Genomic DNA, 216784 nt, shown 5'->3' on the forward strand with positions numbered 1-216784 from the left:
TGGATTTTGGATGTTAAAGGGTAACATTCAGCCACAATCATATTTTTCTCTCACGCACTCCATTGTTGGTTAGCCATTAGCGGTTTCAATTGATGTGTATTAGACTATTAGTTACCCATCAATCCATAGATTAACACCTTATCTTGTTGCATCACAGTAGTGATCATAAAACTATTGATACGGGAAGGCATCATATTATAGTTTGTTCTGGCCCATCAATTCAGTATTTCTTATGATTAGAAAACTACAAATACTTAGTGAGAAGTTCGTGTTGCGGGTTGGGATGGGAGTGACGGAGCGCAAGAGCAGCAATCTTATATAAGTACTAGTGTAATTCTGCGTGCTTCGCACACTGTTGTGTGCTCATTGGTGTAACTATTAACTGTTCATGTATGTAAGATAGTTTAGATTAGGATATTGTTATGGAAATAAAGAAGTCGTAAGAGTAAGTAATTGAATGAAATGTCATTTTAAAAAAGAAAAAAGAAGAAGATAGTATTTTTAAGCAATACAAAAGGAGTTCTTGTACGGAAAAAATAACATATAGAACACTATTTTGGAGTACCAAAATATTTTTAATTTTGTAGACTTAAATAATTAATTAAGACTATTGTAATTTCATAGATCATGCAAGTAATTTAATCCAACATATGCACTAAAACTGAAGAGAGTCACAAATAGTTCAACCTTGTTAAAAAAATGGATTATAAGGAACGGTATTTCTGATTCCATCAGGACAAATTAAACATTGCATAAACATAGATCAAAGAAATAGGTCTTTGGATTAAAATATAAATTCATTCTCAAACAATAGCAACAATAATCAAGATAATGTCATGGATTAGATTATAAAATTGTGCAAATAATGAGGCTTTTTCGTCATTGTGTTTTGGAAAATAACTATAAAACCTTACCGCAAGAGAGCCTTTCTCCAAAAATATCGAACAATATTAGAGCTCGGTTTGCTAAGCGCACACAACAAACTATCAAGCATTGATGTTGAAAAAAAATAGAACCATAAAAGTAAAACAATTAGAAAACCTCAGAAAGAAGAGACCACTCAAAATACTTATGATTTGAAGTTCTAACAAAATCATAGTCTAGGGTTATGAAATCTAAGAGAATCTGACCACATAGTTGCTTCTTTCTTTGTGCGTAAGAATCTACGATTGAGAAATTGATGCGTCTATCTTCATTTGAATTACAGAGGGATTGATGAGAGACAGATCGAGGGAGATCTAGGAGGAAGGAGAAAAAGAGAGAGAGATTTCTTTCTAATGGTTAGATTGAGAAGATGTATAAAGCTTTTTCTTCTTAACAAAGCAAAGAGGGACCTAAATACCTAAAATACCTATGAAATGCCTTTTTTTCTTGACTAAGCAAAAGGGGACCTATAATACCTCCGAAAAGCATTTTCTTCTTAACTAAGTAAAAGAGGACCTTAAAAACCTAAAATACTCTCGAAAAAGCATTTTCTTCTTGACTGAGCAAAGTAGGACCTAAAATATCCCAAAAAAGTCTTTTCTTTTTGACTAAGCAAAGGAGGACCCAAAATATCTAAAATACCCTCGAAAAGCCTTTTCTTCTTCACTAAGCAAAGTAGGACCTAAAATAAACTCAACTCAATACGTCCAAAAAATATTTGAAAGATGAAATCTACAAGGGTAATTTTGTCTTTTAACTTGGTAGCTTGGCTTGCCTTAAATTAGGGAAAAGAAAGTTTTTTTTTTTTGTACTTTTAAAAAACAATATCCCTTAAATTAGGGAAAAGAAAGATTTTTAGATTTTTTTTTTGTACCTATAAAAAACAATATCCCTTAAATTAGGGAAAAGAAAGATTTTTTTTGTACCTCATTTTCTTCTTGACTAAGCAAAAGACCTAACACTGAAATGCCTAAAATACCCTCATATCTTAACTCCACCATTGACAAACTATAAGGACAAATTGGTAATTTCACATTGTGGCTTGGCTAGCCATCCTACATTCTTTTAGATCTTTCAAACAAGACGAAATGACGACAATATCCTTCAACTCAAATTACAAGGGTAATCCTACGAGGGGTAATTTCGTATTTTCACGGCGTGCCTTGGCTTGCCATCCTATCTTCTTTTATTACAAGTGTATTGATTTTGGATTGAGAGCACTTTGAAAGCGTCAATATGTAATATTTGATAATATAACTTATTTTAATACTCCAGTGTCACTACTATATGAGCATTTTATCAGTTTTCACTGTGGGTTCACTCTGTACATATATTATTTGCTTCATAAAATGACACTAGCAAAGCTAGCTTAACGAGTTGCGTTAGATGAGTGGAAGGGGGACAATTTAGTTTAAAGATTTGCAGGTTCAACTTTTTTGTTTGGTACATCATATATGAAGTACAAAGTACAAACTCGGGACAGTATATTAATTGTGAGAGTCCATTAGACAACCAAGCCCAACAATTCAACCGATACAAGAAATAAGCCCATTATAGAGTAAAAACAAATAAGCCTGTTTTTTTAGAGTTGAGTTTTGTTCACCCTCCATTTAAGAGGGTGAACATTACCCTCCTTCTTATTGGTTGAAATGATGTAGATTTCACTACAAAGTGATGTCATGTTTACCAAAAAGTGTATTGCATGGTAAGCTAAACATGACATCACTTTGTGGTGGGGTCCACACCATTTCAACCAATAAGAGGGAGGGTAATGTTCACCCTCTTTTAAGGAAGGTGAACAAAATTGCACTCGTTTTTTTTGTTAGATGGGAGGCTCAATTATGGAAGATGATCGAAATCTGCAGGTTAAAAGAGAAATTCACACATTGGTAAAAATGAGTTCGCAAATTTTGTGCAGATTTCTTAAAAATTTGGTCAATTCTCAGTTTGAGTGTGGGCATGCTACCCTATTTAGCCGCAAATTATGTTTAAGTTCTGGATGATACTTGTACCACCGTTTATCTTTTCCTTTTCCTTTTGTCACGTGATACTTGGTAAATGTACTTGAACTAAAATGAGCTTAACACTTACCAGATTATTTTATGACTTATATTCTTGTTAAAGAGTTCCAAATCTGATAATGGCAACTTAGAATTTGATTTCCCTTCATTGATTGTTGATATGCAGGCAACTTAGACTTTTGTTCTTTGAATTTGTAAGTTTAGTTTTTGTGTGGATCAAATGCGTTCCGTGCAACTTGAAATGGGGTTATTGATACGTAACTGGTTAGGCAACTGACCTTTGTTTCTTCTATTGCAATTTTAAGTTTTGTGTGGATCAAATGTGTTTAGAAATAAAGTTGGTTTGGATGTTTATAGTTGTACCATACTTCCCATGTTATGATCTTAATTAGAACTAGTCTGCCATATAGGTTTTTTTCAGGTGACTTTTTAGTTCACTTCTTTCTTTCTTTTCCGACAAAAGTTCACTTCTTGAATGGATATGCTTTTCTCGCAGTCGTCAAGCGCTTGGGCTTCCATTGGAAGAGCCTGGGAGGTTTGTGGATCCCAGTTTTTTTGGGAGTTTTGGGAGAGACGAATATGATCCGTCAAACCCTGTATATCGGTACGACTACTGGGGTGAACCCAAGAACACAGAAAAGAGCCGGCAAAAGCGGTTGGCGGATGCCTACACCAAGTCCGTCGTGGGGAAGGGCAAGGTTTGGTATCGAATGTCTGTTGAAGATTTCGCCAAGCAACAAAGGCTGTGGGAAGCCCAATCAAAAGGAAAAGTGACGCAGGAAGAGGATGATGGTGAAGAGAGTGATCAGGATGACGAGGATGAGTATGAGGATGATGACTATCTTTATAGCATTTTATCTGACCCAAAAACGAGCATTCCAGATCAGCCTATTGTCGTTAATGGGACTGAATCTACAATATTCATTGACAATAGAATGTATGACAATTAGTTGTGTAGTGCTGTTATTGTTGTTGTTTGTACAGTACCCCTTCGCGAGGGAAACAACATGGGACAAATACGGCGGAAATCACCCATTTTTGTTGAGGTCCATGTGTGACGTGTCCTAATGTATTAGTGCAGCATAAAACAAGTAATAGGATGACTTGTATTTCCGAATTTCTGGTTGATCTTATATTTGCTCGCGTTACAAATTATATATGGTTACATGAACAAGTTGGAAACACCATTCATCGGATTCTGATCATGAAATCCACTCGGTTAAAAATCTTTTGGAGGCAGCGGAAAGAAGTACATGAAAAGGAAACAATTCCCACGTTCAAAACCTATAACATGGCTGTCTCGAGAAACTTCGCGTCAAAAACTACCTGTATCTCGAACTTCCTAGCAAGCTACTTCTCTCTACACTCTCTGCAATCTCAAAGGGAACTTCTGCACGAACGTTCCTGAATCCCCGGACGTCATTAATCGGACTTTATTTGATTGCAAGAATCCGCCTACATCACCATCCCGCCATCGATGGTGAAAACCTGCAGTGACGGAACAAATGTCTCCGATAACCGCATTGACTAATGAGTACAGAAAGAACTAAAACTATGGTCGCTCAGAATGAGGATACACAAATTAGTTGGCAGTACCTGTCCGGTAATGTAAGCAGCAGCAGGATTAAGAGCCAAGAATTCCACTAACCCAGCTACTTCTTCCGGTTGACCATATCGTCCTGTTATCAGCAATTACATAAAAGATTCCGTCGTCAGAAACGTTGCATTACAAGTTCTCAGGGTTACAGCTAAGCAAAACCCCTTCTACCAAGATAGCTAGCTAGCATGCATATGATGGAGTAGTTTTGAGTTCTTTTGATAACATTTCTCTATTCATGAGTGAAATCCCACACCAAAGTGCCAACTAATAACAGATCCAAATCCGTGAGGTAAAACAAACACATGCATCATGAGGGTATGCTCCAAGCCTTCAAGGAGGATAATCTTCGTCAAACAAGTTCCATTATCTACATTGAGAACTAAGACCCTGTTTTTTGTACAGATTAAAGCATCAGATTGGAGCATAAATCCAAGGGGACCAAACATATCCCATGTTTGGTTGGAACTTTTTGCAGCTAGGCCCAGGATTAAATACCCTATCCCGCAAACCATAGCACATTCAATACCTTATGGATGATATGTCATATGTCCTTCACACTACTCCAGTCAAACAACAGAGCCTAAATACGTTAAACACATCCAACATCAAGGGCAAGGGTATGGGCACAAAAATGCATGTCCGACTAAAGCCACAAAAACTATTTTGTAACATATGCAAAGTATGATTCTCACTCAAGGGGATGGTCTCCAAAATTTTCTTTTCGATGTCCTCTCCAAGCTTTGTAGTCATATCAGATGCAATAAACCCTGGAGCCACGGCATTAACCTGTGGAGAAATAAAGATTCAGTTTTACGGTATTGCATCTAACGCTGGCCTAGATAATTACCTTGTTGAGACATTTCTCAATTGAAATTCACTTCATTCCTATAAGTATTATGACTATATATGAAATCACCTTGCCGACATTTGTCGGGGGCTCTTACATTTAAATTCCTGCTTGCATATTCCTTTGCAACACTCTTGGTAAATCCAATCACTCCTGCTTTTGCAGCACTATAATTGGCTTGCCCAGCATTTCCAACCAAACCAACAACAGATGCGATATTGATTATTCTTCCCTGTAAAATAGATGTCGGATTTGAGACACCAAAAAAAGCAAGAAACATGTACCAAATATTGAGATGAGAAAGTATCACTTTGAAGTACTTAACTACATGGAGAAACACTTCTTTCATTCAATCACAGCCAACTTCCACATCAAGCTAAAGTGAATATGAAAAGAATGCGTGCTATGTGTATGTGTAGTGTGTACATATAAAACTGGCTAGAACAAGAACAGGAGCCCTAGAAAATATGGTGAACCCTCAATTACTCTAAAGCTGAGATGATTAATTTTCTAAAGCGCTTCACTCTATAATAACAGGGTTGATTTCAGCACATACACTAGGTTGCCAGCCGGGAATGACTTTGCAGTGTACCTATTAGACGTCTTAGGCAGTCATTCTTTTGAAATGGCTAAAAAGGAGTAAAGTGGGACAGTAATCATTCATGAGAAGCAATACAAAGTAGCAGAACTGGAAAAATATGAGAGGTTGGTCATGTGCAGCTAAAACCAATTAATGCACCACAAGGATCCTGTTGATTCAAAAAGCTCTACAAAGACAACTAAAGGCTAGGAAAAAATGGCTTCTTATAATGGCACCTATAGCCAAGTTAGAACCAACTTGTCCTAATGAACTTATGTAACTATAATACTATATAACTTACACATAGCCAGGGACCCAGGAAGAGGTCTGCTTTGAGTTGAGTCGAATTAATTTATTTTGTGATGAAATCCCAGCATTCATGTATGTCATAAATGAAACGGGGAAAATATCTGGTAAATGAACTTGAGTTACCAAATATCAAACACTAACATGGAGCAGTTTCACGAAGACTGAACCAAGTACAAGCATGCCCTTTTACTACACAATGGACCACAAAGGATGGGGATTAAGACTTAACCTTTTTCTTTTTCATCATTATCTTTGCTGCCGCCTGCAATCAGAAAATAAACCTAGTTACACTATGAAGGACTCAGGTTTTGTTATGTATTACAAGTAATCACAAAAATGATAGCACATGCCTGTGTGCAAAGAAATACTCCTGTAAGATTCAAATCAATAACCTCCTGCCACTGGGATTTTTTCATCCTCATCAATAGCCCATCCCTCGTTATGCCTAAAACCAAATGGAAGCAGTCCGTGATGAGGAGCACAAAATAGTCCCGTGAAAAATCACATGTTAACTGTTGCTAACCTGCATTGTTTATCAATACGTCAATTGTTCCCCATTGATCAACTGCCTGCATGCATAGGAATCACATGAACCCTTGTTTCAAGCAAAATTTGTAGAAACTCAACAATGCATAGTTGTAGCACCCCTAGATGAGAGAACTGAGTTTGCTCACTGTTTTAACCATTGATTCCACATCTGCTTCTTTTGAAACATCACCTCCAAAGGTTAGCGCTTGGCCACCACATTCCTCAATCTACAAATGAACTGTAATTGCTCACAATCTGTTGAATTCAATATAAGATTACTCTCTATCGCATAAAGAATACGATACATCAGATGATCATAGATCAGGGATTCTTTTTCCAAAATTGCAAGAGATAAAGGGATGTGGCAGGTTTCAAAATTGTAGTTTTATTAAATGGAGTTTGCTTAGACACCTAAAAACTTCGCCGAAGTAGAATTACAGACTTTGCTAAAAGATGGAATAGATGAGAATGCAGAGTTTTGTTTCGTTCCGAACTTCCGACAACATCCTGCCAACTAATGACTTCAAACTACAGATGCCTTCTTTCTACTGTTCATTGTCTGTAAACTCAGACCTAGGCATCACACGATTGGCATACATTGCAAAAGCAAAATACCATTTCTTAAGACTTGAAGAATATTTGGTTGTAAGCAAGCAGTTGGGTTTTGTATTTAAAACAGCATTTTCCACAATGTCCAACAGAAGTTGCAAAAGCCATCACTAAAAGTCCTAATGGCGCAAATAGAAGATAATACCTACACCAATGACCAGATTAACCGTCAACATTAGGAAAGAACCTGCCAGCAGAATTTTGTGAAGCATAAAATCCTATCCAATGCTTCCTACAACTATTCAAAAGAATAAAGCAAACCTCCTTTGAAACCGCTTCAGCCTCTTTTGACGACCTTGCATAGTTCACCAGCACCTGTAGAAGCGCATCGAAAATTTAAATTTTCCGTTTCGTAAATAATGCAACCAGAGCATGCTTGAACTATTAGAGTTCTAATGAGAGTGTGAGACTGGTTGTATCCAGATATAATAAGCAACAATCGAACCAGCAATAATTATTTCATTACAAATCCATATGTTCACCCGGCAGTCCAAATGAAAGTGTGAGCCGCCCCAGCACCAAAACTGATACGAACAGTCTGGAACTGGCTGATTACTTGTACAACAATAACGGAACCCATCTAGTACTCAATCGTTGGGGGTATGGGCGGGGGAGGATTGGAGACAAACCTAACCTTTGAGAATATATGCACAAAGTAACTGCTCTTAGAATACCATTGAAATAGTGGCCCCCCTATATCTCCAAGAATAAAGGAGCTAAAGGGACGTTTTGTTGCAAAACCATACCCCCAAATCAAAGCCGAAAGGCATCAGAGAGGCAGGCCTAGAAACCCAAACAATTTCTGTGCACATTACCATGCTTCCTTCATTTATAGTCTAGAGCATCGGAAAGCACACAAAGTTATGTATGCGCACATTACCATACTTATCCAAGTTATTTATTTTGTTCTTTTAAAGATTTAACCTTTTTAGTCTCGATTGCGTTTCCCCAAGTTATAATTACCAAAAGTTGGCGCTGAATTATGTTTACGCGCCCACAAACCAAAAGTAATCCCAAAATGGCAGATAAGCTAAAAATTAGGTATCCATCTTTTTTATTGCATTGATTAAAATAGCAAATGAACAAGTTCAACATTTATCTTAAGGCACCATTTGGAAGCACTAGCAAGCCACAGAGGCCATATAGCACTCACTGATAAAAGAAATACTAACAAAAGCACAAACGACACTGACCTTACAACCAGCTTTCCCCAGAGTTAAAGCAATAGCCTTGCCAATACCTCTAGAAGCTCCAGTGACAACAACAACAGGAGCTTCAACATTCTGTCCAATGCCTACACCTGCTTCTTCAACTGCCGAGATCTGAGCTCTGATACCTATACACGTTATTTTCTCTCAATCAAACACTCCACCACAAGCAGAATTGCACACCCTCCACATTTCTTAAGAATCGACATTTCTTTTTTTCAGTACTTGAGAAACAAAAATTCTAAACTTTCGTATACATTGTTAATCTTGTTCAGCAAATTAATGGTCATCATGGATTTATCATAAACCAAGAAATACATATTAGGTGTATTCCTTCCAATAGGGCCATTGTACAAAGTATATAGCATGGATTTAGAGATCGTCGCTAAGTAGCGTATCGGCCGCTACTTAGCAGTTTTCCTGCCTTCAGATACTTTTACTACCCAATAAACCCGTGCTACCAAAACTCACACTCGCAAGTCATATTGGCCAATACATAGCGCGTCACATTAGATTTTTTACCCACTTCACAGCAGATACTAGACCGCTACGGTCACTACAAGTGCTCTGGTGCAAAAATTGATTCAAAAAAATTCAGAGCCACTACACCTGAGTCCCGCTACGTTATATCATTCAATACTCCCGCTACCATTACCAATATGCAGTCCACTCCCACACTGTCCTACATACCGGGAACTATTAGTTCTTTTTTGAGTTTGTTACTTTCAACGTTATGCATTTACTTTATCTTATGATCAGGCTTCGTGCACGTCAAATACTTCATTCATCCTTTACATTCATGATGCACAACAAAATGTTAGATACATATCAAAAATCACGTTTTCAGTATCTGTAATATTTCCTCTTTATTCAGTTTTCCGTGCATAGCATGGATTTAGGCCAGTATAGATCATCAAACAAAGAACAATCCCCCAAACTGCATAGCTGTACAGCTCGTTAAACCCTGACAAGTACCATACAATTCCTAGGTAGCGAAAACGTGAGCAAATTGACACCTAACCTGAAGAAGAGGACCAGCGACATTGCAAGGCGGGGCTAGGTCGGAACGGAGAGCGTAAATGAGTGATTTGGCGAGCGATTGGGAGACAGGAAGTGGCGAGTTTCTCGGGAATTTTGACGGAGCTGAAGGCTATGGTGGCAGCTGATGAAGCCATTGAAGATGCTGCTGCGGAGAAGCTCCGAATAGGTAGTGCAGAAGAAGACGATGAGAGAAAAAAGGTCGCCAGATGAAAATTGATCAGTGGGAACGTACGCGTGTATGATGTATGTCAGTGTCGATCGAGAGAGAGAGAGAGAGAGAGAGAGAGAGAGATGAATATTGGTGACGAAACCTAGACGACAGTATGTTGAGCGGTCAATGTTGAGTAGAAGACGTAGCATGTTTTTTTTTTTTTTTTTAAGAAAGTCTACGCGCACTGTTCAAAATTTATTGCTCTCTCCATCGCTTTCAATCTTACTATCAAAAGACGGTTTAGATTTTAAAAAATTATTGATGTCCAAGTTGAAAGGTGAAATGTTTAGCTGCGAAATAGAGCGGTGGCACGTGATACCATTGTTTTTCCTTCAGAAAGTCTACGCCCATCGCCCACGGCTCAAAATTCACCTCTCCCCAACCGCTTTCAATTTCACAGTCTAAAAAGTGTTTTGCAAGATTCATATTTAAAAAAATTCAAACCATTGATTGTCTGAGACGAACAATGCGAAACAATTGGATTTGGAAAATTGCACTCGTAACTTGCGAAACATTTGCAAGTCAAGGGAAATAACTTGAGAATATTATTTTCAACACTAGAATAGTGTTGAAAATTGAACAACAAAACTCTTTAAATTTTGCATATTGTTGCTTGGGCCGTTTCGGCAATTAACAATATTATGTAGCTGGGCTGGGCTTCTGATGCTTAATTGGGAACAGAAATAATTGGACTTGAATTATAGTAGCAAACATGATTTCCAAATATAATAAATCACCAAAGTATTAGAATTGCAAAGAGAAGAATTTTTGTTTAAAAAAAGAGAAGTAAAAATGCTATGAGCACTACAACAATCCAAACACAATACCAAAAACCTCTCACAAATACGGGCAGAGGTACTAAGGGACAAGTGGGGTCCAATGACTCCACCCATTTTGATTTTTCATCGGAACATTTGATAGTTTGCAAATCAAATTTTGCTATTTTGACCCCCACCAAAATATGTAGAGTTCACACGCATTAGTATGTGTGGATCTCATATGTATATGAGAGGTGTTATTTGGTATTGTGTTTGAATTATTGTGTACATATCCCTTTTGAAAAAGAGAAAAAATTAACGTGTAAGAAGAATGCCCCACGTCTCCCACGTGACAAACTCAGTGAGACACGCATAGCTTCAAAGAATTTCACGTGATAAACTCGGCATGGCACCTGCTTTGATCAGCTGCCAGCAGATGAGAGATGAGTCATGAGAGAGAGAGAGAACCGATACTGGAATTCAAAGTTTACGGTGCGCGTATAGGTGCCATGCATGGTAGGTACGTGCAATAAAGAATAGTATTAATTAAAATGGACGGATAGAAAAGGAACCACAGTATTCACCCAATCAAAAGAAAGGGGTCCTGGAAGTCATAATAATACAACAGTTTTTAATAAATTCACGTGCATGGTTTTTAATAAATTTTTTTATTTATTATTTTTAAAAACTTTCATCCAAACCGAAACCGAACAGGTAAAGCCATTTTCACTTATGTCTACTCCACTTATGTCCTTTATTATCGATTTACGTTTCTGCTCTCGGTCTTCGTTCTCACAAATGGTGAAGCCATTTTCAAAAAACCGCTTCCATGCTACCATCCATTAATTCCGCATTAGATAGCATATAAGACTTTTCTATCCAGTGGCGAAGCCAGTAAGTTAGCTCGATGGGGCATCATAATTAATATAGTCTTAGAATTTTCTCTTTCATATATAGTAAACCACCGTAATATACAAGAAATGAAATTAGAACGTAAAATTTGCGGCAATGTATAGATAGATAACGAGTTTTTATGAAAAACAAGTGCGTAAAAGAAAACATTTTTGAAAACTTGACAAAGATACTAAGTGATGCAAGTGTTATAAGACGGAAATTGTGTAAACTTTCTCGATATAAATTGTCATTGCCTCTCTATAATTTAGAAGTAAAATTGATATTATTGAAAATTGCAGTAGGGACCCGTATCCCCCACTGTTTCTATCTCAAGTTTTTGCTCACGCTCACGCATTATGCGACGGAGGTATAAAGATTAGATGCCTCCGAAAACAAAACAAAATAAAAGGAAAGCCTGCAATAGATTCACCCACACTCGTCCACCTGTCCCAAAACGCAAATCACATGCTATACCAGCTTCCTACTATCAAATCCTTAAATAATATCATTAGATTCATTACCAGCTTTTCTGGCCAACATATTGCACCCACCCACCCACCCACGTACTACCTCTCGTCTCTCCCGGCCATTCGACATACTTTTTCACCATGTCCAGAATATCAACTCTCTCTCTCTCTCTCTCTAGAAAGGACCGAAAGAGAAATTAATCACTCATTTTGCCAAAGAGAATACTCATTTTAGACTAGCTAGGTAGTCCACTACGGAAAAGAATATGTATGTATTCTTTAAATTATCACATCCGTATATATTTTCTAAAAAAAAAAAGCTAATTAAAATATGCAATTAGAACAACAAATTACGCTCAAAATTAAATAATGTACTTTTCTAATTAGGATAGGAATTACATGTACTTTGTAATAGAGTAAATTTGCAAGACGAAAAGATTGATTACAAAATATCAAGAGATTTATAACCCTGGAACGAATATTAATGTAGGGGCCATATTATAAACGTTTCATTTAATCTTGTTATGTGATTATGAGAAATAAGACTTTGAGATTTCAAAACGTTTTTTTTTTTTAATCTGAGAGAATAATTAACGTAAACAATATATCATACATTGAATATTGATCATTACTTTACGGAAATTTATATACGTATCCCAAGAGGTAAATCATATTTGTTCCATTTGAGGCTCAAATAGAACCCTCGCGAATGATTATTTTTATGATTCAAGATGTTCATTTCGTATCTTATGCTGGATTGCTCTATTATTAAGAAGCATTTGCCCGAATCACACTTGTCAAAAGAGAAATGAACGATTAAATATCTTAAATAAAAAAGGTGTGATCTCGATCAATGCCGACTCTTTTAAAATGAACGATTCTCTTTCGCAGTGCTTAGCACTTGAGAAGATCTATGTACAATTGTACACGATCAGTCAAATGAGAAGCTCCACTCAAAGATTAACGAATCCACATTATACTCTAGATAGATTTTTAAAAATGCTCTTTGGTGATGTAAAATAGTAACTCCAAAATTTGTGGAAAAGAGTATAGTAGGATGCTTTTTATTTTAAATTTTTATCTTGAGTGGGGGATACTAACGTCCATGAAAATTCAGAAAAGGGATCTCATAATTCAACCTAATCTTTTTAGGTAAGGAATAATCAATCTTGACTTAGTCAAAAGAATATGAAAAGTAATTTCATAAAAGTTTGTGATGGATGAAAATAGCCAATATGCATAGAACGGCGGGTCATTATACAGTGTACTTGAGACAGTCATGTAAATTTTGTTCGGTTCAGATTTTGGGGAAATTTTTTAAACAGAAAGTCTACAGTTACCGATCGGAAAATCCCGATCGGAATCCCGACGTCCCGCCGGGCACTCTCCGGCCACCGGATGGCCGATCCGATCCGTCCAATAATTCTAAAAAAAAAAATCGAGTAGGTCTACGCGAGAATAAATGACATCCGACGTGTGTAAGTAGCCGATCCAAGCACTCCTTTTTTGGCCGATCCAAACACTCCGTTTTTGGCCGATCCAAACACAAAAATGGAGTGCTTGAATCGGCCACTTACACACGACGGATGCCATTTATTCTCGCTGAGGCCCACTCGGTTTTTTTTTTTAGAATTATTGGACGGATCGGATCGGCCGTCCGGTGGCCGGAGCATGCCCGGCGGGGCGTCGGGATTCCGATTGAAATTTTCCGATCGGTAACTGTAGACTTACTCTTTTTTAAAATAATGAATAAAGAGAAAAATAGTAAAAACTTATTAAGAACCGTATGCAAATATTTTGTGCTTCGAACCCTTTTCTCTGTTGACCGTGCGCAAAAATTTTGGAATCCAAAATGAATAGTGCCTCGACACTTTTCTCTGCAACATTTTTTCGTAACCAATGACCATCTACTTTGTATTGGGATCCCAAAGAAATACGGTCACTAAAGCATTAGCGTAATTTTCCTGTATATATTCGAACTCTCATTCTCATCGCACGAAAACTTTCGATATATATTTCCAAAGAAATACGTACAGCAGCAAGATTAAGCTGATAAAGATCACAATACAACAGGATTTAACCGTGACAAATACAATAATCGAAACACGATCTCTGTTACGAAAACCCTTGTACATTTGTGCCGATGAGTTTTTCGGCTGGTGAGTTGTGTAATTTTTTTATATGTTTTAAATCTAACGGCGGAGGCACAGAAACACATATTTTCGGCACAGAAAATTTTGCTCGGTAACGAGAGAGAGGATGAAACAAAACAGTTAAACAATTGCAACACGGGAGACACCTAGAGAACTCAACCATCCTACACAATATGCACATTTCTAAGCTGGTTAATTTCCACTCTTTTTTTTGGTCATAAAAAAGACAGAAAAACCAACGCTCTATTAGGAGGTTTCAGTATTCAGCTTTTACCGACTAAAGACTCTTCTTTCCCGATAACTTAAATTCAGGTGTTCCAACCAGCTTACCGACCAAGACTCAAAGCGGCCTTCACATCCAATCTCCATGCAAACCCGCCGCCGTCCATCTTCCACGCATCGCACGGCACCACCACAGAACACCTCTCCTTCCCGCACGTGTACTGCACCTTCACCTTACACGTGAACGCCGGGTACGTTATCGGCACCCTCTCCTTCATGACCAGCCACACCACCACCTCTCCTCCCACCATCTCCCTGTACGCCTCGTTGGTCCACCCGACCCGGTTGTAGCCGTCCGACACAAAACCCGGACACGTGTCCTCCTCCAGACTCCTCATCCTCTCCTCGTCCTTCCACCCCAGCCCGTACGCGTCCACCCACGTGTCCGCCACGCTTTCCACCGTCACGATCGACCCCACCAGCCTCGTCGGCTGCGGCGTCGTCACCACCGTCCGATCTAACCAGCTCGACACGCGTCCAACATCAAACGCCTCGCGATTATCGTTCATCTTTCTGTTACTATTATCGTTGTTGCTGAAGTTCAACCATATGGTGTGCCTCTCGCTAGGAGACCCCCTCGCCGGAGAATCCCTCCGATCGGGAGTTTCCGGCAACAACGGCAGGGTCACCGCCGGATCTCCGCCGGAGACCGACCCGCCAGTACTGCTCGAGTTCTGACCGGTTTCAGTTTTGTCCGAAGAAGACTTCCTTCTCTTGTTACTATATTTACGACACCCTTTATTGCTACTTTTTTTGCCACGTTGTTTTACGTACTTCCTCTTGCCCCGACCGGAGCTCGCGTTTGCCTCGCTGTTCTCCGGCGAAGACCCGCCGCTTACCGACCCTCCGGCCGCCGGCTTCGGCGCGATCGGCCGGTATCTCAGCATTATCCTGTCCACCTTCGACATATCGTACACCCCGGCGGCATACGGCGCGATACAGCACCCTCCCCTCCCATCCATCATCAAAAACTCTCTCTCTCTCTTGTGTAAAACTCTCTCCCTCTAGACGTGTGTGCATTTCAAAAGGGAGGCGACGTGGGCGATGAATTTATAAGCGCGGTGCATGGGGAACGGACACGTGTGCTGAGGGGTAGGAACAGCGGTTGGACGTGATTGGTCGGAACGGAAACGTGGCGGGAGGGGAGGGGTCCCACGGGGGGAGAGTTTTTCAATTGGGCCCCATGGGGTGGCCAATGAGGGTGGCGGGAGTGTAAAACGTTACTGGGGAGGGGGGCACGTAGGCCTGTGGCCTCTAACGTCGTGTTCCGTTTTTGAGTGAGTGGGGTCCGGCGGGGAGGAGTGGTGGTGAGACCAGGGGAGGGCACGTGGACCAATTGGCGGTGGGATGGCAACCGGACTCTAACGTTGTTCTAAAGGAGTCATTATTAGTTGGTACTTTTCGGAACCGTCACGTAATTTTTCAAAATTATTATCTATTACGCATTTTGTGAAATTCATATACTGAGTATTAGACTCTACAGAAATCTGTCATGGATAACGTGTTCGGGATCTCTTGCGGTCTTTCTTGACGACGCACTTGAATTATCCTATCGAAATTCAAAATGAAGTAGAGCTCATCTGGTTACATTAATTTCTTTGACTTTTATCGAAGGAGTTTGTGGTTTGGGTTATTGGAGTTATGGAGACATATCATTGGTGGTCCTTGCCATTTATTTGAATTGAACAAGAGCTCAAATTTGAATGGGATTGATCAGGACGGCCTTGGTGATGGTTTTATTGACGCTTTATTATAACTAAGATCTGCATCATCGGATTAGGATCGTGACAATGTTTTTTTGTCAACTTTATCCATAACATCTTCATGTTGGTAACAATATTGGCAATGTCCTATTGAAATTATTCATCTTTTATTTATTTCATGTTGGTAACGTTAATCATATTAAACTCGAAATTATTCATCTTTTATAGTTAACTAGGAAGTTAAATGACTCTGATTTTGAGAAAAGAGACGCACAAAAATCAAATAACACAATCAAGAACATTTCTTAGAGACCTATGAGCCAGTGATTATTCCATACTCCAAAAAACTTCTTCACGGTAATTTGCACCACATATTTTGTAGGCTCCATATGCTTTGATGCTGATACCGTACCGCATCAATGCGTGATTCAGAGGCCTTGTGAAACAATGCTCCATGGGTATAGAAAAAATCTCCTTTCCTGATTGGAAGCCGCATTCGTTGGGTATATTAGGTAATCCGGGTGTATTGGCTCCTGATTGGACAGGTTAGCACCATTTGGGATCACTGTTTCCTCCTGTATTTCTTTATACCCTTCTTCGTTAACATAGTGGGAGGGGTACTAATTTATTGCCACCTCCAGAGGTAGCATTGCCTGAATCAGTAGTCTCAAAGAACAAAGAGACTTCCAGATGTTGTCGGGACCGGCTTATGTGCCGTTCTCGTACTTCCAAGACCCGCTGAAGTGAAACTCGGTAAGGTGCTTTCTCACCTGGTGGGTATTGCTTTTGATTAATAGTCGATAGGAGGTTCTGAGAAGAAGGATGAAAGAAAGATGCCCCTACTACTGCTGTGCAGCCTTTCCTCGGGTTCGTAGAGTCGGGTTTTCCGTTTACCCACAACGGAGGAGCCGCCCCCACCAGGCGGGCGGCCACGGGTCATAACGCACTCTTCGCACAACAAATCCACTTTGAAGTTGACTTATTCGCTCGGCCAATCGTCGGAATGTGTACGAGATACCATAACTGATTGGACAGGTTAGCACCGTTTGGGATCACTGTTTCCTCCTGTATTTCTTTATACCCTTCTTCGTTAACATAGTGGGAGGGTACTAATTTATTGCCACCTCCAGAGGTAGCAATAACTAATCCGGCCTTATACACCTATTTTTTGACCTTTCTACCCTCCCTAATACAGTCACACACACCCACCCACACACACAAGTTGTTCGCCTGGCCAAAGGGAGAGAGGGATGAACAGTGACAGCAATCAAGAGGAAGAACAACAACAATAGATCGAAGGGGGGGAGGGATCGAACCTTGGCCATGACGTTCACCAGGATCGGAGAGAAGGGATCGAACCAGCCCGTAGCTCTTCTTCTTCTTCTGTCAGTGCTTTTGCCGTTCTCTCTCTCTCTCTCAAAAGGGCGACACGAACAAGGAGGGGAAGAAAAATAATTATGTGCATGTGTGACAAGTTCCACAGTTAAAAACAATGAAATTAATTAAAAAAACACTTAAAAAAACAAATTTAAAATTTTTATACGTATTGAATTAATTAATTTATTAGTAAATTAAATTATTATTTCTTAATTTTGAAAAATAATTAATTTTATTAAAATTTGCAATTTTATATTTAATTTAATGAATAAATTAATTTAATAATGCACAAGGACAAAAAAGTCATTTGACAGCTTTTTACATTATACACCTTTCCTTATCCTCCAAATTTATTCTCCATCCAAACCAAGTATTATTTTATTCCCATCCATAAACATCACATCATCAATGTGGGCTCTCCCTTCTTAACTAATACTCCTTCCTATTTTATCACCCCTTTTTAAATAATACATCCAAAACTCATACGGCATCCAATCGGGCCCTGAGAGGGTTGGGAAGGTTAAACCCGGCCCTTTTCATCGTAATCTATTTGTGTCTGTATTTTTGTACAATTCCAGTAATAGTAGGATTCAGCGTCTGAAATTGCACAGAAAGATGGCAAGATATTCTTTTGCGATGCAACTTAAATTCAGAGATTTTTACTCCAATTTGGTAAATCAAGATCTTCTCGTTGTTCCTATGCAATAAATAGCATGGGAGGATTGTGGCACGTGTACGGTCCGATGGCGACAAGCTAGGTATTCAATGGGGTTAGGGTTGGCGACGGTAGGGGGGGACTCGAAGTTTTGAACGATAAAATCGGCTGATTCAGGTCTGTTGTCTCCGTGATAGGGGGAGAACAAAGGAAGATGGGACCAAGCTGATAAAAAAGAGAAGAGGAGGCCACGAACAGGCATAGCAACTATCCTCTGGGCGTGTGACCATAGAGACTTCAGACTCGCAGTGAATTTCAGGAGGAACAAAGAGTCATAGCAACTACTGTCCAGTGGCAGCTCCAGAATTTCTCGGGAGGGTGTTTAAAAAAAAACTTACAACATATACTACCCAGTATTTTTAATGGCGCTCGCCGCTAGTCGGACGGCGACCCACCAAACCCACATAGGCGCCGCCGAGCAATTCGACATGTTTTTTACAAAATTCAAGAGATTATTTTTAATACAATATGGACTGAAATAAACAAAATAAAAGAGACTAACATTGTTTATATACTATTAAAAACTATGGTTAAAAAATAAAGTGATCCAATTTTCAAATTGTTTCAACCTGGCGAAGATCTTATTTTTATGATCATTTTATACTAAAGGATCTCATAGCTAATATTTGTCTCTAAGACTCTCATAATTAAGTATCCGCTCTTCATTTGGTTCTACGGCTCTCTTAGGGCTCTCATATGACAGCCCTAGAGTCAAAAATTTATTATGACCCTTTAGGAAAAAATAATTAGAAGAATAATATTTGCGAACTGGTCCAAATAGATTAAAAATTGAAGAACTTAATTTTTTAGACCATCTATATATTAAGAAATATGATGGAAAAATATATAAACATTCTCAAATAATAAGAATAAAGAGCCGTAATTTTACCACCGATCAGTGGTCATTAGTGTATGGACTAGGTGTTCATAATTTTGTGAATCAGGTGTTCATAGATACTATATGAACTAGGTGTTCAAACAACTTCAAAACATGTACTATCCTAAAATTTCTTCAAGACTGGATAGGGTTGCCAAATCTTCTATTATTTGCCCGGACCATACACGGAACTATAATTGATGTAGAAGAGAGAGACAGAGAGAGAGAGAGGAACTCAAGATTATTAGATCATTAAATCCCTTGTGGGATAATCCAATATACTCCCTTCGTCCCTTTTTTATAATTCAGATTTTGCCAGTCCTTTTTTGTTAACGTCATTCCCCTCCAAATGTATTTTTTGTGCAAAAATACACTTGCAAGAGAGTGATGTTAACAAAAAAGGAAGTGACAAAATCATTTCCCTAATTCTATTTTGAAAAGTTAGTGAGTAAAAGTGTAATGATGATTTCTCCATAAAAGATAAGTAAGAAAAGTGAAAGTAAAAATTGACGTGAAAGATGTAATAATAATATCTATTTAATAAGTTGGAGTAAATAAGTTGTAATAATGATGTCTATTTAATAAATTGAAATTTGGTCACCTCGATGTATCATTTGTCGAGTTTTAAGTAAAATTTCGTTGCTTATCAAAAAAAAATATTGAAATTACGAAACTGAACATTTAAAAAAAGACGGAGGGAATATATAATACTGCAACTGGACAAAAACTCTTTCATTAAAATTTATAAAAACTTCCAACGGTTCAACCCAAAGCTGATATTTTTTGTTGAAATTTTGCGTGTAAAAGTTGTGAATCCCTTTTTGGTGAGCGAATTATCTTTGAGAAATGTGAACTTTATTAGTAGACCATATGATCACAGGGACAGCTCACCCCAAATCTTTACATAGATATCCACTTAAAGTAACTTTAGGTCCGTTCCGGAAACGAAAATAAGTATTTATTTTTTAAAAAGGCAATTTTAAGCTCAAAAATTATATATTTACGTAAATAATTTTCCTATCAATATGGATCTTGTTTGATAGATCTTATTGAGATCTTTTATACGGTGAAAAAAATTGAAAAATAATTTTTCATTTGCATTATTTTTGAGTTTGAAAATGTGAAGTAAGTACTTATTTTTTAAGAAAATGTTCTGAAACGGAGCCTTAGTAGTTTGTGAATCTAACCAAACCTATCATCTTTATTTCCTCATTTGTTGTTCAAGAATCTAAGTACCGACAAAGCTATCATAGAATCCAAGGAAGAAAAGGGAAAAGAAGTCCGCAATCTCCAAACACCAATGAATAAGATTTGATCCGAGACTTTCAGTGCCGGGATGAAATTTAGACTATTGGACTGTTGAACAGACAGCTTGAATAGTACACAACACAGTATTGTATACCACTCACATAGCATCAGCCCTCATTCCGTAAGATTTGGGTACTTTTTCTTTTTTCGGTACTTAAAATGAAAGTGCATGTATGATAATATCGCTCTACGTAAGAAAGTATTGCTCCTGTTCTTCTTTCACACCTCTACAATAAGATATGGCTTCTTCTTGGTTGATTAGTTGCATTTTAAAGAACAGCCAATGGCATTTAAACAGGTCACGGTAATCATTCCCATTGTTTAAGAAAGCAGAGGATTTCAGCCTTTTGTTACGGGACAAGTGTCCTTAATAAGGGTAGTGAAACAGTTGATGTCAACTCCTTTCTTTGAAAAGAACTTTAAAACTATATTGGCCTCTGATATTTGTGGAGAATCTTAGCCGTTTGATTACTATCGATGAACAACCTTAGCCGTTTGGTTAGTAGTATCAAATTTTAGCAAATTGGATTAGTTAGGTATAATTTTTTTTTTATAACTCAAGGGTTTAGGCCAACTTACATGCACCTCGACTAATTCTGAGATTCAATCTCACCGCAAATTTGAGGGGAGAGAGAGAGAGAGAGAGAGAGAGAGAGAGAGAGTTGGAGATAGAAGAGTAGATCGTGGGGGTTAACGTGGTGAGCTGTTTGTGTTGTCAATTTACGATATTGCCCAAATGATTAAGTATCAATGAAAGATAATTATACTAGACATTAGTGAATTAATTGAGGGTAATATTGGGTCAAAGGAAAGTCCATACAGCTTCAAGTTTGGGGTGAGTCCAAGTTGTGCTCTTCTCCCTCTATATATTTTAATATTAAAAATAGAAGCTTGAGTAAAGAATAATTAAGGTAGGTATAATTCAAAATGTGCCAACCACTTCTTCAGTGAGATTATTGCTCTCAAGACCCATCCAATTTATGCCGTCGAGAGCTACATATATTCGCATTATCGCATAATAATACTATGAAAATGATCCCAATAAAAAAAATACTGTGCAATGAACGAAGCTACTTGAGTTTAACTTTTGTTTGTTTCCTCAAGATTTTCTTGAGATATCTTCTTGTTCCAGAAACATTTGAAAATGAACCTAATTTTTAATAGTTGTAGAGCTTTCAAACTTACAGTTGCATAATTCATTGCACGGTCCAGCGAGCACATAAGGATGTTCCAAAGATATAAACTCTTCAAGTTGATCGACTTTTAAATTTTAACAACTCGCAATTCAGTCTCATTTACAAATCTATCAGGAACTAATTGATCGGGACGCGGTTCTGGACACCCTCTCATCACTGGCAGGTATCGAGTAGGACTAAGGGTCACGTGCCCCATGGGTTTTCAATAATTTGGATGGTACCCATGCATATGAAAGAAAGACCTCTCATACTGCCCCTAAAAAATTTATATTTAATTTGTGCCCACGCTTAAATGAATTGTTGTACTATTATTCTTAATTATTGGGTGCTAGTATATATTTATATGATTACTGTCAAATTAATGGTTTTAATTGAGATTTTGTTAGTATATTAGATTAACGTGTTCCAAAAATCCTATATCAGTTACAGCCTGTATTTTTTAAAGGGGAAAAGAAGAGAGAGGATAAGTCTGCCTTTCTCTATCAGCGCCTCTATAGTCAGCAATTTGGAAGGCAAGAATAACTGAACTACAGCTGTTTGGCAAGATTTGGGTGATTGGGCACGACAAAACATGTATTTGACCTCAATGAGGTCGCGTATTCTGATTTTATGGAGCCAAACATTTTAAACTTTGGATCCGCTACTTTTTAATTTCAAGATTCTGAAATTAGTTGATATACGCGCAAATTGGATCGGATATCCGATTAGGAAAGAAGAAACCAGGGTGGTTGGCAAAGTGAGGGATATGATTCAATTGATCATTTAGTCAACGACCAGGGGGGATGAGGTGTACCAATAACGTAATCAGTCTTCACAAATTGTAGATATATGTCTATCTCTCTCTCTCACTCTCTCTCTCTCTCTCTTAATCACAATCAAAAGTTGATTGTTGTGTTTGGGAGGATCCAATGATAGATACATTCAGGCTTGCAATGTTAATTCGTTTAGAGCAAGGGTACGCACACACTTTTAAAACTATAACTCCGGATGCAACCGTATTCGAAACCGTTTGATGCATATGGTTCACATACATAATACATTGAAAGGTTGCAGACATATAGATTCTATTCAGTTTGAGTTTTAAGGGAAGTTTTTAAGAATAATGGGTGGAGAGAAAAAGAGATAGAAAATTTATTACAGACCGCGTACACCCATACGAACAAGCCCATATAGTTGCGTTCAAGGTTGGGTTTGGTGTTTTTTTTAATTTGCTAATTCAAAATTTTCCATTTTTGATTCCTCTAATTGAGACGAATCGATAGCCTATAAAAGTTTGGCACAAAACTAACAAATGCGAAAAAAAATTGAATAAAGACAAAACTATCAAATTTAAGTTAAGTTCAAAAGAGCAAGGCTGCGTTCTCTTGGACTTAACTTAAATCTGAAAATTGTCCTTATTTGAATTTTTTTTCCGCATTTATTAGTTTTGCGCCAAATTTTTTGTAGGTTATTGATTCGTCTCAACGAGAGGAATCGAAAAAAATAAAATTTTGGCACTTTTACCAAAGTATTTTGAAAAATAACTATTTTTTAGCGCAAATTTCTCAAAATACTTGGGTAAAAGTGCCAAAATTTTACTTTTCTGATTCCTCTCGTTGAGAAGAATCAATAACCGATAAAAGTTTGGCGCAAAATTAACAAATGCGAAAAAAATTCAAATAAAAACAAAATTTTCAGATTTAAGTTAAGTCCAAGAGAACAAAGTACTATTAAAGTAGAATGGGTAATTACATAAATCACTTTTGTTGCGGGTTTAAAAAATTGGTCACACCAAAATCAGTATATTAAAACATTGTCTAAACGTTCGCGATCGGTTCCGAGTCTCTTTTAACATCCTTGACAACAAAAAATCTACGACTAGATTTGCAGTACACGTTTTTTGTCTTTGATTTTTAACCGTCCAAATGGCTTTATTAATCGCCAAGTGTATCACATTTTAAAACAGAAAGTCTACACACACAGCAATCTGTGCACAGATTGTGCACAGATCTTGTTGTGGGGCCCACCACAGGTCCCACACAAATCATCCGAGCCGTTCATTAAATGTAAAACATTTTTTCAAAGGTCTCCGTAAAAAATAAGCTCAATTCGATACCTATAAGTGCTCGATTCAATCATATAACTTTTCATTATCTGAAAATCTAAATGAAAAGTTAGATAGTTGGATGAAGCACCTATAGGTATCGGATTGAGCTTATTTTTTACGGAGACCCTTGAAAAAATATTTTACATTTAATGAACGGCTCGGATGATTTGTGTGGAACTCGTGGTGGGCTCTATAATAAAATCTGTTCACAATCTGTGCACAGAGCTGTTGTGTGTAGCAGCTCTCCTAAAAAAATTGCATGCCTTAAAAGATGTTTTCGAGGTGATCATAATTATGAGCCCTAATGGATAAGGATGAGTGTCATGATGAGTAATTAGGTACAAGGATAGAGTTAAACGTAGCTAACTACAAGAAAATGGGGTCCGATTTCCTTTGTTTTCAAAATTTCTGTGTCGAAGTGTCTTTCGGCCGTTGGATTGTGTGACTCTATTTTTTTTTATGTTTTAAATCTAACGGTCAAAAAACCTATTGGCACAAAGGCACAATGGTTTTTTTCGGTACAGAAGATCCTGCCTCAAAAAAATGCACTATTAACATAAGACTATTTTTTTTTTTTTGATAAGCAACACAATTTTATTAAAAACTCGATAATGGGTACATCGAGGAGAGACCAACTATTAGCCACTGAGGATGAGGCATAGTAGAAGCCTACGAAAAACAAAACATACGACTAAAATTGCCAACGTAAACAATTTGTTGTCGCTAAATGTGCAAGTCAACATACGAAGTTACGTACTGAGCTTTGAGAGCTTGCACATTGCTGCAATCTGAAACCCTAATTATGCCTAAAAAGGCTAAAATACTACGATATCCAAAATTTATTTAATGAGGCTAATAGAAATTTAGGATATTTTAACCCTAGATGTTAGGATTTATAAAGCAAGCCCTAAATTGGTTTCCTTGAAAAGCAGTAATTTCGCACTAATCGTGCTTACTATTTAGATTTCTTGTGTTGAAATTGGATTCTAGTGTTGGTGGCCCTATACTAGTAAAGTAAACGAGTTTTTTCAAAATTATCGGGTGACGGCTGCCACCACTTACCCCACCTTGACTCCATCGTTGGTTAGACTATCGATAATGTCGATCATTCATGTTTGGTTTAATTAGTCACTAATTATTGTTCTTTGATTTCATATTTCAAAAACTCACTTGGACCAAACATGCTATATGTGGAACTACGGTGATGAACTACAATTTGTTTATTCTGCTTGAAATATTCTTAGTATATCTTAATTGAGATCGGCAAATCCATGAATTTTCATAGTTTTCGACAAAAAATATGCATTTATATTTTATACATGTATATATGACAGTCATTTATCATAGTATATATTAAAAAATTGTACGTACCTATGCATACGTGTATATATATAATTAATACTGTAACTAGGAATTTATATGGCCAATTGATAATCATGGGAATTTTTTTTTTTTTAGTAACAGGATGTCCGGACCACTTTACGCGCACTTCGACTAATTTTAGGACCGTGAAATTAGCGACCCGCAAAACTCTAGGTCCCCCTAAGGTTTGGAATATTCGGACTTTGTTAGGTTCGAACTTTAAACTCTTAGGGAACAAGCTCGATCTTTAATTATTTTCTCGTATCCATTCGGCGAAACCCATTGGGGTTTGATATTATAATCATTGGAATGTTAACAACTGTTGGATGCTAGTGATCGATCAAATAATTGAGATCTATGGGCAAAGTCACATTTAAGTACTATTGCTGATGTGATGAAAAGTCACGTCTCAGTCTTCTTATCTTAATTAGGTGGCAAGTAATGGTTGAGCTGCAAAGCATGTAAAAGACTGCGTGCCAACAATGTTATAAGTTGGCAAAACGTTAATTTAATTAAAAATTCCTCTCTCCAAACAGAAGAAACATCTTGATTGTGTCACCCAAACAATATATTAACGACCTAATGCATGTTTACATAATTTGATGCTAAACCTAATGGTTTCATTACACTCTGATATATATTGGTGAGATACTGGGTATCGATCTTTTTCTCTGTTGTTTAATTAACTCGAGGAATGTGAACTTGATCGAATTGAAGATTATAAAAAAGCTAAACTAAACATGGTTGCAACTTATATTAAGTCTTTTAAGCAAATAATAATAATAAAAAAATAAAAAAAACTTATAAGTAATACCAAACGGGGCCGAAATATGCGTGGTTGAAGTTGAGAACCTAAATCTAGCCGAAAGTATGGAACCATATCTGCATGACAAAGACATAGATTGTCTCACTAATTAATTATCCCCCATTTGAATAATAATGGAATAAAGCACACATTATAGCTTGCTTGTGAAATACTTTAAAGGGCAGATCATGGGATTAATTATGGCTTCTAAAAAATTGGAGTGGAATATTTGCTACAGATTCTTGAAGCAGTTTCTAAAAATCACAGCTTTTTAACATTTCGTTAATTTAAGGCCCAGAAGATGATTTCTTAGAATTTACGATTTTAATACTTTAACAGTGCTCAAAGAAGCTGTGATTTGTGCAAAGACAGAAATATTCCTTGCCTATCTAATAATTCTCGATCTCTTGGTCAAGGACAAAAGAGACTAATTCACAGAAAAAATTATTTCGTACTGTGGCATTTACATCAAACACGACTACTCTTGAGCTTCTGTACATAACATATATGTCATAATCCAGAGCGGCAGCAAATTACATTCTTCATAGCTTCTCTAGAATCTAAAAAATCTAAAATTTGAAGCAGAATCAATGATTCAAAATTTAAAAAAAGAAAGAAAAGAGAGCTATCACAAACACGCTCTCATTTGCTCTTTGATTATTGAAACGTACTAGCTTTTGCTTGCTTTTTCTTGAAGAAAAAAAATACCCATAAGGCTGACTAGCCTTTCTTTAATTTGATAATCAAGAACCACTAAGATCTCAACACATCAAAATATTTTTAAGAACAATCCATACCAATTTTGAATAGGAAAAGGGGTGTTCAAAAATCAAGATCCTCCTCTCAATGCTTCTTTGAGCATAATTTGATCTTAGCTTAAGTTGGAAACAAGTGATGGTTTTTCTCCACGTGTTGATGTGGCCGGTACCAACCGCAAAAAATGGGAGGCATCTCGGGCTAAGTGTTATGTCATCTTTAGGTTAGATTCTCTCTTTGCAAGAAACAACTAGAAAGGTATCTATGTTTCTTCTTTTAGGGCAACAAAAGTGAGGTGTAACTACCCATGTGGAATATCTTCTCCCTCTCTCACTAGTGTATATTTAAAGAAAGGAAAATGTTAATCTCTGCGCTCAAGATAAAGGATAATAGGTAAAAAAAAAAAATGCATTGATATCTGCAAAAAATGTATTAATTAATATGTGTGAAAGTATATTAATATTTGTGAGATATACATTGATATCTAAACTTATTTAGAATTATTTGTGTATCATCCTCCATCTAATGGGCGGACCGTTAAAGAAAACGAGTATAGACAGGGAGAATCTATGATTTTACTGTTTGTTCCAAAAAAAAATCTATGGCTTTATCTAACTGGAGTGAAATCTTACCTGAAACTTATTTGAGTGTAGGCAGAATTTGTCGACAATGCATGGCGCAAATACCTAGAGCCACACGTACAACACGATAGATAGGGAACATGGACTTGCTTAGATTGTTCCTCTTTTTTTTGAATAGCAAAAAAAAATAATATTAATATTCTTTGAAAACGAATTACAAAGATTAAACGGACCCCAAGCACGATGCATCAAAATAGAGCAAAGAGCATACCCTCAAAGAAAGTACCCTCTCACTCCAAAAATCAAATGCCGCTAGGTGTGTAGATTGTTCTTGACCAAGAGGAACAGAGGAACAGAGAGAAACATGATTAAGTGGAATTTGTTTTCGAGTTCCCGTTCACCATGCACGTTGATCTATTAGGTATAGATCGTGTTTGGCAATGATAAACGACAAATCTCGTACTCCTTCCGTCTCTAAATGTTTGACACTTTTAGGAGTTCTAACTTTTAAAGAAGAAATATTATTGTATTGTGAAAAAACCAAGTGTCACCCTTCTAGTGTATTTTGAATAGTACTTGAAATTTTGAATTTGAAATTTTGCGCTCAAAAGACATGGGTAACATGAGAAGTTTACCATATTTTGCTTTTAACTTTTCAAAATAAACAAATATATGGGACAACAAAAAACATGAAAGTGTCAAACATTTAGGGACGAAGGGAGTACTATTTAGTATGAGACCAGAGAATAACATTTTAGCAAATTTGGGTGAAACTTGTAAATCACCAATAATAAAGGATTTGTATATGGTCAATATCTCATGGAGGAACCCCCCAAAAAGGTTGTTATTTAAGTACCATGGAGGTGTTTGAAATATATATCCCTAATTTGCATGCCCAAGAACTCGTAAATCAGAATCATATCTCTTGGGCATGGGTGAGCTACGCCAACCGGTAGTAATGGTTTCGGCGGATGAGTATTCACCTTGAGGAAACAAGAGTAAAAAAATTTGATTCCTTAATTAAACCGAAATTGTAGATAGAATAATCATGGGTCGTAATGCAATTGGTGAATGCAACTTTAAGTCAGCTTGGAATGCGCTATGAGAAGCAAGCGAGCGAGCTATGAGAAGCAAGCGAGCGAGCAAACGAAAATTCAAAAAAAGACGAACAAAAATACAGTTATATATGAAAATTTAGGAGAACCATGCCCCGAATGATATCCTTTCCTGGGGTTTCACCATGTAAAGGAAAATCTGCTAGTAATGTTGCTGTGGTTAAATTGATCTTCTTTGATAGTAGTACTATATACTACACATGTATCATTTTTCCCTATTGGGGGTGATATTCTTGGAGGTTTCTGGTGTTGTTGGAATGGTGGAAGGTGATAATCTTTACGGGAGGTGGGGGAGGTTTGATTAGAGACAGCAATGGCCTTTGGATCGTATGGGTTTCGCTAGCAACATCGATCGGGAAAGTTTCTATCATTACAGCGGGAGCTTTGGGCCGTAAGCAATGGCTTAAGATTAGCATGGGAACAGGGGAGTAACAAATCTTGACGTCGAAATTGATGCATTGCTTGCTCTCCAGATAGTTCGATCAGGAGCAAGAAAACAACCATCACCCGCGCGTTATTTCAACTGATTTTCGATCGCAGGCTGCTATCGGACAAGTTCCGGTCCAAGTCCATCGGCCATGTGTTTCGGGAGGCTAATAGATGCGCGGATGTCCTTCACAAATTCGTCTCTCTGTCTTTTTCTAGAATTTCAGTTCGAGTTAAAATACCCATGACTGTTTATTTCTTAGTTTACGCAATCTATTTCCACCAACAGAAAGTAATTGTAGTAGACAACAATAGATCTGGAGTTGAAATTGGTGAGCTTATTTATTACTACTAGGTGGTTCCCTAGCAGTTACGGAGTAGTATTTGGCTGAAAAGATAAATTGAAAATAGAGGCATTCAAGCCCAGAACATGATGGGTAATAAGGTCTCCCAACAAAAGTTTCAGCTTTGTGTTTTTTCTGAAAAGAGAAAAAAATTACTCCTACAAAAAAGAGCCATGCCAACTGCCAAGGCTTTAAACGAGCTTTATCGAGCTCGAGCTTTGATTGTTTACTAAATAAATCAAAAATTTGAGTTCAAGCCTTAGATAAATTGAGCTTAATCATTTACTGAACGAGCTTCTTTAATAGAGCCGAGCCTCCCCTAACGTACCGAACTTTTGTTGATTCATTTACTAAATGAACCGAAAACTTAAGCTTTGAGCTGAGCGTTAACGAGCCGAACTCTCGAGCTGTTCGGTTCGTTTACAACCCTTGTACAAAGTCCACAACAACAGGTATACTTTTGGCAGCCTAAACCTTGAAAAGTCATGATAAATCCAACGGTTCTAATTGGCTAGATCATGTACTCCATATACATCTATAAATTATTCCAACATTCGCCCAGATGATGTAGGATAATAGGTAAAAAAAAATGCATTGATATCTGAAAAAAATGTATTGATATTTGTGAAAGTAAATTAATATTCGTGAAATATGCATTGATATCTGAATTTATTTAGAATTATGTTCGTATTATCCTCCGCCTAGTGGGCGAATATTAGCAAAACCATTTTTGGATTTACCCATCATATCTCTGTCTAAAGTTTCTTAAACCCTCCGGAAATAAGTTCCAGATATAGGGCAGAATAGGCCTGTTGTCTGTCTTTTGATGTGACGAAACTGTAACTTTGGTTTGGTTTGGTTTCGTCCCACATCGACTAGTTGTCAGAAACTAACGCCGTTTAAGTAACGAAGCGATGGAAAGAAAGTTTGTCCCTTCGGGGACATCCGATAAAATTGGAACGATACAGAGAAGATTAGCATGGCCCCTGCGCAAGGATGACACGCACAAATCGAGAAATGGTCCAAATTTTTTTGACCGTTTTACCCACGGTTCTGGGCAGTTGAATTACCGGGATACCCTTGAATTCCTCTCCTTTCCCGCAAATAGCCCTTTTGGCGTGTGCATCGGTTCCTCTTCTCTTCTCTCAGCTCGAATCGAAATCTACGGTTTCAGAAAGGTGGTTCTCTGTGGTATGAATTAACGCAGGTACATTACTTGCTTGTACTCTCGCCAGTGATTGCAAATTAGTCGAAGCCATTTGAATTTTAAGTTCAGATTAATCTTCAATATTCAGCTATCTACGTACAAAATTGTAGTCAGCTCAGAATAAGCTATGAGAATCAAGCGAGCGAGCAAACGAAAATTCAAAACAAGACGAACAAAAATACAATTATGAAAATTTAGAAGAAACATTGAGCCCCTGAATGATATCATTCCCTGGGGTTTCATCATGTAAAAGGAAAATCTGCCAGTAATGTTGTGGTTAAATTGATCTTCTTTGATACTACGACGTCTCATGTTTTGGTAATATTCTCAACAAAAGATGAAATTTTATTAAAAATGCAAAAAGGGGAAGGAGATTTAACATAAAGTTGAATGATACATCTCGAGAGCAAAGCCCAAGCCACCCAAAGGTCCACAAGGGTCCAAAATAATAAAATACTAAAGCTCAATCCAACACCCAAATAAAACAGATAAAAGCCCAAACACTTTAACCCGGTCCACTTAAACCCTAACCACTTCAATCTCCACGGCCGCAAAAACCACCGAAAAACAAGCCTCGCCGTTAAGCTAAGTCGGCCTCTTCTAGATGTAGAGACCGGCGGCGAAAACCGGCCTACGACAATGAAAATCAAAGCAACGGTTGAGCTTTAGAGAGCTCGCGAGCTGCTTGGTTCGTTTACAACCCTAATACATAGTCCACAACAACAGGTATACTTTTGGCAGCCTAAAACCTTGAGACCCCGTTCGTTTTGAGATTTTGGATTTAGATTTATAAATAGTGAGTGTAAAGAGAAATAGAGTAATCTCTATTATAAAACAGAAGGGTGAGGGGACAAGTTGTTGGAACGGTTTAGATTCATTTGATCCAAAGGCTGTAGTGCATTCTCCCACTTTTCAGTTAAGTGCCTATGGTTTTCACTTAAATCACACAACTGCCATTCCCTTCCAATCGGAATGCGTAGTGCCGTAAGCACGGGCTAACACTAGTAATTGAAAATATGGGTAATGATTGGAGAGAGATAGAGAGAAAAATGAGAGTAATAATTAGAGAAAAATAAAAAAATAATTAGAATCTAAAATCCAAAACTCTTAAACGAATGGATTCTGAAAATTCAAGGTAAATCCAACGGTTCTAATTGGATAGATCAAGTACTCCATATACCTACATGTACTATTTTTTGTATGGTTTATTCTAACATTTGTCCAAGTGGTATAGAATAATAGATAAAAAAAATACATTGATATTCGAAAAAATGTATTAATAATTGTGAAAATATATTAATATTCGTAAAATATACATTGATATTCGAACTTATTTGAAATTATATGCGTATTATCTTCTACCATGGAGACGGAGATTAGCATCTCTCTGTCTAAAGTTTCTAAACCCTCCAGAAATAGGTCCCAGTCCCAGATATAGGGCAGAATAGGCCTGTCTGTCTGTCTCTCGGACTCTCTGTGTGACGCAACTGTAACTTTGTTTCCTTGGTTTGGTTTGTTTTCGTCCCACATCGACTAGTTGTCAGAAACTAACACCGTTTAAGTAACGAAGCGATGGAGGGGAAGTTCGTCCCTTCGGGGACATCCGATAAAATTGGAACGATACAGAGAAGATTAGCATGGCCCCTGCGCAAGGATGACACGCACAAATCGGGAAATGGTCCAAATTTTTTTGACCATTTTGCCCACGGTTCTGGGCAGTTGAATTACCGGGATACCCTCGAATTCCTCTCCGTTCCCGCAAATATCCCTCGCTGCGGATGCACCTGTTCCTCTCCTCTTCTCTCAGCTCGAATATCGAAATCTAGGGTTTCAGAAAGGTGGTTCTCTGTGCTCTGAATTAACGCAGGTACATTACTTGCTTTTACTCTCGCCAGTGATTGCAAATTAGTCGAAGCCATTTGAATTTTACGTTCAGATCAATCTTCACGATTCTGCTATATACGCACAGAATTGTAGTTTGAAGAGCTTTCACTTCGTTGTTGTTGTTGTTGTTGTTGTTTTAAGACTCTTTGAAATCAATTTCTTAGGGTTACGATGTCCGATTGTACAATACTCCTGATCGGGAAATACTCGAATGTCGGAGATTTGTTTGTGGGATTAGTGATGGAAATTTGATGGTTAACTAAGAAAAAGCATGTTAATCAGAAGAAATTTCACGTTTTGGTATCTGGTACCCCAATTCCATGCTATTGGTTTCTTCCTGCACCTATACGGTAAGAATGTGAAATGTTTTGTTAGCCTGAACAATTCGGAAGATAGCTTAGACCCATTCACTTTCGCCTCATAGTTCACTGTTAACACTGCCTGAGGTTTTGGTAATACTACCGAAGGTCCGAAACCAACATGTCTTACCATTCACCTGCTGAACATTGTTTGAAACTAGAACCCCAAATTCCATCTGATACATAGCCAAGTTGGAACATTACCCGAAACGGCTCCAAAATGACCCAGTATTATTACATTATTTAGCAACAGCAGTTGGCAGGACTCACAAAGCAGACACAAAATCACACCCACTACAGATAACGCTAGCGAAAGCAGTCGAAAACGGATGATCGTAGCAATTTGTTTAGAGCCTGGATGATCCCCTGGGACGGTGAATGACGATATGGTTGTAGGCATCTAGGGTCAGAAAATCATCCAGCGTCGGTGTTGTGCATTGCCGAGTGAAGATCTTACTAGCCTCCTTGTACATACCTTTCTTGAACTTCTCTTTCCCGACTTCCTTTTCAATCCTAGCCATCTCTTCTTCAACAACTCTCCCAAATAGATCCAAGTTCACCTTCACTCCAAACCCGTCTCCATCTAGCTCAACTCCGTATTTCAACCACTGCCAGTTCTGAACTCTGCTAATCTCAGCAGTAGCTGCGTCCTCCATGAGGTTGTAAAGTGGGACCGACCCGGTACCGGTGAGCCACGCTGCCAAGTACTGGATCCCAACTCGGGTGTTGAGCCGGAGTCCTTCCATGGTTCGGACCCCCCTAGGTATCTGTAAGAGGTCTTCTTCAGTTATGGTTGATGCATCTTCTCGTTTCATTGTGTGGATTTGGTGGGCAGAGTTGCCCATGTTGTTGTTGAAGACTTCCATGATGGGTGGAATTAGCCCGGGGTGGGCTGACCAAGTTCCGTCGTGCCCTGCCCTTACCTCTCTCAGCTTATCCTTTTTCACCAGTTCCATTGCCGCCTCGTTTGCTCCTGGATCATCTCTAATTGGGATTTGAGCTGCCTGTTAAAGGGGCAAGTATTTGATTCTGCTCATGCAGTAGTAGCATTTCTAAGTATACAAACTTTGTATTTCATCTTTTATAAACCAAAAGATTGACTCTATACAAACTACGGAATTTTTCTTGCTAAAATGAGTTGGCTATATGATTACATTCATGCAGAACCCGTTTCTAAGTGTCATTACTGCATCTGCATGATGCTTAGTGACTAGTGAGTAAAAGGAGTGACAAAGCTGTTAGCTTGTTTACCGTTTTTCCTAAAGTGGGCCAATTCAAACCAAATGTTTAGTGAGTAAAAGGAATCCTGCTATATTTTTACGATGTCTCCACACAAGCTAATTGTCTGCAAAAACCGAAAAGGGTTCTCTATACATACTTCATCGTTTAAGAACATCATTCATTATTCCCAACTCCTATACTTATCAAAATTATACCAACTCCTATGCTCTTATAATCACAAATTTACTCCAATGATGCAAATCAAGTGACCTATCTAGCTATAGCTTGTGGGCATTCAAGCTAGCTAGGTAATCTAATTCAAAATTTTCATAGATCCATTACATTCATGTGCATTTGTACTCTAATTTTCATATACTTATTGTTTTGGTAAGTATCATATGCATATTGTTAGCCTGTTAGGTAAGCATATATACATTTGCAAGAATGTACTATAAATTAATAAGGAAAACATACCATGCCTCCCATGGCGTGAACACCACGCCTGTGGCAAGTCCTGATGAGGAGATCAGAGTACCTCCTCATGAAGTGTTGAGACATGCCAACTTGAACTCTGTCCGGTAGAAGGCGGTCAGGGTGAGCCTGGAAAGTCTTGACGTAGCTGAATATGTAGTCCCATCTACCACAGTTCAAACCAACAGAGTGATCCCTTAGCTCATATAGGATTTCATCCATCTGGAAGACGGCTGGAAGTGTTTCGATCAGAACAGTGGCTCTGATGCTCCCCCTCTCTATTCCAGCCATTCTCTCTGCCTTCTCAAAGACATTGTTCCATATTCTTGCTTCCCTGCCAAAACTCAGTGCTTATAATAAAACTCCGTTGTAGCAACACACAGACACAGGTACCAACAGTGGTTCTGAAGAACTATTGTAGGTTGTGTTTTGATCTTGTATTTCCATCAGGATTTGTATAGAGAAAGGAAAAGAGAGGGAAACAATGTCTACAGGCCTAATCAATATTTCCCCTCATTCCCCTTCTCTTATTTTAGTTCCACAGATATCCACAATTCAATGTGCTCCTTAACCTACCAAGAACACTTGACCGCATTCGGGTAGATGTAGATTTCAAATGTATTGTGGTTAAGGAGAATTCCTCAAATTTAGGTTTTAAGACTTACACTTGGATTTTGACGTTGAGTTTGAAACTTCATAATCATGGATTTGAAATCACTACATAATGGAAGCGATTTTGGAAAGGGTTATAGTTATACACCCAATCCATCTTGTACACAATAGTAAATTAGGTTATTCTTACCTTGAGTGTTCCATCTTAGGGAGATAGAAGAAAGGTCCGAAACCTCCACCCTGAGTCCGTCTGAAAGCTGCATAGTTGTGGTAGAAATAGAGGCCAAAGTCCACAAGACAACCAGTTGCCGGCTCACCGTCGATGAATATATGAGCCTCAGGCAAATGCCAACCCCTCGGGCGGACAAAAAGCTTTGCAGTCTGATCATTGAGCTTGTAGACCCTGTTTCTGGCCTGGTCATGGAAGCTTATGGTCCCATCTACAGCATCCTTTAGGTTTACTTGACCTCTCATAAGGTTCTCCCAACTTGGTGAAAGTGCATCTTCAAAGTCAGCCTACGTTTAAACAAACACCATTAGAGCCATTATTTTGTGTGTTTTTGTCTCAATGGATTCATTTACCTAGGTAAGAAAAACCATGATTTCACTGTTCTTTCGTTGGATAAAGCAACAAGATTTTGAAGAGGGATGCGCTCATTTGTATAGTTCGGAGCATCAATGCAACATGCTCCGGTAGTGTTTGGTAACGATGTTCAAGTTTGATTTGGTTATGTTATAAATTGATCTTGACTTAGTTTTTATCGAGCCACAAGCTCAAACTCGAATGGCTTGATCCGTTTGCCAGTCCTACCTCAGGATCAACAAGATCATGGTCACGTATAAGCAGAACTAATTTGCCTCCACCTGGTTTCATGGGGTAAGAAAGACGATCATTACAATTTACATGTATAATTAGAAGAGATTAAATTCTTTTCACTGGCGGTGGAAACGGTGGGTTTTCACTGCACTGTTTCCACCGCAGCGTATCGTAGACTCCACCATGCGTTTGTTGTTATAATCTGAACCATTCATCTCATAGGGCCCATAGTGTAGTATATAAGGAACCAAATAATCTTTTTTCTATGGCCTACTCAATAAATACAATATGTGCATGAGGCTCATGCAGTGTCCAAATAAATCTTCGGACACAAAATATTCATAAACACTAATTAAAAAACTAACCATGAAAACTTTAGCTCCAGAGTTCAACGCATTGATGATCATCTTCCGTTCCACCGGGCCTGTAATCTCCACCCTCCGGTCAGCCACCGCTGGTGGGACCGCCGCGCAAGTCCACTCCCCCTCCCTCACGTACCTCGTTGCGGGATCAAACCCCGGCAAGCCCCCTCTGTTATACCTCATCTTAGCCTCTTTCCTGCACTCCATTGCATACTTGATATGGTTCCTGAACTCCCTCTGTAATTCAGCAACAAACAGCAAAGCATCCTTGGTTAGAATCTTGGCGAATTCTTCGTCGTTTCGGCCCCGAATGTCAACCCCCTCAGGAAGGTCATAGCCTCCGGCGATCTTCCTCGCCGCCGGTGAAGTGTAGCCGTTGATGCCAAGACCCATGATGTTTTTTTTTGGTTCTTTGGATTTGGATGATAGATTACAAAGTAGGTTGATGTGTTTTGAATGGTCTTTCTGGGGAGCATGAGGGTGGTGAAACATATATAGAAAGGACCAAGGTTGGAGCCTAAGGGAAAATGATTCCATGGTGCATGTCTCACACATATCTCATTTTGAGCATGTGTGTTTTCTCACATGTGGGTGTTTGGATGTCCTTGTAAATCTAAAACGGGGAGGCTAGTGGCCCGCAATAATAGAAAAAAGTTAACAGTCCTCATCCATGGTGCATTACCCATCAGTGACACAGAGATGATTGATACGACAAAATGTGATTCAATTCAATATTTATCGATATCAAATCAACGTAATATTATACATGCATGATCTAGTTAACGGGTCATACGATACAAACGGGTAGAGTTGGGTTCACTTAATCCTCGCAGCAGCCGCCTTGGGCACTACAAACGCCTAGTTTTTTCTCTAAAGCAGTAGAATTTAGTGAATGCAGAGGACTCTCTACTGAGAACAAAAGAACTTTATCTAATCTGCGGTTAAAGTTCAACCACCTTTAAAACTGATGAACAAAATTGCAGGCAAGGCCCAGTAACTAGTGTGAGCATTATACACCAGTTATGTTCTCCAAAATGTGATCTTGGTGCACTGGGTGACATGGTATGGCAGCAACACTGAATACTTTTGCCAAGGGGGGATTGGATAGGAATTGGTTGTGTTTATCTAATATGGGCTGCATGCATTGAGAGAGGGGTGGCAGTGGATTTATGTGCGTCAGATGATAATATTAATGTTTGACGGTGTGGGTGTCTGTTTTTTTCTTGATGAGTGGGAGAGAGGATTGAATTTTGATTTTCAATTTGTTGTGTTTCCTTTGGTTTTTGGGCCAGCTGCCTTGGGAAGTGTGTTGGATTTCTGTTACAGATAATGGCAACCAAGTTGGGCCACTCTCGGAGGGCTGCAAATGAGTCGAGTCAAGCAAAGTTTTGTCGAGTTCGAGCTTGGTTCGTTTAGTTGGTCCACTCTTGGAGGGCTGCAAATGAACCGAGCCAAGCCGAGCTTTGTCGAGCTCGAGCTTGGTTTGTTTACTAAATGGACCAAAAACTTGAGCTTGAGTTCAACTTGAGCCTTAACGAGCCGAACCTTTAATGAGCCGAGCTTAGTTATTTACTAAACGAGCCTCTTTAATCGAGCCAAGCCTCTCTTAATAAGTTGAACTTTTGTCGAATGAGTCGATCCGAGCTCATGAACTGCTCGATTCATTTACAACTCTACTCTTGGCCTTGTGCTGGATTTTTTTGACATGGAAGAAATGTTACTAGCTGTTAGTGGTATTTGACCATTGGTCTTGTGCATGAGATATATGGTGCCTTCCAACTTGGCCACCCCAGTTGCCCTTGTGCTGGACTTGTTTATGGCATTCCTCCACAGCTTCCACTTCCATTACAGCATACATTAATGGGCCGTTTGTCAACCGGATTAATTTTGAGTGGATATATGAGTGAAAATAGGATTAAAAAGGAGGATACGTATAAGGAAAATATGTTGTAGATTGTTTGTTTGAGTAATTTGTACTACAAAATTGGATATGAATATTCTTGTTTGCTTTGGGTATGATATGAGTAGGTGGATATAGAACTAAAAGGAATGTGAAACTTTTGTAATCACAAAGCCGTATACACTAATAAAGATAGGCGGGGAGCTGGTGTTATTATATGCAGAGACATATTTACAATCCGGAAATATTATATCTCCTTGTACATTTGATCCGGATGACAAACATCGGATGTAAGTAGTTCGCATATATACTCTCACAAAAATTTCATGAAACGGTCGTTGTAAACTTGTAATAACAAAAGATTGAGACCTGATTTGGTTTAAAACAAAAGAACCGCAGAAAACCAATTTAAAGAGATCATTTCATTAATCTATTACTTAGTAGGTATTTGATTGAAATAATACTTGTCTTGCTTTAGAATTTCTGGCATAGAAATTTTGGATTAAAAAAATTTAACAGTTCTATCAAGTGTTAATATCTATTCAATTGAGATGGTTTTTCCAGGAATGATTATAAGATTCAAGTCTTAGAAAACGAAGGACTCTAATAATTAAAGTATTGTTCACCCTATTTTTTGAATGAGTGAACAAAATATCTTTAGGTTTGTCTGTGACTCTGTGGTTGTGCGTACATAAGCATGCGAAAGCGTCTTCTGAACAATTGATATTCGCGAGAGCAAGCATTGAAACTGAAAGCAGAGAATCCTACCGAAAGAATTATGTGACTAAACTGACCAACAATTCGTCATGCTTCTCGCGGACTTCATTGGCGTGTGGTGCCATGATGTGCTTCGTTGTGAAAAAAACAGGTGAAAATTGGAAGGGGTACCACAGAATAGGCTCGACTTGAGAAGATGCCTTGTGTGAACACCAAAAAATCTCTTAAAATATAACTCCGGCCATAATTGCATTTGAAAACATTCGATGCACATTAGTCTGCATGTATCGAACGGCTCCGAACGCAGTTGTGTCTGTAGTTTGTTTTAAAGTTTTGTTGGTTGAAGTTTTAAAGTTTTGTTGGTTGCATTACTCATTCAAACACACAAAGTGCTCATAGATGTGAAAACAAACACCAAGTACCACCACAAAACGAATCGAAACCTTTGGAGTACATGCACAAGACCTAGACGGAGCTAGTTTTTTGGTTTCATCCAACATGCCTTGAACTCCGTCTCGGTCTCATTTTCTCCAGTAAACACGACGGCTTGGAACGTCTAAGAGGGTCGGTCTCCTCCTTGCCTGGCCTCAAAGGTAGTATACAGCAGCGTGCAACAAGTCTCGTAGGCTGCCTTGACGACCTTCACAAACTCGAATTCGTCATTCTCATTTCCCATTGTCCTCGTTGTAACGGTTAATTGCAAACTTTGAACAGCGTTCGACAATCTCCATAGCCTCGGTGCTCTCCTTTAACTACGAGTCCGGGAGTCGCTGGAATATGCCATGCCCATATAGGTGTGGGGGAACACCAACGTCGAACCCCCCGGTCTTCTCTTTCTCCTTTTCGAACCCCCCGGCCTTCTCTTGCTCCTTCTCATATCTCAGACGCTCTTCTTTGGTCATTTCGTCTTCCCAATGATCAAATCCGCGAAAGCTATCAGCAATAATAGTATCGTCATCTTCGTTTAGAGAATCCGAATCAGACGTGGATCCTCTGTCCTAGTCCCCCTGTCCTACTTTCCTGTCCTAGTGCTAGAAAGATGACACCTGTCCACAACACTAAAAACTCAAAGACTAAGCTACACCGAATCCCCCCTTCTCATCCCCTAACTTCGACCAATTGGTTCACAGGTCTGAAAAGCTTAACGGAGCGACCACCACTCAGATTCACTAATGTCGACCCACATTTCACCTACCATCAACGTCCACCATTAACGTTCACCTGCTACCATCAACGCCGACCATCGCCAAATTTGATATCAAAATGGGTGAAATCTGCTACAAAATTTGGTATTGGGTGAAATCGACGTTGGAAATATAGCTGCCAACGACCACCAAAAGAAAATTTGTTTGTAACTATGTTCTTCGTATTCACTTGTTTTATAGCTTAGATTGTTCTATTAAATTTCTGCCTTAGATACTCAATTGACAGTTCGTTCTCTATTTCTGGAGAGTTTGGCTATTAGGATTATGTTTCAATTTCTTGATAAGGGTTCTTTTCTCCAACTGTGGTCTGGGTTGATAAGAGAAAGGACGTGGTGGTGGTGGTAGAGGAACAGAGGAAAGGAAGGAGATGGGGAATTAAGCAGGGAGGTGGAGAATTTGGGGGGAGAAAAACAGGAATTCATTCGGCAGAGAGAGAGAGAGAGGAGAGATTCGGTGTAGCTTAGTCTATGCATTTTTGGTGTTGTGGACAGGTGTCATCTTTCTAACACTAGGACAGGGGGACGTAGGATAGAGGATCCGCGTCCGTCACAACCATATCTGTCTCCTTATTGCCTCCTTTTGGTATTCTGGTTTGATCCAACACGACTTGAACTCCGTCTCGGTCTCGTTTACTCCGTGTTTACTCCGTCAAACACGACAGCTTGGAACGTCTCAGGGGGTTTGGTCTCCTCCTTGCTTGGCCTCAAATGTAACATACAGCAGCGTGCAACAAGTCTCGTAGGCTGCCTTGACGACCTTCACAAACTCGAAGCCATTTCCATTGTCCTCGTTGTAACAGTTAATCGCAAACTTTGAACAACGTTCGACAATCTCCAGAGCCTCAATGCCCTCCTTTAACTTCGAGTCCAAGAGTGGCTGGATTATGCCATGCCCATATAGGTTGGGGGGAACGTTGACGTCGAACCCCCCGGTCATCTCTTTCTCCTTTTCGTATTCCAGACGCTCTTCGGTCATTTCGTGATCATTGCCAATGACCGCAAGCATATCAGTATCCTTGAACTCGAGTTCGTATTCGTCTTCCCGAAAATCGAATGCGCGAATGCCATCAGCAATGTCATCTTCGTGAAGTGAACATAAATCAGCCACAGCCATATATCTATCTCCTTAATTGCCTCCTTTTGTTTTTTTTGTTGGAGAGATAGAAGTTATAGCTAGGCAGTGCCGGCACCAAGGTACAAGGGTTTTTCATTTTTGAAGCTCTCAATTTCTAGGGTTTTTTCTGTTCGTGGCCAATCTTATGGAGTATATTATTATTGACTTATCCCATTTTCTAAAATGTTTGAAAGAATTCTTTAAATTAAGAAATCCATGATTTGTGGGATAATTTTTTTTCAAACATGGAAAGCACTTCAATGAATTGCGGGAAATGTAATTCGATATTTGGTATGAGTATATCCGGTCTAAAAAAATTGTGTTCAATTTATAAATTTAGTAGTGTGGTATCACAAGAAGGAAAAAAATTGCTAATAAAAGTTCTTGATCGATATTCAGCGTCCAAAAATTGGGTTTCCCCAGTAAGATGAGATAAATTGCTCTGTTGGTTTGTTCAAATTATAAATTCGATGTAATCTACATATGTAAAGCAAGAAGAGTAAACCACTAGATCAACCGTGAAATGGAAAAAAGCGAAACAATGTACTAGTATTATTATTATTATTATTATTATTATTATTTTTTAATTTTTTGAAAATAGGTAATTCATTCATTCATATCCGAAGGTAAATATTACATCGCAATATACAGGAATGTACCAAATTACCTAAACCCGAAACACTAGTTACTGCACAAAGCACACCAAGCTAGCTACAGACTCAAGGATACCAAACGGAATCCCAGATGTACTAATATTATTGATTGTGTGTAAAACTACTATACTTGGAAAAACAACTAATGCTCCTAAATGCATATGTAATTTGTTGCTAAAAATACAATAAATTTTTCAAATTTGCGCGGGATCCTTGCTACGTATTATGGGTTATTTGAGACAAGACTTTAAGACCAATGTGTTGTTTGATCATTTTTATTTTTTTTGCACACACGGTAAATTTGAGGAATCAAATAAAATGATCGTTTTAAATCACGAAATTTACACTATACAACACACCCCTAGGATAGAGTATATTAACGAATGGCAAAAAAAAAAAACTGACTTGCCCAAAAAAATACTCACCAACTGCGCCCCTTTTCCCTGATCATAAAATCGACGCAAGGCCCAAAAGGAAAGGCTGGGCAGATTGAATTGGGCTTGTAAGTATTGGGCCTAAGCTTTCACTATTGGGCTTGTACGAGTTGGGCTTCATGCCCACGAGACTATCAAGTTCAACCCGTTCCTTTCCATGTTTCAATGAAGCCCCCTTTTCCTCCAAAGCTACTTCTCTCTCTCTCTCTCTCTCTCTCTCTCTCTCTCTCTCCCCAACCGTTCGTCGAGCATAAATGCATAATACGACAGCTAAGCTGAATCAAGAGCACGTTGATTTGGGGAGTTTGTATCAGTTTTTAAGTTTTTGTCGATCAAAGAGAGTGAATTAGGGTTTAGGGTTTAAAGTCAGCAGCTGTTGCAGGGTCTTGATTTCTTTTATTTCAGGTATAATTTCTCAGCAGCTGTTGCAGGGTCTTGATTTCTTTTATTTCAGGTATAATTTCTCAATCTTACTATTTACAACTTACGCGTACGTTTGCCCAATTTATATAGCTCGCTATCTGTCGTTTATTCCTTGTTAGGGTTGGACTCTTCTAATTCTCATGTCAATAAGATATTTGGGAAAAGAGAATTCGTTTATTTTCTTAGATAAAATTGTATTCATACTGAACCTTAGATGATTCCGGGCAGAATATGGAATCTTATATCTGTATAGTGACTGCATTAAACTTGTCGAATCCCCCAATCGATTAAAGTCGGCTACGTGAATCTGTTCTCTCCATCGAGCTTTGTCGAGGGCATTGTGTTCTGTGATGTCCGACAAACCTTACTCAAGTTCAACCGTCCGCCTCAGGGACTTCAAACCTTTGGGAGTGTCCGTGTTATGTAGTTGCAATGTCTGAATATGCTAAGCTTGAAAAAATGGGGCACTCAACGAAAATCTTGGTTCGTCTCCTCATCTTGACAAATTGGGGTAATCTTTGAGCTCGAACAAAACATAGAAGCAATTAGTAAAATATTGGTTTCCATGCTTCTTTTCTTTTCAATTTCCGTCGACCAAATATTGTAGTTCTACTTTGTAGGTTGAAATAATGGTACGTACTGCGCAATTCTAGGACAAGGGGGCAACAGAGCTTTGATAATGTGATTCAGCGGAGCACTATATATGATACTCTAGCCACAGTGATTTACACAAATTTCCATGTTTCCCCAACACAGCAGCTTTATGTGGCTTTCAGTTTTTGTTTTCATTTCCTTCATTTCTCAGCACTAAACCACCTTTGCACCCCACCCAAGTTTGGATGTACTAAACTTTGCGAAACTGACTTATAGACTAACTGATTTACAGAATTTCCATGTTTCCCCACCACAGCAGCATTATATGGGTTTAGTTTTCATCTTCATGTCTCAACACTAAAACACTTCTGCTCCCAAATTATATTTCTCACTGAGAGCTCATAATTTAATTTCCAATGATAATGTTCACAGGATATAGTGGCAAAGCAGAATTATGAACATGCGAATTTTGCAGCGTGTTATATCTCAAATTTCTGCTGCTCCAAGCACCAACACATTGAGAAATGAAACCAAGTCCTTGAATCCAAAGTTTTCTCTTAGTTCTCGAATTTTTTCGACCAAGTCTGATGGTGGTGGAGACAAAGAGGGTGGTGAGTCGGGGAAGCAAACTGGTGGAACTAAACCTTCTGCTGATGAGTTGGGTTGGGATGTTTCCTCTTCATGGTCAACGGGATTGACCAGGGAGCATTTTGATGGAGAGGTGGTTGGTCATCAGATTACCTCTCCCTCTCCTGGTGCTAAAGATAATATTCCCCCTCAGTTTCCATCCACAACTTCTCAAGAGATAGACCATTTAAAATTAATGGAAGCAGAGAACCGCAAGGCCAAAGCATTTGTCGATGGATGGGGCGAGAGGATGCGTGAAATGAGTGTATTGATGAAGCAGGTTAGAGAGCCTGGGGCAAGAGGCTCATATCTTAAGGATTCTGAGAAAGCAGAAATGTATCGGCTTCACAAGGAGAACCCAGAAATGTATACGGTTGAAAAGTTGGCTAAAGATTATAGGATTATGAGGCAGAGGGTGCATGCGATTTTGTGGCTCAAAGAGCTTGAAGAGGAAGAAGAGAAAAAGCTTGGGCATCCTCTGGATGACTCTGTCGAGCTCTTGCTCGACACTTGCCCTGAGTAAGCTATCAAACCAGTCATTTGTTTTGCATAAATTCTACTAGAGTTGGTTGCTATTTCACTTGGAAGCTTGCAACTGTATTCTTAGTAGTTACTTTAACGTGTTTGAAAAAGAGGACCAGAAGCATCTTAGAATTTGTGGAATTGCTGAACTTGAGGTTTAGGGACAGTTACGACGCTAATCGGCTATGTGAAGCCTAAACGTTTTACCATGGCTGCTGAATTGTCGCTTGCTCAATCAATTACTTGGTTGTCTTTTGTTAGTAAGTTTAAAGAAACTGTGTGCTTTGCTATTTGCGTTCTATTCTTGCTTTGTTGCTTGCTTTGTATTTTTTGCTTTGCCACTTGCTTTGTAGTGTTAGTTCTTGTTTAACTATGTGGTTGCTTTGTATTGTTGTTTGACGAAATTATGTGGCCACGTGCTTTGCTGCTTGCTTCATATTCTTGTAGATCTATGCATTTTCTAATAACTACATCATATTTGCGCTTGTCCATTCAAATACTGAAGTTTGTGGTATACAGATTATTGCCTTTTCTCCATTCCCCAAAGCTGATTGATTTGTGCAGTTTTATTGTTAATGCTCTGGACTATCCAGTTTGATTTTACTCTTGCAAAGTTTTATGGTGCTTTTATACCAGAGCTGGGCTTTCACATGTTATCATTTCTGTTCTATTGTCCATGATGTATGTTAGAATTTAGAATCTTGAACGGAGCCACTACTGCAAATGATTGGCAGCCTTTTGAACTGAGAACTACAGTACTACATAAAATATTACCATCTATCATCAAAGTGTTACTGTTTGCATACTTTTTGTTCAAAAACTTTTTTTAGGATGCTAACTAGGGCTTTCCTTGTTTTGCTGCTTTTGCATGTCATGCTAGCAACACTTATCATGGGAATGCAATTGCAGATTGTCATTCTTGCTATTGATGTGTGTACGCGAGTAATTAGTAAAGGGTAGAAATTGTGCATGCTTCATACAGGCAAATTATGTGTACCCGTACTTTCACAGCTATTGTGTGTGTGCACATGGATGTGTGTGCATGTGTGCGATGTGTGTGTTGTCCGTTCCCCTAGGTCCTAATATAATTTAATGTATGACCTTTTTTATCTATGCTGCATAAGGTGCTTGTATGCCATTCATTCTGTCCGCAATATCTGCTGAATGCAAAATTATAAGGGACTATTTTAGTTCCTTTTCTATGTTCTGAAATGAGATGGTTCTTCCTTTCGAAGAATAAACGGCTCTCTTAGCATTCTCTGGTCAGAATTGAAGAATTTAAAGTGTGATACAGCCTTTTTTGGTGTTTGACTTGTTTCTTTGTGCAGATTCTTCAATTCTCATGACAGAGAATTCCATGTCGCGTCTCTTCCCTACAAACCAAATTTTAAGGTAATGCCTGAGGGGTGGGATGGCACCACAAAGGACCCAGATGAAGTCCATTATGATATATCCATGAAGGAAGATGAAATGTTATATCAGGAGTTTGTGCAGAGGATGAATTTCAACAAGATGAAGGTAAGTCATTTAATTTCATCCGCCGCTAAATTATACTCCTCGAAAACCCTAGTGAGATCTCTTTTATTTTGCATGTGCAGATGGCAGGGATGGTGAAACACCACAAGCATAGCCGGAAGCGTCCCGATGAGGGCTGGAATATCACAGTGGAGAAACTGGGCCCGCGGGATAAGCGTGGAAATGGTGGTGGGTGGAGGTTCATTAGCGAGCCAGATGGTTCTAGCAGACCTCTGAATGAAACAGAGAAAATGTATGTGAAGCGAGAAACTCCACGCAGGCGACGCAAGATACTCCCATGATGTCATGAGATAGATTTCATAAACAGTACCTGGCGCTCTCAGGTCTTTTTTGATGTATTCTCTTGGTTCTTAAATGTTCACTCTGACAGATTTGAACTTTTGACCAACAAATGTATTCGCAAGATGAAATGCCGAAACGCAGAACTTAATTTTATCTGTTCCTGTCTTACTCGATACTGTTGCAGCGCCTACAGATGGTTTGAGTTAATTAGTTTGATTTGGATCGAAGCTCTCCTAAGCTGCAACAATGGCTGTTATTTTTCTTTAAATTTGTTTTCCCGCTGATCATTATAAATATGTTGATTCCATCTTTCTTCTATACACTCTTTGAATTGGCGTTATTAGCGAATAAATTTACTGAAAGAGTACAGTAGGTAGCATTTGACAGTACCATTGCATTATTAACAACAATATGGCAGCACTCATGGCTTACACACAGTGATTTGCTTGGTATCGTAACCTCGCAAAAAACCTTAAATGTCACATTAGATAAGTTGTTTCTGCAGGAACCCCCGTAAGAGTTGCCAAGCCCGATTATGGAAAAGAAGAGCAGCACCGAGTTGCCAAGCCCGATTATGGAAAAGAAGAGCAGCACCGAGTTATTGAGGTACCGGTTCTTCGTTCTTTTGCCCCAAGTACCTGTTCGTTATAAAGGCAAAGCCGCAAAGGTGTTAGAATCAATTAATGTGTTGTAGGCATAAGAGAATATGGAGTTGAAGAAGGACATGATTGTTCCAAATGAGAATCTAATTGCTGAAGCCAGGATGAACATAAGGAACAACAATTAGAAGAAATTCGGGGCAACTCAATACGAATACATAGGCTTCTTTTTAAGAAAGTGAAAGAACTGCTACAAGAACACAAAAACACGATAGAATTACTCTTATTGCTTTCGTCTATAGTAATATCAGAGCTTTCTCGCAAATCCATTGTCTATTTCTCTGGTTGATCATGATACGTTCAGGAGGGGAAAAAAAGTTGGGTTGTTATACTGTTGAATAACAAGCCGTCTCCACGCCATTTTTTGCCTTTTCCCTACCGAACATTGCACTTTCAAACCTATGACCAATCAGTAACAGCCGCCGCTCCAACACTGAGCTACGGAGTAACACAGCAGATAGATCTCATAGGGTTCAATTCCAGTTCGATTTCTTTATCTCTTAGTTTACAAATAAAGGATTTATCTGAACTGATACAAGATGTAATAGTTGCCCCCATGTTAGCAATCAACCTACTTGCCAAAACTTACCAATCAACTGGCGCAGTTTTTCGGATAAAAAAAAAAAAAAACTGGCGCAGTTTTTAACTACTACCACTGTCAAAAAAGTTTGGCATATAAGCGAGGTCTAGTTTGGTACATCGCCCTGGTGGTGCTACTCCCAGGCAGTGGAGGTTGAGCCCAGGTGGAATAAGGCTCGACTCCAATCCATATTACCACTCCTAAACCAAGAAAAAGGCGAAGATAAATAACTCACCCATTACCCTTAGCCCACCGAGAGAGTTGATAGAGCTGCACCGTCTCGTTGGAGCATGGCATGTTAGAAGCAGATAGTTGCGTGGTTGTACCATGATAATGCAAACCTCATGAACAGAGCAGAGAATACGCACATTTCTGCGACACACCGTAAACGTATAACCAGAATTGCGAAGAGGCAAAGATATTGCAACAAGGTCTGTAACTGTTAGTATGTTTTTTCATTGAAAAAAATTTGAGTAATCATTTCTAAAAGCATTACTGTTTTTTTTTTTATCTGCTTAAAGCATTACTGTTTTTTTCTAAAAGCATTATTATTGATCAAGACAGTCGAGGGAAAAGCAAAGGAATGACTGAAAAAATCAAACTTTGAGTTGTAGAGCATCTCCAATGGGAGATATCAATTCCTATATGGATATGTTAACGGTAACAATTGACACCAAAATTCAATCCAACCTAACAGCTTTTTTTGATGCCAAAATCTACGTGGCTTTGAAGGGAATGACAAAGTTGACAACCACCCTCCTCCATGCCAAATTTCAAAAAATGACCGTTTGGATTGATATAAGAATTGACATTAAGGGTTGGAGAGGGATAACTTGTTATCAAATAAAAAGAATTTGGCATAAGGGTTGGAAAGGAAGGCTTTAATGTCAAATTGGAGATGCCAAAATGTCACGTAAGCCTTCAAAAAACGTTTGACATCTCCAATATGAAGTCATGGGTTGGAGATGCTTTTAGAGAGATTTGTGCTAATGGAAAATTTTAGGCAATTGAAGGATGAAATCAGACCAACATCTCCAACCAAAGATGTCAAATCTGACATGGCATGCCAAATGGAAGCAATTCCAACCAAAATGTCAAATGCATGCGTGTCATTTGACATCCCCTCTCTCATGCCAAATTTGACATGTGATGTCGAAAAATTTCTTTCATTACTTTTCTCCGAAACCTTCTAAAATAAAAAATTTGGCATCCTCAAATTTGAAGCCAAGGTTGGACTTGGCATGCCATATCATATTTGATATTCAAACCCATCACGCTTCTATCCCTCTCTTCCCTGCCCCTTTCACAGATTACGCGGACCTTCTACAAACCACCATCCAAGGTACTGATATATATATATATATATATATCTCCCTCCTTTGTTCCTTTCTTGTTCCTTTTTGTTCTTAACTCGATAATTAGAGCAAGTAAGCCAAAGTCCACTGAATTGTATAAAACATATTTAAATATCCTTACCAAAGAAAACCAAAATGGTGCTGAAATCATTAAATAAAATAAACGGAGTCTACCTTTTGTTGATTCAGTCCTTGAACCCTTGGAACTCTATAAATTTAATGTATATCTGCTTTCTCCATTGCAAAAACGGATAAGAAAATGAAATTATTATTATTTTTTTGAATCATAACAACCTGAGTTAGAAAGTAGACTCAACAAACTTTTCAACGGTTCTAACCACGTTCAAATCGGAGTTCGGAAGTTTTTGTGGCAAGCCGCAAAGTTTAGCCTACTTTGCTAGTATTTGAAAGCTGCGCCTGGGGCGCGACACAATGCGCCTGAGCTGCACACAACAATGTCTAGCGCCCGAGGCGCTGTTTCTTCCGAAAAAGTAAAAATTGGCCTAGGAACAGCGAGTAGTGCAGAAGCTGCGCCTGGGGCGCGACACAATGCGCCTGAGCTGCACACAACAATGTCTAGCGCCCGAGGCGCTGTTTCTTCCGAAAAAGTAAAAATTGGCCTAGGAACAGCGAGTAGTGCAGTTCTAGGCCTAATGCGGGCGTGCCAGGACTGGATTGCAGTCCAAATTCGTATCAAGGCCTGGATGCCTCGTGCCAGGACTGGATTGCAATCCAAATTCGTGCTAAGGCCTGAATGCCTCAGATCTGACTTCGTATTGAGCGATTGCGTACGACCTAAGGGGTGAGACCGTATGTGGTTCGTGGTTTGCCTTGTCGGGATAAGGACTTAGTATTTCCTAATCGGTGTAAAAAATGGAAAGAAAAAGAAAACAGGACTGAACGATAAGGTAATTGAACTTCATTAACGGTTAACGAAGTTTAGGTACAATGAAATGAAAGGAAATAAAATCTAGGCTGGGCTAGATTGGGCTGAAAGATAAAATGCTTTGTGGGAAAGTAAAGATAATTGAAATGCAATTTAGATAAGCCGTGGGCTTGATGGTCGGGGACCGAAAGATAGAAGAAAACTAAAACATAAATTTGCATAAGCTGAGGGCTTGATGGTCGGGGACCTAAAGATAAAAGATAAAGGAAAAATAAATATGCATAAGCCGTGGGCTTGATGGTCGGGGACCTTTGCCAAGGCCTTCAACTCTGGTATTTATAGGCAGATGTTCCAGGCCTTGAGCTGCTTCCATAGGCCTTCATGCCTGGCTGCCAAGTGTCCTCCTTGTAAAGGCTTAGGCTTGAGCAGCTTCAAAATGCTCCAATGAGGGGTTGCTCCCTGAACAAAACGTGCCTTTTACTCCAAGAAAAGGGCAAAGGCCTAAAAAATCCTTCTTCTTTGTATAAAACTTTGAAAAATGGCAAAGAAAATTTCAGTTCCTGCAGTATCCAGGCCATTCCGGACCCCCCACAGCTGCAGACCAATACTTCACCAGGCCTTTCTTATCATTTTATTGGACCTTGCATAATTTGTGGGCCCTCTAAATCCTCTGAGGTTGATCTCTCACGGAAGAAGGATCCAGAAACTAAGGATCAACCAGACCTGGATGAGCTGCTTGTGAGCAGCTTGCTTAGGTCTGCATGAATCATTCACCAGCAGCTCCAAGGGCTGCATGTGCGCCACCTGTCTTTGGCCTTGCTTTATGCTAAAGGATGGGGTCCACTCAGACCTTGAGCTGCTTGTAAGTAGCTTACCCAGGTCTGCCCAGCAAGAACATTCTAGGCCTTTGAGCTGCTTGGGATGTCTCCATGCATGGCTGCCACGTGTCCTTGGTCTGGTTGAGCTGCTTGCGTGCATGGATGCTTGTAAAAAATGGATATTTGGGCCCACCAAGGCCAAAAAACGCAGGCCTGGTTGAGCTGCTTGTGAGCAGCTTGCTTCCCAAGCATGACTAGGCAGCTTATATGGCCTTTTTGACTTGGTCAGTTTTAGGCCTAAATAAACCTAAAAAACTGGGCCCAGACCTGAAAAATGAATCTTGGCCATATTGGGCTAGATAGGCCTGAAAAACTAGTCCGGGCTTTGATTAGTTGGGCGAAGGCCTGAAAATGGGCCTAGATTTGATAATCAATTTGGGCCTTGACTAATTAGGCCATGCCCCAAACATTAATGTGGCCTAATCAATTTTCAAACTCTTTCCTGCCTTTCCAAACTCAATTTGGCCTAGTTATGGCCACTTTAAATTCTTCCAAAGGCCCATTTCTGCAGGTGACTGATTCATAAGACTTCTCAAGGCCTGAAACTACTTCCAAGGCCATTCTTTTATTCTCTTTCTCATTTTGGTCAAAAATGGGTGTAAACAGGCGCATAAGAGAATACTTAGGTGCACATTACGCTTAAATTGACCTCACTTGCTCAACATTTGATTCACAGGCAGGGCTCCAAAAACAAAATAACTTGCCCCACACTTTGATTGATGATATTATATTAGTCACTGATTTGGTGGTAGGCGAGTTGACAAAGCAACTAAACCAAAATGCCTAGTTTTTCTCATGCAGTGATTGAGAGAGGTTATGTCCTTGGACAGAACCTCTACTCGTGCAGGATTTGTCCTAGGACAGAACCACTACTCGTGCCTGAGTGGGGCGGTATAAATTAGCAACACAATCTACTCAAATCCATCTCATCAAAGCCTTGTCTGCTCCATGCATATAGGGAACTAAGACAACCAATTGACTATCGTATCTATTCTGTCAATTAAGGTGCAATATTTACTAATGCCAATTATGAGCTAACAAATTTATGTATACATTATCCGAAGGAATATCATGCTCTCTGATGCTCTTGCCAGTACTCTCACGGCCTCCCTCCCCTCCTGCCACCTCCTCCTCCGGCCACCACCGACCACCACCACTCTTTCCCGCCTTCAAAATTAGCCTTCCTCATCGACTCCTCCAAATCCACGCCTCCCTCCTCCGCCACAACCTCCTTGAAAAGATGAGTAAAGCAAACCAAACTGAACAACCAAACTGAATCACACTAGGCCTTGTATTCCAGTCTGCTGCAGGAATCATTTTTTTCGTTCTTCTCTGAATCACACTACGACTTCTTATTCTTATTTTTATTCAATCTTCTTTGAATTCGTCATTCTTCTTATTTTGTTCAATCTGACTTTCCAAAGTCTTATGTTCTATCTCTTTACTAGAAAAATTAAATTTTCGAAGTATCAAGTGCTACCAGCCCTTTCTGAAAGCATTCATAGCTAATAGAAGTACAACGTACCCTTCACTTTCTTGTAAATTGACCTCACTACCATTACGCGTAAAAGAGAGATACTTCTCTCTTTTGTTCCTTTCTTGTCTTCTTTCTTTGTTTTTGTCCTTCTATGAATGTAATTTTCAAAAATGATTTTTTCCCGACTCCTTAAAGGTAAAATCATTGTTTGCTTTAAGGTGTAAATAAAATTGAATCAAAATTACTCGAGTTAGAAAGTAGATTCAATGAGCTTTTTAAAGGTTCTATCAACGTGCAAATTAGAGTTTGAAAGTGTCTGTGGCAAGCCGAGAAGTTTGGCCAACTTAATTTGCAGTTTGGATGATGCGCCCGGGGCGCGACTCAATGCGCCTGAGCCATATAACCCAACAATTTCTGGCACCAGAGGAGCATTGAACAACGCCTGAGGTGCATAAGAGAATTCTTAGAAGCACATTACACGTAAATTGCCCTCATCTTTCTACTCTTTACCACCATCATCATACCTACACTGCCAGTCTGCCACCATAACATAAATTAGTTGGTTTGGAGTCTCATCTTTCTCTTCGCTTGTTAGCATATTTGGTGCAACCGGAATAGCAATCTCTTCGAAATACAACCCAACTCAAGTTCAAACCTGCTAGCTCAAGTTGTGAAAACCATTTTAGCCAAATCCGAGGAATGGTATTTCAATGGTTTTCGGGACTGGGGGGGGGGGGGGGGGGGGGACGGCCGGGTGTATTTCATGATTTGGGCCTAAGCCGGGGGAATTACTTTTGGATTTTCTGTAGCAACACATAATTTTCCCATAATGTGTAACATTTTTAAAATCCAAACTTCTTAAGTTCAAAATTAGACTCAACAATATTTTCAATGGTTCTTACGATGAACAAATCGAACTTCAGGAGTGTTCGTGGCAAGCTTGCAAAGTTTGGCTTACTTTGCAGTTTTTTGGAAGATGCGCCCGGGACGCATACGCATGCGCCTGAGACGCATATGGAAACTATTTCTCGCGCCCGGGGAGCAATAAACTGCGCCTGAGACGCATCAGTGACCACTTGCATGTGTAAGAATCGCCCTTATTGTTATAGTACCTAAAATCCTAAGATCATTTTCAGCTCTCCACCATTTATCTAAATTTCTCGTGTTATGCAAGGAAAATATACGAAAAATCTCGAGACATTGCCATCTCTTCCTCCCTCTGCCCCAACCATGCCTCCTCTCATATTTCCCTCTCCTCCTCCTTCTTCACCACCACCACCACCACTAACACTACCTCACCACAGGGAATAATATTCAATCTCGCTATTTTATTTTATTTTGGTTGACAACTGCTATCACTACATAACTACCACCATCACTTCACCACTACTCAGGGCCGGCCCAAGGTATTTGGGTGCCCAAGGCCTATTCTAAGAATGGTGTCTTAAACGCTTGACAATTTTTACGGAAAAAAAAACAGTCAGAGAAAGCCAAAACTATAGTATTAAATTCACTTTGCCAATTGAGCATTTCCTCTGTCGATGTGGGACAAACAAGTTGCAAAACAAAGCCTATAATCCCACATTGCTAGTTAAAGGAAACAACGGAGACAAAGAATCTTTTATAAGTGTAAAGTCCTACTGCCTCAGTATCAATGCTCAAGAGACTGGGCCTTGCTTTTAAAACTTGGACTGAGCATTTTCTAAAAAGAGTCTTACCCAACCCAAATACTAAAAAAAATTGGGGTGCCCCAAAAATTGGGGATGCCCAAGGGGCCTTGTGAGCCTTGTGCCTGGGCCGGCTGTGCCGCTACTACCACCGCATTGCAAGATGAAGAGATTCCAGGAGTTCCATCCATGAAGATTCATTGAAAACTTTGGATGTCTCTCAAGCATGAGCGGCTAATCTTCCTCCTCAAGCTTTAGACAAAATCCTTGCAACTTACTTTGGCTTTCGTATTTTGTATAAGAAGTATTGAATGATTGGACTATTTTTGGATGTTTGACGCTATTGATATTCATCAAATGCATGGTTAATTTTTCTTATCTAGCATATGTGATTGATTTCAGTGATATCAAAATCATAGTTGTATAATAACTTTATTTGTGATTGCAATCGATCTAATATGGCAATTTAAGATGGGCTATGTCAATTTTTGAAGGAAATTAATTTTGGGCACTCCACTTTTGTAAGTAGGCACTGCCCTTTGTACATGAAGTTACTAGTAAGTTGCGGATCAAAAAAAAAAAGTTACTAGTAAGTTCACGTTAAAAGGAGAGTGTCTTCGTACAAAAATAGAGCACCAAAATCAAGACCCATTTTTCAGTTCCATCAAATTATTTGGCACATTGCTAAGGCTTGTGGCCATGGTGCGTCATTGTTGAGTCGAATCATCAAATGGCAAGACTTGTGCAATACCATAGTTGATTCACCCTGATAGGAGCCTCATTGATAGAGAGTTGTTTGAGCAATAAATAGTGCAACTAACCACATTTGGTACTCAAAACCATGTAATATGTCCTTGGTGCATTGGTGGAATATATGAGAAGTGCGGTTGTTCTTAATAAGAGCGACAATGTACACGTGTAGTCAATCCAAATGTACAGAGCGAAAACGTACACATTTAGGCAGTCCAACATACATTTGTTGTTTGTTCCAATGTTTCAATGTCTACTGCTACTTGTAATATATCAAGTGGTTCTCGTGATTGCAAGTCGCCAAGTTGATTACACAAATTTTGACATTATTTTGGAGCCTTAGAAGTTTCAAAAAATTATAAATGCACACGAAAAATGATCTAATTAGCGATCCAAATAAGCGCGCATGGAGCGTGGCCTATTCACGCCTAGACCCATTAAAACAGTTAAATACACTGATGCGCCCGGGGCGCACCATGGTCGCGCCTGACGCAAAAATAAGTACTCCTGCAACAACATCCGCGACCACAATTTTAACCCGTTTACCACCACCCTCTTTTCATTTCCACCACCAATAATCACTACTCTACCACCACCACACCTCCATCGTTGTCATCTCGCCACCAAGTTGGACATGATTCAGATTGAGCTTCATAGCCTTCGGGCCTTTGGGAATCCTTTGAAATCAGTGCTTCTGTCATACTCTCTGACGTTTCTCCAAGACTTATGGGGTCATTTCCGTTGATCGTTCCATTGCTCTGTTTCTGTTAGTGATCATCACCAATCTTGCCATCAACAACATTAGCGTTGAGATGGAAAGTGTGAGTAAATGGTGATCGATGGTGGTCTGTAGAAGGTCCGTGTAATCTATGAAAGGGGCAGGGAAGAGAGGGATGGAAGCGTGATGGGTTTGAAGTTACATCAGGTTGATATTTGCTGGAAGTTTTGCATGACATGGTAAGTGGGCAGTTTTGGTCTTAGAAGGAAAAGACGCATTGCAAGGAAAGAGGAAATTAAGCACAGAATTTAATAATTTAATGGGTGGGAAAATTTAGACACACACAAACAAACATGACTATTAAAATATCTCTATCGCAATTTCAACCCTTAGAAAAAAGAAGTAACTAATCTTAACCGTTAATTAATTTAGCACGCAAAAAAGAACGGTCCTTGGACTAGTGTACATTTTCAAAACACTACATCCTTATTGTATAGACTAACATGTGCGGCTGGCTCGAAGAAATTGCTTTCAAAGTGTCCTTAGCGAGGTAAGAGGATATTGCCTGACACAACCATATAATTATATCGCAATGAGCTTTTCAAGGGTTCGAGAGTGTCTGTGGTAAGCCGTAATTTTTGCCTAGTTTGTGTTGGAACATTTCCAAAATATTTAATGAATATTAAATATAAATATTGGTGAACGGTTTTAATCCAAGAGGCGTGACTATTCAGGTTAAATGAATAGACATGAATATTGGATTTGAGCACAAAAGGTGTGTCTATTTAGGTTAAATGAATAGACATTACCGACCAAAAGGTGTGACCATTGGGGTGGAATAAATAGACATGACTATTATAAATAGACATGACTATTGCATTTAATAAAAGAGGTGTAATCTTTGGCCAACGGTTGCAATATCGTCTTAAGATTGTTGTATTCAAAATTCGTCGTAGCCAATGAAAGTGGATAAACAGAGATGCTTCAAGTCACGTTACTATGTCGCTGTCCTTAAGATGATATTCGCCCCCACCAATTCGAGAGAATTAGGTGTGCACCGGGTTACAGCGAAGCCGCCTCCAAGATAAAATGAAGCCCAGTCTTCAACTGTTGTCTAACTGCGTTATGCACAAACGAAGAGAGACCCGAATACCATTGGATTTTGCGAGCCTCTTAAGTATAATCGTAGGAGATAATTCTAGAGAGAAAGAACAATCAGAATTGTTCTGATTCTCTTCATCTTTTCAATTGGTAGAACCATCTTTCGGACCGTTATTGGCTTTAACTGCCTTGGTGTCTTTTGGAAGCAGACACTTACTTTCTTAACTGACGTTGTGTCTCTACGGAAGAGTTGTCTAGGAATAACTATTTTTTGCCTATTTAAGGAGTCAAATTCCGTGGGTCCAGAGTTACGCAATATTGGTTTGGTATTTTGTTTCGCTAAGGAAGAAAGCATACAGACCATTTTGTTATCCGGTTTCTTTGGTTTCTCGGTTGTGTTACAATTTTGAGGCGCATTCTTTTTGTCAAGATGCCTTCTGAAATCCCTTTGAACATCATACGTCTTTCGGCTCCTTTTCTTCCACCGTTTAACATTGTTTTGGGAGATTCATCACATCCAAGTCCCGATGATATTCTTTGGTTTAAAGAATGGAAAGAGGTCTTTGCAAGGCGAGGCCTCTTGCATGAGAGTCAACCGGTGATGATTGATATCTCTTCTGATGAAGAGGACTCTTTTGTGGTAGAACGTTTAGTCCAAAACGTTGTGGCCATTCCGGTTAAGGAAATATCGGAACATGGATCTTAGGAAATTGAAAAGGATTCATCCATGTATGATGATTTTCATAGTCCAAAGGAGATGGTTCCATTGGAAAATATGGAGGATTCTGATGAGTCTACTGCAGCAATGGGAGGTTCGCCTAACGGTATCAACCATGAATTGTCCCCTCCGCCGGCATTTGAAGGAGTGAGCGAGAGTGTTTATACTTCGACTCCTTTACGTTAATTGCGGACGATGGAAATGGCACGAAAGAAACGTCATGATGTTTTTGGTCACAAAGGGCCAAAAATTATTCGCACAGCGCGCAAGAGCGTTCCTTGTCCTGGATCTTTAAAGAAGGTCAAATTTTCGGTTGATTAGGGTGTTGTAATGTGTGTTATCATATAGATTATGATTTATGTATCCACATGCTAAGTAGATTTTATCTACAATTCTTTTAATTTTGGAGATGTTTGCTGTGTACTCTTGTGCTTTAATAAAGGATGTTAACCTGTCATGTAAAATGTGAAAATAGATTACCTTGTTCATTTTTCATTCCCCTCGTGTAATGCCTTCTTGCATTGATATGTATGTTACTTAATAAAAGGGATTTGTTCCGGAAATGTTCTTTTTAAATCTTTTAAAAGCAAGCCTATGGGGTAGTAAAGAACATGTTCTCTATTGATTATACCCAGAATTTTTTTTTAAGTTTGGTTGGTTGCATGTGCACATGGATGGATTAGCGTGAAGATGGTAAATTTCACTTCTCTAGTTCGTTTTAATCTGTTATATTCACCGGTTCACATGAGCACAAAGTGTGTTTCTATGGCTTTTACATGTTTCTTTGTAGTGCTTAAATCAGTACATGATCAACCGGTTCATGTGAAACGGTGGCTTCGATTCATTATTTAACTAATTTTTTAAATTGTTGCACCGTTTGAATGGTTTCGGTTTTGGACCATTGGAGGAGTTGACTGCTAAGGTGACCGTTACATTTGGTTTGTGTCTTTTTGGAAAGGAGTCTTTTTGGAAAGGACACTTAATTGCCTATATATAAATGCAGTTGTTGGAAAATGTTGCAATAGAAAGAGTGTTGAATTTTTTCTGGTTTCACTCCTACACTTTTATAATCTTTATATCAAGTGGGATTCTTGACACGCACCGAATATAGTTATTGCATAAGAAGCAATTATATTTTATAGGCATTTATGTTACATATTCTCCTGTGCATATTGGAGATTAAATAAAGATATGGAGTGAAATGACAAATTCCTATTATCTTTGTTGCATAGTTGTTCCAAACAATTATGGCCCACGGTCAATTAAATCCAAATTAGTTTATTTGGTGGAGTTGGTTTATATGCTAGTAATTGGTATTCGTCAGTTATGATGGATACAAAGGCGCCTGATATAATTTAAGCATGGAAACCATGGATAAATAGTAAGTCTATTTTGTGGGGTTTTCTCTCTTGAATAAAGTAAGGATTTTACGATGAGATGGGGTGACATGGTATTTTGTCATTGATATATTTCTCATTAAATCACTTAAGAGATGATTTATAGTTATGATTGTGATGGTAGTCCAGACAAGTGAATCACATCATAAACTATGGTGATATAGCTATGGTAAATATTGCTTTCAAGGCAATAGTTTTATTTACTCTTGCAAGGGGGTTGATGTGGCAAACATCAAAAGGGATGGGATTTTAGCCCAATTAGTTTAATCACTCCTGGTGGAAACTCGACTCAACGCTTGAGTCATACCTCAAGTCTTGAGTTCAATGAGCAAAGTACACCATATGTCGTGATTGTGAGCACTTAATTTTTAAATTGATCCATCACAAGGTAAAGTGCTTGGTACCTGTAATGTTGAAAAACAAGAGGGTGAACTACTTAGTTCTTAATAGGATTTTTGTGTTATAATTACAGGAACACTGACAAAATCTTACCTATATGAGTGTGGAGGTGGTGCCGCTTCCTATAGGTCTCGGGGGCTTTTGACTTTAGAGCACTTATGAAACCAAGATATAGACCCAAGGCCAATACATGGGTCGACTTTTATGAATTACCTAAGGTGAAGAAAATTTGTGTGTGAGACGTATCCGGTTAGTCAACAAGGATTGCTAGTTCAAAGACAAGTCTACTATGCTCTTCCGACTAACTTTGATGTGTCTTCACTAAGTGAATGGCTCAAATCGTAAGACACCTTCATTTATGCACAAATTTTCCGAGCTTAAACAAGTTTTATTTTCAATATTTTGAAAATGGTGGGGGATTGTTGGAACATTTCCAAAATATTTAATGAATATTAAATATAAATATTGGTGAACGGTTTTAATCCAAGAGGCGTGACTATTCAGGTTAAATGAATAGACATGAATATTGGATTTGAGCACAAAAGGTGTGTCTATTCAGGTTAAATGAATAGACTTACCAGAGCAAAAGGTGTGACCATTGGGGTGGAATAAATAGACATGACTATTATAAATAGACATGACTATTGCATTTAATAAAAGAGGTGTAATCATTGGCCAACGGTCACGATCTATGCCTATAAAAGGCAAATGGTTCTACCAATTGAAAAGATGAAGAGAATCAGAACAATTCTGATTGTTCTTTCTCTCTAGAATTATCTCCTACGATTATACTTAAGAGGCTCGCAAAATCCAATGGTATTCGGGTCTCTCTTCGTTTGTGCATAACGCAGTTAGACAACAGTTGGAGACTGGGCTTCATTTTATCTTGAAGGCGGCTTCGCTGTAACCCGGTGCACACCTAATTCTCTCGAATTGGTGGGGGCAAATATCGTCTTAAGGACAGCGACATAGTAACGTGACTTGAAGCATCTCTGTTTATCCACTTTCATCGGCTACGACGAATTTTGAATACAACAGTTTGCAGATTGAAAGCTATGCCCAGGGCGCGACGTAATGCGCCTGAGCCGCATAAGAGAGATTTAGAGCAGTGCACAAAAAGTGAATGTAAAGAATCACATATTTGAAACTAAACTAAATAAGCGTTCACACGGCGGAAAACGAAAAGAAAAGGGATGAGATCAAACAATTAAAAGGTACGTACTGAGATATTTTCCCTTTTGTTCCTTTCTTATTTTCTTTTTGTATCTCTTTGTCCTTCGATGATCAGAATTTCAAAAAAATTTATATTTTTTTTACTTCGGAGGTAAGATCATTAATTGTATGTTTTAATGTGTAAATAATTCTGAATCATATTAACTTGAGTGAAAAAGTAGACTCTAACCACGTTGAAATCGGATCAGTTCGGCTGTGTCAATGGCAAGCCGCGAAACTGCAATCGGCCTACTTCACTATTTGAAAGCTGCACCTGGGCCACAACACAATGCACCTAAGCCACATAACTAAACAATTTCTGGTGCCCAGGGCGCATTGTCTTGTGCCTGAGGTGCAGAAGAGAATAATTAGATGCACATTATGCGTAATTTGCCCTCGCTTTCTTCCGCTACCACCACTGCACCACCTCCACCACCGTCACCAACACCGTCACCAATAGACATTACGTGTGTAACTCTACCCCTCTCCAAAGACCTATTAATTTACTCCTTCCATCCCAATTTGTTTGTCCCAAATTGACTGTCTAATTTCAAAATCAATAGATCAGATTTTTTTTTTTGTCAAAACAATAACAGGTGATATCATTACTTCAAAACTAATACATCAAGAGGAAACTTCATCCCTAGACAAGGGATCAAGAAGCCAAATGGGAGGGGACTCTGTCCAACTACTATACCCTAACTAAACCCTTACTAGCCAACAAATGCGCCTCGAATTGCACCTGGCAGCGTCGAATTACTCTTGGCCGCTTCGAATTGCACTTGGCCTCATGTAATTGCAATTGGCCGCGTCTAATTGCACTTGGCCACGTCTAATTGCATGGCCAAGTGCAATTTGAGGCGGCCAAGTGTAATTCAAAGCGGCGTCTAATTGCACTTGGCCACGTCTAATTGCATGGCCAAGTGCAATTAGAGGCGGCCAAGTGTAATTCAAAGCGGCTAAGAGTAAGTCGACGCGGCCAGTTGCAATTCGACGCAGCCAAGTGCATTTCGATGTGGTCAAGAGTAATTCGTAGTAGTCAAGTGCAATTCAATGCGGCCAAGTGCAATTCAATGCCGCCAAAAGAGTAATTCGATACGGCCAAGAGCAATTCGACGAGGCCAAGAATAATTCGTAGCGGCCAAGTATAATTCAATGCGGCCAAAACTAATTTATCTATAGCTTATCTCACTTGTTGTAATGACTTGGATGCCCTCAACCTTAAATCTCCCTCTAATTTAGAGTTTGGATTATGTTATTTTAGTTGTTTGTTGGCAGAAGAATGGAGCCCATACCTATATCGAAGTGCAATTCGATGCGGCCAAGTGCAATTCAATGCGGCCAAGAGTAATTCGTAGCGGGGAAGTGCAATTTGATGTGGCCAAGAGCAATTTGAAGCGGCCAAGTACAATTTGATGTGGCCAAGAATTATTCTTTGCGGCCAAAAGTAATACTTCGTGGCCAAGACGCTTGTAAAACACAAGAGCATTGGGCATAGTAATCACACTTTCAAAACTTTGCAGAGAAGACTTACTGGAACGGGACCTAAAAAAAAGGATAAAAGTGATAACCATGTTCCTCAAACTTGGATTGTGCAATTGACTTGTCAAAAGTTGAAGTAAGGTGTGTAAGCTGGCTCCCCGTAAGTTGGTGGTGAGATTGGGCCCTCTGTCAAATCCATTTATCTATCTCTATTTACATACTGCAGTAAAAAAAATCCGATGTTGAGATATCTTTCATTTCATTTTTTTTCCTTTCAATTCCCATGGATATATAGCACGCGTTCATGCTAGTTTAGTCTTTAGAAATCATTCTTCTCTAGCAATTGTTTTCTTTGGTAATATCTGCTTCAATGACCGAAGCTGGGACCATATGTAGTTGCAGAACCACTACAGGATTACTGGACAGTAACCAATGCATGTGGTGGTTGGTCGACCAATTGAAGTTACGAAAAATCCACAACCCACCATGGAAGAGGTATTCAAGCTAATTACACCCTCCTATATGTATGTATTGCATTACGTAATGATTATCTGTCCGAGTTGACGCCTTCAAATCAACGCATTTCTATGGGCGATTCCAATGTGGGAGAGGTGTTTAGCTCCATGTTTGAAGGGAAATGTCAAAACTGAACACCCCCTCCTCTCCAAGTAGGAATGTCAACGTGATGTGTGCCTTACTTTGCCTAAAGAAATATATATAGCAAATCGTCCACCAAAATGTTACTTTGACAGCTAAAACCAATTCTCTTTACTCAAAGTTCTATATTTGCCTCTGTTTTTTTTATTATTCAATATGGGACTAATGGTGGTGAAGGGATATATTATATGGGTTGTTTATTTGCCTCCTGATCTTCTTTGGAAGGTGAATGAAGTGCACAGCCAGTTTGTCGAAGCGTTTCAAGACCTTTTTGAGAGGCACAAAGCAAGGGTGGGCAATGCTGATCTTAATTTGAGAGTTCTTTGATCAGTGCTTTGATTTCGCCTCCTCCACCCTCTTCCCCATATCTTCTTTGTTGTCAATGCCATCTGTTGTATCTTCTTTGTTGTCCATTTGTTGTATCATCGACACAGTCCCCAGATTTATGTGCTTCATCGTCCCCAAATTTATGTGCTTCATCGTTTAGCTAGCTTGTTTCTTTCCTTCCTATTTCATTAGGGGAATAAAGTTAGGGGAATAAAATTATTAGGAGAGTTTTACTTCGGGGGAGGATGATCTTTCAAAGGGGTCCGATCGATGAACTACTTACCTTGTGATTGATCTTTTTGTCAACCGACATGTAGGCATAACATATAATGTGTAAAATTTGCAGCCTAGCATTTGGCATCCAGATGTAACAAGTGAACCTAATCGCAATCAACTAATCAAATCAAACATCATATATACCTTCGCTGGCATAGTTGTAACAATTTGGCACTGACATCCACTCTCTCGTGTTCAAAGTTTTTGTTTCGGACCAATTAAAATATGGAATTTTATCAAACTTTCATTGAGTGTCATGCAGTGACAGAGCCAAGATCTCCATTCAGGAGGGGCTGAACTAAGATGAATTTTTTCTTTTGACAAAAATGAAATTCAGATTGATTAAGTTTATTAAAATAGAGTTTAAAATTAAATTAAGTATGCTTAAAAAGTCTTTAACCATCAAAATGATAAGATGTGTTTTGAATTTCTTTTTCTTTTTTTTTTTCCAAAATGAAAATTTTGAAATGACCTATGAGAGTGTTATTCTATTTTACATGTGGCAAATTGAGTGACAGATAAATGATGAACACATTATGATGCTCCTTACATTTTTCCAAAATGAAAATTTTGAAATGACCTATGAGAGTGTTATTCCATTTCACATGTGGCAAATTAAGTGACAGCCAAATGATTAACACATTACGCTCGTTACACTAGGTGAGGGTTCAAATCCCACCAACTTCATCCCTTTTCTCCTAAATTAGTACTGATTTAATTTGTTTAAAAAAAAAAACTTCACATGCAAAACTCAAAAAAAAAAAAAAAAACACTTGAGGTGCCTTGGCCACCCTAGCCCCTTAATGGCTCTGCCATTGGTGTCTTCGTAGTGGACGACGAGATAGATCTCTCCAATTCTCTCATTGGACTGAATATTGGGTTATAAACCAAATGACATTGACACCCAAATGCGAGGTTAAGCTGAGGAAAGTTTTTTGACACTCAAAAAATAAACCAAAATTACTAATAGCACTGAGTGTTAGAAAATTTGAACCCCTACTTCCATTGATCTCTTATACCCTGGCTGGCCATCTATGGAAGCTGGGGTTCAAATTTTCAATTCATCTATTTCTATTCTGAGGGTGCCACTTAGGGCTTCACTAGCGTGCCACCTCACCTTGCGATTCAGAGTAGGAAGGAAATCTAGATGGAGAAATCACAATCTTCCAACAATAAATCCCCAAAATAAAACCAAAAACCTTTGGTCAGGTGGCATAATCAGAAAGCAACTAAAGGGCTTTCATCTAAGAAGTCGAAATTTTGGATATCATGAACGCCAGACATTTCAAACCTTGGGTTACTAGAGTTTTGTCCGACCGTTAAACTTTAGAGCTCCAAAATTAGTTGGGGTGCGCGCAAGTTGTCATGAACATCCGGTTTTTAAGAAAACGATGAATCTCTACAAGAGAAGAAATAGGTGGTCTTGATAAGAATTAAATACAAGAAGCAAAACATCAACTCAAAACCTTGATATCGTCAATAATAATCTTCACTTCTTGGTTCACCACTGCCAAACCGTTAATCATATTGATAACCGCTTGTGAGTCACCTTCTATAAGCACATTCCTCAATCCTAGATTTTGGCCCAGTTGGACCCCATTCGAACAGCTAATGCCTCTGCAACCATGGGGCATGAACATCAATCTAGTCTTCCATTGGTAGCAGCTCTAAAAACACCCACATTCCTTATTATTACCCCAAAAGCACCCAGCCTAGAACCCTTTTTCCATGCTCCATCCACATTAATTTTGAGAAATCGTCCACACGGCTTCTGCCATCTCGCCCTAGCTTCTCCAACCATGGATCAGATTTGATTTCCTTAATAAGTTGAAAATCCGAGATTGGACAAATAAATTGGGATGGAAGGAGTACAAAATATTCCAAAGGCACAAACGTTCAAGTGGAAGTAGTCATATGAATACCTTACATTAGAAATTTTAAATGGATATCATTCTTATATCTATTTATATGCTATAGTTATATGCATTTTCACATCAAAAAATAGAAAGTCACGTGCAGCTAATGGAGCTTAGAATGTGTACAGAGCGTGCAAACGTGTTTAGCTTTAGTGGTCTGATGATCTTTGAATCGGTCTTCTCTTTAACCAACTTTTCATAAATTGTACTTCTTAATTTAATTCTATTTTTCCTTTTCATCCTATTTTATTAGTTTGGAAACCCTATCTATAGATTCATAATTGGTCTTGGTCCGATTCAAAATGACGGTGATACGAGCTTTTTACCAAAATAATTTATTTTTAGACCCATTAAGGGTAAAATGGTAATTAATTTGATGTACAAATGATGGATCAAAATAACTTCGGTGAAATATTATATTTAAAAAACTTTTCAACGGTTCAAACCACGTTCATGTGTGTCAGTGTCGAGCCTGCAAAGTTTAGCATGTTTTTAAGTGTTAAGGATGTGCCCGGGGCGCAATGGAATGCGCCTAAGGCGCATAACGATGAGCCTTGGGCACAGTAAAGCTTGCTAACAAACCAAACTTTGCGGGCTTGTCCCAAACACTCCGAAATTCAGATTTGTGTGTGGTTTGAACCGTTAGAAAGTTTGTTCAATCTAATTTCTATCCCAAGTAGTTTGGATCCAAAATCATTTGAACACAAGAATATGTGACCATTTTACCCTCAGTGAGCCAAAGGACAATCATTTTGATAAAACGCTCGCAACTTTCTCATTTTAAATTGGACCAAGACCATCTATATATCGATAAATAGGGTTTTTAAAGTTATAAAAGATGGTGGGATGAAACCATCAAAATATTTAGATCTAGTTCATGAAAAGTGAGTAAAAATATTTGAAGCCTTTAAGGCTAAAACACGTTTTGTCCTTCATTCGGTGCTCAAATTCCTAGTTCTTAGATAATTATTCGTCGTTTATAGGTAATTATTCGTCGTTTAAGTGGTTCTATGAAAAATTTCAATAGTAACTTGTGATCTAAAAACAGAGCTTTTCTTTGAGTGTGTTATAGCTATTAAGTTACGAAATGTTTCAAAGGCGCAAACGTTCAAGTGAGGGTAGTCAAATGGCAGCAGTGGTAGTGGTAGTCATAGTGGTCGGTTAATTGTGCTGGTGGTGTAGACAATCGAATTTTGCTTCGTAAACGTACAAGAGAAAACAATGCTTCCGCCGCACTCCATTCCTTTGCACTCGACTTGCTAATGCAAGAGGTCGTCAAAGATATGCATCATAAAGCTCCCAACAGTAAATGCGTCATAAAGCGCCCAACAGAAAATGGAGGTTGTCAAAGATATGGTCGTCAAACAACGCTTCTCTTCTTTTCCGATATCTCCAAAAGATGTCACAGGAAAGAGAGCTGCTTTGTACTCAAAGCAGATGGAAAATGGGTGAACTTCAAAGGTGAAATAGAAAAAGTCTGAATTCAGGCACGGTCCGCCCGTCTGCTGCAAGGTCCGGGAATGGTGCCAGGCGAGCACTACTACAATAGTAGATATGCGTCACGCTAAGTAAATTCACAAAGATCACGGTTTTCAGTAAAAGCGTGATAAAAAGTGGTACTTAAAATTTTTTATCTCAGTTTAAGTCCAAAGCTAAGATAAAAAGTAAGTTTTAACACGAAATAAAAGATCTCGCTCTTGCGGTGAGATAAAAGAAAAACAACCTCACCCTTGCAACGTGATAAAAGATTTTAGGGCAAAAAAAAAATGAGATAAAAGATCTCGCTCTTGTGGCGAGATAAAAGAGAAAAGACCACACCCTTGTGGCGTGATAAAGGGAAAAGATTTCACCCTTGTGGCGTGATAAAAGATTTTAGGGCGAAAAAGAATGAGATAAAAGATCTCGCTCTTGCGGCGAGATAAAAGAGAAATGACCTCACCCTTGTAGCATGATAAAAAACTTTGGCGCGAAAAAAAGTGAGATAAATAATCTCACTCTTGCAGTGAGATAAAAAGCCTACCTATTTAGGCGCGCAGTCTGAATTTTCACGTGTGCAGACTAGTACTTATTTAGGCAAACTTTGAAAAGTTATGTGAGAAAACGATGTCGTTTGAGAACTTCAAAAAGTTTTTTTTTTATACAAAATGTAAGAAGATAAGCCCTAATTACACTCATCCCAAAAAATCTTTACGTTTCATCCATCTTCACGCCCAAAGAGAGATAGAGAGAGAGTGAGAGAGAAGACAAATCCCACAACTAGGTTCCACCAGTGCCTAGTTGTTTCTTCGACGATGGACAGACTATTCCACTAGTGCCCGATTTTTACTTGGGCGAGCCGTGATCTTTATGGTTTATTGTAGTAGTGAAATTTAGTTATTTTGGATGTCTTCCTAGTATACGTTTGACACATTAGGTAAACTTTTTTTTTTGCCCCAGAAAATTTTTTTGCTGACAAACAACTAATTTTGATCGGCAAAAGATCTGTTGTCGTATTTTTAAAATTTTTTAAACAATGTTTATATATGTATTTTTATATGTTTATATATGTATTTTTATATATTTTAATATCATGTTAATTGCATTTCAAAAAATTCAGCAAATTTTAAGGGGAAACAAAAAGTTTTCACACTTTAAGAAGTAAGTATAAATATTTTTATTTTCCTAATGTAACAGAAGTTCTTGGCTAGCTTAGTGGTAAGGGTTTGGAAAATCAACTAAAGGTGCGTGGGTTCGAAACTTGGCAATGACAAGAAAAGATGGTTTAGCAGATACAAAGAAAAGATCACGCGCAATGATTTTTCATCTCAGTTTATGGTGGTGTGATCATTTTGAACTTTCAATCACGGTTATAAACCGTGATCTAAAGTGACATACAATCACACCCAGAAAAGAGAAATGATCACACCCAAGAGAAACAATCACGGTTTATAACCGTGATAAAATAGAAACGATCACGCCTTTTGGCCTTGATTGTTTCTCTCTTTTCAATCACGGTTTATAACCAAGATAAAAGAGAGTGACTTACAATCACACTTAGATCCATCACGGTAGCAGGAGTGTGATGGAAAACTTATAATTACGGCCAATTGCTGTGATCTTTATGGTTTATTGTAGTAGTGGAGGTTCAAAGGAATATCCTGGAATTAGGAGTGTTTGTTCGGAATGGAAGTTAGAATGTGTGGATGCCCAAACGTGTTTAGCTTTAGTGGTCCGATCGGTCTTCTTTTAACCAATTTTCCAAAAAATTATACTTCTTTAATTCAGTTTTTCCTTTTCATCATATTTTAGAAGTTTGGAAACCCTATCTATCCATTCATAATTTGTCTTGATCCGATTTAAAATGACTGTGATTCGAGCTTTTTACCGAAATAATTTGTTTTTCGACCTACTAAGGGTAAAATAGTAATTTTGAGGGCTTGTCTCGGATACTCCGAAATTCAGATTTGCATGTGGTTTGAACCGTTACAAAGCTTGTTCAATTACTTTCTATCCCAAGTAGTTTGGATCTTAAATAATTTACACATAAGAATATGTGACCATTTTACCCTCAGTGGGTCAAAAGACAATTCTTTTCGGTAAAACAATCGCAACTTTCTCATTTTAAATTGGATCAAGACCAACTATATATCGATAAATAGGGTTTTCAAAGTTCTAAAAGATGGTGGAATGCAACCATCAAAACAATTAGACGTATTTCATGAAATGTGCGTAAAAAGAGACTATTAGAAAAAATCATCGGAGCCTCTAAGGCTAAAAACATTGTTTCCTTCATTCGGTGCTCAAATCCCTAGTTCTTAGGTAATTATTCACGGTTTGTGTGGTTCTCCAAAATATTCCGCAAGTAACTTATGATCTCTAAACAGAGTTTCTCTCTGTGTTTGTTAGAGCTAATAAGTTATGCAATGTTCCTAAGGCGTAAACCCGCGCAAACCCAGCAATTTCTGCCCCTGAGGGGCATTGTCCTGCGCCTGAAAAGAATACTTTCTACCGCTAAATTTTTTGCTTCAGTTTCTACCGCTACAACCACTACACCACCTCCACCCCCGTCACCTAACATACACTACCAGTTCACACAATCGAAAAGAGAAAAAGGATGATGTCAAACTATTAAAAGGTACTGAGATAACTCTCTCAAAAATGATTTTTTCCCGACTCCTTAAAGGTAAAATCATTGTTTGCTTTAACGTAGAAATAAATATTACTCGAGTTAGAAAGTAAATTCAATGAGCTTTTTAAAGGTTCTATCAACGTGCAAATCAGAGTTCGAAAGTGTTTGTGGCAAGCTGAGAACTTTGGCCGGCCGACTTTGCAGTTTGGAAATTGCGCCCGGGGCGCGACTCAATGCGCCTAAACCTTATAACCCAACAGTTTCTATCTTTTGTTCCTTTCTTGTCTTCTTTCTATCTTTTGGTCCTTCGGTGATTAGAAATTCCAAAGATGATTTTTTTTTACTCCTCTGTGGGCACGCGCCCCGAAAAATCCTCGGTTTTTGTTTTAAAATCGGGTGCGGCCCTCTTTGGAAAAGCGCGACGAAACGCTTCGATTCAGAGTCGCCACTCGGGTTTTAGCGGTGAAAACACCCAAGGAACCGAACTCGAAAACGTTTGCCACGTTTGTTTGATTTTGAAAAAGGCTTGTAGACTGGTCCGTCGTCACCTTCGATATCTGAGGTTCGGGAGCCAGGTTACGAGAGGGGAAGGGTTTTATGGCACCCCTCTCGCCCAATCCGAAGATTAGTCTCTACTCGGGCATTTTATAAAACGTTTGCACTTTTCTCTCATTAATCATTTTTTAGCCAATTAGGGCGGGGGAACAGATAAAGAGGGATTAAAACTGTAACAAGTTGCATTTTATGTTACAAAATGATATGGATGCTTATTGAAATAGTATAGATTGAAAACAGACTTCTGTGAGCGTTTTAAATAGACTGGATAACACTGATCCGGAATGACATGCGCAAGAAGAAGTCTGCGTGCACTGGCCCAAACCACTGCATGCAGGCTTCACCTGCGCACGCCACGCATAGACTGGCGTACTCCAGTAAGCCTAAACCCACAGCTCTTACTTTCGACCCTCTGGGCTCTAGAAAGGACCAGTGCATACCCAGGACAAACCACGCAGTTTATAGAGCAAATATTAAGCAGTTACAAACAACAGAAATGGACTTTAAAGCAATAAAATGAACAGAACGCCCCATAAACAGTGTGGGAAAATAGACATGGACCAAGACTAAGCTACCATGCAAGGGCCAGCCACTGGGCCTTGACATAACTGTTGTACGCCAGTCATGTGAGACCGTACGCCAGCCATATCTCTTGTCCAGTGCTTGGCTTTGCATCATCTAGGCTCTGGAACATGACTAGAAAGATCCCAGAGGCCTTCTAAAGCAGATATGAATAAATATTGAATGCTATAACTAAACAGTTCTAAAATACAGAAAGCAGTAAGCTAGCTTTTAGCATGCAATAAGGTGATGAATAGACAGGAAATAAAGCATAAAACCAAGATCTGGACCCCATTTCACAACTGGAGTACGCCAGTTTCGGAGGGTTATTAATTGGAGTACGCCAGTTATTAACTGGAGTACACCAGTTCCAGACAGATTCCAGGCAGATCAAATTTAAAATTGTACGTACTGCCACGGACCGGCATACGCGGGCTTATGACCGGCGCACGCCGATTCTAGTCAGAAACGATTTTTTTTTGTTTTTGAAACCTTGACAGCTTTAGGGCCAGGACTGGTATTGATTACCAGCCTTGACCCTGTCAGCTCCCCTCAGGGATCAGGACAGAGAAATGTACCCAGGTGGTATACCTTTTGTTTTTGAGCTTGAAAGAGTGCTTGAGCTTGAACTTGAAGATTGGATGATGAATGGTGAGTGTGGGTGGATGTATGTTGTAGTGTATGGGAGAGTTTCTTGTTGTTTCTTCCTCAATGAGAAGAAAGAAAGAACAAAGAACTAATGGAGAGAGAGAGAGAGAGAGAGAGAGAGAGAGAGAGAGAGAGAGAGAGAGAGAGAGAGAGAGAGAGATGACTTGAATGCTTCAAGTTTTGGTAACCCTTTCAAATGGAAGTATATGGGGTTATATATAGGGGAAGAGGGAGAGAGAGGGGTTAAGGCCAGTCAAAGTGACTGAAGCCTTAGCCCTTAAGCCTTCCTTCTCATTGGATGAGAGGAGAAAGGTGATGGGATGGGTGTAAGAAAATGTCCCCCGGCGGAGAATGCTTTTTCACTGGATTGGAAGGTTCCCAAGTGCTGTAGACCCCTACCCATGGCTTCTGCATGCTTAAAAACACAAGTTTGACCAGAAGTTTGACGGGGGTACTCCAGTTAATAACTGGCGTACTCCAGTTCGGGCTTGGTCAACGGTCAAAGTTGACCGATGACTGACACGTGGCAGAGGACCGGCGCACGCCAGTTGATTACCGGCGTATGCAAGCTGGGTTTTGCTAAGGCTTTTTGGTTCTTGCTTGAAGGGTTTGAAATGGAGTTTGAAAGGGTTTGAATGAGGTTTGGGATGTTCAAAGCTCAAACACATCAATAATTTTGGGATGTTCTTGACCGTATTCATCATTGGGGCAACAAAAGACCGTAAATAAACTAATTTGAAAAATCCAAAATAGGGTGTCTACATCCTCGAAGGTAAAATCATTGTATGCTTTAATGTGTAAATAATTATGAATCATAATAACTAGAGTGAGAAAGTAGACTCAATAAACTTTTCAACGGTTCTAACCACGTTGAAATCTGAGTTCGACAGTTTTTGTGGCAAGTTGCGAAGTTGCAATTGGCCCACTTCGCTATTTGAAAGCTGCGCCCGGGGCGCAACATAATGCGCCTGAGCCGCATAACTGAACAATTTCTGGCGCCAGGGTGCATCGTCCTGCGCCTGAGGCGCGGCGCATGAGAGAATACTGAACAGAGACGAACGCTCTGCTCATCCACTTGGCGTGGTGTTAAGAAGGGCATACAACCTATTGATGCAAGGATCCAAAATACTTGTAGGAAATGGATGACCAATTGGGTATGGGAGGGACCTCTCTTTCATCTCAAAACTCTGTGTCTCTCAATTGGAATCAGCGCCATTGGAATTGTTTTTGCATTTTTTTCAATCTCCCTCCATCTATTGCTGAAAGCATTTCACAAGACTTAACGTCCAATGGTTTTCTCCCACACCTGACCACCTAATTTATAACCATTCCAGCAATGGTGATCGAGTTCACTATTAGTTCTGCCTACAACATTCTCAGATGCATGCGCCACTCACACCGAACCCTATCCAAATTGGACATGGGTCTGGAAACTTCCATGTAACCCTCCAACATTACCTCTGGTTTTTGGCAAAACAACGCCTCCCCACGCGTGATAATCTATTTCCTAGGCATGTTAATTACTCCTTCCGACTACTGCGTTTGGTGTGCTCCTACTAAGGAAGACACCTACCATGTTCTGTTGCCCACGAGCTGTAGCCATTTTGACTACCCTTGGGTTTGCCTCTACACACTTCAATGATTCTTTTCATGATTGGGTTAAAAAAACCTTCACATTTCCGGTTACCCTCATTCTGCAGTCCGATGGAGTCTCATCTTTCTCTTCACTTGTTAGCACACTTGGTGCAACTGGAATAGCAATCGCTTCGAAACACATTAACCCAACTCGAGTTCAAAGTAGCCAACTCATGTCGCGAAAACCATTTTAGCCAAATCTGTGGAATGGTATTTCAACGATTTTTGCAACTTCAAGGGTGTATTTCATGATTTGGGCCTGAGCAGGGGGAATTACGTACTTCGGATTTTCTAAACCTACATGTAAATTTCCCATAACGTGTAAAATTTTTAAAATCCAAACTTCTTGAGTTCAAAATTAGACTGAACAATATTTTCAATTGTTCTTACGATGCACAAGTCGAACTTCGGGAGTGTCCATGGCAAGGTCACAAAGTTTGGCTTACTTTGCAGTTTTTTGGAAGATGCGCCCGGGACGCAAAAGCATGCGCCTTAGCCGCATACGAAAACTATTTCTCACGCCCTGGGAGCAATAAACTGCGCTTGTGACGCATCAGTGACCACTTGTATGCGTAAGAATTGCCCTTATTGTTATACCTAAATTAATACACCTGAGATCATTTACAGCCCTCCACCATTTATCTAAATTTCTAGTGTTATGCAACGAAAATATACGAAAAATCTCGAGACATTGCCATCTCTTCCATCCTCCGCCCCAACCATGCCTCCTCTCATATTCCCCTCCCCTCCTCCTTCACCACCACCACTAACACTAACACTACCTCACCACAGGGACTAATATTCAATCTCGCGATTTTATTTTATTTTATTTTGGTTCACAACTGCTATCACTACATAACTACCACCATCACTTCACCACTACTACCTCCGCATTGCAAGATGAAGAGATTCCAAGAGTTCCATCCATGAAGATTCATTGAAAACTTTGGATGTCTCTCAAGCAAGAGCGGCTAATCTTCCCCCTCAAGCTTTAGACAAAATCCTTGCAACTTACTTTGGCTTTCGTATTTTGTATAAGAATTATTGAATGATTGAACTATTTTTTGATGTTTGACGCTATTGATATTCATCAAATGCATGGTTAATTTTTCTTATCTAGCATATGTGATTGGTTTCAGTGATATCAAAATCATAGTTGTATAATAACTTTATTTGTGATTGCAATCGATCTAATATGGCAATTTAAGATGAGCTATGTCAATTTTTCAAGGAAATTGATTTTGGCACTCCACTTTTGTAAGTAGGCACTGCACTTTGTACATGAAGTTACTAGTAAGTTGCGGATAAAAAAAAAGAGTTACTAGTAAGTTCACGTTAAAAGGAGAGCTTCTGAGTACAAAAATAGAGTACTAAAATCAAAACCCATTTTTCAATTCCATCAAATTATTTGGCACACTACTAAGGCTTGTGGCCATGGTGCGTCATTGTTGAGACGAATCATCAAATGGCAAAACTTGTGCAATACCATAGTTGATTCACCCTGATAGGAGCCTCAATGATAGAGAATTGTTCGAGCAATTAATAGAGCAACTAACCACATTCAGTACTCAAAACCATGTAATATGTCCTTGGTGCATTGGTGAAATATATGAGAAGTGCGGTTGTTCTTAATAAGAGCGACAATGTACACGTGTAGTCAATCCAAATGTATGGAGCGAAAACGTACATAGTTAGGCAGTCCAACATACATTTGTTGTTGTGTTCCAATGTTTCGATGTCTATTGCTACCTGTAATATCTCAAGTGGTTCTCGTGATTGCAGGTTGCCAAGTCGATTGCACAAATTTTGACGTTATTTTCGAGCCTTTGGAGTTTAAGAAATGATAAATGCACACTAAAAATGATCTAATTAGCGATCCAAATAAGCGTGCCCGGAGCATGGCCTATTCGCGCCTAGGCGCATTAAAACAGTTAAATACACTGATGTGCCCGGGGCGCACCATGGTCGCGCCTGACGCCAAAATAAGTACTCCTACAACAACATCCGCGACCACAATTTTAACCCGTCTACCACCACCCTCTTATCACTTCCACCACCAATAATCACTACTCTACCACCACCACACCTCCATCGTTGTCATCTCGCCACCAAGTTGAACATGATTCAGCTTGAGCTTCATAGCCTTCGGGCCTTGGGAATCCTTTGAAATCAGTGCTTCCGTCATACTCTCTGACGTTTCTCCAGGACTTATGGGGTCATTTTCCGTTGATCGCTCCATTGCTCTGTTTCTGTTAGTGATCATCACCAATCTTGCCATCAACAACATCAGCGTTGAGATGGAAAGTGTGAGTAAATGGTGATCGATGGTGGTCTGTAGAAGGTCCGTGTAATCTATGAAAGGGGCAGGGAAGAGAGGGATAGAAGCGTGATGGGTTTGAAGTTACATCAGGCTGATATTTGCTGGAAGTTTTGCATGACATGGTAAGTGGGCAGTTTTGGTCTTAGAAGGAAAAGACGCATTGCAAGGAAAGAGGAAATTTAGCACAGAATTTAATAATTTAATGAGTCGAAAAATTTAGACACACACAAACAAACGTGACCATTGATCTAGCTGTATCGCAATTTGAACCCTCAGAAAGAAGAAGTAACCAATCTTAACCGTTAATTAATTTAGCACGCCAAAAAGATCGGTTCTTGGACTAGTGTACATTTTCAAAACACTACATCCTTATTATATAGACTAATGCATGCAGCTCGAAGAAATTGGCTTTCAATAAAGTGTCCTTAGCGAGATTCGAGAGTGCCTGTGGCAAGTTGGAAGTTTGGCCTAGTTTACAAATTGGAAGCTACGCCTAGGGCGCGACGTAATGCGCCGGCGCGTTAGAGAGATTTAGAGCAGTGCACAAAAAGTGAATGTAAAGAATCACAAACTAAATAAGCGTTCACACAATGGAAAACGAAAAGATAAAGGATGAGATCAAACAATTAAAAGGTACGTACTGAGATATTTCCCCCTTTTTGTTCCTTTCTTATCTTCTTTTTTTATCTCTTTGTCCTTCGATGATTAGAATTTCAAAAAAAAATTTTTTTTTTTTACTTCGAAGGTAAGATCATTAATTGTATGCTTTAATGTGTAAATAATTCTGAATCATAATAACTTGAGTGAAAAAGTAGACTCTAACCACGTTGAAATCGGATCAGTTCGGCAGTTTCAATGGCAAGCCACGAAACTGCAATTAGCCTACTTCACTGTTTGAAAGCTGCACCTGGGCCACGACACAATGTGCCTGAGCCGCATAACTAAACAATTTATGGCACCCGGGGCGCATTGTCTTGTGGCTGAGGTGCAAAAGTGAATAATTAGATGCACATTATGCGTAATTTGCCCTCACTTTCTTCCGCTACCGCCACTACACCACCTCCACCACCGTCACCAACAGACATTACGAGTGTAACCCTACCCCTCTCCAAAGATCTATTAAGTTACTCCCTTCGTCCTGATTTGTTTGTCCCAAATTGACTGCCCAATTCCAAAATCAATGGATCAGATTATGTAAATTTTCAAATCAATAGATCAGATTTTTTTTTTTTTGTCAAAACGATAACAGGTGATATTATTACTTCAAAACCAATACATCAAGAGGAAACTTCATCCCTAGACAAGGGATCAAGAAGCCAAACGGGAGGGGACTCAGTTAAACCCTTACTAGCCAACAAATGCAACACTGAATTAGAAGATTGCACTTGGCCGCGTCGAATTGCACTTGGCCGCGTCGAATTGCACTTGGCGGCTTCGAATTGCACTTGGCCGCATCGAATTGCACTTGGCCGCGTATAATTGCACTTGGCCGAGTCGAATTGCATGGCCAAGTGCAATTCGACGCGGCCAGGTGCAATTCGATGCGGCCAAGAGTAATTCGTAGCAGTCAAATGCAATTCGATGCGGCCAAGTGCAATTCGATGCCGCCAAGAGAGTAATTCGATATGGCCAAGTGCAATTCAATGCGGCCAAGAGTAATTCGTAGCGGCCAAAACTAATTTATCTATAGCTTATCTCACTTGTTGTAATGACTTGAATGCCCTCAACCTTAAATCTCCCTCTAATTTAGAGTTTGGATTAGGTTATTTTAGTTGTTTGTTGACAGTTTTGTTCTTAGGAGGAGAAGATGCATTCCAAGGAAAGAGGAAAGCACAGAATTTACTAATGTAATGGCTGGGAAAATTTAGACACAAGCAAACAAGCGTGACTAATGATCTAGCTGTATCTCAATCTGAACCCTCGAAAAAGAAGTAACCAATCTTAAACTCTAATTTAGCGAACCACAAAGCTCGGTCCTTTGACTGGTGTACATTTTCAAAAACACTACTTCCTTATTATATAGACTAGTGCTGATGCTCGTACCTAAAGCCATGGCTCGAAGAAATTGGCATTCAATAAAGTGTCCTTAGAAAGAAATACCAAATATGACTGGCTTGTTGCAAAATTTTTTTTTTTTGATCATTTGTAGTGGGATCACACCCTCATAATTACATCGCAATGAACACCAATCACATGTTCTACATGCTATAAGGGTTGTCCATGGTCCGGATTGGATCGGATTTCTATGAATCCAATCCTAATCCTCGAGTCACGATTTTTAGAAAATGCAATTCGTGTCCGGACCAAAAATCCTACGGTTCGGTTCCAATCCAATCCACGAGTCACGGTTCGGTTCCGGTTTTATCCACGGATTGCATTCCAAAAGAATAAAATGATGCAACAGATGCAACTGTCATGCCATTACATATCATATTCAAACTAAAAATGCAAACACTAAATTTCATAACATTACAGCAAGTCATCAGCAATGTATTACATAATCATATTCCAGATTTCTAGTCCAGATACCAGCAAGTAGGGGTGTCAAATGGGCGGGTTTGAGCCAAAATGGGTAAGTTGTTAGTGGGTTGGGTCTTTAATGGGTTATTGACCATTAATTATGAGTCTAATTACCCATACCCAATCCAACCCATTTATTTAAAAGCACACCCGACCCGCCCATTAACCCAATTATATACGATATACTAAAATGACTAAAATACATATGTATACTAAAATGACCATATTACCCCTATAAATTTAAAGAACTAAAATACCATGAACACTAAAATTACCATACTATCCCTCTACTACAAAAATGACCAAATTACCCCTGTACACTTAATTACCATATTGGTCGCTCTTAATTACCGAATCGCAGCGTATCCAAGTGGTTTATTTTTTGTCTTTATTCAAATATTTTTCGCATTTGTTAGTTTTTTGTTAAATTTTTGAGGATTATTGCTTTGTCATAACGAGAAGAATCTAAAAAGTAAAAAAATACGATCAAAATTAATATTTTTTTGAATAAAGACAAAAAAATTGGCTTATTATTGTCTTCATTCAAAAAATTTAGATTTCGCTCATAATTTTTTACTTTTTAGATTCCTCCTGTCATCTCGAAGCAATAATCCACAAAAAATTAATGAAAAACAAAAAAATACGAAAAAAATTAAATAAGAACAAAAAAAATAAGCCACGAATAAGCCAACTTTCCATTCATAAGTTGAATTTTCTATTCGATCAGAATCAAAACTAGCCCATTGCGAAATGTATATATCTTTTTTTTTTTATTCAATTTTTTTTCGTATAACCGCGGTGGACGTCTCACAATTTTGAAAAAAGAAACCAGAGACAGATGACGATCATATCTGACCATTGTTAGAGAGAGAGAGAGAGAGAGAGTTGTTTGAGGCAAATTCAATCACATTTGTATCTAGAGAGAGAAAGATAGTCTGGTTCAGCTGTTCAATTTTTCTTTTGATTTTCCGGTGTGACCTAAGAATTTTGTGCCGCAGAGTTCGGTAGAGAGGTGAGAATTTTTGGTGGGTTACTTTCATGACCCATTGGGTCATTTAAGTTGACCCAATTGATGCCCAATTAAGACCCAACTAACAATGGGTTAGTTGGGTTTGGACCCATTCTTACCCAACTAATAAATGGGTTGGGTTGGGTCTATTTTTTAGTTGATGGGTCTAGGTTCAAATTGCCACCCCTACCAGCAAGGCAGCAACATTAATGTGAAATTGTACATTGTCAGTCCAGATTTCCAGTCCAAAGTTACAATTAAGTGTTATATATTGTCACATTAATATAAAATTGTTTAAAAAAATTCATAACAATAAATAAAATTATAATTACTATTTATAAATATTACACACATATATTTTTATTTTTTAAATATCTCACGGTCCGGTTCGGTTAATCCACGGTTTTAAAATGAAAATCCAATCCTAATCCATATCTCATGGTTTTTTAATTTTTGAATCCGTGTTCAGACCATTAATCCACGGACAAAATCCAAAATGCACGGATCAATTTGGTCCGGACCGGTTTCACGATTTTTCTTGGACAGCCCTACCTATAACCACCTTGATTGATTTTGGATCCAAGCGCACCATCCACAGTCGGTCACAGTTGAAGAAAACACAATCATCTTTGTATGACCAGAAAAGCTACGTGCACAACAGCTGTGCACAGAGCCGTCTTTCTCCAGCCTCGGGTCGCACAAAGATGATCGGAGCCGCTCATTTTGTTCAAAATATGTCGTTTAAGGTCTCTATAAAAAATGAGCTTCGTTCGATATCGTAAGAGGTGTTGACAAAACACCCAAAATCACTTCAGAATTTAGGCCATTTTTTACAGAGACCTTAAACGACATATTTTGAACAAAATGAGCGACTCCGATCATCTTTGTGTGACCTGAGGCGGGAGAAAGAGGGCTCTGTGCACAGCTGCTGTGCACGTAGCACAGCTCTTGTATGACAAACATAAAATTAACACTCTAGAACGATCACTTCACTATCTGTAAGATTTAAAGCAGTGCAAAAAAGGTGAACATAAAGAATCACACATTTGCAACTAAACAAAGAATAACCGTTAACACAATTGAAAAAGAAAAAAGAAAAGATGAGATCAAACCATTAAAAGGTAGTTATATATTTCTCTCTTTTGTACCTTTTTTCTCTTCTTCCCATGTTTTTGTCCTTCGATGATTAGAATTTCATAAAATGATTTTTTTCAACTCCTTGAAGGTAAAATCATTGTATGCTTTAATGTGTAAATAATTTGAATCATAATTACTTGAGTTAGAGAGTAGACTCAAAGATCTTTTAAACGGTTAACCACATACAAATAGGAGTTCGAGAGTTTCTGTGGCAAGCCGAAAGTTTGGCCTTGTTTGCAATTTGAAAGCTACGCCAGGGGCGCGACCTAATGCGCCTGAGGCGCATAAGAGAATAATTAGATGGACATTACGCATAAATTGGCTTCATCTTTCTACCGCTACCACCACCACCACCACGCAACCACCACCACCGTCTACTACAGTAACACCCCTCTGCAATGACTTCACATATTTGCAACTAAACTATAATCGAAAGCGAAAAGAAAAGAAAAAAGGATGGGATCAAACCATTAATACCTTTTCATGGTTTGGTCCCAATATATATATATATATATTTCCCTCTTTTGTTCCGTTCTCGTCTTTTTTCTACGGTATCTTTTTGTCCTTCGATGATTAGAAGTGCGTTTGTTCTTAATAAGAGCGAATATGTACATGCGTAGTCAATTCAAATGTACAGAGCGAAAACATACACATTTAGGCAGTCCAACATACATTTGTTGTTGTGTTCCAATGTTTCGATGTCTATTGCTACCTATAATATCTCAAGTGGTTCTTGTGATCGCAGGTCGCCAAGTCGATTGCACAAATTTTGACATTATTTTGGAGCCTTAGAAGTTTCAAGAAATGATAAATGCACACGAAAAATGACCTAATTAGTGATCCAAATAAGCGCGCCCGGAGCGTGGCCTATTTGCGCCTAGGCGCATTAAAACAGTTAAATACACTGATGCGCCCGGGGCGCACCATGATCGCGCCTGACGAAAAAATAAGTACTCTTGCAACAACATCCGCGACCACAATTTTAACACGTCTACCACCACCCTCTTATCACTTCCACCACCAACAATCACTACTCTACCACCACCACACCCCAACCACACCTCCATCGTTGTCATCTCGCCACCAAGTTGGATGTGATTCAGCTTGAGCTTCATAGCCTTCGGGCCTTTGGGAATCCTTTGAAATCAGTGCTTCCGTCATACTCTCTGATGTTTCTCCAGGACTTATGGGGTCATTTCCGTTGATCGCTCCATTGCTCTGTTTCCGTTTCTCCAGGACTTATGGGGTCATTTCCGTTGATCGCTCCATTCCTCTGTTTCTGTTTGTGATCATTACCAATCTTGCCATCAACAACATTAGCGTTGAGATGGAAAGTGTGAGTAAATGGTGATCGATGGTGGTCTGTAGAAGGTCCGTGTAATCTATGAAGGGGGCAGGGAAGAGAGGGATAGAAGGAAAAGACGCATTGCAAGGAAAGAGGAAATTAAGCACAGAACTTAATAATTTAATCGGTGGGAAAATTTAGACACACACAAACAAACGTGACCATTGATCGAGTTGTATCGCAATTTGAACCCTCAGGAAGAAGAAGTAACTAATCTTAACCGTTAATTAATTTAGCATGCCAAAAAGATCGGTCCTTGGACTAGTGTACATTTTCAAAACACTACATTCTTATTGTATAGACTAACGCGTACAGCTCAAAGAAATTGGCTTTCAATAAAGTGTCCTTAGCGAGGTATGAGGATATTGCCTAACACAACCATATAATTATATCGCAATGAGCTTGTCAATGGTTCGAGAGTGTCTGTGGCAAATTGGAAGTTTGGCCAAGTTTGCATATTGGAAGCCATGCCCAGGGCGCGATGTAATGCGCCTGAGGCGCATAAGAGAGATTTAGAGCAGTGCACAAAAAGTGAATGTAAAGAATCACATATTTGCAACTAAACTAAATAAGCGTTCACACAATGGAAAACGAAAAGAAAAAGGATGAGATCAAACAATTAAAAGGTACGTACTGAGATATTTCCCCCTTTTGTTCCTTTCTTATCTTCTTTTTTTATCACTTTGTCCTTCGATGATTAGAATTTCAAAAAAAAATTTTTTTTTTTTTACTTCGAAGGTAAGATCATTAATTGTATGCTTCAATGTGTAAATAATTTTAAATCATAATAACTTGAGTGAAAAAGTAGACTCTAACCACGTTGAAATCGGATCAGTTCAGCAGTTTCAATGGCAAGCATCGAAACTGCAATTGGCCTACTTCACTATTTAAAACCTACACCTGGGCATGACAATGAGCCTGAGCCGCATAACTAAACAATTTCTGGCGCCCGGGGCACATTGTCTTGTGCCTGAGGTGCAAAAGAGAATAATTAGATGCACATTATGCGTAATTTGCCCTCGCTTTCTTTTGCTACCGCCACTGCACCACCTCCACCACCGTCACCAACAGACATTACGAGTGTAACCCTATCCCTCTCCAAAGATCTATTAAGTTACTCCCTCCGTCTCGATTTGTTTGCCTCAAATTGACTGTCCAATTTCAAAATCAATGGATCAGATTATGTAAATTTCCAAAATCAATGGATCAGGTTTTTTTTTTTTTGTCAAAACGATAACCGGTGATATTATTTCTTCAAAACCAATACATCAAGAGGAAACTTCATCCCTAGACAAGGGATCAAGAAGCTAAACGGGAGGGGACTCAGTCCAACAACTATACCCCAACCTAATTAAACCCTTACTAGCCAACAAATGCGCTACTAAATTAGAGGAATGGGCTACTGAATTAGAGGATTGCACTTGGCTGCGTCGAATTGCACTTGGCCGCATGGAATTGCACTTGGCCGCGTCGAATTGCATGGCCAAGTGCAATTCGAGGCAGCCAAGTGCAGTTAAAAGCGGCCAAGAGTAATTTGACGCGGCCAGATGCAATTCGATGCGGCCAAGTACAATTCGACGCAGTCAAGTGCAATTCGATGCCGCCAAGAGAGTAATTCGATACGGCCAAGTGCAATTCGATGCAACCAAGAGTAATTCGTAGCGGCCAAGTGTAATTCAATGCGACCAAAACTAATTTATCTATAGCTTATCTCACTTGTTGTAATAACTTGGATGCCCTCAATCTTAAATCTCCCTCTAATTTAGAGTTTGGATAATGTTATTTTAGTTGTTTGTTGGCAGAAGATCAAGTAGTGGTGCCCATACCTATATAGAAGTGCAATTCGATGTGGCCAAAAGCAATTCGATGCGGGCCAAGTGCAATTCGATGCAGCCAAGAGTAATTTGTAGCGGGGAAGTACAATTCATTGTGGCTAAGAGCAATTCGAAGCAGCCAAATACATTCGATGCAACCAAGAATTATTCTTCGCGGCCAATAATTACTTTGAAGCCAAGAGAAATTCTTTGTGGCCAAAAGTAATTCTTCGTGGCCAAGAGGCATGTAAAACACGAGCATTGTGCATAGTAATCACACTTTCAAAACTTTACGGAGAAGGCTTACTGGAACAGGACCTAAAAAAAAAGGATAAAAGTGATAACCATGTTCCTCAAACTTGGATTGTGCGATTGACTTGTCAAAAGTTGAAGCAAGGTGTGTAAGCTGGCTCCCAGTAAGTTGGTGGTGAGATTGGGCCCTCTGTCAAATCCATTTATCTATCTCTATTTACATATTGCAGTAAGAAAATACGTTGTTGAGATATCTTCCATTTCATTTTTTTTTCTTTCAATTCTCATGCATATATAGCATGCGTTCATGCTAGTTTAGTGTTTTTAGAAATCATTCTTCTCTAGCAATTGTTTTCTTTGGTAATATCTGCTTCAATGACCGAAGCAGAGACCATATGTAGTTGCAGAACTACTATAGGATTACTGGACAACAACCAATGCATGTGGTAGTTGGTCGACCAATTGAAGTTAAGAAAAATCCACAAACCCACCATGGAAGAGGTATTCAAGCTAATTACACCTTCCTATATGTATGTATTGCATTACGTAGTGATTATTTGTCCGAGTTGACGCCTTCAGATCGACGCATTTCTATGGGCGATTCCAATGTGGGAGAGGTGTTTAGCTCCCTGTTTGAAGGGAAATGTCAAAACTAAACACCCCCTCCTCTCCAAGTAGGAATGTCTACGTGATGTGTGCCTTACTCTGTCTATAGAAATATATATAGCAAATCGTCCACCAAAATGTTACTTTGACAGCTAAAACCAATTCTCTTTACTCGAAGTTCTGTATTTGCCTTTGTTTTTTTTTTTTTTTTTGTTAATTGGTTTTTGTTTTGTTTTTTTTTATTCAATATGGGACTAATGGTGGTGAAGGGGTATATTATATGGGTTGTTTATTTGCCTCCTGATCTTCTTTGGAAGGTGAATGAAGTGTACAGCCAGTTTGTCGAACCGCTTGAAGACCTTTTGAGAGGCACAAAGCAAGGGTGGGCTATGCTGATCTTAATTTGAGAGTTCTTTGATCAGTGCTTTGATTTTGCCGCCTCCTCCCTCTTCCCTTATCTTCTTTGTTGTCCATGCCATCTGTTGTATCTTCTTTATTGTCCATCTGTTGTATCATCGACACATTCCCCCGATTTATTTGCTTCATCGTTTAGCTAGCTTGTTTCTTTTCCTTCCTATTTCATTAGGGGAATAAAGTTAGGGGAATAAAATTATTAGGAGAGTTTTACTTCAGGGGAGGATGATCTTTCAAAGGGGTCCGATTGATGAACTACTTACCTTGTGATTGATCTCTTGGTCAACCGACATGTACGCATAACATAGAATGTGTAAAATTTGCAGCGTCCATTTGGCATCCAGACGTAACAAGTGAACCTAATCGCAATCAGTACTACATAACAACCACCATCACTTCACCGCTACTACCGCATTGCAAGATGAAGAGATACCAGGAGTTCCATCCACGAAGATTTCATTGAAAACTTTGGATGTCTACAAGCATGAGCGGGTAATCTTCCTCAAGCTTTAGATGAAATCCTTGCAACTTACTTTGGCTTTCGTATTTTGTATAAGAACTATTGAATGATTTAACTATTTTTTGATGTTTTGGGCTTTTGATATTCATCAAATACATGGTAAATTTTTCTTATCTAGCATATGTGATTGGTTTTTAGTGATATCTAAAACATAGTTGTACAATAATTTTATTTGTGATTGCAATGGAAAAGTAAAATAGACTATGCTTAGAAAAGAGTTATTGTGCTTTGATTACATCCAAAACGATCCAATATGGTAATTTAAGATGGGCTATGTCAATTTTTCAAGGAAATTGATTTTGATACTCGACTTTTGTATGCAGGTACTTCACTTTGTAGATGAAATTACTAGTAAGTTCAGATTAAAAGGGAAGCGTCTGTATACAAAAGTGAAGCGCCAAAATTAAAATCCATTTTTCAATTCCATCAAATTATTTGGCACACTGCTAAGGCTTGTGTCCATGGTGCGTCATTGTTGAGTTGAATCATCAAATCGCAAGACTTGTGCAGTACCATAGTTGACTCACCCTGATAAGAGCCTCATGGATAGAGAATTGTTTGAGCAATTAATAGTGCAACTGACCATATTCGGTACTCAAAACCATGTAATATGCCCTTGGTGCATTGGTGGAATATATGAGAAGTGTTGTTCTTAATAAGAGCGAAAATGTACACTTGTAGTCAATCCAAATGTGAAGGGCGAAAATGTACACATTTAGGCAATACAACATACATTTGTTGTTGCGTCTCTTTCCAATGTTTCGATGACTATTGCTACAAGTAATATCTCAAGTGGTTCTCATGTTCGCAAGTTGCCAGGTTGATTGCACAAATTTAACGTTATTTTGGAGCCTTAGAAGTCTCAAGAAATGATAAATGCACACGAAAAATGATCTAATTAGCAATCAAACTAAGCATGCCCGGAGTACAAATTTAACGTTAAAAACACACTGATGCGCCCGGGGCGCACCATGATTGCCAGATCCGAGTGGGGCGCAAAAAAATGGCGCCTCAGGCGCATGTGACGCAAAAAGTACTCCTTCAACAAGACCCACGACCACAATTTTAACCTGTCTACCACCACCACACGCCTACCACCTCCGTCGTCGTCAACGGTTCTAACCCCCGACCACCCCTGCCACCACAATTTTAGAATTTCTAAAAAGTATTTAATTTTTTAAGCTCCTTGAAGGTAAAATCATTGTATACTTAAATGTGTAAATAATTTTGAATCATAACTACTTGAGTTAGAAAGTAGACTTAACAAACTTTTCAACAGTTCTACCCACGTTCAAATCGGAGTTCGGGAGTTACTGTGGCAAATCGCGGAGTTCGGGAATGCAGGAGTTACTTCGCTATTTGAAAGTTGCGCCTGGGGCGCGACACAATGCGCCTTAGCCGCTTAACTGAAAAATTACTGGCGCCTAAGGCGCATAAGAGAATAATTAGATGCACATTACGTGTAAATTGCCCTCACTTCCTACCGCTACCGCCACTGCACCACCTCCACCACTGTCACCTAACATACACTACCAGTGTAACCTTGCCCCTCTCCAATTATCAATAATCACACATTTTGCAACTAAACTATAAATAACAGTTCACACAATCAAAAAAGAAAAAAAGGATGATATCAAACCATTAAAAGGTACTGAGATACAGTAATTCTCTATTTTGTTCCTTTCTTGTCTTCTTTCTATCTTTTTGACCTTCTATGATTTGAATTTTCAAAAATGATTTTTTCCAGACTCCTTGAAGGTAAAATCATTGTTTGTCTTAATATGTAAATAAAATCGAATCAAAATTTTTTGAGTTAGAAAGTAGATTCAATGAGCTTTTTAATGGTTCTATCAACGTGCAAATCAAAGTTTGAAAATGTTTGTGGCAAGCCGAGAAGTTTTGCCAACTTTAAGTTTGGATACTGCGCCTGGGGCGCGACTGAATGCACCTGAGCCATATAACCAAACAATTTTTGGCACCCGAGGCGCATAAGAGAATACTTAGGTGGACATTACACGTAAATTGCCCTCATCTTTCTACGGTGACTACCACCACTGCTACGTACCACAACCACACAACCTCCACCACCATCACCGCACATACACTACCACCGTAAAACTACCACTCTACAACCAACACTTCACTACCTGTACCACATCCTCATCACATAAACCACCATCACTTCTCTACCACGACTACCGCCCACCCCCCAATCATCACCAATCCTGCCATCAATAACATTAGCATTGAGATGGAAAGGGTGAGTAAAATGTGATGGAAGCGTGATGGGTTTATTACATCAGGTTGAGATTTACTGGATATTAGAAGCGAAAGACGCATTGCAAGAAAAGAGGAAAGCACAGAATTTACTAATTTAATGGGTAGGAAAATTTAGACACTTACAAACAAACGTGACCATTGATCTAGCTGTATCGCAATTTGAGTCCTCGAAAAAGAAGAAGTAACCAATCTTAACCATTAATTTAGCACGCCACAAAACTCGGTCCTTGGACTAGTGTACATTTTCAAAAACACTACATCTTTATTGTATAGACTAACGCATGCTCGTGCCTAATTAAGCACGGCTCGAAGAAATGGGCTTACAATAAAGTGTGATTGGATAATTGGTTCATACGGATCCTTCTTGGTTGAGACCACATGTAAAAATAACATTGCCCGAAATTGACAAGGTAATATTTCCATTTATTCATCAAAAGAGACGTCCCTTTTGAAGCCAAAATGGCTTTTCCTCGATACCTAACATAATGCAGGAAAGTCGTTAGCGAGGTTTGAGGATATTGCCCGACACACCCACATAATGATATCGCAATGAGCTTTTCAACGGTTCTAACCACGTACAAAACGGAGTTCAAGAGTGTCTGTGGCCAACCGAAAGTTTGGCCTAGTTTGTAGATTAGAAGCTACGCCCAGGGCGCGACATAATGCGCCTGAGGCGCATAAGAGAATAATTGTCCTCAACTTTCTACAGCTGCCACCACCGTCACCTCACATGCACTACTACGAGATTTAGAGCAGTGCACAAAAAGTGGATGTAAAGAATCACATATTTGCAACTACACTAAATAATCGTTCACACAATCGAAGGCGAAAAGAAAAAAGAATATCCGTAGTAGTTTCACTACCTTAACCCGATAGGCAAAAAAGTTGTTAGTAGGTAACCATACAAAAAAGGTTTAAACACTGGCAAATCATATTTTGCCAGGATATTGGCAACTTACAAGTTTGGAATCGCCCAATTTGCAGCGCCCAAAAGTTACTTGGATATTTCCCTCTTTTGTTCCTTTCTTCTCTTCCTTTTTTATCTCTTTGTCCTTCGATGATTAGAATTTCAAAAAATGATTTTTTTTTTTTGACTCCTCGAATGTAAGATCATTGTATGCTTTAATGTGTAAATAATTATGAATCGTAATAACTTGAGTGAGAAAGTAGACTCAACATTTCTTTTCAACGGTTCTAACCACGTTGAAATCGAAGTTCGGCAGTTTCAATGGCAAGCCGCAAAGTTGCAATTGGCCTACTTCGCTATTTGAAAGCTGCACCCGGGCCGCGACACAATGCGCCTGAGCTGCATAACTAAACAATTTTTGGCGCCCGGGGCGCATTGACTTGTGCCTGAGGCGCAAAAGAGAAATGTAAATTGCCCTCGCTTTCTACCGCTACCACCACTGCACCACCTCCACCACTGTCACCTAACAGACATTACGAGTGTAACCCTGCCCCTCTCCAATGATCTATTAAGTTACGAAATATTCGAAAGGCACAAACATTCAAGTAAGGGTAGTCAAATGGCGGCGGTGGTAGTGGTAGCGGTGTGGTAGTCGTAGTGGTCGATTAATTGTGTTGGTGGTGTAGACAATTGAATTTTGCTTCGTAAACATACAAGCGTTGCTTTTGTCGAATTTTGATGTTGAAACGATTTTTGATGATTCGAGGAAGTGTGGAAAGCCCTATAAGATTTTTTTAACTCTTACAGAATGAAGGAATATTACCCTAGAATTAGGAATGTGTGTTCGTAATGGAACTTAGAATGTGTAGAGAGCGCCCAAATGTGTTTAGCTTTAGTGGTCCGATAATCTTTGAACTAATTTGTTTTTCGACCCACTAAGGATAAAATAGTAATTTCCTTCGATGTACTAATGATTTTCGATCAAAACAACTATGGCAAAAAAGAAGATTTAACAAGCTTCCCAATGGTTCAAACCACGCTCGAATCGGATTTCGGACACACCAAAGTTTAGCATGTTTATAAGTGTTAGGGATAGGCGCAAGCGCCTGGGGCGCAAGGGAATGCGCCTAAAGCGCATCAAAATTCGCCTGGGACGGACTAAAATTGGTTAACAAACCAAACTTACGCAATGTTCCTATGGCCCAAACCCAACAATGTCTGTCGCCTGAGGGGCATAAGAGAATACTTTAAATTGCCCTCAATTTCTATGAAATTTAAAGTAGTGCACAAAAAAAATAATTCACACAATTGAAAAGAGAAAAAGGATGATGTCAAACCATTAAAAGGGCATATCAAAAAAAAAAATAACCATTCAAAGGTACTGAGATAATTCTTTGTTCCTTTTTTGTCTTCTTCTATCTTTTTGTCCTATGATTGTAATTTTCAAAATGATTTTTTCCCAACTCCTTAAAGGTAAAATCATTGTTTGCTTTAAGGTGTAAATAAATTTGAATCAAAATTACTCAAGTTAGAAAGTAGACTCAACGAGCCTTTTAAAGGTCCTATCAACGCGCAAATTTCAGAGTTCGAAAGTGTCGGTGGCAAGCCGAGAAATTTGGCCAACTTTGCAGTTTGGAAACTGCTCCCGGAGAGCCACTCAATGCGCCTAAGCAATATAACCCAACAACTTATGGCGCCCGAAGCGCATTGAACTGCGCCTGAGGTGCAAAGCCCAATAATTTTTGGCACCCGAGGCCCATTGAACTGCGCCTGAGCCGCATAAACCAACAATTCTGGTGCCTGAGATGCATAAGAGAATACTTAGGAGCACATTACACGTAAATTGCCGTCATCTTTCTACCCTACCACCACTTCTACGTACCACAACCGCACAACCTCCACCACTATCACCGCACATAGACTACCACTGTAACACTACTTATGTAACGGGCGGGAAAATTTAGGCACACACAAACAAGCGTGACCATTGATCTTGTTGTATCGCACTCTGAACCCTCGAAAAAGAAGGAGTAACCAATTTTAACTGTTAATTTAGCATGCCACAAAGCTCGGTCCTTGAACTTGTGTACATTTTCAATCGCACTACTTCCTTATTATATAGAAACACATGCTTGTGCCTAAAGGCATGACACGAAGAATTTGACATTCAATAAAGTTTCCTTAGTCAGGTGTGAGGATATTGCCTGACACACACCCACATAATTATTATATCGCAATGAATACCAATCACCCGTTCTACTCGCTCACAACTCTGACCGATTTGTGATCCAACCATACCATTCACAGTGAGTCACACTTGAAGAAAACACAATCATCTTGTTCAAAATAATGTGATTGTATGACCAACATATCATAGACCATTACCATTACAAAACCAAACTCAGTATTAGTGAAGCTCAACCTATCTAGTCCTCTTGTTATGAACCATTCCAGACTACCAAAGTTCCTTAAACTTTTTGACAAATTAAAAAGAATTGCAGAGGGTGATCCGGATTCAATTGGGTTGACCCTTGGGCGACTCTCTCTCTCTCTCTCTGAGTTTCGACACTTAGGGTTTTTCTGGGGGAGGGGCAGCGCCTCCCCCCTTCCTCTCCTTCTCTCTCTCTGTGGTTGCTCAGAAAAGAGGTATTGTGCTTTGATTATATCCAAGATGATCCAATATGGTAATTTAAGATGGGCTATGTCGATTTTTCAACTCCATCAAATTATTTGGCACACTGCTATAAGGCTTGTAGCCATAGTGCGTCATTGTTGAGTTAAATCATCAAATCGCAAGATTTGTGCAATACAATAGTTGACTCATCCTGATAGGAGCCTCATACATAGAAAGAGAATTGTTTGAGCAATTACTAGTGCAACTGACCACATTCGGTACTCAAATTTTTTGAGTATCATGTGATATGTTAGCATTGGTGGAATATATGAGAAGCAAGGTGCACGTAGTAATTAAGAGCGAAAATGTATACATGTAGTCAATCCAAATGTATAGAGCAAAAACGTACACATTTAGGCAATCCAACATACATTTGTTGTTGTGTCTCTTTTTCCAACGTTTCGATGTCTATTGCTACCTATAATATCTCAAGTGGTTCTCTTGATTGCAGGTTGCCAAGTCAATTGCACAAATTTTAACGCTATTTTGGAGCCTTAGAAGTCTCATTAAAATGATAAATGCACACGAAAAATGATATGATTAGCAATCCCACTAAGCGCGCCCAGAGTGCAGCCTATTTGCCTAGGCGCATCAAGACAGTTAAAAACACACTATGCGCCCGGGACGCACCGTGATCGCGCCTGACGCGCATTTGATGAGTGATTCCCAGATTCGAGCGGGGCGCAAACACAAGGCGCCTGTGATGCAAAAAACACTCCTGCAACGACACCCACGACCACACCTTTAACTCGTCTACCACCACCCTCTTATCACTACTCTACCACCACCACGCCCCTTCCGCCACCTCCATCGTCGTCATCTCACCACCAAGTTGGAGGTAATTCAGCTTGAGCTTCGAGTCTTCGGGCCTTTGGGAATCCTTTGAAACCAGTGCTTCTGTCTAGCTCTCTGACGTTACGCCCGGACTTATGGTGTCATTTCCATTGATCACTCCATTGATTTTGCTTCCACATACCTGTATGGTGTCATTTCCAGGTTGGATTTCTCTGATTCAACTAGTGGAGTAAATTATTTTTTTGGTTTTAGGCCGCAAAAGGCAGTCCATTATTCTGGCCACATGGGGGCGTAATGGACAAGTATTTCACAGGGGCTACACAAACGGCATCAAGGATAGAAGATGAAGATGAAATTTTTTTCCTTTTTGTCCTTCAATGAGTACAATTTTCAAAATTGATTTTTTTCGACTCGTTGAAGGTAAAATTATTGTATGCTTTAATGTGTAAATAATTTGGGATCCAAATTACTTGCGTTAAAAATTAGATCAAGAAGCTTTTCAACGATTCTAACCACGTACAAATCGCAGTTTGGGAGTATCTGGGACAAGCCGCGAAGTTTGGCCTAATTAGCAGTATGGAAGCTGCGCTCAGGGCACGACACAATGCGCCTGAGAATCTCAGGCTGAGACGAATAACTTCAAAATATTTGGCGCCTTGGGCGCATTGAACTGAGCTTGAAACGCGTAAGAGAATACTTAGATGCGCTTGAAACGTGTAAGAGAATACTTAGATGCGCATTTCGCATAAATTGCCCTCATCTTTTTACCGCTGCCAGAACCACGCCACCTCCTCCACCATCCCCGCAAATACATTACCCTTCTACAACCATCACTTCACTCTCTACATCACCTCCTCATCACATACACCACCATCACTTCACCACCACGACTACCACCCCTCTTCCGCCTCCAACTCCCAACCACCAACTTACTAGCTACTTCCGCACCACCTCCACGAGTATTACTTCACCAGTACTATGAAAACGCAACTCTACCACGCTGACCACCCACACACCAACACTTGAACACTAAACTCGCCCTAATTTCACCCCACCACATACACATCGTCACTTAACCACCAGACTACAAGACCTCACCCTATTAACATGCCCTTGTTTCAGCACCAATACCATCCCTTATCCACCAACCCTGTCCCTTCCCCACTATGACTACCAAACCTCCACCACCATTGCCACCTTGCAAAACCGCTTTCTAACTACCGTTAGACCAAGATACCGGCCCCACCACCTTGCAAAACCGCTTTCTTGGGATCGGCCGTCCGATGTAAATAAATTTTCCTAAACCCCCCTGGTTATCTAACACTAAGAAAACTGGAATTGTACGCATTGAGAGTGAAGATTACATATCACGCTGTGCCGCACAGGGATACATCGGATGCCACGTAGCGATATATCGGCAAGATTGGGATTCTCTTTCCTTTGATATAGCTTCTATCCCAGTCAGTTTTTTCCCTGTTATCAAGATGTTTGTTGATTGGTTTGAAGTATTCTGTTCACAGCTTTTGCAGCATATATGCCCTACTTACACTAACGTACCTGAGTTCCAAAAAGTATATTCGCATTGTCTGCTTCTTGATGGCTGATGCATTATCTCTATAGCTATATATGATGGGGAGTTCTGTTTCCTTTGATATTGCTACAATCTTGGCCTGTTCATTATTAGGCACGAGCATCAGCGTAATTCTTGTGTGTCATACAGTTTTTAGTTCAATGTTCCCCGCCTGTTTTGGGGTGTTGATAGGTATGTTTGGTCTTTTCTGGTCTATGTTGGTTTTTGGTTGGTGTCTCGCCAACTTTTTCCTCCTTTGGTAGCGGATGGGAGATGATTGTCCTTGATCCAGGTGTCAACATAGTTGGAATGTAGGTCGTTGGTTGTGATGCCTTGTTTCACAGTTTCCTTTTAATCTTTGTAACTTCGGTTTGTTGATTAACAAAATTTTCTTTGCCGATCAAATAAATAAATAAATTCGGTGCTGCCGATATCCATCCGTATTCCTAATAAAATAGAAAAACAAAGGAAGGGAGCCATGGTAAAGAAATTACCAAGCACGGAGCTGCAAACTGGTATTCATTTCTTAGAACCATTTTCGCCCGCTTCCGCTTCACAACCAATACTTGACTGCTACGACCGTAACGTACACATTCTTTTGAAACCACTACTTTCTAACCTCCAGTCATGTTGCCAGAGATCATATCAGGGGGTTTCTTCATGTCCACCCGTCCCTGCCAAACCCACCAATTACAATTCTTCTAGAGCAAACCGAGCCGTACAAAGCCATCCAAATAGGAAAAAAATGTCAAGTGACAAGTGACCGTACAGCAATTATGAATCCAAAGTTAGCGACGGGGCCCCAAAAAATGAGTCGTTCTAGGGCCGACCGGACTGTTCAAGAACGATCGGAAGGAAGCCATAGGGACAGCTGCTACTCAATACCTCTGCAATGGTCATAATTGCCGAGTCAGGTACTAATGTCATGTTTATACAGCAAAAACCTTGTAATAAACAAATTTATGAATGCAAAACCCTGTAAGAAAAACACTTAAGAATGAACAGGTAAAGTAAAAGTTGTTCTATCTTGTGACAGAAAAAAATAGAAAATGATTTGTTGAGATTACAAAAATATGATATAGGCTCGAGATGCTCTCTCAACACATTGATCTTACGGCCCATTTGGTGGTGGAGAATGAAGGGGATAAAGGTCTTGGGGTTAAACTAATGCGAGTCTATTATTATCTGGTGTTTGATTCTTCTTTTCGCACTCGAAATTGCTTATTCAGCGGTCAGAAGTTTTAACTTAATCCATCCTCACCCCAAAGAGATTATCCAATGGGGGTAATTACCAGCGTTCCCCGCAAACATGCTCTATGTATTCTCTAGAATCTAAAAAATCTGCAATTTGAAGCAGAATTAATAACAAACTCAAAATCTAAAATCTTAGAAAAAGCTATCGCAAACACGCCCATGCATTCTCATCATAAAGTCAACTAAGTAAATTCTCACATTATTTCTTTCTCCACCGACTCTTATCAATCCATTTCAACGATGAATGAAACCCTTCTTAGTTAATCTCTCATTCTCAACTAATTTTCCACAGGCAACAATGTATCCAACATCTTTTTCTTTATTCCAAAACTTTATTCGCCCGACAAACGAGCCGGTTCGTTTATGGTGGAATTTAATCCATCAGATACACGTACAGTTATGTGGAGCAGAATTTAACATCAAACTTTGCTTTAACTGGCCCTTTTGCAGAGCCAAAGCAATGGTTTAAGGCTTGTTGCAATTTGGATCAAATCCGTATCCGTAATCGACATCAATGGAAGATTGGGAAGGAGAGAGGAAGTGTGAATGATTTGAAAGAAAACTCTGAGGCGAGATGGGAAGAAGAAGAGAGGTTCGTCGTTTAGAGAGAGAAACAGTTTGTTATTAGTCCCACATCGACCAGAGGCAGACGTGAGGAGAGGGAGAGAGGCGTATATAATGGGACTTCCACCGCCGCCATCAAATCACGCAGCCGCGCGGTGAGCACAAAGCGAACTATTCTTTCGCCTTTTACTAAAGAATACCGTGTGCTCGCCGCAAACAGCGGCATACGCCATTTTTTGGAGGGTTTCTCCGTTCAGGAGGCCCTAACAAATTTCGAGTTCAATTCTAATTCGCACAAGCTTCTCAGCCATTTGTTCATTGTCAAAATGAAAGGAATTTCAATTTCTTATGATTGCTCTGGAAATAGGGCTGCAAAATGCACTTAAACAAACTAGCTCCAATCCAAACTCACTGCTGAAATACTAATGCATATATAATCAAGTAGTAGTAAAAGAGGCGTTCAGTGTAAGGTGAGATGGGAAGAAAAACTGAAAAAGAATGTTTGGAACTTTGGAGAGAGAAACAGCTTGTTTGTCCCACATTGGCTAAACGTAGAGATGGGGAGAGAGAAAGAGCTGTATATAAGGAGTTGCCCATCACGGTGGTAAAATCACGCAGCCGTGCGGTGAGCACAAAGCGAACTATTCTTTCGCCTTTTACTAAAGAATACCGTGTGCTTGCCGCCAACATCGGCATACGCCATTTTTTGGAGGGTTTCTCCGTTCAGGGGGACCCCAACCAATACTCAGTTCCAATTTTTGATCCTCTGATTATACAGTTTAGAATAGCAATATCTGGGTTTTTTGAGTTTGACACACTGCATACAGCTTGGGAAATTCTTTAGCTCAAAACTGAAAATTTTAGATCCTCTGATTGTACAGTTTAGAAAAGCAATATCTGGGTTTTTTGAGTTTGACACGCTGCATACAGCTTGGGAAAATCTTTAGCTCAAAACTGTAACACGAACTGAAACAAACACCGTTGCTTATCCAAATGAATACACAATTACTAGTATACCTGAAGAGAGGGAGGGAGAGAGAAAGCGAGGGAGGATTTAACGACCTCTCTTCCCGACGATTTTGCAGCGGTTTGATTGGAAAACAGCGGAACGGTGGTGGTGTTTCTCGGTGGAAGAGCTTGGGGGCGAAGCGATTCCAGGTGGGGGTGGTGATGTAAGTAGGTGGCTGTTGGCGGCGGCGGCGTGAAAATGAAGAAGATGAAGATGATGCTCTTGGTAAAATTAGTGTAAAGATTCAGTGTGGGGGGCTTTAAGGTGAGATGGGAAAGAAGGGGTTTGGGAAAGATAGCAAGACTTTGCTTGTCCCACATTGACTGGGTATACATGAGGAGAGAGAAAGAGGCTTATAAATTGAGTTGTTCATAGCCTTGGTAAATTCACGCAGCCGCGCGGTGAGCACAAAGCGAACTATTCTTTCGCCTTTTACTAAAGAATACCGTGTGCTCGCCGCAATTAGCGGCATACGCCATTTTTTGGAGGGCTTCTCCGTTCAGGGGAACCCCAACCAATTCTAAGTTCAAATTTTTGCTCAACAAATTTCCACGGCTCAAAATGTGTGATTCTTGCTTATTTAACAGCTTTGAAACCTGCTGTTTAAGTGGAAGATATTTCCTTGGTTCTGAGATGTCTTGTGATGTTCTTCTAATAAATAATGAAATTTGTTGAGTGTTTTTTTTTGGAAAATGATATTGGCAATTTAAAATTTGATAAAGGCATCCTCAAAAACAAAGAAAATTGACTTTGGAATTACTGATTTTGAAATAACCGTATTAATTTTTGAAGTGTCAATATTATTTTTCTCTTTTTTTTAGAATTATGAAAATTTCTCTCAGCTCGATCATAGAATAAGTACCTCAAACGGGGTTTGTGAGATTAATGTGGGCTCGTGGATTCATAACTGTGCCAGTAAAAGCCCTATAAGAATGAGCTGTTTAACATTAGGCTACCACCCCGGTTGTGGTTGAGTGAGATTTTGCTCAGTAAGAAAGAAGCCTATGAAAGAAAACAGTCTAGAATTCTTTTGGGCAGGCAAACTGAATCCCATTTTCCGGTTTCCATCAAAACAAATATTAAAGGAGGTTGAGGGATCAATCTTTGTCAATGACAAAAAATGACTACTTCCTTACCGTGTGGGGGCTCTTTTTTGCAGTAATTCTCATGACACTGAAATTGTTCTTAGCTTAATTTAAGAATATTATGCCGTCAAATTCTTGTTCTCTTTAATCTTTGTTACAATTTCAAAGATTCAAAGATTAATAAAAAAATTTCTGTTCAAAAAAAATAAATCTCATGACAGAAAGTAACATGGAAAAAGAGGCAAAATCTCAATCCATTTGACCTGAAAACTGAAGAACTTAACCCTTGGGTGTAGCAACTTGAATTACGGCTGTAAAACAAACCGAAACAAACTTGGGTTTGATTATCCAAATAAAAACATACAGTTACCAAGGGGGGAGAGAGAGAGAGAGAGAGAGAGAACATGACAGCCATGGATTTGGAGGAACGTTAATTTACACAGAACCAATTTGGTTTCATAACCCAGATAAACTCAGAGCAGAAGGGCAAAAAATAGGCCGGTGGGTCAGTGATTGAACAACATATGAAATACAAATAAGCAAAATCCTTTCAAGTACCTAAGCAACAAAAAACCTTATTTCTTCACGAGGAGAGCGCCTTCTGAACCTCGGTGGTGACATCCTGTGGTGGTTTCTCCGCATGAAGGTGTGCAACACTACTCTGCTTGGTATAGTAATCAATTACCTGCATTGAAAATTAGGGAAGCTATGAGGAGGTGTGCAAATTCAGAGACAGGCTCCGTTAAACTGTAAAATGAGGACATAAGCTGATCTGCTAGCATATAAACAGTAAAACATCTCTCGACTTTTTGCTTGGATCGTGTGAAAATTTGTTCAGTCCTGCAAAGATCAGCTAAGTTTTTAGGATGAAGAGCCATGCCATGGTGGTTGGGATAAGTACGGAATGATGAGTAATCTGCCTGCTCCACCTAATTAAGATGGTATGGAACAACCTTTAGCCGGGATAGGTACAAACTATTAAGTCCACTACAAGTGTGTGGGAGTAGCGGTATGATTTCGTCCCACCCAACATGATGAGGCACAAATATATTCTAACTCCCTCTGTCCCAAAATGTTTGTCCGGTCTACAAAACGGAGTGTTAAAAATAACACAATTTTTGCAAGAAAAAATCAAAAGCTTTTTAACAACTTACTGAATATCAATGAGTATTTTTAATTTGTGAAAAAAGTTTAACTTTTTTCTTGAAAAAATTGCATTATTTTTAACACTCCATTTTGCAGACCAGACAAGCATTTTGGGAGGGAGGGAGTATTTTTTTTTTTTTATCCTAGTTACATACTCTGTTAATCTAGGTGACAAGCAACTAAGAAGCTTTCTAATCCTCTGTGGTTTTCGACATAAGCATCGAATATAAAGGTCTCTCAGGTTTGACTTTTCGTTTTTCTCAGTATGCAGTGAAGTCTCTCCGCATTTGTACTGTAGTGTTTTCAACCCTTGCTACAAACACCAATGCACTGGACAATCTAATCATCTAACTGCAACTTAACGCCACCAACACAATTTAAGCAACTGGTACTTAATGTCATGTTATATTCGAATGAGATACCTTACCACCCATAGACCATGTGATTTTTCAAATTTTATGATTAACATAGAACAAACCTTTGAAATCCCTATAAACAGTAATAACTAATAAGGTATACGATTAGATATGTGGACTTTGAAAATGGTGCCCAGGTCGAAAATTTCAATGCCTAACCAATAGAAATTATTTCCAATGATAAACTATACAGCTCTCGAGATCCCTCGCAGAAAAGGAAAAAACATAACCACACTATCACAATTTACAGAGGCCATAGCATTAGGAACCCCAAAAATATCAATCCTGCGCTCCCAATTCATAAGCTTTGGAATCCCGGATAGACAAGTAGAACAACTTCCGTGGAACTTCCACATCTAGTACTTGTGAGGAAGAAACTATTTGGGGATAATTATGCATACTGTATATGTCTATAGCAACTTTAGACGCATACTTCAAAAATTCTCTTCCATTCTTTTATCTGTCTGAAAGAAAGAAGCAATTACAAAACGCTCAAAGCAAACGAAAACAATGGATCAACAGAAAAATACCGGTTCAGTTTGTCTATGAAATGCCTCCAGCCTTGACTTGAGAACAGCTGCAGTGTCATCTTTGCGTTGAATCAATGGTTCTGCCGTGACCTATAATGGTAAATTTAAGCACAAGGCATGTTCATTACAATAATTCATAGGCACTTTGATAGAGCATGAAACAGAAGGTGAAGCTCAGAAAGAGCTGTGGATTACATTAACCAAGCAGTAAAACAGTGACCAAACTCTAAGCCCCTAACTAAAACAACTAAACATTATCATGACGAAAGGAAATGCTGAACATTCAGCTCCTTACATCATCTACACCAGGAACTTTAGGAGGTGCAAATTTTGTGTGGTAGGTCCATCAGGGTGGATCCAGCGACCAGTAATCCTCTCCTCCAATATCGCATCATCAATTGCAAAGTTGAGGACCTTGTCTACCTTTACCCCACGCTTTTCAAGCATCTCATCGAGCTGCATATTACAAGAAGGCAGGATTTGGGACAAACAAAAAAAAGGATGAGCAAAAGTTAATTTGGCACACAAAGACTTGACCATATCATATCTCCAACTAAGACAATACCTTTTGTGCTTGGACCACAGTCCTAGGAAATCCATCAAGGATGAAACCTTTTTGACATGAAGGCTTTTTCAAAGCTTCATCAATTATCCCAACAACCAAGTCATCGGAAACAAGTTCTCCCTGGATAATGGTAAGAAAAATTAGGAAAAGATGGGGGACGGGGGACGGGGGGGTGGGGTGGGGGCGTAGGGGAAGAAGAAAAAACTGAGTAGCTGATGAGCAGTGTTACAAAAAATTTAAAATTTACCTTCACCGCTGAACATTAAACTTACCTTGTCCATAGCCTCTTTGGCCTTAGTTCCAAGAGGGTTTTGGCAGCAACAGCAGCCCTTAGCATATCACCAGTAGCCAAGTGGCATAAGCAGTACTCATCCTTAATAATTGGAGATTGGGTACCTTTACCAGATCCAGGTGGGCCTGTCAAATTAGAAGTTCAACAAAATCAAACACTGGAGTAGCAGGCAAAACAAAGTTCCTGCAACCAGGGATTCCCAGGCAGCTCAATTTGACTTGGAAATCGAATACAACATAAAAAAAAAGTCTGCTACTACTTAGTTTGAGTCCACCCAAAGCAAGGATAGTAAAGACCAAATGACTACCAAGAAGCTCAAGCTTCATTAACCTTCAACAAACAACCGGTGTAAAACTTTGCAGAATACTTTGATCCAAAACTACCGTTCTAAACAAATAAAGCACAATCAATGGTTGTCAAGATAGTATCAGGAAACATAACTTAACCAGAAGATACTTGTTTCCTTTTCTTGCGCTCCTAATGTTGAAGTACTACTGTACTAGTAATAACCTACCAAATCATAATCAAAACACCCCACCCCTTGTTGTGCATCCAATGTACACACACAACACCCACAGCCAAACTAATAAAATAATGTCTCACTGTATCAAGATAAGATTTCTCTCAATTTCCTTCTATTTCATAACATTGGAAGACCCTCAATTTAAGACATTATAAGTTGAGTCCTACATTTACTTGAATGACTCATCAGTTTACATGCTAAGCTATACAATAGCAAAGTGGGCTACGTAAAAGAGATCAGATTCTTCTACATGTTTTGCAATTATTAGCTACTTCAATGTTAATAGAAAGAGGCACCACCAATTTTAGTGTATGTTGAACAGTAAAGCTGGGAAAAACATTGTTCATTCCAAAGTTATCAGAGCAAATGACACCATGATTAACTCGCCGCCCATAATATAACAACAAGACAGCAAGGACAATTGTTGCAGGCAAGAACTTACATGTATTTCCCACACTCAAAAATTTAAAAGAAAACAAGGATAGAGGAGAAGACTTCGAATAAATTTATTTCACTCCTACTTCAAAAGACTAGATTACATGCATTTTTTTTTTTTAATAATAACGAAATGTAACTCATCACCCCTAATTAACATGCACTATACCCATGATCACGGGCGGCCCCAGCACGTCTCCCAGCTATCCCATCAATTCTACTACTCCTATATCTTAGTTTTTGTTTGTAAAAGTTATGAAGAAAGGTCCCCTCAAAATTCTGTTGTTAGATTTTCTTGTTAATTTATGAATAGATGTGATTTGGTCCCCGCATTATGATTCCTGAGTCCACCACTGCCCATGATCTCCACTTCATTAAAACTAGAAAGTTTCCAACTTTTCACTAACTTAACTCCTACTTTCAAAATAAACTCACTACATCAAATTCAACTACCACTAGCAAACATGCCAAAACATAAATAAAATGTAATTCCAAGACACTAAATAAATAGATAAAGTTCATTTTTTTCCCTACCGTAACAGTTATTCCCAAAAAAACACACAAGTTTTGCTGGTCCAATAGTCTGATGCAATTTCACAACAAAATCAAATTTATGAGGTTTTAGATATCCACGTGCTCGTGTATATCTAATACATCCGCATATGATTTTGACAAGATAAACGAAGTGGATTACCGATGAGAAATGAGGCGTTTGTCTGGTTTGGTCGAACACTTCATGCGGCGCATGAGCTCGGTCATGAGATCTAGCGAAGGAATATCCTCCAGAGCCTCCAGAGCCACTGATAGAGCCGCAGGACCCGCCATTTTCGACCTTCCGAGGTTTTCTCTCCCTCTAAAAGTTCACGATTCTGAGGCTGTATTGAGAGAGAGAGAGAGAGAGAGAGAGAGTGTGTGTGTTACTGGTTCGTTCGGACCTCCCAACGCAACGCAAGGCTCGAGCGGCGGTCGGCGTGGCCAAGTGAGTTCACCCGTTACTTCGAATGACAATTGTACCCCTGTTCATTTTTCTCGAGCACAGCAATATATTTATGGAATTGCTTCTAATTTGGACAAAATAAGGCCGAATTATTGAACTTTTCATTTGGCTATTTAATAGTAATTACTTTAGCCTAAGCAATCTATGCATTGTAAAAATTTAGATGCTGGATCAAGACCTTGGAAATCCACATGAGAGCAATATAAATTTGAGTTATTGAAGTTTTAGCAAGCAATTAAATTTGCTTTTACAATTATAGGCGACGAATGATATTTGAAATAAAAAAGGAGAGACAAAAAAAAAGCTAATTCTTGATTTTCACTTATGAATTTTATCAAGCAAGGCTTTATGTGTTATTTTAGTTTTGAATTTGATTTTTCAGAACTTCTAAAGTCAACTTTGAGCTAAAGCTCGTAAAGTCATCTCTTTAGGCTCCCTTTTTTTTTTTTTTTTTTATCAATGTTGAGGGCCCCCAATTTTATAGGCCCATATAGTTTTGAGTGTTGCTAGCCGTACCGACCAAAACCCACCGAAAATCGTACCGACGGCCACCGCCGGGCCATCTCCGGCCACCAGACGGCCGATCTGAGCCGTCCAAAAATTCTAAAAAAAAAATCCGAGGGGGTCTTCGCGGGAATCAATGGCATCCGATGTGTGTATGGTGGTTGGATCAAGCACCCAACTTTTTTCGTGTATTCGTGTATATACATATATACACGAAAAAATGGGTGCTTGATTCAACCATCATACACACATCGGATGCCGTTGATTCCCGCGTAAATCCCCTTCGGGTTTTTTTTTTTAGAATTTTTGGACGGCTCGGATCAGCCGTCCGGTGGCCGGAGACGGCCCGGCGGTGGCCATCGATACGTTTTCAGTGGGTTTTGGTCGGTCCTCATAGGATTTCTGTATAGTTTTTAGGCCTACATAAAAATTTAAAATGATCAAAAAAAAATTAAATGGTTGTAATGTTATCGATTTGTGGAACTTATGCTCTCAAATGATTGTATTGAATTCCATATGGAGTTTTTTCCCTGAATATTTTTAACTATGCAAAATAAATTGAGGGCCCGTTTGAAAAGGTTGGCTTTAACTCTCACAAATGTCAGAGTTGGCTCTGAAAACTGTAATTGATTATTGGGGAAAAAAAAAGGCCAACAACATACTTGCAATTCTGTTCATTTCTGTAATCTCCAATGTACACCTTAAATTGATCATATAGGGAAGGAAAAATAAAAAGTTCAACAAACTTGCTTCCAATCGTGTTCGACTGTCCGTTTGTCTAAACTCCAACATGCAAAACTTCAAAAGGAAGAAAAAGAGAAACAAAATACCTTCCTTTTGAAATTGTAACCCTTTGTGGTAGATCTCGAGGCCGAGCTGGCCGTCCACTCAGCACTAGCACTAGCATTGCTAGCTCAACCTCGAGACTTATTTACAATTATTCTATAACCACAAACACTTACAAACACATCCACATATTTTGGTAAAACCTATGTACACTGATTGTATCTCGAGTATATACGACTGGACATGAATGGATCGATGATATTACATCAACGCGGTAATCAACGTGATGGTAAATCTTTACTCTAAGCTCGCATGGTAAATTTTGTAGGTGGGATGGGTTAAAAAGACACTATCATACTCGCGTAGGTGCATTATGTTACTTAAGTTTGGTTTTAGACTTTAAGAGTGGTACTAAAATCACAAACATTTGCGCACACGAGTGCAAAAACAGACTGAGGTGAGTACATGCTATATTTTTGGTATTTTTGTTCATTTTATTTTTAAAAAAAATTTATATATCATTTTTTGAATTAATCATCTATCTCGACGAGATGAATCTAAGAAGATATACATATTATGATCATAACCAAAAAAAAAATTTCACCTAAGACGTAACAAACAAAACAACTTATACAAACGTTTTTCAACTTTGGTCCACATTTTCATAACTTTCCTGATTTTTCTCATTGAAAGGAACAATTAATTAAAAAAATCACAACAAAAAACTAAACAAAAATTACGAAAGTAAATTATAGTAAAGATTATTGGAGACCAAAAATACACCGCAAACTCACAATAGGGGTGTGCGGTAGACGAATGGTTGAGATACAAGGCACCTGCTTTGCTAGGGTTTATCTGGTTTCACAAATGCAGAGAGATACCATCTATCTAGACAGCAAGGTAATCTCTTGAAGCTGGTAAGTGTATTTCCATGCATATAGGTACATTCTGTATTTGTTCAATGGCCCGTTTCATTTGCAAAGGGCTACTGCCCACAAGGCCTGTAGCTTCTACTAGGGCTTATGGCCTTTCTTTCTCAACTTCATCTCTCAAACCCACCTTAGATTGCTCAATTTCAACTTGCCCACAATCTCCCACAGTCTCTTACCTCGTAAACTCATGTGGGTTGTCCTTAGAATCTGCTATTTCAGCTTCTAAGAATCTTCAGTTTGTAACCACAGACCAACCAAACTCAGTCTTGACCGTTTTGGAGTCCATCGGGCTTGGCAAATCCCACATCAGAAATTTGATAATCAAGCGTCCGCTGATACTCCTGGCCGATGCAAACAAAACCCTAAAACCCAATGTGGAAGTGTTCGGTTCTCTGGGAATTTCTGGCACTGACCTCCGGAAATTACTCATCAAAGACCCACGTTTTTTTGAAGTGGACGCGCATTCGACTGTTGAGTTCTTTAGCGCTTATGGATTTACTAAAGAACAGATTTGTATGTTAACCATGAAACACCCGCAGTTGTACTGGTACAATGCACCCAGAAATTTTAAGCCCAAAATGGAGTACTTTAAATCTTTGGGGTTTTCGGATGCAGAAATTGTCCAGAGTTTGTTGTATGTACCTTATGTTTTGGGTAGGAGCCTTGAAAACACGATTATCCCTTCTGTTCAATTTATTAAACGTATTGTAGGCACGGATGAAAATGTCTTAAAAGCAATAAAGGCGAGTTATCGGCTATTTGATTTGGGGAAGGTACGAGAGCCAAACATTGCAATCTTGATAAACCATGGAGTGCCTAAGCCGTTAGTCTTGAAATTTATCACGTCGCGATCGAGGTCTCTGGTTTTAAATACTCATCAATTTACTAAAGTTGTAGAGGAAGCTGACAAGCTCGGTTTTGATCCTACAAGTATGCTGTATCTCTTAGCTGTCAATTCACTGGCGACGATAAACAAATCACTATGGGAACGAAAATCAGGAGTTTATTGCAGTTTTGGGATGTCAGAGGATCAGATTCTTTCAGCTTTCATAAGGCAACCCATGTTTATGTTGACATCAGAGAAGAAGATTAGGAAACTGATGGGGTTCTTTGTGAATGAGTTGAAGATAATTCCTTCGGTGATTTCCAAGAGCCCAAAACTTATGCTGCTAAGCTTGGAGAAGAGGCTTGTTCCAAGGTGTTCAGTCCTACAACTACTGATGTCAAAAGGTGCAATTATTAAGGGGGATTTTAGCCTAGTCCATGCACTCGAAATGACTCATAAGAAGTTTGAGGAGAGGTACGTGAGCGAGTATCAGAATGTGATTCCTGAAGTTGTTGAGGCTCGTCAGGGCAAGATTCCGTTTCAAGGTTTTCCCATTTGAGCTTAAAGCTTGAGTGGCTTAAATGTTGTAAGAAGTCCGCTTGGTGATTTCATGCCTGAGTTTGGCCTGGGTTCTTTATAATGGTCGAATACTGCTAGGATATACTGTTCGACAGAATAGCAGAAGCTTTGCCATATTTTTACCTTTTCTGCATAATTCACCATTTTGTTGCGTCCAAAAGCAACAATGGTTTACAAGAAGTTTGAGAGGAAGTATGAGAATGTGATTCCCGAAGTTGTTGAGGCGCATCCAGGCAAGATTTAATTTCAAGGGTTTTCGATTGAGCTGAAAGCTTAATTCACTTTAATGATGTAGGATGTACAGCTTGGTGCTCTTTCATATCCTGAATTTGGCTTTGGTTGTTTATATATGATGCTCCTATACGGCTCAGATACATTTTTTGATGGAATAGCAGAAGCGTTTTCATATTTAACCGTTTCGGCATAATTCCACATTTTGTTTATCGTAATATTATGAATTAAGCTTTCCTCTTTAACAAGAAATATAGTGGGCTCATAGGTAGTGAGTTTTTTAGGAGAAAATAACCGTCCCGGGCATCTAATTATAGCAGAAGACAAATGTTCCTAACTGTCTGAGCACGAAGTGGAAGTAGTTTTTGCAAACCATTTTTACGTTTAGTTGAAGGTTAGTATTATCAGGCCGGAACACTGTATTTTGACTTGAAGTTCATGAAACATAAGCAGTTTACATTGTTCTATTGAGTTGGTTTCTGGAGCATTCAATCTAGTCCTTTCTATGCTTATTGAATTGTCAAAAGAAGCTTATGTTAGGTTTGGTGAATGAATATGACAGCTGGGATTACTAATAAAAATTGCTTTGCTTTATGCCTAATACTAGTTTGAGTTCTTCTTTCTGGTAAGAACCCAGTGAGGGGCTTTGAATACCAATCGTATCGTGTACCATTACAAGCAATGGAAAAAACAGAAAACATCTGCAGAAGTGTCATTTTCCCCTTACTGCAACAAGGCATTTAAATGGGCATTCTCATTGGTCAGTCTCAGATGCATAAAGAATTTATCCCATCCACTGATACGTCGCTGAATCGGCATGAAAAGAGCAGGGCATTTTTCACTTCTGGACTCCAAATATGCCAAAACACGGATCAAAATTAAATCAACTGATGTTTTATTATGTTTTTTAGTGCTTTGTTCTCTGCAGAAAGTTCTAAAATCCGAGACAATTGTGGCCGATTCTAGTGTTAGATCCACGAAATTCTCTTCATAGATGCAGTTAAAATTTCAAACCTTACAGACAATCAGCTCAGATCAGGTCAATCAACTGCACAGAGACCCATTTTCATGACTTCTGAATTGCCAAAGCTATATTACAAAGGCTTAAAGTGTATGCTTGGAACTCTCCCTCTAACTCAACTATTTGCAAAATCGATATTTACAGCAATGCTGCCGCCATTAGATCACACTCCAGTGGATCCCGAGGTCAATCTACAATGGGCAGCATTAATATGCTGGAGATGTAATGCAGCCAAAAGTCCCCTCCAGGTCTCTCCTGGTGCACTGCCTACTTGAAAATTGATGAGTTTATTCTGTTTCTTGTAGTAATCTTCCACGGGCTTCATCTGGAAGGAAAATGATTAGCCAACAGAGACAATTAAATATATTTTGAGTTGAATAGAAACAACAAGAAATGATACGATATAAACCCAGAGTCCTGGTAAATTTTTCTGGGTAACTGTTTTATCAGCAAATCAAGCACTAGTAGTTAAAAGCTGTTCTCAAGGGATTGAGCAAGTATCCTTTGAAAGGAGTGATTGTAGACAAAACTGACGGAAGTTGGAAGAAAAAAAATCAGAGTCGGGATTAGAGGGTGGTGATGAGAATAGTACTACACCAAATTAAATACCATCAATTCGAGATTGGACGTGGTTTCAATTCATGTCAAGTGCAAATAAGCAAGATTGATGACATTAAGAATGCATATTTTAGAGGGCAACTTACCTAGTGACGAGGCGATGTTTTTTTTATGTTTCAGAATTAGTGGAAACTTGAGAAAACACAACTGAAAGCTCAATTGTCATCATGATCGTATAACAAAAGATGCTATAAGAGATATTAACAATCAGCCTATTTCCTAGAAAATGCCTTCATGCAATGAACAAACATTTTATTAGTCCCACAAGAGAACTGCAGAGTTGGTCATCGACAAAGCATCTAGTGTCTATGGTTCAATTTCCCTTCTATCAGTTTGAACCTCAGCAGCCATCTATCAGCAATCTCACAAAAGATCCAATCTCATATAATAAGAGCATAGACTTAATATTATTGACCACGTGCAGATTATCACACAGCTAAGCGTTGACATAAAAAAGTTAAAATCTTTTGCATGAAAGGTAAGGATATGTGAGAATTTTGAAATACCTGCTTGTGGTGGATATGGGCTTTTCCATTACAGAAGGAATACTTTGTTTGTGTCCTTGGGGAGTCCACATTAAGACTTCCACAACCGGATCCACTGAAACGATCAGATTGATGAGAGTGAGAAAAGACGTTATCACCATGGTGTTCCAACAAGCAATCCTCCGCACATTTGAAATTCACAACCAGCTCAATATCAAGAAGTTTGTCAAGGATCTCCTGCAATACATCGAGAAGACGAAAACTAAGTAGATCCATAACAGCATGCTCAAGATCATCAACCCTGAAATCTCGTTTAAGATCACATTTGTTTTGTGATTTTCATCCCTGTTGGCAGACAGCTTTGTCAACAGTACACTTCAACAAGCTGCAATACCCGAGATCCCACCTCTCGAAGTTAGAAGTTCTTGAGTTATACACGTCAGCTTACATCCATTTCCAGTGATGACACATCATAAAGCAAACCTAGCCCAAAGTTGACGACATTACTACTATTTTGGGAAGGCATGCTATTGAAACTGGGAACTGCCTTAAGTCGATAAATTAGCTCTCTTTGATGTTGAAACGAAATGAAACAAGAGCACATTTAGCATTTGCAGTGAACAAATTCTCGTTTGTACTAACCTTATGGCAGTTCAAAGAAAAAAAAACTAACTTTCCTTGCTCCCAGTCTTACTTCTTATGGTCCCACCAATTTTCCCCCTTACTTTCCCTAGATTATCACAAGTTCATAACAGAATCCCTGTAATTTCCACCACATTCTTTGAAAAAATTAGACACGAGAATGCAAATAGAGTTTTCCTATCTTTCTCTTCTTTAGGTCTTCCTTTTATTTTCTTTCCTTTCTCTTCTCTTACCCAGAACCGCCATGACAGATATTTTCTACTCATTTGATGATATTATTTGGTTGCTCAAGGGAAAAGGATAAAGAAGATGTCAAGCATCACATGGTTTTAGGTTCGAATGAGTTTAATAACCACCAACTAAATCTGAAAGCTTGAAAATGCCTTGGGAGGACAAATTACCATTCTGTCTGGTGAAGAACTCCTTTCCCAAAACCGGCCACAATTGAGGTTTCTTTCTTCACATGATGTTTTTATTTGGTTGCTCAAGGGAAAACGATAAGTAAGATGTCCAGTATCACATTGTTTTGGTTATAATACATTAAATAACCATCAAATAGATCTGAAACCTTGGACATGCCTTAAGATGATAACCTATAATTGGGTGTCATATGGCCAATATTTGGGGTTTCTTAATCTTAACTTGTTTTCTTGCAAATACCAACTAATAAAGTCCGGGTATAGTAAACAGGACAAATCATATGGTGAAGGACTTCTGACTTAACTGCTTGTATTTGTGTTCGAGGAATCCCATCAAGAATAAATCCAGTTTCTCCTTTGCAATACCCATCTTTCAGCCTCTTTGACAATAGCCCAAACATTATGTCTTCGGGAACAAGCTTTCCCTGGTTCACTGCATTTGCAATCTGCACCCCCAGTGAAGGAGCAACAAGAAATAATCGAGCATGAGATTGCGAGGACAATGCATATTAAATATGGCTCTGACGCGAACTGGAATCAAACTCATGCACAATGGAGGCAGCCTAGAAACAAAGCATTTCATACATAAAACCAATGGTCCAATACCAATAAGGCACACCCGCATGAAGGAAGACTTGATGCATGTAGACATCAAAAAGACAAATGACCATCACCAACCTCCCACATTATCAAACCGAGTTTGAAGAAAAATTCGTTCATCCTATACAGTATACACATGATACCGTAGAAACTAAAGTAAATTGCAACGACCAACAGGCAACAGCAGACTAGATAATTCTATCCAAGACATGGTAATTCAATAAAACAGGTGTGGACGGATAAAGGATAATTGCCCCTACAATTTGGCACAAACATTTAAAGCATACGTCGCTAATTTAGAACCTTGGCGGAGTAAGAAACCGTATAAACAGACATTATGAACTGACATAATTGCGGTAGGGCTGCAAACGAGCCGAGCCGAGCTTTGAAGTGTTCGAGCTCAATGTGTTCAAAATTGGTCTTGCTCGAGCTCAAGTCAATCCCAAATAATGAGTTCGAGCTCGGTTTGTTTAGCATCAAGGTGTTCGAGCTCGATCATTTATTAACTGATATATTCACAACAGGGCTGCAAAAGAGCCGAGCCGAGCTTTGAAGTGTTCGAGTTCGAACTGTTCAAAATTGGTCTAAGCTCGAGCTCGAGTCAATCCCAAATAACTGAGTTCGAGCTCGACTCGCTCAGTATCAAGGTGTTCGAGCTCGGTACGTTTACTTAACCAGCCAAGTTGTAACTATCAGCGAGCTCGACTGTTATGATTTCAGGGCTAAATTGTAAACAATTCTGGTAATTGGGAGCTTAGTGCAATTAGCTAATATTCTGTTTTGTTGTTAGGAGCGAGAAAGTTGTGAGGCGGTTAGCGAGGGTACCGAGTTGTGCTATATACGGCTGAGGCCCAATGTATTTTGTGTGGATTCTTTGTATTGTTTCTCTACTCTACTTTTGGGAAATAAGATTCAGTAGTCTCTCCTCTCTGTTTCTAATTTCTTCGGTGTAATCTCTCTTTCGTAGTCATAACATTGGTATCAGAGCAGGCCTTTCTCGGCTTGTGAGGTTATCCATCAATGGCAGACGGAACTAGATTGCAAGAAATCAAGAAGACTGAAGAAGCAGTTCGCTTCTTGAAGGAAAACTCTGATAAACAAGCTGTTGAAATCCAAGAAATCAAGACTTCTTTGCGTGACTTGGTCGAGATTAAGGAGTTAATCACCGGAATGAGCCTGAAATATGATCAGATTTCACAGAAGGTGTTACGTTCTCCTCCGGAAATGGAAGTAATTTCTCAGGTACGAAACCCCAATCACGATGTTCTTCCGCAATTCAATACCAGATTCGCTCGAATTGATTTTCCTAAGTTTAATGGTGAAGATCCATCTGGTTGGGTGTATAAATGTGAACGATTCTTTGATTACAATATGATAGAGAACCACAATAAGGTGAAATTGGCTACCCTACATTTGGAGGGCAAAGCCCTAAATTGGTACCAGTGGTTTGAAAAATGCCATGGCCAAATGACCTGGGTTTTGTTTAAAGACGGAGTAGTGTCAAGATTTGGGCCAAACACATACGAAGATGCTATGGGTGACCTTACTAAGTTGAGGCATACCACCACAGTTCGGGTTTATCAAGAACAGTTCGAAGAATTGGCCAATCGTACTACCAATTTGCCTGAATCCTTCTTCATTAGCTGTTTCATTAGTGGACTTAAAGAGGAGGTTAAGGCTGGGGTACAAATGTTCAAGCCTACTACTATCACTCAAGCCATTGGGTTGGCTAAGTTGCAGGAAAATAGTATTGAGGCTATTACTAAAAAGACCAGATCTGCTCCTACAAAACCTGATTATGCTGTTACGCAATCAACGGTTGGTAGTCATTGGGGTACTACTTACAATGGTTCCCACAGAAGAGAAAATAAGACTTTTGATGAAAAAAGGGCTAAAGGTTTGTGTTTCAAGTGTAATGAAAAATGGTCGAAGGGACATGAATGTAAGAAAAAGCAATTATTTGCCTTGGAAGGGGATGGGGATGATCTAAAGTCAGACCAGGAAGGAGAAGAAGAGAGTGATGGGGAACATGAAAAAGAAGAAGAAGAACTTCAAATTTCTTTGAATGCCATTACTGGATCTGTATCTTTCAGGACCATGAGAGTTAGAGGTAATGTGAAGAAACGATTAATGATGATTCTCATAGATTCAGGAAGTACACAACTTTCTTAGCCCTGAAATAGTTAAGAGAACAGGCTGTTTGGTAGATGAGACTGAAGCCCTACCAGTTATGGTAGCTGATGGTACAAGGATGCACAGCAAGGCTGTGTGTAAGAACTTTGAATGGCAGATGCAAGGGACTGATTTCAAGGCAGACATGAGGTTGTTACCACTGCAGGGATGTGACATGGTGCTTGGTATACAATGGCTATCTACTTTAGGACCTATTACATGGGATTTTCAGAATCTTTGCATGGAATTTCATCTCAATGGGAAAAAACACGTGCTCAGAGGAGGCAAGAAGGAGGAAAATTTTTTGGTTGGTAGTAGGAAGATGAACAAAATTCTTAAGAAAAGTGTTTCAGGAGTGCTTGCAGCTCAAATTTTTTCCTTGCATGTTGGAGATACCGATGTGCAACAACAGGATCTTGCAATGAAGAAGATGCTCAACAGCTATGAGGACATCTTTCAGGAACCAACTGGATTACCTCCCATGAGACCTCATGATCATCATATTCCACTCAAACCAGATGTTGAGCCAACTAGCACCAGGCCCTATAGGTATCCTTATTTTCAGAAAAATGAAATTGAGAAGATTGTGGCTGAATTACTGAAATCTGGTGTGATTAGAAATAGTGTTAGTCCATTTTCTTCTCCAGTGCTGTTAGTAAGAAAGAAAGATACTGGTTGGAGGATGTGTGTGGATTATCGAGCTCTAAATAAGGTCACAATTAAGGATAAATTTCCTATTCCTGTTATAGATGAGCTATTAGATGAACTCAATGGGGCCACATTCTTTTCTAAACTGGACCTTAGATCCGGCTATCACCAAATAAGAGTTCATTCCCCTGATATTCCCAAGACTGCTTTTCGAACACATGCAGGGCATTATGAATTCTTAGTAATGCCCTTTGGTTTAACTAATGCACCATCAACTTTTCAGAGTCTTATGAATGAGATATACAGGGATCATTTGAGAAAGTTTATTCTGGTATTCTTTGATGATATATTGGTGTATAGCAAGACCTGGCTTGAGCATCTACAACATTTGAACACCACTTTGCAGATTTTGAAGGCTAACCAGTTGTATGCTAAAATGACTAAGTGTGTTTTTGGCAAACAAAGGGTGGAATATCTGGGACATATGATTTCTAATGAAGGGATTTCAGCTGAGTCAACCAAGATTGAAGCCATGACTCATTGGCCAGTTCCTACTGATTTGAAACAGCTTAGGGGATTCTTGGGTTTAACTGGGTATTATAGAAGATTTGTCAGGAATTATGGCAAGATCAGTGAGCCGCTTACCCAACTACTGAGGAAGGATTCTTTCCATTGGACTGAGGCTACTACTCAAGCCTTTGAACAACTGAAAACTGCTATGGTTACTACTCCAGTTTTAGCACTACCAGATTATACTAAGGAATTTGTCATTGAATCTGATGCTTCAGGTAAGGGGTTGGGGGCAGTATTGATGCAAGAAGGCCATCCCATTGCATTTTGGAGTAAAGTTCTTTCCTTGAGGGATCAGGTATTGTCTACTTATGAAAAAGAATTGATGGCAGTAGTGTTGGCTGTTCTTAAGTGGAGGCATTACTTATTGGGGAGGCATTTTATTATCAGAACTGATCAACAAAGCCTGAAACACTTATTGGAACAAAGGGTTGCTACCCCTTTTCAACAGAAATGGATCACCAAGCTACTAGGGTTTGATTATGAGATTGTCTACAAGGTGGGAAAGGAAAATCTGGCAGCTGATGCTTTATCCAGAAAAGGCAAGGATAACAATGGTAATGCTACCTTAGAAGCACTTTCAGTACTCAATTATAATTGGTTGGCAGAAGTTAAGTTGGGTTGGCTTAATGATCCAGCTATTCAAGCACTTATCCAAGACCTCATCAGTGACCCTGCCTCTCACAAGCATTATGTGTGGCACGATCAATTGTTGACATACAAAGGTAAAGTGGTAGTGGGTGATTGCTCAGTTCTCAAGCAGAAAATCGTTACTGCCTATCATAATTCTTCAGTTGGGGGTCATTCTGGTATTGATAAAACCACTAGAAGGATTAAGAGGACTTTGTATTGGAAAAATCTTTAAAATGATGTACAACAATTCATTGGCCAATGTGATATTTGTCAAAGATTCAAGAGTGAAGCTGTTAAGTATCCAGGTTTGCTGCAACCTCTCCAAATTCCTGAGAAGATATGGTCTGATATATCAATGGATTTTATAGAAGGGCTTCCTGCATCCCATGGTAAGTCTGTTATTTTGGTGGTAGTGGATAGGTTAAGCAAATATGGGCATTTCATGGCCTTATCTCATCCTTATACAGCTAAGGATGTTGCTCAACAATTCTTGGATCATGTTTACAAGCTCCATGGAATGCCAAATTCTATTGTGTCTGACAGAGATGCTGTGTTCACTAGTAGATTCTGGCAGGAATTTTTCAAGCTTCAAGGCTGTCAACTGAATTTGAGCACATCCTACCATCCACAATCTGATGGCCAAACTGAAATCTTGAACAAGTGTTTGGAAAATTATCTAAGGTGTATGTCAGGGGATTGTCCTAAGAACTGGTCAAAGTGGTTACCACTAGCTGAATGGTGGTACAATACCACATACCATTCAGCCATTAAAACCACCCCATATTATGCTGTTTATGGGCAATCACCACCAGATCAGGCCTTATATATACCAGGTTCTTCTCCTGTGGCTGAAGTGGACAATTGGGCAAGGGAAAGAGGTGCCATTTCTAGAATGCTTAAGGAGAATTTGCAGATAGCTCAGGGGAGAATGAAGTTCTATGCTGATAAAAATAGATCAGAAAGGGAGTTTGCATTGCATGATTGGGTTTATTTGAGACTGCAACCTTATAGGCAGACTACTTTAGCCTTACACAGAAATATGAAGTTGGCTCCTAAGTTCTATGGGCCTTTTCAAATCATTCAAAAGATTGGGACTGTGGCTTACAAGTTACAACTTCCTGATGATGCCAAAATCCATCCAGTGTTCCATGTTTCTTTACTCAAAAGGAAGTTAGGCCAAAATGTGACTGCACAATACACTCTTCCTCCAGTCTCACTTGATGGCAACTTACAAATGGAACCCGTAGCTCTACTTAATAGAAGAATGATCAAGAGGCAGAACAAGGCTGTCATTCAATGGCTAATTCAGTGGTCTAGATCTTTTCCAGAGGATGCTACTTGGGAAGATTATGATACCATTACCAAGAAGTTTCCAAACTTCCAGCCTTGAGGTCAAGGCTGATTCTAAGGAGAAGGAAATGTTATGATTTCAGGGCTAAATTGTAAATAATTCTGGTAATTGGGAGCTTAGTGCAATTAGCTAATATTCTGTTTTGTTGTTAGGAGCGAGAAAGTTGTGAGGCGGTTAGCGAGGGTACCGAGTTGTGCTATATACGGCTGAGGCCCAATGTATTTTGTGTGGATTCTTTGTATTGTTTCTCTACTCTACTTTTGGGAAATAAGATTCAGTAGTCTCTCCTCTCTGTTTCTAATTTCTTCGGTGTAATCTCTCTTTCGTAGTCATAACATCGACTCGTTTATTAACCTAGCGGTCATAGCAATAAAATTCATCAACATCACTCGTGGACTTCAGTAAGGAGGGAATTCTGAACCAAGACAAGGAAAGAAAAGATTAGGGCACCGACTTGTTTGTAGAGAGAGGAACTAGGGCTGAGGTCTTGACGAACGAGGCTACCAATGGAGATATGAGGAACTTCTAGAAGCTTTGAGATCTTCTCGGCGTACACGTGCTTCTTTGCGCCGGGGTAGCCAATGAACACCCATTGCACGCCTTTCGTCGGAACGAATCCCTCCGAGTCCACCATCGGAACTGCCTCCGATTCCTTTTGCTGGTTTTCGCTGTTGTTGTAGCGGTGGTGGTAGTAGTAATCGTTGTCGAGCTGCGGCTGAGCGGTCGCGAAGGCGGAGGTTGCGTAGGGTTGGGTGTTGACGAGGTGGAGAAGCCGTGTGAGGGGAGGGGCAGCTACGATTAGGCGACGGATGGCGGCAGCGGTGGCGGCGGAGGTTTTCAGGCCGATAGTTCCGGCCATGACGCGGAGAGTAACCAGTCCAGGGGATTTGGAAAGTGACCCGAATTGGCCTTGCTAATCTCCTCCCATTAGATAGGGAGGATAAGTGGTAATCGCTCTGGACTACGCTGTGTCGCTGTGGGTCGAGCCCATCGGATTAAGTTTAATCTCCGTCCATTAGACTGGAAGATAATATCAAGTCTAGTCTAGCTAATAAATCACAAGAGTACGAAAATGTATTACAAAAAATGTCATCGGTTCTTTTTACCCATCATTCGACTTCTGGCGTTAGCATAAAAAATATATATATTACAAAAATGTATGTGCCTACATCAATGTCAGAGTGCGTAGTTCCGTAGGCACAGACAAGCACTAGTATGCCAATAATTTTAAACAAGTTTGGATATATACGCATACTCACGGATATAAATACACTCCGACAAATATTAATACATCTTTCTCGAATATTAATGCACTTTATACTTATTATCTTACGCTCTTTAAACGGAGGTTAGAATAATCTTTAAGTCTAATAATAGAAAATTAGATGTCAGTCATAGTTTTTAGTTTCGGTTTAATTCCCTAAGTTTAATTAATAACATAACAAATATTCTCTTCTTCTTTTTTTGAACAGACATAACAAATATTCTTAAAACCTATCTATTTTTTTTCATTTCTTTTGTTTTTCTTATTATTGTGAATTTTTTTAATTATTTTGCAAGAAAAATAAATAAATTCTAAGAGCCATGCGTGGAGCTCCAATGATGCACATGACAACATAAAAAATGTTATCACTTATTTTTTTTCTACTCTTGTGCGTTAAACGGGCAAGACGATAATAGTATCTTCTTTCTTACTTAAAAGCAGTTAACAAAAGACAGTAGCAATAGTACACATAGTTTTGAACTCGCACAAAAAAATAATATAATACTCTCGAAAAATTTATTACTTGATCATAGTCTCACGGCGCACCGACACGTGGTGCTTCAAAGACCTTCTCCGCTAGTGAGTGATATATAGAAATTCTGAACTACAACGTGATGGTGTTCCATGAGCGTTGGATAATCACTTGTTTTGACATCCTGCTGTCACGTGAAGGAGAGGGTGTGCGAATGCGCGCCTCAACCTCGAGCAAATAATCTAATAAAAGAAAGATAATTGTGCTCCGGTCTCTCTCTCTCTCTCTCTCCCTCCCTCTCTCTCCATTTCCCGCTTCACGAAGCCCACAGGCCACTACCATTCCGATTTTGGATTTTTTAATCCACCGCAACAAACCTCTGCAACTCATCAACTCGCACGGAATTCATGATTTTCTTCGCTGTTTTGCTCCGCTCCTTCTGAAAACCAACAAAGTAACGGCACAATGGCAGCTTTCAGTGCTCTGTCTATCTGTCCGTACAGATTCTCCTTTCCGCCAAGCCCTAACAACAGTCGCATTTTGTGCTCTGTCGCCTCTCCTTCTTCAATGGGTACGAAGACGTCGAACTTATCTACAATTACCTGTGGAGTGTTTTGGTCTCATGGAAATACTACTATATTTTTATAACTCAGCTGTCCGGCCAGCTTACGCTTGCCTCGGTTAATCACTGAGAGACCAATTCTCAGCTGTTTGAGAGACAAATTCTAATGTTCGTGGCTCCATTTAAATCCCCGTCCACTAATGAGTCCGTTGAAATACCGATGGGCTTCAAACTTACCGAGTTGAGCTGCTCGCGAGCAGCTCGTGGCTTGGCTCGACTCATTTAGTACACGAGCCAAGCTCGCTCGAGCTCGAGTTTTAGGCTCATTTACTAAACAAGCCGAGCTTGACACTCAAAAGCTTGGCTTGTTTGCACAGGATTGGCTCGTTTAAAGAGGCTAGAGGCTTGTTAAGTAAATTAGTTAGGTTGAGCTCGTTAAGGGTTCGGCACAGATCGTTTTTAGCCCTACGAACGAAGTCCATGCGACTAACTTAAGTTAGTTAATAGTAGATAGGACCTAGAAAGTTTCGAACTTGAGACCTAAACAGGAGCAAACCTCTTAAGATGAGTTTCCCATAAAAGCCCGTCTATAGCTTATGGTTTTTAGACAAATTGTTTCCGCTATTTGGTTTTTTAGTTGATGCATGCGAGGAGAATAACCTGTCTCGAAATCCGTATTTTTTTTGTGAGCTTTAGACCGTCTAGACCGTCTATTCTGTTTAGACAATCAGGGAAACTTGGCCTAAGTCTAGGGCTTTGACCACCAAGCCAACGGGTTGGTCACATGGAGAATTTGACGCTCTATTTGGATATTGAGTAAGTTAGAATGGGAAAAGAAGAAAGGAATTGATTTTTGACTATTAAGCGTCATGCTGTTTGTCAAATTATGCCTGTCTGGTTTCCAATATAATGTAAAATCAGCTGGGGTTAATGTCATACATTCACTTGACTGGAGGTTGTATCTCTATATGTTACAAGTAATAGGATAACACTCCTAATTTTAATGGTTTTTCCTCTTCCCCTAATTGGCATATTGAAGCTACATTTCAATTTTATTTTTAGGCCTTGTTTTCTGTTATGTAATCGCAATTTTTAGCAAGGGTGATTGTGCCATATGTTGCAGTTGTCGACCATTTTTCCCCCTTAATATCATTTTCGTTTAAAGCACATTGATTGCAAAGCATCTACTTTGTTTGTTAAAACTCACCTTCCAATGTGTTTCCAAGTTTGTTTTGTCTCCTTGTTGCATAGATATACAATAGGCTTGTGGGTCTCATGCACTGATTTTAGGTACGCATGATCGTAATGTACGTCTTGAAAGATCAAGAAGATTGGAAGGGCGTGGGAAAAGCATGGAAGACTCCGTTCAGCGCAAGATGGACCAGTTTTATGAAGGCTCTGATGGCCCACCTCTCCGTATCCTTCCAATTGGTGGCCTGGGTGAAATTGGGATGAATTGCATGCTTGTTGGGAATTATGATCGTTATATTCTGATTGATGCTGGTATCATGTTTCCAGAGTATGTATCAAACTAGTCTGGTTTGCACATGTCTCGCTAGTTGTAGCTCAGCGATCATTTTGCTACATTTCTGGCTTGTAAACAATCCATTAAGTGTGGATTGCCTGCCTCTTTTATGATGTTTTTGCAGTATATATATTTTTGTCTTGTTTTTAGTGGCGCTATGAAGGACTCGATGCATTATTTTATCTACGCTGTGTCAATTTTTACTTTGCCTTCTTTCTCTGGGTCTCCTGTACAAATTCAGGATCCAATACTTCGTTTTGCAGTCAAGTTTCCTTCATACACTTTATTTTCCAGCTTTGGATTGTTTTGGTATGCATTAAGTTTTTGTATGAAACTATGTCTAACCCTGAGGTGTTGTATAATTAAAAATTGCCCAAAATGTTATGGCAAACTTAGCTTCTTCCCACTTCTTTCGTGTACATTGACTGACCTTGGATCATGTGTTGCCTTACATTCAGCTCCGATGAGCTTGGTGTCCAGAAAATTATACCTGATACTACCTTTATCAAAAAATGGAGTCACAAAATTGAAGCAGTCATCATTACACATGGCCACGAAGATCACATTGGTGCCTTGCCCTGGGTAAAGTTTCTCTTCAGTCCCTTTTTGGATAGCAATGAAACATATATTTTGTGTTTCCTATATGAGATACTAAAGACTGGTACTTCACTTGTGTTTTGAATTAAGACATTGACAATACACCAGTAAGAGATTCACATCTCGATACACTTATGATCCGTTCGGTTACAAATGTTGTTGTGGTTGTTTTTAGTTCTATTTTAGCGTGATCAAGCTTTTGCACTTAATCTTCACATGTTCTATTTGTTGGAATCTCTTCTAGTCACTTTATCCAATTTGATTTGTTTTTTTGTAACTCAAAAAAATAAAATGTCATCGTTGCTTTTTGGATATCTTTTTTTGTGGCTTATATTGTGGTCCTCTTTGGGCGAAGGAGAAAACAATAAAAACATGCATCTTAAGGTCTCCAGGCTATCTCTGGTTCTTAGATTGGCCAGAATATAAATTTTCAAGCTATAAGTGGGTGCCTTTAACCTCCCTTTGAATTCCGGGTATGACACTGTCCAACATTTTTCTTGCTTCAACGATGAAATGGTCTTTCTGCTAGAGTAGTTATCCCCTTTGTTTACTGCCTTTTTCCTTTTAATGATCTTAGATTTTATTTTGTTTCTCATAGTTTCTGCTTAAATTAAGTGCTCTGAGCAGGAGTTCTATTCTTGGTTTATTGCCCTTTCCCTCTTAGTGATCTTATATAAACATATTTTTTGTTTCTCACCATTTCTGCTTAACGGATGTTCTCTGAGCAGGTTATTCCAGCATTGGATTCCCATACACCAATATTTGCCTCATCCTTCACAATGGAGGTATGCTCCAAAAGGTTTCAACAAATTATTACATCATTGTTTTTCTAGAAAGCAGGGAATGTTAGTAGACAGTAGTAACATTAGATTGTAAATAAACCAACATATATTCATATGCATGTGTGTGTATTTGTACACCTTTAATCTTGTCGGTTACAATGTGCATCTTATGCAGAAATGTTTGTAAGCATGAGATTCATTTTTGTTCCTTCTTAGTGAACATGAGGACATGACTACATATTCATATTCAGCTAATGTATTCTTTTTATTTCTAGGATAAGGTAGGTTTTTGTGCAGTGCAGCGGTGTAGATATTACAGCCATTGGCATGCCCCTTCAACCATTTTGAACTATTTCAAAGAGTAACTAAGGAGGGAGATTGGTACATTTATAGTTAAAGTGGATTTTATATGCGGTTATTGGTGAACTAAAAATAAGAAGACATCCTTACCGCATGCATGTTGAACTAGACACTGATAGGTTGGGGCCGTTGGGCGCATATGCAATACCCATACGCTGAGTGTCACCTTTTCTTGTGACCTTTTATGCTATGACTATATTAGTACGGCCTGTATTCTTCAGCTGTTGAATTGTGTCTAGTTCTTATACATTTGTCCATCCATATGAAATGCTAACATTCTTGTTTGTGAACAGCTCATCAAGAAGCGTTTGAGGGAGTTTGGGATGTTTGTTCCAAATAGGCTTAAGATACTTAGAACAAGGAGGAGATTCTGTGCCGGACCATTCGAAATCGAGCCTATCAGGGTCACCCATTCTATTCCTGATTGTTGTGGATTGGTTCTCCGATGTGCTGATGGGACTATACTTCATACTGGGGACTGGAAGGTATTCTATTATTTAGGTTCCAAACATTGTCTCAACTGCCTTACATTCACTTTTTTTGGGATACATCTGCAATCCATATTCAACAGATTGACGAGTCACCATTGGATGGGAACGTTTTTGATCGTGAAGCACTTGAGGAACTCTCAAAAGAGGGTGTGACATTGGTAAGTCTGCTGATATCTGTACCTGATACTTATTATTTAGACTAAATTTGGTAAAATCCAACGATACTTGGCTTTTAATTTGAGGAATATAGTTGGTAAGTGGGTTTTCTGGATACCGTGTCAACGTACATTTGCAGTAAAGAATTTATCATTTTGTTTCATTGGTGTAGTAACTTTGTGGAAAAGGTCCTTCCTTGTTTTCTAGGGCGGATGTCTCCAAATTAAATTGTGAGCTCCGTGTACTAAAAGAACACCAGTTTCATTTCCTTCATAGCTTGACTTCATGATTGCATTGAGTTGAAGAATGTATCATTTTTGTTTGATTGGCGGAAAAATTATACTTCCTCTGTTTGTCCACTTTGAGACTTTTAAATGAATCAAGTTCCCATAACTTTTTAAGAAAAAATGAAGGGTGAATGTTGGAAAGTCAAAATTTTCTAGGTGTAATCATTGTGTTCCCTAAGAAAGTTGGATTTCCAAAATTAGACAAACAAATTGGGGCAGAGGAAGTAAGAGAACATTCCGTTACTGCATTAGAGGCAGGGAAATCCTCCTTCCCTTATGTTGCAAAAGCTCCTTCCTCATCTATAGTGGATGTCTCCAAATGGCACTGTGAAGAATGTATCAGTTTTGTCATCGTGAACTAACAAAACAACACCTAGACTCATTCCTATTATTGTCCATCGAGGGACACCAGCTTTTGTCGTTATGCGTGGGTCCCGAGGAATTACTGTTTTATCTTGGTTCAGATGGTTTTCAACATTGATTTAGGATTTTCCTCATACTTCTTAGTCTACAATGTTGCTGTGATTAGTCGTCGTCTGTTTTTTCCATTTTCCAATATATTGGTGATCCTGAAGATTTTGGTTTTCCAGTGGGAAAGGATCTTGTTCTCAACTCCTTGGAGTTATTTCGAGTTTTGGAGAAAGCTGCTGCTATCTTTTTTCTACATCTACCAATAGATGGCCTGCAACATGTTTGAAGGAGAAGCTTCTGGAGAGAGATGGGTTCTTTGGCATGTAGCCACATTACTGTGCATCTCCATTCTTCTTTTTTGGCTGACAAAAAGAAAATTTTCCCATAAAACTATATGATATGATTTCTCGCTTGCTCAGGTGTCTTGCACTTCTGCTGTTTTGGATAAGCTACCAGTTGGAGTAGTCCCTCTGTTTGCATGCACTCGCTTATGTCTCAACTCCTATCAACAAATTAAAATTCTCAGCCAATTGTTTTGAGAATAATTGAACGAAACCTTATTTCATCACTGAATTTTCACATCTGTCACAGATGATGAGTGACTCCACCAATGTGCTCTCACCTGGAAGGACAATCAGTGAAGCTGTTGTAGCTGATGCACTGTTGAGGCACATTTCAGCTGCTAAAGGAAGGGTAATTACTACACAGTTTGCATCAAATATTCATCGACTTGGAAGCATGAAAGCTGCGGCTGATTTAACTGGCAGAAAGTTGGTGTGTTTACTCTTGTTTCTCTGACCTTATACAACCTTTTCTTGCTTTTGTTGTTTAGATCTTTGCATCTAAGTAATTTGGAGACAGTTGATGTTGTCGACATTGGTAGGTATTTGTTGGCATGTCCTTAAGGTCATACCTTGATGCTGCATGGAAAGATGGAAAGGCACCGATTGATCCATCAACTCTGGTAATGACCTTACCCGTTTTTTCTTCACATACCAATTTCCCTTTGCGTGGTGGTTTGCTTTACATTTTCCTTTCATGTATTTTCTTGACGTGATGAAACTGTAGAAGGAAAAAAGTTCCTTGAAGATTCAGATTTGAAACTGGGATATTGCTGACAGACATGTAGGCCTATTTGCGTCAACATAACAGTTCTTATTAACATAGTAAATAGCCCAAAGGCTTTCTGTTTTACCAAGGTGATTTCAATGCCCATTTAGCCCTAATGATCTCGAAATGATAACACAGCTTGAGACCCAACCTGGAATTGTATGTTTTTCTTGTTCAAATCTTTGAACAGATCTGTACTGTTGTTGCTTGAGCATCAGGATCACGAATAAGCTAACCCATTCCCATGAGTTTGGTTAGAATTGCAACCCTCCTTCCTTTATTTGAAGGAACCACAGGTTCAGTTGTAGGTATCTACAGAGCTGCGGATGCTGCCGAGGCTTGACCTACTGTAAATGTGTAATTTTTGTACATGTGACCCTTTAAGGAGGGATAGAGAAAATGCCTCGCTTCCGTAAAATATGATATCAGTGAATTTTATTGAACTTGATTTTGTGTTTCGTCTCCTGAATCAGCTTGTTGTGGGACTCATGATGCAACTTCGTTCCATTGTCTGTTTAACATGGCTGCACGCAGTTTAAATGTCCTTATCTGGCATGTACAATTCCTATGAGACAAATTTACATTTCAATAAAACAAAATTTATGTGAAGTTGGCAGCTGCAAAATCATAGTGCAAGTGTGTAACACTAAATGTTTCTCACTCCACCCGTTATGCATAAATTTTGTTGTAATTTCATGATGGTTTCCTTTTTCGTCCACTGTTACAAGTCTGTCTATGCTGATTATATAGGTACAAGCTGAAGACATTGATGCTTATGCTCCAAAGGATTTGCTAATTGTCACTACTGGATCTCAAGTACGTCTATTTGAAGGATTTGCAATGTTGACCTCAGTTGCATTATTGGACTGTTGTGGCTTGACTTCATTTCCGTTGTGTCAGGCAGAACCTCGTGCTGCACTGAATCTTGCATCATATGGAAGTAGTCATTCACTCAAATTGAGCAAAGAAGACATAGTTCTGTACTCTGCGAAGGTAAAGAAAATCCAAGTGCTGCATGCAATGGATCTCTCTCTTTCTAACCCACCTCTTTTCTTTGTGGGCAGACTTGTGCTAAATTAGTTGTTATATTGGAATGATTCTTATTCTGGATTGTACTCCACTTCTCATAAGGTGTTATTCTGAATTTATTTTCTGATTCTTGTGCAAACGTCATTTCCCCCCTTCTATGTTCCATTGTTCATGCAAAGATGGACAATTTGAGAGATGAAGTTGATTTGTGTGGTCTACTTGCTCTGTGTGTGTGTTTAGTTTGAAGACTATTGAGTTGCTTGAGTGCAAACTGGATGTCGTTACTTGTTACTTTCTAGGTTAGTCTTATTTTATTTTGGATTGCCCTAGTAAAGACGAATAAAGGATTCAGATTTAGCTTCTAGTTTAATTGTGGTTTACTACGGGCTTTACTATGTGGGTTTATTGAAATTGTTTTGGACATACTATTGGCTTTGTTCAACTTGTTCTTCTTCACCTTTTAAATCTACAAGAGTAACTGAGATTCACTCATTTTTCTTTTGCTTCACACTCAGAATGTTAAATTATTAATAATATATCAAAGAAGTATTTTCACTATAGTTGATTGTCCACATCTGTGGGCAATCACTGATATGTCTCTGTATGTTAAGATTGTTTACTTGTTTCAATATGTTTAGATTGCTTACTTGTTATATCTTTCAGGTGATCCCTGGTAATGGCACCCGCGTAATGAAAATGCTTAACCGTATAACGGAGATTGGATCAACTGTGGTAATGGGAAAGAATGAGCTGCTGCACTCATCTGGTCATGGGCATCGTGAGGAATTGGTAGGTCTTTTTATTATTCAGGTTCCTCTTCTTTCTTTCTGCACTTAAAGTTCTCTGTTTGTAAATTTTTTTTCATCTGTTGTTCCCTTGACACTTTAGAGCTCATGAGATTAAGAAACAAAATGAAACGCTGACACTGTATGATCATCACCTCATCCTTCTGATTTGAACAGTAATCATATGAACACTGAAATATTTCTGTGGATGTAGTATTTTGTTTTGTCATCATTTGTCTTTGATGTTAGCTGTCTTTAATGTTATCGGTAGTCTAGTGACTCTAATCTTTTGGCCTTTTAGGGTTTGTTTTTGGTTGTTAGAGTTGGCATATCTTTATCCTTTTCTCTTTTAACACTATCTTTTGCAATACAACCAGTCTTAGATTTTTCTCTTTATCGCCAACTAATTTGAACACAAGGAATTGGTTCCTGGTGAAAACAACTAATCAGTTGATTATTGTACTTGTCGATGGTTGTGAAATCTATAGGCTCTTGTTGCATATTATTGGTTTTGATTTCTATATTAATGAGATGCCCTATAACCTGATGTACCCCATGCATCTTTCCTTTGAGTTTGTTGTTGTCAAACCTCGTAACTTGTTTTTGAAGAACAAGTTTATTTTTGAAGGAGGAAGTACTGAAGATTGTGAAGCCACAACATTTTCTACCGATCCATGGAGAACTCTTATTCCTGAAAGAGCATGAATTACTAGGAAAATCAACAGGGATTCGTCACAGTACTGTAAGTTATTACTACTTTCTTGGCATGATTTGCTCATTACTTTTTGAGAATCATTCTCAGTAGCAATTGATGAGCCTGTATTTTCTGGTTCTTCCGAATGAATCATTACTTGATCCTCTTTAAAATGCATTTTTGCCTTTTCGAACCAGCTTAAGGTAATATGATGGGCGTTTTTAAATGCCACAAAACTGAAATTGCTAGGCTAGAGTGTAATGCTTCTCTCTTTCTCCCCTTTGATTGGTGGCCTTACTATTTACTATGGCTGAATGAGTTAGATTCCACTTATAGAATCTGAAACCTACTAAAGAGTGGAGAAGCTCAAAGAGATATTCAATCAGGACTGTTCAAGTATAATCTAACATTCTGACTTCTAAGCTTCCACTGATGCATGATTTGTGCGGTATTATGCGGCCAGACAATTAAATGCAACGGAAAGAATGAAGGTGTGGATAGAGTCAAATTGAATATACTCATTCAGTTGAAATTCTTTGCTTTGCCTAACAAAAGGAATGTTTCTTGTGGAGCTTAGGGTTGGAGTAACCCGATTTTACCGGTATATTGAACACGGTGTTGATCAAGGTTCAGATTTCAGAAACTTTTGATCATACAACAAACATAATAACTTTCTTAAATGTCGATATCTTCTCACATTTTACAAGACCGAGCACTTGTATTATAGCCAGGATTGAGTTAAGAAATTGTCTCTGCCGGGCTTCAGCTTGGAATCACGTCTTGAAGTACACATTTTTCCTGGAATGGAAAAGGGCACGGGGCCTGGTGCTGTTCCTGCAGTTTGAGGTGCAGTAGGTTTACTGGGGTAAACACGTTACCTTTGGTTTCATTTATATAAAGGGTCTGCACCCGTGACTTGTTTATAGCCTTTAGGTCTTTGAGTCAGACTTGCTGGGACTGAAGTCCCATTTCTGAAACATTTCCTCTTCCCAGAGGTGGGGAACTATTTATTGGACCCTTTTTCTGCTGCTGAGGTGCATCATGTCTACTTCTGACACGGGTTTTTCCCACTTTGAGTATCACAATAACATGTCACTGTTGGAAAAGCAGTGTTGTATGATTGATTGCATGTGTATTACATGCAAAATTATGTGTATAAGGGTGTAAGGAACTTTCTTGGGTCCTAAGTTTTGGCAACGTGCCTAATATACCATGTGATGATATGCTGGGTGCATAACTTCTCAGGTTATAAAGAATGGAGAAATGCTTGGGGTTTCACATTTGAGGAACAGAAGAGTGCTGTCTAATGGGTTTTTATCACTAGGGAAGGAGAATTTACAGGTTTTTATCCCTTTCTCTTCCCCTTTTTCTTCGCTTATTTCCCACTATGATACATCTTCCTCTTCCAAGTTTAACTCCGAGAGAGATGATTCTATTTCTTTGCTTTTTTCTTTTTTTTTGGCTTTATTTTAGGGCAAAGTCTTACATAGATTTGCATGCACTTCTCCATGAGTTTTACATCTGACATTACCTATTATGGACAATTTCACACCAATGAATTTTGTTTAAGCTACTTGCTTTATACTTTTGAAGCTAAATAAGAAAAAGGAAGAAAATATCAAGTTTTTTACTTGTATAAAACAGCTAGACTTCCATATAATGCGTATCAGAGCCGTACATCGACTAAGAGATTTTTATACATAATGCATAACAAAATATAATGCTAATATAATCCTTTACTTATCAAAAAAGAAAAGAAAAGAAAAAAGTGCAACAAAATATATGTTAAATGTTACTTTTTAGTTATTTTTATCTTATTGGTTTTATTAGAAATGAAACGGTTCGTGAGATGGTAGGTGTAGCACCTATAGAGGAGAAGTTGAGGGAAAATAGGCTAAGGTGGTTTGGGCATGTCTACCGTAGACCAGGAGATGCAGTAGTTAATAGAGCGGATATGATAGTTTTGGGTAGCAGGGGTAGACCTAAATTGACATTAGATGCCGCTGTGCGCAAAGATATGAGTATAATGGGTTTGTGTGAACAAGTGGCCCTTGACAGAGCTCAATGGAGGAAAAGGATTCATGTAGCCGACCCCAAGTGATTGGGACATAAGGCTCGGTTTGGTTTATAAAACAGCTAGACTTCCATGTCAACAGCTAGACTTCCATATCATTCTTTGGGAAGAGTAAATATAGACTTTGACAACAGAAAACAGAAAGTCAAGTAAAAAAGACATATAGGAATTGGCCAAATGAAACAATAGAGTACTGTCTCCCACTTCGGTAGCTGTACCGGGCTGAGTGGAAGCCGGAGGGCTTATAGATGAAATCATATTTCAACTAATCGCTTTAAATCGAACGTTTGAAATGGCTAATAGGTGATTAGCTATCAAATAAATAAATAATAGATTATTGAATAATACCCATACAAAGAGTTTCGCTCATAGAAGAGATGAATGCCAGTATTGTAGTAGTTGATTCTCTCTATTACTGTCCTATCGTCCTGAAGCAACCAACTAATCGAGTTTTGAACTGCAGTTGATGTATAGCGATGGTAATAAAGCTTTTGGTACATCCACCGACCTTTGCCTTGACGAGAGACTAAGAATTGCACTGGACGGTATTATAGTGGTCAGGTAAATGTTTTGGATTATTTGCAGTCAAACAACTTCTCATACTTCCACATATAACGGCAACCTTTAACTCTTTCTGTTGCAGCATGGAAATTTCACGACCTCAAGATGCTGATGGCTTGGACGAGAAATTAAAAGGGAAAATAAAAATCACAACACGTTGCTTGTGGCTTGACAAAGGAAAGCTTTTGGATGCCCTCCACAAGGCTGCCGATGCTTCACTCTCTGGTTGTCCTGTAAATTGTCCTCTAGCCCACGTGGAAAGAACTGTGTCCGAGGTTTTGAGAAAAATGGTACGAAAGTACAGTAGTAAAAGGCCAGATGTCATTGTAATTGCTTCAGAAAATCCCGAAGCAGTTCTCCTTCATGATCTGGACGCAAGGCTATCTGGTGAATTGCGTGTTGGTATTGAGATGTCAGATGGTCATCCGAAAAGGAGACGACCAACTGAGATACAAGAGGAAGATGGCAGCAGCAGGATCCATCCATTAAACAACACACAACAAGAATTATGTATGTTATACCCCATCCGTTTCCCTTTTGTTCATATTCTCATGTATACATGCATAAACACATGGTCACATACCAATAGTAAGCACAGAAATCACTTGCCAGTGAACAAAGATGATAGTTGACTTCTTGACTGTTTTTTATTGAACTACTAAGCCTTGTCAATAGGGTCCAGTCTGGTTCAGATCCGATGGTTCTTGACTTCTTTCATAGTAGTGATCCCACCAATCAATTTTCCAGTCTTTCCAACTCCAAGGACTATTTGTTTGCCTTCTCTTTTAGCTGTGATTTCAAAGAACTTTTCTATTTCATATGCCTCCTGTGTGTTCATTCCACCGGGTGGATTTTGTGTAGACCAATATAATGTTATTCACTTAAGCTGGCTATATTATTCTCGAGTGTTGCTATATGTACCGACCACGGGGAGGGAAAACGTACCGACGGCCGCCGGCGGGCCGTCTCCGGCCACCGGACGGTCGATCCGAGCCGTTCAAAAATTCTAAAAAATAAAACCGAGGGGGTCAACGCGGGAATCAAGGGCATCCGAGGTGTTTAGGGTGCTTGATCAAAGCACCCTTTTTTCGTGTATATATGTATGTGTACATATATACACGAAAAAAGGGTGCTTTGATCAAGCACCCTAAACACCTCGGATGCCCTTGATTCCCGCGTTGACCCCCTCGGTTTTATTTTTTAGAATTTTTGAACGGCTCGGATCGACCGTCCGGTGGCCGGAGACGGCCCGCCGGCGGCCGTCGGTACGTTTTCTCTCCCCCAATGGTCGGTACTCATAGATTTTTCGATTATTCTCTCTGTAAGAAGGCTTCTGTAAGCATTATATCAACATATGCTTTACCTGTGACCACATATGTTCACATTTGGTTGAATGGATATGTAAATTAATTTCAGCTATATATTGACATTGTTCCTCAATTTTTCTGTCTACAGGTGAACGTATTCAAGATGAAAGACTGCTATTTGAGGAAGCCACGACTTCAGGTTCTGAGTCGCAAGAGAAGCCTTCTGTCAATTCCGAGTTAGATGATTTCCGGAAGTCATCCATACTATCATCACCGACTGGTCTGGTAGTAGAAGATAGCAATGGTTCTATTCCACAGGAGGAACATAGGGAGAAGAATGCGAAAGAGAGTGAGGTTCATGACTGCGTTGAAATTCCGACATCAGGATTAAAATCTTCTGAGCCTGCAAAACAGAACAAGTGGACACCTGATGAGGTTATGAAGCTAATTGATATGCGTGGGCAACTCCATAGCAGATTCCAAGTTGTGAAGCGGCGAATGTCTCTTTGGGAAGAGATATCTTCGAATCTGCTGGCTGATGGGATTAATCGAACTCCTGGGCAGTGCAGATCTCAGTGGACATCTCTGGTTAAGAAATACAAGGTTTGTTTTCAGATCTCAACTTATTAATACTGGGGGGTTGATTGTGTTATGGGCTGTACAAGAAATATCTTTCTTCTCCATGCACATATGTGGTTAGAAGGTTTTGCATCTTAATTGAAATTATGAAGTACTTAAGTTTCACTTTCGTGTTGATCCAAATGACCCATTTTCTGCAATTCAAAATCTCAACTCTCCTAAGTCAAGTAATAAGTGGAGAGAAAACTTATTGGAAACCGTGCTGAGAGAGAAGGGATGGCTCTGGGAAGTTGACAAAACCGTAATCTCTATCGGACATTAACCCTGAAAGAAATGGTATTTGAGCCCTTAAATGTTCAACATCCGTGTAAGAGATATAGTATAGATGTTGTTGTGTACATTTATTTTAGATCAGAGGCCAGTTGTTTTTGAAATTGATAGGGACTGCGAGCAACACTGCGTACAGGATTGTATATCCCTACTTATATTCACATGTACACACGGATGTGTTATGTAATGTATCTGCATGAAAAGTATGGGCTGCCTAATTTGGTGCCTTGACTGCATTACTCTGTTGTTTTCTTAATTTACTGATGGTGACAATGTTATTTATCTGACTGCAATGTTTTTTTCGAAACAGGAAAGCAAGAGTGACGAGCAAAGTAAGAAAAGCTGGCCTTACTTTGAGGACATGAACAAGATTTTATCTGATTTGGAGGCACCAGCAACATGATGATCGGTAAACTGGCAGAATCGGTCGCTTGCCTAATTCTTTTTTGAAGAACTTTCGTCGACCAGAGGAGCAGCTTGAATGGTAATGGCTAACATTGATGGTGATTTTGATTCCATGACCAACACACCATACGTATCCAGGAGGAGAATTTTGTATCGCAAAGAATGGACGGCACACAACAAGTTGATGCATTTGTAGCCTTTCGGTCCTTTCAGTATGCCATTCCGTGATTGAAGTGTATGCGGTAGTTACGCAGAATGCTGTTGACAGTGATTTCATTAGCGACATGATTTGTGACCAAATGGGGAAATTTTGCATTGCCAAAAATGTATGATACACAGGAAATTGAGCCTTCAGGCCCTGTAATCATAGAGTATGAAATGCATATTTCCCCCTTTAAGTTGTGAGATAAGCTGCCAAATGCATGTCCATTGTCGGCGTTGTAGTACAATATGGATTTGGTTTTAAAAGTCAAATAGTAACTTCTTCTTTTTTGTCTTTATTTAAAAAGATTTTGCATTTGTTAGTTTTACGTCAAACTTTTGTGACTTATTGATTCGTCTCGGCAGAAGGAATCGGAAAAGTATAAAATTTTGATCTCGACTCATAATTTTTTTAAAACTGACGAAAAAAGTTGTCTTTTTTGACTTATTTTTGTTTCTATTCAAAAAATTATAAGTTTCGATCATATTTTTTTACTTTTCTGATTTCTTTCGATGAGATGAATCAATAAGTCACAAAAGTTTAACGCAAAACAAACAAATGTCAAAAAAAAATTTGAATAGAGACAAAAACATAAGTCACCGGACTTTTTAATCCAAACCTTCATTACTAGTTCAATTAACATCCACCTTAATTTTAAAAAAATTATTAAGATATTCACCGTTTATAAAATTTTCAATCTCAACTCCCCTCTCGTTCCTCCACATTGTTTTCCTCAGTAGATATATCCCTTCTTCCCCTCATTTTCCTTCTTATCCAGATAGACATCCAAATTAATTGAATTTATAATCTAAGTTCAAAATAATATTGATAAAAAAAAAATAGGACATTGATTTCTACACTCTCCTAATTGATACAAACACTATTTTTTTCGTCTTTTAGCAGATGAATTTACGAAACAATTCCTACATGCGTACACTTTTTACAAATTTCAGAGACTGTTCCATAAATTCAATCGCTAAAAGACAAAAAAAAGATGAGTGTTTGCATCAAATGAGGAGTGTATAAATCAATTTTCAAAAAATATTCATCACCCAACATGACGGAAGAAAAACAAAAAAAGAAAAGGGGTTTTCTAGAATACAATTATGTCATAATTTGTTACAAAAATTGTTTAAAGGATTAAAAGTTACAAATTAGGAATTAAAAAATTAGTTGTTACCCAAAAAGGCAACCAAGAGGGGGGAAAATAGGGTTGCTAAAGCCAATAAAGATTATCTCTAACAATCTTTTAATCAAAATAATATGAGTAAGTAAAAGAGAGAGAGTTAGAGAGATAGAACCCGATTATAGTGGTCCAGCCCGGATTTGTCCACGGTTCGGTCTAGTCCACTTCTCCTCAAACAACTACTTTAAGGTTTCTTTAATCTTCAAAAAGATTACAGTAAGTCTTGCGGGGGCTTACAACTAGGGCTGTAAACGAGCCGAGCAGAACCGAGTTTTACGATATTCAAACTTGTTTATTAAGTTTTTAACGAACATGAGCTCGAGCTCAGTGAAAACTTAACGAGTCGAGCTCGAGCCCAGCTGGCCTTGGCTTGACTCGAGCTCGAGCTTGTTCACGAGCCTTAACGAACCAACGAAAAATGTATATATATCCTCGCATAGGTCTAATAAAATCAAAAATATTTTGATTGTGAAGGTATATATCTTTCATTTTCCTATGGAGCGGGGGGTGTACTGATGTGCGTGGGCTCTCACTTCTCTTCGTTGACTAGAAAGTGGAAACAGAAAGAACAAATTATGAAATAACAATAAAAATTCCAAACTTAAGTATATATACCCCGGCTCGCGAGCCGACTTGAACCAAGCTTATCCTAGCTCGAGCTCAGCTCGTTTACAAAACGAGCTGAAAAAATCGGCTCGAACTCGTTCGTTTCACTTCCGAGCCGAGCTACTAACGAGCCCAGCTACGAGCAGTTTGCGAGCTACTCGGTTCGTTTGCAGCCCTACCCACAACAACATTATCCCCTATGTTTCTCGAGGAGCTAGTACAACCGCAAGAGTTTTCTCTGAAAACCTCTCAAAAACAATAACACCCAAATTCAAACCTGAATTTGGTTTTCTAAGCTTTCAAGTGTTTGACTCAAACACTCGCTTAGGAATTACAAGTATGTGGAGAAATTTGAAGCTTTCAAATAACAATAATCTCACAAGGTATATATGAAAGTGGAAACTCTTGACTTATACAAAATCTCTCCCTAGATAAATATGAAAGTGTTAGCTTATCTCTCCCTAGATAGATATGAAAGTGTTGACTTGATCTTTGGAGAATTTGCTCTTGCTTGTAGAGTGATATGTAACGCTGTAGCTTCAAATTCCCACTCATCAAATGAGTTTTTGAACCCTTATATAGCCATCCAATCTCCTACTAGCCGTTTAAAAAGTGATGGAACGGTTGGAAAGTTAAGTGGAGGAACTAGCTGTTGGAATTTTACTGATCAGCAGAAATTACTCTGACCGGTCGTCCGGGTGGTCGACCATCCGGTGGGTCATCCGGTCTGTCATCCGATGGTCTCCGAGTGTCACAGCTCTCTGTTCAGACAGCCGGTCTGTCAACCGGTTCGTCAACCTGTGGCTCAAAATTTCATCTAAATAAATCCATTAAAGTATGTATTAAGCTCATTAAATCTTTGTAAGATTTGAACTTTGAATCCAAGAGACTTTATGCGATGTTTTAGTTCCGAAATATCTTTGCGATAAATAATTTGAATTATGCCAAGGAATAAAAAAACACATCATCAAAATGGTTTATAGTGAATCTATCACTAAATCTCCCTCAATTTTAGGATATAGGAGAATTTTTCCCAAAAATGTCCTTTAAATGAATGCTCCAAATTCATTAGATGTTTGGGTCATATACATCCAAATAAATCTGAATCATTCATTTTACTTTCCTGAATATATATTTTCGGAGAAACTTCTCCAGAATCCAATCATTTATGAAGTGAATTTGAATCATTCATTTCACTTTTCTGAATATTTTCGAGAAACTTCCCCTGAATCCAATCATTTATGAATTACGAGGGCCCACACGAAGTTGACTATGCAGCGTTGATAAATTGAATCAAGCAGAACACCATTAGCTGGTATGCACGCGCACATCGGATCATCCTTCCGATGCATATAAATAGATCTTCTTTTGCAACCTTACGTCTCTCTTGCACTCTCGGCCTCCACTGGTAGCAGAAACCCTAGAGACAAAAATACAGAGCTCTTTAGCCGGTAATTTTCTCTCGTGCTCCCAATTCAGTAATTTCCAAAACAAATTAGACACCTTTTGCTCTATAGCTTTAGCTAGAAGGATTAAATCATTGTAGCTGTCTTTTTTACCGTATAAAGCTGCAATTTTTGGCCGATCGACGGGACGTGTGTTTACCTAATTCATGTTTGATATATCATGTGATATAATGATCAATACAATTTCAGTATCACACTGTTAGGCTGTGTTTGGTTCTTGTATTTGTGGAAGATGTTTGTTTCCATGACAAATCCCTATTAATGTCTCGATGCAGGGACGGAGTTAGATTTTTTTGTTTTGGGATGTGCCAAGAAAAGGAACTAGCTTTGGGTGCCTTTCACTAGTTTATCTGCTATATATAAGATCTATATAATCTTTGTGCGTGATTGACTAGACTGCAATGAGATAAAAGGAATAGAACTGGTCGTATCATGTCATGTGGGTATCAGTTGGATTTCTCTTATGCAATTTTGTGGATATACTTTATAGAGTGCTGAATTAATGGGTCTTTACTAGAGAAATTTTGAAAAAACTGAATTAATGGGCCCCTTATGTGGGTGCGTCCCTTGATGAGGACACGAAGCGATTGTAAAGCTTGGGATTCTAAGTTTTGCATAATAAGGTATGGAAAAAATGTTTAGGAGCAGCATTTGTTGTCTTTGATTTTGTAACAGTTTTTGTTATTTTATTTCTTTTTGTCTGTCGGAAATTGTCGGAATTTAAGAACTTAAGACCTTGCTATGTGTCTGTCTTTTTTTTCTTTTTTCTTTTTGGGTGGGGAGGGTACAGAAATACTATCGAGTCTATCTCAGTGTCACTGGGTAAAAACTGGAGTTGATCTCTGTTGGCTTGCAGGGTTAGCAATGGCAGTCACATTCTTCAATGTCAACTCGCAATCTGGCCTTAAGAAGCTCGATGACTACCTTCTAACACGCAGTTACATCACAGGGTAAGTTCCACTCTTTTGTTGCAGTGGCTACTTGCTGTTACAAAAAAATTGATAGTAACTCATTTATAGATAGATTATACACTTAGTTTGTTGTTTTCCCAAATGACAAAGATTTTTGCTGAGTCTTTATTGTTTTATTCTTTTATTGTTCACCCTCAGGTACCAAGCCTCAAAGGATGATATCACTGTGCAGGCAGCTATTTCAAAACCTCCATCATCTGAATATGTGAATGTGTCACGGTGGTACAACCACATTGAAGCACTTCTGAGGATTTCGTAAGTTTTTAATAATTTTGTACTATTGTTGTTTGAGTTGTCCGAAGGTTCTTGTAGTTCTTGATACTTGGAGGTGCAATTGTTGGAATGAACAATTAAGGTTTCCATGACCATTCACTTTTCTTTTTAATCGCATTGAGTCATTTATATGGTCTGTTTATTGGTGTATGGATTTTATGTTCTTCAGTGGTGTTTCTGGGGAAGGTTGTGGTGTCACCATAGAGGGATCTGCACCAGTTATTGACGAGGCTGTTGCAACTCCTCCTGCTGCTGACACGAAGGCAAGTTCTACATCCTTGCCTGTTGCAAATCTGTGTCTAGCTCTATTGTTTTTCTTGTAGTATTAGGTGGCACAACTTTGTCAATATATTGTATGTGAACGCTTCCTTTTGCCTAATTTTGACCACTAGGGTGCATTCAGAATATTGAATTCCAGGACTTCAGAACTTCTAAATAGCTAGTTTTTATTTTTTGGTAGTTCGATCTCCTCATCATGTTCCTCAGTTCCTGTATTGGCTTGTAATTTTCATATAAGTTGCCTATCGTATTCATGTGTACGAAACCCTTCGTTCAGGCTTCAGCTGCTGAGGATGACGATGATGATGATGATGTTGATCTTTTTGGTGAAGAGACTGAAGAGGAAAAGAAGGCTGCGGAAGAACGTGCAGCAGCCATGAAGGCATCTGGGAAAAAGAAAGAGTGTGAGTGTTTCTCTGTCCTATTTTATAAACGAGAGTGCAGGTTCTCTTTTCCTGTTATCAGGTACCAGACGTCGAAATTTGCCTGCCTTATTATATAGTCCTATACATGACTAGCAGCACATTTTGTTGAATTGAGAAATGGATTATAGTTGGGAACTGTGATCCCTTGTTCTTCATGTCTAGGAGACTTTGAACGGAAATTATATCTCTAAAAGTTGCCTCAACAGTGGTGTGAGCGTGTGAGGCGTGCTTGACTTCTGGGTTTATGTGTTTGTATTGATTGTGGATCATTTTGACAATTGGGTTTATAGATTTGTAATGATTCATGTGATTTTGTAACTTTTCACAGCTGGAAAATCGTCGGTCCTCATGGATGTGAAGCCATGGGATGATGAGACTGACATGAAAAAGCTCGAGGAGGCTGTCAGAAGTGTTCAAATGGAAGGGCTGTTTTGGGGAGCTTGTATGTTTTTGTTCCTGATCTTTTTAATCACTTTATCATCAGAGCAAGTGCTCATTAATTGGTTAATATCTTTTGATCTAAGTATCAACTCGTTTAATATTGATGTTTACTTCTGAAAATGATGTGCATGTGGTGTTGCAGCGAAACTTGTGCCCGTTGGTTATGGTATTAAGAAACTGACGATTATGCTTTCAATTGTGGACGATTTAGTGTCCGTTGACACTCTCATTGAGGATCACCTCACTGTTGAACCAATTAGCGAGTATGTCCAGAGTTGTGATATTGTTGCCTTCAACAAGATATGTAAGTTTGATTCTGTTGTCGTTGCCAAATTTGCGTATCTTGAGATTAGCTATTTTCATCTCTTATTGTCCGACTGTTCTTGTGACAGAATTCGAGAATCTGTTGGGCTTCTTGGAAATGGATGCAGGGGAGGTTTTGCTGCTAAATTTATGCCATTTTGCTTCAAATCTACCGTTTTCCCCCTTTCTATTTATTCAGCATTGCCGTTTGGCTTTTGGCTATCATGTAGTGGTATTGAGTTTGAAATGGTTGTACTGTTGCAAATGACTATTTACGCTTCGGTTGTTTTCTTAATGTGGAATCAGACTGGTTTATGGTACCCCGAGTGCGGTAGTGTCTTGTTTGTCTAAACTATAGTCGTTATTTTATCAATTTCATTTCAGGTTTATTATGTTCTGTAATTCTCTAGAATACGGGGTTGTCTATCCTTGTGCACAGAGTGGAACGATGTTCCTTTGCTTGCTGCTTACATAGTGTTTCGTATAGAGCTAATTTGTATAATGCTCTTGCGTGAACAAAATGGGAAAAAGAGCACGAGGCATTTTTCGAAAACATTATCTTGATTGAAGAGAAGGGTAAAACTGGCAAGCAATAATCAAAATCGTTATCATCAGGTATGCATATATGTTTTGTGTACGAAAAGAGGGATGGGTTTTGGCCAAGGTTTTTTGTTTTTGCGATGTTTGGAAATAACTATTAAGTAGAGAAAACAGGTGTAGTGATTGAAAAAATAAAAGTGGCTGCACAATTTCACCAAAAATAATGAGGTGCGAGCTTCCCTGTCACCGGTTTTTTTTTGTTGGATTTGATTCAATGTAGCCTAATCATTATAAACGCAAAAGCTTCATTTTACTTCCTGATGAGATATCAATTTGCATCCAATTAAATATGATTTTTAGTATGGTCAGTATTCTTGATGATTTATACAACATGAACGATTTTCACCTGTGATATTAACCTAATATAGGTTCATATCCGATTATTAATGTACTAGTATAATAGACCTCTTTTTGGATTTGATTCAATGTGGCCTAACCAATAACTATAGACGCAAAATTTTTATTTTATTTCTAGATGCGATATTGATTTGTATCTGTAGTTTGATTTTTACTAAGGTCTTTGTTCTTGATGATTTTTACAATATGAACGATTTCGATTGGTGAAAAAAAACCTTATATAAGCTCATAGCCGATTATTATTAATGTAGTTTAATAGACCTTGCATGATTTTTTTAATCTGCATGCGAAGTCTGAATAGACTAAGGCTCTGTTTGGAACCTGTGGAAAAAAAAAAGGAAAAAAAAATAAAATGAGAGGAAAAATGAAGGGAAAATTTACTATTCTCAAAAATAAAAATTATTATTTTCTTCTCTCTTTCTCTCTTAACCAAACAATAGGAGGGAAAATTTTTTAGTTTTCCTTTTTTTTCGTTTCCTTTCCTTTTCTTAAGTTCCAAACAGAACCTAAAACTCGCGCTACACATACGCGATTTTCTAAGGCTCTGTTTGGAATTTGTGGAAAGGAAAGGAAAATAAGAAAGAGAGAAAATGGGAAGAAAATGAATTATTTTCTCTTATTTGATTGTAGAAAGAAAATGAAAAGAAACTATGAAAAAAATGGTTTTCTCTTGTTTGGCTTCAAGAGGAAAATGGGAAGAAAAGGAAATTTTTTTAGCAAAAGTTAGCTGCTTTTCCTTTGTATTTTCTTTTCCTCGGTATGCTCCAGAGCTTTTCTTTCTTTTCCTTTGTATTTTCTTTTCCTTTTCCTTAGATAGGAACCAAACAACTCCTAAGGAAATTTTTTTATTTTCCTTTCTTTTCTTCTACTTTTCATAGGTCCAAACAGAGCCTAAACTTGTCCCGAACAAAAACACAGACCCAGCCCATCGTTCACCCGATCCGATTGGCAATCCAATCCGCCTTCATTCGTTGCAGCCAAAACGAGAGAGAGAGAGAGAGAGAGGATGCCGAAGAGGACGACGCACACGTACTCGAGTGAGGACGCGGCACCAGAAGGGCCCGACTCGGATCTCTTTGTGTACTATTGCAAGCACTGCGGCTGTCATGTCCTCATCACTGGTTGGCCATTCTTCTCTCTCTCTCTCTCTCTCTCTCTCTCTCTCTCTCTCTCTCTCTATATATATATATATATATATATATATATTTGTTTCCCCGGTTTTTACTAATTCTTGACTTGAAAATCATCTGAATTCTGCTTGACCTAGTTGTTCGGTTGATTTATGAGTATTGTATATTACGTGCATATATGGAGTTAAATTCTCCATCCGGTCAGGATATTGGCAACGAGTTAGCCATGGCTTAGAGCATCTCCAGCCGGCTCAAATAGTAGAACTTACTTTGAGTTAAAGCTTCATTTGGTATGAATTACTCCGATGTGAAAAGCCGAATCCAAGCACAGATTTGAGTAAAGCTTCATTAATGGCGTAGTTGCGAGTAAAATAAACCTTCGAGAATTTGAGTCTCCTTGATTTGGTTAAAAATTTGAGTAAAACTCAATCTGGTATGAGTTTGAGACAAGGAACGGAGTGAGTTTAGAGGGGCTGGAGATGCTGTTAATTGTGGTGGCTATTTGTACCAATTGCTTCATTGTCGATTTTGGGAATAGTAAAACATATAGGGGGAGGGTAAAACAACCACAATCAATTGGTGAGGATAACTACAGAAACAAGATGAAATGAGAGCGAATAAAAAGGGAAAACAGGTATAGGATCCAATCAGTTGAGAACTAAGTGAGCAAAAGTTCAAGTATTCCTCTTGAATTCCACGATGTCTCAGCACCCTTGTTCGTCAGGTCAAAGTTTAACTTGTCTCTACAACGAGACGAGTCATTTCTTTTGCCATCAATAAATAGTTGATGTTTCGCACATATCAGCAGGTTCTTCAGGTGTGATAGATTGCACTTCTACATAAGGCATGTATAGTGTCATTCTTTGTTTTTCCTATTCCTTAATGTTGCGGCCCTTTCGCCTGCTAAAGTATATGTTTTGTAAGACACCCAGTTGCAGAAAATGCCTAAAAGGAAAACAGACAAAGCATATGTGTTGGACAAGAAGAAGCATCTTGCAAGACTCAATATAAATGAGGCAGGAAAAGTTCTCTTAAAACGGTAATTTCTTCTTGATCTCCTAGTTTGTCTCCATAATGTGGATTACTTTGTAATTCCAGGATCACTTTTGATACTGTTTGAGATATCAAAAACTTCAGATGAAATGTGGGTCTCTAAATTTCTTGTTCTTGAGTAAGTTTTCACTAATTGTTCCCCCACAATGCATTGAGATGTAACTTCATCATTCTACCAATGTTTTTCAGCGTTGTAGCCAGGTAGCATGTCTCACGCAAAACTTGACAAGCCAGCTTAGAGTAGCATTTTGTTGATTGTTCTATACTTCTATCTGTAGTAGAAGGTAACCTTTCTGCATATGATTTGGATTACAGACAGTTAATTCAGATTAGAAGTGAACAGAATATCTAAAACTGGTGAGTCGAACTTGCAATGTTTGATGTTGATGCAAACAGTGTAATTTAAAAGGACCCTCTCCTCCCATTCGGTTTGTGACGGACCTTAAAACATTGCAGTTGTCCATTGATCCACTGTTTGTTTGCGGTTATGTGCAGGGCTATGGGAACCCTAAGCCATTTCCCTTAGCTACTTTAAAATCTGGCCAAGATTGCATTTGTGTTACAAGATGATTTTACCTTTTTAGTTGCAAGATAATCGCACTGGTAAGCCAGAAGCCATCTTGACTAGGGAGTTGGGATAGCTTTGATTTTATGCCCTATTTGCAAGATAATCACACGGGAGTTGGATTTGATGAAGGATACATGGCATTAAGATATAGGATTGTCTGAACTGGGAGCAAAATGTAGGGTTCTCTCCTGGATTATTACTGATCAATAGTACTTGTGCCACATTGCATATTTTTGGGCTGAATGTTATTGTGTTTTTGCTTTTTTTATGTGTTATCTATACTTCATAATGAAAAGAGTATTGGCATTATGCTTCATATTAACAACTATCATTCTTATCCAGTGGGGAAGGGAAATTGGAGAAGCAGTTCCGTATGAACTGCATGGGATGTGGACTGTTTGTTTGCTATCGCTCAGAAGAAGATTTGGAATTTGCCTCTTTCATATACGTCATTGATGGTGCACTTAGTACAGTTGCTGCTGAAACTAACCCACAGGTAATGAACACAGAGGCATACAGTATTTCATCGTCCACATGTCTTTCAATTTCACGTTGAAATACTTCAACTTAAGCAAGCATGAGGTCTCCATCATTCATTTCACTACTTTCTGGGACTTCTTGTGGGCATGTTTAGTTTCCCACACATTCATTGTTCTGACTTGTATAATGCAATTTGATTTATACTCCTCTGGTTTTCCTTATACCCGAACATTGTAAATTCAAGGTAGGACCTTTATGTTCTGGTGTGCTTATTGTGTTCTAGGATGCCCCGGTGCCCCCTTGCATATCACAGTTAGAAGGAGGACTTGTTCAGGTGGCAATAGAAGTGGAAGATCGTGCACAACGCTCTGCAATCACTAGTAAGCTGATTCTTAAATTGATCCTTTGATTTCTAAATCTTATTTTCACATGCACCAGTGACCCTTTTTGGTGTGATGTGTTTCCTGTTTCTTTCTACAGAAAAATATGTGGTTTATAATTTGATGATAAAATCTGCATGCGGCCTCCAAATTCATGTGGGAAAAGTCCATTTTACCCCCTTGTGGTATAGGCTAGGTGCGATTTACCTCCCTGACAATTAACATTGACCACATAACACCATGTGGTATATGGACTAAAACGCACCATTAACTCTGTTAGCAGATTCAATGAAATGACCTCAATACCCCGCTTTTTATCTTCCCCCTCTTCTCCATCTTTGCACAATTAGTCCATTACAGACAGCCCCACCGTACACCCACTTGTGACATTCTTTAGCCTCATCGCATAAACACAATGAATCAAAATTAACACCAAGTGACAAAAAAATTAAGGACCATGGAAAGTAGCATTGCAAGAAAAACTAACTATAGCAAACCCTTAGATTTGATACCTACGTGTATGTTATGTGTACATGTTTATATATGTATATGTATATGGCATGATCACTGTGATTCCTGATTTAACAAATACACGGGGAGAAGAGTTAAAGTCTTTAACTTGATTCCTCATTTAACAAATCTGCGGGGAGAAGAGCTAAAGTCTTTAGGTATTGTCGTTGACAGTAGAATCTCATGTTTGCATTCCTTCATACAGGAGTTAATGCTGATGATGTTCGAGTGACTGTAGCCGCACCTGCAGCCCGTGGGGAAGCTAATAATGAACTTCTGGAATTAATGGGGAAAGTAAGCTTGATACTTCATCTTACGCTAACAAGCCAGAGTCTTACACTCCTGAATTTTGACTTAAGTTGTTGAGCTTGGACTATTTACTTATTCTATGCAGGTATTGGATTTGAGACTGAGCCAGATGACCCTTCAGAGAGGTTGGAATAACAAATCAAAGCTCCTTGTGGTGAGTCAAGTTGCTGTTGATAGCTGAATCTCTGTCTATCTCCCGTGTTCACATTTTGATTTCAGTATTGTTTTTTCTGTTGATTGCAGTTCGTGATTCTAGTTACCTAATTGACCGCAGCTATATACACCATGAGTTTCTTGCTCTTGACTGCGTTGGGGCTGCAATATCATGCCCTTACTCCATTTGTAAAATACTCCTTTTTTTTATCTGTAGGAGAACCAGTAGTCATATGCCTGCTTGTTGAGGGACTCTTTCCTGGATTTCGATCTGGAAGAGGACGACCACTAGGATTTATACTCTGAAGAAAGGGATGGAAGGGAGTGAGTTGGTTTTTTAGGATTAAAAGCCTATGCAGTAGATTCCATTTTCTGCATTTTTCGCAAGGTAATTGTAAAATGACGCAATTATCATTACACTGGAAGTAAGATAATTGTGATATAAGAGGTGAGATGACCAAATTAGCTTAAAGGTATCGGACCATCTATGTCAAACTGGTCTCATTTTTCCCCTTAAGGACTATCTATCTGATTGTCTTCCTCTTTTAATTACTGTGGCCGTACTTCCCCATTTTGGTTCCTTGTTTCTCTTTGCTATAAATGGTCTACCAATCTCGCATCCGGAGCATTTTTCATGTAATTTGCTGACATTGGACTTCTAAACCAGGTGGAGGATTTGTCTGCTAGGCAGGTGTATGAGAAACTTCTCGAAGCTGTGCAACCATGAAACTTCTACATCGGTGCAATAGAAGCTTGGATGCTGAGACTTTCGATGTTTTTGTTCTCAATTGTTTTTCTGACGAGGACAATTTGCTCAAGCGACTCTTCGAAAACTGATTGCTGAATTATCTCAATCCATCCGGTGTGCTTATGTAATGTATTCTTGAATGTCACAGATTCAAGATCAATAGAAAAAAAGGTTGAATATCTTTTGCTCATACGTTCTGAGTTTTTGGGAGAATGATTTTAGAGGATGAACGATGCTTTGTAACATTCAGAGGCAAAGCAGTGTAACTGTGTAACTACAAAGGATTCTTGTTGTCCTAGTGGAGATGTCATCTTGTTAGTGCTTTGATGGAGGGAAATTGCAGTAAGTTCCATTATGTTGCTGCCAAAACAAAGAGTTTATATGCTTTGGAATAGAGAAATTTGTCTCATAATGGTCCCAAACTGTTTTTAAAAGTATGTTAGGAACTCAAACATGACAGCCAAAACTGAATTTGGATGAAAAAAAATTGTGTTTTAAGGGCCCCTCCCCAGCTGCCTTCCCCGTCCTTTTCTACCCTTCCCTAGGCTGTTCATTCATTGGTGTGAGATGGTTGAAACTCTCTTTAGGGAGAGAAGATATCCTGATCTCTCCATTATTGGACTCTAGGAGCTTGAATGGGGTTTTAGCTCGACTTCGATCGGTTTTGGTGACTTTTCTTGAGCTTCCCAACGGCTACGATGAAGGTGTCTGTAGCAGATCCGACAATAATCCTCCAGCCTGCAGTGGGAAAGAGCAGGCGATGAAGGTGTCTCTAGCAGATCTGACAATAATCCTCCAGCCTACAGCGGGAAAGAGCAGGTATGGAGCAGACCAGGATCTTCCCCACCCACCTGGAGCAAATTGATGAGTCCAACACCGCAGCCAATTTCCTGCAGCCTTTCCTTCTCTTTTTTGTTGTTTTGTTGTATCTTGATTTTGTTCAGTTGTAATTTGTTTTGGTTTTAATATAAATGGGATGATCTATACCGTTGGAAAAAAGGGCAGCATCAATAGATCATTTTGTATAATGCGTGTGTGAGAGAGAGAGAGAGCATTTAGACGGATAATTTGAAGAAGCAACTCCACGGTAACATGTTTTGCAAAAACATAACCCTAACAGATCTAGGCAAAGACAAAACTACTCAATATGGGAAAACCAAGTTCCATCTCAAAGTTATACCTCTCGAGTGATGGCAACTTACTAACTTGATAAACTCAATCATCTTTCATAAAAGAGCAACACAACAAAAAGAACAGTTTCGACAACACCGGACAAAGAGACTGACATCCCCCAACACAATCTAGAATCAGGCGGCTATTAATCATGTCATTCAAGCAGAAGCACCACTGCGTAGGCCTCTGCTCTTCTTGGTACTTGAAGCAACTTGCATCTCCGGCTGCAAAATCATGAACCCATAAGATGCATTCCCAGACAGTAAATGGATAAACACACCCCACTCTTCGTGGATTTTGTTCTTAGATGCATTAAGACACAGAAAGTTGTGACGGATTACCTCCTTCTTTACTGGTTCTTCCTTCTCAGACAAAACTAACTCGATATGGCAGGGAGATGACATATAGGCTGCGAAAGTGATGGACAATATGTTATAAACAGCGCACAGGGAAAAAAAAAAAACAGAGATACTATACTCAATTACGGAAAGCAAGCACTTACGGTTGATTCTTCCATGGGCACGGTATGTACGGCGCCTCTGCTTCTGGGCTTGGTTTACTTGGATGTGAGATATGTAAAGTGCCTCAACATCCAAGCCTTTCACCTGAAAAATAAAATCCTATCAGCAACAGGCTTCAAATGAGAGAGAGAGAGAGAGAGAGAGAGAGAGAGAGAGAGAGAGAGAGTTAATATCACACGTACTTCAGCATTGCTTTCGGCATTCTTAAGTAAATCCAGAATAAATCCTGCGGATTTAACAGGCCAACGTCCTTGTCCATTTGAATGGCGGTTCTTTGCCTGAGCAGTTCGCCCAACTCCCCGACAGAAGCGAGTGAATGGGATGGCTTGTTTGTGGGCTAGAACATCCTCCAAATACCTCTTGGCCTTGACCAGGGGCAACTTTCGAATTGCGTGTGCTGTCTCTCTTGTATTCTGGAATTATAACATAATACGTTAAAACATGCATACTGGAATGATAACTATTAGCAGAAGCGGATATAAAATCAGTAACAGAAAGAACCAACTGCTATTCTAAATCTGAACACAAGGAAGATGAATTGCGGAACACTGCCGTATCTCAAATCATGATACATAGCGCAATAACAAAGGTCGAATGACACTTGTCCATAAGCTAGAACAACTACAAATTGCATGATAAGAACCACTGTGCTAGCTTTTGGCTCACAAACAGGTGTTCCCTAATCCATAGTAGTCATGGTTTGAGACAATGTGATGAGAATAGCATGGCCCGCAATCGCAAACAGGAAAATCAATGTTTAAAACTTGACTGACTTAGTAATTTAACTCTTGAGCTCAAAGGGGGTGAGCAAATTAACCGTTCCTATCCCCAAAACACAAAGACTCCTCAATCGTAATCAGATTGGTTATAGAAAGCCATGGCCCATGGGTGCTATTGGAACTTTAATTTGATTGTACTCGGTTTCATCATAGGACAACAGAAGCATACTAAAGTTCAAAAGTGGAGGGTTTTACCACAGCAATATCTCACAAACTATCACTCCTGAGTCCTGGCAAATGTGTTATATGCATAGTTTCTCTTATCTAAGCAAATATTTCTATACCATTAGCTTGCATTTAAGAGTAGGGAAGGAGTGACCTCCCAACTAGGAGCAACTACACAACGGTACTTGAAACAGTACCCTGCTAACTGTATATAGATCACATGAACTCTTTCCAGACAAATTAAGAGCTAAATAGAAGTTGAAATGTGTCATTATCTATTGAACCTTTTGCCACTAACATGCTTACAGAGGTTCACCCAATGATAATGTAATAATTTCCCTGAAGTCAACGAGAGACCCATCCACAAAAGGCAATGGATCCTGCTTTTTTCCATCAGGTTTGAGTACAAAAGCAACACAAATTGATCCTGACTTCCATAGACTCACTTTATAGACATCCAGAGTACAATTGCATTTCATCATACGAATAACGAATCACACGACCTTCACATACTATCAAACAGGTAATGTTAGTTCCATAATCTCACATCTACTCCTCATATCACCATACTACAGTAAAGAAGTTATGACCTGTTGATTTAAAAGCGAACAAAAATACTCCGTCTCAAAACCACCCCAAATCATCTTATCCTCCAAGCCAGATAAAAGAAAAATGTTATCAAAACGTGGCTTGGCGAAATTCAATATAAAATTGTTCAAAATTCAACAGAAAATCAGGTGACACCGTGACAGTGTCCTAGCTTCAGAAAAGTCAAGTGTCCACATATCGGTGAAGAGTTGTGTCCGCATCCCGTATTCGTATACGTTCTTCTTAGCTACCATGTCACGCCATTAAGCATTCAACATACATTTGCACATGAAAAGTCAAGTATCAACATACATTCAACATCCCTCTTTGTTTGATGTGGACTATTTGGCGTGAGAGGAATTTGAGACGTTTCGAAGGGGTCGAGAAGCCTTTATTTAAAATTAAAAGTTTTGTGGTTAGTAGTTTGTATAATTGGGACAAGGGAGATTGTAATCCCTCCCTTGATCATTTTCTAGAGTGGTTTGAGTTGTTTTTTTCGACTGGTGGTGTATAGGGCCTTTTTGTCTTGATGGCCTTTTTTTGTATTCGGGTGGCATTCCCTTAATGCCTTCTTTAATATAAATATTTACTTATCAAAAAATAATAATAATTACCAAATCAAATACCAATGGGAGGTGTTAAAATCGTGTGGATCAGTAATACCAATTCCCCAAAAGCATAGTATATCACGTGTTGTGACTTGTGAGATAGGTTATCAAATAGATAAGTAATCCCACCACTAATTATTTAATCCAAACGCCAAACATATGTCCCGGGGATTTTACTTTGATCCTACACTCCTACGCTGAAACCAGCAAATCGACCCAGGCCCAAAGATGAAACCATAGCAGATGACCCAATCCCAAATTGAATCTGCATCTACGTATACATACATACATATGTAAAGAAGTCGAGACAAACACCAACATACCTTGAAATGAACCCTGAGATCGGCGCCCCTAGCCTTGCAAGCTGAAACAGAAGACAAACAAAACAGAGAAAAATGACGACACCATTTTCATTTCTGACGAAAACTACATCGGAAAACCCAAACGGACAACTTACACTTGGTGGGGTTGTCCGGTTCGCGCGAGTACTTGACCTGAAATTTGGATCACAGAACAACAGCGGGTTACGCTCAGACACATACACCACTATGCGTACATACGTAGATGAACAAAACAGGAGAGAGTACCGACCATGGCTGCTGCTATTTGGAGCCCCGAATCCAAAGGAAGATAGCTAGGGTTTCGGGATATATATGCGGGACAGAGAAACCCTAAAGGAGAGGAGTGGAGGGGTTTTACTTGCTTTGGATTTGGGCTTTTTTCTAACAGCCCAAAACGCATTCCCTGTGTGAAGAAGCCCAACCCATTTTATGGGTATTGTTGGGTTTTTATAGCATGACGTTCCACTAGACTTCTTTTTGTTTCATGAATGAGGGGTTTTTTTTTTTTTTTTTAATTATAAATTTAACTATCCCCATACGCAAAAGAGATGAGACTAATTTATCCAGGGCCGATCGCAGGGAACCAACACCCACAGTCATGGAAAGCAGTAAGAAGCAGCTCGGGGGGGGGGGGGGGGGGATCACTGGGCGTGCCCACGAGGTTATCCACATGGACTTTCACCTCTTAACTAGTTGGCCTACCCCCAATAATCGAATTCACACCTTCAGAATGGAAGCGAACCCCTAACTAGCAGAGACAATCCTCGTTGGGTTCACAAATGGGTTGGAAGGAAAATTATTCAATGGCTGGGGCGCTAGTTGGATGTTTATCTTACAATGAGTCCTAACTTAAATGCGATGGAATTTTTTTGCTAATACTCGGTAGTTGTGCGGTGTTGAAGAGAGGGGAATACTAACAGTGATTTGTTAGCGGAATTTGCTAGTGACGTTGGTTATAAGTTTGATTACAATTTAGCTACATAAAAATCGATATGTGGTTTAAATATGTGCATAGTAAACATGCATTGATTGTGACATGGTGTGGTACATGAAAATCTACTCCATAATTCACAGAAAGTTCAAACGGTTAGATGCAGTAAGTTGGGCAGGAGTATAAAAAAAGATATTCACACAAGAATTCAAACACAATATTTTACACAATTTCTCACATACATGTGTGACCCACACATAGTAATATGTGTGGGTTCCATATGTATGTGAGAGATTGTATTTAGTATTATGTTTAAATTATTGTGTGTGTAACATTGTTGAGGATTATATAAGGAAAGTTGACATCATTGTTAATAATACCACGTATTTAGGATTATATATGGGAATATGATTCTACTGACTTTATATTATATATAAATAGAATTATATTGTTCGTAAAAAATAAAATAAAGTACATTGTTGTTAACTTAAAGTTAATACTCCGTAAGAGTTTGAATAAAAAGTAGTACAATTAATGAGAATCTCACCTCAAGCTCCAAAATAGAATTTGAGTCATTTATTTGTAGAGCTCAACGTGTAGACAGCTAAAATAAATAAATTGATCGAACATGAATAAATGAAATTATTCTACTGAAATGAAATTTATTCTTCATTTATTGAAGAAAAACATGATTTGTTGAGTGGGATTTTAGGACAGGGGATGTTGTCGAGCATCTCCATGCAAAGCGGTGTCGAGCAGTTGTTCATTTTGGCGCGGAGAGCTTGGATTGAATCTAAGCACATACAAATTTAAACTGTTCATTGCTTGGTTAAAATTTGAGCCTTCGATTGCCAAGATAAATGGTTAGATCGACCGCTTTGCAGGCATGCTCGGCAGCATCCCCATTTTGGAATTTTTGTCTTATTTCGATGAAGAAAATAAATATTTATTTTTTAAATAAATAAATAAATAAATATATATATATATATATATATATTTCAAATTAAAAGTGATATATTATAAGATAATAATTTATTTTATAAAATAAAAATAAATATTTAAAAAATAAAAACCTTTGCGAAACGGTTTGTCTTGATTTTTGTCGTAAACATCGAGATCTACGAAGTGGATTGTTGTTTAAACGCTGGACTGTACCCGAATAAAGGGCACAACGGGGTCACCGCGTGGGATCAAATTCTAGGGTTTCCTTTGTAATCGTCGCCAGACAATATCCAAATTACTATTCCACTCGATTAGAACCACCTCAGACTCGAACAGGTACCCTTCTCTCTCTCTCTCTCTCTCGTCGGTGTCGTTGGTTGCTGTTTTGTAGATTAGGGTTCTATGGTTGTCACTTGGATTTAGGTTTTCACAAGAGGCGTCACTTGGATTTAGGTGTTCACAAGAGGATTTGTTGCTCAATTAGGTGCGAATTCGTATTCCAATATGTCATCGAGTAACAACCACCCAGTGAAGAACACTGGTGTTCCAACCCATTTTGGAAATCTAGGGGTAACCCAGCAATCTATGCCCGTGAACCAACAAACCCATTTGCTCTCTCAGTCACAACCTCAACCACATGGTGGGTCCCACTTTCCGGGCCATTTCCAACTATCTGAGCCTCAAGCTCAAGCTATGGCTCAGGCACAGTATGCCCAGGTTCATGCCCAAGCTCAAGCTCAAGCAGCTCATGCCCAATTCAAAGCCCAGTTCCAATCCCAAACCCAACCCCAGTCCTTTACCCAGTTACAAAATTCTGGGTCCGGTAATGTTGGCGGTTCTTCGCCCATGATTTCGACTCCTGGCACTGGGAGCACCAAGCGGCCTCCTCAGAAGCCGACTTCTAGGCCTCCCGGTTCCTCTGGTGGTAACACGGGGTCGCCTTTGAAAACTATGGAGTTAACCCCTGCTGCTCGAAGGAAGAAGCAGAAGCTTCCTGAGAAGCAGATTCCTGATAAAGTGGCGGCAATTTTGCCAGAATCGGCTCTTTACACTCAGTTGCTTGAGTTCGAGACCAGGGTTGATGCTGCCCTTGCAAGAAAGAAGATTGATATTCAAGAATCACTCAAAAACCCTCCTCGTGTTCAGAAGACCCTCCGGTTGTATGTTTTTAACACTTATGCGAACCAGATGCAAAAGATCCCTGATAAGAACAGCGAGCCACCTTCTTGGTCCCTGAAGATAATTGGGAGGATTTTGGAAGATGGAATGGATACTAGTGCTTCTGGAATGGTGCAGAAACAGAACGCTTTGTATCCAAAGTTCTCGTCTTTTTTCAAGAAGATTACTATTTATTTAGATCAGAGTCTCTATCCGGAAAATCATGTGATTTTGTGGGAGAGTACTCGGTCGCCTTCGCTTCATGAGGGATTTGAGGTGAAAAGGAAAGGGGACAAGGAATTTAATGCAATTATAAGGCTAGAAATGAATTATACGCCTGAGAAATTCAAACTTTCACCGGCTTTGACAGAAGTTCTTGGGATCGAGGTAGAAACCCGACCAAGGGTTATAGCTGCACTTTGGCACTATGTGAAGATTAGGAAGCTACAGATTCCAAGCGATCCTTCCTTCTTTATGTGCGATCCACCTCTTCGTAAAGTATTTGGGGAAGATAAGATGAAGTTTTCCACAGTTTCTCAAAAGATCTCGCAACATTTAACTCCGCCGCAACCTATACATTTGGAGCATAGGATCAAGCTTTCTGGGAATAGCCCAACTGGGAATACTTGTTATGATGTGCTGGTTGACGTTCCTGTTTCACTGGAGAGGGAAATGTCTGCTTTCTTGGCAAATTTGGAGAAGCACAAGGAGATTGATGCTTGTGATGAGGCTATTTCTGGTGCTATAAAGAAGATCCATGAACACCGGCGGCGGCGGGCTTTCTTTCTTGGGTTTAGCCAGTCTCCTGCAGATTTTATCAATGCTTTGATTACTTCTCAGAGCAGGGATCTGAAGCTTGTTGCCGGAGATGCTAGTCAGAATGCAGAGAAAGAACGTCGGTCTGACTTCTACAATCAACCTTGGGTTGAAGACGCTGTTATTCGGTACCTGAATCGCAAGTCTACAACTGGAAGTGAGGCTCCCGGAAGTACGTAGATAGGGGATTACTGGATTTCTTGTGGGACGTATGATCTTCAATGTGTCTGCTTTTAGCTCCGATAACCTATTTCTATCTTGCTTTGGGATAACCCATCTCTATCTAACTTTTGTGTAGCTGGATATATATTGGAATTGGATACTCTAGTCCGGGAGATTATGGTTAGTGGCTTGATGCTTGAAGTTTTATTTGGCTTGTAGTACATTATCGGTTTGTTCATGCTCTATTCAAGAAGTAATGTCCGTTGAATGCTCAAGACTGGATTTCGAAAATATTTTCTTGGTTAGGTAGGATTTCTAGTTGGATGCATTTCATGCATATTCAGTACTGTCACAAAATGTTATCCTATTTCTGGATTTCTGGGTAGCAAACGACTGCAAATATATTTGTTAGACTAGTTTAGATGTATAACTGACGGTTTAATATGTGGAGTACTACATTTCAAGCAATGGATATGTTTCATCTGTACTACATATCCATTTTGGTGCATAATTCTGTAATGTTTTGGTGGATGTGGCCTGTTTTTGTCTCATGTCTCCCCATCTCCATTTTCTTTTCATTGCTGGTGTTTTGGCATTTCGGTTGATAACTTGTTACGCCCAGGCTGAGAAAGGAGACCTGGGGCCCAGCAGCCAAATACCATACAGAAAATGAAACCATTTACCAAGGTCTGAGAGCTTGGATTTCTGCTTGAATCTATAGATTCTATACCACGAGCTGGTGGCCTTTGCTGTCCTGTGGCTTTTGGTTTCGTTGAACTTCAAATGAAGTCGAAATGAATCTCGGTGGTTCTCAGGGGGTAAATTATCTTTCCTAGCAACAGCTGCAGAATCACGAAGGGAGATCAGAGCAGCATGCCCCAACAGAAACTACTTTTTTCGAATGGATACTTTTTTCTTTGCCTCGTCGATGTGCGAAGATGAGTGTTGATGATGGTACACTAGAATCGAGTCATGTAAAATCAAGCAGAAATTACTTACAGTAGGGTTCCTTGTACTATTGATGTGTAGTACATGGGAAGAAGATAGATGACTGAACTAAGCTAACTTCTGGTTTAAGTGGTTCTTTATTAACCAGGGTAAAATGATGCATACGATTCGCCATGAAAGATTTGTCAACAAAAGAACATTCGAAAGCAAATTAATTCCATGCCAAGAACCATCTCAACGACGGTAATGGAAGCGTTTCAAGTTAAAATACAGACGCCAAATGCCTTGTTCGAACGCGCACTTGAATCCCTTCTTGTGGGAGTGCTCCCACTCCTGGTTTACGATCCGGAACGCTACATCCTCGTACGGCGGCCCGGCGCAAAACCTTATGATGCAAGTATCAGATTTGTCACCGTCATTCTCTATCTATAGCATAAGAAGGCGCTTTTGTTTTGTCCGCAAGATCAGGGTAGAATATGTTGAACTTATACCATTGAACGGCTTTCGGCGGCGGGTTGTCGCGATCGTAGTGAGTCCGGTTGTATTTGTTCCACTCGTATCCGGTGTGGACACGGATGAAGTACTTTGGCTTCCTCGGGCAGTACTTGTCAAGGCACGAGTACACCTGTGAATCCAGGTTCGCTTCGTCACTCGAGCCACCAAAAATAGCATCACCTTCCTCCTGGTTCCCATTGCTTTCATGGCCTTCGTCATCTCCAAGTTATCTGTCTCGGACCTTGATTTTCGTCGATCAGAATCGGACTCCTCTTCTTTGCTTTCCCAGTCCTGGAACACTGCCCGAGCGCGTTCTCTGGCCAACAAAGCCCTCTCCTCCTCGCGACGTGCTTTCTCGATAGCCCTCTCCTCCCTTTCTCTTTTTCAAATTTTCAATCTCTGCCATCCTTTCCCGTTGCTGCTGCTTCTCATATTTTACCGAATACATAGTGTCTGATTCGAGTTGTCTGTCTGAACAATCAAGGATTTAGATTCCATCACATGGGTGTAGTGTTTGATTCGAGTTGTCTGTTTGAACAATCAATGATTCAGATTCCATCTTCGTCCTCGCAGATTTGAGCCGCCAATTAGATATACGAGTAAAATTTAAACTATTGATTGTTGATATGATGGTTCAAACACTTTGCTTTATAGGGCCCAGATTTCCAAGATCTCCGAATCTATTATGTAGATATGATTGTGATGCATTAGAGTATCCGTTTAGAGCTTAGTCATAAATTTTTAAAATGCATTGTACTCCCGCACATAATTCTTGCACACGCTCTCAATTTTACTCAGGAATCTTAATACTCTATTTGTCCCAATTTAATTATTATTTTTTGAAACTCGTACAATTTTTTAATTGATTATATTTTATAATTTATAATATTTTATATAATTTTAAAAATATCGTATTATAAAATTGATCGAGATCTATCTATCAAAAATATTGTACGATAGAACTCATCCACGTGCACTCTTGATATGGTGGGCCTAGTGGCTATGATTGGAAACCTGATAAGTATTGGCCTAAGCATAAACTAATACTAGAAAAACAAGTGGATAAAACCAGCGAATTCTGTCTCAACCTAATGTCACCACACCACTCCATCAGTAACCATGCAGCTCCCCCATCTCAACCGTCCATCCTCGTTTCACCTCCCAAATCAACCTCCATCTCACCGTCGAACCTCAAAACCTCTCTGTATGCCGCACATCTGAAAATTTCCCGGCGGCTATTATACCGTGTGCGTTGGTTGTAGTAGTAATCCGTACCTATTTATTGTCTTTCTTCCTGGCTCTGTGAATTCCGTTCCGGGAGAGAGAGAGAGAAAGATTCTTAGACAGAGAAAGCGGAGAGAGAGAGTAATCGTGGGAGTGGAATGTCGAGTCCAGAGGCAAAATTGGGGATGCAAGTGGAGGATCTGTGGGACATGATATTAGAGCCACAACTAAGTCCTACTGAAAAGCTCAACGCCTGCTTCGAGAGCATCCCCGTCTCTGCTTTTCCTCCCGCTCCTTCTTCTCAAGGTATCCTATACGTATACATATATAGCCGATATAGGTTTATGTGTGTTGGAATTGATGTTGCTTTGCGTTCAACTTTATTGTTTCGTTCGTAGAATTAGAAACGATAACTTTCGTGGAATGGTAAGGTTGTGTAGTAAGGGTGATAGAAAGTAAAATGAAATCATGAAAGGGAATAGATTAATGTATTTTAGGATATTTCTATTTGAAATCGTTCGTGTGGTAATTAAGAGGAGTGATATGGTTACCGTAGATGGTAGCACTTAAGGGAAGGGCAGACCAAAATTGGCTTTAGAGCTAGTAGGCACTAGCTCTAAAAGAACTAGATTTCTAGGATATCATGGAACACGAATACACGATGTTTTCGACACTTGTCAACAGAGATAACGGATTTATGTAACTGATGCCAATAGATTGGGAGTTAAGGATATATGGGGGGAAACCGAAAATTTGGTGAAATATGAACTGACTGGTTGTATCAAGGATATGACTTGAGATCACCAGGGAGTGTGAGAGGACCGAGGGACTGGACACTGGTAGTTGTAAATTTCACTGATGGTTTGTAAAAAAATAGAAAAACAAAATTCTAGCGATAGTCCCTCTGTTTGGTTGCTGAGAAATCTGAAGAAGAGACAAACAAATTGGATATTACATATTAGCTAATTTGGATTTTATGATGTGAAGAATGAACTCAAGTGAGAAAAATGGCTATAAAAGGGGAAAATTAGAGCCAGGAAATTGATAAATTTGGGTTTCTAGTTTTTCTGGACAACCAAACAAACATTCATATTACAAGAGGCGATGTAAGTAGTGAACATTTACCCCATTTTCTTTAGGGCCTTTGCTTGGCTGGATTGTATCTGCTTGTGAGGTATTCATGTGACGTCTAACTAAACCAAACCAAACTGCGAATCTTGCTACAGTTTGTGATGTCTAGCCAAACCAAACCAAACCAAGCTATTATATGAGGTAGTGCTTACAGTTTGCGAATCTTCTATGCAGTTATTGAGATAAATTCAGATGCTAGCCTGGCTGAAGCGGTCCAGTTGATGTCCGAACACAAAGTTCTTAGTGCGCCAGTTGTGGATGTGGATGCGCCCAAGGATGCTAGTTGGATTGACAGATATATAGGCATTGTTGAGTTTGTGGGCATTGTCGTATGGATTCTGCATCAGGTTAGAACTCCATGATTGCACCATTATAAGTATGGAGAATTTCTAATGTTATAGTGCATATATGCTTTTTCTTGCTATAGATACATGGTTGAAAGCCAAAGCCTTACTAAATCTTGACCATTGGTCATATTGCTTGAAAGTGAAGGGAAATTATAACCAAATTAACTTCCATGCATTTTTTGGTACCAATTTGGTTTTGTGCCATTATTCTACTAACATTCCTGTTGCCAAAGTTTAGCTTCGGTTGCTTCCTAAAATGGATTGGGAATGCACTGGGCAAGCATTACTGCTTTAACGGTGAGATAGTGAGCGGTAGAAGGGATGCTAAATTTATTTTCTGGCAGACAATATTATTTTGAATAGTTTACATTCTCCTTCACCAAATTGAGAAAGCATCTTCTCTACGCATTAACTTATACTGTAGAACGGTTGAGAACTGAAGACTTGTTCTGATTTTGTATCTTCCTTTGGTATGAGTTTACCCTTCGTTTACTAGGACAATATTCATCAGCGACTGGATTGCAGGTGTTTTTCCTTGATTTGTTTCTCGGTTAGTGGCTACATTAGGTGTTACACAAACGAGAGAATTCCAGTCTATAAAACTTATTCGTAGTTTATCTATCAACACAAACACGATTGACTCTCAAGTGTAGATATTTAGTGTTCTGTTTCTGTTTTTGTTCACAGAGATTTCTGAAAATAAGGTGGGTTTATGTATTTTACAGTCTGAAAAGGAAGATGGATCTGATGGCTTAGAGTTACCTAACGGTGAACCTGAGTTTAAAATTGGGCCTGCTGTTGCAGCTGCAGTTAGCGGAGTGTCTTCTCCTAGAAAACGTGGAAACTTAAGCCCTAGATCTGCCGCAATAATTTCTGGAAAGTTTTTCGAGGCCCTGACTTCTTCCGACTTCTATAGAAACACAAAGGTTTTATTTTCAACTTCTCTAGTCTAGGACTTTTTTTTTTTGGGTTTCTGTAGCAACCACAACTTCAAGTCCATATACACTTCTTACAGATTCTTCATCAAGTATGCTATGTGAATTAACTTGTGGATATACAGGTTCGCGACATATCAGGGTCTTTCCGATGGGCACCATTTCTTGCTTTGCAGAAAGCTAACTCCTTTTTGACCATGCTTTTGCTACTATCAAAGTACAGAATGAAGAGCATTCCCGTGGTGGATCCAGGGGAAGGGAAGATTGATAACATCATTACACAGTCTGCTGTTATCCACATGTTAGAGGAATGTTCTGGTCTTCATTGGTTTGAAAGCTGGGGCACTAAAAAACTTTCTGAACTTGGTCTTCCTTTGATGAAGCCCAGTCGTATCTTTAAGGTAGGTAACTTTTGCAGTTAATGTGGTATATATGGATGTCAGACTTCTAGTGCCCAGGCCCCATCACTCATGCTTTAGTTTATTATAATTTTTCCTCCTAAGATTGGAAAGTAAAATAGCTTGAAACAAATAAATATAAGCATGTAAGTTAGAGTATATGATGATACGGACAGATGTGTTCATCTTTTCTTACCGCCCATACTAGATTTCTGTTCTCTACAGATTTTCTTTTTCCCACTTTTCTGTTGTTCTTATGGGATTCAAATGTGGGAGCCCTCCCATCCACTTGAATAGCAAATCTCTCTCGACGGCTATGCGGTTGTGAGTGTATTCTTGCTCCAAGCTATAGAATCACTTTTCACGAGTGGAACTGTCTGAGCCTGTGGGCAAACTTTCCCACAACTAAGGTTATAACTCCACAATCTAGCGGGATGCAAACTTCTTGTGAAATATCCCCAATCTGATCTGATTCTCTCTGTAAAACCATTTTGTGGTTGCCTTCTGGTGTACAATTTGGTGATTCCTCATCACTTGTGTTGTCAAGCTCAATGAAACTCTGAAGTACTTTGTGTCAGGTTGAAGGTGCAACATAGGGCAACACCCTGCACCACTTTGGAGGATTGATTCAATTTAGGCTGAAGGTTTCAGAAAGTTGAGGGGAGGGGAGGGAAAATAGAAAATTGTTCAAAGGCAGAAGAAGACAGTTGTTTTGATTATCTGACCGAAGTACTTGGATGTCACTTGCGGGTAAATATTGCCAATCGTATTGTCTAATTACTTATGGCAGCAAGTTATCAATGTCGATGAGGTGCATTCGTAATCCCCGTCGATGAGGACTGACTTACATCATTTCTGTCACATCTCCCTCTGAGCTCTACTGTGGTACATGGAAACCGAAACCTTCAAAACAAAAGGAAGGATAAATAGTTCACTGTGGAATTGGAAGACATTAATATTGAGCTTTAACTTGCATTTGGCTACTTGATCTTTGTGTTTATGCTACCAAAGTTTGCTCGGGTGCCCTTATTCAGGCGGAATGATTGAAATTTAGTTCTAATGCAGTTTTTGCACTGCCTTCTATAATTTAGTGGTTTTCTTCAATGCTTTCTTCTTGTTTTGCAGGTCTATGAGGATGAAACAGTACTGCAGGCATTTAAACTGATGAGAGAAAAGGGAGTTGGTGGGGTACCAGTGGTTGAAAGGGGTGGAAGGAAGGCAGTTGGTAACATTAGCATCAGAGATATCCAATTCCTTCTGATTGCCCCAGAGATCTACAATAACTACAGGTTATTAGGAGAACTTTTTTTTTTTGGTAAATAGGTTAGTAGGAGAACTTCTTTTCATCTACGACCTTGTTTTTGCTTCTTGACCTGCTTCATTATTGAGATTTTACGTAGGAGTATCGAATAAGACAGCTTGAGATGATGTACAGAAGAGAAGGCCCTAAACTTCCCAAAAATTGGACTCCTGTTCCTTTATTTTTCTACACTGTAGTAATTACCTGATAGGTTACGTCAGACATTTTAAGAGGCTGCATAGCATATTCACTTTTGAGGTGTAAGAATTGAAGTTGGCTTGTTCATCCTAAAGAATTGAAGTACTGCCCTGCAAAATTATGAGGAAATACGACATGCATAAGGGCTGCTCTCCGAATTTGATCAACTCCTTCCAATCCCTGATAGAATCCTAGCCGTAGTATTGTAGTTATTGAGGTTTGTTGACTTTGAAAACTATTGTTGGCCGTACACAACATTGTCACTTGTAAAGGGTCTAGGGTGGACTTGTCCTTTCGCTCCTCAGCCAATGTCGTATTAGAAACCGTTAGGATGAAACTACTTGTACTCTGCTTGATTATTTTTTAAGTATGGCTAGCCCCAAAAGTTTAGGAAATTCACACCTTGCTCCATTTTTTATTTTTTTTGGTTTATAGTTGTTTAACATTTACGCCCATTTGTGAGCAAAAAGACTGTTTCCCATTTGTGAGCAAAAAGACTGTTTTAAAATGTAGAAATTACGTGCAAAAATTATTCCCTTATGCTTGGAATCAGTTAGTTTCGCTCTAAACTAATTCCATATTGTACCAAAACTCACCGAACCAATATTGCGAGGGTGATGAATAGGCGGTAATAGGGAAGAAATTAATCGCTAATTATGCAAGTGGGCCAACTTTGTGATACTTCCTAATATTTTTAGAGCAACAATTAGACAATGTAGCAATCTGCTTGCCCTGTAACTGTTAATTACCACTCTTAGGCGATTCCATTAGCTCCAGAGTCACTTTTACAGTATGTTATTACAGATCTATCACGGCAAAGAATTTCCTGACGGCAGTTAGAAGCTACCTCGAGGAGCATAAAGAGCCATCACCATTATTGAACGGCATGGTGACGTGCAAAAGAGAGAACACAATAAAAGAAGTAATTGCGATGCTCGACTCCAAGAAGATCCATCGGATTTATGTCGTGGACGATGATGGGAATCTGGAGGGGGTGATCACTCTCAGAGACATAATCTCAAAGCTAGTACACGAGCCTCGGGGTTACTTTGGCGATTTCTTTGATGGTGTTTTGCCACTGCCAGAGAACAGCAGGGTTTGAAATGTACCATAAGTTTTCGGTTCTCATGCCCACTGATGACTGATGGACTCTTAGTTATTGACCTGTTTTTTTGTGTGTGATCTCTGTGACAGTTTAACTGGAGGCTGGTAGGAGGTGGTGTGTCACACAGGGAAAGAAGCTCTTTGTAATTGTTGTGAGAGAAACTCCTCCAGTGCGCGCCCTTTTGTAGATAAAATAAAATAATGGAAGTTCTCTTCTTGTGTGCCTCGTATATTTGATTTGTCTGAAACGTTGATGTACCGAGTCTTCTGTTTTCCAATGCAAAAACCAGGTGAAAGTAGTCTCCATTTGCAAGGATTACTGCACCTTTTTCTTTTTACACCAAACCTGGACGGTTGGACCTCTGGAATGGGGATGCTGCCAAGCACCTCTTGCCAAGTGGTCGATCTGGCCGTTCATCTTGACACAGACGACACAGATTGAATTTGAGCGCATACAGATATAAATCGTCCATTGCTCGGTCAAGATTCGAGCCGTCGATTGTTGAGATGAATGCCGCTTTGCACCCCGCTTGGCATGGGTGCTTGGCATCATCCCCAGGCCCTGCACGTCTATGGGAAAAGTTAGTATTATCAAATACAGAGTATTTAATTTTACTATTACAGTATCTATAGGAAAAGTGATTAGAGTGGAATGTCAGAGAAATATGAATCGTGAAAAATAAAGACCAAATAAACAGTTTTAATCTAAAAGGTGTGTCTATTCATTCAAGTTAAATGACTAAATGTGACCATTGAATTTAAATGCAAAAGATTGATGTCTCTATTCAGATTAAATGAACAGACATAACCATACTAAAAGGTGTGACTATGAAGATGAAATGAATAGACATTACTATTGGGTCTAATCAAAGAGGTGTAATCTTTGACCAACGGTCACGAGATTTGATCATGTTTTCCTCTATCGTGGTTGTACCTCTTTTGTGGTGACCACATGTACTAAAATCACCCATAAGATAAAGAAGAACGAAAAACAAGAATTTCTGACGGATGAAAGATGAACAATATCATGAAGTGAAAAGGCAAATCCATTTTAATGCTTTCCTATCATTTTTTTTTTACCATGACAAATCCTCAACATATTCATGACTAAAACGCAGCCTAAAGCAACAACTGTGGAATGGTACACAGAAGAGAGCCTAAATATTTAAAGCTCCTTATTTTAGAATCAGGTCCATTCATGTGCCTAAGGCCCTAAACAACTACTAGTTTGTATCTTCACTGTTACAATCCAAGGGATGCTCTGCTTGCATCGGCTGCATTGATTTCGACTTGGTCCTACTTCTTTCATATACTGACAGGAACCCAACTTTCAAAAACTTCCATCTCAATCTGCACCAAAACATTGATTGTTACAAGGAAAATAATACCTGTTTAATTTGCAAGAAAGGAACTCAACATTGACATTACCAAAGCTCAGAATTGCCCAAGAAGAACCCTATTCCATTAAGTGAAAGGAAAAAGGATGAACAAAATCTAACAGCAAGACTAAAGATGATGCAAAACACGAAAAGCTTAATGATTATACATTGGCCCCAGATTCAGGCGGATGTGCAAACATTCAAAATTTCAAAGCACCATAACGTCAGGCTCTCAAATTCATGTGCCATTTCATGATGGGAGTAGAACACATCCTAAGCCCAATTCTGAATAATGCCTAAACTGGGGAAATGTGATAAAAAAAAATTTGACGAGGGGAAACGAGATATGAGGCCTTGGCATTTCACCAGTGTTGGAGGAACCCATTAGTTTGTCCCACTTTCTGATTTTCTGAAGTTGATTAGTGATTACCATTCTGGCATCCACTTAATACTAATCCGTTCTTGCTAGGGGGAAAAAAATGAAAAATAAGATTCTTATAACTTATTTTTAACGTCTATTTAAGCATTTGAATACAATACAGTTATACGAAAACACACAAGCTACTAACATATATGACATAATTGCAAATGGCAATTGACACAATAAAGGAATAATATATAATGCACTCCAAAGAAATCTATAACGGCATAAGAAAGGGAGAAATAATTGAGGTTTAAATAATTGAAGTCTGAAAAGGCACAATTTTGGCTAGATGCTCCATCTTTTAAACCTCAATTATTTAACCTTCCTTTCCATGTTATAAAAGGAGTGCAACTTGCAATGAACCAACGACACTCATGTATTCGAGTATATGCATCAAGGCCATGATATACAGTCCAAGCAATCCTTTGATCAACACTCAAGGGGCCAAACAGATATAATAAACAAGTCCAGCCTAGTTTACCCAGGAACAAAACAATCAGAAAACCTGAAGCAAATAATAGGGACAGGACATACCTTCAAGTTGAGTGTATCAGAACTAAACCATATTTGTCTCTTGGGATACATGTCTGTGTGATGCTTCAACCTGACAAGGAAAATATTACTCATACCAAGAAAATAAATGATAAATAGGTGGTTTTTCGCAAGAGCATCTACAGACTTTTCTGAGGTACGTCTAGTAGGAAAAATAAATCTTTATGATTCCAACATACATCATCGGATAACTGGTCTCTTATACAGGACATGGACCTCAACATTGTTTCCAAGGTATCTTTAGCCAACTGAAACTTTACATCCATCTCTCCAGCATTGGATTGTGTGTCATTTTGAAGCTGCACAAAGTACAGGTCATCAAATGCTTCCATAGTTCTATTCAAACCTTATTATTCTCAAATTGGTCCTTTGAAGGCAGCAATGTGAAACACCTCATACACTCAAAGTACAACATATAGTTTAGATACCTTCAAATTGATAACTGCAACAGGGTCTGTCAATTCTATGCCCTGGTTTGCCATATTCCACGTCATGGCCTTTAAGCGGGGAAAGTTAACCTGAACATAATTTACAAAAAATCAAAATGCTGAGACCACGTATCCTACTGGACATCAATGTGATCACCCATATCATAACGGAATATCTGACCTGGTCCTTTTGCACATCTTCCCGCCATTCCCTTTGAAACTTTTGCAGCAGGAGTGTCAATAATCTTTGATATTCAGGAAGGACCTCATTAGGAAACAGCTTCTGAATCTCGTCCTTATTGATATTCTCATAAACACACCTGCGCATAAGCATGCGAAGGCAAACCAAAAGCTTCAAAGGAAAAAGTAAATTGTATTCAGCTATGTGTAGTTTAGCATAGTTCCCTAATATATATATAACTCGCAAGCTCAGAATTTTCCTGCTTATCAGCTTACGTATTTGTTTGTTGCTAGCTTAAAGAAATTGGAGAACCCTTGGTATATTATATGCATGGCTTGTGGAACATGATAAATATCAACACGAATAGTTGAATCAAATGCAATGCTATGCTACACCAATTAAAGATGATGCAACCGCGGATAGTGAAATCAAATGACAACTCGGATATGTACTTCCTGGACTCCTGGAGTCAAATAACCATACAATTCTTCATTTGGATGTGAATAATGTTGCCATCTGATAGGTTTTACCTTGTCTAGTTTAAACTGTTTATGATGTGCCTATAAGCTGCGAAAGAGGACACCATAACCATTAGGAGAGAGAGAGAGAGAGTCCTTTTTTGGGTGAAAAAATGGGGGAGCCAGCTAGGATGTTACTATAAGATATACTAGCAGATGATGATACAAACAGTACAATTTCTTCGTTCAACATACTGATTAATTTTGAAAATAACCAGCAATAAAAATGCATGGATTCCAAATGGATGTCACAACAACATCTTGCTCCTAAATCCACCCAATCAATCAGCACAACCTACACACACTTATTCGGATAGAAATAGAAGGGATGGGGAAGGAACCATCTCAAGTTCGAGCATATCTTGAACCAAACAACACAAATGTGTGGTCCAGATTCGTGCTCAGCCTTGCCCCAGAGGCATTGAACAATTTATCCAGGATCGGTCTCACAAGTTTTCCATACATGTTAAAAGAATACACTCACCGGACTTTTTCAAGTTTGCTCACCTCCCACTGTCGAATGCAATGCGCGTTTTATTCTCCGTCGAACTTCTTTCCTATACTATCTAATTTCATTGGCTCCATATAACACGCATACCCGCCGCCGAAAAAAGACATAAATAGAGAACCATTCGTACTCAAAAGCTATTTACCAAGGCAATAATTTTTCCTTATTCATTCAGCTTGACGAACAATATGTGTGTGTGTGTGTGTGTGTGTGTGAGAGAGAGAGAGAGAGAGAGAGAGAGAGAGAGAGAGAGAGAGAGAGAGAGAGAGAGAGAGAGAGGTCGGAGTCGTTGGGGAGTTGGAGCATGTCGCAGATGATGTGGCGGTCGGCGGCGTCGAGACCGGTGTTGCGGGTCCTCCACAAGGCTTGAAGAATGTATTCAACTGACTCCTTGGAGTTGGCCCTCACCAGCAATGGCAAATGCCCCCACAGCGAGTGATCCATCACCAAACCAAATTGCACTCCAACACAACCCCGAATGTAGATATATATCTCCGCTGTACTTTCTAGTTGTCCAAAATTCTTGACTTAGTTCTCGAATCCAAGAACCGTGCCCACGATTTGAATTCAAGAATTGTTCTTCGTTTTCTTCCTCTTTATTCGGAGCTTCTCTCAGTTGAGATGATGATGATGATACGGAAGCTCTCTGCAAACACCAATGACACGGCCCCACTAGCCCATTGGACTGTTAAACAGGCCGGGCTCGGCAGATGAATTTTTTTTTTTTGATCGGCAGCTGGGCAGATGATTTTAATGGGCTTAAAAAACTCGAGCCCAAGTTCTGGGCCCATCAAAAACTGGAGACAACTTGGATTTTTGTGTTGTCCTTAATTCAAATTTGACGCAAAACTAACTAACAAATGCGAATTTTTTTTTGAATAAGGACAAAACATAAAGGCAAGCGTCTTTATTTGGGAAACTAGGCCTGAGTACCTTTTTGCAAATGATACATGCAAAATATCAGTCCAAGCCAATTTGCACACACCTCTGATAAACATAGAGAGTTGTAAACCCACTGTTCACTAACGGGGGTCTCATTTGAAGTCGGAGCAAATGCTCCGTCTGCATTGGTCCCTAAGGAGTTGTTGATAGCACCTGAGAGATTTCTAACCTAAAACCTTAGGTGAGAGCAAACACCTAAGTCTTAAGCCTTGACCACAAGACCAACTCTTTGGGGTTATGCAAAAGATCTTAATTCTTATGTAGATGGCTCGAGTTGGGCTTGTAAGAGCAAGCCTCTTCGAATTTGACACTGCTAATCTCTTCCACCCTTGCTTGCCACATCAGCAATATTGGCTACACTACAGCTTTGACACAGGACAATGGCAAATCATTGAGCACTCCAGAGGCAAGGCCACATGGTTCTTATAACTGCACAATTAGATAGAACTCACGACTTAGTGTACGAGTCCTACATGAACGTTTATTTGTTAAGGATGTTGAAGTGTCACGTGAATAGTAACTCGGTATACTTCACCTTTCAATACCATTTTTTTTTTTTTGGGGGGTAAATGAAGATATTATTAGGATACAAATCAAAGGGGTATCCCCCAGTTTAAAACATGGTCAACATGACCACCAAAAACTAGTAATCTTTAAAAGAAAAACAGAACCCAAAACAACTTGTCTTACACTTTGAAAACTCAAAAAATAGAACATCAAGCTAACTCAAGAATTCAAGCTGGAAGGTGCCAAAGGGAAGAGACAAGTTTGCATTTCTTCTGTACTCTTCTCCATGAACAGAGGCAAGCTCTTATATCAGTTACACTTTTGGCCTCCAAAAGCTGTACAATAAAGCAACAATGTTGAAATATTCTTCTATTACGCTCACGCCATATATGGTAAATAGCCGCTGCTAGGACAATTTTTGAGACCAACCTAGGGAACTGAGAACCACTATGACCTTGTCCCATCCATTCTGAAGGATATTTAACATTGTGGCCTTATTGTACAGCTGCTGGAGGCCAAAAGTGTAACTGATATAAGAGCTTGCCTCTGTTCATGGAGAAGAGTCCAGAAGTCAGATGCAAACCTGTCTCTCTCTTCCCCTTGGCACCTTCCAGCTTGAATTCTTGAGTTAGCTTGATGTTCTATTTTTTGAGTTTTCAAAGTGTAAGACAGGTTGTTTTGGGTTGTCAATGGACAAGGATCATTGAGTTTGGTCTGCAAAACCCTCAAAAACTGTAGAGCATGGGAGCATTGGAAGAAGAGATGATTATGAGTCTCTACTGCATCAGAAAATAGAACACAATGAGCATCTGCTATCACCCCCCAAACCTGTAACCTATCCCTGGTAGATAGTCTGCCCAACACAGCTAACCACTGGATAATGGACCATCTGGGGATAGCATGTTTAAACCAAACAACCTTTTACCAACCTACCGAGGGTTTAGGATTCCTGAAGGCATGCTAGGCAGACGGCACAGAGAATTTTCGATTAGGGTTCAGGTTCCACACTACAGAGTCTTCATGAGATACCTTAGACACCAAAGAGTTTAGGCTGGTCCTCAAAATTTCTCTAATAGCTGGATTTCTGGCCCTAGGCCACTGCCACTGATTGTTCACCTTTCAATACTGGTCCAAAATAGACTTCTTTTCGCATAGACCTTTTATGGCTTGCTCCAACATAGAAAATGGTTCCTTGAATTCAAGATATTTTGCCACAACAAACCATTTCTCGAGTAAAGCCTCAGATCCAGAGTACAAAACTAACCTGATGTACAATAACCAACACATCCTCCGTTTTGTAAAAAACTTGGAAAATTGACTAACGGGTAGACTGCGATCGTACCGGTTCTCTGGATAAAATTAATGAAAGTAGAATGCAACTATGTTTTCATGGTATCCTGCAGAGACAAAAATGGAAAGTTCAAGTAGATGTTAAAGAATTCCTGGCTGAAGTCTCCATTACAAATTTGCTTGAAACAAAGAGGAACAACAAATCAAGCGAAGGGTTTGATTTTAGCCACATTCTTAGGAAGCCTGTACAAAGCAACATAACTTTGTGCTCGAAGAGTCGATCGGCTCATGTACATGGAGTCTAACCAACAAAAGCAAGGCGCTATTAAGCAGCACGCCCAGTCCATTGCAAACAAATCATATGCCAAGATATAAGATACTCTGGGACAATCACGTTAAAATAATACTCAAGCAACCTATCACTTACTTTCTGAAACATCATCTACACACCCGTTTCAAACTGTCGCTGTTTAGGAGTTTCAAATTATAATTACTTATGGAGTACTTAGCGCCACCAGTTTCAAGCTCCGCATTTAGTGTTGCTAGAACATTTACCAGGAGCAGACGTCTTTAAGTAGAGCAATAGACCCATTTCCTGCATCAAAAATAATTTGGTTAAAAAAAAGACAACTATCAACGGACATAAGAAATGCAAACCAGATTGGTGCATACGTTGAACAAACATGTTCACCATAGAAGCCAGTAATCGAAGATGTGAATGGTACTCCAACCATTGTTGAGATGTACAGGCCTAATGTCAGCGTCTTTATAGTCTTTCTCGCGACAGTTCAGTAGCATCATTCTTTTTTTTTTTTGGTCAAACGGAAATACTAGTAGTATCATTCTTCATGGCATGTTTGCTGGTTTAGCACACTTTTTATCCTCATTAGGAAAATGGAATTATTCAGGAAACAGGCAGCTTCTTACTGTCCAATGCTCTTCCGTGAAACAGTAGTTCAATCATAATTGCCCAAAGCTCACTTCAATCGCCATCAAGTCTAATACTGATTCAGAAATATAAGCATAGATCAAACCAAGTAATAGTAGAGAAAGTCCCTGTCATGACCCAAAGATCTATCCGAAATCAGCAGACTTCAATACCTTCATCCATGGCATCCGTCTTCAACTTCTTGGCCTCGACTCTAGCATTCAAACAAGATCAAACCCCTCAGAAACCTTACGAAACCCAGATTGGATATCAGAAATTAGGAACAACCACCATAAAACCACCGCCAAAATTACTTCTGCTGTTACCATCAGTAATCTTGATCACGAACTCAGTCGAATGGCACTTTACCCATTCCCGCAACAAGTGGTCTTCTTCACCATCATAAGCTGCATGTTGAAAGGTTTTCCATCAGAAAAATGTAGAAGATAGATAAGAAAAGAAAAGTTTGGTAACACCATTTCAGAGACGTCTTGTTAAGGGGCAAAAGGGTACCTTTTCCTAGGACAACAAACATGGCTGTAGCTTACATTCGCTGTATCTAGAGATTAGAAGTATGAACTTTTGATCAAGTACAATTCAATATAAGTTCACTAGTTGAACTAGAAGAAGTACTCCGCATAATCAAATTCATTCTGAGTCAATTAATGAGGTCAAATGGCTTTAGAATCTCCCATTGATTATCATGACATTCTCAAGCAATTCCCAGAAACTCACACATAGTTGTACATCAAGTGAAAACGGACTTTTTAGGGGTGCCCTATTCGTACGAAGAATGACAAGAACAAACAACAGGAAGGATCAAAACTCAAAAGCATGAAGCACCAATTTTCTAACTCTCAATAAAAAAAAAATTGGTTTTATATAATTGCCCATGGAGGACTGCTACTATTAGTAAATATTTCTAAAAGGAAAATAAGGAGACAAAACAAGCTGGCATACATTTTTGCGTATTCCAAAATCCTTCTACCAACGGCAAATTATGATGACCATCACCAGTAGTCCCCACAAGAACAAGTCCCATCTTTAAAACGATGAAATCTGCTGGCATCCCTCAGAGTAAATTCCCGTCCAGTAACCAAAGCTATCAATTTAATCGCATTATGGCAGTCAAGACAAATTCGATGGCTCTGCACAAGTTGCAACCCTGCAGAAGAAGTGTTGATAAGCCCAAATGCAATTGCCACTTTCTCACTGTGAAACACTAGCTCCCTCTGTTCCCTCTCATCCACATCAGGAAGGACAAACTTTTCCCCATGCAGATAACCATGCTTTGAGATCTCCACCATCAATTCAACCATTTTCTCCTCTATCCCTTCTGCTTGGATACCTCCAGAAACAAAAACATGTGGCTGTTTGTTGATTTCAATCCATGTGCAAACAGGACCCATTTTCAATCCCCTTCTTTTCAACGTCTGGAGAACTCCAGCAGCTTCCTTCAACATTTCGGATCCCTTGTATATATTCAAAACCACAGCGTAGTCACTAAGCTTTTCCGGTTCCATTCTATAAATCTCCTCTGCTGCAAATTTTCCTAGCACCAAGTTCTTATGTACCCTACAAGCTCTCAGCAAAGCAGCCCACATGTTCACCGTTGGGGGAAACGGAGCATCTTGTATTAAAGCAAAGGCTTCATCTAAAAGCCCTGCTCGTCCTAATAATTCTATCATACATGCATAGTGCATTGCCCTTGGCTCAACTTTAAAATCTCTGCTCATCGAATCAAAAATTGCCCACCCACGATCTGATAAACCCGAATAGCTACAAGCAGATAGAACAGCAAGAAAAGTAACATGATCAGGACCAATTCCTTCATGAAGCATCTGCTCAAACAGCTCAATCGCCGCAGTCGCAAGACCATGATTACCATATCCATGGATTAAGGCATTCCAGGATATGGCATTCTTCTTTGGCATCTTGTCAAAGACGTTCCTAGCATCTTCTATTCTTCCCCATTTGCAATAAACGTCCACAAGTGCTGTATTAGCAACTATATCTGACCCGAAACCATGGCGAACTAGACCCGCGTGTGCTTGTTTTGTTTGTTCTAATGAACCTAACTTAGCACAAACACTTAAGATTATCGAGAACGTAAAGTGGTCCATTTTAACACCAGAATCCTGCATCGCATTGTACATATCCAAAACTTCCTCACCATAGCCGTGAAGTGCATAACCTGCCATGAGTGAATTCCATGCGATTGTGCTTTTCTCAGGCATCTCATCAAAAACACATTGAGCATCCTCAATGTTGCCACACTTACCATACATGTCAATTAAGGCACTAGATACAAAGCTATCTCTACCTAAACCCTCCTTCAAAGCACATGAATGCAACTGTCTCCCAGCAAAAACAAGTCCCAAACCAGAAGCTGCTCGAAGCATTGTAGAAAATGTGTGCGACCCAACTACGGGAAATTCCTCCCACATTTCTAGAAACAAAGCAAAAGCCCCACTGTAATCTCCCCTGCCCACTAGTCCCCCAATCACCGTATGCCACGAAACCAAGTTCCTCTCAGGCATTTCATCGAACAAATAGAGTACATCACTCATCATCCCGCACCTCACATGCATCAACAGAACCCTATTCATCATATACTGATCCGGCTCAAACCCACTATTCACCATATAACTGAACACCCTTTTGACCCCTCGAATCGACTTCAAACCGATACAGGCATTCACTAGGGCCTCATACGTTCTTTTACCCACATCGTAGTTATCACTCTCAGACTCCAATATTTCGAACAATTCAAGCGCTTCTTGATACTTTTTGTGCAAAACTAACTTCTCTATCTGTGCACATAGTCCTAAACTAGGAGTTGTAATCTGGGTTTCTTCCAAGTGGGTATCTTTCCCAGTATCAAGGTTGGTTTTTGAAGGTTTGAACATGGGTCGTGGTTTTAACCCTTGCTCTACTAAACAACAAGTGATTTGAGAAAATGGGGTTCTCCATTTTCTTTTTTCAAACAAACAATACCCAGAAAACAACATAGGCTTTTCTCTGGAAAATGTGGGGTTTATCGAATAATATGAAAATCCAGTACAACTCAGAATCTGATGACGCGACAGTGGGACGTCCATGTCAGTTACATTGCAATGAACAACAATATCAGAACAGAGGATTTATTTACTTACTTCAGTCCATCTTTTCTATCCTTTCTTTCCTTGAAACCGCAACAGAAAGTCGCAAGTGGTACCGCTCATAGCCACCGTTATACCACCGGCGGCGTCACCAATGCCGCCCTCGACGAACCACAACTGCCGCATCCACGACAACCGTGAATTTATTTGATGCTCTTGTAGCAGTCTCCTTGTAGCATTATCCACAGCTTTAAAAATTTCTCGTGTTAAACCGTTACACCGTAAGAGGAGGGTCTGTTTTTTTTTTTTCCTTTTTTCTAAATAAATGCAACGGCCGCAGTCACTAGGATGATTTAACCCCAATAAGAAATTAAGAAATTGGAATCTTATACTTCTCACTAAGTCTGAATTTTCGACGCTGAACCAATATATCCTCCCGCGGTTTCAAAATTTAATTATGAAATGGAGCACAATTTTCAAATAAAAGTAAAGTACGTACTAGTACAATTTTCGTGTATAACACTAGTATTTTCGACTTGTTATACCAAATTAAAGATCTCTTCTTTAAATTGGTGATAATTTGTTTTTAAAATTTATACATGAAATACATACTGTATTTGTTTGGCCGATTAGGGAGTTAAGATTGAGTGATTAACGCTTCAATTCCAACCCAAAAAGATAGTGCTCCGTTAGGTATAGTTTATTGAGCTCGTCGGGTAGTTTTTCTTTAAGAAAAATCAAATTGATTGTCTATCGTGAGCTAACCGAGATTTCTTTTAAGAAAAATCAAATCGATCGATCGTTCCGCGATTGAATCATCATTCGTGTTTTTTAGCTTAACAAACTGAATATTTTCTATCTGAATCAATAAGAAATCACACCTAGAGTATGAAATTATTACTTTTCTTGATTTTTTTTTGTTATTTGTCAAAAAATCTTTTCATTCACATGTAGAGAGGAGCTGCATAAATGAAGATTATTGACTAAATTTAAAAAAAAGGAAAGAAACAAAAGGCTTTACATTTTGCTCTTTTTTTTCCTCACAAACTTACATTTTGCTTCTTTTTTTCTCACGAACTTATAAAAAATCTTGCTCATAGTCCCATGATAATTTTTTTCCAGTATCCAATGTGTCAAACAAAACTGATATATATGACCAAATTGAAAGAAGCCAAGATATTGTTCCATAAATTACAGTGAAAACGAAAGAAAAAATAAATCAAACGAAGCAGTTGCCTGGCTAGCCAAAAGACTCAAAACTGAAAATTCCCCTACATTTCCAGTATAAATAAAGGCTTTCTACAGCAAGAGGAAAAACTTCTGATGAGATTCTTGTATGCTTCGTGCAAAACTTTTGTTCCTAGACATCTTTGTAGCTTACCTATTCTTTTTCGCTTTCGCCAACTTTTTCTTCTTTTTCTTCACAGCCTTGGGCACTTTAGTCTTTCGAGCTTCCCTCTTCTCTTCTTTCACTTTCTTCTTGTTCTCTTTCCTAGCAGCTTTTCTATCAACAGGATCCAGTGTCTCATTTTCGTGTCCAGATTCCTTCCCTTCCGAATCGATTGAGGTTTCATCATCTTCGTCGTCGTCGTCGTCTGTTCCAGTCTCCGTTTCAGTATCATGCAAGTTAGAATCTTGTTTTATGTCACCCTCTTCCTGCTGGTGTTCTTTTTCGAGTGAAGGTTGAGCCATTGAAAGAGCATGTTTGAGTCCTGTAATAGTCTGATAGTATAGATCGCCAGTATCCTTCCCACTAGTAATCCGATCTATATCCGCCTCAACATTCTTCACGCTATCCAGCGTTTTTGGAATATATGACTAGACAGCACATCAAGCAAAAAGAAACAGAAACAAAACAATAAAAGAAGAATCAAATTCTGATGATTTTACCATTTAATTGATGAGCAAGGAGAACAAAGCGTTTTCCTTCCCATATGTTGGTTCCAATATCCCACCTCAGCTGTTTTGTTAAAGAAAAATATTTCCCCACCGTAACTGTTTCTAAATAATACTCCTTGTGAACTGAACCGGTAATAATCATAATAGAATAATAATTCATTTGCATTTCCTTCTCCGAACTTCAGTGTCGTAGAAGTATTCCCAGTTCAGTTAGTAGATTGGGTCCTAACAGCTGACCAACTGGTCCCTGATCTTTAGTACATCTTTCTCAAAATAATTTTTTTCGAAAAAAATGTTCCTGCCAATTGAGCATAAGGATCACTTGTTTAAAAAATCAAAAGAAAAATGGAGACAAATACACTTATCACAAGGAGTATACTGCTTTATAGATTACCTGCACAAACACAGAGTCTGCAATTTCATCTTCATGTGAAATCACATCTCCTCTTGCCAAAATCTTTTGTTGAACCTGAAACAAGTAAAAAGGAACAAGAAAAACAATAAGGTTTTGTGTGAAGATCTCTCTGAAGTATTAACCAATGCGAAGTTGGAAAATAAACTACCTCTTCCAAATAACTGTCCAGGGAGTCATCAGTTATAGAAGTATCAACAATGAAATCAAACAATTCCCGTATTGTCATCACAGCTACACCATGTTTTCTAAAGAAATCCTGCATTTGACAACATGATCAAATAAATTAAACGAACAGATTTTTTTTTTTTTTCTCCTCATTCAATTAATGCTCATTTTTTTTTATAGACATGAAGCCAAGTAGAAGATACTCACAGAAACATGAACACAATCCTCACGAAGAAAATCAAGAGCATGAGGATGGTCAAGGTCAACTGATTGAGAAACATCAATAATATACAAATGACCCTGCCAAAGAAGAGAACATTACTATACTGTGTTCGTGTTTATTTACAGAATCACCGAGGGCGCAAGAAACAAAGGCTCACCTCAGAATAGAGTATGTTATACTCGCTCAAGTCTCCATGCACTAGCTTGCACTTCTGATATAGCGTTCGCATTGCCATAATGATCTGAAAGATGTACCAACAATCATTGAACAATACAAGAAAACATACAATTCAAGAATCAATGTATCCTTGTTGTAAAGCTATGTAAATCGTAATTAGGCAACTGATTTCATTACATGAAGTGATGCCAAAATAACCTCTAATGAAGTCTTACTGCATGTTCGGCACACACCTGCAAATGATTAAATTCTACACATGACTCAGAAACGGGAATGGGATATGGATCAAGTGACATTTCCAAACACATCCTTAATGGTCATGTCCACAGAGAAAGGCAACAAAATATCATTTTTATTTCTCCATGTATCCTCTTCATATGCTTCCTACAAGGCTATATTTTCAAACGAAAGAAGCAAAGAGATCAGACACACCAGTAAAACTAATATGTGGTCTTGGGACTGTATTTCCTAGAAAATATGCACATAAACGAATTAGCAGTGGAGCACCCGATGAATAAGCTTGCACGGAGAAGCCCCCAGATGGATTTAAATAGAGTCAGGCAAGCAACTTGTGAGTAGTGGGAGATTAGGTTTAGCCAAATATTGAATTCAGTAGGTAGATATCTACACACCTCTACATAACCTTCACGTAACTTGTCAAGAGATAAAGCAGCATCTTTAAGTCGAGGTGCTGCCCAACCTGCCTTCCCTGATACACACAGAATTCACAAGAAATTTCAACCACTAAAAGCTAAATTTATTTCGGAAACCCAAAAGTGCACTCATTAAGTAGCACAGCCAACTCCCGAAAGGGGGAAAAATAACCAAGGACCCTGAGAGGCAGGGACGAAGCCGGGAATTAGACAATGGGGTGGCCAGGAAAAAGAATGATATTATACCAGCGAATTATAAATCCTTTTTAAAATTGTTATAATTGAAGTTATTTTGTAGCATCAAAATGAGTGAAGCCATGCCATATTTGAAGGAATACTCATGAAAGAGAGGGGCAACAAGAAAAATTCTAAGACAAGTACGGACCTCTTTTATGTAAACTATAAAAATCACCAAATTTACTGGGATAGCGCAATAAATACTAGAAACATGAGGGTGACCATGCCCACCACTGGGCCCCCTTCCAGCTTTGTCACTACTGAGAGGGGTAGCCTGAACGCAGCCTAATACTTTGGCGTAATAGTCACAAAATTGGATGTTCTCATACTTTGACCCTAAGTCACATAATTCGCGTGCGTGAGCGGAAGTGGAAGTGCGAGTGTGAAAGCATCTTTGAAACACATCACAACTTACTAAAATTCGCGAGAGCAAGAAATGAGAACTCAAGCCTAGTGCGAGGATTGAGAGCGGAGGCGCAGGGCATTTTGAAGGCTAATGTGACTAAGCGTTGAACCTACAATCTCCCACTTGGAAAACTAACCACGTACAATTGCAACAAGCAATGGCCCCTTTCGACCCTTTCTACGAAGTCCAACAAAAGAACAAAGCAAAAAAAGGAGATGAAAACTATAAAAAAATTCAAAATTCCAGCAATTAAACAACTTTTAGTGTACAACTCTGTCATGAATGAAGGAAGTACAGGTTGGCCTCAGCCCTAAACCTTTACCCAACACCACGATTCTTTGTAAGGATGGAGGATCCAAAACTAAAAGGTCATGCATATATTCTGGTGGGCAAGGGGTGCACATGGGTTGGTTTTGTCCAGGTTGATGCTCAACCTGGAAGTCAAAGACCTATATCAGCTATTTAAAATTCAACGCTTACCGAGACACCTGCAATTCTTAAAACATCTTCAAACTATTGCTGTTGGTTTTAAGTTTATCTCGATATCCTAGAATGTTGACTTACGCAGATCAAAAGGATCAATCACCCCAGTATCGCCCACATGATAATGCAATCACAAACAAAAAGCTTGCACTTATTTAGCTAGAACTTATGTGGGTCACCAGCCAATGTGGGATGACCCGAAAAGTGTGAAGCTGTGGAAGTGACAAAGCTTTAGCTATATGCCTCTATTAAAAACAAGTGGGTTTCTTGTAAGCACTGTGGGAAAAATGCATGTCACTTCAAGCTCGGCAACAAAATTATGTATCTATTGTGCATCTTTAAAAGTGCAAGAAAAAAATGTATGCTCGTATATACCCTACGTAAGCTTAAGTCTCGGGTTGATTCGCTCAAGACAACATGCCACCCATAACCAAATCAATTGTGTAGTTCTCTGAAATGGAGAACCAGGACCAGACCAATGGTCTGAAGAACCCAAACAAAAGTAACCATGGAAGGTGAGTGGGGTTCAGTTGTCGGATTAGTAAATGCTCATCTGGCATGCCTATTCTGCAATCTTACCATACACAATCACAAGCATCAAAGATTCTAAGCCACTAATAGGATATTGATATGGTTCAAAATGTTCTATAATTCATCGGATTCAAATTTGCTGTCCCTGAGATCATCGTTTATGTTAGCGAATGAACTGTGAAGAACATCAAATATATTACTACACCTTAGAGGAGAAGAGGAGGGGATGCCACTGTTAACTTGTGACCAGGTGAGCAAGGTGGGGAAATGACCCAAGTCACCCAAAATCTGGGTCACTCCTTTGCTCTGTCACTGACGCTTGTGTACCAAAATTGAACATACAAAAGTGAATACATATAACCGCAATACCTATGAACTCCATGACCAGAACATGAAGCCTCAATAGAAGAGGAGCAGGGCACCTAATTCCTGCTGCCTTTAGCCTGCAATCATTGCAAATGCACCAATTATCAGACATGACCTATGTCAATAGTTCTCACAAATAAACTCTTATTCACCAATACAACTAGCATTTTATCCTAATCCGTATAACTAAAAATCATCTCAAGTCCCTACGAATTTCACAAATTGTCCGGAATCCAACACAGGTTGAGTTATCAGCCGCCAGATATAGGAAAAGAACAGATTAACATCCCAGGTATCTCTTGTCCAACTGACCCCAGGACACCAACACTTTCCACAAAAGAAGCTCCTCAAGTGCTACTTGGAAATCCAGATGAACCAAAAGCCAAAGACGAGATTTACAAGAACTTTTCCTCTTGCAGGGAGCCCTACTCATACACTAAATACTACTGGAAGAATTCAATCCTGAGAACTTGTTGGAATGGAAATATTTTACTGAATCTAATTGCCACTCTTAAGACATAGGAAGAACAACCACTACAATGGAAGCTGAAGTTTAAAATTCTTGGAAAAAGAAGCAGATGTTATAAAAAAACGACGTAGTATATCTTCCAAGAACTGTAACTATGAAATAGCTGATCACTAGAATCAGCTAATCACATTCTACACACGGGGATTATCATCGAAGTTAACAGGACATAGATGAGTAAGCAATAGAGAACAATCACCAGCAATAAATAGCCTTGACGGCATTTACAAGTAATGGTGATTGGCCAGCATTAGCAAGAGTGGGACAACCTTTTACTACTCCAAACTCAAGACAAGTGAACACAAACACACGCTGATACTTTCCAGAAAAAGCAAAGCTTACAATGTCTTAAACTGCTATAATCTCTCTGTCACAAAAACTCATTTTGAATTAAAAAACACTGATCGCAAATTCACCAAAATAGGTCATCATAAATTTCCTCAAATACTCCAAAGCAAACTGTTTGTACTTGCTACCATACCCCTTAGAGAGAGAAACAGTACATAAGGAAAGTAAAAGCATTTGTAAGTAATGAATGACAGAAGAATACCTTATGCAGTAGGATAAGAAAAGGAATACCTAGCACACAAACTGTTCTGAGGTGAGCATATGAAAGTGGCAACAAAACAGAAAGGGCAGAAGGATTCACTGCCAACTTGCATTCACAGGCGTATCGCTTTGAGATGCTTAGTGGCTCAAGAGATACAAAAGCAAGTTCTTACTAACAAAATTTGAAGGCAAGAAGGTTCTGAGAATAATTCAGACAGCTAAGAATGACAATAACTTACTTGGACATTTAGCATAATTGGAACAAGTGTTTAAACATATCCACATTTGAACAGCGTGTTCAGAGTCCAAAACAATCTTTTTAACCCCATGTATCAACAAACAAAAGAAGTACCTAATAAGATTTCTCATTTCTTTCTCAGCCCATGTCTTGACCATCTTCCGGGGATTGTGCTTGCAGTAACCATGTCTGAAACGGTAATCGCCTTGTACGTACCGGTCTCTGTCCCTGAAGTTGTTAGAGAACTGAATCATGTTACTCTGCCATTGGCTGGACAAAGTACAATCTGGACAGTGGAACTCGAGCACAAAATGGAAATCCAATCATAATAGCGTGGCCATGTTGGTAGGAACATAGTAACCAAGTGCCCATTATTGATTAATGTAGTTGCGTATCACACTAGTAAGAAGTCATTGAGGTTTGAGGATCAATTCAGCTCAACCTTCTGTGACCTAAATATGAGCAATTAAGAACATGCAAGCTCTTGGTAAATTTCATCGTAAGTAACCATCTTTTCTGATCCCTTAACCATTAGTGCAATTACCAGGTAATTATACAAAAGACAAATTTCTAACATTTTAGATGCTTATATCACAATATCAAACTCCCTTGGCATTACAATTAGTGATTACGTAACGTTTAAGCGAACATGACCTAATATTAGATCATGAAAATACCGACAACACCGGAGCATTCAAAGTCAATATTAGGAGTAAAAAGTAAGTTCCACATAAGTCATTGCAACAAATTGAAGGGTCAAGGGACATACTTGAATACAAGAATAGAGGTTTTGTACACTTTGATTGCCAGTTCCTGACCATTAGACTTTGTAGCATGATATACGTTTGCCTGTTAGATAAAACAAGAATGAGCGATCATACACAGATGCTAAATTTAACAACTCAGAATAAAAGGCTCATAAGGACCAACACAGAAAAGCAACTTCTAGGTAGTACTGCATTACATACTTCTTTCCCCGTTGAAATGCAGCCATTTATATCATGGAATAGTCCACGATTTAACATTTTGAACAAGACCATTCGAGTTCGAGGATCAATTGCCTGAAAAAACAAGACAAAAGTTTAGTCACAATAATAACGTCCTTAAATGTGACTTCCGGTTTCACCATATGTTTGGAAATATGCAAATAGAAAAGTGAAAGTAAGAACCTGCGGATCAACAATAATCTTAATTAAGATGGTTTACATGCACAAGAGGCCAAGTACGCTTACAAACGTACTGTGGTTGAATAGCATCAGACAACAGTTTTCATCGTCTATTAACAGAGAGTATAAACTATAAAGCCACTCATAGCGACTCAGATGCTCTTTTTTATTACTATTATTCAGGTTTTAACAAGAAGGTTATGGAAGATAGCGATTTATATTACCAATCGGATATTTTCTATACAATACAAAAAGTACTCGGACTATACACTTTATGTCCTATCCTAGCAACTCTAGTGCCTCTTTCATCTCTTTGTTCACCTTTTCATACCAAATAGACAAAACTTAGTCAAAACACAATATTTATTAATATGTACTACGGTCTTTTTCTTTAATTAACGCCATTTTCCTTTCTGGACTTATTGCTACTGTGTGACTTGAGTTGTTTCATCAGCATTGAGTTAAGAAATTAATTATCTATGGTAATTAAATCATATTGACATGTTTCAGATACGTTACAGCATTTGCGTTGAGGGTGCAAAGAGAATAAATAAGACAGAAATTTATGCCTGCTCTAACACAGAGTATGCTTTATTTCCCGTTCCAGTGGATTATTCAGGGATTCTTTCAAGGAGAGAGTCTTGTCATGCAGCACAAAGCGGCAAGGATTTCACAATACAAAGAAACAAGTTGTTTTTTGTGATTGCACATTAACCTGAAGTGAAGCGATAGCGTCAAGATTTTTTTGTTTCATCACCCAATGAGAATTATTCCATTACAGAAAAGATCTACAAAATCTAGTAGAACAGCTTTGTAAATGGAAAAGAGCTAATCGTTTCATTTTGTTGAGAAAAATGGGAAACTACATGTAATAACAGGTAAAAGAAAATAAAGCCACCTTTGTCTACTTGGACCTTAAATATCAAGTCTTTTGTTGAGGAAAAAAAAAAAAGGAAACTACTTTTGATAACAGGCAAAGGAAAATAAAGCCAACTTTGTCTACTTGGACCTTAAATGATGCAGAAATACTTGACTAGGAATTCTGGGATGTAATATATCACTTTTGTCAGATGCATACTTTGCAAGTCTTTGGTAAAAAGATAGCAATTCCTTTTTATGTATACTTAAAAAAAATAACCGATTATTAGAAAACTTAACAATCATTACAGAGGTTGAAATCCATAAAGAACATAGATTTGATTAAAAATAGTTACGCAAAATATAATGAGCTAAATATTCCAATTTAAGAGGGGAAAAAGGTGCAGTAACACCCTGAGATAGCCTATAAACCAAGGCTGCAACGCATTGTTCTTAACCTGCTCGACAGTAGCACGATCTGCTTTCTCTGTAGTTTTAGTTTTACCGATGGCCAATAATGAGCTAAATATTCCAATTTAAGAGGGGAAAAGGTGCAGTTACACCCTGAGATAGCCTATAAATCAAGGCTGCAACGCATTGTTCTTAACCTGCTCGACAGTAGCACGATCTGCTTTCTCTGTAGTTTTGGTTTTACCGATGGCCATCTCTCGAACACTTCCACGAATTGCAGTTGTGACAGAATTTGACATGCCAACATTCAGCCTCCCTTCCCATTCCTGCACCATCAAAGGAATCATAGTTCGAGGATTACAAATTTACAATATTAAATGGTCGTTGATCCTTCAGACCTGTCCCCACAAACTGGGCACAATAGAATACAAATGCCAATTCAATTGCAGTGGCAAAAAGAAGACACACAATAGTATCAATGCCAAGGGCTTAACATCAGGTCTACAGAATCTGTCAAGGCATCACTTCTCGACACAGACAAGCTGTTTTGACATAATTTCACCATTAAAAACTATTTGCATAACATATTTCACAATTTAGCTTCTTCATCCTTCCTGGAAGTGACTGGAAATATGAATTGCTCCGTAGATGTTAGGACTCTAGACAATAGCAAGTCCCAGTGGCTATTGGGAACTGTCAAAGCCTAATCACCTACTTGAGTTTAAGAAAAGGCATTCCAAAGACCTAGATAGACAAACCAAAATTTATCAATATCTATTTTTTTTAACCTTTTCAGTGATCAATAAAATACATGTTCTCAGATTTCAAAAAAGTGCTTCCCCCAACTATAAGACAAACTGTTATCTAAGCAGATTAATTGTCTTTGTCAAAGAATGATGACTCTAAGATTCACGAATAATAACTACTTTTGGACATATACTTCATTTTATTTGGGTCAACACTTCTACATGTTTTATAGACCCAAAACATAGCTCCCATGATGTACAGTCAGTGTTGCAAAAAACAGAAGGAAGATACATTCATATACACTTTTTGTGTGTGCACCTCTAAAGGTGAAGCTCTTATATGATGGGAGAACTTCTGGTTCCGGTTTGAGAGAGGTTGAAGCGAAGATGTATTGGGGCGAGAATGAACCCCCCCATGAGCATTGGGACGCCTGGCTTGGAGTGTAAAAGCTCCTTCAACAGCTTCATCATCATCCTTAGAGTCCAAGTAGTCAAGAGCGTCTCCAATTTCAGAGTCAGAAGACCATGAAAGCTCATCCTCTTCTTCTTCTTCTTCTTCATCCTCAACTCCATCCACTACAACCACTTTTTTTTCTTTTTCTCCATCAATCGACATAGCTATTCTATCAACGAAGCTCCTCGCGTGTGGTTTTCCCAACCTACTCTTCCTCCCCTTGCTGTGACAGGAAAAATTTCCAGTCCCAAATTTCAAAACCTGCACATCACGAAAATCCTTTGGATTGTGAGAAAGGGTGGGAAAATAGAAGAAAAAATAATCTTTTCACTTGTTTGAATAACTAAAGGGGGGTGAAACTTTGATGAGAAACAATGATAAATGAAGGAAAAAGATGGATGTTGGTAAGATTTGGTGAGAAACCGCAATGCTTCTTTTCTCTCCAGTTCTCGCAATCTAAAGGGGCAAGGGCCTGTTACCCATTGGGACGAAGGGATTTGGTGAGGAAATAAAGGATTATAGCTTCTCACCATTAATGGTGAGAAACAAAATGGACTTTCTATATATTCGCCATTTCTTGTCATTTGCAACTCTTTCATTAAACAGGGAAGCCTGACAAACTAGAACGTCTACAAACACATATAATCTTGAAAAAGGGACATGGAGTTACCTGACAAACTAGAACGTCTACAAATACATATAATTTCTAAGAACTTATCAATTGTGAGCAAAAACTCGAATCCAAAGCGCCCAAAAAGTAAAGATCAACTAGCTCAAAATGATGCAGAAAAACCCCAAATTCAACACAAGCAGGCACAAACTTTCAATTCTCCCTGTGAACACAACAAAAAAGGAGTAATTTTCGATCAATCAAAACTTTCAATACTCCGTGTGAATTTGGACAGATAATTTCAGCAAAATTTTTGAATTCTGATGATAAGCCAAAGCGCCAAAAAAGGAAAGATCAGCTAGCCCGAACACAAAATCACCAAGAATAGCCCCAAAATTGAAAACTCGCACAGCATACATTAACAAAGTGGATAAAAATCCAACTTTGAATGTCAAGGCAAGTTTGGACAGAAACTTTTAAGCGAAATTCCCGAATCTGATAAAAACACAGCTCTCCACGAAATGTTCGCAGAATAGATGCATTTGACCACTTAAAAATCAAAATAAGCAGCGGAATTGAAGTTAAAATTCTGACTTCCAACGGACGAGGACGAGCTATCCGTGTGTAATAACTTTTCCTTTTCTTTTTTTCTTTTCTTTGCATAAAGGCTTCGAAGGAGAAGGAAAACCCAAATCCTACAGCACCGAAAAAGCCCCAAATTCAACACAAACTCGCACAGTATACAGCGTCAAAATGGGGGAAAAAATCCCAACTTTGAACGTCAAAGACAACTTATCAAAGGATCGAAGCCTGAACTAGTTCCCAAACACAAAATTCAACGGTTCAACCCAAGGAAAAAGAAAGAAAAAAAGGAGAAAACAAAGAACACGCACCTTGAACAGCATACATTATCAAAATGGATAAAAATCCCAACTTTTTTTATTTTTCGGTAAATAAAATTTTATTAAGCACCAAGAAAACTCAATACAACACACAGGGCTTAACCGTAGAAACCAACATACAACTCCACGGTGAGGGGAGGCCACGGACTAAGGTGAGATGTACCTGTTCTGATCGTCGCCGGAGCCTCCGATCGTTGCCGGAGCTTCTGAGCTTTAGTCGATTTAAGATTAGGGTTTAGGGGTGGTTTTTCTGATCGATTAGAAATTTACAGGTCGTTTGGATGGAGGGGATCGAGAGAGAAGAAAAGAAATTGATGGAATTGGTACTCTCTACCTTGTTTGGATAGCCAAAAGGGTGAGAAATGGTGAGAGAAGGAGGGGAAGGGTGAGAATGAGGAACCCCTTAAAACCCCAATTTTGTTTCTCACCAATATTGGTGAGATTCCGTGAGAAAAGATGCTGGCAGAAGTTCAAATTTTTATGTTTCCAATTTTACCCCTCCTAATTTAGCAAAATTGCATCAACGTTTCATCTTCTCTCATTTCACCTTCCCTCCATTTCTTCCCTCCACTGCTACACCCTATTTTTTCCCTCCACCCGCCATTTTTTCTCCAGCCTTTTTCCCTCCATTGCAAAGAGAGCTCTCACCCTTCTCAGGTTAAACCTCTTTTCTTTTTTGCTTCACTGTTTTATTCCTGATCGGCAATTTTTTTTCCGCAATTTTTTTTAGATCGCCTTTTTGGTTCACTGTTTGTGTTTGTGTATGTATCCATATATCTATACATACGCCTATATATTCAACAAAGATTCAGTATGTGATTGTGATTGAGTAGTGATTTTTACCTCGACTGTTTTACTATTTTCGACTGACATTCCTCTGTTCGTGTGTGTAAATGTGTGTTTTTGACTGTGTGTGTGGATTTCTCTGCTGGATTCGACTGAAATTGTTCACTTAATTTTTTGGTTGCTTTTCTTAACTTTACATTGGTGAATTTTGTGGCAATGAACATTTCATTGTGCTTTAAAAATAGGATAAATGAATAGGCAAAAGAATTCATTCGGTGTGTGGAATCGACGGCGACAATTAGCCGCTGTTCAAGCTCTTGGCTATGTGGTATATTGGTATTTGCATCGAAAATACCGGCAAAAATATTGTCACCGCATCATACTAGGTATGGACAATGAAAAAGTTCGAGATGACTTAATTACCCGACTTCAATTTCAATTTAAAAAGTCTCATCGTGATATTATTCGTATGGGGCCACATGCATTTCAACATTTGTGTGACCTTCTTGAGCGATTTGGTGGGCTGGAACCTACAAAGCATGTGACTATTGAGGAACAAGTCGCAAAGGGTCTTTACTTGTTATCACACAGTGCAACAAATAGTGAAGTTTCTTTTATCTTCCGGCGCTCTGGTGAAACAATAAGTCGCCATTTTCATAGATTCTTAAGAGCTGTGATATCAATGGAAGAATACTTTCTTAAGCAACCTGATGGCTCACAAGTTCCTTTGGAAATATCAAGTAGTAACCGGTTCTACCCATATTTTAAGGTAACAAGTATGTACTCAGATGTTAAACTTTCAATGGAACATTGCCTACAAACTTTTACTTAAGATAAAGTGTTTTGATATTTATATTAGGATTGTGTTGGGGCACTTGATGGAACACATGTTGGTGTCAAAGTCTCTAACAAGGATGCGCCAAGATATCGCGGTAGAAAAGGTTACCCGACACTAAATGTTCTAGCTGCTTGTACATTTGACTTGAGGTTCACTTATGTCCTACCTGAATGGGAGGGGACTGCATCTGATTCAAGGATAATAAAAAATGCACTTACAAGAGAAGATAAGCTCAGAATTCCCAAGGGTAATTCATTCTTAGATGAATTCCAATTTTTTCAAACATTACACTATAGTATTGTAGTGATGCATTTTTTTGTTTAATAGGCAAATACTATCTTGTTGATGCTGGATACATGTTAAGGAGCGGGCTTATTGCTCCTTATAGAGGTGTGCATTATCACTTGAAAGAGTACTCCAAATGTCCACCAAAAAATGCTCGTGAATTGTTTAACCTTCGACATGCTTCTTTACGCAATGCAATTGAGAGAGCATTTGGTGTGGTGAAGAAGCGGTTCCCTATTATAGGAAACGCTCAACCTAATTACTCCGTTGACACACAATCTGATATCATTCTAGCTTGTTGCATTATACATAACTTTTTGATGGGTGTGGATCCGGATGAAGAACTTATTGCTGAAGTAGATCGAGAACTTGAAAGGCGACCTGTACCGAGAAATGAAGAGCAAGCACCAATGGATAATGATGAAGACGCAAAACGAGTTGAACTCATAAGGAATATGATTGCAGCTAACATGTGGTCTGACTATGTAACCAATGGAGATTGATAATCAAGTACTTGCATGTTTCTATTAATTGCATGTCACAGATTTTTGGAGCTGAATGTATTTCCATCTTGCAAGTGTTTTAGTATGGAGAACTTTGCTACCTTGTATGCAGTTTTTATCTGTCATTGCTGAATGCATCTCTTAATTAACCCTTATTTTCTTTACTTGTACTTGCGGCAATACTTGTAGATTTTCAATGGGTAAGAAAAAACTAACCAATGAGGATGGTAAGAAGGTTGAGAGGTTTATGTGGACACATCAAATGGATGATGCACTGATTGATGCTCTATACAACCAACACGCAGAAGGAAATAGGGTGAATCAAACATTTACAACGCTTGCTTATGATAACATTCTAAAGGAACTACGGGAGGCATTCAACATGGAAATGGAATTGGATAAGACCAAAATTAGGAATAGACTGAAAACAATCGAGGAGCACTTTGGTGAGTGCTATGATTTATTTAAGAATAGGACAAGTGGATTTGCTTGGAGCCCGGTAACAAGGACGTTCAATGCTGAGCCTGAAGTTTGGAAAGAATTGATAGCGGTATGTGTTTTAATCATACTCACTTTAGAGTCTCATTATTTGTTTTCATTATACTTTATTTATGCAATCTCTAATTTATTCCATGTTTTTCTAGGTGCAACCAAGTGCTGAAAAATGGATGACTACACCCATTAGCAATTATGAAAAGCTGGCTGAAATCTTTGGAAAAGATAGGGCCAATGGCGAAGGTGCAGAAACTGCCAAAGAGAAACTCCGTCGCTGGTCTAACTCAACAACTGATGCTCCTACAGACACAATTGAAAGCGTTGATCACAAGGTGTCTCAGAATGAAGCGACATTGGAGAACTATATTAATCTTGACGAGGTTGATATGTCATCTGCTAAAAATGAATCATCTTCCAAGAAAAAGAGAAGGCTGCCACGTGGAGAACGTGCAGAAGTTGAGGAAATAAAGATAGCTATGGAAGATATAGCATCAGCTATAAGAGAGGGTAATGCTGTGATGGAGAAAGCTCATGGCTGTGTTTCAACCGGACAACTCCATAAGGCACTTGAAGAAATCGGAATTGAGCCGTACAAACGCACTGAATCATACCTTTTCCTTATTAACAAGCCTGAGAGAATGATGGCATTTTTTGGTTCCCCGGTGGAGTATCGCAATGAAACTTTGGAGTACATGATGTTTGATGCCCAACAGCATTTCTAACTGAGCTACGGAGGACATAACCTTGGTGATAATCTAGTAATTGAGACAGTTTACGTTAATTGAGACAGTTTACGTTGAAATATTGCAAGTATTTTGTGGAAACTTCGCAAGTATTTTGTGGAATTTTTTTGACTGTTTTGTGGCAACTAGTTTATCTCTACTGAGGTCTGGGGTAATTGCAGACATTATATTAGAGCTTACTTGTGTTATCCTTGGTGATACCAGGATTTTTTGTGGTATCCAATTATATTAGAGCTTGCTCCAGTACTTTTGCTCCTATGTAGTCTTGTTGCTTGTTTGTGCCTTATCTTAAAGCAGCTGGTTGTTCGTTGTTACATTTTCACTTTGGTGGAGTGAGAGCAGTGGAAGGGCAATCACCATTTTTGCCTTGCAAAGAAGCAAGGAAGTCGTATTTGAAAAGAAAGGTTATATTGCGAAAATTTTATATGGCACTCTCTTTTCTTTTCTCCCATATTGTCCAGCCAAATAAGATTGGTGTGAAATGATGAGAAACCATTCTCTTTTCTATTTGTCCATCCAAATGAGACGGTGAGAAACCACATTCCTTTCTTTTCTTTTCTCACTAGTAAGGGAGAACACACCCCTTTCTTTTCTTTTCTCAACCTTCCATCCAAAGGGGCTGTTAGGGCTGACGCCTGACCGGCTGAGTTGAGAGTTGAGACATGTATATTCGCGAACTTTACCCTCTGTCTTTTAAATATTACCAGTTTACCACCAAAACTTTATTTTGAATTGTTGTACAAAAGCTTCGAATTCAAACCTTTTATGTTTTTTTTCTTTTGTAAAATACTAAAATGTTATGAATTTCAGGTGATTGTGTACTTATAGATGTCCGGTTAAAATAATTTTTGGTAACTTAAGTATCTTGACAAGATCTAAAATATGGTTGGTTTGAATTATGAAATTAACGCCGATATCGGGATGCAAAGGGGTGAATTGCACCCTTACAGTTTCACCCCGAACGGCAGATAAGCCACTTTCTAGTTATATTTCTAGCGTCATTTGAATTTGGCACATATTCTACTTTTGCCTTTGGACCAAAAAGATGAAAATTTTAGCTGATGAGCCACAATGTTTTTAACCTTTAAAAACTGCCTTTGCATGCACCAAACTTATTTGGATGAAAAGGGCCAAATCTAATCTATTCAATACCTCTTTGCGGAATAAGACATGAAAAAAAAAGTATAGTATGTGACCGAAACATGAGAACACGGGCACTTCCCTGGAGGATTTGTTGCATTCCGGTATATCGAAAATTGGTATTGTTACATGGAAGAGTTCATGCATATGGCAAGACTTGAGCTACCGATCCATTTAAATGAAGAATAAAGATTATGACCAACTAAACTAGTCCAAATTGGCCGAGTATTTCTTGCCTAGGCTAGTTGTCATGCTTTCTATGTTTTGCACTCCTTGATTCATGTAGGTGTGAGACAGACAATCCATTGTGTTGTGTAATAGAAGCCTTGGAATCATTTGAATCCAATCTGCTTTGTTTCTATGTCTGCTAAAGCTGCTTAAAGATGGCTTCTAGTTTCCAAATCTTCAGAGTCAGAATGAGTTTCCATTTTCAACCAAAGAGGAGTGAGGGCTCATGTATAGATTGTTCCGTGCTGTCTCGGGTCAGATAACGAAGCTTTGTGTGTGACTGTAGAAAAATTAACTCGCTCCTGGAGCACCATCACGTTGTGTTTCAAGAGCCTTCTCCACCACAAATTTGTGTGTGGCTCACACACAAATGCATGGCGAAAAAGACCTGGTGCCCAATGTTCCGGTGATTCAAGAGCACCGAATAATCACTCGTGAGTATCGCCGTAACAATTGGGCAGTTGGAACCAACTTGTTGTAGATGACATGTATTAGATTTCAATTTGAAGATTGTACGTCCTTGTACCGTAAAATTGGACTTTCAAGCATCCTGCCAATGGACCCATGATTCCACATTGGACAAAATACCGTGTGGTCGGAAGTAGACCCATTTCCAATGGAATTTGGGCTGTCTCCGGGATTTTTTTTTTCTTTGATGATAAATATATTCTCCAACTCATCGTTTCAAATTCTACGTTGGGTAAACACTTTTACTTTTGGCACCATATACTTTGATACAACCCATATGACAAATAGAATGTCAAATTCAACGTGGATTTGACTCCACACCATTTGCTTCAAAATTAGACTCCGCGCGCCAAATTTATTTTTAGTATTTTTGGACTTCAAAAAGTAGAGTGTTTTAAAACTTACTTAGAATTTGACATCAAGATTGGATTTGTTGATGTTAAATTTAGAAATCCAAAATATCACATAAACCTTCAATAAATTTCGGCATATCCAATTTGAAGTCATGAGTTGAAGATGCTCTAATAATATTTATTTGTACCTGATCGACATAATTTTTAATTCATTTAATGTACTCAACATACTCTAAAAGTAAAATGTTCTGATCCTCTACCTATTCAGGTTTTTAGAAGGGATCGGAGAGAATCCAATTCTGTAAGAAATTACTCAGGGAACCAAATCTTTTTATCTGATGAAATTTGCTAAAAACATTAGTCAAGAATAAAATTAGATTTTAATGATCATTTGCAAGATCGAATCGTGGATAATTTTCACAATGCGGAAGCTAAAAGATGAGGAGTTGAATGGTGGGCCTTTAAGGGCTTGTTTGATAACTTAAATTCAGCACTTAATACTGAATCAATTAAGTAATAAGTGATTCAGTAGGTTTGATAACCACATTTCATATTACTTAACAAATTAAGTACCACTTAAAATATAGGCTAAAAAGTTGAAAAAAATTAAGTAGCTTTGAGCTACTTAATTCTGGCTGAATTTTTGTGTACTTACATTCAACCGTCATACCACCACCACAACCACTTCCACCAACACCTCCACCACTCCACCACCACCACCACCACCTCTACCACTCCATCACCACCACCTCCATTACCACCACTCCTCCTCCACCACATCACCACCACCACCACTCCCTCCACCACCACCACCACCACCAGATCACCACCACCACTCCCTCCACTACCACCACCACCCCCCCCCCACCACATCACCACCACCAGCTCCACCACTCACCACCATCACCACCACCGCCACTCCCCCACCACCACCACCACATCACCACCACCACCACCACTCCACCACTACCATCATTACACCACCGCTCCTACCACCACCTCCACCACTCCACCACCATCACCACCACCGCCACTACCACCACCACTTCACCACCATTACCAAAAGTATATTGTGACTGTTAGTAAATTAAGATAGAATTGGAACAAAATTAATTCATCAGTTTTTTAATTCAGTACTTAATATATTTATCAAACAGCTTTTCAGTTTAAAATTTTCAGCATTCAGTTTTCAGTACTTAATTTTTCAGCTTTCAGTTTCAGTTTTCAGTTTTATCAAACAGCCCCTAACTCACCAACTGAACCATGTATATGTATTATTGTACTATAAATCCAATACTATTGTGATTTGTGACCCGCCATAAACATTGAAGAGTCGAATCAGAGCACCGAATTTGTGAAAAATTTATTACGTGCTTGGGGCAACGTCACGTGGTGTCTCAAATTCTTTCTCCACCATACATTTGAGTTGTCCTTGCTCCAAAATGTATAGTGTTCACACAAATATGTTCAGTGCCCGTAATTACTTGAAGTTGTGTAATGATTTCTGGTATTCTCCAAATCACCGGTGTTCCAAAGCCAGCATCGCCGCTGCAAGGTTGAAGACAGTAGCATATTGAGTAACACTACGTCGACCAGCATGTGTGGCTCACTCCGGGCCATGGACGGATAATCCAAGCCGTTCAAAAAATTTTAAAACAAATTCCGAGTGGGCCTTTCGTGGGGATCGGCTCAATCCGATATGTATAGATGCTCGATTCAAGCTTACCATTCTTGAAAATCGGAAAATCTAATCTTTCCTTTTTTCTAGATTTTTCAAGAATGGGAAGCTTGGATCGAGTATCTACACATATTGGATTAAGCCAAACCTCGCGTCAGCCCACTCGGAATGTTCTTTAATATTTTTTTGAACGGCTCGGATCATTCGTATGGAACCCGCAATGGACCCTACATGCCGGTCGATGACCGACCACCGACTCCACTGTCGGTGGACGTAGTGTTTTCGTATCATATTAGGTGTTGTACTGAAGATGGTGTCTTTTTTCCTCATTCCTTCATTTTCTTTTTTCTCCCAAGTTGAATCATTCTTTTGTTGGATAATGTGCTGAAGGGCTTCGAGCTTGTTCATTTTCATATTGTTGGGCCCATTCCCTTAGGGCCCCGTTCAGTTGTCAGAAAAGTGCAAGAAATGATGAGGAAATCAACTTTTTCATAACTTTTGTAGTGTTTAGTGCCAGGAAAGTAGTGGGAAATATTTTCTTAAGTTTTCCTGCAAGATTTACTTTCTTGCAAAAGTGATCCGGCCAAAAGCATAGGATTTTGAGGAAAAGTTTTCTCCATTGTGGGGCCAAAATAATTGGCGGGTAAGAAAAAAAGCAAATGACGCCAATACCAAAAAAATACGAATTAGATTTTTAGAAAGGCAATTTGAGATTTACGTGAGTAACAACAATTTCAATTACTGTGGTGCTTTCTGAGATAATTGTTGTGGAAAAAATTAGTAATTGATTTTTTTTGAAAGTATTTATTTATCTTGTCATTAGTCTTCAGTTTTGTTTTGTAATTACTAATCATCAGTTTATAAATGAGTTTTTGTATCGGCAACTAATCAAGCATAGTGGTTTAAAATTTGTTTATTTAGTTATCATCTACTTATTTTTTAAGCTTCATGTTAAGACTTTGCATTAGATAAAATACATTTTCCAATATGTGTTAGCTCTCAAAGTTACTTTTAGTCATGAAAAATAAAGAAGTTTCTCATAAGTGTCTTTTCCTGACAAATGAACTACTAAACTTGAGTTTTCCTGTAAAAAAATTTTGTCAAATGAACACTCACAAGAAAATAGATTTCTTTTTTCTTTACTTTACTGCACTTGACTTTTCCTGAAAATAACTTTCTCGTACAACATTCCTGACAACTGAACAGAGCCGAGAGTGGGTGTGACTGGAACTGTGATAGACGAGTGGGGAAGCCAGTTTGTGACTCCCTTGGTAAAAATTTTCATACTTGTTTATTCGATTTATACATAGTGGAGATTTCTTCGAATATCTTTCGTTTATGCTTGATTTAATTTTGTGCTTGTACTTAGAGATGTGATTCGGGTCGAGGTCTAATATAGAACCAACTAGGCCTCCGTTCGTTCAAATCTATTGCAATTTTTCTGGGCTCCACTTTTTTCTTTTCTTTTTTGTCTTTTTTTTAGGGGACAAAACATACCACCTAGACTCTACTTTGAAAATAGAGATGATGTTGAGAGTCTTATGGAAGGAACATGCTACTCTTCCAATTTTTTTTTTTTTTTTTTTTGCTTTTTTGTTTTTTTTTTTTTTTTTGGGGGGGGGAACTAGACAAAACTAGTTATAGGCTTATGAATCTCTTTTCATACTCATTTTGTTGATAAAAAAATGTTCATTTCGTAGAGCTCGTGAAGAATGGAAATAAATCAAAAATCATGTTAATTGCGTACCATGAACAAATAAATAATCGATGCATGTTTATCGTGGATCCGGGGGCTCTGCTGCCCAGAGGGGGCAGCAGCCCCAGCCCACACTCTCAAAACAACGTCGTTTTGAGGGTAAACTGCTGGAAAGGGACAGAACGGAAACGTTTTGGTTTTGAGGGTGTGGGCTGGAAAGGGACAGAACAAAAACGTTTTGGTGGGAAAAAAATTCCTTACCTCTGCTTGCAATCCTATGAAGCAGAAATGTGATTATGAGAGTTTTAAAGACAAAATTTGATTATGTCTCTTTAGAATAATATGATCAAAATAATAAGATCTTCACACCCGTTCAAACGGATTAAAAATTGGAGTACTTAATTTTTTAACCATATTTTTTAATATTTAAACGGTCTCAAAAAAATAAGTGCTCAAATTTTTACTCCATTTAAATCGGTGCAAAGATCTTATAATTCTGATCATATTATTCTAAAGGGTCATAATTAATTTTTGTCTATAGTGCTCTCATAATCACATTTCTACTCCATAGGATTCTAAATAAAGAGCATATACTTAATATGAGAGTCATAAAAATAAAAAATTAAATTACGATCCTTTAGAATTATATGATCAAAATAACAAGATCTTTACACCGATTTAAACGGAATGAAAATTTGAGCACTTAATTTTTTTAGACTGTTTATATATTAAAAAATATGGTTAAAAAAATTAAGTACTCCAATTTTTAATCCGTTTGAACGGGTGTGAAAATCTTATTATTTTGATCATATTATTTTAAAGAGACATAATCAAATTTTGTCTTTAAAGCTCTCATAATCGCGTTTCTGCTTTATAGAATTGCAAACAAAAGGTAATAAATTTTTTTGCCACCGAAACGTTGCCGTTCTGTCACTACTCCAGCAGTTTACCCTCAACGGTCCAATCGTGTCATGGGTTCGGCATGTGGTCCAAATTTTGGGGTATAATGGAGTCTATCCAAATTTATCATGAAAATGGGTTGCCTTGAGCCTACCTAAACGAATTATTTTCTTTCTTAGGGTTTGATTGGATGCAGTTTTGGTTTGGTGTATCCCACAATACACCCAATTTATGGGCGATGGGACTGGTTTAACTAGCTTTGACAACCTTATTTTCACCTGTATTAGACTCTCTCCCTTCTTTGCGTATACATCCCAATCCAGTAGAAAAGGTGCTAAATTATTGCTACCCTTAGACCGAGCACGAGCAATAGCTAATCTGGCATAATATAGATGCAATTTTGACCTTTCTGTCCTCCCTAATCTCCCTCTTTATCTCCTCTTCACATATGCACACAGAACGGGAAAAAAATGGAAAATAGAGAGAGAGAGAGAGAGAGAGGGGGAGAGAAGACTCACCGCCACTAGTACTCTGCTACGTGGATCGTCGCCTTCGTCGTGTGAAACATTGAACGTCGCCATCGTCGTCGTTCATGGGAGAAGCCGAGAAGGTGGGTGGGCTGGTGGGGTATAAAGAGAGAGGTGTTGTAATGGTGGTGTTTTAATTTGTGAAGAGCTGTTGGAGTTTTAATCCTATACTTCACAAACACTAAAAATAACCCTTTTCTACCTCTCTTTTTTTTTTTTTGGGATCAATATATCAATATATTATACACACATTCAACAAAGAAAAAAGCTATAAAAAAACTTATTTATGTTTTACATTTTATATTTTAAAAACAGAAATGGATAATAAACACTTTAACAAAAAAAGATTATATTTAAATATTTTAGTTAATTATTTTATTAGTTAACTAATTTATTATTGATTATTTGTGAAAAAAATTAAGCCGAGAAATTGAATTTTATGATTATATATTTAATTTAATGAATAATCTAATTAAACACTGTACAAGGCAAAATAGTCATTAGACAACTTTTTACATCATACACTTTTTTTTATACACTCAATTTATCCTTCATCCAAACTAAGTATTATTTTATCTCATTATCTAATACATCATCCAAACGGACCAAACCATCTACTTTTTAATACACCCTCTATAACTGTCACATCAATGTGGGCCGGGCCCTTTCTTCTTAACTAATACCCTCGACTATCTTTTCCCCACTCATAAATAATACTCAAAACTCATATCGCATCTAATCGAGCCCTTAATGTGTTGCGTGTTGTGCCAATCCAGTCGGTTTATTAATTATGTCAAATCCTGCTGTAGAGACCCGAATAATTTTTAATTTTTGAAATGTTAATTAAATGCCAAATCGAGAAAATATGGATTAGTTGGTGGATATTTGGATTGAGGACTAGAGTGAAGGAATGGAGAATTGATGGAGTGTGGTGTAATAAAAAAGATACATGAGTATATATATAGGGGTGTGTGAGGAGTAGAAGAACATTTTTTATCGCCGTTCTCTCTCTCTCCACCGACTATCTCTCTCTCTCCTCTCCTCTCACTCAAAACTCCACTCAATCTCGCAAAATCTTCAAGAATCAACCTCCCTCAAGCCTTCCATTCGCGTTCTTGAGCTCGGAGATCCGTGGGTCAAGCTTGAAACGAAGTTTCGGAGTTCGAAAGGTTAAGGCTCGTTCAAAAACGTTTGAATCTCGGCCGTTGTTGCGAGGTAGGGACTTTTTTACCTCTTCTATGTGTCTATGTGTTGATTTGGTGTAGATTTGTTCCTTGGGTTGTTGGATTTTGGTTATTGAGCATGCCTTGAAAATCTGCTGAAATCGCTACCCGAAGCCCTGTGGTATCGATACGGATTATGTGGCGTATCGATACAGTAAGCTTATCTTTTTGGACAGTTAATGTTGTATCGATACGGATTATGCGCGTATCAATACCTGGAGCTTAACTCCAGTTTTACTCTTGCTGCTCTTCCATCGATTGTTTTGACCCCCAATCACTTCTAAATCATTTTGGACACCTTCTAACATATCTTAAGCTTGTCTAATGGACTTCCTTTGACTTCTCGATGTGATCCTTGTTCCGTTGGTCTTCCCGTTAATAAGAACCGAACGAGGAATTTATTTAGTTAAAACATTGTTAAAGTATATTTCGTACATTGTTGGCATTTGTGATCGTTCTTGGTGCATTTATGATGACGTTAGTATAACGTAAGATGTTTTATCTATGAATGTGTTCATGGGGAAGTCCTAGCTTGCATACTGTATTGGAATCTAGCCGATTGGGGTTGGAAGTAGATTTAGGGAGACTCGTAACGCAAGGGGTAGTAATACGGAGACTTAGAGGGGTTTCGTAACGTAAGGGGTGGTAATACGATAACCCGAGTCGTTAGGGATCACCGTGACGCACGGGGTGGTAACACGGTAATCCTTGTGGCGTTGTACGGTAACGCAAGGGGTGAAAATACAAATGGTGGGAGTTGGGTTAGCGAGTTGAGTTGGGATTATCTAAGTTGCTTGTGTCACATGACTTATGCACTTAAACTGGATAGAAGTTCATTTACAAGTCGATTGAATTCTATACATATTCAAGCTGAGTTTTCTTATCCTTCTTTGTTTGCACTTATCAACATGTTTGCATCTAGCATTGGTAAAGACTTTCCTACTGGGTTAGTGTAGCTCAACCAAATCCTTCTTTTTAGGTTCTAATGCTGGGCAATAGACTGCATGCAATGGTGTGCTTGGACATTAAGATTTTTGGAAGCTAATTTCATTTAATTACTTATTCATCTTTGTAATAGACTTACTTTTGGCCAAAGATGGCTTTGTAACTAATTTGCTCGTGAACTATCTTTTGACTAAAGTTTGTAACATCCTGAATATGTTTCATTGTATCTAAGTTAATTTGGGCCGTAGTGCCAATGTTGTATTTCTTAAATCATGGGGACTTGTTTGTAAATTAAACAGGTGGGAAACTCTTTTGAGTAATATGTACGATGCACGAGGTTTTTTTTATTAAAATGTATTACTTATTTATGTTAAAAATCAAAGATGTGACACGGCACGTGTCACGTATGAATATTCTAAGCCTAACAAAGCCCATGTGCTTAAATTTTGGCATCTACTTAAATTTTTCACGAATCATCGCCTTCGCAAATTTTATGAAATAAAAGGCTCGAATCATTCGCAAATCTTATGAAATAGAAGGCTCGAATCATTCCTTAGTGGGACTTCGGATGGGTTTGTTTTCAAAGTGATTATAAACATATGATATAATTGCAGAATCTAAATAGTAATAGTATGGTAGGAAAATGACGGCCCAAGACGTGTTTTGATAATTAATACCTACCAAGAACATGCTAAGAACATTTGTTAATGCTGAAAATATCCTTGACGGATATTAATTATCAAAATATGTCATTGGCCGTCATTTTCTCTAGTCATATTCCGTCCCTTTCCTTCAATGGTCCTCTTTCCGCTCTATACGCCTACGAAGTCCCTATACCACCAAATGCAGTGGGTGTAATTTGTCCACAAGTCTGCAAAATCAAAATCTTGCTCCTCATATGGGCCGAGTTAATCGCAATCGCAAAAAATCATACTGGTCAGCGTTGATATCAACATAAACGAAAACACGTGACCCAAATCGTTCATCTCCCCTTATCAAGTTTTTTGTTAATACTAAAGATTATAGCAGTCGAACGTTGGTACCAACATGAACGAACAGGTTTGTCTTCAAAATTTGACCGCTGGTGTGGTTTTTTAGCATATAAACTGGAAGATAAACTCACTCAATTATACGGCTACTAATAGCCAACCAGGTTACCAGGGTGATTTTCCATTACATAATACTAGTGTCGGTTTGCCTCGACAGAGAGCCTATTAGCCTGATGTGTTTTTTTCAGTAACTCGTGTCTAAGATTTTGTAATTTTAATTCATTCCTGTATTTTTGTTGAAATCTTTCACCTTCTGGTGTTATGAAATGAAATGCTTGACTGAGTCAAATAAAACTAAACACTACAAAGTACTCCACGTGGTAGGATTCACAGGAACGGCATAGCAGAGGAATTTTTCGGTGCAAGGAGTATATTCCACGCGGTTCTCGTTTAGCACATCCGGACCGTTTAATACATTTTTGAATGGTTCGGATTGAAACCCTCTCTCTTTGTTATCTCTTCAAATTTGAGCCGTCCAAAAATACAATGGACGATTCAGATGCGGCATGCGGGCACCACGTAATACCCAATCGACACTGGAAAATTTCCCGGCATAGCAAGGCCATCCAGTTTGGAATTACTATGCTAGTACCATCTCAACCACCATACCAAGACGAATTCACCAAGACCCCACAAATCAACAAGTCGTCTGAAAATACATAATATTTTTTCCTTCTAGCTTCGGCGAAGTTTTGCCATTTTCAATTCTGCTTTGGTCTTTAAACTAGAGGAAATACAGCGGAATTGGGGATCGAGAAGCTAAGTCACATAATTCGTGTGCGATACGGTTGTGCGCATTTATAAAAGCATATTTAAAACACAATACTACTAAACTATTAAAATTCACGAGAACAAGAATTGAAAAAATATATTTTAAACTATTAAAATTCACGAGAACGACATATTTACTATGTGACTTGTCGGTCAAAGATTCAATTATTCAAAAGTGGTTGAGATCACGATGAACGTGCACTGCGGAACTACAGAACACCCCCTCCCCTAGATCATGTTGCCGTTAAAAAAATGGCCAAAAAGGGGAACTTACCAATCATCAACACTAACAATTTCAAAAGAAACGTTTTTGCTTTTGGAATTCCCCAATTCCCATTCTCATCCACTGGCCCACACACAACCCCTACTTCCAACCTCATCCGTCCGATCCCCTCCATCACCGTCATCACAACCGAGATCCATATTCCACTGCTCACAAAACACCTCATCAAATCCCACAACTCACTCAACGGGCCCACCGCCATCCCCTCCAGCCTCACCGGTCCGATCATCTCCGACACCGTCATCGTCGCCGTCGAGGTTCACGATCAAAGGGTCCGCGCCCGCAACGTCTACAACAAGCGGGTCCACAGGCGAACACTCCCCCTTGTGCCGCATCTTCCAGTCCTGCGCCTGACACGCACGTGAGCAATAATTCACCGCCCCACAGGCGGAGCACCTCCGGAACTCATTCCTCCTCGTCTCGGGTCGCCCGCAGCCCGAGTTCGAACACATCCTCATCCCCTTGCCCGAGCCCGGATCGAACGACCCGAACCACTCCGTCAAAAACCGGTTCACCGGGTGGGCCTCCATTGACGTCGCATTCAAGTTATTTAACCCGAATTCACTCAGCAACGAGAGGTTACTATTCCGTTGGGGTTTCTTGTTTTGCAACTGCCACGTAAGAGCGTGGAGGGCTGAGGGCGCGACGTCGCGCAGGACGGACCCGAGCTCGCGCGCGGCGGCCTGGACGAGGAGCCGCCGTCCCTCGGCGGCGTTGGGGCGGACGCCGTAGCCGTCTTGGAGGCAGTGACCGAGCTCTCGTATCGCGTCGACGTGGCCGAGGTAGGCGGCGCGGCCGCAGAGGGCGACGCCGGCGCGGAGGTCCTTCGAATTCTTCGAGCCGCCGCTGCCGTTGAACTGAATCACGGCGAGGGAGTAGAGTGACAGCGCGTGAGATCTAATCGCCGCCTTTGCCATTAGAGACGCCCCGCTTCCTCGGTTTTGTAGACAGTAAAATCGGATCTGCGCATATTAATTGAAGAAATCTAAGAACTCTAAACCAAATACATACGCAAGCGTGTGTATATACATAAATATTCCTAGTTCTTGCTAATTTATTGTTCAGTCTTTCTGAATTTTTTGTACTCCTTCATTTCCACGAAAAGAGTATAAAAATAAATTTACTAAAAACGAAAAGCTTACGATAGCTGTTCTTATTCCGTCCAGTGTATCAGAATTTTTTCATTTTCTATTCGTTGTTTTACACTTTTTAAATTCCTACGAATGATTTCGCCAAGAAATTTCGACGAGTATAACTATACGAGAAATTAGGAAAAATAAGGACTTGATGTAATGTGTACGGTTATACACACACCAAAAAAAGTATGTATATAAACTTACCATTCCAAGAGTATAACAGGCTTCGACGCTGCCGGCGGCGACGCACAGTTTCATAAACCGGTGAGCTTGCTCCGACCAGTTTTTGGCTCCGATGGCGAATGCTTTCGAACCGGATTTGGATAAAACCAGAGGATGAATACCTAATCGGTTCAGTCTTTTGCATCTGCTCAAAGAATGACAAAACATTAGATATATATATTTTAAAAAGAAAAAGCCTAACAACTGGCACATACAGTCAAATACACACACATACATATATCATAGGCACGTACATATGTACCGCCATATAGACGTGAAATACGTACGTTAGGAGAATACTGATGAAATCGGAAGGGCAGCGAGCGGTGGAACTGAGTTTACAAAGGATGGAGAGGAGAATATCGTCAGGTAACCCATCAAATAGATCAGATCTTTCCTGAGAGCTCCTCCTGATTTTCCTCTGAATCATGCCTTCTTCCTGTTCTTGTTCTTCTTGTTTCTCTCACTAGATGTATCTGTGTTCTGCCAAATACGGAGTATATGTACGTGTGTGTGTATATATATATATATATATATATATATAGAGAGAGAGAGAGAGAGAGAGAGAGAAAGTCTGTATCTTTGGTTTTTGGAGAGATGTGCCCGTGAATCTTTGGTTTTTAGAGAGATGTGCCCTTTGGAAACAGAACGGTTTTCATTCATTCATGTATCTCTCCCTCTCTCTCTCTTTCGTTTTGCCTCTTCATTTTTTGTACTCTCCTAGATAACAATTGACGGAATTAAGGGACGGGTTTATATACGAATTGAGAGATTTTTCAGGGTTAAGCGGGTATATCCCACGTAGTATTCGTTTGGCGCATTTGAGTCGTCCGATACACTTTTATACGGTTCGGATTGAAATTCTCTCTCTCTCCTCTCATCCCAACACTTTTTTTCTCTCCAAATTTAAGCCGTTCAAAAACGAAATAGATGGCTCAAATGCGCAAGCGAGCATTATGTGGTACCCGCTCGGCACTGAAAAATATTCTGAGATGGAGAGAGAGCAAATGACCCTCTAGGGCCTGTTTGGCAGATCCGGGATCCTACAGGGCACTCTCATGTAGTGCATCTTGCTTGGTAAATTCGGACCGTCCATTTTGGTAATTACAGTAATACTTAGGGTATTTTTGGTACTTTTTACATTAATAATTAACTTTCACCGGTAAAAAATAGGAGTAACAAACATATCTGAACCATTGATTGCCGAGATGAACGGTCTAAATCTAACTGCAGGATGCACTACAACGGAATGCCTGCTGGATTTCCAATTCCCTGTTTTGGCGGTCCAATTTTTTAATTTTGGCAGCTTGAGAGTCAAGCCCAATTTTTTAATTTTGGCAGCTTGAGAGTCAAGCTCTGTTCTTCTTGACTTTTTTTTTTCTAAAACTTTTTTCCCATCTTTTTTTGCTTTTCGCAAATTTTGTTAAGTTTTTTGTCGTAGTTTTTAAGGTTAATCATTTGTCTAGATGAGAGGAATAAAAAAAATATGAAAATGTGGACTGATGTTAAAAAAATTGATTTAAGACGACAATTTAGACACACAAAAAATACAGTTGTTAGGTATTTTTTCGTCTTTAGCGATTTTTTTTTGCTTTTTATTATAATTTTTTACTTTTTAGACTTCTCTTGTTGAGATGCAAAATTTCAGGAAAAAAAAACCGAACAAAACACACACAAAAATAAATAAATAAAAATAAGGAGAATGGAACCTCAATCAGGAATGGATTACGTCAAAATGCACTATAAATACTGAATTGTAAAACATAGAATTTCAAATAACATCTCGAGGAGCTTGTTGGATTATGATTATATTTTTACTTACAAAATTTTAAAAAAATCTATTATGTACATATTATGCAAGCACTTTTACACATTATAATTCAAAAATATTTGATCTACCATCCACAATTTAGTAGTATTTAAAAGATAATGGACTCCTGATCACCCCATTATGGGAGTTTACAGAAGAAGTGCATTGGAAAAATAAACAAGGGTAGTTTAAAAGCCAGTTAATTTTGTTGATTTTTCAATAAAAATAAGATTCTGTGTAAAAAATTTCGGATGGTATTTGTAAAACAAGTTTTGTATAAAATAATTTTTTATGCTTGGAAATACAAGTAAAATTCAAAAAGCTCACCTGAAACTGATTTTTAAATTCAACATTCTCCAATTACTTTATGATAATCTATATATAATCCATTCCGTGTATTTGGCACCCAAACACTCAACACCCAGAATTCAAAAGCAAAAGACGCAATATATTTAATATGAAAAAATGAAGTGGCCAAACTGGCCCTCAATAAACCTTCTAAACTTAGCTCAGTTGGGCCTGTTTTTGGTGATTTTATTAAAAAAAAAACAAAACCCTTCTAATTTCAAGGGAAATTACTATAAATGTAATCTTCTATTCGAATCGTCCCAGTAATTAATGGTTCAGAATGTGAAAGAATTATTCCAGGAAAAGTTTTTTTTGAAAACCCAAACCGTCTAAAATAATCTTGAACGATCTAAATGGGACACGCAACACCGTGTGCACGGAAGGGCCAACACCATCCCGAGTTCCTACGTTTTATTCAGATAACTATTACTAATTGCATATAAGTCGTCGTATGAAGGAGGGCAGACAGCTGGTCAAGCGCTTGACCGCATCCGAAGTGCCCCCGTAACCTAATTTGTTTGTTTTAAATCAAGGAGTAATTATTCAGCGTTCTTAGAGCATGTGGTACTCCAAATAATGCAGAAGAGACACCTATCGTTCACTTTGTTGAGTGGTTAAAGACAACGAGTGACCCACACTTGTGGTGACGATTTTTTATTTGCGGAGAATACCACGTGGTAATGGCACATGGTGGTCCGGGAGTACCCAATAATTGCCCAACTCTAGAGTTCGATTGGTTTTTCATGCACCTCGACTAATTCTGGAATCCAATCCCACTGTCCACTTGTGAGAAATCCAATTAAAGTTGAAGCAAAACTCCAAACGGATTGGTCCCGAAAAAGTTGATATCTCCTGAGAAAGCAGACCCTTAAGTCCCAGGTGACCACCGGGCTAACTCACTTGGGTTAAGTTTGGAGTTCTTATTAGGTAGGTTTGTGGCTTACTAATATTTGGGCACGTTGGATTGCCAGATTATTTTCAAGAATGATTAGATAAGAATCAAATGAGAATAAATGAAATTATATGAATACTGAAATTAGTTATATTGGGTGTGGTCAGAGTGAGATAAAAGTGGAAGGGGCATAGACGATGGTCATTATTTGCGGAGCAAAATAATTTGGGAAAATGAGGACCAGTTATTACCTCCCATTCCCCTGGTATTAGTCACCAAATGGGAAAGATTATTTAATGCCCCCGAATACTGCTACGTGATGTCTTAAACTCCTTCTCCATTGTACATTTGTGTGGTTCTATCCCAAAATATGTGGACCCTTACAAATGTATGTGGAGAACAGTTTTCGAGAACCTCCACGTGGTGCCCAAGAACATTGAATAATTACTCCCCAAATGGACTACTGTCCCGTTCGTTTTGGGATTTTAGATTTGAATTTATAGGCAATGAGTGTAGAGAGAAATATAGTAATGATTGAAAATAAAAGTAATGATTAGAGACAGATAGAGAGAAAAATGAGAATAATGGTTGGAGAGAAATAGAATAATGATTAGAATATAAAATTCAAAACGAACAAAGTATATGTATGTATATATATGTGTGTATATATATATATTGATTTTTTGATTTATTTTTTAAAAATTATTAGTCTGTCTCGATGAGACTAATCTAAAAAATAAAGAATAAAACTTCCAACTTTTCTGAAGAAGGTCAAGATAATTCAAAACCGACACTGAACTTTAGGACAATTTCATTTAAAAAAAATAGGAAAATGGAAAATTAACTAATGCAGCTGTTTGGATTTGAAAACTTTATTGCTTCACCTTTTGACTGTTATTATGGAGATTCTCTCTCTCTCTCTCTCTCTCTCTCTTCACCTTTTGACTGTTATGGAGATATTCTCTCTCTCTCTCTCTCTCTCTCTCTCTCTCTTTTCTGAAGGGATGTATTTTCATTAAATAGCGTCGGATGAAAGTTCTCTCCACTGTGATTTTCATGGCTCTGTTGGGCTATAAATTCAATCACTTTGGATTCATCCAAAACATATGAACCGTTCAATCAATAATGTGCGATTTATCGGAGTTTTGATCGTTCATATGAAAAGTGATGCTCTATTGGACGACATCAACAATTAATTAATCGGATCAAAGTTTGCTCGATCTGCATCGAAGGGATAGTATTCATAATAGGTAAACCCCATCTACTTTGGAAGCTGAACATCAACAACTACCCATGTCCGATCACATTAACTTGCTTATTGTATGGATGTCGACCTCATTTAACGGTGCAAATTAAATGTTAATCTCATCGAGATGAGCCCACAATGACCTACATAACCCATGGCTACCCTCTAATGCTCATTAGTGATGTGGCATCCGGCGCCCCGACCCTAAGCAGGCAAAGTCCGACTGTGATTCGTCCACTAATTTTTGGTGGGACGATAGAATTCTATGGGTCATTGATCTCTCATGGGATGTGCAGTGGCGGACCAAAATTTATTGGCAGTGGAGTCAATTACCTACCATAAACCTTAAATCAACGTACAAAAAAGATTTAAGAAGACATCTATTGATCTTATATAGTTCATTTACAATATACTTACAATGCCATATAAGAAGTGGTTAAGTGAATTATCTATCTATAAAATTTCTCAAAACGATTTCTATTTATACCTTAAAATTAAAATTCCAAATGAGTAATGATTTTTGCACTCATATATTTTTTTAAAATATGTCCACTCCTTTTATTGTATTTTAATGAAAACTACACAAAGTTCACACTAAAAAATAAAAAAAAATGGGGTGCCTTTATAAAAAAAAGAGAGGATGATAATCATTTTCTTCCAAAAATACATACAAGAGAAAAAGAAATTAATTAATGCCCCTGAAACATGATTGAGCACAAACTTGGATCACACAAATGTATGACGTCCACTCTCAAGTGTGTAAAATCCACCTAAATATGTGGTTTAGATTCGTGCTCAACCTAACTCAGGAGCATGGAATAACTTCTCCTAAAAGAAGTCACACGCAATCCTTTTGCCCCAGTCGATCTTTCTTGTTGAGAGAGAGAGATACCTAAAAAATCTGGACAATTATTTTACTTATGGGACAAGAACCAAAGGATATAGAACTCTTATGAGGCAATTCTATTATCTTTGGGGCAACAACTACAAGTTCAAAAGCCTATGGGGCAAAATATAAAAAATGTCCGAAAATTTAAGTATTCCTCTGCTAGGTTTCCCAACTCAAGAAGGTCACTTGACTTCCCTTGCCCATTAAGGGGTCCGCCCCTATGGATGTGCCTTTGGACTGGAATCGTTATGATCACACTTAGGCCTCATTCTTCTAAACTCAGTTATTTTATGTATTTTGTTTGTCTTTTCTAAATTTTTGTTAGAGTCAAATTGCCTAATTAACAAGAGAAGTCAAAAAAAATACAAATTATGACTGAAAACAAAAAAAAGAAAGTATACTAAAGATAGAAAAAAGTATCAAACAAATATTTTATTTGTCTAAAGTGTCGTTTTATTTAAAAAATTTCAACATCGGTCTATGTTTTTATAAATTCCCGATTCGTCTTGTCAAGATGAACGATTAATCATATCCCAAAAATTGCGATGAAAAGCAAAACAAAAATTACGAAAAGTAAAAAAAAATACCGAAAGTTTCAAACTTGTAAATTTACAAGAACGCAGATTGTTATATCCGGTCATCCACTTCTCCACCTCATTGCCCACCCTTTTGCCTAGCATTTGCTTAGCAAAAGATGTGCTCTTTACTTTACCATATGCTCGATCGGGATCTCATAAAAACTATAGTTTTTTCTCTGTTAAAATAGTTTTGCTTTCGCATCTCCAATGACTAAAGTGTTCTAAGATTGGTTGTTGCATCGGGGTCGGCCATTGTTGTTTTCAACAAGAAAACGAGTTTAGTAGTTTTCACTCTGACAGTGCATACAATCAGAGTCTCATATACGTTAGTGTAGGACAATGGACAAGGCGACTGCCGCTTTCACCTTACTTACTATAGTTACTAGACGGCTCGATTAGTCTTTCGCCCCTATACCCAAGTCAGACGAACGATTTGCACATCATGAGTATATATAAAAATCCCGGATGATATCTCACCTAACCAATAGAAGCGTGCACATCCGATTTTGGACACTCCCTTACATTTCATAGATTCAATCACTAAATTTTGCTTCGACAATTAAAAAATACACCCATGCTTTAGATGTATGTCTTTTAAAACGGCAAAGGAAAATTTATTAACCAGAAGTTAAAAAAGATTCAGATACTATGTTTTGGCATTACATACTAATCAGACATGAACTAAAAGCTAAAGTTAGCTAGGAACCTAAGCAATCCAGTATAAGAACACATAATAGTTCCAATGACGTTTAAACGTTTCAAATTCCAATAAGATCCGAATACAGTGAGTTATAAAAAAAAAATCGATGTTTATTAATTTATAGCATAGATGATCTACTCAACGAACGACACATCCCATGATGTACGGGCATTTCTTTAGTTTAGGCGATGTTTGAACCTCTAAAAGAATTAAATTTTCCACTTTGAAATATTTTTGTTTTGGGATCTATAATGACCAAAAGTCTTGTTTTTTTCATTAATTTATAGCATAGATGATCTACTCAATGAACGGTACATCGAATGGTGTACGGATCAGGGAGTTTATTTCGTCTAGGCAATGTTGGATCTTTTTTATTTTATTTTTTTGCTCAGCAATGTTTGGATCTCTAAAAGAATAATCCTTTTATTCTAATTTTCTTTTGTTGCCTATAGAAATGCAATGATTCAAAAAGTACGGAGTAATATATTGTTACGGCTCAACCCAAGAGGTGATTTAGTGATCAAGAGACCTAAGACTTACGGATTTACTCTCTCCTAATAAGGTCTCCGCTCAGGGTTCAAATCCGTCCAAGTGATATCAACTCCTTTGGGCCACTTGAGGTTTGCTCGGTTATTACCTTTAGGGCTTCAAAATTTGTTGAGGTGTGCCTAATCTGGTTCGAATACCTAGCTATATAAAATACTCTTTCTGTCCCATTTTTATTGTCCATTTTTTAATTGCTTATATTTTTCAATCTGGAGTATAATGTTTTTCATAATTTTGAAAACTTTGTATTATAAAACTAATAAAGATCTATCAAACAAAATCTATATTGCATATTTTTTAAGATTTATACTAAAAGGTATAAGCAAAAAACATAAACACTACTACAAAAATAGATAAAGACCTCGGTTATTTGGTGTGATCTTTCACTTTTAATCTCGCATTCAAAACCGTGGTCTATCAAGGTGTAACTAAAAGTCTCTATCTTTTAACCACAGGATAAAAACTGTGATTAAAACTCATTAATACCGTGACTAAAAACACAAAAATTGTGATTAAAAAAGACAAAACCGTGACCTTTAATAGCTTAACATCTCAGTTTCATTATAAAACCGTGGTTGTTTAGAGAGTAATAATCTCAGTTTTTGAAAAAAGCGAGATTGAAAGTGGCGTTTTCCTAAAGGAAAAAATCCCCCTTTATTTATCCTGCTGGGTTTTGAACCTAAGTCTCTTGAGTGTTGCATAGAAGCTTCAACCAACTGCACCACACACACTTTTCAATATATAATTGAAATATTTAATATATAACATATGCGTTTAACATTAAAATATATTTTAAACATCATTTTGAACTTTCAAATATTAAAATTAAAAATTTTGCTAAACATGAAAGTTGTAGCCCTCTGTGTTATTGTTCAAACCCAATTTGAATTATCTCAATTAATGGAGTTTTGAGCATAGAGTTGTACTGAAAATACATTTCGCGACGAAACGCAACCTTCATAAATTTCATCACCAAAGGTATCCATTTGGTGACGAAATATATTTTTATCGCCGAAAGTACCCCATTTTTTGACGAAATATTTTTTTTGTAGAATGGTTGAGAGTGACATTTATTTAGGGGTATTGCACGCATAGTCGATTAAGGGGTAAGCGACTTTCGACTTTTCCTATATAAGAGCTTTCATCTCAAGTCTAAAAAAAATGTGATATATTCTCTAACTTACGATCTCAGTTTCTAGATGATTGAGATTAAAGGTTCTTTTTATCTCAGTTTTTCAAAAACGAGATCTATTCTTTAAGTTACCATCTCACTTTTAGATTATTGAGATTAAAAAATCTTTTCATCTCAGTTTTGTTCGAAACGAGATATATTCCTTCATATATAATCTCAGTTTTTTTAGAATGAGATCTATTCTTGAAGTTACAATCTCACTTTTTAGATTACTGAGATTAAAAAATCTTTCCATCTCAGTTTTTTCGTATAACTGAGATTAAAACTACAGTCCATAACATTTTATTACGCTTTTACAAAAAGTGAGATCTTTTTAGTTTTTGAACCGTGATCTTTATACCATTTTGTAGTAGTGAAAAGAGACAAACAGATTAATGAACAATAAAAATGAGACGGACGGAATAGTATCCTTGATAACATGAATTCTCTATAATATAAAAATTAAAATATCCCTTAAAAAATGATCACTTTTCCTATATTTACCAAGATCCCTATATTTATAATGCGGAATTAAAGGAAAGTAATACGTGAGTTGATTGAGCGCTCCCGTAAGTGAGCGTGGAATAGGAGAAATTATTCGTTGCCTTGGGGGCAACACGTCATTTTGCCAGTGCCTTTCACCAATAAATATCAACTGACACACATATTCTTCTCTCTCCACTAGACACAGCCTTCTCTCTCTCTTTTGGGTTTCAACCACCTTCTCTCTCTAAAAATAGGCGTGAAGATCGGCTGCCCAAAAAAAATCCGGTAAACAGTGAAATCGATTTAAACCGATCTGATTCATACCTTTTGAATTTTTGTCCGTGAATTAATGGTCCGGACATGAATTTGAAAATTAAAAAACAGTGAGATACATATTAGGATTGAATTTTCATTTGAAAACATGGATTGTTCGAACCGAACCGCGAGATATTTAAGAAATAAATAAATAAATAAATATATATATGTATGTAACATATACTAGTAGTAAATACTTACTATAATTTTACACCTATTTCTATATTATACATACTATCATGCAATAGCTTGTATATGCATGCGTATATACATATATGTATTTATTTTCGTTAAATTTGGTTGTCTTCTCTCCGACTCCCAAACTGCCAAGCTCGCAGCTCCTATTGAATCTCTGTTACTGGATATATAGTGGATGTGCATGTATTTACTGTAGTTTATGCTCTAGTACATGATGTAATGTGTATGAGAACTTGGAATTCTTGGCTCTTTTTTTATGTTTTGTCCTTATTAAAAAAAAATCGCGTTTATTCGTTTTGCGACAAATTTGTGTGAATTATTGATTCGTTTCGATGAAAGGAATCAGACAATTTTTTTTTTTTTTACTTTTACCCTAGTATTTTTTTTGTAATATCCAATAGGCTTTATCTTGAATATTTTTAAAATATTTGGTAAAAGTCATAAATTTTATTTTAAGTATGCTTTTTAGGCTTTATCTTGGATATTTTCAAAAATATTTGGATAAAATTCAGAATTTCTACTCTTTTAATTTCTCTCGTCAAAATGAATCAATAATTTACAAAATTTTAACCCAAAACTAACAAAAACAAAACTTTTTTGAGTAAGGACAAAAGAAGAAAAAGTAGAACAATCAGCATAACATAGTGGGTCTTTTTAAAGCCTTGTTCTGCTAAGGTTTTTATTTTTTAGTACTTATTTTATATTTTACGAGATAAGTCATTACTCACCATACATCACTTTTAATTCAAAAAATAAGTACTCCTAGTCAGTGGAACGGAGCCTTAAAGGGTGTTTCTGGTAGTAAATAAATTGTGAGAAAAAATTTGTTGCAATCAAGTTGTCAGGTGTTTTCGGTAGTAAATAACTTGTTGAGAAATGTTAAGTTATTTCCGGTAATGAATAAATTGTAGATGTGTATGTGAGTGAAAAATTATTGAGAAAGAAAAAATTATTGACAAGTTGTTAGTCAGTATAAACAACATGCTAAAATATCAAAATTTATTAATTTACATGAACGACGTGGTAAAAATGTCTTACTTTTTCCCCCCTCAAATTGTTACCGGAACACCCCTTAATCTTGTGGGTCTTTGGTCCTTTTGCTTTTGATACACAGAACTTGAGTTTGAATTTTTTGATCGATCTACACGCCTATGATTTTAGAGAGAAGGCCGTGTCTAGCGGAGAGAGAAGAATGTGTATCAGTGGATAATGCCTCAAACGGGGTTAGACTTTCTAACTCCCAATTTTACGCACAAGGCAAATTTTTATTGGTGAAAGGCACCACCTGGCAAAGTAGACGTGCTGCCCTTAGGGCAAGGAATAATTTCTCGTGGAATAGGGTCCATAGGCCGAGATGGTCATAAGCTGACGCAGATACTTGAGTTATCCTAAAAACGAGGATAATATGTGAGTACTTTTAACTGTGTCGACTTGATAATGAGAAAAAAGTATTGCTCCTACGAATTCACAAATAATATTTATCGATATCCGTTGGAGCTGATTCCAATCAGAGTAGATAGTACCGTAGACCTGTAGGCACGGGCAATTCGTTGGTGAGGAAAAAAATAATGAAGGGATAAACTTTGTAAACGTGAGCGTAACGAAAACACTAGTAAAATCTTGTCCATCTTCTTTTTCTTTTCTTTTTTTCAGTAATCTGTATTTTTTTCATTAGACTTATTTATGTCAGAATTAATTAAATAACATAACAGGCATCCAAAATTTGTTTCGAAGCAAACTCTAAACATTGAACATAGAATATGTGGATCTGGATCCTTGATCTACACACAGATTTTCTACAAGTAATTTTTTATTATCCTTTTTTACTTTCTTTTTGTTAGAAATTTTTTTTTTTGTTCACTGTTGCTAAATACAAACAACACTTCCTCTCTAAGTAACATATCTATCTTTAAGAGTGTGTTCCACTGACTAAAATAAGGTTCCGTTCCGGCCTCTTTACACACTCTAAAGATGATGATATATTGTGAAAAAATGATATTTCTCGTAAAGCGAAAAAACCTTGTTCATTCACTTGTTCGATCAGACCTAAGTTTACATGCAGACCGACATCATTTTTCATTCACTTGTTCACTTATTGGTAACACCGTTAACTTGTATCCTCTCCATTTTTCTGAAAGGAATTCTACGTTAAGAAATTGAAGATATAAATTCTTTTATTCTTTTTTTACCAAAAATATTATTGTACGCTAGGTTATTACGAATGGAGACGGCTATTATATCATTCGACAATGAACTGGAAATTTGAATGAATTGTGGAGACACTTCAAGGATTCTGGCCATTAACATTGTAGAGCTTGTCAAGTAAGATTGCCACGTAAAATATCAAGTTAATTGGACACTAATTAATATCTAATTGGAGCACATACGTTCCCAAAAAAATGAGCTGGGCAAATTTGATTACAATTTGAAAAGTCAATTTTTAAAAAATATACGTGCTCCAATTAGATATTACTTGGTCCGATTAGCTTAGTATATTATGATGCTATTGGATTAATCTACGATACAATGTGGACGGTTCTAATTTTCAAAATGACTCTGAAAGTAGTTCAAAAATGGCCGAATTGCTCGCGGTCAACAACCTAACGGCGAGAAAATTAAGCCGCCTCCTTAACCAATTTAAAAGTGTCCTTGTCAGCTCAAGCGCAAGATCGATCGTGTTAGCATTTTGAAAAGAAGAAAAATACGTGTGCGCGATTGTGGACCGCTTGATCGATGTTTGACTTCAAATTTCATTGTCTTTCCCGTGTGTCACGGATCCACGGTAAAAGGTTAGTAATAAAAAAGGCTTTATAATCCCACAAGTTAACGTAGATTAATCAAAATCTTCTCGAGTATCTCGTGCAAGTCACGAGACACACAGATTGTTTCGAGTCTGCACGTGCCTAGCTAATAATCAAAGTATTTCCGTAGGGAAAAAAAATTCCCTTGGTTAAAGACTCAAAATGTATGAATAATTAATAGCTTAAAGACTCAAAATGTATGAATAATTAATAGCGAGTATCAAAAAGGAAAATAATTTTTGCAAATTTTTTGATGCACTCATTTTGCTGGTAAAGATAATCGAACCTAAGAGTACTTTAGAATGAAGCAAACACTAAGTCGTAGGCTAAGAGCACCGGGCCAAACTGAAGATGTGTTGACTATAAGGTGATTGATCGACTCGAGTATAAAAGCGCAGCCCAATATGTAGGAAATCAAGAAATGAAAAAAAAAAAAAAAAAAACCTCCCACTAATTTAACCAAAAAAAAGAGAGCATTAACTTAACACGTCGTTTTCTTGCAAACGCTTTATCTTAGAATGCCCCGTTACAGAACACCTTCTTAAAAAATAAGTATTTATTTCACATTTTCAAACTCAAAAATAATATAAATGAAAAATAATTTTTCAATTTTTTTTACACCGTATAAAAGATCTCGATGAGATCTATCAAATCAGATCCATATTGGTAGGAAAATTATTTGCGTAAACACATTATTTTTGAGCTTGAAATTATCTTTTTAAAAAATAAGTACTTATATGGAGTACTGGAACGGAGCCTTGTCTGCAGTCCACTCCAACTGCAGAGGTGCGGTCCGAGTGATCGCAACCGTTTGATAGTGTTCTTAACTGCCGAGATTAAAACAAAACTTTTCCGTGAAAAATTTAACTTTTACCCGAAAAAGTTTTATAAAATCTGTACCATCCGCATCCTTATCTTATCATAAGTAGAACACAATTTTGATTTGTCCATGATAACCGGCATTCCAAACACTTCACAAAATTTATCTCAAATTCTAGTACACATCGTCTAAATTAAATAAAATATGAGTAATTTAAGTCTGCATATTTTTCACTTGAACTCTGCATACTTTAATTTTTTGAAATATTTGCGATGCGAATAATTAACAAAATAAGGCCTGGAAAGAACAAGCTCGCATGACTCTCGGTACTTTATTATAACAAGCTTTTGTTTGGATGCAAAGAAATTCACTTGAAGTTGGAGTATCAATACATAGGCCGTAACCGTGTTAAAATTTTTAACCAAATGTGTAATCTCCTCGAATATACAGTCTAATTCGATACTCATAGTCATATCCCGTAGAAATGAGAGTCATACAAAGTAACCTTAATAGAAAGGATAGGGTTAGGAGAAAATGTTATTTGTGTGCATCTACAAATGCAAAACCCACTTTCTACCAAACCAAGAACTTGTATCAAGTCTAGACAGAGAGAGAGAGAGAGAGAGAGAGAGTGAATGTCTTGTGTTCCACCAACTCAACATCCTCAAACCTTATCCACAGTTCTATATTTTTCATCCAATTAAATAGGAGGCCGGGCTCACAAATATCTCATTTTAGTAACTTGATTTGCAAAACACACTTTGCACTAGTCAACTTGGCTCCTCTCAACTTTGCAACTTGTGCCACGCCATGCGTGATAACAGCAAACGAATGTAGTACTGTAAAAGAGATAACGATGTCATCTGCCTCCCAGCCATTATTCTGCTAGTGTTTATCCACCTACGTATACCAATATCAATGTCACTATTTTATGAAACCAGCGAGACTACTATCTCACCGCTCAACATCTCACCGTCCGTTCCGGCAATCAATGGTCCGGATTTTTGAAAAACTCTTTCTGCAAGATATTTTTTTGAAATCCGGAGGGTCCAAAAGTGTTTTGAACGGTGACATCGAGAGCCGTGAGAGAGAGCGGTGAATGTTGAGCGGTGGACGCAGACTTAATGTTGAAGAATCTATAATCCAATCAGAATACTAATAGCGACGAGATTAATAACTATATGGGTCTCGGGCTAAAAATTTGCATGATGTCTTCATTCATTGTTCTTATTAATCTTTGTAGCGTATTCAGAGATTAATGAAATTTTTTTACCTTTTAAAAAAAATAAAATATGGTACTTAATTATATCCAACACTTGTGAGATATATATATATTCGACGATGCGTACTTAAACTAGACAGTAAGAATCAAGTCACGTCATAGCGGATGTCACGAGACTCGTGACCGTGCCTTGCGCGCTGAGGTCGATCATCACATTTCTAAACCACGTATATTCCTCGATAAATTTCTCCTAAACTATTGCAATGATTTTATTTTACATCTTTAGGATCTTTGTCGATCAAAAACGAAAAACTTCGATGCAGACGTCTTGTCATTATCGCGTAATTCAGAAGAAATTGTCTACCAAATTATTCATGTTTTAATTTGTTACTTTGTAAATCAATTTAACGTTGTTTATTCTCCTCTCCCCTCCACACGTCAATGATGAGCAGGGGTTCACGCTTGGCTTGTTGACCTCGCAACTTAAGAATAAAAGGCCTTTACAATTTACATGAATATCCTAGTTATTGATGCAGAGAGAGAGAGAGAGAGAGAGAGAGAGACTTTGACTGTGGCATGATTATTAGATTTTTTTCCTTACCGGGATGCAGATTTTGGGACTCTAAAGTTGAAGACCGAACAAACCCTCTAGTGACTTCAATGTTTAGAATGTTCATCTTCTTGAAATTCGAACGGCGGAAGACAAACTCTTACGGAGTATTGATTTTTCATGCCCACCCAGTAAAAGAGCCCTTCGGGTTAGAGAGCTGCTAATGGTACAGCAAAGGTTGTATAGATGGTTTTTTCTCTCGTCTCGGGTCCCGCAAAGATAATCGGAGCTGTTCATTTTGTTCAAAACATATTGTTTGCGGTTCCTGTAAAAAATCATCCCAATCCGATATCGGTAAAAGCGTTTACGAATCATCCAACTTTGCTTCAGAATTTGCCTATCATCTTTGCAGGACCCCAGACAGGAGGAAAAACCATCTGTACACGGCTGCTGTACCTCGATCTTTACTGTTCGGGTTAGTGCGCCATAATCATTTCTTCTCTAAAACGGCGAAGAAATTTTTCTCCACAGGGTTGGAGTATTAAAGTGTGGGATAATCATTACAACTTCCACATGCTTGGACGTATGAAACCTGGCAGAACAAAAGCAGGAGAGGAGAAGCCTTAACTAGTTGTTTCTGAAAAGATCAAAATATGGTACATGAGAATTGATTTGATTTCCTCTGGTATTCAGCTGAACAAGTGCGAATGAATTTTTTTGGGGAGTAGGCAAATGTACTACTCCATGTATTTGTGGATGAATATTGCTTTCACCACCTTCATATGGAGTAGAAGTGACCGCACGCACATATGTTAGGCTGAAGTTAAGGTTTCACTAAATAATATATACTATGTTTAGTCCGACTGTACGGTTGTAGATATTCGAAAACAAGTATTTAGGGTCGGCCCAAAATATTTGAGGGCCCTAAGCGAAATCGTGGCGTGGGGCACAATATATTGATGCAGTTAAACAACAATAAACGAAAATGTCAATGTATTGTACAATTATTCTAGTCCACATATAACATACTCCCTCCGTCCCAAAATGTTTGTCTGGTCCGCAAAACGGAGTGATAAAAATAATACAATTTTTGCAAGAAAAAATTAAAAAATTTTCAACAACTTACTAGATATCAATGAGTATTTTTAATTTGTGAAAAAAGTTTAAATTTTTTATTTTTAAGTTATCGTTTTGCGGACCGGACAAACAATTTGGGACGGAGGGAGTAGTAAATTTGTTGGTTCTAGTGGCTTACGTTGTTGCCTTGTACACGGGTTCAAACATAGTTCAGCCCTTAAATTGGCGACATTGGATTATTTTTTTGGCAAATAAACACTTAAAAAAAAAACTAGGCAAGACTCGATCTCAGCCGTCACTCAAAACTTGCAAAGGCTTTACTGCTGAACCAAAAAGAATACATGTTTTTAAAATGTGAACAAATTATATATATACTTATATTAACAAAGGGGTCCCTATTTTGGACCACAATTTGGAGGTCCTAGGCAGCTTCCTATCAGGCCTTGCCATAGTTTCATGCCTGCAAGTACCGAGCCAGAAATTTCAAGAGTACGTACGTATATGAAACTAGTAAAACAACCCATTAGTGGTAAAGGAAGTGCGATTTTTTCACAGGAGGACTTATTAGAGAGAGAGAGAGAGAGAGAGAGAGAGAGAGAGAGAGAGAGAGAGAAGTGCGATTTTTTTTATTAGAGAGAGAGAGAGAGAGGGGTACTCATCAGTAATTGGCATATCATATGAGTATACAATGAAGAATTAGGAGGCCAGGGTGTGTTGCATGCCTGTTTTTTACCATGCGGTACCCGAGCTGGCATTAAATTATGCTTTATAATCATGCAAATGAAAATAAAAATCATTCAACCTTTTCCTTTCTTGATTACCTTTGTGTTCTAGTTTCGGAAATTCTAATCGTAAGAAAGATTTGAAGGGAACCAAGCAAGGAAAAATGCATTTGGGCTCATTTCAGATCTCACAAAATTTTAGAAAAATATTCATAAATTTTTGAATATTATTTTATGGGCTCCTGTAAAAAATCAGCTCCAACGAACATCGGTAAGTATTACTTTTGGATTCACAAGGGCAAAACTACTCCCTACGAATCCAAAAGTAATACTTACCGATATCTATTGGAGTTGATTTTTTACAGGGCCCATAAAATAATATTCAAAAATTTATGAATATTTTTCTATATTTTTATGAGACCCAAAATAGGCCCAAACGCTTTTTTTTCTTGCGTAGTTCTCTGCAAATCTTCCTTGCAAATACGAAGGCTCGGTTTCAGCTACTTTTGTGTCTTTCTAACTTTACTATTTCAATAGAAAAATACTAACTCAGGAGATATTCTCTATTAAGTTTGCACTTTTTCCAATTGGACGAATTTCGATTGCCAAAAATTATTTCATAGGATTATGCATTTGTTGAGTACTCCAATTGATAAAAGAGAAGTGTCCAACTATAGATGTATTCCGAGCTGTCCAATGGGAGTGAATTTCACGTGCTCCAATGCATTTCCTCTTGAGAAAAATTTACTTCTGAACCGTGTCGGTTGTCCCTTAGTATTTTGTACATAAAAAGTTCAACCGAATAAAACAACTAGAGCAGGCAAGTGTTAAAAAAATAAAGTTCCGCATTACTTGGGAGTAGAATGGGTGATCACTAAATAATATTTGAGACATCTCCACTCATTGTCAATTAATTTTGAGATGGATATAAAGTTTATACGATAAGTGCCGAATATTAGGTCTAGCTGCATCAAAAAAAACACCTCGCGAAAAGAAAGTACCCAACCCCACCACTGGACCACTTCAGTAGATTCATTTCTTTTTGGTTTAAAGGCGGTGTCCGGCCCAGCTTACGCGCATCTCAACTACTCCTTCTCCGATCTAATAAAATACAGGCCGTTCACCCCGGGACTAGTAGATTTACAAGAAATTCCTTTCTTACGGCTTTAACTCCCAAAAATGAAACCTTAATCAATTGTATATAGGAAAAATAAATCCACTAACGAACCGAACTAATTGTCGGAGGCTACTTCTGTTTGGCAAACAGACAAGCAAAAAATCTTTCCACTTGTCGGAATCTTTCAAAGCATGGACGAAGCTGCACGCTACAGAAACAGAAATAGACGTATTAGACAAGCACCGAGTTAACTGACCATATATATCCTCCCGATCGATAGGGTATACAAATCCTACCTCCAACCAATTGGATTTTCCCATTTATGGTAACTCTTAAATTGAAAGTTAAGGCTTCATTAATCCTCAAGAATCCGTGTGGTAATCCTTATCTACTACCTTAATACATTTGCGAGTCTTGATTAAGACACAGAATAAGCAAATAAGTTAAAGGCTATCGAACAGGCTTTAAAGATGAATCCAATGACGGAACTGAAATTTCGTGTAAGAAAGGGTTAATTTTGAATTGAGTGATGGAATATTTCCTTAATATATAGGAATTAACCAAAAACTTGCGAAAGCGTGAGGCCCCAGTGGGTCTGAGTGAGATTTTTACGAGCGGTGGGAAGTAGAGAGAAGGGAAAGAAGGGAACACAAAATAGTAGAGAGAGAAATTGAGGTGGGGGCTAACATGTAAAGGTTTAGAAGAACAATTTTTTTTTTTTTACCTGATAAAACTTAGGGTGGCCCTGGCCCCTATAAACCCACATCTTATATATAGATTTTTTTAACAAAATAGATCCGTCTTAATGTATTTTTATTTTTCATTTTTTGCTGTGTATGTAGCAGAACTGTTTGGGAATTTTGCGTTTTATATTCTCTCATTCTAGCTGCTTGGGAGTCACGGAGTATGCATTATGCCGTAATTAATTATCAAAACAGGATGATTTAGGTGTTTGCTCTATCCTAAAATCTCAAGTTTGATTCTCATTGCCAACAACTCTTGGGGCCATCTCACCCCATATGTAAGCTTGTGAAATGGCTGTGGGAGAGACTGTAGGGATTAGTCCAAAGTGTCCGTAAGCTGGCCGGAGACAAAGTCTTGCAAAAAAAAAAAACAGGGTGAGACACAAATATCTTCGTCAAAATAGTAACAACGTGACATCAAAAAGACCTCGTGTTTGGTTAGCAGTCGGTAGCGTATCAGACTTGGTTTTGGCACGCATGGAGCAAGTTGTGCACAAAGGCTGTGGGATTTCTTCTTTTAATTACCTGTGGGCTCCAAATGTTTTTATCGCACAGGTGTTCAATCTAGTTTACGCATTCCGTGACTAATTGTGAGGGCTCAATTACACCGTTCACTTACAAGAGCCTATTTAAATTCGGGGTAAAATTCCGCATAGACTGACCCAAATAAATTAATAGCACCTTGAAAGAACAAACCCCTCAAGCCTTGACCAACCGGCCAAACTCTTGCTGCGGGCTGCGGGCTCCAATTGAAATACTTTAATTTTCATCTATACATCAAAATGGAATTTTGTTTGCATAGATTGACAATATACATATAAAAAAGATGAAGATTAAAAAAGATGAAGATAAGATTGCAAGTTGTGATTCCTAGATCCATTTCTTGTCACCACCAAAAGAATTGATGGGGTGGTTTGGTGTGGTAGATATCCACGATAACATTGTGCAGGAATGGCCCAGATCTTCGGCGTATCTAACTGCTTCTTTTTGGGATCATTGCTTCAAAGTGTCTAGATCAATTTACGCGCATTTTGACTAATCTTCTT

At 38.7% G+C, this 216784-nt stretch overlaps 19 protein-coding genes, 7 non-coding genes and 2 pseudogenes across 46 annotated transcripts in view; 15 read left to right on the forward strand and 13 right to left on the reverse strand.

The window, feature by feature from the left end:
* Positions 1-4062, forward strand: part of LOC131309733 (protein PLASTID TRANSCRIPTIONALLY ACTIVE 10) — a 14025-nt gene extending 9963 nt beyond the window's left edge. Inside the window, exon 13 of the mRNA XM_058336325.1 lies at positions 3442-4062. Coding sequence (XP_058192308.1) covers positions 3442-3895 — 454 coding nt within the window. The 3' untranslated portion in view covers positions 3896-4062. The remainder of the gene's footprint in view (positions 1-3441) is intronic.
* Positions 4063-4075: 13 nt separating this feature from the next.
* On the reverse strand, positions 4076-9985 carry LOC131309734 (3-oxoacyl-[acyl-carrier-protein] reductase 4-like). Its single transcript, XM_058336326.1, has 11 exons — positions 9648-9985; positions 8612-8754; positions 7680-7733; positions 6956-7036; positions 6805-6850; positions 6632-6726; positions 6511-6543; positions 5490-5624; positions 5238-5331; positions 4542-4624; positions 4076-4433 (listed from the first exon to the last, which is right to left on the reverse strand). Exons 1-11 carry the CDS (start codon positions 9799-9801, stop codon positions 4401-4403), a joined length of 951 nt encoding a protein of 316 aa, XP_058192309.1. The 5' UTR covers positions 9802-9985; the 3' UTR covers positions 4076-4400.
* Positions 8144-8249, reverse strand: LOC131312162 (small nucleolar RNA snoR100). Its single transcript, XR_009195739.1, has one exon. It is a non-coding gene; the product is annotated as a small nucleolar RNA snoR100 (small nucleolar RNA).
* A 4056-nt stretch (positions 9986-14041) lies between the features above and the next one.
* On the reverse strand, positions 14042-15455 carry LOC131310770 (uncharacterized). The gene has a single exon (XM_058337966.1). The coding sequence runs from the start codon at positions 15395-15397 to the stop codon at positions 14477-14479; it is 921 nt and encodes a 306-aa protein (XP_058193949.1). The 5' UTR covers positions 15398-15455; the 3' UTR covers positions 14042-14476.
* A 14557-nt stretch (positions 15456-30012) lies between these two features.
* LOC131312222 (U6 spliceosomal RNA) lies at positions 30013-30115 on the forward strand. The gene has a single exon (XR_009195792.1). It is a non-coding gene; the product is annotated as a U6 spliceosomal RNA (small nuclear RNA).
* A 1762-nt stretch (positions 30116-31877) lies between these two features.
* LOC131312224 (U6 spliceosomal RNA) lies at positions 31878-31980 on the forward strand. The gene has a single exon (XR_009195793.1). It is a non-coding gene; the product is annotated as a U6 spliceosomal RNA (small nuclear RNA).
* Positions 31981-32085: 105 nt separating this feature from the next.
* On the forward strand, positions 32086-46249 carry LOC131310937 (protein GAMETE CELL DEFECTIVE 1, mitochondrial). Of its 3 annotated transcripts, none has more exons than XM_058338213.1 (4): positions 32086-32157; positions 43488-44201; positions 45533-45722; positions 45803-46249. In XM_058338213.1, the coding sequence occupies exons 2-4, from the start codon at positions 43510-43512 to the stop codon at positions 46019-46021; spliced, it is 1101 nt and encodes a 366-aa protein (XP_058194196.1). In that variant the 5' UTR covers positions 32086-32157; positions 43488-43509; the 3' UTR covers positions 46022-46249. The 3 variants fall into 3 exon arrangements, with proteins under 3 accessions (XP_058194196.1, XP_058194194.1, XP_058194195.1); XM_058338211.1 differs by lacking the exon at positions 32086-32157 and adding an exon at positions 42208-42492; XM_058338212.1 differs by lacking the exon at positions 32086-32157 and adding an exon at positions 42208-42443.
* Positions 32880-36505, reverse strand: LOC131310935 (malate synthase, glyoxysomal). Its single transcript, XM_058338210.1, has 4 exons — positions 36020-36505; positions 35028-35353; positions 34229-34559; positions 32880-33537 (listed from the first exon to the last, which is right to left on the reverse strand). The coding sequence occupies exons 1-4, from the start codon at positions 36407-36409 to the stop codon at positions 32881-32883; spliced, it is 1704 nt and encodes a 567-aa protein (XP_058194193.1). The 5' UTR covers positions 36410-36505; the 3' UTR covers position 32880.
* Positions 46250-47492: 1243 nt separating the features above from the next.
* LOC131311924 (mitochondrial pyruvate carrier 1-like) lies at positions 47493-93010 on the reverse strand (annotated as a pseudogene).
* Positions 93011-94111: 1101 nt separating this feature from the next.
* On the forward strand, positions 94112-94229 carry LOC131312216 (U5 spliceosomal RNA). Its single transcript, XR_009195785.1, has one exon. It is a non-coding gene; the product is annotated as a U5 spliceosomal RNA (small nuclear RNA).
* A 352-nt stretch (positions 94230-94581) lies between these two features.
* LOC131312218 (U5 spliceosomal RNA) lies at positions 94582-94699 on the forward strand. Its single transcript, XR_009195788.1, has one exon. It is a non-coding gene; the product is annotated as a U5 spliceosomal RNA (small nuclear RNA).
* A 667-nt stretch (positions 94700-95366) lies between these two features.
* Positions 95367-95483, forward strand: LOC131312217 (U5 spliceosomal RNA). Its single transcript, XR_009195786.1, has one exon. It is a non-coding gene; the product is annotated as a U5 spliceosomal RNA (small nuclear RNA).
* A 955-nt stretch (positions 95484-96438) lies between these two features.
* On the forward strand, positions 96439-142574 carry LOC131311282 (UPF0235 protein At5g63440). Of its 6 annotated transcripts, none has more exons than XM_058338660.1 (8): positions 96439-96453; positions 137855-137991; positions 138925-139039; positions 139964-140117; positions 140385-140481; positions 141197-141285; positions 141386-141454; positions 141671-142574. In XM_058338660.1, exons 2-8 carry the CDS (start codon positions 137877-137879, stop codon positions 141680-141682), a joined length of 651 nt encoding a protein of 216 aa, XP_058194643.1. In that variant the 5' UTR covers positions 96439-96453; positions 137855-137876; the 3' UTR covers positions 141683-142574. The 6 variants fall into 6 exon arrangements, with proteins under 6 accessions (XP_058194643.1, XP_058194640.1, XP_058194645.1 ...); XM_058338657.1 differs by having other exon boundaries at positions 96439-96447; positions 142121-142574; XM_058338662.1 differs by having other exon boundaries at positions 96439-96447; positions 138933-139039; positions 142121-142574.
* On the reverse strand, positions 96456-100889 carry LOC131311284 (adenylate kinase 4-like; annotated as a pseudogene).
* Positions 103070-104570, forward strand: LOC131309659 (uncharacterized). The gene is made up of 2 exons (XM_058336261.1): positions 103070-103085; positions 103195-104570. The coding sequence occupies exons 1-2, from the start codon at positions 103070-103072 to the stop codon at positions 104568-104570; spliced, it is 1392 nt and encodes a 463-aa protein (XP_058192244.1).
* LOC131311280 (probable adenylate kinase 7, mitochondrial) lies at positions 105790-114994 on the reverse strand. The gene is made up of 4 exons (XM_058338656.1): positions 114435-114994; positions 108312-108452; positions 106967-107182; positions 105790-106167 (listed from the first exon to the last, which is right to left on the reverse strand). Exons 1-4 carry the CDS (start codon positions 114837-114839, stop codon positions 106006-106008), a joined length of 924 nt encoding a protein of 307 aa, XP_058194639.1. The 5' UTR covers positions 114840-114994; the 3' UTR covers positions 105790-106005.
* On the forward strand, positions 115995-130159 carry LOC131311278 (ribonuclease J). 3 transcript variants are annotated; one of them, XM_058338652.1, is made up of 17 exons: positions 115995-116287; positions 117569-117797; positions 118262-118385; positions 119129-119185; positions 119836-120027; positions 120114-120191; positions 121479-121661; positions 121771-121851; positions 122748-122813; positions 122898-122990; positions 123690-123815; positions 124440-124553; positions 125751-125846; positions 127043-127140; positions 127223-127650; positions 128596-129050; positions 129667-130159. In XM_058338652.1, the coding sequence occupies exons 1-17, from the start codon at positions 116182-116184 to the stop codon at positions 129757-129759; spliced, it is 2619 nt and encodes an 872-aa protein (XP_058194635.1). In that variant the 5' UTR covers positions 115995-116181; the 3' UTR covers positions 129760-130159. The 3 variants fall into 3 exon arrangements, with proteins under 3 accessions (XP_058194635.1, XP_058194634.1, XP_058194636.1); XM_058338651.1 differs by having other exon boundaries at positions 122748-122990; XM_058338653.1 differs by lacking the exon at positions 117569-117797 and having other exon boundaries at positions 115997-116287.
* On the forward strand, positions 133054-136305 carry LOC131311279 (elongation factor 1-delta-like). Of its 2 annotated transcripts, XM_058338655.1 has the most exons (8): positions 133157-133205; positions 134078-134171; positions 134331-134447; positions 134635-134728; positions 135022-135148; positions 135498-135611; positions 135753-135914; positions 136003-136305. In XM_058338655.1, coding segments are annotated over exons 2-8 (702 nt in total). In that variant the 5' UTR covers positions 133157-133205; positions 134078-134085; the 3' UTR covers positions 136005-136305. The 2 variants fall into 2 exon arrangements, with proteins under 2 accessions (XP_058194637.1, XP_058194638.1); XM_058338654.1 differs by having other exon boundaries at positions 133054-133206; positions 135753-136305.
* Positions 142575-143255: 681 nt separating the features above from the next.
* LOC131311283 (large ribosomal subunit protein uL22y-like) lies at positions 143256-146791 on the reverse strand. Its single transcript, XM_058338664.1, has 7 exons — positions 146627-146791; positions 146493-146529; positions 146359-146399; positions 144078-144308; positions 143877-143979; positions 143716-143783; positions 143256-143598 (listed from the first exon to the last, which is right to left on the reverse strand). Exons 1-7 carry the CDS (start codon positions 146774-146776, stop codon positions 143533-143535), a joined length of 696 nt encoding a protein of 231 aa, XP_058194647.1. The 5' UTR covers positions 146777-146791; the 3' UTR covers positions 143256-143532.
* LOC131312203 (small nucleolar RNA snoR74) lies at positions 145101-145229 on the reverse strand. Its single transcript, XR_009195774.1, has one exon. It is a non-coding gene; the product is annotated as a small nucleolar RNA snoR74 (small nucleolar RNA).
* Positions 146792-148475: 1684 nt separating the features above from the next.
* LOC131311008 (SWI/SNF complex component SNF12 homolog) lies at positions 148476-150875 on the forward strand. 2 transcript variants are annotated; one of them, XM_058338312.1, is made up of 2 exons: positions 148476-148672; positions 148703-150875. In XM_058338312.1, exon 2 carries the CDS (start codon positions 148754-148756, stop codon positions 150401-150403), a length of 1650 nt encoding a protein of 549 aa, XP_058194295.1. In that variant the 5' UTR covers positions 148476-148672; positions 148703-148753; the 3' UTR covers positions 150404-150875. The 2 variants fall into 2 exon arrangements, with proteins under 2 accessions (XP_058194295.1, XP_058194297.1); XM_058338314.1 differs by having other exon boundaries at positions 148481-148585.
* A 2028-nt stretch (positions 150876-152903) lies between these two features.
* On the forward strand, positions 152904-158695 carry LOC131311127 (SNF1-related protein kinase regulatory subunit gamma-1-like). The gene is made up of 6 exons (XM_058338461.1): positions 152904-153358; positions 154358-154530; positions 155256-155456; positions 155591-155866; positions 156989-157152; positions 158166-158695. Exons 1-6 carry the CDS (start codon positions 153211-153213, stop codon positions 158461-158463), a joined length of 1260 nt encoding a protein of 419 aa, XP_058194444.1. The 5' UTR covers positions 152904-153210; the 3' UTR covers positions 158464-158695.
* On the reverse strand, positions 158068-163093 carry LOC131311128 (protein FAR1-RELATED SEQUENCE 3-like). The gene is made up of 5 exons (XM_058338462.1): positions 161430-163093; positions 161249-161338; positions 161000-161119; positions 160803-160872; positions 158068-159815 (listed from the first exon to the last, which is right to left on the reverse strand). The coding sequence occupies exons 1-4, from the start codon at positions 161580-161582 to the stop codon at positions 160825-160827; spliced, it is 411 nt and encodes a 136-aa protein (XP_058194445.1). The 5' UTR covers positions 161583-163093; the 3' UTR covers positions 158068-159815; positions 160803-160824.
* A 1086-nt stretch (positions 163094-164179) lies between these two features.
* LOC131311126 (pentatricopeptide repeat-containing protein At5g50390, chloroplastic) lies at positions 164180-169525 on the reverse strand. 7 transcript variants are annotated; one of them, XM_058338459.1, is made up of 5 exons: positions 167083-169525; positions 166449-166529; positions 165867-166336; positions 165645-165789; positions 164180-165301 (listed from the first exon to the last, which is right to left on the reverse strand). In XM_058338459.1, exon 1 carries the CDS (start codon positions 169221-169223, stop codon positions 167133-167135), a length of 2091 nt encoding a protein of 696 aa, XP_058194442.1. In that variant the 5' UTR covers positions 169224-169525; the 3' UTR covers positions 164180-165301; positions 165645-165789; positions 165867-166336; positions 166449-166529; positions 167083-167132. The 7 variants fall into 7 exon arrangements, with proteins under 7 accessions (XP_058194442.1, XP_058194440.1, XP_058194443.1 ...); XM_058338457.1 differs by having other exon boundaries at positions 164180-164358; positions 164600-165301; positions 165867-166529; XM_058338460.1 differs by having other exon boundaries at positions 166122-166529.
* Positions 169526-170355: 830 nt separating this feature from the next.
* LOC131311130 (uncharacterized) lies at positions 170356-181872 on the reverse strand. Of its 4 annotated transcripts, none has more exons than XM_058338463.1 (13): positions 181402-181872; positions 179592-179987; positions 178724-178852; positions 177060-177152; positions 176861-176940; positions 176206-176319; positions 174782-174855; positions 172735-172811; positions 172083-172166; positions 171910-172002; positions 171686-171793; positions 171517-171591; positions 170356-171041 (listed from the first exon to the last, which is right to left on the reverse strand). In XM_058338463.1, the coding sequence occupies exons 2-13, from the start codon at positions 179886-179888 to the stop codon at positions 170601-170603; spliced, it is 1665 nt and encodes a 554-aa protein (XP_058194446.1). In that variant the 5' UTR covers positions 179889-179987; positions 181402-181872; the 3' UTR covers positions 170356-170600. The 4 variants fall into 4 exon arrangements, with proteins under 4 accessions (XP_058194446.1, XP_058194447.1, XP_058194448.1 ...); XM_058338464.1 differs by lacking the exon at positions 181402-181872 and adding an exon at positions 180397-180554; XM_058338465.1 differs by lacking the exons at positions 178724-178852; positions 179592-179987; positions 181402-181872 and adding an exon at positions 178574-178642.
* A 256-nt stretch (positions 181873-182128) lies between these two features.
* On the forward strand, positions 182129-185361 carry LOC131311131 (uncharacterized protein At2g29880-like). The gene is made up of 3 exons (XM_058338467.1): positions 182129-184200; positions 184295-184915; positions 184957-185361. Exons 1-2 carry the CDS (start codon positions 183847-183849, stop codon positions 184865-184867), a joined length of 927 nt encoding a protein of 308 aa, XP_058194450.1. The 5' UTR covers positions 182129-183846; the 3' UTR covers positions 184868-184915; positions 184957-185361.
* On the forward strand, positions 182494-183650 carry LOC131309660 (uncharacterized). Its single transcript, XM_058336263.1, has 3 exons — positions 182494-182793; positions 182884-183109; positions 183190-183650. The coding sequence occupies exons 1-3, from the start codon at positions 182494-182496 to the stop codon at positions 183648-183650; spliced, it is 987 nt and encodes a 328-aa protein (XP_058192246.1).
* A 10588-nt stretch (positions 185362-195949) lies between the features above and the next one.
* LOC131311132 (F-box protein At1g67340-like) lies at positions 195950-198010 on the reverse strand. The gene is made up of 3 exons (XM_058338468.1): positions 197795-198010; positions 197490-197652; positions 195950-197111 (listed from the first exon to the last, which is right to left on the reverse strand). Exons 1-3 carry the CDS (start codon positions 197935-197937, stop codon positions 196329-196331), a joined length of 1089 nt encoding a protein of 362 aa, XP_058194451.1. The 5' UTR covers positions 197938-198010; the 3' UTR covers positions 195950-196328.
* Positions 198011-216784: the final 18774 nt, after the last annotated feature.

The sequence above is a fragment of the Rhododendron vialii genome, chromosome 12a (assembly GCF_030253575.1).
Source record: "Rhododendron vialii isolate Sample 1 chromosome 12a, ASM3025357v1".
Lineage (NCBI taxonomy): Eukaryota > Viridiplantae > Streptophyta > Magnoliopsida > Ericales > Ericaceae > Rhododendron > Rhododendron vialii.

What these genes read in the sequence shown, in the direction of transcription:
- LOC131309734 (XM_058336326.1), bottom strand. Translation starts at nt 9,801, where the DNA reads ATGGCTTCATCAGCTGCCACCATAGCCTTCAGCTCCGTCAAAATTCCC. An exon ending in TCGCTGGTCCTCTTCTTCAG is followed by an intron (nt 8,755 to 9,647) that starts GTTAGGTGTCAA and finishes TAACGTGTATAG; the next exon opens with GTATCAGAGCTCAGATCTCG. An exon ending in TGGAATCAATGGTTAAAACA is followed by an intron (nt 6,851 to 6,955) that starts GTGAGCAAACTC and finishes CTATGCATGCAG; the next exon opens with GCAGTTGATCAATGGGGAAC.
- LOC131310770 (XM_058337966.1), bottom strand. Translation starts at nt 15,397, where the DNA reads ATGATGGATGGGAGGGGAGGGTGCTGTATCGCGCCGTATGCCGCCGGG.
- LOC131310935 (XM_058338210.1), bottom strand. Translation starts at nt 36,409, where the DNA reads ATGGGTCTTGGCATCAACGGCTACACTTCACCGGCGGCGAGGAAGATC. An exon ending in CTGGAGCTAAAGTTTTCATG is followed by an intron (nt 35,354 to 36,019) that starts GTTAGTTTTTTA and finishes GTTTAAACGTAG; the next exon opens with GCTGACTTTGAAGATGCACT. An exon ending in TTCACGCCATGGGAGGCATG is followed by an intron (nt 33,538 to 34,228) that starts GTATGTTTTCCT and finishes CCCCTTTAACAG; the next exon opens with GCAGCTCAAATCCCAATTAG.
- LOC131310937 (XM_058338213.1), top strand. Translation starts at nt 43,510, where the DNA reads ATGAACATGCGAATTTTGCAGCGTGTTATATCTCAAATTTCTGCTGCT. An exon ending in TTGCTCGACACTTGCCCTGA is followed by an intron (nt 44,202 to 45,532) that starts GTAAGCTATCAA and finishes TTCTTTGTGCAG; the next exon opens with ATTCTTCAATTCTCATGACA. An exon ending in TGAATTTCAACAAGATGAAG is followed by an intron (nt 45,723 to 45,802) that starts GTAAGTCATTTA and finishes TTGCATGTGCAG; the next exon opens with ATGGCAGGGATGGTGAAACA.
- LOC131311280 (XM_058338656.1), bottom strand. Translation starts at nt 114,839, where the DNA reads ATGGCCGGAACTATCGGCCTGAAAACCTCCGCCGCCACCGCTGCCGCC. An exon ending in CTCGAACACAAATACAAGCA is followed by an intron (nt 107,183 to 108,311) that starts GTTAAGTCAGAA and finishes GATGTATTGCAG; the next exon opens with GAGATCCTTGACAAACTTCT. An exon ending in CCCATATCCACCACAAGCAG is followed by an intron (nt 106,168 to 106,966) that starts GTATTTCAAAAT and finishes TTTTCCTTCCAG; the next exon opens with ATGAAGCCCGTGGAAGATTA.
- LOC131311278 (XM_058338651.1), top strand. Translation starts at nt 116,182, where the DNA reads ATGGCAGCTTTCAGTGCTCTGTCTATCTGTCCGTACAGATTCTCCTTT. An exon ending in GCTGGTATCATGTTTCCAGA is followed by an intron (nt 117,798 to 118,261) that starts GTATGTATCAAA and finishes CCTTACATTCAG; the next exon opens with CTCCGATGAGCTTGGTGTCC. An exon ending in CAGGGATTCGTCACAGTACT is followed by an intron (nt 124,554 to 125,750) that starts GTAAGTTATTAC and finishes ATAACTTCTCAG; the next exon opens with GTTATAAAGAATGGAGAAAT.
- LOC131311279 (XM_058338654.1), top strand. Translation starts at nt 134,086, where the DNA reads ATGGCAGTCACATTCTTCAATGTCAACTCGCAATCTGGCCTTAAGAAG. An exon ending in ACACGCAGTTACATCACAGG is followed by an intron (nt 134,172 to 134,330) that starts GTAAGTTCCACT and finishes GTTCACCCTCAG; the next exon opens with GTACCAAGCCTCAAAGGATG. An exon ending in CTCCTGCTGCTGACACGAAG is followed by an intron (nt 134,729 to 135,021) that starts GCAAGTTCTACA and finishes CCCTTCGTTCAG; the next exon opens with GCTTCAGCTGCTGAGGATGA.
- LOC131311282 (XM_058338657.1), top strand. Translation starts at nt 137,877, where the DNA reads ATGCCGAAGAGGACGACGCACACGTACTCGAGTGAGGACGCGGCACCA. An exon ending in CTGCTGAAACTAACCCACAG is followed by an intron (nt 140,118 to 140,384) that starts GTAATGAACACA and finishes ATTGTGTTCTAG; the next exon opens with GATGCCCCGGTGCCCCCTTG. An exon ending in ACAACGCTCTGCAATCACTA is followed by an intron (nt 140,482 to 141,196) that starts GTAAGCTGATTC and finishes TCCTTCATACAG; the next exon opens with GAGTTAATGCTGATGATGTT.
- LOC131311283 (XM_058338664.1), bottom strand. Translation starts at nt 146,776, where the DNA reads ATGCGTTTTGGGCTGTTAGAAAAAAGCCCAAATCCAAAGCAAGTAAAA. An exon ending in TGCCCATGGAAGAATCAACC is followed by an intron (nt 143,784 to 143,876) that starts GTAAGTGCTTGC and finishes TCACTTTCGCAG; the next exon opens with CCTATATGTCATCTCCCTGC. An exon ending in AAGAACCAGTAAAGAAGGAG is followed by an intron (nt 143,599 to 143,715) that starts GTAATCCGTCAC and finishes ATGATTTTGCAG; the next exon opens with CCGGAGATGCAAGTTGCTTC.
- LOC131311008 (XM_058338312.1), top strand. Translation starts at nt 148,754, where the DNA reads ATGTCATCGAGTAACAACCACCCAGTGAAGAACACTGGTGTTCCAACC.
- LOC131311127 (XM_058338461.1), top strand. Translation starts at nt 153,211, where the DNA reads ATGTCGAGTCCAGAGGCAAAATTGGGGATGCAAGTGGAGGATCTGTGG. An exon ending in TCGTATGGATTCTGCATCAG is followed by an intron (nt 154,531 to 155,255) that starts GTTAGAACTCCA and finishes TGTATTTTACAG; the next exon opens with TCTGAAAAGGAAGATGGATC. An exon ending in GAGATCTACAATAACTACAG is followed by an intron (nt 157,153 to 158,165) that starts GTTATTAGGAGA and finishes ATGTTATTACAG; the next exon opens with ATCTATCACGGCAAAGAATT.
- LOC131311128 (XM_058338462.1), bottom strand. Translation starts at nt 161,582, where the DNA reads ATGCTTATGCGCAGGTGTGTTTATGAGAATATCAATAAGGACGAGATT. An exon ending in AAGATGTGCAAAAGGACCAG is followed by an intron (nt 161,339 to 161,429) that starts GTCAGATATTCC and finishes AATTATGTTCAG; the next exon opens with GTTAACTTTCCCCGCTTAAA. An exon ending in GAGACCAGTTATCCGATGAT is followed by an intron (nt 160,873 to 160,999) that starts GTATGTTGGAAT and finishes TTTCCTTGTCAG; the next exon opens with GTTGAAGCATCACACAGACA.
- LOC131311126 (XM_058338459.1), bottom strand. Translation starts at nt 169,223, where the DNA reads ATGGACGTCCCACTGTCGCGTCATCAGATTCTGAGTTGTACTGGATTT.
- LOC131311130 (XM_058338463.1), bottom strand. Translation starts at nt 179,888, where the DNA reads ATGTCGATTGATGGAGAAAAAGAAAAAAAAGTGGTTGTAGTGGATGGA. An exon ending in TCTGGTCATGGAGTTCATAG is followed by an intron (nt 172,812 to 174,781) that starts GTATTGCGGTTA and finishes TGTGTGTATCAG; the next exon opens with GGAAGGCAGGTTGGGCAGCA. An exon ending in TGGACAGTTATTTGGAAGAG is followed by an intron (nt 171,592 to 171,685) that starts GTAGTTTATTTT and finishes TACTTGTTTCAG; the next exon opens with GTTCAACAAAAGATTTTGGC.
- LOC131309660 (XM_058336263.1), top strand. Translation starts at nt 182,494, where the DNA reads ATGGGGCCACATGCATTTCAACATTTGTGTGACCTTCTTGAGCGATTT. An exon ending in GGTTCTACCCATATTTTAAG is followed by an intron (nt 182,794 to 182,883) that starts GTAACAAGTATG and finishes TATTTATATTAG; the next exon opens with GATTGTGTTGGGGCACTTGA. An exon ending in TAAGCTCAGAATTCCCAAGG is followed by an intron (nt 183,110 to 183,189) that starts GTAATTCATTCT and finishes TTTGTTTAATAG; the next exon opens with GCAAATACTATCTTGTTGAT.
- LOC131311131 (XM_058338467.1), top strand. Translation starts at nt 183,847, where the DNA reads ATGGGTAAGAAAAAACTAACCAATGAGGATGGTAAGAAGGTTGAGAGG. An exon ending in TTTGGAAAGAATTGATAGCG is followed by an intron (nt 184,201 to 184,294) that starts GTATGTGTTTTA and finishes ATGTTTTTCTAG; the next exon opens with GTGCAACCAAGTGCTGAAAA.
- LOC131311132 (XM_058338468.1), bottom strand. Translation starts at nt 197,937, where the DNA reads ATGATTCAGAGGAAAATCAGGAGGAGCTCTCAGGAAAGATCTGATCTA. An exon ending in TTCATCAGTATTCTCCTAAC is followed by an intron (nt 197,653 to 197,794) that starts GTACGTATTTCA and finishes TTCTTTGAGCAG; the next exon opens with ATGCAAAAGACTGAACCGAT. An exon ending in CCTGTTATACTCTTGGAATG is followed by an intron (nt 197,112 to 197,489) that starts GTAAGTTTATAT and finishes TAATATGCGCAG; the next exon opens with ATCCGATTTTACTGTCTACA.